Here is a 246787-nt window from a genome sequence, read left to right on the forward strand (position 1 = left end):
ATAATTTAAAAAACAATTTTATTTAATGTTTTTTTGTAATCTACATTCTAATTATAGATAAAGATGTCGTGAACCAAAACACGATGAAATTTAAATTACTGGAACACCAATGGAAAAAATATATGAATACAGTATATTACAATATGTACAGAATATATTAGATTTTAAATTATTTTTTGTTATTTATAAAAAAAGTATATATAATTATCTATATATATAAAATCGAAAGGTCACTCACTCATCACGGAATCTCAGAAACTACATGTGCTAGGAATCTGAAATTTTGCATAGGAGTTATTTATAGCACGTAGGTGCTCGCTAAGATGGGAATTTGCAATATTCGACTTCTAAGGGGTTGTTTTTGGAATTGAAAGTTTGTATGAAACTTCGTTAATACAAATGCTAGGAGTCTCAAATTTTGCATGGACGTCACTTATAGGACGTAGGTACTCATGGAGACAGAAATTAATAATAACGTAGTTCACGCAGGCGAAGCCGCGGGCGGGCCGCTAGTTAGTATATATAATTATTAGTATATACATTTAGGTGAAACGATTAAAAACTGCCTCCCGCATATAGCAGGGTAGACAGAGGGAACCAAGTGTTAAGACACTCCGTTTCCCATTAAACGCCGAATTTTTCGAGGCTATGTATGGGTGTGTTGATTGGCGGAACTGAACGAGCGAAGAAAAAAAAATATATATTTTTAGCAACGATTTCTTTCTTCTTCTTCTTTACATTTTTCAGCTTCACGCTGTATATCGCTTATAGCAAAGTGCAGAGGCAGAGGGAACCTGGGAACCTAAGGTTAAAACACTTTCTAGTGACGGTTTTTTTTAATGAAAATGTTATAAAAATAAAATAAAAATTATACTTAATAGGATGTTTATTTCAATTTCAAGGTAATTATATAAAACAATTACATATAGTACATACCTATGGTATTAATCACTGAAGTATATTAAACTTTTTCCCAGCTATATTATATAAATACAATATTTACATTAACATCTTTTAAATGTCTGTCTGTCTATAGTCTACCCATATAGGCTAATCAATTGTACTAATCTATATTAAAAATTAATAAATACACAAAACTAAAAATGCGTAACTACCCTTAAAATAGGAACCAAAAATATCGCTTACTTCGAACTCTAAATAAATTAATATTATTTAACTTATAATAATAATTATTATTTTATAATATAAATTTCTCTTCTGTACAATATTCACATAGATACAATCACTTCGCATGTATAATGCTTTTTTATGCTGGAATATATTACCTAAGTTAGTAGACTACTAAAAATTATATATTTTAAATTAAAATTGAATTGTATTAAGCAAAGTTACAAAGCAGAAAAGCAATTTTTTTGAGTAAAATAACAAAAATGAAATACGACTTGTAAATTGCAAATGACAACATTACTTATGGTGAATAAATTTCTTTTTACACGTTTCTTATTATTACAGAATAAAAAAACACTTATTAAAAACACTGGCTTTACGGCCATATAACGTCTTTGCGTTTTAAATCACTCAGTCCACTTAAAAGCCCGACGAGCCGCATCAGTCGTGGTAGTCTCGCGGCTCCGGCTTCAGCTACCAGACCAGCCCCTCAGGGTGTAGAGGAGGCGGGGCGTCCCCGAAGGTGAACTCAGGGGACGAAGGCCGGGGGAGCACCAGGTGGTCTGGTGGCGGGAACTGCTCGGGGAACTCCCCGCCCTGCAGCGTCTCCATACCGCCTGCGAAACGACCTGCTCCCGTTAGACGATTGGCACATTATGTGAAGCGACTTATTTCAAAATTGTATTTTATTCGATTTAATATTATTACTCATTAAAAGTTTGATATAGTATTCCTTTATTTAGAAAAATTTTTTTTATTATGTCTAATACTGAGGCTTGCTAATGTACCTAACATTTATAGTTATCTATCTATCTATTAAATGTATTTTCTGACATAATCCCTACAATATAAAAAAAGTACTAAAATCGAATTATTTTACTAAAAACAATTGATCTTATTACAAGAGTGAACTCTACTAACCTGGCTGATTAAATGGCATCGCAGGTGGCGGATGGAAGAACGGCGCGTCATGGTGGAACGGCGGGCCATAGCCAAATTCGAACTTGCCATCGGCTGTCGCGAAGTAAGGGAACCCCGGCGGCCCCTCTTCTAGACCTCCAGGTGAAAGATTCATGGGGAAGCCCCGCATTTTGCGAGAGGACCCGAAGAAGGGGCCTCGCCCCATTGAAGTCAGCTGCTTTAGACGACGCTCTTTAGATCTTTTGTTTTGAAACCACACCTGCGAAAAGAAAATAATTGTTAGTTCAAATTCGTTATTTTCCGTTACATTATTCCGTGAAAGTTTATTATTCGTATTATTCCTATAATTTTTCTTGAGGCATTGCATAAATATAAAATATTTCATTTCCTCGAGTGAGAATCGAACCTGCAACCTGTCGTGCTTACAATCACACGTTTGTGCTTCTGCTCCACGACTTGGCACAAAGTTCTATAAAAGTCATAAATAATTTTGCATATTTAAAGAAAAATTATAAAAACTTAATTTAAGAATTAAGCTACGTTCAGATAAATATCGTACGTTTCTATTGAACCCACCGTAATTCCTAAAATTGATTTAAGATAAAAAAAAAACAAGGAAATTATAAGTAACATGAAAAAAAATAGCTTAAGGTTATATGAAGGTTTTTAGCCGTTTTAGGTTTAAATTCTAGGCAATAAATGCGATTTCTAGTGCTAATAATTCCAACTATATATATTTCAATGTTATTTGATATAATGTCAGCTACACACGCGAGCCGTGGACATATTTTAGTTCATGCTAGATAGGTCTTAATTTACGACCGTGTACCAACTAATTTATAGAAATATGAAAGAAACATATTAATACGAATATACATATATTATTTAGTCTTTATTTATAAAGAAATTATAATATTTTTGCTATTAATTGTAATTATAAATAAATATACATAACTTATGTCACATATGAGATGTGAACTGTGTTTTAATAAATTTAAATTCGTTAAGTTTAATTGCAATTAAGTTCATAATTACCTAATAAGTGATTAAAAATAAAGTGCTTACCATATTTAAAATGGTAGTAAAAATATTTTTTTTTATTGTTTTTTTAAATTCCATTGAAATATAACTTTATAACGTGTTGCAGCAATGTTAAAGCAACAGGTTGTAGCGATTTGTACGCTCTGGTAACAAAGCTAAGAGCGAGCTCAAGTTCCACTTCTCAACAAACAAAGCCTCAAGAATTGGAAGAAGAGTAGGAAGAAGTGAATGGGTGCGGAATATCTCACCACTAGGTTCCCACCTTCCCTCTGCCTACCGTTCTATTTCAAAACAAAATTAATATAGATACCTCTATCTACAAACACCTAAAACAAAACAGTATAACAAAACGCTAGTATCGTATCCAGACGGTCATTCAGAAGTCATGGTGTGTTGCTCGCGCCGTCGCGAAACTAATCTATAAAGCTGCACCTCACGTGCACACCCGCCATTACATTTGACACGGCCACCAATGACACGGCCACCAATGACACAGTTAAAAATATCCCGACAATGGCATTGGTATTGTTTCTAGTGTGATTTAGATTGACATGTTTTATATTGAAATTTAATTTGAGGCTTGAGGCAGTGGTAAACGCGGCGGTTGTAAGTTCGATTTGTTGTTGGGGCAATGAATTGTTATTTATTATGTTTTTATTTAAACTAAGGAAGGGACAAATCGGTGAAAAGTGGGGAACGTGGTTTATTACAGCCTACAGAATTCGGCGGAAAATAGGGAACGGAGTGTTCTAACACTGGGTTAATTCTATCTACCCTGCTATTTGTGTAGTTTCACGTTTTTTATGTAAGTACTTATTTAATCCAGGTAAGAATTCAATAAAATGTTTTTCAAAAGCAATAACATCGAAGACTATTGTTTTTAAATTATAACGAATTCTAGTGTAAAAAAAAGTCCAAGGACTCCGGAGCATCCTCATTTCATTTCTCATTTAATCAACAACCATTAAATAGTGTGAAATAATAGACTGAATTCTAAGATAAATAGATTATTTCACACAAGTTAAAATACAATTTGTTTTTCTGTTACTTACCAGGTAGGTATGATAAATGTAATTGCTTACAAAAAAATACCTTACCTTACCATACAACTTTTGTTTTTTTTTTAGTATAAGGTAAGTAAAAGGTAAAGAATTTTTTTATAATACCAAAAAAACATAGTATATCTTAGAAAATTAACAAATTATAAAACCTATCTAAGTATCTATATATATAAAATCGAAAGGTCACTCACTCATCACGAAATCTCAGAAACTACATGTGCTAGGAATCTCAAATTTTGCATAGGACTTACTTATAGGACGTAGGTGCTCGCTAAGACGGGAATTTGCAATATTCGACTTCTAAGGGGTTGTTTTTGGGGTCGAAAGTTTGTATGAAACTTCGTTACTACAAATGCTAGGAGTCTCAAATTTTGCATAGACGTCACTAGGACGTAGTCATGGAGACAGAAATTAATAATAACATAGTTCACGCGGGTGTAACCGCGAGCGGACCGCTAGTATCACATATAAACCTAGCAGTAGAAATAATTTAAATAAGTACAACTTTAAAAACTCTCTTAGATCTATAAAAATACAATACTTAACCTATTTTAATATTTCGAAAATCATTCGATCTCAGGTCAAGGTATAGTTGTAACAAAAAATTAAATAGGAAACAAAGCACCATTGAGGCCCGCTGAGCGTTTGAACGCACCGCCTGCGCCTACGCACGCATTGCAGAACATTCACTATATATTAGACACTTAACCTATATTACTCTGAATATTTATTAAATTAATTAATATTTTACAATTTTTTTCAGCTCACATAGCAGAGTAGGCAGAGGGAACCTGGGAACCTAATATTAAGACGCACTATTTCTCGTTTTCTGCTGAATTCTAGAGTCACAGTGAGTTGAGTTGCGGAGTTCAATGATTTTGATTCGTTAGAAAGCTCTCCAGAGCGGAGAAATGAGAATATTAAATTATTTCATTACCTTCATTGGGAGTCGAACCTTCAACCTGTCGCGACAACGAACTTATTAATTATAATTTAAACGATAAAAACGAGAGAAGAAGAAGAAGAGTAAAAGCTAATGAATATAATATAATGTATTCTCAATTTCATGATTATAATGCGTTATGAAAGTAAACTAATTTTATTATGTACCTAGATATAAAATAATAATTTAATTTAATTTTATATAGCTATTATAGTTTTAATATATTTAGTTTAATATGTAAAGGTATTACCTTTAGGTTTAAAGCTATAAACCTGCACAATTTCTTGCATAAACTTAATTTTATTAACAGCTACTGTTTACGGTTTGTTCATGATTTACTGCTTATGGCGGCCACGACCGGAGCCTGTTACTACCTGGGTACTAGCTATAGGTAGCTACTAGAGGTATACTTATATTTTCCTAAAAATATTACTTCCTCATAATATAAGATTAAGTTAAGTACTTTAAAAAAAACAGCTTCACTCTGTATCCCGCACACAGCAGGTTAGGCAGAGAGAACCTAGTGCTAAGATACTCCATTTCCCCACGTTCTGCCGAATTCTGGAGACATTGCCTATTCAGTGACAGAACTTACTCACACCCTTATGACGGCTTACTATTTACTTTGGAAATAGTGCATTTGATTGAAATTATAATGTTAAATTAAAACGAAATCATTTTATGACGCCTTCGTAGTGTAAAATAATTAAATTTTCTCGTTCATTCGGTCAATATAACACTGACAGACAGACAGACAGTAGGCGAAAAACACATTAGAATTAGATACCGGCCATGGGCATACATTTTATAGGCTTAAATAAATTTTTATTGCATTATTTATTGCGTGCGCTCTAGCTTTACCATTTAATTTTATTGGTAAATGCAAAACTATAACATATTACGAAACGGTAGCCTTCACAAACATTTTCTATATACAACTCTTATCTATATATATCTATAATTATAATAAAACGGATCGGTGTCTGTACATGTAAGGAAAAAACCCAAAACAATGACTTTTCATATTTTTGTGCGTTGGTTCACGTTAATCTCAGAAACCACTAAACCAATTTAAATGCTGTTTCCACTATTGGATTTTAGCAAGCTTTTTTTAACATTTAGTGTTTGTTTGATTTCAATCGGTTCTCAAATAAAAAAGTTATGTTAATATAAAGCGATAATGTTGAGAAATTAAATAATTGTGTCGTACAAGCGGGCGAAGCCACATAGCAGCCGCTAGTCTATTCTATAATTATAGTCACCTCAAAATCGGCAGGTTCCGTTACGTTCAATTCGAACTTATTACTATAATTACTTAATCGTCGTTTGTGAGCAACAAGAGCATGTAAACAGTAAATTGTGGGCGATTATGTTTTTTTTTTAAATAATACTTTTATAGGCTTCAATCCGGTGTATTTATGTTAAGCGAATTATGTTTTCTAAGGTGTAATTATTTTATCGAATTTTGGAATATTGAACTATGAAAAAAACACATTTTTTAGAGTATTTTTTTTTTCATTGTTTAAATTTTAATATTTGTCTCGAACGTTGACAGTAATTTAGAATATTAAATACGTAAGTATATATAAGCCTTAATAATAATTTTAGATATATAAGATATTATGAGATTAAATATTAAAAAAGATTCTTATTGTATAAACATTATCAATTATTACTAATATCTCTAAGTTATTAAAGAGCGTCTCAGATTAAATACACCGTATAGAAAACAAAAACAGAAGCTTTATAGAACAATATTCTATATTTGATAAATATAAAGTTACAAGGTTTATAGACATTGCACCGGTCTCAGGGTGACGATGCCTCAAAGCCGTCCCGGAGTCCTGCGCCGCGGGGCGCCGCCTGAACAAGCCGCGTGGTGTTAAACACCATATTTCATAAGCACACCGCTGTGAGGGACCCATTCCCTTACTACAACGCCAACGCCTCGAATGGAACGAAACAAATCTACTATTAAATTGAAAAAAAATCAACTTCACGCTGTATCCCGCACACAGCAGCGGGAAGTTAGTGTTAAGACACTCCGTTCCCCACTTGTCACCGAATTCCCCCAACCTTCCTTTTTGCCTCGACACCAGAGCAGAAATGGAAATATAAACTACTATAAAACAATTTTCAAATTAGTGTTAAATAGAAAAAAAATGCTAATATCCATGTTCTGTGAGATAATTCGCTATAAAATAGACTAGTACTGGTAATATAGGACTTTTATACGCACTCTTATATTATAATTACAGATATTAATAAAATTAGTACTCGATAAAAACGTGAGCAATTTTACGACGTTCCAGCCCTCATTACATACCAGATTTTACGCGGTTCAGATATATTTTGTTTAAGAAAATATTTAGTTTGTAATACGACTGTATATGGGACAGGTTGTGGTTTCGATTCCTATTAGGGGAAATCAAATATTTAATATTTTTATTTCTTCGCTCTGTTCACGAGGGAAAACGCGATGTTGAGATTCACAATTAAACACGCGATGCCGCCAGAATTCAACGGAAAATTGGCAACGGAAGTGTCTCAATAAAAACAGAGAGCCTTAACACTACGTTCCTAGCTTCCCTCTACTCTAACCAGTGTAACATACAGTGTAAGCTTAAAAAAATACTGTGAACAATCGATAATGGCGGTTGGTTGGATATAAAGAGATGATTAATAAGATATCGACGCGAACATTGTTCTCCTTGCCCCCAATATAAATAACAGAGGGTCTACCTACCTGGGCACCCCCCAGAGCTAATGAGTCGACATTACCAGTAAATTACAAACTTATCCCTATAAAAAGTAACATTGGCGTATTTTGCTGAATTTTATGTTTCATATATTAATGCGATTTTTAAATCAGTCCTAGCTTGAAACAGCTTCACGCTGTATCCCGCATTAGCAGGATAGGCAGAGGGAATTTAGTGTTAATACACTTTCCGGAACTCTCCGCTGAATTTCCGTAGCATTACATTTCCGTAGCCGTATTGATTAAAGATATTTCAATCCCGGAGCGGGAATCGAACCTACCTTCAAGTTTACAGCCACGCGATCTAACTTAATATCCACTATATACAAATTAAGTACTTCTAGTTCACATTGCCCTGCATCTGTCACCAAAACCTATACAATCTAAGTTAAGCTGGTTCCCAACGTGTAATCTGGAGTGAGGTGACTGAGGTGAGCTAGTAATTTGGACTTAAGAGTTAAGAGCTCGGCGGGGGTCGGCACCCCTACTGTGTTCTACACAATATCTAACGTAACTGCTATAGTTTAGTTTATTATAATACTTGTATCGAACAGTTGTTGGGTTCGTACGTTTTGTTTTCATTTCTCTATATAAAAATACTATACAGCATATGGTAGTTAGCAAATTTGTGGAAGAAGAAGTGGAACCCACAGATGGGTAAAAATGTTTAGTTTGTATGTAAGTTGTAGACGATATATAAAAGCTTTCTTGAGTGAATTCTATGTATGTGAACTTCTTTCTCTCTTTTTAGGAACGCAAAGGAATTTTGATATTTTTTTTGTGACACTAAAATCCGTTACTTTGACTTTCCGCTGATTTAGTATTTATTTTAGGTAATTGAATGTGTAAACTTTATTTTTTTTATTATTTTTTTTCAGCTTCACGCTACATCCTGCATGAAGTAGGATAGACAGAGGGAGCGTAGTGTTGAGACATTCCACTCCCCATTTACCGATTTCTTTTTTCAATACAAAAAATAGAGGAAAAATAACAGACTTCTATCATTCAAACTCCCTCTGAGGGATAAACAAATAATATTTCAAAAATAGCTCCAATCAACCAAAATAATTATAAACAAAAACATAACTAACAGCCAGAAATAGGAAATATTAATAAAAAAAGGAGAAAACGAAGAAAGATGGCTTTGCTGAAGAGCGACCACACCGCACGCGCTACATGCACCATCTACAGTCAATTGGCGAAGCAAACAATAAAACTAAATTACCGTTTCTTAATCCGTACTTTTTGATGGATGTTCCTTCTAAATGAATATGAGATGAGTACTGACTGGGGACTGATGAGAGTAGTGACTTATTCAAATGCTATAACTGAAGGGTTTATGGGAAAGTTTAGAGAAAAAATATAAAGGGTCCAAAAAAAAAAAACGAAAAATAAACTTCTATAAAATATAATTTTCTATATTAACTTTTCATTATTTCCTCGATCTGTTTGGACAATTGTAATGTTGAATGCTACTTGATTTCAAATTTTTCTCAGAATTTAAAAGAATGTTATACAAGCCTAGAGTCCTTTCTCTAAAATATTTTATGCAAGCGAAGCATCGAGGAGTTTTAGGAGAGGTCAGCGACATTCTAAATAGAGTGAGAGGACATGAAAAAACAATAAGATTTATGAATAAAAACCTGAATCACCTAAAAATCATGAGAATCCTCCGAAGAATATGAAAAGATTGATGACAGTAAACGAGGTGAAAGAGGTACAGATGCAGAGACCGTTATGCACTTACAGTTTGGTTCTCTCTGACTTCTCCTCTAGAGACACAGCGTGAACCTTAGTAAGTAAAGTATTTACATATAATCAACACAAAAATTAGAAGCACGTGCTCAATTAGTCCTACGACAACCAATTCTAACGTTAACCAATTTCAATGGTGTTAAATGGAAAAAAAAACACTTAAAACATTTTTCACGGTCAATAAAAGCGCAAAATCTTTTTCCTATTTTTATTATTTTCAAATCGTGATCGAGATCTTTAAATATTTTACGACGAACGGACGGACAGTTGGAAATTTAAATGGCATAACTAATAAATTAGAGGCAATACCGATTCGATATTTATAACTACATTATCCTATTATACTATGGACTACGCGGTTAATTTACGAGTCATGCATGTATATGGAATTTGGGAGGTTAAAGGAATATATGAAACACCTGTATTACATTTTTTTATGGAAAGGACTAGGCAAATGAAGCGTACAGGTCACCTGATGGTAAACGCGACGTTTGTGGGTTCAATCCCCACTCGGGGGAATCAATTATTATTTGTTAATATTATAAAAAAATATATTAAAACAGTGACAGTGGTACCCTGCTATTTGCTATATGGCAAACTGAAAAATAATAGCTTTAAAATTCCAAAAAAATCTTCATTTTGGAAAAAAAATAACAAACTAATTTTCAAAACTCATATAAAAATCCATCTAATCCAATCCATACATGTAATATGTCATAATTAAAAAGAAGTTAAAAACCCTGAAACGCTCCCCGCTTAATCTACCGTACGAAGTAGGAACACGTTGACTGTCTTTCGGTTAATTAGCTGGTGCGTTATTCTCGTCCGCGGTCCGCTTTCTATTAAAGCTGTTACTTTCTTTATAATTTGTGCTATTTGTTTAACTGAGATCGTATTTATTTATATAAACATACCTTTGGAGGGATTGGGGAGTGTTTTTAAACTAGGTTCCCTCTGTCTACCCAGCTATATGAAGGTTAAAGCGTGAAGCTGTTTTTGTTTGATAATAATTTTTAATAAAAAAAAACTTCAACCGACTTCAAATGGTAAACTACGAAAATGCGATTTCCTTATGAATGGCACTGGACCAATTAAATTAAAATGGGACCACACGGGAAGCACCAGCTTTCAAATAAAAAACAATCATTAAAATTGGTCCACCTAGTCGAAAGTTCTGAGGCAACAAGCATAAAAAAATATAAACGAATTGAGAATCTCCTACGTGAAAGATACTAAAATAAAATGTTTAATTTTGCCTAAAGTAGATAGATTAGTTCAGTTTTTTCCTTTTTTTGTTTACATATTTTTTAAAATTATTTTAAGCTATTTAGATTTAAAAGAAAACCAACAAAATAATTAATTTACGAAAGCATAATATTTATATAATATACCTATTTAAAAAAAAAACACAATTTTTCACACATTTCAATACACAAGCACATTTAACCTATATTGTAGGTTAATAAGAATGTGTTTTAAACTTCCACAAACCAATCTATTGTGGTAATTCGACCAATAGCGAAACAGTATTTGAAAATGGAATTGTTATCACGGGTGCCCTGATAACGGAATTTCAATATGGCGGCCTTTATCTGGACCCAATTGAGCGTAGCGTCTATATAAGAGTACTTTTCCGATAAGATAACACGAATATTAAACTTACATTGTATAACAAAACACATGAAATAGATTTAAAGTCAATTTAAATGTACAATACTGTTTTAAATAAGTTTTTTTTTATGGCTTCTGTGTAAATGGGTTAAATATATATTTTTTCAATTTCATGCTGTATTCAGCATGTAGCAGGATTAGATTAGGTTAGTGTTAAGATACTCCACTCTCCATTTTCCTCAGAACTCTGGAGGCATTGCGTGTTGAGTGGAGGAACTTGATCCCACGCTATTCCTCGACACCAGAGCGGAAGAAAGCCAGAAAATATTAAATATATCACATTCTCGTGTGGAAATCGGACTCGCAGCAACAAAAATAATTTAAAAACAACAAAATTCTACATTGACGAAACCAATGAAATCTTGGCAGATTTACCTTTTTTCACTTCTTGCCCAACTTAACAAAAGATGATAAAACATTTGCGAAACGAACGCAAATTGCGTTTAATATGGGTAAAAACGTAAAAACAAAGGTAAAAACCTAAAAGTAGGAAGCTTTGCAGACGTCATCACGCGGACGACAATGGATCGATGAAGCGTGGAGCTCAGCGTCTAATTGTAGTGATGGATGGCGACGGTAATTTACCTATTTAAATCTGTATTTAATCGTAATTAAATATAGATTTACTAAAAGTTATTATTATTTATTAAAACTATAATTATTATTTATTAATGCTTCTAATACTAAAAGAATATATTGGTATATGAATTCAATAATTAATTATTGAATTAATTGTTTTTTTTTTTTAATTTATGTATGTACCACTCAACGGAAAATACAGATAATGTATAGTGATAGAATAATGTTTAGAAACTTGTAAATGCGAGAAGACTAACTAAAAGAAAGATTAATAAAAAAAAAATAAAGATTTTACTACAAATGTACTATATAATACGTACATACATAAAATTAGACGATGACATGATTATCACATTATCTGGTATTCTGTTGCCAAATACATTAAGCCTTAAAACAAAATCATTTGTTAACGTATCTTTGCCAGTTTTCATCTTAATAGCGAAAATATCACAAAAAATTAAAAAAAATGTATTATAAACTATAACTAAATATAAAAATATTATAAATATATAAATAATATAAAAATCAACAATACTTTCCAATAATAAACTAAAAAGAGAACTCAAAAACCACGTTTCAAAAGTATAAATCAATACACTATTTAGTGGTGTTACAAAAAAAAAACCACAGAAATCAATCATCGACAATAAAACGCTCGGTTGACATCGATATCGTCACGTCACTAGCGGCGTGAAGCGTGACAGTTACGTGCCCATCTCTGCGAAACGCCAAAAACTTGAAATCGGTCAACGAACCTCAATAATTTTTTTTACAGAAATATTAACACGATGAACAAATATTTTTTTCGCAAGACTATAACTAAATTAAAATACTTATATTCATATTAGGCTAACGGGTGACAGGTGGTGGGTTCGATTCCCTTTTTAGGAAATGAAATATTTAATATTTTCATGTCCTCGCTGTGCACGGCGTTTAGTTCCGCCACTTACGAAAATTATGAACGGAATATCTTAACACTACGTTCTGTGCTTGCAGTGAGTAGAATACAGTGCGAAGCCAAAAAAGAAATTAATATTAATAAAAAAATTAATAAAAAATGTACCTATACGTCTAAGGAAGTAATAACTAAATAAAATATCGATAATATAAATGTAATCGTAACAGTTTTTAATTAGGTCATTCGTTGTTTAACATAAAAGAAACAAATACAATGGCGTAATAAAAAATGCTGTATTTTTAATGTTACAATACATATATATAAATAACACTTTTAAGGTAATATTCAAAAATTAAAGTCGTTCTAAGTAATATGCATCGATTTTAAGTACACATACTTAAAAACTCGCTTAGGTATCGACTTAAAAATTAATAATATTTTCTTATAATAGATAATTAACAATATCTTATTATTATATTATAGGGTACTATATAAATAAGATTATAATTAATAGATATCTTAGTAGGTTCTGTACGTCTGTTTGTAAATGTAGAAATGTGTGAAGATTGAAGAAAAATTATATATATATATGTATATCCAAAACAAAATTGTTTGAATAAATTACTACCTTTTCTAAGTTCTATGTAATAAATCACTGTCTTCTGTGGTTACATACTAACGCGCTCCTGCGTCACATTTTAATATATGCCACTATCATTAATACACTATCACATATAAGAATATTTATAAGTTTTTAATGATGAGAATTATCAAGCGAGTGTGATATCATTATTTGAATCATTTAATTAAATATAACAACAGATTATATGTTTTTTTCGGCATTGTAGGCAGAGGGAGTCTAATCCGCTCCCCACTTTCTGCCGAATTCCGTAAGCATTGCGTGTTGAGTGGCGGAACTTAACGCTGCGAAATTAGAACTTTAATAAATAATAATTCATTTCCTCGAATGGGGATCGAACCAACAAATGTCGTACTACAGTCATACCCTTGTGCCCATATGCATGTATAAATATAAAAAAATACATATTTTAATTGTACTACTGGAACTTATCTTAAGAACAGCTCTTACTTTCACTTCAAGATAAATAATAAAAGGAAAATATCTATCTATCTATCTATTATATCTAAAGTTCGAAACAACTCGAAACGAACGATAAATTTATAATTAAACATCAGAAACATTTGAACATAAAGGAATCAACCTGACTGATGGAGCGCCTAGGGCGTTTGAACGTTAGAGCCCTACGCAATATTAATGTTGCACATTCGCACCCACGGCAATAAAATAAATGATGTCATTTTTTGTCCGCGGGGGAACCTTTTGTCCCCCGGCCGCGTCGGCACATCACTAGCGTTGGACCAGAACCTTGGAGCCACGGGACGTCTCTAGACAATGGATTTTAGGCGCCGCACCACAGTTTTTCTTTTCGCAAACGAATATTCTATGTATGACACAGCTTTTTATCATAATTAATAATTTATTGGTTTCGTCAAGCGTGTTTGTACCGCACCTGCGCAGGCGCAAGGTGCTTCTCGTCTTGTACGCGATACATCATACAGTTTTGTTATTTCAAGCAAAACCGTGTAGCTATATGTAAATGTTTGACACATAAATTTATACCTTTAACGGAGAAATGTCATATTTTTTAATGTCTATTTCAAAGATTTTCTTTTCTCTATTTAAATATCAAAAGGTAATAAATGACAAGTGATTAAGACGATCTTGTTTACGTTTTTAAGACATTCCGCTTCCCGCTTTACGCCGAATTCTGGTAGCATTGCGTGGCGGAACTGAACGCCGCACTTTGCCTCGACACCCAAGCAAAAAAAAAAATTAAATATTAATATCTCCATTGAAAATAGAACCCACAACCTGTCACGTTTACAGACATAAGCTTACACCACTGGGCCACAACTGGCCTCGAAAGACAAGAAATTAAATTGAATTATCACTATAATAAACTACTATAAAATAATTGATTTTCATAAACTTTATGCGTCATAGGCCCGTAACGTCAAGTACTCGTATTTGCAAACGCCCGCCACATACAAACATACATCCCCCATTTTTACGAGAGACGCGTCTGACACGGTGTAAAACACCTATTTTATTTCCATTTCTCGCATATTCCACGTTGTTTTAATAATAGCTATTAACATAACAAATTTATTGAGATAACATCGACATTTTTAGAAGTGTGGGTTCGAATCCAGCGGGGATTTGTTAAAATCGACGGCGATAATCGTTATCGAAAACATTCCACGTACGATGACATCGACATCGGCGCCGATCGCGCTTTGATAAAAAACCATTTCATATTTTTCATATTATTATAACAACATACTTTTTAATATTTTTCGTTTTTACAAACATAAAATAAAATAATTTTTATCTTTATGATGTATTTTATGTTTTATGGAAAAGAATGGAGAGTTTGGGAATGTCTCTCCGAAGCTATATTGTTTTTGGTATCTGTGTTAACGTTGTGGAGTTTATTTTTACAATGAAAGCCTTATCTAAAGATCAGGTGATAATGGAACAGGTTAATTGGCGCAACCCACTTGTTTTACAATAAAAATAATGCATTATATTAAATTAAAAGGAGGGCAGTATGGCGCAGTGGTACAAGTGTGTGACTTTAAAGGCAACTGTTTGTGGGTTCGATTCCTACTCCATGAAATATTTATTTTACTTTATGGTATATTTTCATTTCTTCGTTCTGGTGTTCGAGGAATACGACGGAAAATAGGGAACAGAGTGTCTCAACACTAGGTTCCCTCTGCCTACACTGATATATGCGGGATACAGCGTTTCCTTAACGTTAAATCTAAGAATCCGTACATCCCGATATTATAACATTCGTCAACAACAAATAAACAACAATAGAGTAAGAAATGGAATAATTCTGAAGCAAAAAAACATATTATAAAGGAAGGTTTCGTATTAAGAGATGGAACAAACTGTCGTAAACGCTCACGAGGTCCGCGGTGGCCGTAAAGCCTTGCCTCGTAACTCGTGAAAGTTATAGTATTTAGGGCAGTTCAAAGCCGCCGACGAGATATTAAAAGAAGAGATATGGCCGTGCGACTCGTACTCATTCAACTCGACCAGACCAGACCAGATCCCGACTTCCATAGATTGGACCCTGATTGACCAGTTGCTAAACTTTTATTTAAGCGGTTTTTTTTTTAAGCGGTGCGGCGTTTCTCGTTTCTCTTACGAAATGTACATCGTTAGATTAGAATATACGAGTGAGTGCAATAAACAAATTAGTTTGTAAAAAATATTTATTGGTTAGTGATGTAACACTCGTCCGTTACTTTTCTATACCAAATTTTATGTTACACTTATTGCGTGATTAAATCAATAAGTCATTAAATTATGATCAGAAGCTAGAGTCGCGCGAGGTCGTGGGTTCAATTCCCACTAGAGTAGATAAATATTTAATATTTTCATTTCTTCGCTCTGGTGTCAAGGCAAAAATGAATTCCGTCACTCAACACACACTGCCTCCCGAGCTCCAAAGGTAGAGCGGAGTGTCTTAACACTAGGTTCCCTCTACATTCCCTGCTACATTCGAGATATAGCGCGAAGCTAAAAAAATAACCATAATTACTCATTATAAGTATCTTTGAACATTAACATATTTTTTTTTGCTATCAACTAACCCGTTAGCTTCCATAACCACGAACCGAACTGACCACAGCCAACGAATAATGGACAAGTAGGTACCTGCCTATATTAAGCTTACCTAGAACCTAGTGTTAAGACACTCCGTTCTCCACTTTCCACCGAATTCTAGAGGCATTGCGTGTTATGTGACGGAAGAAATGGAAATATAAACTTAATTAAATATTTTATTTCCTCGAGTGAGAATCGAACCCACAACCAGTCGCGTTTACAGTTACATTTATAGACCTTGCCAGTAGAGCACTGGCTATGGCAGTAACATAATAATAATGAAGCTTCGGTCTCCCAAGTTTTTATCTTACCGCTATCAATCAACTCCGACACTGGCTTCCGGGGGGAACTTTCACCTATAATGTTCAGGATACTGGCTTCTCTATGTTAGGATCAAGTTTTGAAATGTAAAACAAAAGATATTTAGTCCTGGCGGCCCGCCCGCGGCTTCGCCTGCATAAACTACGTTGTTATTAATTTCTGTCTCCATGAGTACCTACGTCCTATAAGTGAAGTCCATGCAAAATTTGAGACTCCTAGCATTTGTAGTAACGAAGTTTCATACAAACTTTCAACCCCAAAAACAACCCCTTAGAAGTCGAATATTGCAAAATTCTCGGTGCTCTTAGCGAGCACCTACGTCCTATAAATAACTCCTATGCAAAATTTGAGATTCCTAGCACTTGTAGTTTCTGAGATTTCTTTCGATTTTATATATATAGATAACGCTTTATAAAATAAAAACTGCCTTACTAATGTCGGTTGTAATGGATTCGAATCTTATTCGGGGTGTATTTGTATTAATAACACAGGTATTTTTACAAGCTTGCTTTTTATTCCGTCATTTGACATAGATGTGGAAAATAAAGAGACTTGACGCGTCAATACCCATCATGAAAGAATCTGGTTAATTCATTATTATGTTTTTCTTGTAGTATATTATATATGTTTTAAGGGTTCCGTACATCTTCGTATTTCGTATATACATATTTCAACACTATAAAGGGAATCAAAATTATTAGAAACTAGCATCTAAAGGTAGTATTCGTTTAGGGGAAAACCTGAAAACTATAGGTACATTTGTGTTGTTTAAATCCTTAAAATTAAAAGGGGGGGCAAAATTTGTACGTAACCCTCGATGGACGAGCTCGACTCGCGCATGTCCGAATTCTTGTAGTTTAAAAATTTCTTAATGTTTTTAAATAACTTTGCCATCTAGTGATTCAACCAACGTGTTTAATTGGCGGCGTTTTAATTGTAAGTTTTTTTTTTTTATTTCTAATTAATATAAAAGTGCGTGTTATAAATGACACGTAATTATATATAATTCTAACTTTTCAACGCAAGTACGGAATTGTTTAGCGACTAATTATTAATGATTAATTAATGATGATTAATGATAGTGGTTTAATTTAATAAGTCGTGAAGAATGGGCACAAGTGTGTGACTGTGAACGCGATGGGTTGTGGGTTCGATTTCCATTCGAGGAAATGAAATATTTAATATTTTCATTTCTTCGCTCTGGTGTCGAGGTGAAGTGCGGCGTTAAGTTCCGCCACTCAACACGCAATGCCTTTTTTTTTTTACAATTTAAACGTTATTTAAGTTATCTATGCTTATTTATATTGCATAGATCTTCCTTTTGGATTTTTTTCCCTTATAAAACGCAAACTGAAAAGTAATTTATCTATTTAAAGCTATTCTATTACATAGTTAAGTGAAACTTTGACACAATATGTCACAACTGAGAAATATCATTAAATTGTCATCGAGGGAATCTTCAAGAGACAAATGACACGTCGGCGTTCTACGTCGTTCACAGTAAGTTAAGTATAAAGATAGCAGTTATATATTGTTTTTATAAATTTATTATCTAGTACATTTTTAATAACCATATTTTTTGTTAATTATTATAAATATATATAAATGAGATAAGATTTAAGAATTATTATTTATTAATATTTTCATTCCTTCGTTCGCACCAAGGCAAAAGCCTGTTAAAAGTTTTGCCACTCAAACGCAATGCCTCTAGAATCCAGCAGAAAGTGGGGAACGAGGTGTTTTAACACTAGGCTCCCTCTGCCTACCCTGCTGTGTGCGGGATAATGCGTGAAGGTGATATATGTGCTATACGCTGCATTTATGGGTCACATATATTTTGTTAGTTTACGACAACTTTAATGAGGATTCTCATTTTTAAGTATGTCACTAGAATACATTTTTATTACATCTATATACACATGTTTCTTGAAAAATCAAAACAGGAAAATATCTTTATGAAATAATCATTACGTTCACCTTTATTCGAAACAAAAATAATATTATAGTAATAAAAAATAATTAGCTTCATACAGTCATCGACAGTCCTGGCCCGATGCTAACTACATGACATGTCAAAATAAAATATGAGCCAATAAGGGTGCTCCGTACGACGACAGGGCCGTCACGCTGGAGTTACGATATATGAACTTATTAAAATATATATCTTTTTTTTTCTCGTTTCGCGCTCGGGTGACATCGGTTTAAGGTGACGTGACGTTCTCGTGTTTATTTTGTTGGAATTCCTTTGACTTACGTCCGTTCATATGAAAAGTAGACAATATTAAACAAAAATAAATCTATGGTAGGTATATTAAATAAATAGAATATAATTATTAAAAGTAGAAAAGGCAGTTTTCCCTAATTTATTATTTATCTATTAGGCGATATATTGCCTTAATAACATTTATTTTTACCTTCTTATTATTTTTTTATATATTAAACGAAAAACTTATATGAAACATACCAAAAACAAAATCAATACAATTATCTACTATCACTCAAAAACCATAAATGAGAAATTGAAAATAATAACAGATAAATAATAAATCAACGATTTAAATACAAATTTCCATATGTACGCAACATCAAAGCAGCCGGCGAAGTCGGTATCTTCAACCGTTCACACGAACCGGTGTTAACTAGTTAAATCCGATATATCCATACAAAAAGGCCATACAGTACAGTTAAACCACATGTGGCGTGTGCATTGGACACGCGCGATCTGGCGGGACTTGACGGATGGCGGCAAAAAATGTTGTTGATGAAACCACTTAACATGCCCGACATTGTTGAACTAATATTTGTACAACACTTGTATTTATTTATATATAAATATTTATCCTTTCCATTCGTAAGTATTAGACGAGTCTATTATCTATTTTCGTAGCTTAGTAGTAGTTTAAGTCGTAGTTTTAGCCTTTTATATTTAGGTTTTCGGGCCTTTCCAATTTTATGGTGATGATTTATCGTAGAAAAGAAACCTAACGGGAAATACGAATACAAGGAACTTATCGTTAAGTTTTCTATAGGTAATTGGCCAGTGCCAAAACGCAATTGGAAGTGGTTATATTTAAAGAAATACAAACATAATTCCTACTTATATAAAAATATAGAAATCTCAATTTCTATCCATTTTTTCTTTAAATATTTCATTATTGTCTATTATACTTAAATTAAAACAAAAAAATAACAATTATAATTTCTCCATTATATCCAAATGGTTAGGTACATAAATTTAAAAAAGAACAATGATTTAGACATCGGTCTTTACCAATTTAAAAAAAATCTAGATTCCGTAATCAAAAAAATATATTTGTAACTACCTACTATTATAAAACATCTTCCAAACAACAGCGGGCCAGATGCAATGAGTTTACAAACATTTCGCGGAGGCCGTAAAACGTAAAACGTTTTTACGTTTTTACGTTTTTCTATCGGAAATCGACAAAAACTGAGACAAAGAGGAAGGGCAACAAAAACCGTGACCGAAACGGTCGATCTTAACATCTGTTACTATGGCGTAGAGAATCGTAGGATTCATGTGTTAGATTACAATTTCAGTTAACTAATCACTGTGCTAAAATTAGAAAAAAAACTTAACGGGATTAACGTTTCAAGCGAGAAATATTCCTTTTTTTTCCAGCTTCACCCTGTATCCCGTACATCAGCAGGATAGGCAAAAGAACATAGTGAAAAGACACTTCATTCCCCACTTTCTGATGAATTCTGGAGCCATTGCGTGATGAGAATTACGAGATTTCGAAACTCAACGCCGCGTTTTACTTTCGCTCTAATGAAAAAAATGAAACGCGAAGAAATGAAAATATTATTAAATATTCAATATATACCAGGACTGGCCTGAATTATATTGTACTTTCCACAGATAAAAAATGTTTACACATTCAATTTAATATGAAAAATGACACTGACAGTTAATCATACAGGAAAAAAAATCTATTCTTAAAAAATAAACAAATTCAAAATAGGAATTTGTTATGCCACACTCGATATAGTCTGTAATTAGGTTATTTGTCACGTCAGCGCTGGCGTTCCTGAACGGATGAGCGCGCGATATTCAATTTGCGAACGATTTCAGGCGCCGCCATGATGGAATGGCCGCCATTTGTAACGGTTACCGGTTACCGGTGAAATGTTTCGAGTGATGAATAGATACTTGAATTAAATCGATTTTTAATAGAAAATTCGATTTAATATTGATTAATAAGATCTTTAAGGTCGTCGTGGTATAGGAACACAAAGGTAATGCGACGGTTGTGGGTTTCTTCTCCACTTGGGGGAATGAATTATTATTTATTAATATTTTCATTTGTTAGCTCTGACACCAAGGTAAAAGCCCCACGTTCAATTTCAACACTGCTACGAAAAAACACGGAGTGTCTTAACACTAGGATCCTTCTGCTCTAGATATCCTGATATTTGTAAGATACAGCGTGAAGCTGATAAAATATCTTTAATAAGATGTGATCTATGTATAGATATACCTATCTTTTACCGAAGCAATATGAAACAAGACAAAATGCTTTATAGTACCAGTAATTAATATAATGTAATATCTATCGTGATACTAAATATCTAAGTCGACTAAGTACCTACAAAGTTAAACACTTGAACTTTCTACCGATAACTTAGCTCTTGTTACCCAAGTTTGTCAAGGTTGCTTAAAATAGCACTAAGTTAGTGATCTAAGTACAAATTGAGAAACTTTATCGAGACTCCAACAATTCATTATTATTGCATTGTCATCGATGATATTCTTACTTTATCCTTATTTACAAAATACTTTCAAGTATTTCTTAAGATATTTAAAAATATATTTTTTAACTAACAAAACTTTTCTTTTATACTATAAGCGGCCCGCCCGCGGCTTCGCCTGCGTGAACTACGTTATTATTAATTTCTATCTCCATGAGTACTTACGTCCTATAAGTGACGTCCATTCAAAATTTGAGACTAGCATTTGTAGTAACGAAGTTTCATACAAACTTTCAACCCCAAAAACAACCCCATAGAAGTCGAATATTGCAAATTCTCGTCTTAGCGAGCACCTACGTCCTATAAGTAACTCCTATGCAAAATTTCAGATTCCTAGCACATGTAGTTACTGAGATTTGGTGACGAGTGAGTGACCTTTCGATTTTATATATATAGATTACAATGTAACGTCAGAACAAAAGGAATAATGGTAAGTCCTACAAAATTGTTCATTCATTTTGTCTATAGGATCTGTCGAGTGTCTTATCTTAGTAATTCTAAACTACTATCAATTAATTAAATAGTTGATAGCAAATATTTTTAAGTTTAATTTTAAACCCATTTTAGACTATTTAAAATCCTTATTAACCAATCCTTTCTATTTTTAACAACTATACAAAAAAAGATAAGATTCCACTTACTTGAATAACTCTCATAGGCAGCCCTGTCTCTTTCGCCAACTGCTCCCGTATATGCCTCGTTGGCTTAGGTGTTTGTGAGAACGCCGATTTTAGTATTTCTAATTGTTTGGCCTTTATCGTTGTTCTTGGACCTCTTCGTTTTGAACCTCCGTTGCCGTCATCAGGTGATTTGTTTTCCGCTTGTGAATCTCTTGTCTCCGGATCCCCATCCAAGGAACCCTGGCCGGGGAAAAGAAAAAACTGAGTCCGACTATGTGGCCTAGGTTCATGCATGTGATTTGAGATGGCCATGTACATAGATTATAAAAGAATTTTGTGTAATATTTCAATTTTAAAACGACCTTTATAATTATCTATCTTTTCCACGTCTATTACTCAAGAAATGCTCAAAATCTAAAGTAATGTCAAGATTTCTAGATTCTTTCTAGATTATTCTTTCTAGATTAAACTTAAACTTAATTTTAACATATTCTTAAAAACAAACACTTATTAAGGGACATATCTTACAAGATATATTATCTATTTTCTGTATTAAAATACGAAGAAATAAATTTATAATTTTGATTCTTTAAATCTTTTATAAAGATATCTTGTGGGTGGATGGGTATACATCAGTAATACCAACCTGGTCTTCCGAATCTTCATGGGGTTTCGTATCCCCATTGTGTGACAGTTCTGAGTGTAACGCCGGGTGCGGCGCGTGCGCTGGACTGCTAGAGTTGTTGGCCGCTCTCGATTCGTCCTCCTCTTCTTCGTCCGTCCCAGAACCTAGTAGGGAATCCGCTGTTAAAACAAAGATATAATTATAATTTCAATATATTCTTCATATTACTTATAGGTATTGTATAGGTATGTGTGACTGTAAACGTGACAGGTTGAGGGTTCGATTCCCACTCAAATGAATTTGATATGTCCATTTTCTTGGCTCTACGTTGAGGAAATGAAATGAAGAATTCGGCGGAAAATGGAGAACAGAGTATCGTAACACTAGGTTCCCTCTGCCTACCCTATTTTTACAATACAGCGTTATGCTTCTTTTAAAAACATAAAGTTAGTAATTTTGATATTTTTTTATATATTTTTTATTTTAGTTCTACTGCTTATTGTTTCACCGTAGCACAGAAAAAAAAAGCAATTTACGTATCGATATGTAAATTTAAGTATACTTTCTTTGAGAAAATTGCATATAATTTCAATTTCCTGCTTGTTAGCGTATCCAATTTTAAGATTTGCATACAATATCTAGCAATAACTGGGGCTTGCCCTATACGACCTAAAATTGACTTATCAAAAAGCAATCGCGCTACCCTCCTACGTTTAACTGAATAAAAATGTAATTTCGGGACTCCCCCGCCGGGAGAATTAGCCGCAAAAACAATTACTTATAAAAGAAATTGACCAAAATAGTAGGTTATATAAAAATAAATAATAATAATAGAAAAGCTGTTTTTTGTTATAAATAATAAATATTTCTGTTTGTTTATTACAATATTTATTGCCGTAGATTGTCTTAGATTATTGATAGAAATTATAGCTGCCTGAAGCTGATATCCAGAGGAAACAATAATTAAGTAGTATAATATAAATACTTACAGATATTTAATTTCCATAAGCATTTTAAGAAATATGTAAGAGACTACTCTTTACATTGCAATCTAACGTTGCTTTTTACTATATTTTTTTCAGCTCAACACTGTATCCTGCATATAGCTAGATAGGCAGAGGGAATCCAGTGTTAGGACACTCCGTTCTCCACTTTCAGCGAATTTTTAAGGCATTGCCTGTTCAGTGGCGCGACACAACGCCTTATCAGAGCGAAGAAATGAAAATATTAATAAATAATAATTCATCTCCCCCGAATGTGAATCGAACCTACAACCTATCACGTTACAGTCACACACTTGCACTCCTACGCCACGACTAGCCTCTATCTATACTTATACTATTACTATATTACTATTTACTATTTACTATTACTATCTATACTAATATAATAAAGCGGAAGAGTTTGTTTGTTTGTTTGTTTGTTTGAACGCTAAGATCTCTGAATCTACTGGTCCGATTTACTATGTTTTTGTTTTGTATGAAAGCTGTATTCTTCAGAAGTGCTATAGGCTATATAATATTACATTACACATATATACTAATAAATTAAAATACTTTCTAATTTGACATGCAATTTATTCTGCCATGTTAATAACAACCGTCGTTGCTAAGCAACGGTTTGCAAAGTTTCTTTGTTGTTTTAAGAAAACGTCACCCAAAATGAACTTATATTTTGATATTCATCCTTATAAAAATAAATATATTATATAATATTTAATTAATATTTTTATAGTTCAAGCAGGCGTAGCCGCGTCCGGGTCCACTAGTTATTAATAATAATTCATTTCAAAAATAACTCGGTGCAACGCTGTCAGAAACAACTGACAGCCACCAATCGATTTTCGCTCGCGGCTATATAAATATAAATATAATAGACTCGTAGCTAAACATCTGTTGTGAGACAACTCTATTGCGGTTTATATAGCTTCATGAATAAGATATATGGAAGCCGTCGTGGAGTAGGGGCATAAGGGTGATACGACGATTGTAGATTCGATTCCTACTCTAAAAAAGAATGATTATTTCTTAATATTTTCATTTCTTCTAGAAAAAATTGGCGGATAGTGGGAAACAGAGTGTCTTAACACTAAGTTGTCTCTGCCTTCTTACCATTCACATATTTCTTAGTGAGCAAAGAAAGAATAAAGGAAGATAATGACGCTACCTTTTTATTTAACTGCAAGAAATGTTATAAGCACCCTTGAACTTCCTTCAGGAAATAGTAGAGAAAAATAGGTTTGAGTATATTGTTCACTAAAATAAGACGGTGTCGAATTCAAATCTCTCTTAGATAGAATTGTGTGTGTATCGATACATATAGGTACCTATACGAAATCATAAGCGGTAGAGCGGAGAGAATTATCACTATACCTTCTTTATTTATTATATTTAAGCATACAAAATATCAAAGCTATAATATAAGATCTAAACAAAGAATTTTCTTCTCGTTTCTTTAAGTCCACAGACAATTAAAAGTTTGGCACCTAAGCTAGGCTAGGCTATTGAACTAGACTATACAGCCAGTGCTTTTTATTTTGGCCCAATACATCAGTACCTAGATCTAGATCTATTATATCCATAAATTTTTACATCTCAAATATCTTTACTAAGTTTCAGTAATAATATAGCTATAGCCATATTTGCTATAAAATTTTGGTCTAGACACTAGTATAGATCTAGTCTAGATTTTACTATAGATATATAGAACAACTAAATACGAAGCAAAATATATACCTTCAGAATATAGGTATGCCCTCAAAATATATACCCTAAAAATATATGCCCTCAAAATATATGCCCTCAATGAGTTGCGGCTTATAAAACTTGACTTCTATTAATCTTATAACCGTTTCCGGATCTGACTGGCCCCTTCTTCTAATAGTGCAAATCATTATTCTGGCTTGTATTGAGGTCAGTCGTGGTACTGGGGCACAAAGTGTTACTGTAAACTCGACTGGTTGGGGGTTCGATCCCCATACGAGAAGATTGTCGTATGGGCATATTGATATTGATAATGATTGTCCCCATTCGCTCTCGCGTCGGGGCAAAGCGCGGCGTTGAGTTACGCCACTTAATAGTGCCTCCAGCATCAAATGAGGACCGAGTGTCTTAAAACTAACTTCCCTCTGCCTCCACTGATATTTTCGGGATAGGTACCTAAAGCGTGAAGTCGATTTTCTTTTTAAATGAAGGAATGTGGAAAACGAAAGGAAAATACTTATTATGACTAACGGTGTGTGTTTAAGCATATTAATATTAAATGATCAAAAATATATACTGTAATTGTAGTATGTAATTTATTTATTTTTTCATTTCTTCATTTAATTAAATATTAACATATGTTTAACACACCGTAAGAGAATCTTCAATTCGATTTTCATTTAAAAAATCTCAATTTTTATAATTATCTATGGAAGTATAGCAAACAAAAATAGTTAAAACTTTCTTTCACACTAATAATCACCGTGTGAAGGTACACCCAATTGTTTCAAGACCAGATCGCACTCATTCCGTTCAAACACTTAAAAGTAAAACGTCCGGAGAGAGGCGGCACTCTCACCCCTAGAACAAACACTCTACCCACTGTAGAGCTTGTAACAACTTGAAGTTGAAGTGTTTACTTTGAAATTATATCGATGAAACTAGTCTTTGGAGTTTGATTGTTTTATTTATGTTGGGTACTTTTTATGGTGGTCTCGTGGAAAATAAGAGTAGCTTAAATAAATTATATTTTCCAAGTAGTTTTTTTCTTGTTTAGGAATGGACGGAGGACGTTAGGGAATGGGAACCTAATAACATTAAGGTTCTCATACCTTTAGCTAAGCCTATTTTGTAATTTCATTTTTTTATATACATATATGTAGTTTAGTTAAATATTAGGTATATAAGAATGTAGTTCTAAACAGGATCTTTCCACTACCATGGACCTTTGTTTAATGATATCTAATGTTTAATATTTTCGCTATTTAATAAACTTTTTTTTTAGCAGCGTAGGCAGAGGGGGGTAATGTTGAGACACTCCGCTTTCCATTTTCCGCTGAATTCTGAAGGCATTGCGTATTTAGCGTTTTGCCTCGACACCAGAACGAAGAAATTAATATATTAAATATTGAAGATAACTAAGCCTTATGCATCTACTTAAAAATTTAATAACTGTGAATTCTTCTTTAAAATAAGATAAATTGGTATTCAAAAATTTGAATTTTCCAATACCAATTTTCCTGCAAACGTAAAATAGATGCGCCCCGGCCGAAATCAATTTTAAGTCTCCCCAAATAAACGACTCCTTTTGTCCCGCTCCTCCCCTCTAATCGAATTTTAGCGGTGAAACTGCTTTTTATTGTCGCTAAATTTGAATGATCGTGTTTCCCTTTGATATTTTAAATAGTTTTGTGGCTTCTTCAATTTGGAATTAGAATAAATTGTTAAAAGGGCCACGTCAGGTGTGACAACTAGTTTTAGTATAGTTTATTATAGCATCTATTTAACACGATTATAGATATGTTTAGTATAAGATTTAATTCTTTCTTTCCTAAGTGAGGAATAAAACTTTGAAAATGTCACAAAAAAATAGACTTTTTTTATTTTATATCTATTATGATTAATAGATATCATCACGTTTTAGTTTTTTAATCGTGTTTTACAATTAAGTATATTAAAAACCGCCGGAAGTAACTACGTATGTGATGTATTAAAATTACTAACTTTTTACTAAAATTTGTATACTTAATAGATAAATTCGTCCATTTTTATGCATAAAAAATTGATATGCATATTGTTCTAGATATTATTCCACAAACCCACTTTTATTATAAATATAACATGGCATAAACATATCTACCAAGATAATCAACAATTAGTAACTATTAACAATTCAATCAAGGAGGCCCACGAATAATTATTAATAATTATTTCCCAAAAAAAAAAAATTACATCTGCTATCCAGACATCTTTAACAACCTATTAGTGGAGTGAAAGCTATAAAAATCACAGATTATTTCCTATTACAGGTAAATTAAAGTATATTATGGTGTGTTTATGGTGCCGACCACCATCTTAAATGTAAAATAAGAAAAGATAAAGATCTAAGAACATAAAAGATATGGGAATTCTTTGTGGGGCCGGTAGCCGCGTATGCTTATGTAAGGCCGTATACAATACGGGGCACGCACACAAGCGTAACGCGGCACACATGAAAGGGCGTTATACGCAAACGTGGAACGCCGGCCCGTGATTGGTGGGCGCGTTGGCGACGGCCACGCCCACTTTTATCGACGTTGCGCCGGGAACGTGCGTGCGAAACATCCGTATATGTAAAATAGCTATAGGTTGGGCTGAGTGTAGGTTTGAAATGTCATTTCCATTGGGCACCCCCCCCGTCTGCGTTCGGGAAATGGGCACGGATTTTTCAAAGGTTCCCTTCCCCTATTGTACGGTGTGAGATTGAAATTTTGCGATATTCTCAAATTACTTCACATTTTGTGTTTGTTGTAGCAAATATTGCAAATGAAAATAATTCATAATCTATATATATAAAATCGAAAGGTCACTCACTCATCACGAAATCTCAGAAACTATATGTGCTAGAAATCTCAAATTTTGCATAGGAGTTACTTATAGGACGTAGGTGCTCGCTAAGACGGGAATTTGCAATATTCGACTTCTAAGGGGTTGTTTTTGGGGTCGAAAGTTTGTATGAAACTTCGTTACTACAAATGCTAGGAGTCTCAAATTTTGCATAGACGTCACTAAGACGTAGTCATGGAGACAGAAATTAATAATAACATAGTTCAGGCGGGTGTAACCGCGAGCGGACTGCTAGTAATTTATATAACTCTTATAATAATAAATACATAGATATCTATAACCTCAGAGCAACACAGACTCCTAGCTTGATGACATTTGGATAAAGCCAAAAGAGGGTCGGGGGTCAAAAGAAATTGGTGGTTACTTCCCGCTATAAAGGTAGTCGTGAGCGTGACTTCCCCAGGTAGCCATGGGAGGGTAAGAATACAATTAAACAGCTTATGGTAGCATGAGTTGAGTTTTTACCCACTTTTGATTCGCGGCGCCTCGCCGGCGGACGTAGGTTCGATGACTAATGAATTTTCGTCTGCCTATATATTTTTTACTGTTATCGAGCTTCGTTACTAAGTTATACAATGCCGGTATTAGGTATTTCTTATAAGGAAAGTATGCAATTGTGTTTTTATGTGTTTTTTATATATATAATTTATTGGAAGATTGGGCTTTAAATATATTGTAATATATATTTTTTGTTATATATTGTAGAGAGAACCTGTCGGGAACCTAATGTAGCACGAAGTCCTACTTAAAATAAATAATGAAACAAAAGTTTTGGTTAAATAATTGAAAATGCTAAGTTTCTTTATATTTTTTCAGTTATTATAAATAACATTGATTGATTTATTTCTACTTCTAAGCAATAATAAAATAGCCTAAGACGTGAAAGTAAAGAAATATCGAAATCATATGTAAGTTATATTATAAGAAATCGTTAGAAACGTACACTTTTAATCCTATCCTTTCACATATACCTATTACAAAACTTAAAAAAGAAATTACAATCATTAATTCCAATTAGAAAATGAATTTAAACGATCACACATAAAGGAATTCAACTAAAAATTATGAACACACACACAAATAGCCTCGTTAACAATATTCAATAACTCTAACAAGATAAATAACCAGAGGTCAACCGGTGGAACCTTTCTATCATAAAGTTCCCTAATTCCAGCAATAATAAACAAAGAAAACCCATAAATAACGGTAAGAGATATTCTAAAAAGTAATATGTCAGCGTCCCACCGCCATTAGGAACGCCATGTTTAATCTAACACAATGCGGTGCGCAAGCGCAGCCGGGCAGCAGTTAGATAAATTAGTGTGCTATCCATCAGATAGCTGTGAAAAATTGTAGGTGAATTATTATTTTTTTTTATTTTTATATGGCTAAAACGAATTGTACGACGTAACTACGATCCGTATGCCTAAAATATAAATATTTGTTTATTTTTTACATTAGGTACCTAACGCCTATGCTTTACGCTATATCTTTTTTTTATGGAAAAAGGACAAGGCAAACGAGCGTTCGGGTCACCTGATGATGATCACCGTCGCCCACGAGCAGCACCACAGGTGCGTTGCCGGCCTTTGAGGTGGAGATAGACGCGCTTTTTGTAACCATATCGTATATCGTATAGGTATATATCCCACCCATAGCAGAGTAGGCTGAGGGAACCTAATGTTAAGTTAAGTTAAGTCCATATTTGCAGACGAATTCTGAATGCAGTTGCAGTTGAGTAGAGAAATTCAACGCCGCTCTTTTCTTCAGCACCAGGGCAAAGAAATAAAATTATAAACTATTTAATTTGCTCGAGTGAGAATCGAACCTACTAGGCTTGTACTATTAGTAGGTGACAATTGAAAACAATCGTAATAGTGTTATTACGTGCTTGCTATAATGATGATAGGAGAGGTCAAGTAGGGAACGAGCATTTATTCATACTTTTAAATTATCTCCATTACTAAGAAGTTGCTGCAATCAAATAAACATTTGTCGACAAAAACACCACTGTTGTTTCTTCTAATGTAATTTTTTTAATGAGTACTCAAAGAATTAATGTAAATAAGTACAGCTTCACGCTGTATCCCGCACGCAGCAGGGTAGCCAGAAGGAACCTAGTGTTACGACACTCCGTTCCCCACTTTCTGCCGAATTCTGGAGGCATTGCGTGTGGAATGGCGGAACAGATAGTATATTTGGAACATCTAATTTTCTCCTCTATTTTCTGTTATTATAGTATGGTCAAGAAGCATAGTAAGTAAATCGAGAAATTAAAAATATTTTAAATAGTATTTATTCCTCTAAAGGAAACTTGGAGGCACAGCTATCGTTTAATATATGGCGTCAATATATACTAATACGTTTTTATTTTCTTACTTTTCAGAACATATTAATGAAATTAATACATTTTGAATACCTATGAAAGTATTTATAAATATATTAAAAAAATAACAAAATGGGTTTAGCCTTTAAAGAAAACTAGGTACCTATTTTCCATTTATATAGGTAACATTCTTAATGACCTGGCAAGAAGTAATTTCAGCTAAGTATCCATTACCAGGGCCTGTCAGTCATCCATCATGCTGGTGACTCTTACGCTTCGTTCTATTAGAAACTAGTCAATGTGGGTTTACTCTGAACGCAGGAGTTTGATAAATGATTCTACTAAATAGTTCAAGTGAGTGGCATATGGATATACTCGTAGGCTTCGAAATGGTGGGTTTATATTAACGAATTTACAGGTATAGGTTTGCTATGTTATAACGATTTTATTTGACTTGTGTCAAAGATGAAGATATAGAGAGAAAAAAGAAAGATAAAAAGAACACGAAATAAGCAAAAATAGGAAATGAACAATATATAAAATCTTGCTAACATTAAAATAAATTAGCAACTTTGCGGACGCTGTTCTACCTTTAAGCATAAAAGGCTGAACTGTTTTAAATGTAACTATACACTACAATATACACAATACTACACTACAATAACACTACACTACAATATATACAATAACAAAATGAAAAGAAAGATATATAAAGATTTTGTGTAATTTGGGTATAATAAGACAATACTGTCAAGCGGGCGAAGCCGCAATTAGACCGCTAGTATATTATAGCAAAATAAAATATACCATAAGAGAAATAGAAATAGGTATCAGCTATACTCGTATATAAGAAACAAACAAAACAGAAATACAAGTAAGTATACAATACACTGCGGTAACTCCGTGACCGCACTTCGTGACCCGACGAGATTGCTTGCGTGTGCAGTGGCTTTATTTGTTCTATCTTCATACTATATCTCAGCTTCCATAAATGTAAATATATTATGTTTTTGCAAATATATGTATATATATATGTAGGCACAAAGAATTTAATGTCAATACTCTTTGTTCTCTGTTTTATGTTTGAATTAGAGATATTGGGTGTACCGGAACTAAGCAATGCAGTTTGAATATAAATCTATCTATCACTAATAATATTTTTAGATTAATCGTTTTGGGTTAAATCAAAAATATATGAAAAAAATTACAATAATTAAACAATTTTTGTTTATCTTGTATGGAAATCCTAACAATAGATATTCCATGGTGCATCAATTCTAGTGTCTCTCAAGGCTCTGTTTTGTCACCTACACTATTTCTAGTTCATATCAATGACATGTTGGTTGAGAACTCTATTTATTCCTATGAAGATAATAGTACTGTTGATTCCGTTTACCAGGTTAATGCTCAGCTCTTCCGTGCTAAGCTGAAGGAGTTGAAACATGTCGCTGTAAGCATATCTCGTATAGGTTTCGATTCTCAATACCTCACAAACTTAATGTATCGAAAACAGAAGTATGTGCATTTTCTGCAGAAAAAAAATTTTTCACCCCGATTCTCCATCAAGATCTCTTCTAACTCCATCCGACAAAATATATTCCTTTTATATAAAACACAATTCTCCCACATATGGAACACTGCTCTCACTTTTGGGCTGGAAAGTGTTCAAAACGTCGGGTTTCCAAAAAGATTACTTAGGTTAAAGACTTCCATTTAAAAAACAAAGATCTTATTCTTGGGTCTGGTCAAATTCTATAAATTTCAAAAGGTTTGAAAATGAAAAATAATATAAAAAATGTATAACATATATATTTTAACACATCTTATAAATTTACGCATCTCCGTGACCGATCGTCGTGACCCGGCGGACGCGCGGAGTGCACCGGGGTTATTTATTCTGTTTAAACTTATGATAGCAGAAGTTTATAGATACCTAATGAGAGCTGGCTCTTATAATGCTTCGTTTATTTTATATATATAGCTATTTTTAGTATATGAAATGTAAAAATATTAACTATAATAATACAATAAGAAACTATAAGAATTGAGTGTCTTAACACTAGGTTCCCTCTGCCTACCCTGCTGTGTGCGGGATACAGCGTGAAGCTGATTTAATTATTTTTTTAATTTAATAATACAATTATTGGAGGATGTACATATACAGGTCTAAATCTATATTTTTTTTAAGACTAAGATTTTAATATTGAAACAAAACAAAAGAAAATAATGACATCATTATTATCTCACATACAAATAGCTATTTCGCAGAAAACTCTTTAACACTACATAGTTACACAATCAATAATTACGGATATTATTAAGAAATATTGTAGATGAATGCAAAAAATTCAAATGAACGTAATCGCAAAATAAATAAAAGCAGTGTAAAACAAGTTGTCACATAATGACATGGTTGACGCTAATGACGAAGTGGCCATACGAAATCGTACAATGAGATGAGGCGAGACGACGCGCGCAGGCGCACGCGGCGTGCCAAATCGACAATGTACGGTAGGCCACAGGTGCGGGTTCGCTTCTTTTATTTTCAACTGAGGCTACGTTATGGTATGTGATATTACAGATTGCTTAAATGCAAAAAATATATATATTGTATCCATGTTATGTTTGATGGGGTTGACGACGACCTTGTGGAAGTTTTCAAATTTGTTGAAGTTTTCAAATTTCTGCAAATTTCTTAGCTCTGGCATCAAGGCGTTGAGTTACGCCACAGATAACGCAATGCCTCCTAAAATTAGGTGGAAAGTGGAGGATGGGGCACTAGGTTTCCTCTGCCCAGCTATTTGTGGTATATTTGTGTGAAGCTAATATGAAAAAACGATTGTAATCTTCATTATACCAAAATTTTTATTTCACATAAGTAATATTCAGATTTAAACCAATCTTCACCGATCTAAACTAGTTGTAATTATTGAGTCCATATAAAGCTGGCGTAGGTAGCGTAGCCCCATAATAATTAATGTTCTATGTGATTTTACCGACACAAGCCATTATATATTAAATCAAGTAGCTCCACGCACAGTAGAAAGTTATAATACAAAGTTTGAATGCAATATAATTAAAAGGGCCGAGCCAAACACGATCAATCTCTCACTCCATCTCCCCACTTAAACTCAAAATAATAGATGGCCAGCTCTAATGTCACTTTTTTCTCCGTCCCGGCGTACGGAGTACAAGACGGAATTGACAGGTCATCAGCGACGGCGCAGGCGCACGGTGACGGTGCTTTTTCTTTCACCAGCCTTCCTCGCAATCCAAGCTACCATCTAATAGAGAACGCAAGCAATTATATGCCTTATTCAGTAGCTGTGAAAGCCATAAATTGTACACAATGGACACGCGTTTAAGTCTTTTGTGTGCGGTTCTTTTTTCCAAGATTATCTTCGGCGGCCGAGGCGTGAAGGCCGAGTGCCACACAACATGGCGTCGACAGGTTTCTTCCCGCTTTTTTTATCTCTTTGTTTCTCCATTATTGTCTATGGATGTTTCCCGCCGTTCGATTTTTGAATAAGTTTTCTTTTTTTTTTCGCATTATTAATATTGGAGCTGTGTTTTAGTTTTATTTCTATAACATACAGGCTGAAAGGCTTCGTTGTGGGAACCAGTGATAAAGTGTTTTAGTATCGGTTCATTTGCGTTCTCGGAAAGTTTTAATAAATTTGAACTCATCAAAAAATGTTTGAGAATTCGCGGTCGCTAGCCGAGACCGAAATGTAATTCGCAGAAAATTATGATTTAGGGGTCATAAAAATTTCGAAAACAATAGAGCGTAGGAGGTCCGAATCGGTAGCCGCTTAGAATTTTCACAGGGTTTTAAAATACATCGAAATAAACAAGAGGTAGGATATCACTATCGTAGTACCTTTATCGAAGGCTTATACAAGTATGTTTTATTTTCAGGTCATTGACTCTTTCTCTTTCTCCGTTCTGCATGGTAATGTGATTTTTAACAACAGGAGTTCCCCACGAGCTTGCTAACCACTAAATACCTCAAATTCAAGAAGTAAATCTGTTACTAAACTATGCAAAACTCACGCTTCATAGTTAAAGTTTAACCCAACGTTCTAAGATTTAAGTTTGACATTTAATCTTGTTTACATTTATGACATAAGATCTTTACGTTCCTGGAAACCCAATTAACTTTTAACAATTAGTTAAGGGAATTTCGATTTTAAACACAACAAATAGGGTATAAATTTGTATGTTAATAAGTGAGGAAACATAATGAAATGAGGCGTAGCGGGTTCGATTTCCGATTCAGACAATTAAAGTGTTGAGGTTATGGCACGGTCGGCTTGGTAGCATATGTTTTGTATGAATGGGCCATTTTGAGTGAACAAGCGATGAATTGAGTGTAGGATGTCCAATTTTATTTGTGTTGATGAGTTGTATTCTGAGAATGTTTTGGTTATTCAGGACAAGGGTCAATGTCTTGGGAAAAAATCTAAATTATATCCATTTAATCGTATTTTTTTTTAATTAACATAGATTCCCTTGAAATTCAAGGACAAGTAAATAACTTAATTTAACTTCATGCTTTATCCCTAGCGGGGTAGTCAGAAGGAAAGCGCCAAACCCTACGGTCTAAATTAACATAGAGTCTTTTGAAATTAAAGGACAAGTATATAAAAGATTAAAAAAACAACGTTACGCATTCTCAAGTTGGTGCTTTTAGCAGCGTTAACAGAGGAAACTTAGTGTTAGGATACTCCGTTCCCTACTTTCCTCCGAATTTTAGAGATATTCTGAACAGGCAATTCTAGAATAATTCTAGAGTTTATTTCTCCGAGTCGAATCCATAGCCATCGTGTTTACAGTGAAATGCTATGCCACTGTGCCTAAAGAGTCTCTTGTAAAAACAATGTCGACTTTATTAAATAACTTTACTATATAAATTATATTTTAAAACTCTATCATTGATATAAAATTTCTACCTCAAAAACTTTTCTAGCAAAGCCTTAACTATCTCTCATTAGTAAACACACAGAATTGTACTATTAGATGCTATACAATAATAATGGATGTCGGTCCTATAAATTACCATTGTCACTAGTTTATGGGGTCTTATGGGGCCCTAATTAAAGCGGGTCCACTTAAATTGGAAACATCTCTACACGCTATGAATATTTTTAAAGTGAGAGTTTAAGATTTGTTTGAATCTATAAGTTAGGTACTCTATTCATTTTTATGTTCATCTTTAGTTATTTTCTGAAAAAAAAAATGTAAATTTTTAGTTAGTTAGCGTAGAAACCTAAAAATTGTTATTTTTAAAGAAATATTAATACTACTATACTTTTAAAGACCTAAATTAATTGTCAATTCTACCTACTACTTGCCCAACGTCACGTCAGCTACAAATTAACAAACGTTACACAATATTACTTCAAATTCAAAACGAATCCAAGGCCGATTATTTGAAATATAATAAAGAGATTTCGACATTAAATATTTATTAAAAATTGACTTTTTGACATGAATTTCACAAAAATAATAGGATATGGCTATAGGCTTGCACTCGTATGGTTCACTTTTATATGAACAGATGAACAGAAACAACAAATACTGGGCAAACGTCAATTTCACGCCATTTACCCGAGCACAATACTGATGCAAAAGAAACAAAATAATTCGAACGAAATTATTGGGATCGTGGTTTCAACGCGAGATTTCCAATGTGAATTTGAAGAAACGAATTCCTCGAAAATAAATCTTGGTACCCACTATATTATAGTACTTATAAATATCTAGTCCTGGAATGAGAGCCAGGTGGGCAGAAGAAGTAGCGATGCCGGAATTTAGCTGGACACAGATAAATATAGAGAATAGTGGTATTTCTTGGGGGAGGCTTTTACCCGAATGGGGTCCATAGAATTAATAAACAATTTAAAATAACTAGTAATCTAAATTAAAATTTTATACGAATATTTTTAATAATAAAAAATATTATTAGATATCTACAAATACCTATACCATTCTAAAAAACACGGCGCCAAAATATGATAAGGCGATATAATAACAACCAAAGTTTTTGCTATCAGTCCCACAACAGCAATCAGGTACAGCCGACCCCACACTTTGATAACTAATAATTAGTAATAAGTCCCAAATACTCGAAGCGACCAAATTACGCTAAACGCCGGAATTTAACCCTCGAAACGTCGCTGACAATTACTGTTAATAAATAATAATTTCAATAATAAGCGTATACAAAAACTGGGGACGACCAGCTCTAAAAGACCTCGGCATTCGCTTTGACTCCTGGTGAAGCTGTTCTTTGATATAAAATACGGAGGTTCAGATATATTGGCTTTGTTCTTCAAGACCCGTAATAGTGCGGCAACAATCGCGCAGCACTAGCGATTATATCGATTATTGTCGATAACTTGTATCGACACCGGTTATTTGGTTAGTCCGTCGATTATCGATAATTTGCCTTCGGGGTACGCTTCTGACGCTGTAAATCGTTGACCGATTAGTTTTTATACTGTTTCAATTGTGGATCGACCATCTGACTCTACAATATACGGTTCCGCTAAACGCTATAAATATAGGTGATTTTTTTTAACTTAATACAGGTGCATAATAATAGGGATTCTATTATGGACATCAGATAATCAGTTTCACGCTGCTTCCCGCACAAAGCAGGGTAAGCAGAAGGAACCTAGTGTTAAGAGGTTCCACTCCTCATTTTCCGCCGAATTCTGGAGGCGTTCAATCACGGAACGGACGCCAGAGCGGAGAAATGAAAATTTTAATTCAAATTAATTTTCCAATGCCTTGAGTGAGGATCAAACCCACTACCACTACGCCTCTGCGCCACGACTGGCCTGACTGGCCTCTATTATGAACATTATATTATATACAGAATAGTTTTAGCCAGGTTGGTACCTACCATTCTAGATGAAACATACAAAACCGAACAAAATACCGTTAAAGAACATCACCACACATGTTTTACTGCCTATAATTCTATTCCACGAGTCCGTATAAAATAGAAACTCGGGACTCGCGGGCTTTCAAAAACGTTGCATTAAAACATCATAAAATTCAAACATAAACGTTTACTGCGGCCATTTTACGAGCACGCTACCTATCGATCGTTTTAACGATAAATAAAAATTAATAGCGGACAGGTCTGTACGGAATCGCAGTGGCCGTGCTCGCAGAGAGTACCTACACTTGCCAAATTGTCGAAAATATTTTTGTATGAAACGTGGTGGCTGTTTTTTTTAGAGTAACAATTATAATAGTCCATTCTTGGCGTAAGGACACAATACTCTAGATTCCTCGAGGAAATAAAATATTTAATATTTCCATTTTCTTCGCTCTGGTATCGAGAACACTAGGTAGGAGGTATGAGTTCCACCACTCATCACGCAATACCGCCATAATTCGACGGTAAATGTGGACAGTCTTGTCAGTAGATTCCATTTGCCTACCCTGTTGTGCGGGATACTGCGTGATGCTAAAAAAAATCTGTACAAATTCGAGTAAAAAAAAAAAACTTCTAATGAACATATTTCGTTTCCTAAAACATGCAAAATAATTGTGATGGCCTCTGTCCTTAACAGAGTGTAACGTAACAAATTCTAAATTACTTGCACAAAGACGAGTATTAATATCGAGATTTAAAACGGGGCCGGTGCCATGTTATTAACTCGATCAGTCCGTCGGATGCAGAACCCCCAACCTCCAACCCCCACCCTCCCCCTCCCCTACTAAGGGGAGGGACGAAATAGGATTCTATCGGTCTCTTCCATTCCACGCCGTTCGTACTCGACGTGACTTCACATAGCTATAGCAGTCCTGGACCACTTCAATCTTATCACAAACAGCCAAGGTTCACTTTGGTTCCCAATCTTTGCGGTTCAATGGTTTTGTTTACGTCGACGTAATTTCGTGTTTTATATTTTTTTCATCCAGTTGACATTCGTGTTGGACGAAGTTCGTGAATACTTTTACTGAAATAGATTTCGGGCAGTGAGGTATTTGATAGATGTTTTGCTATGAAAAATATTCGAATTTATCACTAAATATATATGAATTTTTATAGTGAATTATCACTACATTACAATTTAAGCAGAATTTCTATAATAACATGATTCTACTGGTACTGGTACACCCTACTATTTATAGGGAACACCCCATCTCAGCGATGTGCGATAAGGCTTATCAATCAAACACACGCGCGGGGTGAATTGTAAGAAGAATTTATTATTGAACTTAAGAGAAATATGAGTCATATATAAAACCTTCTTTATTAAGAAAGAATTTTATTCCAAAAAAACGCTAATCAAGAATAATTTCAACAGGTTTTATATTAAAACTTAACTACAGCGTTGATGGAGATTGATTTAACACTACCATAAAACTATATTGTAACACCTACTTTGCATTTTAAATTTATACATAAAAAAAACACTATTTTTTTTTTACTTTATGCTGTGAAGAAATCATGATCATCATATTATATGATCCATGCCGTAACCTATTCTTTTGAGGGTAGGCTGAGCAAATATCTGCAGTCCACGCTCCGGGGTGTTTGTGTTGCAACCGATATGGGGACGTGTGTTTTTGTTTGGCTTTCGCTTTGGCGCGTTCGCCTCATACAACTAACCTGTAATTTGGTCCAAATGAACTAGAAAATATATACGAAATATTATACCTATCTATATAAAAACTATTTTTTCCAAATATAATGTTATAAGGATTTAGTCATAAAAATTGAAAATTAAATTAAAATTAATATGAAAACACAGAGATTTCCAAGCAGAATGAACAACTAACGACTGAATAGCACTAGTTTTGCAACTGACAACATCTTGCAATTTATAAAGTTCTCGGCGCGAGCGCACTTCATCTACGGTTGCATCTTGCGTAATAATCGTGACAGCATCTCAAGCATGCACATCGAAAGGAGACACTTCATCCTTATAGCCATTCAACTTAAGTGGAATTATATTTTGAAATTTAAAATTATTAAATATTTTAACTTATTAACCGCTAAAAAATACAATAAAACCCTAAATAAGTTATCTACAATCTATGTAACACTATATCTACCTGGTGCCTGTTTAAAATCTATAAGACCTATACTGAAAGGTAAATAGGGTTGAAATATTGTCTGTATTGTAAATACAGACTTAACGGTACTTAGAAACCATATTAAAATACGTTGAAAGCGTAATACTAATTTATTCGTATTAATTTTATATTCTGTGCGAGAATATATTTTATCTACTGTATACAATTTTAATCTAGTCAAACAAAGTCTTAAAGATTTAAAATAAACTACAGAACTACACATATCAATAACCACGTAAGCCGCTTATCCTTCGGGTGGAGGCTTATCCACGGTTTAGTTCAGCCAGTGGAAGCGATTCCTTATTTGATATATATTATCTGTATCAGCTCACTGCACTAAGGGAGAGATGTTATCTGTGCTTCCCTTGTTTCATACTTTTGACATGTACTTGTATAATGGAATTTCTAAAAAGTTTTTGTTTGTGCTATATATTATATTTATTTATCACAATACCTGATATTATAGTATAAAATTAGATAAAACGATTTTTTTTTAAATAATCATGGCTGCAGAAGTCATTTCTATATGTTCTGTACTAAAACGTTATTTTTTTAACATTTCTTTTTCATTAAACAACCGTACGCTGTTTGTTCATCCGTATTATTCCAACAGCAATATCTAAACACAATTACCCTCCGCAAACAGACGACGCCGGGGGCTAGCACATGTTATGTGTGTAGGTAAACAGTTGCGAGAGATGCTTTTACTTTTCGTGAATTATTATTGAATTGAATTTATAATATTTCAATTGACGTAATCACGATATTTTCAGCATTATTCTCAATGTTCATACAATATTATTAATAAATTATACACTTTATTAATATTATTTGATTTAGTCTTAAATTCGTCACTATTTATAATCTTATAACAATTCTTATCACTTCACCCTCCGTCTTCCAGTAGTGTAATTCCGTGGAGAATACAAAACCAAAAGGCGTTCCAAATTCAAACTATATTTCTAAAAGTAAAAAGAATCAGTCAGAAGTGGCCAGTTATATGTATATTAAAAGCATCCAATATGTAATATGTCATATTTGCGGTTTTTTATATTATACTAGCGGCCCGCTCGCGGCTTCACCCGCGTGAACTATGTTATTATTAATTTCTGTCTTCATGACTACGTCCTAGTGACGCCTATGCAAAATTTGAGACCTAGCATTTGTAGTAACGAAGTTTCATACAAACTTTCGACCCCAAAAACAACCCCTTAGAAGTCGAATATTGAAAATTCCCGTCTTAGCAAGCACCTACATCCTATAAATAACTCCTATGCAAAATTTGAGATTCCTAGCACATGTAGTTTCTGAGATTTCGTGATGAGTGAGTGACCTTTCGATTTTATATATATAAGATAGGTATATTAATAATCGATAACAATAATATGTATATTGTGTTAACTTGTAGTATTAATTACTTAGTTTTATTTTGCATACAAAATTATTTATCTTTAATCATTTAATGAATAGTTAAACTTATTGTTTTAGTAATGTTTAAAGATGACAGTAGTGCAAACAGAATATATTAAGGGGGTAAAATATATCTACATATTAATTCATTTCCTTAAAATCAGCTATAACGAACTACCAATATATAAATGCACAACATTTAATTCGTACTGACTTAATTATAAGTTTCATATTTTAACAACCCCTTCAACCCCATCAGACCTTTTTCAAACTCCCTAACACGTTTCTATCAAGATCAACCCTCAATCAAAATATTTGTACAACCACTAGCTATCTATTTAAAATTTCATCTAACAATTCTCGCGTTATATCTACAATCGTCATTTTTTCATGGCACATCAAGGTGTCGAGGTTGCCGTCGACAAAGCGGTAAATAAAAAAAATAAAAAAGATGTCCATGGCACTACCGCATGGAGACTGGAGACGTAGCTAATGTGTAATGCGGTTGAGTTTTTGTCCAAGTCCAAGAGTCGATCTTTTTGTTTCTTTTTTCTTTTCATCCAGATTCGGTTACGGTTGGTATTGATCGAAAAATCCGATTTCGAAATGGGTGCTCCGAAACTTTTATTGTTTGTAATAAAAAAACGCATTTTGAACTGAGAATGCAATTCTCACATGTCACGTTCAGAAATGGAAGGGGACGCGGTCGTGTTTTAGAAAAGTAATTATTCGACATCGATTGGAGCCAAGTTGAGGTGAGGACAATATAAAAGCTAATTTATTTTTTTCCTCAAACCACAATGCTCGCTGTTGCAAACGTGATACCATGTGTCCATGTTTTGATTGGAATTACGTAAATAAAACTCAACTTGGCCGCGTACAAGTAATTTCAAAGCAATTGCTCTATTGTACATATATTTTATTTTATTTAATATGGCAACACTCTATATCTATTATATATTTGGTTATGAAGGTCATTTTCCCTTCTAATATTTTTTCCCTAATAATATACTTATAGCGTCAATTACATGATCATTTAGACTCATTTAAAACTTTAAGCTCATCGAGTCATTTACATAATTTTATGAGCCGTATCGGTTGCTACGAATTTTCGTTAATTACATAAGTTATTTTTACGGCGTTCATAAAAATTTAGGTGTTAAAAATTTTAATTGTCATGTCGCAATAATATCTTTATTGTTTAAATAAATATACTTATTTAGAGATCGTTATGGCACAAGGGTGTGACTGTAACGCGATGGTTCTGGTTTCGATACCCACTCTAGAGAATGAATTATTATTTCTTAATATTTTCACTTTTTCGCTCTGGCAACAAGGCAAAAGCCCTGCGCTGAGTTCGGCTGAAAGTGGGAACTGGAGTGTCTTAACACTCTCTAGCCCGCCAATTCCCTACGCGTAACATGTTATATGCGGGATACAGCGTGAAGCTGATATATTTATTTATTATTTTTAATCTACTTACAGTGTGTTGGAGCTTTTCCGGCTAAATAATCTTCTTTACATATGAATTTGTTGTCATCTAGCACGTACAACTCTTCTCCTGTAGATAGTTGTTTTCTACACACGAGGCAGGTGAAGCAGTTCAAGTGGAACACTTTCTCTCTCGCTTTTCGAACCAGGTCCGAAGGAGAGATGCCATGTCCACAGCCACTGCATTTCGTTCCGTAACGCCTGTGGACAAGTATTTCAAGAACAAATTAGAAGCTATTCAATTATACAATAACTAAAATAAATCAATTGAAAGATGAATTAGCTACAGGCGGTTGTTTTTTTAAAATAGCGGGATTTGAACCTGCACCTCTTTGAAATTGTCCAATATTTTAATATTAATTCCGGTATGTTCAATTTTAACACTTTAGCAAAGAAAGATAAAAAGTAATAAAGTCTAACCAACATACGAAAACACCTATACATAAGTATAAAAATGTATTAATTTAATTTACAAAAAAAAAAATAACCTCAAAGATATTTAAAAACAATTTATTGGCATTAACCTTCTCAAGATAATCTAGTAACCCAAATACCACGTTTTTCTAATGTTTCTTATAATAATTAGTTATTGTTTTAATTCCATAATCAAGCTTATTAACATAGCGTCGCGTGCTTCAAACAATTGAAGCTCGACATCATCATGTGGATGACCAGAGATTTCTTAAGAGACTATTTTTGCAAAAAAATAAAAAGAAAAAAGAAATTAAATTTTAAGATTTTTTAACTCCAAGCTGTATCCCGCATATGGAAGAAGGAACCTTGAAATCCGTTTCCCAGTTTTCGCGGAATTCATGAGATACAAAAAAAAAAACAAAAATATTAAATATTAAATTTCCGCGAGTGAGAATCGAACCCAAACCTTGTGCTCCTCCACCACGCCTGGCCTCATATGTACGAGTATAATCTGTGATTTCTTAAGAAACTAACCTTCACAAAATTGTACCAGCAATAAAAAACTTAACTTTGCCAAATATTCTGTCAAACATTAATAAATTATAAGTCATAAAAATAGTTTAGGAGCTACTCGCGAAGACGAGATACTGACAGGCCAGCTATTAATAAACGTTATAAACGTACCAGTGTGTATTGGCATTCGTTGAGTTTTGAAAGATTATTGCAATATGCAAATGATTTGGATGATTTATTGATTGATCCACCTATAATCGGAAGCAATACTGACGTCCGTGTAACTGTAAACGCAACAGTTTGTGGGTTCGATTCCCACTCAAATAGATTAAATTACATCAGCTTCACGCTGTATTCTGCACATAGCAGGATAGGCAGAGGGAATCTAGTGTTAAGACACTCCGTTCCTCACTTTCCGCCGTTTTCTCGAGGCGCCAGAGCAAATATTTAATCTCCTCGAGTGGAGATCGAACCCAAAACCAGTCGGTTTTACAATTTGTGAAATTAAATAATAAATATTTTTGTTTTTTTGCCTTGGTGTCGAGGCAAAGCGCGAGAGTTCCGCTACTCAACACGCAGTGCCTCCAAAATTCGGTGGAAAGTGGGAAGCGGAGTGCCCTAACTACCCTCGATCTGCTTACCCTGCAACATACGGACTACAGCGAGAAACTGAAGAGAAAAGGACACTGTCATCGTACGCTTGTGGATCTCAGGAGTTTATTTAATTTTTGTATATACCTAACATCTAAAATCTTGCCATTAACATACTAAATTATCTTATTAATTATAAGAAAAAATTAGAAATCTCTATATATAAAAGAATATGAAATATCATTTAACCTCTTAACTGAGAACGATGACAAGTTTGAATAACATGTAAACATTATGTATGCGCATTATTTAAAGATTTGCATTCGATTTACTTAATAATATGTTACGAATGTTGGAGTAAAAAAGTAATAATAAATTTAATACTTATTTAAATTTAAGATATATATATATCTAATATATATTTAGAGCTAGTCTATGTTTAGTGCTAGCAACTGCAAATACAATGGTAACGGGTTCAATCCCCACTCTAGCTAAGGAATGAATTATTTTTATTGCTCCCCTCTGATATACAACCTGCACAAAATGCAGGGTTATATTGTCTCAAGGTCTTATGGAAAATGGAGAACGGAGTGTCTTAACACTATGTTTATTTTTCTCCTACTCTACCTCGTACGGAATATAGTATGAGACTATTTAGAACAACTAGTTTATCGTTTTGTATTGACAACTGTCATTTATTTTAAGACGAATTATATTCAAATCGTGATTCATTTGAAACACGCAAGCTGAGAACATTGGATTTGAACTTGTACCACATTTTTATATGGCAAACTAAACAATAATATCATAATATAATAATTATTTAATTAATATATATAAATATTTGATTATTTTTTCTTTTATCCAACCCTTTACAGATTTTCCAGCGGGAGGCACCTTTTATCACATATTCCTCGTACCATATAAATATCAAAAATATTATTTGTTATAAGTAATTCCAGCACTAGTTATACTATTTTATCAAAACAATTCTTTAGCGGCAGTGTCTTTTATACTTTTATTATCGCATTGATTGATTACCAACGCTATTTACATAAACGATGGAAGGCCGTATGAATAAAACATTGTATTGACGGACTCGGCGTTCAGCCATTTTAATTTGAATATTGCCGCTAATTTTAATGCTTAGAAAATAATATAGATTTAAATAATGGTGAAAATTATAACGTTAAAATTATAACATTTGAGGTTAGGTTGCCCTAAAAAAAATGGGACCAATACTGACGATTTGTGTTCCGGCGGAAATGACGTCACTTAAACAAAGGAAGTGGGAAATGTCACCGAATAAACTCATAATATATATGGTGATGTCACTCAAATTAACCTATATTTTTTCAGGTTAGGTTTTTTACGTTACATTTTTATGTTTAAAAAACAATAAGTAAATAAAAAATTAAAGCATTAGGTATGGCATATCATAAATGAAAACATAATTTGGCCATCATGGCCCTGCGCCATAAAGGTGTGACTGTATCGCGATGGTTGCAGATTCGATCCCCATTCAGGGAAATTAAATATTATTTATTAATGTATAAGAAAAATAACGATCCTCATTTACTCGAAGCGTCATTTTTCTTAAATTTGAATATGTCGTGTTCTCAATGTCTGCAATGTCAGTTGTAATGTAAAATATTAAATTGATATAAAATTATAATTAAACTAACAAATCACCTGGAGTAAAAGCTTTTAATGTTGTTTTCTGTTTTTATTGCAGAAACCCAACTTGAGTTTTTATTTCAAGAGTGAAATAATTAACATTATTATTTTTTCGCCCTGGCAACAAGACATAAGTCCGGCTTTGGGGAAAGGAATGTCTTACTAGGTACTAGGTTCCCTATAAAAATTTTAAAAAATACCACAATAAATTCTGGAATTTTCATACAAAAAATAATGTATGAATGACTAATGTAAACTTCTTTATAAATTATAGACAATGAAATTAAGGCATTACAGAACGGAAGCGGTGAGTGAACCTCTTTCCGCTGACCTGCGACCAAAATTGTTTTTTTTTTTCCTTTTTTGGTGTCATATAATTTAATAGTAGATCCTAATGTCACTTTTTAGTAAAATATAAAGATTATGGTTAATAATGATTATTAGTTATCTGTAGTTAGAACATAAAAATGGAGCTTTATTAAAAAACAAACAACTTGAAAAACAACTGTTGCGATCACATTGTTTTTGTTAATATCAAACAAAGTTATAATAGCTTTTATGATATTATTGCTTTTTTTTTGCTTCACGCTGTTTCACGCAGATAGCAGATAGGCAGAGGGAAACTAAAGTTAAGATATTCCGTTCCTCACTTTTCCAATTCTGAAAATACCTATTGCGTGTTGAGTGGCGGAACTAAACGCCGCGCTCTGTCTCAGCCTACCAAATCGAGAAAATAAAAATACTAAATTTTCATTTTGTCGAATGGGAAGTGAACCCACAACCCACAATCTATAGAAATTAATAGTTATATAGTTTAGCAAACTATTGATAGATGAAAAATAAGTATATTTGTATTAAGCTAAATAATGAAATTATTCTATATATTTCTTTAATAATAAATTGATTGTGTGCGTAAGTTAAGTTCATGCCTATTTTATATGCACACGCGGTCCTAACCTTTTGTATTATGATTTTTCTAATGAATTTACAACGCTAGTGTCGGAACTCTCTGGATAGTTTTTGTTGTTTATTTTCATTGTATTCTATTTTAGGCCATGATGAGATAATACAATACAAAAAAAAACAAAAAAATATGCTCAAATGTATAGCCCTCCTACTATTTTCCTATTTAGTAGATATAGTATATACATGCTTACCTACATGTATCAAGTTTATGAAATACTTGCCTAAGAATAAAATTATACTATTAAAATCTTTTCTTTCATAGTAAACTTATATAATTGAGTTAAATTTCCTCGTAGCACAGGAGCACAAGCGTGTAGACTGGCAAGGCAGATTGTGGGTTCGATTCCCACTCAAGGAATGAATTCCGTCACTAAGCACGCAATACTGTCAGAATACTGTCTCAACATTAGGTTCCCAGGTTCCCTTTGCCTTCTACCCTGCTATTTACGGGATGCTAAAAAAGCGTGAGGCTAAAAAGAAAAATCTACTTATAGATAGATAGATAAGCAACCTCACTATTAAGAATATATTTTTAATCTATTACAAAATCTATGGTTTGTAAGTTTGCAAGTGCACTTTTTTATAATGTGAGAACAAATATAACATAAACGGTACACCATTTATCACGAACATGCGATTCACTTCGCGCAACAGATAATAAATGGCTTACTTCCTTTTAAAAAATCATCAATTAACCTTCTTTTTTATTTGAATTAATTTCTAGAAAATAAACTTAACTCTGAATCTAAGTAAAGTTTTTGAAAAACTTTTTGAATTATTTTATTTTGTTTTTTAAATCTATTTTTTGTTTAAGTTTAATAATAAGCGTCCTCGGTAAGGTAAATAGTAATTTAAGGATTTTTTTAAAAGTTTTGCACTACACTAATATCAACAATTATTGAAATACACATTTATTATTATCATTTATTTAATATTACATTGTAAATAAAAAAAATATCACTGATATAAGTACCTACAGTATTAAAAAAATATTGACAATAAAAATACTATATTCATTGAATATTTATTATTATACATTTTTATTATGCGTTAATTTAGTGTTTAATGCCATATGTAAGTAATTTCAGTAGTAAGTAAGGCTTAGTTGTCACATATTTTGATGTAAATTTGCAAATACCTACATATAAAAAAAATCAGTTTAGACTTAAATTTTTTCCAAACATCCAACTGATGACTAAAGCAAAAGAGGTGGCTCTTTTGCTTTAGTCAATCAGTATATTAGCGGCTTGTGCTATTAATATAGGATTTAATTTTTTAAAAAAAGTTTGAGGACAACAGATAAAATATATAAATATAAAAAAAAACAAACATTTCCGTTTTAATTCAACCAAAACTTACCTAAAGAAATCGTTTCTACAGAACAATTTGTTATCTCTAGAATAGCACTTATCAGCCAGAGGCGCGCGGCAGTCGGCACAGCGCACGCACGCCGCGTGCCACGCCCGCTCCAGCACGTGCAGCAGGAATTTGTCCAGGATGGGCTTCTCGCAGCCGGCGCAGGCCATGGCGCCGCCTGCTTCGCCACGTCCTGTGGGCAACGGAGGTTATATTAGTTTAAGGTTATACTTGAGGCCAGTCCTGGCGCAGGGGCACAAACACAAAGGGACCCACACGAGGAAATGGCTCTCTTCTTGGCTCTGGTGTCGACGCAAAGCGTGGAAATGAGTTCCACCACTTAACATACAATGCCTCCAGAATTCGACAGAAATCGAGGAACGGATTGCCTAACTAGTAATACTAGCGACGTAACCGCGGCTTCGTCCGCTTAAACTTATTATTATATATACCTATAGCCTTTGTACTTATATTGTAATCTGATTTATATATATTTTTTTGTATTTTAAGTTTCATCTAAATCCGTCAACTAGTTTCTAGTCATAAACTTTCACATTTATAATATTAATAAGATATAGACAGGATATATGTATTTAAAAACGAGTAACTAAGATTTGTTTTTATTTTATTACCTTTTATTAACTTTATTGTGTGCATAATTTAATAAGTAACAAAGGAGTAAGTCACCTTCCACGAATAGTCAACTTAGCACAGAATGGACTTAAAATTGGTGAAATAGTTAAAATAGAGACAAAATATCATAATCTATTATATCACTTAAGTACTGCCATCAGTTTGTGTAATTTATTATTTTATATTTACCTTATATCATTTAAACAATGATTCAATAGTTATCTACTACCTATTTACTTAGGATGTAAATTAAAAAATAAAATATCATTTAACAAAATTACTCTATATTATCCATCATTGGAAAAAGTAAAATATAATGACAATAAATGATAATAAAATTCTGTGTATAATTTACAATAATAAAAGAGAGAACCAAGTGTCAAGACACTCAGTTCTCTTTTTCCAGCCGGAATTAAAGACAATTCTTGTCGGTGCGCCGCCATATTTATGAACCTAGTATAGAATTTATGTATACATACTATATCAGTAATTTCTTTATAGATTTTCATTGGCATTTATAATTTAAGAAACTCAAATTATAAATCTCCCTTCAACAAATATACCTACCTACCTACTACCTAAATGTAAAATTTCGCAATTTAAAAACTACCTATAAAAGTGTAGTAGGTAGGTAGTTTACATACGAGTATATACTTCCCTTTATCGCAAATCGGTAGCACAGAGCACTACACTGCCTTGCACTATAATAGGATTTTGTTTTACGATCGATAAAGCTTAGTTGAATAAAGTTTTATTAGCATACGTTATTACCACGTACATGGCCGTTCGATTTTGTAAATCGTGTAGGCACCTAACCTAACATTATATATATCGAGCTAATATTTGTTTTGCGTGAAGCTGTCACGCGCTATCCCGCTTATAGCGGGTTGGCAGAGATCCGTTAAGACCGTTTCCTACTTTCCGCCGGATTCGTTAGGGTTTTGCGTGTTGCATTGTTGCCAGAGCGAAAAAATGAAAATACTAGTAAATAATCATTAATGAACCGACTGGGTATTGAAACCACGACCGTCGTGTTTATAGTTACATGCTTGTGCCACTGAACTAAGACGGCCTCAATTATATGTGTATGTGGCCTAATATATTTTTAATATGGTTTTAAATTTTATTTACGCAATAATAATTTTTATTCATTTTTAAATAAGATATATACTTAGTACTATTTATATTGACAAGATTTTTACTTTTTTCGTTTACTATGTAAATATAAAACACATAGTATTATTAAATATTATTATTCTACTTAAAATGACTATTTTTCTTAAATCATGAATAATTATTAATAAGACAAACAAGATATATAGTTCACTTAATATATTAAGTATTATATGAAATGTATAAATTATTCCAGTTAAAATATAACTTTAATGTTCCATAAAAATATTTATGATGAAATGTTTATGATAGGACAAAGACAAAAAGAGGAACTCTTCCTCTTTTTGTCCAATTGTTTTAATATTTTAAAAATTCTAACCAAAATCCAAAGTTAAGTAATGCATACCGTATTTTGAAATAGTTAATAATTTAATATAATATTTTGTTTTTTTTTTTAATGAATTTGTTATAGGACTAATAACAGCATAGTATGGAGTTGTCTAATTGTAGAGCATTAAGGTATATAATACTTTAATAATTAATCTATAATTAATTATATATCTGTACGGATAAATTTTCTCTAGGGCTTAAATTAGTGACTATTATTTTTTTTTCAATTTTGACTTGCATAGATGCAGTAATTTTTGAGTATAAACAAAAATGCTTTTTCCCTTTCTATAAAATTTAAAATAATGTACAACATAGAAAACAACACCCGTAAGTAAAACTGCTAAAAAAAGCTCATTGGACTAAATAGAAAATGCAACTTAAAACACTAATAATTTTATATTTTTTACACGAAATGATAAACATAAAAAATGTTTTAAAAAACCCGGCTTGACAAACGAATCTATAATACCTTTAATATTTTATATGCATTTATTTTCTTTTTTTAGTTCTACTGTATTTTTCCCAATTTCCCGTAAAACATCCCGTACGATTAAAAACTTATTGCTTTAGTCATTTAATAATTAAAATAAATAGTTTAATTACATAAAATACTTACAATAATATTTTTATTAAAATAAAAAATAAACTAAAAATAGGTCTCAATTCTCAATTCAAATTTCTGGCGTCATTTCTTTTGAGTTCAAAAAGTTGACATTTATTAGTAAAATTTATGAAGGTCGTTTTATATTCCATATTCAAATCGAAATTTCCAATTGGTCGCGCGTCATTTCAGGCACGTTCAGAAATCTGCACGAGTTCTTTTTTTGTTCGATACTAAAAACTGTACAATACTTTTTTAATAATTATTTTTGTCTACTTCATATATATTGTACCAAAATATTATCTAAAAAATTGTAAATATGCACAAAATCACCTATATTAAACACACTTTACAGATTAAATAAAATAAATTATTTTCAAGATGTTCTACAAGAAAAAAAGGCAAATACCACACACCTCATATAAACAGCGTGAAGTGAATACATTATGAGTGCATGTGGAAATAAGTGTTTGTCTTCCAATTACGGAAAAACCGCTAAACCAATTTGCAAAGGATCCGGGCTCACTAATAAGCATGATAGTACTCATTACTTAACCACAACAGGTGTTTACTAACATTGTATAACATAATATCTAAATAGATATGCTTAAAATATTTTTTATTAACTTTTTAACAAAAAATAAGCGATAAATCATCTCTATTCTTTGGCAACTAAGTGTTAAAACACTCCGTTGCCTACTTTCTGCAGAATTCTGGATTTAACAGTCACACTTTGTGCCTCTACACATGTTTTATTTAAATAATTACTAAAATTAATAAATTTATCTACATTTCTCTATTTAATGTTATTACGGTACACATACTTAAGCATACAAAGAAAATTATTTAATCCAAGATATTATTTTCTATCAGTTTCTTTCTATTTTAAAGTGTTAAACCATTGTATCTACAAAAAACCCACCATTTTTTCCCAAAACCTAATCCCTGCCATCTTAATTCCGCTCACTTAACATAAACTGTTAAAAAATCAAACTAAATCGTTGAAACAGTGTCCGTTCCATTTTTGAAATTCTTGTAAATGATACAAAGATGTTTAAAATAACGGCTTTGCATCTTTAAGTGATACTTTAGGAGTCGAGTAAAATGACTAAAACCAAAAGCCGATTACGTGGAGTCAGTGTTTTAATCCATAAAATCATTGTTTTTTTTTATTTGGTCAGTGCTAGAAATATTTTAAGTGTGCCAAAGATTTTGCAAGTATTTAACTAAAAAACTAAGTTGTAGAACTTTTTTGTAATTACAATTTGTCTCTAGTTGTAACTAACAAAAATAACTAAATAATTTTCGACATCTACAATATGTTATTACTGATTATTTTACATTTAGAATTTTGTCACTTGCACTTACTTTATTCTAATTTCTCTTAAAAAATATATGCTGATGAAATAACTATTATATATAAAACTATGTTCCTTATATTACAACATGACACACCTATAGCCTGTTATAATATTTTTGTGCATCTATTAAGAATTAGAATCCTAAATAAATTAAATTATATAGCTAAGTCTATTGCAATTTTTTACAATAATAAAAATATCGGTACAGCTTTCAAATTACTTCTTTGCAATAAAAAAATATACACAAATTTGTAATTTACTGTGACATTTAATATTGAAGTGATATTGTATCTGTGGCACAAGAGATAAAAAAAATACAGTTAATCTGTTTCATTATTTGTAATTACTTCTATAATCTGTATTAAAGCTTATTTCATTGTTTCAGTTTTCAGTATAAATAATATGTTAATCTTGCTAGGTATGTTGTAATTATACAATTTATATTTAATTTAGATAGTATTAGCTTATAATTATTATCTACCATATATATTTTTTTGATATTCTTAAAACTATGATAATGATTTGTTTATAGAAAAAAATGCAGTTATATATTTGAATTACTTATTTACTAAACTTTTAGAAACTATAGTTAATATTGTATTAGCTTATACTATATATGTATACCTAGTGAATATTCAGATTTTAGAATATTTATATTTGACATCGAGCTTTTACCGTTTTCTCTTGTATGTGTTGCGAATTTCACATGAATACTAGCGCCGTCAACATAGGCCTAAAATATCTAACTTTACTCGTGTAATGCAAAACAATTTGCATAAATTAATTTCAAATATATATATTAAAATTTATTTTTGTTGTGTTAAGAAATATTAATAGTTAGATTACCTTATATTTTATAAATAGGTAGGTCAATTAATAGTTGTAGTTTAAAATAAATATTTAGACGTGTTATACGTTTGTATGTCTTAGTGTTTCTATTATGACTATATGTAGAGCATATAATATATATAAACGAATGACTTTTTAAAACTTTTAAGACATTTCTAATTTTAATTGTAGTATTTTTGTTTATATTAATCATGCGTACACTTATATAAACAAAAAATAAATAATAAACAGGAAAATAAATGTAGAGAAAAAAAAACAAAACAACCTCCATACGTTGGCATTGCTGCACACAAAGTTCAATTTTTCAAACACAAAAAATTCAATTTTTCAAATCACGAGACACTGACTTTTACCAATGTGGTGCTGGTGGAAGGGGGCATGTGCCCCCCGTCCTGCGGCAAGGAATCCCGCCACTTCGACACCCTGACACGACACTGCACAGACACAACCCGACACGGGGACAACCGACACGCGCGACAGCTAGACGCGTACTGATCGCTCTACCATCGCTCGCCTACCGCTTTTTCACCACAAAACTCTATAGACAAAGATAGAATAAACACACTATACATGTGTGCGAAAGAGATAGCGACAGTAGCGGTTGGTGGGCGTGGTCACGGCAACCAGCCAGTAGGACCACGGGGTGGCGCCAACGCTTTTGGACGTTTTTTCCGTGCGTGTTGTTTGGTTGTGTTTAGTTCTGTGGGACACGTGCGTCGGTAAATTTAAATTGGCTGTATAGTAGCTGTGTAATTATAGACTGGATTTTTGGGTTCCCATTTCACTCTAGGTTCCCTTCTTTTATGGTGTTTTGACGGCGTATGGGGCGTTAGACGTGCGACCGCCTTCTGAGATATGTTTGGTCTTTTTTTTATTTTTGTAGAGTTTCGGTTGAGTGTTTGTTACATGAGTGGGTTGCCCGTTTTGAAATATGTTTTCAGGTTCTTTAGGTTTTTATAGTTTTATATCTTTATTTTCTATGTGTGTAATTTATTTTATAATATTGTAATGCGTATTTAATATTTAAAAATTATTGTCGACATAACTATGTTTTTTTTAGCTTGACACTATGTCCCGCATTTGGCAGGGTAGGAAGAGGGGAGACACTCCGCTCTCATTGAGATACTTCCATTCCCCACTTTCCGCCGAATCCTGGAAGCATTTCGTTTTGAGTGGCGGAACTCTACGTGACGCTTTTCTCTCGTTACCAGAGCAGAGGAAACGAAAATATTTCTACTTATACCTATCTGTTGACTACTTAAAATCCGTTATTTTTAGAGAAAATTGAATAAAGATGTACATATATGTAGGTAGGTACCTAAGTATCAATAGTTTCACTTATTATTTTTCAATCTTCTTTATATAAGTATATTGTATTGTATTGTATATACAAGAATTAAATTATTATTTTCAATACAGTTTTTGCTTAACTATGTGCATATTAATATGATTTTGAAGTTGATTATTTTTTTTAATGACTTACATCTAATGCTAAAATTATCTTAAATTTATATATAAGTAGTATAGAGTTTTCTAAAATTATTAAAGCATGTACGTACAAAAACGTACCTACTATTTTCTTATACAATTTTATACGATGCTCAATGAGACAGTATCTTAAAACTATCTCGAATGCGGATTCAATCCCCAAATGCGGAAATTATTATATATATATCTACCTATAAATTATTAACCATTTCTCCGCTTTGGTACGATAAAACAAGGTGTTGAGTTCCATTACTCCACACAGTATGCCTTGAATTCGGCGGAAAATGGGTAACGGAGTGTCCTAAAACTAAGTTCCCTCCGCATACCCTACTATATGCGGGGTAACTACAGCGTAACAGCAACCCAGTAGGACAGTGTCTGACTATAAGCGTGATGGTTGTGTGATGATAATTATCATATATTTTTTATTAAAGATACCTATAACCATTCCCTCTTTTCTGATCTTCAGCACTAAAGAGGTAATGTCTCGAATTCTGGCAGAAACAGGGTCATCCAAAATCGATTTAAGAATATGTAGAGTCGATATGTAAAGTTTAGTTTTGTAATTTTTGTTAGTTGTTTAATTATATTGTTCGTATTAGAACTAATATTGTAATGCCTTATAATACTTACTAATAGGTAAATGCACATAACTGAAAAAAAAACAGTTTTGCCTCGGCACTAAAGCGAAGAAATAAAAATATTGATAAATAATAATTCATTATCCCGAATGAGAGTGGAAATCGAACCCACAATCGTCGCGTTACAGGCACACCTTTGTGCCTCAGGCTCCACAACGGCGTCTTGATAATATTAAATATTTAATTTTCTCGAATGGGAATTGAACCTATAATCTGTCGCGTTTACACGCCCATGCGCTACGATTGGCGCCCTAAAAGGAGAAAAAGATTTTTTTTTCTTTTAAACATCATAACATAAAGCTTTCCAAATAAAATAGCACATTAATTTTTTTTTTCTTTAATCAAGTTCATTAAGTTCATACGAGGTTGTCGTGGCGCAGGGCACCAAGGCAAAAGACCGGCAAAAGTTCCGCCACTCAATACACAATGCCTCGAAAAATTTGGCGGAAAGTGGTGAACGGAGTGTTCTAACACTAGATTCCCTCTACTTACCCTGCTGTGTGCGGGATACAGCGTGAAGCTGATTTATTTGATTTTTATTTTATTTCTTCCCTCTCTCTACTTCTGCGCGTCAGACAAAGCGCAGTTACACCAGTTAAGTTCCACCACTCAATACGTAATGCTTTCAGAAGTTGGCAGAAAATGAGGAACGAAACATCTTAATACTAGGTTCCTGGTTTCCCTCGGTTTACTAGGTACATAAACATGTGTAGGCACAAAAGAGATCTCTAAGAGAAACCTTTGTATGTGAGAAATGTTAAGTTAATTGAAGCGACTATTATGCTAATAACAGTAAACCTACAAACACATAGGTATATTTAAATATATAATAATTATAATTTGCTAATTCTATACTGTTTTGCGAATTGTCAATCAGTATAGAATTAGGAAGGGAGTGCCGTAAAACCGCAGCCTGACTTGTGAATTATTTTTCATAGGAACAGGTGTGGAGTGTAGAGAATTCAAGGCATCTTAGATGGACAGAATAGTGGCCTATCACTTAACATTTCCAAGTGGCAATTAAAAACACTCTCCAAAATAAGAAGCAGAGGTAATGTTAAAATGTAAAAAATATTTTTGAGAATAAGCAGATTGCGGTGCAGGCGAATAAGTAACTAATGCAACTAACGACGGGAATCGGACTCAAATACACATATTTAGAAATCAGTCAAGTTAGTCAGGTCTTCTTTTAGCATATGAATAGCAAATATCAGCGTAATCTATAATAGCAGAAGAACCTGCAGATGGAAATTATGTAACGAACATGGGCAACAGATTTAGCTTAGGTTCTAGATTAGATTTTAATTATTCAGTATTCAATGGAAAATGGACAATGGAGTATCTTAACACTAGCTTCTCTCTGCTTACCCTGCTGTGCGGGATACAGCGTGACAGTAATAAACTAGATTTTAAACATTGAAAATTGAAAACAAAATTATTAAATAAATTATTAATTTATTTTATTTTTAAGCTCCACGATATCCCGCTTGTTATAGTAAAACATAATGATTCCGCACACTTGTGTAATTGAAGAAAGCTTAATAAGAAAGAGACTTAAAAAAATAATTATAAAACCTGTACTAAAATCACCGAATGACGCAGATTTCATAAAAAATTATAATTTACACAACCATTACAATCAAAAGAGCTTTATAAATTTTTTGGAAAAATCATATATGTATTTTGGTACAAAAAAATGTTTTGCAACTTGTTTTGTAGGTTGTACCGCATATTATCTAGTCATTATTAATATTTAATAGATGGCGCTTTAATCTTTGAGTAAATTGATAAAGTACCTCAAACCTACGATTGAGATGACGATGGCGCCATCTTTTGAGTGTTTGATAGTAATACTATCACTAACACTCTCGGCCGTATTCTTTTAAATTCGGTCAATAGGTGGCGCTACTATCTATATTATGTATAAGAATATTTCTGAACAATGGAAGTTAGTGTTTCAAATTCTTGCTAGATGTCTCTATAATAAAATGATGTTAAAAATCGAGAATTGTATGTATAAATAATAATAATTGTTTTCAATTCATAAAATGAAGTTATCATGTAAAATTATAGTCCGTAAACCGACTTTTACCGAAAACATATAAATTAATTAAGGCTAAATAGAAATCATTATTAAAAAATATAGTTTAATATTACTTTTACAGAAGAAACCAATTTATGTAATTATTTTAAACGTTTTTCTTAAGTTTAATAATTGAATTCATAACGAAGTATATAAATTTAAGAAAACGTGAGATATATAATAAAGTAAACAAACAACATACCATTCCATATAAAATAATTTTATTACACTTTAATAGTTTTTAAATTTACATTTAATCTGTGCATCTCTATCTATTTCAGAATAAATTCTGTAATCTGTATTCTACCCGAAGGTTCGTAGCTTCAATAGGTGGTTTAATTAACGATAAGGCCGCCTGTTGTATTGTAAATATAATATTATAAGTAATAAAAAGCATTTCACTTTACTTATTCTTACATTACTTACATTCCTATAGGAACTCACATTTATTTTGCTAAGTACTGGTGCAAAAAACAACAAACATTTATGCAGAATATAAATCAAAAAACTCTGGTACACACACTTCTGGATTTTTTATTATAAAATAAATAGTATTAGAATTTTATAAATATGGAGTTGGTCAGAATTTATACTTCAAAATTTGAAAATTTCAATTCACTGTTGTTTTACAGACAAAATATAAAAATTGTAAATTGTTTATTTATGCACTGTATACTAATATTATTATTATTATTTAATAATAATATTATTTATTATTTAATATTAATATTAATATTTAATAATATATAATATTTTGCTAAACAAAAATTTATATAACCTGTCAAGATAATATAAGAATAATTCAATACTATGAAAAGAAAAAAAACACTTTTTTGACTTACTCTGTTATTTTTAATTCAATTTTCTATTTAAATATTTCAGCCTTACAACTAATATCGCCTTAAATAATTAAATCTTAAAGAATATATATGTAATTCATCACAAAAATATATATTTTTCTTATATCACTCATAGTAAAGCGCAATAATATTTAAAGACACATTACATTATTATTAACTTAAATAAAGGTCTAAAAAACCTGTGCTAAATAATAATACTGACAAGTTACTTTAAAAACTTCAGTTCTGTCGTCATTGCTTATAAAGATCCTAGTTTAACAGATAGAAATATATATTCCTTGGATATAATATTACTACAAATGTCAAATTCATAACAATATTGTAAAAAATGTCAGAGTTTATACAGGGTGGAATTGTACGAAATACAGGTATGGATAAAAATCGTGAAATGTAAAAAAAATCCTACGTCCAAACCGTTGAGGTACCTTGATTATTTTTTTTAATTCTGGGTTTGAAATATTTTACCCTATATGCAGTTTCAGTAAAAGAAGCGCTGCCTCTTCCATCCTGTATAGTAAAATATTTATCAGTGTCCATTCAATACATTTTTTTGTTATTCTCGTTGTTTTAGCTTCAAGCTGTATCCTGCTCGTAGCAAGGTAGGCAGAGAAAGCCTTGTGTTAAGACACTCATCCACTTTCAGCAGAATTCTAGCAGCATTGTGTGTCGAGTGAGGGAATTCAACTACGCAGGTAGTTGAATTCCCTCACTTGTGTAGTTACCGGAGTGAAGAAATAAAAATATTAAATATTGATTTTCCTTGAGTGGGTATTGAACCCACAACCTGTCATTGGTTTAGTTTTTACTTTATTAGTTTCTATTAAATAAGTTGATGATGTGTCAAGTTGATAGGTTAAAATAATAATAAAGTTCGTGTGAACTTTGTCAAATTAAGCAATAACTGACCAGACCAGACCTTTTACGCCCAAGCCTGTGTATTCCCTTCTCTTTGTGCTTTAGCTATCTCAGAGCGCAACAGTCGTTCGTGTATTGCTGCTTCTCGCATTTCCGCTTCACGGTTTGATAATTCTTCTATCTGCTCCTTTTGTATACGAAGTCCGTTAAGTTGACTTTGTAATGCTGTTATTGTTGAATATTGGGAATTCTTTAGCTGCAATTAGAAAGTTATTGACGAATTTGATTCTCTACTCTTTGTTTTTTCATGTGATATAAAATGTCAATATCATGTAATATAAAAAGCGATAGTAGTTAAAGAAAAGAAGGTGGAAAGAGGTAACTTAGTGTTAATACACTCTGTTATCAAATTTTCTCTTACTATTCAAAACATTGCGAGTTAAATGGTGAAACTTTATTTACCATAGTGGAAACATAAATATAACCATACCCTCGAGTGGGACTCGAACCTACAACCATCGCATTTCCAGTCTACATAATAAACTCTGTATCAGTACACTACAATGAATAAAGAAAGTACGTCATTTACACATACTTGAGTTTCCCTCTCTTTAACTTGCACTTCCTGATGGAAGCTGTCCATTTGTTCAAGAATTTTCTCTCGTTCTAGAACATTTTCTTTCTGCAAACGAATATTCGCTTCGATCTTCTCTTCTATCTGTTTCTTAAGAGTTACTATGACTTCCTTCATGAGATTACTTCGTGCTTCACGTTCTTTTGCCCAGAGCTGCAGGAAATAATATTTAAATTAAGTAAAATGGATCAACTTAAAAAATATATATATATATATATAACGTGTGTATGTCTATATCCAAATTGCTGGTGAGACTGACTCTTTATCAAAAGAACTTGGCGTAAACAAAGAATTTTTGAGTTTAGTAGAGAAATTTAGAAAAATCAGCTTCACTCTGTATCCCTCACAACAGGGTAGGCAGAGGGAACTTAGAGTTAAGACACTCCGTTCCCCACTTGCCGCCAAAGGAGTAAGTTTAAATTATTATTACAATATGGCTGCCTGCATCATTGTACTATGAGATGAGAATTTGAGCGGCCATCAATGCACAGCAACTAGCGTCTAACCGTATACGCAAGGGTTGTGGGTTTTGTATCCACTCAAGAGAATGATTTTATCGCTTAATCATGGACGTAGGATGGGGGGGAAAGCCGGGTGGACCATGCCCACCTATAATAGTCTGGAGTCCACCACACAAATTTTAATTGTTTAAAAAACAACATTTACACGAATATATTTGTTTAAAGTTAAAGTACAGATACCGCCAAAAAATTCTGTAGAATCGCTAATGCGCCATGTCTTGAAAATAAAGAGAAAAGTGAGATACTTTCATTGCTATTTATGGCAAAAAAATCACAATAATCATAAGTCTAAATAATTTTAGAATTACCTTATCCTGCTTTTCGTATATCTGTCTCGCTTCCCCATCGTACATAGCTTCGATGTTCTTCTGTCTCTGTCGCTCTCTATCTCTGTTCTCCTCTAATTCTTGCAAGGCAGCGTCTAATACACGCTTGTAATTTGCGCATTTATCGCGATTAGCTTCGTAATCCTGTAAATATTTTAAAAATTACAATATTACGTAGAGGCGTGACTCGATAGCGTCGTTGTATAACTGTTACGGCAGGTGCTGGGTTCGATTCCCACTCGAAAAAATCTAGAAGGAAAGACAGAGAAAGGTTTCCTTTGCCTACCCTGCTATATGCGGGATACAGCGTAAAACTAAAAAAAAAAAAATTATAGTGACACAATATAAAAAACATCGTACCGTTAAGGCACTATGCCTTATTTTCTCCAGTATTTTAAGCTCTAAATCAATTTCACTAAGAACTGAAATAACTTTTCTTTTCAACTTATACTTATGTAACCCCATGTTTATCATATGATCGTCTCGGTTCGCTACAAGCTTTGCATGTTCTCTTTCTCTTTCGCACGTTAGGAATTGTAACTCTTCTAATATCATTCTTTCTCTTTCTTCGAGCTTACGTAATTTCTTTACGACCATCTCTTTCTCACTTAATTCGGCTATTTGTCCTTCCAAACTGTTTCTAAGTTCCTGAAAATAAAATTGTTTATTTAAAATTGTGAAAATAAAATTGTTATTAAAAATTTATGTTTATATAATAAAGCAATTTTGTTATAAATATTGAGTTTTTAAAATTCTATTCATATACGGTATTAAAAAACCAATACCTTCATCTGAAGTTCTTTTTCTTTCAACCGCTCTTCCTCTATCTGTATCTGGCGGCGCAGCGCCTCGTCCCTTTGCTCTAAAACTTTACGAGTTTTCTCTTCGTCTTTCTTCTTCTGCATCTCTTTCTCTACTATTTGTTCCATCCTTTAGAATGAAACATGTTGAAATCCAAAATATATTTAGCACAGTACGATCGATAGGTCGTGACTACCCAGAACCCAGCTGAAGTTAAGATAAGATAGATCAAGTCTAACCTATCTGACTAATATTGTAGTCGACTCAACCAATTCAAAACAAAAATCAAATTACAACTACAAAAATATCACGAAAACAACGATAAGAGCAACATAAGACAGGGGCATTATAACACAGTCTGAGGGGCATTTAATTTACCAAAGAAAACTTTAAAAAACCTACTAAGAAATAATATTTTTTAAGAATAGAAATAAATTGTGGGAGCATTGCGTGTCGAGTGGTGGAACTCACCGCGGTTGTTTGTCTTGATAACAGAGTGAAGAGATGAAAATATTAAATAATGGACTCCTTCGAGTGCCAATTGAACCCACATTCTGTCGCGTTTACAGTCACCCACTTGTCACCATGCGTCACAACTGGCCTCCAACGATGGAGAGAGTATCTAAATATTATTTAACATTATTGTTAAGAGTTCACAAAATTTTCAATTTCATTAAATATATAGCAAAAAAAAAAAAAAAAACAATCACCAAGCAGATTTTAATTTCCCGTTGGCTATATAAGAGCTAGCGGCTCTTAACTCCGGTTGTCTCAATCTCCACGCATGGTGTAACTTCAACTCTGCCTCCTGTTTGCGAAGTTGTTCCTCTTTCTCCATTATACCTTGATTGATCTCTTGTAGAGTTGAAGTAGGTACTTTATTGAGATATGATCTAAAATAATTGCTTTTAATAAGTCTAACTTATTTATTTATATCTGGTTTTATTAAGTCTATAAGTTGAATATTTGTATATTTTGAGAAAAAAATATTGTGTATAGTTTAATGGGTTGTTGGAAATTTTGAAAATATTATTTAATGTGGTAGATGGTACTGCAGTTGACGTGTTCTGTAATAGACCAACTAAACAATAAGATATCATGTTTTAGTATTCCGACAAGACAATGTCTGTGGAGTGTGCTTGAAGCATTTTACATTAGCAATAGAAAATCGTACAAATATCCCTGTGTCAAAGCTCACAAAATACAAAATTGTAACAATAAGCATAGATAGATAGATAAAATTCTTTATTGCATACATAATTTATAAATGAAAAAGTACAAACAAAAAAGAGGAACTACACTATAAATATAACTAGGCAATTTAGATATCGCTTGATAAGGATGTATAAAATAATTGGTTAGAGCTCTTGGGTAATTTTCAAAGAGTGTGTTAGTTTTGCTATAGTCCAATATTCATGTTTCCAAATATTTCTTGTTACTTGTGCATGTAAAACATGGAAAACAATTTAAAATTGTGTAGTCACTTAAAAAAAAAGAATCAACATTATAATTTTATACTTTAATAAATAAACAAATATTTAACAAAACATTATAGTTTAGATATAATTTTATCTAAATCCATGCATCTAATAATTTACAGCATCACTACTTTTTACTTTAATTTTACATAAAATATACCATCTATATTTAAATATAAATAAAGTATATAATATATATAATAATAAATAATAAAGGTATAAAATAAAGGCAATTACAACTAAATAAGAATAATTTAATGTTATAATTTAAATAATTTATTGTGATACCCATTTTTATAGAACTTTGGTTGTGAGGCTAATGCTTTTATTTCTTCTTGGTATTGCATGTTCTCTTGAAATAACATTAGCTCTAGTTTCCTTCGCCTCTCCTCTAACTGACTGCAATATAATTTAAATTTAAAAATTAATATACCAAATAAATTTATGTTATTTAATATACCAAAATCCAGTAATGTATATCTGAACAAAATATACATATAAAATTAAGTAATTTTTTTAAATAAAATCTAATATATACTGCAAACTTACGCTGTTCTAATTTTTTTTACACTAAGCAATTCAGCTTCTTTGTTGGCTTTTTCATAATATCCTTCAGTTGTCCACTGTTCATGATGCCTTGATTTATTAGTGTTTAGTTCAAAATAATTTGCCACCTTTTTAAGTTCTTCGGCCTTGCGTAACTCATTATCCCTCTTTTGGGCAGCCAGTGCTTGTAATTGCCATTGTGGTTTTAGACGAGACATTCTGCAAAATAAAATGTTGAATAATGAAAAAAGCTCTCTTTAAGTTAGTAAGTTTCTAATGTTTTAAGTTGATAAGTACAAATATTTCTAAACAAAAAAAGGAAGAAGTTATATTTTAGTCTCCATAAGCTTCATTAAACATAAAGAGTATTATTTGGAAAAGTTCCAATATTAATTAATCACATATTATTTAAAATTACCTGTTGATTTTGTAGTCTCTCCTGCAGATCAGTAAATAAACACGAGTTAAGGTACTTATATTAAAATGTACAAAAAAGCTTTAACATTAAAACGAGTCACAACTTACTAAAAACCTGCTTAAAATGTGACTAATATTGTGAGATCGATAACTAACCTCGGTTGACTGCACACAGTAAGGTCTCTTCCAATTCTGGAGTTACTTCCTATAACAACGAGATTGCATGATTTTCACTCGTATGTTTGCGTGCATGCGTGGGCTACGACACTGAATTGGACGTGAGGTCAGCCAATTAAAAGAATTACAAAATTACTTCCTTAGAAATTGTACACAATTATAGCTCGCTATCACGGACTTGTTGAACAATTTAAAACAGAAAAACGTTATCTTTATCTATGATTGGATAAAAATAAAACATCAAAACATTAGAAACGTCAGATACTGTGACATTTGTCTAGTAGGTAAATTTATGGTGTTCCGTTTTGAAATTTATTTCGTTTAAATTAAAGATTAAATAGTAATGTTTTTAAAACATGCTTATTTTAAACTTGCCTTGCTCTATATTTCTTTTATGTAGATCCTTAGAATCGTTTGTTAGCTTTGTTTGATTGTATTACTTATTTATATTTTTTTATAAATTTTAAGATTTAACTAATACCGTTACTACAATTACAAATTTTTACAGCAGCAATTTAAATAAAGAATAAAGTATGAAAATCTCTAGATCTGTCTACTTCTGTTTTAGGGTATTTCTTAAGTTCTGTCTACGTTACTAAATTATGAAGACATAAAACAATGCGTGTGGGTTAAAATAGCCAGTTCTATTTTTACTATAAGATGTAGTGCATGCCCATAGCTTACAACTTCAAAGTGACCTCTAATGATCTAAGCCATTTCTTATACCTTGTTGTTTAAGATGACGACTTGACCATTTCTATACGAATAATAACAAAAATTTGTAAGAAACTTGTAGATATTGTTGGAGCGCCTACAAATAAAATGGAGCAATATTATATAATAACGTAATTACTAGCGATGGATAAATAAATCAGGTGTATTACAGACAGTATTTTTTTTAGAACAGTATTTAACTGTGTTAAAAAAAATACTTCTTATCTTATTTGAAGGATGTTATACCACTCGAAATAATTATTGGATGTAAAAGAATTATCAATTCTTTAATGGTAACGTTTCTAACTATTAGCGATAATATATCTTACTCGTACATATGTGCATAATTATAATCGTTAAACGAAAAATAAAGAATCTCATAATTGTAATACAATATTCTCTTGGCCATTACGAAAAAAATAAAGTGTGGCGTCGAGTTGCGCCACTCAACATGCAATGTCTCCAGAATTCAGCAGAAAGTAAAGTAAAATAAAGATTTCTAACACTAGGTTCCCTCTGCCTACCCTGCTATGTGCGGGATGCAGCGTGAAGCTACAAAAAAAATCATAGCAAACATCCATAGCAAAATAAACTTTTACAAACCGTATGTTGAAATATATTCTAAGCACTAAAGTACGCAATTTACTTTACATAATTCGTATTTTATCTTAAACAGCTTAAAATTCCTAATAAAATTTCTATCCAGCCTTTATCAGAATTCAATAAATTCTTACATACAGTAATTGTATTTGCATTTTATTCTATTAAAGTGGTCGTTCAAAACTAGATACTCTCATTACTTCTCATAGCAGCAAATGCAAGCATACGCTATATTCTTAATATATTACTATTAGATTTTTTGTATGAAATGTATAAAGAAGAGCAATGGCTCAGTTGATAGAATGGAATCTAACAAAAAACTAAGAAACAGTATGTCTAGACTTAATTTATAAGAGGCAATGGTTGGAATGAAACATTTCTAGCCTTTGAAGAAGCAATTTAATCTTTTTATATATCTTTAAAAGAATATATTGTACCTACATACTTTTAAGATGTCTACAATCAATAGGCGAAATATAGTACTAATAATATTGCATTATTTTTTACAAAGGCGGGTTTGTACAACTTTGGATAGGGCTCCAAAAGCTCTTGTTTTCATTGAGTCCAAGCTTGCGGCCTTCAAGGTGATAGCGGGTCACATTCCGACGTGATGAGAGGGAGAATGATATCTTCTATTTCGCTCCCACTACAATGGCAGTAATTCATGTGTTGCCATAGTAAAGAAGTTTTCTGAAAATGTTTTATTTCTTTTCAATTTTGTTTAGACATTTTTAGTTACTTACAATTTCATTTGAATGTTAATATATTAATGTAAAACATATATTAATATTGTTATAAATAGTGTTTTTTACTTACCGATATAATTATATAAATACAATTATATTAATTATATTTTGCCCATTTTGTAAGCTTTTACTCTACTCTATATTATTGATATTTACTTGTTTTTAAATATTTTTGCTTGGGTATGGTATTACGTATATATTTATTAGTTTTTTACAATCTATGAATCAATACTTGCATATTAATTTTGTAATGAAATTTGTTTACTAAACCGCGTTTAGCAAGAAATGAATTTAGTTTAACTTTATTTTTAACTTGTACATGGCAGCACTTCGGACCGGCAGTCAGTCGTGCGGTGGCTGCGCGTGCGCGTGATGACATGCCTAACAGTGTATTCTAAATTCTAACCATACTTGAATATTCTTAATAAATACAGTTATTTATCGTGAAATATAATATTATTAAAGAGTTAGTGTTCTTATTTGGGTTTCCTACAATAAAAGTGTTGTCTCTTAATTATCTTATGTGTGTCTATGTAAAGTGGCTATGAAAGGTATTTTTTGTATATCTGTCCGAGTGTAACAACCGTGTTCGAAACCAAGAAATGGGTTTATAATTGGCTCAAATCAAAGGCCGGAATGGTAAGATATATTATTTTAAATTATAGTACGTATGTTTTAATTAAAGTAGATATATATACAATAATATTTTACTGTAAATACAAATGAAGTTAAATACGTATAATGCATCTTTATTTCAATTCAGTAAATGAAACTTGATTTTTTTTATATTATTGTATATATGCGGTTTTCCTTGTATATAAGCGTATTCCTAAAGATAAAGCTAGTACTGATAGAAAGTTATTTATTATATTATAAATAACTTAACATGAACTATTACATGTAATCTATTATTAAAATATGAAAGGAATGATCTATAGTTTTTAAGCAAGACTGTATTCGAGTTGCTCACGCACACAAGCGCAAATGTAATATGTAGCTACACAGAGTAAAAGACTTCAACGCGCTCGTACTCGCCGCTATGTATGTGAATATTGATAATTATGTAATTAAATTTTATTACACTTGTTTTATTCCTTTTATATACTCTGACTTCATTTCAATACTGTTTTCATGATTGTTGATTAAGTTTTCAAAGAAATTTCACTTATAAATTTTTCTATTAATTAATATGGTTGCAGAAATTTCCAATAATATTAGTTTTTTTTTAAAAGCAGTATGTATTTATAAAAGTAAATATTTAACAGATCTAAAATTAATTATTTTTTCATATCTATTGATTCATTCTTTCGGTGGCAATCATATACAGTAATGTGATCTGAGAACCATGAAAATTGCAATCGTAGATTGCAATATATGTAGATTTTTGTTAAAGGAATATAATATAATAATTTAAATATCTGTATATTTATAAAAAAAAAACTTATATCAAGAATTACCACCACTAATTTGTCGAAATATCGTTTTTTTTGGAAGTGGAGAAATAAGGTCGATTAAAAGTGTAAAAGTGTAGACGTTATTTTTTTACAACATAGGTGTTACATATTATACAAATATTTACTATTATATTTTTTAATTTATATTAAAAATACAGATACAGAGATCAATCAAAGATTTCTCTATATATCAATAACAAGAATAAAATTTAATGAAACAACTATGAATCAGACCGGTTTATACAGTATGTACGGAAATGTAAAGTTATATTTTAATTCTTTTAATTTGAACCGCTGTACACATTTCAATTCTCAATGAACATGTCTGAGTAGTTTTCTCAGAAGTTCCAACGGAGTCTCCTGTAATTTGTGCTTCGAAATCCGTAATCACACGTTCTTGTTTTATGACGCTAATTGCTCGCGTCGCTCGTATTTGAACTTGTTTCCAGCTTAGTAGAATGTTGTAGAAATATATAGATAATTATTTAAAAAAATATATTATATAACCAAATAAGAATAAAAATGTACAATTGTAACAGGTTAAAGCGTATGTGAACTAATTTATAATATAAGGTACAAGAGACTCAATCGCGGCTTCGGTAGCTTAAACTTATTAAGTAATGTAATATTTAATAACTTATTTTATATTGTAACCAAAGAGTAATATAGATTTTTAAAAATATTTTTTTAATAAAAAGTATCCTAGTACCTCTAAGAATATGTGCACAATGTTTAATCACAATCCATTGGGTAGTTTTGTCGTAAAAGCGCAGCAAACTAAACTTATATTTATATTAATATTATGTTTATTTATTGTACCAAAGAAAACCAGATGTTTTGTTTAAAAATATTTGCTATAGTTTCTTAGCATGTATTACAAAGTGGACTAATAAATAGGCATATATTTGTGCGATCAAAATTGAAAAATATAAAATTTTAATTTTCCGATGATTGTTAAGATCTTCTTTGTATTTTATATTAGAAATTCGGAGAGATAGGTAACTATATAAAATACTAATGCATTTATCAAAATTGTCATTATTACATTCAACTGTATATATATAATAATTATTAAACATTGTTAAACTAAAATTTACTATTTACAATATTTTATATGGGTATATATTTTAAATATTTTAATTGTAAACTAAGTATCAAGGGCTAACATTTATTAAATAAGAACAGGTAGCAATAGCAATTTGTTTACGCTTTAATTCAACGTCATCGTAGCGTTTGCCCTCCAGCCATTTTGAGTCTTCGTGTATTGTGAACAGTTAAACGCATGTAATCCCATTTTACGCACTCTTATAAATAAAAATAAACATTAGTATAGCTTTTTCAGTTAATATTATAGTATTTTATATCTATATCTATACTTATAATAAAATTGTAAGAGGGTCGGTGTTTGTATTTGAAAGATATTTAAAAAAAAATGTTATTGGGAACCTTTATTAACCTAATAGAACCCAAAACAATAATTTTTATTTTTTTTGTCTGTTTGTCTGTGCGTTTATTATCGCTTATCTCAGAATCGACTAAACCGATTTAGATGCGGTTTCCACTATTGGATTCTGGCAAGCTTCCTAAAACATATAGAGTATATTTTATTACAATCGGTTCATAAATAAAAAAGTTATGTCAATTTAAAGTATTTAATTCGACAAATTCGCTAATTGCCGTAATAGTTATTTTATACAACTGTTTTACTGAATTGACTGAATGTTTAGCTGAGCGGACGTAGCCCCAAGGGCCCACTAGTATTAAATATATTTTAAAAATATATATTCCATACATATTATATTATTTTTCCAGTAAAGAATGTGCTTTAAACATATAAGTAGTAAGTTAGTTGGCTGAGGCTATACGTGCGACTGTAAGCACAACAGGTTGTAGGTTTGATTCTCATTCGAATAAATAAAATATTTAATATTTTCCCTCTCGTCTTAGTGGGAACGGAATATCTTATCACTTCATCCCTAGGTTCCCTCTGCCTACCCAGCTATATACGGGAGTTTTCCTTATAGCTTTTGTGACAAGTATTACAAACTTTATACTTTTAATCTTTGAATGGGAATAATTTAATAATAAAAAACAATCAAATCTCCTCAAAATCGTACACGGGATATAAAAATCATAACCATTGAAAAGTAATTCTATTAGCAAGTAATAAAACGCCAGATAAATATAGTTTAGCATTGAAATTAACATATATGTAATGACCAGACGTCTAATTGGTTATATTTGCATACTTACCCATATCTGGGCTACCTTCGAAACTTACATATATACATTATTCATAATATTCTTACGATCAAAATATAATAAATTTATTATTTTTTTTTAGATACACCCTCTATCACGCATATAACTGGATAGGCAGAAGGGACTTAGTGTTATGCCACTTCGTTCCCCACTTTCCGTTAAATTGTCGAGGTACTATCCGCTTTGCCTTAATACCAGAGCAAAGAAGTGAAAATATTAATTAAGTAGCATAACACAACGCCGGACTTTGCCCCATTACCAGAGCGAAGAAATGAAAACATTAAATATTTCATTTCCTCGAGCGGTAATCGAACCCACAACCTGTGATGCTTACAGTCGTACGCTTGTGCTCCTGCGGCACACCTCTAGTTAATAATCCATACCTATATTATAAATTCGAAAGTAATTCTGTCTGTCTGTCTGTCTGTCTTTTACGCAATCAGGGCCAAACCGCTAATTTAATTGTGATAAAATACTCATATAGAGATACTTGACGGTCTCGGGATGAACATAGGATACTTTTTTTTCTCATATTTGCAATATTTTCGATATATAACAATATATTAAAATACTTATTAATTTGACATGCAATTTCTTCTGCCATGTTACTTAATAACAACCGTCGCTATGCGACCGTTGCTAAGCAACGATTTGCTAAATTTATTGTTAGAAAACGTCACCCAAAATGAGCTTGCTTAACGCATCTCTCTATTGAAAACTGGAAATAATTTCATAAATATATTTAATAAATATTCGTATAGTTCAAGCGGGCGAAGCCGCGTTCGGGTCCACTGGTATTAATATAATTTAGAATTCATACGAACAGCCCGAAGCCACACCAGTAGCCAGCAGGTGGCAGTTCAAATGCTGACCGCGTCGCCGTCATTACTCGCACGAGAATCTCAATCACGATTAATTCGTACTTAAGGCTATTGTGTGCTTCGTAGTATTTGGAAGTCCAATTTTGTAGTAGTTTTTGGTGAAATTTTTGGAAATTGCTTTAGCTTCTGTTATAGTTTATTTATAGTATATATTTATAGTTTTGTATTAGATATTAGAATTATTATTAATATAAATCAATATTAACATATTATATTGAATGTAAACGCATGAAAACTCTTAATGGTAAGATACTCCGTCTCCGTTTTTGACTTACCCATGTTTTGAGACATTAGAATAAAGACATTAACATATTAAACAACCACACTCTACCCTTACGCGCCCCTGTGCTAGAGCTCACGTCTAGTCTCTATTATTGCTTATTAGTTTATTAAATAATTATTGGCTTTAAATAATAATTATTTTAAATATTTTTCAAAAACAAGTCATTAATCGAGTAAAATTAAATTTTAAAAAGATCGACAAAGAAGGTTATTATTCGCGTGATTGATTAAAGTAAAATTACAATACATATTTATTACTATATATTACAAAACCCATATATGAAAAAAAAATGTTAAAAGTGAACGAGCGTGCATGACTCATGCAAGTTAGTAGGTTCAAATTCGTTTATGATTAATGTTTGAAAAATTTCTTTGTTTGTTTAAAAAATAAAAATTACGCGAAATTACTAAAATAGAGAAAAGTAGAGTCTAAGTAAGCTATGTTTTTACAAGAATATTTAATTTTAAATAATATTTATTTATGTGAAGATAAATAAACGTACTAAGTTATGTCAAAAGTTAACCACAAACTTATTGTTAATATTGCAAGTTTGTAAATATTTCAAATAATCAATAAAATATTACTGGGAGTGGGTTTTACTCTGAAACTTGCACATTAACTTTAGAATACTTGCGAAATACTCAAAAGACACTTTTGTAATAGTAATGTCTTTTAAACTACAAGTTAACTCAAGCACTTTAACGTTTTAAGTATTTGGTTTATGTCATTTTTTATAGTTGTAAAAATTGTAGTCAAGAAATATTTTCATTTGACATTGTCACTATAGTACAGTAATAAAATATGAAAATAGTTTGTACTAATATAAGATTTGTTGTCATAAATATACACATGAAGCTATATTTAAATTGATAGCTTATAAAAAAAACCTCAAGTTCTCCAACAGAAGTACTAAAAAAAAATCTTCTTCACGCTGTATCCCGCACACAGTAGGGTAGGCAATCTGAGACACTTCGTTCCCCTTTTTCGGCTAAACTCTAGAGACATTGCATGTTGAGTGGTGGGATCGCGCTTAACCTCGACTCCAAGGCGAAAAAATAAAAAAAAATATAAATTTAATTAAATATTTCATTTCCTCGACTGGGGATAGAACCCACATACATTCCCGTTTATAGGCACACCCTCATAGAAATATTATATTTAAATAAAAAATGTATTATATTAATTTCTGCAAAGATCTAATAAAACCTTACTAAAAATATATATGAAACAGCATACCTTTCGTATTTCATTTTGTGGTTAACCCATTTCAGGTTATACCAAACGAAATTTCCGCGTACAACGAAGTTCCAAAGATATACTCGTAATATTGTATAAACATTGCATAACATAAAATATTGGCCAATGGTATGTAAAATCTCAGATTAGCAAATGCTTAAGAATTGGCATCAACTAAAATTCAACATTAAATATTTTAATATAAGGGTAGACAGAGGGAACCTAGTGTTAAAACACTCAGTTCCTTACTTCCCGCTGAATTTTCGAGGTAATGCATGTTAAATGGTGAACTCTACGTAACTCTTTGCCTATGTTACTAGAGCGAAGATACGAAAATATTAATAAATATTTAATTTCCCCGAGTGGGATTCGAACCCATAATCGTCGCGCTTACGGCCACTGTGCCAGGACTTTTCGAGTCTTTGTGTTATTTTAACTTACTTGTAATATATCAACTAAATTTCAAAGATATTTGCTAAAGCCATTGTTGTATGTTTTAACAATTAATAAATTTGAAAATGACATGTTTTACAGTTGAATGTCCATTACAAATATTTTTTCATATTTATTACTTAAGTAAATTATATATTTATTGATACGAGTATCAACAATTTTCATAAAAATCAGAAAAAAACATTAGATTTTTAGTTTCTGTACCTAAATTTTATATATAAATGAGTTAATGCCATTTCTACAGCACCAGTCTGAGTGTGAAACAGAGATAAATGTAATCGAGTTCCCCGCGAAGAACCGTTCGAGTCAGGTGGGAATGATTTACGCAGAGATTCGGCTCTCTCATATTGAATGGTAATAATATTTCCTCTCTTAGTCCTAATGGTTAGGTTCCCTTGGTTCCTCGCAAGGGAAGTATTTGAGCTGAATTACCTCCAATATAGCGAAATTTTGGGAGATAAAGAATTGAAGTCGTTTTTTTTTTAAATATTTAATATTTTCATTTCTTCGCTCTGGTGTCGAATGCAATGCCTCCACAATTGGGGGAAAAATGGGGAACAGAGTGTTTTAACACTAAGTTGTGTGCGGGATATAGCGTGAAGCTAATTTTTTTTAACTATATGTTTCTGTATATAAATATAGAAACTTTACATTTACACAATATTATATGAAATATTATTTCTGAAATGGAGATAAATGCAATCGGGCAAAGGCTCAGCAGTCTGAGAGAGGTGGAAATGATTTATGCGAAGATTCGCCCCTCTCATATTGAATGGAAATAATGTTTTCGTCTCGAAATTTTATTTATGTTTCTGTTCATTTTACCCTTTGTGTGAACCGACCGTATATTTCAGGATTCTTTATTTTGACTACATTGTTACTTGCACTGGAGACAATCTAAATATCTGGACTGGAGAAATATCTAAATTTTTAAATATGTTTTTCTTATTTTCAATTTGAACCCATTTATTTGTTTTTAGAATGGTCTAGGCCAACCTTGAAAATTGTAAAAAGATATAACGTTATTAATAACACACACAGCGATCTATTGTTATTATAATATACTCTAATTTCTAATGAACGTAGAGTTACGTCAATATGAGTGATATATACATACATACTATATATAATAGATTAAGAAAATCCTAATTTTACAATTTTTTTTGAAACAAGACAAAAACCTACAAAAAGCTCTGGAAATTCTTTCAGGTTACCACCTTAACCTAACTAGAATATAATTTACGATTCAAAACACAAAATTTTTAAATCTGCAATAGCATTAAAGTACTTATTTAAAAAAAATATATATATCAGCTTAGCATACAGCAGGATAGGCAAAGGAAACCTAGTGTTAATACACTCCGTACCTCACTTACTGCCGAATTCTGGAGGCAATGCATATACTGCAAGTACCTACTTATTCCTGTTCTAATAATTGAAATATGATGTTATTATTCTACATAACAATAATAATTTAAAAACAAAATAATATAAAAACATTTGAATATAAATTATCACTGGCCTGAAGTAGTTTATCAAAGCTATCATCCTATAAGTAAATGCTTAAGCTCAGGAGGACCAGACCTCATGAATCCTACTTGGATTCTGGAGCTGACGACAATAAACGCTGGAAATAAATTTAAATCACATGTTATGACCAGACTCCTTGTTGCTACAATTTATTAACACTCCGGACGTACGTACAAACATTTTTGTATATATATATATTTTATTTATTAGTATTTAGTGTTTTGTATGGCGTCTGCAGGATACGGTACCAGATTAACTTGATTTTTATTTAAATGAGTGCTTTTTAATGCTGCATTTAAAGTTATTAATTAAAGTGAAACAAAAACGTTTTTATATTTTAAATTGTGAGAAAATTTAAGGTTTTATTGACACTAGTCGTGGTGCAGAGGCACAAGGTGTGACTGGTTGAAGGTTCAATTTCTGCTCGAGAAAATGCAATAATTAATATTTTCGTTTTTTCACTCTGGAGTGTTTTAAGGTTCCCTCTTAGGTTCCCTCTGCGTTTTCTAATAAAAATTATAAATTTTACATTTTAACCACGGCCATTTTCTCTATCCATTTAAATAAATAGCAAAATAAATCCCTAACTAGGTGAAAAGCCACCGGGCTATCTCTGTGAATCCCATTGTCTAGAAAATAAGCTACGTATGTTTAATACCGAGCAATTGTATATATATAATAATCACAGTATATGTACCTTATTCTTATATGAAACTTCAGTTGGGAAATCGTCAAATCATTGAAGGAAAAGCGATGTTTTTATAACATTATTATTATTATTTATTTAATATTTATATTTCCATTTCTTCGCTCTGGTTAGCCTCGACGGCTAAGGGCGGGGTCAATTCCGCCTCAACAAGCAATGCCTCCAGAATTCGGCGGAACGTGGGGAACAGAATGTCTTAACAGTAGGTTCTCTCTGCCTACCCACGCAGCATGTACGGGATAAAATTCATAGATGAAAATAATCAAAAAAGTTATTATTATTGTTAAAAAGGAATAATTGTCAAATAATAATTGACAAAAAAGTGATATAATTTGTCTTATATTTTCTCAAAATCTATATAGATATACTATTTTGAGGCCAGTCATGGCATACGGGCACGAGTGTGTAACTGTAAACGTTTCTGGTTGTGAGTTCGATTCCCGCTCGAGAAAATTAAATACTTATTTAATATTTTCATTTCTTCGCTTTGATATCTAGGAAGGGAGGTTCCCTCTGCCTACCGTGTTGTGTGCGGGATATACCGTGAAGCTGGAAATTATATATTCTATAGTGAATATCTACAATATAAATAATACAACGATAGTAAGAATCTCAATAAAACTCTGTCTAAATTAAGAAGTAAAATTACATGTATAATATAATAAATTTGAAATAAATAATCGACCTGAACTACTTCCTGACGCTTCTAGCAATATAAAACATTTTTTTTAAACGTCCCATAATTTTAGTATACGATTTCGCTACCGTACTTTTACGGAGATTTCTCATCTAAGTTTGATGACCGCTAGCGGAAGCTGGTTGCCGTCAGATTATAGCCGGCCACAACTAGCAACCTTAGAAAATAGTTCTAGTAACAACACGAAAAACAAATTAATACTTTATCACAACAATTTAAAGTCTATTTTACGGTGGCAGGATTAAAATGCGGCAACTTTTTACGAAATTGCACATTAAAGTCATATTTGATTATTATAATAAATTTAATCTGTTTAAGTAAATAAAACGTTGGGCTTGGATAATGTTTATGGTATAACCAGCCTCCTTTGGAAATTATTCAGTCAATATTTTTTACACCGTTATACTAGGCTATTAGTACTATCTGAAAAATAACTTCTAGAAGATTTTTATGCTTATATTTTCATTATATAATATACAATACTAGTGTTTTATGGCTGTTTAATTTTTTTCGTATTTTGGTGGGTAGTCCACAAATAATAATTTTCACAAACTGAAATGAAATCAATTAAGACGTTTCTAAGATTAATGTGAACAAACGCACAGACAAACAGACAGGAAAATTAATCATTGGTTTTGGTTTTATTAAGTTATTAATGCGACCAATATTTTTTTCTTATAATACCTTATATTTACAAACACCGATCCGTTACGATTTTGTTATAAATATAAATGTAGGCACATTTTTTTAGCTTCACGCTGTACCCCCACATAACAGGATAGGCAGAGAGAACCTGGAGTTAAGACACTCCGTTCCCCATTTTCTGCCAAATTCTGGAGGATTTTCATGTTTTACCTCGACACCAGAGCGAAGAAACTAAAATATTAAATATTTCATTTCCTCGAATGGAAATCGAACTCACAACCTATACACGAATGTGCCCCTACGCTACAATAAGCTTCTATGTAAAGAGATACAAGTCTCGATAATATAGAATGACAAAATCGAACTCTCCAGTGCTTGTAAAAGGTAACTTCAGTACGCCTTTGAATTGTAAAGCGTCTGGTTTTCGCAACTACGCGTGGTTAGATGTACATTTTGATTTTCCCGAACACGCCAGGTCAAACCACTTAATCCAGGTGTGGCTGATCCTCAACCATTGTAGCTTGGAGGTTAATATAATTTAAACCTGTTGAACGTAATTTATAGCTTTAGATTTCATTTATTTGCAATTTATACCTGGTATATCTAAAATTAGTTTTCCATTTCGGAAATCATGGAATTGTAATTTTTGTAAAAACATTATGGCGTAGGGCGTGGGAAAGGTTATGGATTCGATTTCCATTCGAGGATGTACAGTATTTAATATGTTCATTTCTTCTCACTGGTGGTTAATCGCTTCGTTGAATTTCGATACTCCACACGCAATGCTTCCAGAATTCAGTGGAAAGTGAAGAACGAAGTGTCTTAACACTATGGTCTCTGCTAAGCCAAAGGGAAGAGACGCTTAAAAAATATAAAACATTTTTAAAACAATATAAAATACCATAAATATATAAGCTATTTATATTCCTATAGTACTAAGAAAAAGATAATAAACAGTTTTTACAAGTACAACATTTCTTTTGCAGGAACGATGTAGAAGAATGTAGCTCTACAAAATGTCGCAGCGAGATTTCTCGGAGGTATGTTCGCATTATTGTCATAGATCGTAAGTAAATAGCTGTCATTGCATTCCAATATATTACTTCTTTAAATATTTTAATGGGTTTTAGTTTGTTTGTTTGTTAAGTGTAATTTTTTAGTTTAAATTAAGAAACGAAAGAAAATTTTGAATGATTTTCAATTTTTACTGTGCCTAAATGGTATCTTCTTTAAATTAGTTTTAAATTAATACGTCTTGGAAGCCTGACGTTTCGGACATTTTGCAGTAGTCCGTGGTTACACGTGGTGGTAGACTGGGTTTGCATTCGTCTATCAGTTAACATAATTCTTATATCAAACTAACGCCAACGAATTCTTAATTGCCTCGCGTACTACCCTGGATTCTTACAGAATGAGCTGACTGTATCTTGCCCTCTGGTATAGTGGGTTTGAGATTTTAAATTTTTACGAATGAGTCCCAGGTCGTAGAAAATTTCCAACCGTCCTCTCTATTGAAATTAGAATGTTGCGGATTATTCTATCGATACACGAAAATTTAAATGTTTCAAACTTAGTCCATACATTTCCTTAAAAGTAATGCTTTCATGTAAACTCCAAGTTATTTTCTGCCTCAATATACAAAAGTAGGTTCTAAACAGTGTACCTATATAGAAATAAAGCTGGTATATTAGGCTTATACCGACGTCTGGGATTACGACATAACAGACCGACTCAAATGGGATACAGCCAAAGAAAATACCTTTAAAGACACCCGTTAAGGCTCGCTCGGACGAAACTAACAAAGGCCATTGAATTGTTATAATGTAGTTTTACTTTGACAATTAGAAAACTTATGTTATCTATTTAAAGAAACAACAACTTTAGAGCAAATTTTATTAATAATTGCTATTAAAATTATATAATATACTAGCGGTCTGCTGGCGGCTTCGCCCGCTTGTAACCTATAATACTTTTTTATGCTGCATTTGCTAACAGATTGTTTGTACAATTTATACAATTTTCACCAAACAATACAACAGAATATAATAAGAAAAAAGTAAACCTGTTCACTAGTTCCAGAGATATTAGCGTCTAAACAAACAAAATAACCAACAAACTTTTCTGTTTTATTATATTTGTATTGAACCAACTACATTGAAGGGTGTTCATAGCAAAAATCTTTCAAAAGTGTTTTCAAATTCCCGATCACGCCGGGTCAAACCGGACAATAATTTGACAATAATTACAATACAATACAATTTGACAATAATTTGACAATAATTACAATACAATACAATTTGACAATAATTTGACAATAATTTGACAATAATTACAATACAATACAATTTGACAATAATTTTGACAATAATTTTGACAATAATTTTGACAATAATTTTGACAATAATTTTGACAATAATTTTGACAATAATTTTGACAATAATTTATAACAGAAAATGATATTTTTCTTATGAAATTCTTATGCACGTATGTTGCAGTTTATCTAACCTTACTAGGTGAGATCTAATATTTATGTAATATATGCATAAAGGCCTTGCCCACGCCTCGTTTTAATCACATCTTTGGAACCGTCTCAGAATGCAACTTTTAATATATGCCTAAATTGACAATCTAGTCTTTAATGTTCTGAAATTAGAGTTGATTTTAGTTTGTTATGCGATAACAATGACGAAGCAAGTTATATTTAAAGTACTACAAATTCATATTATAATTTCAAATTCAAATGTGGCCAAGGTGCAGATGTGAGGAACGGCGTGGGCGGGGTAACAAATGTTCCCTTTTCCCATTGTAACACGTAATAAAAATTGCTTTACATCACTATTTGTACGTTTATTTATTTATATTTTCGTTGTAATTCTGAGTATTTCATATAACTATAATATATGCTAATACTATAACCAAAGAAAAATGCATTATTTAAATAAACATTTTTAAATTTAATAACAATAAATTTTTAATGTGCGTTTCTACAGAAAAATACTTTATTAGAAAACGTATAAAAATTTTAACGCAGCGGGCTTCGAACCCCCGCCTCTTGGAAAACGTCCAAGATACTAGGTAAGCGTATTCAAATTTTAACGTATATTAAAAACCTTACTATGTAATATGGCTTAGATTCCAAAAGTCGCAGTTTCAAACCCCAATACGTTCAAATTTTTATACGTTTTCTAAAAAAGTATTACAATAAGTTAATAATAACTAATTTATTCTGAGTTAACAATTTTTCTTTTCACAAAATAAACATACCTTAGATAGAAACGGAAATACTTATATTTTTAAAAATATATTATTTTACTTGTAAGCTATTAATATTTTATTAGTGCTATAAAATATTAATATTATGAATGCACTTATAAAAGTAGCTTTGTCATACATAGTTAGCATATTATTATATATTTAGAAAGTCGAAAGCTTGTTCTGCAATCAAAATAAAACAAGCTTAAAAATAATTAGAAGCTAGTCTTTCATATATAAAAGTACTAAAAAATAAAAAAAACTATAGATAATTTAACCATAGACACCAAGAGTTTAACCACAGTTAAAGAACCATAGATTAAAGATATTTATTTTAGTATTTGTACACATATCATTTAATATGATAATATTACACATAAATATAGACGAATAAAACAGTATATACGACGAATTTTGTCGACGAGAATGTCCTTTTTTGAAAGTCGGTTAAAAATACAAATAGAATGCGAATTTTGAATGTATGAACACACGGTTTTTAACATACTAGACGGATTTGAATGAAACTTTTTTTGTTTTTATATTAATTAATAATCATTTTAAAGACACCTGAGGTAGTAAAGCTAAACTGTAAGAAATATTGAAATATTGTCTTGACCAAAGCCTTTCTCCTTGATATGTGACAACTAAAGAATACTAAAGATTGCATGGTCCGGATCGGTCGAAGTCAAAGTTTTAATTTTTAGAGGCTAGTCTAGTTTAGTCAAGCGTGGCTCCCATACGATAAAATGAAATATTTAATATTTTCATTTTCTTCGCTCTGGTACCAGGGCAAAAGTCCGACGTAGAGTTCCAATCATGCAATGCTTCAAAATAGGGAACAAAGTGTCTTATCACTAGTTTCCCTCCGCCTACCCTGCTGTATGCAGGATACAGCGTGAAGCAGATAGTTAAAAAGGCTGAAGATAAGAAATCGATGCAATGTATCTAACAACTTTAATTTTATCTTATTAAAAGTCGTTAATTACGAATTATAATCTGCTTACTCCATATATATACATAATAATTAACGGCAATATCGGTGCTTTTATTATATTTACAATGTAAATGTATCAGGCCCAACATTATATAAAATTGTAAGTTTATTTTACGATTTAACAAGTACTTATAAATAACTCCCGGGCCTCCTATCCACACGCTTTAATGGATATCTGTAGTTTAGTTTCATCATTATCGGGCAAATAACTAATATTAGTTTTTAGCATACATTTTTTTATGGTCAACCTTTAAGTGTTATAGTTATTTTGTTAATAATAAATTTAATTAACTATAAAATAATTAATAAGTGATCAGCTTCACGCTGTTTCCCGCAAACAGGGTAGGAGGAATTAAGTGTTAGTACAGTCCGTTTTTCATTTTCCGCTGAATTCTGGAGATGTGCGTTGATTTGCTGGACTCAACACCGCTCTTTGCCAGAGCGAAGAAATGAAAATATAACTCAAGTGGGGATTGAACCCACCAGCTTTTACTTAAACTACTGGCCTCATTGTGTAGATAATGATAGACATAAGTTTTGTCTGTCCGCTATATAATCACGGAACAAAAGACGACAGCGACTTCCTTTTATAATATTACAAAGAAATTTATAATGTACATATACAATAAATACAAGAAGTTTATAACCCTAGAGAATAGAAATTAGTATGACGGAATTATAATACAAATATTATTTTAATAAGAAATAAAGTTAGAAATATTTATTTTATTTTATATGTCCATTTCTTATAACGACAGTAAAACTAGGCGTTGAGTTCCGCTACTCAACACGGCATGCCTTGAAAAATTCGGAGGAAAACGGGAAACGTAGTGTCTTAACACTAAGTTCCCTGCCTACCCTGCTATGAGCGAGATACAGCGTGAAACAACTATAAAACAAACAGATATTTCATGCTTATTCCATATCTTTTAGAGTTATCTATCTTTTGCATATACCTTAACAAATTAATCGTTTTTACCCTGTAAATTAACGATGGACTATAAAATTTCACCCACGCAGCAATATCGGCACAAACCTATAATGCCCGACAAGCGTAGCAAAATCTCATTTATTGCAGCTTATATACAATGCGGTAAGCGCGAGTCATTTAGTATTTTACAGCTAAATAACTTCAAGGTACATTATTAATATACTATTTTATGGGAGACTGTATGGAATGAGTCGCAGGTTCGAATTCATTTGAATTAAAATGATGAAATTAATTATATTTTATAATTATACATATACATGCAAAGTTATTTTTCGCTTTACGCTGTATTCCGTATGTGGCAGGATTGACAGAGGTAGCCTGGTGATAAGACAATTCCCACCTTCTGCCCGAATGGCGAAAATCAACGCTACGTTTTCCCTTGTCACCAGAGCGAAAAATGAAAATGTTAATAAATTATAACTAATGGCTCTGAGTGAGAATTGAACTTACAACCCTCGCGTTTACAGACATAACCTTGGGCCACTGGGTTACGACGACCTCAGACTAGATCGAGAATATAATATAATCAACTATAGGAATATTCTTCAATTATGCAGATATTTTAAATTAAAATTTAGTTTTATTTTTTAGTGACTCATAAAAAAGTTTTTTTAAATACCTCAGTGACACACACTGCCTACTATTTATGCGGACATGCAGCGGAGACCGAGGTTGTCGTGGCATGTTTAAATATTATTACCTAATTATAATTCAAGCCATATTCTTTAATATAACATTTGCATATAAATATAAGCTATTGTTTATTGTAATCAAAATGTTATTGATCCTGGTCAAGTTAAGAGGCCAGTCGTGGCGTAGGGACACAAGGGCGTGGTAATAAACGCAATGGTTGTGAGTTCGATTCCCACTCGAGGAATTGAAATATTTCATATTTGCCTTTTATCGCTCTGGTGTCAAGGTGGCATGGTATCTAATTCCGTCACTCAACACGTATTGTTTCTAGAATTCGGTGGACTCCCTAGGGGGAACCTAACTACTCTAACTACCCTACTACACGCAGGATACAGCGTGTATGATATAGTTTCATAATAATGTAATAGTTTCATAATAACTTTAGTGTATATAAATTACATATGGTAGGCAGAGGTAACCTGGGAACCTAGTGTTAAGACCCGTGCCCCTATTTCCTACTAAATTTTGGAGATATAGCGTGTTTAGTGCCGGAGTTGAACGCTCTGGTTTGCCTTGACACCAAAGCTAACATATGAAAATATTAATTACTTCAATTCCTCAAGTGGGAATCGAACTCACAACCTATTGCAGTTACGACCTGACCTCTATTTACACATTAAAATCCGTAGATATTCTAAAACAGAAATATTTCCACACTAAATACCCTCAACTACAAACTTTGATAGCCTACCTACAAGAAAAATTTATTTTCCAAACTAACTTAACTATTTTACGCATTGTCGACTAACCGGCCGTTCTCCTATTAGACAGGCGAGTTTAAGTAGCGATTGTTAAACGCTTTACAAAGAGTCGTATTTTAGAGGATGACGAGGTACACTAATAAAAGTTCACAAATATATTTTGTTTATTTTAGCCTATATCTTTGTTATAAGAATAAACTTTTTAAAATATCATTTTTGTACTAAATTTTCAAAAAAATATTATAGATGTTAAAATACAAGCCTAGTGTTAAGACACTCCGCTCTCCACTTTCCACTGAATTATGGAGGCTTTGCGTTTGGGAACTCAATGCCGCGCTTCTTCGATACCAGAACGAGAAAATAAAAATTTTATATATTTAAATTCCTAGGTTAGAAATCCAACCCACAGTTACACCTTTACAGTCGCCCGCTTGGAGCCCTGCTCCGTGACGGCCTTCTCGTACTTTTTATTTATAAATAAATTATTAATAAAATAAAATAAGAAATTGCAATATAATTAAAAGTTGTCCACAATCAACATATTATATCTATCTTCTATATACATAAAATCGAAAGTTCACTCACTCATCACGAAATCTCAGAAACTACTTGTGCTAGGAATCTATTTCTATTTTGCATAGGAGTTACTTATAGGACGTAGGTGCTCGCTAAGATGGGAATTTGCAATATTCGACTTCCAAGGGGTTGTTTTTGGGGTTGAAAGTTTGTATGAAACTTCGTTACTACAAATGCCGGGAGTCTCAAATTTTGCATGGACATCACTTATAGAACGTAGGTACTCATGGAGACAGAAATTAATAATAACGTATTTCACGCAGGCGAAGCCGCGGGCGGGCCGCTAGTACTTATATATTTGTCTTAAATGAGCCGGCAAAACGAACGCCGAAGCCAAAGCAATTCAGATCGGCGGTATTTTAATTACTAACTGTACCTTCGACTTATTACATTACTTCTTTACAATGAATCAATTTTAACTATTGTATTCTTTTATATGCAATACTTTTTAGTTCGACTTTTTCTTTCTTTTAAAAGTAAATTGGTTGTTTTTAATGTGGGTGGTCTGCGTGAATGTTTTATTTAAGGTTTATTTATAAATTGGCGAGGTAAAGGCTACGTTCTCCGCTTTAAGAATATATTCTCCGTATTCGCGGATCATTGCGAATTTCAACGCCACGAATTGTCTTACTGGAGCGGGGAATTAAATTAACCATTAATAATACTCGAATAAAAGTAAAACCTATAAACATATCATTATATTAAATTTCTAATTAAATATGTTAATTTTTTTTAATATTTTCAAAAGATTAATATTTTTAATATAAGTTCAATACTAATACTATAATAACACACATTTAATACTTATAAATAATTATACGATACAAGTACCTTTAAAATTAACTAATTATAGGAACAGAGTACGAAAACATGAGAGGTTTCAAATTAAATAAACAAAATTTTGATGTTTACAGTGGCACTTTAATAACTAATTTCAAATTAAAAATAAACGTAATATATATTTAAATAAAAGAATAAAACCGTAGCAAACATTTTGCATCACACCTCCATAAAAAAATATCTCACAACATTTAGAAAAGAATGGCGTTAAATATCGCTAGAGAGATTATAGCTAGCTGTAAAGCAAGGAAGTAAATCAGCTTCACGCAGTATCCCGCACACCCAAGGCAGTGGCGGAACCCAACGCCGCGCTTTGCCTCGACACCAGAACATAGAAATGAAGATATAAATTGAAATAAGTATTTCAATTTAGAAAATTACCTTCCGTATATATATTTATGGCGTTGAAAATCGCTTACGAGATTGTAGCTAACTGTAAAATGGCTTACGAAGTTAATTATAAGCAATTAGTATTTAGCATAATATATGAGCACATTCCCATGATGTATACGTTCTTGTACTGGACGGACGGAACGAACTACAGTAGGGTTAACAAGTTGTGACCGCCTTAAAATTAGCTGTCGATGGCTGCGTAGATTTGATTTTAGGAGTTTTCTTATAATTATTTTCATCCAGAGAGATGAGAGTCCACTTTACAAAAACTTAGAAAATCTAACTTCAGGTGGGCCACAACTTGTTGACCGTACTGTACATAAGATGTATTTGTAAAATTAGTATGCCTTACCCAAGAGGTAAAGACTGGAAATATATAAAATGGAATTTTATAATTATGCATTTAACTAATTGTCTTATCTTTAAGCAGGTTTTATATTTTAAGGTACAGACTATAAAGTATAAGCTATTATTATCTTTATTGGAATATATATTTCGTAAATAATCTATAAAAATAGCAATTGTATTTGAAAAAAATATATAAATACTAATTTTTTTCACGCTGTATCCTGCTGGGTCACGTCACGTCACGTCTACCTCGACACCGAAATGAAAATATTAAATATTACATTTCTTCGAGTGATAATCGAACCCACTATTACCACAACCCATCGCGTTTTTACACACTTGGGCCCCAGCACCTTGGCATTAAGAATTTTAAAAAGCTATAACGTTAGTTGTATAATGAAGTCATCTTGTTAGATAAAATTCTAATTTAATCTTAAACAGGAAGTCCAACATAGCTTTACGCTTCAGGCGTAAAAACGAAAGTCAAAAACTCATCTCGCTTTTAAATGGTGAGGCATGAGGCACAAGGGCACAAAGGCTTAATGTAAACGCGACCGGTTATGGGTTCGCTCCAACTCGAAGAAATTCAATATTTATTTAAATTTTCGCTTCGCTCTGGTGTGGAGGCGAAGAGCGACGTTAAATTCCATCACTCAGCACGTAATGCCTCCAAAATTTCGACGGAAAGTGGACAGCGGAGTATCTTAACATTAGGTTCCCTCTGCCTATCCTGCTATGTAGCGGGATACAGCGTGAAAATGATTATTTTTTTTGAATATCGAAATCAATTCAGATAAGCTATAAAATTCCTATACGTAGCTTGCGTAACACACAACCAGTATCTGTTAATTTTTAATTAACCTATTCTGATATGATTTTCATTATAATAAATTAATGATAACAGTAAGATAACAAACGGATTAGGAACCTTACAATTTAAATATTTAATTAGTGTTGTAACTGCTAAATCTTATAAAATAGTTTAGAACAGGTGTTAGTTAAATATTTGATAAAATGGTGAACGATTAAATAATTCAAGCAAGATTTTGCTTTTTAAACTTTGATAAAAATCAACTTCACGCTGTATCCCGCACACAGCTAGGTAGGCAGAGAGAATCTAGTGTTAAGACACTCCGTTCCTCACTCTCTGTCAAATTTTGAAGGCATTGCATCTCTCTCGCCTCGACACCAGAGCGAAGAAATGGAAACATACATTTAGATATTTCATTTCGTGTGGGAATCAAACCGTTGCGTTACAGTCACACTCTTGTGCCCCTGGGCCACAACGACCTTGCGCAGAACACTTAAACATTGATTCTACACTTTATTTGTCAATTTATTACATCTAAATCTATTACATTTCATATAGAAGAAATCACGAGGTATAGGCCTCATTTTAATTACTTACGCAATTTCTTATATTCTAGCAGAAAGCGAAGAACAAGGAATATTTAAACACTAGTTTCTCCAAGTCTACTCTGCTATACGCCTGATATAACGTGAATCTGAAAGAAAAAATATAATAAGTTCAAACACCATTTATTTCAGCCATTTAGCTTCATCCTTATTTTGAAATACATCTTAAGTAACAAACGATAATAATAAACGAGCAAAACGAATTACAAAAGTACTGAAGTAATTTCCTTACCTATATATACAAAAAATGTGATTCTCAGTAAATAGTTTTTTGTAACTTTTTCTTATCTAGATAAATTATTATAATATGTAGTTGTGTACAGGAAATAAATACACTAATTTGACCGCAAAAAGCAATTCAAGATTGTAAAAGTGGAAAAAATATTAAAAAATAGTCACAAAAACAGCTTCAACGCTTATACTCGTAGATGTTTGTGGTAAGGAGACTTGGAGCAAAATGGCATTGAATCATTCTTTCCATTCTTTCATTCAATCATTCGATTCCTACAAATTTAATCAAAAATAATAATCTTTGTAAAGGCTCTAAGCGAGGGAACCTAATGTTAAGATACTCAAGCAACAAGGAACTCAATGCCGCGCTTTTTCCTTGGTATCAGAGCGAAGATAAATAAATAATAAACCATTCCCTTCCCCCGAATGGGAATCGAACCCCACAACGAATACGTTATAGTCACACGCTTATGTCGATGCGCAGCGACGACCTCAACAAATAAATAATTCACGTATATGAAGAAAAAAAATCATTTTATATATATTATGTAATTTCTAAATAATATCATATTACAGCTTTATAATTAATAGTCATTGCGATAAATTAAAATATTAAAATGCACCAAATACTAAGAGAAGTATAAGGAAAATCAAAGACATTAAAAACATAATTTAAAGCGTTTCTTAGAATACTAGTTTGATATAGGTATTTAAATTGAACTTACTATAAACCGAACAGAAGACATCGATATTCTAAATTACAAATACATTACAGATAAGCTGTCTGGGTGTGTCATACGAATTCGGAATATTTTTGTATTAAGATATTACAAGCAGACGTTTCTATTTTACTTATATTTATATATATGTGTTATACAATATGATATTAGCAGTATTTCAAACTATTTTCATAAACTTTTATGGCCTTTAATACTAAGGTGTAGCTTCTTATTACCCTCGACCAAAATAATTCATGTTACAGGTAAACGGTTAAAGGTTTTATTTAACGACACGCAATGCCTCCAAAATTCGGCAGAAAGTGGGGAACGGAGTGTTTTCACACTAGGTTCCCTCTGCCTACCCTGAAGCTGGTTTTTTTTATTAATGATTGAACTACAACATGCACTGTGGAACATTTTTCGCCGTTTAAATATTAAAGTAATCTTCTTTAACGTTTAATATGAAACCACAATTTAAGTTGCTATAAATAAAAAAGTCAACAGTCTATGTCCAACAGTGGACAAAAGAAGGCTGTTGATGATGGTGATGATGAAATAAAAAAGTATTTGAACATACTGTCGTTCGTATGAAATAGAAATATTATACGAAAACAACTAATGTACGTTCATTTTAAATGTGTCAAACTAACAATCAATAAATAAATTTTAAAAAAAAACTTACGTATTAACATAATCAAAAATAAATATGCATAATAACGAACCAATAAAATTGATAAGTGTGTGTACTGCTTTTGAATATCACAAATAATATATCTTCATTGTTAGCATAAATTTTATGCGTCCGTCAATCACGCCCGCCCCTTTTGAAAATTAAACGATACAGTGTAAGTTTGGTTATGTAAATATTTCATTTTTAAAATCACCTCACTAGTTATAATTTCAGAATTTATTCAAGGTAGCTTAAAATTAATTCAAAAGCTTCATTTGAATCTTTGACGACGAAATTAACTTACTTGATTCTAATTTAGTCTTTAATAAATAATAAAAATACTACCAATAACATAACCAGAGAGATATTTTTTTATCTCAAAAATAATATGCAATTTATTTATTTAGGTAGTAATCGATACGACGACTTCAATGTATAATTTGCTTGATAATATAAAGATCAGAATAAAATAAGCAATCATTGTAATATGTGAGAATAACTAATAAGAAAAACGTTATACAAACAAAATACCAAACTTTCATAAACGAAGTCTTGGTATAAATATGATGATAATAACCGATACCGATAATAAGTTGTAGCGAATATAATATAACTCTGACCAGTTACAAGATACATGTGGTCCGCCACGCCTACACTGGCTGGTTCGCAAAAGTTTAAAAAATAAAAAATAAAACAACATTTAATCCGCGATAATGTCCGACGTAATAATAGCCTGTATATAATTAAATGCAAGAAACAAATTTCATTCGATTGCAGTAATTAAGTCCAACATAAGTTCCAAAACAACACGATAAAATTACTAAGTTACTATTTTATCTTAGATTTTTGACATGATTTATAGATAATATGTTTTTTAATAGTGTTTACAATAATTTAATTTTAATTAATTTTTCTTAGATTTAATATTTTTAAAGAATTTAGAATTTGACATATTTTTGTTTATCATATTTTTTATCTATAAAACAGATATAAAATAATATAAGTAAGGAATACAGTAGCGTGAGGGCGATACGCCTCTAGGCTATCATTTTGACAGCAAAAAACAACATGGCGGATGATTGCGCGCGAAACCGAACGTCACGAGCGCATTCCACCCAGTGTACGCGTGCCGGAACAAAAACTATGATATAAAAGTAATTTTCTTCAAGTCACAGTGCGTAAGAAGTATGAAGATAGATGTGACAATTTTGAACAAATATCCATATAGGATCTCTTGTGAAATCGTAAACTTCAAGGTACTTAATGTTGTTTAATATTTTTTATTAATCTCTTTCGATCTAAAGTAAGAGAGAAAATTAAGAGTATGTAGCATTAGTTATGTTTTACTTATATATAATTGTAAACCAAAATATTTGTATATGTAGAGTCCCATTTCACTGAAAGAATTTCGCGTTTTTAATTAAAACGTTACAAACCCCACTTTTACACTACATATTATGAAATATAGCAAAGTTGATATAATATTAATTTCAAAACATAATGTAAAATGGATTCACAAATCGATAATTCTCGTGAACGACACTTACCTCGGAGATTAAAATTTACGCACAGGTACAAGAATCTAATGTTTATTGAATTAACTATATGGTAATATAGTGTTACCTAAAGTAGAATACAATGGAGGTTATCGTAAGGTTGGTCTCTCTCGTTATTATTCGCCATTGACTATCCAGTGCATTATTGTGAAATTTCCCTTATATTTCATATGAATGGGTAAATAGAAAAATATATAAAATATATGATAATAGTAGTCCTTGAGGCACGTTGCAGTTTACATCTAGAGTTTAAGGGTTAAAGGGTCACTCACGAAGGTGTAATTGACAAGGAATGTAAGGAATTTACAAAATCGTGAACACCATTTGAGTTAAAGAAATAAAGCAAATGCTACCTTTACATTCACACATTGCCAATTAAAATAACAAATAATAATTAATTCATGAATATTAGTTCTGCCACTCAAAACGCAGTACCTCCAGAATTCGGCGGTAAATGAGAAACGAAGTGTCTTATGTCTTATTTGTCTTCTCGTATACTAGGTACCCTCTGCCTACAAACCGTTAAAACGCGGGGTAGTTAGTGGGGAACAGAGTTACTTAACACTAGGTTCTCTGTGGATATATTCGAGAATAATATAAACAATAAAACAAGCTAAGTAGAAACAGTCCATCATTATCGTATTATATCCCTAACATCCTCTACAAATCGTTTCCACCGTAACATATTGCATGTCGAAGATTCCCATACACCTACGCCTATACAACTTGCCTATTCACTAAACCATCAAAAATTATGGAATTCCACCTTCAATTATTGTGTGATTTGTCTCGGGACGCACGCACGTTAATTGTTTTATACGTGGCCAGGTAAAATCCGTCATTATCTCGGGGCATAATAAGAAAATAGAGGGAAAAAAATAGACAAAGAGTGACCGACGACTCCACTTTTTTTTTTTTTATTTTAAACCCACAGCCATACCTGAGTTCGGTGCCCAAAAGAGGTTTTATATTTCTTTCTGCTTTTTATGATAGGCCTAACCCGTTTCTGTCTTCACGTACTAAAGGGGTGTGCACTTGCAGTGAATGTGAATCTAAAAGAGATTCCTCGAAAAATATGACATAAAATTTATGTTTCGAGTTGAATGCGTTTTACTGTGAATGATAACAAAATGTATGGCTTTACGTGGTGTGCATAATAAATGTAGTAATAGACGATACTATAAATGCTTTAAGAATATATTATTTTTATTTAAATATTTCGTGAGGCCAGTAGTGGCGCATAGACATAAAGTATGACGGTAAACACGACAGATTGTGGGTTCGATTCCCACTCGACGAAATTAAATATTAATTCTTTCACTTCTTCGGTCTGGTGTGTCTGTAATGCCTCCAGAATTCGGCAGAAAATGGAGAATGAATACTAACACTGGGTTACATCTGCCTACCCTGCTGTGTGCGGAATACAGAGAGAAAGAGAGAGAGAGAGAGAAGTCATACACATGTGTTGAAACAAAGCATGCACCAGAACAACAATTATAGATTTAAGATAAACTTCTCCACGCTGACTCCAATTAGCAACAACACACGATATATAGGAATCCAAATTTATTATTTAATAAGCGTTGGGCGGTCTCGTTTCCTTTTCGCAATATAAGGTCGTTTAGTATCGAAATAATTACCCAGTGCCGATCTCGGTGATCGGGCGTCTTTTTAAGCGAAATTTTAATAAAAGTATAAAAGGACGATTACATCGTTCAATTTTCGTGATGGCCGAAACAATCGAACGTCATTACACAGATTTGTTCTGTGTAACGACGGTCGCGAGTTCGATCCCGACTCGGGGGAATGATATATTGTTATTTAATATTTTTATTTCTTCGCTCTGGCACAAAAGTAAAAGCTTGGCGTTCAGTCTGCCAATCAACATGCAATGCCATGAAAAATTCGGTGGGAAGTGGGAAACGGAGTATCCTAACAAGGGTGTTAGACAGGGCTAGACAGGGAACCTGGGAACCTAGGGAGGTTCCCAGGTTCCCTGTCTAGCCTGCTATACGCAAGATAAAGCATGAAGCTGATTTTTTTAAGTAGTGATGAAAGTCTCGGTAATGAACTCCGCGGTTCCTAAAGCATTATTGGCTTACATACAAAATTACAAGGCTATAAATTCATTCGGATATGTACAATCCCATTCGACTTGTAAAGGTGATATATTAATGTTTAAATGACCAGAAGAAATGATAATTCTTAGCAGAACATTGCTTCGAAAAGGTTTATTTTTGATGCCATATTAAAAAAGAATTTATTAATATTTCTTTTATGTTTAGCCTGAAAACAAGTATTATCTTTTTAATGTAATATATTTTTTAAGCTCACATATAGCGGGGTAGACAGAGGGAGCCTAGTGTTAAGATATTTCGTTCCCCAATTTCTTCCGAATTTTCGAGTTGAGTGGCGGATCTCTACGTTGCGATTTGCCATGTTAAAAAATAAAAATATTAATTATTTCATACCCCGAGTGGGAATCGAACCCACAAAAGTCTAGTTTATAGCCATACTCTTATGCCATTGGTCCTCGTTATGTACAATTGTACATACAAATAATTATACACATACTGTAACTAAATATAAGACCGTGTGAACACATATACCTACAATTTTTTGTATCAAAAATATCTATATTCACTCATATTATATACTTAACCTCGCCTCCTGCAGGGGGCGCCCTTACAGTCGTCGACTTCCTCACAGGCAGCCACTTAGTGCTTGCATTTCTTCAGGGACAGAGTACCCTCTTCCCTTCCCAACCGGTGTCGCTGTAAAAGCCAAGCTAACAGCATTAACCTCATGTTCGAAAAAAAAATACGTAACCTTCGGTAGAATTTTTAATCATTCTATTTAAGAATCTCAAAGAACAAATATTATGCAGTTTTTAAAATAAATGCATACTATATAATATCTATCTAAAAGTTAACCTTAAAGCCATTAGATATATGTGAAATATGAAAATATAAACACATTATATATAACAATAAATCTTTTTATTAAAAAAAATATCAATTTAAAGTTAAAAAAACCCGAGAATTAAGTACAAACCTAAGATGCATATAAAATAATTCACTATACATTGCTTACATTCTACGGTCGTTATTTCTTCATAAACGTCAACACAACAATGTATTACGTACAAAGATATAGTTACTTTTAATCAGTTTATAGTAAGAGAATGCGGTCCGTGAGAAAAAAATCCTCTCGCTTCCGATGAGCACAGCTAGATAGCGCAGGTGGTAAACGCCTCACGCCGCGCCCTCGCCTCGTCGCGTTTAGAACAACGTTTTAGGGTTCCGTTGTGGTATATTAAAGTAGTAAGTAAAAAATTACCTTCACGTACTTGTTCTGTAGGCAGAGGGAACCTAGTGTTAAGACACTCCGTTCTCCATTTTCCACCGAATTATGAAGGTATTATGCGTTAAGTGGAAGAATTCAATGCCTCGCTTTGCCTCGACTGGGCCCAACCCAAAAAAAAAGGCTTGAAAGTGAATTTTTGACTGGCCTGGCCTCAGTAGTATTAGTAAGTAGAAGAATTGTTTTAAAAAGAGAAGAAAGAATAAAAGAATTCAAGTTTAATGAAGATATTTGATCACCCTTATGTTTAGCTTTCAACGAACCTGGGAACCTTTTGTTACGTTGAACATTTAATTTTTCCTATTAAGACGGAGAGTCTTCCTCGCTTTCCGCCGAATTGATGTATCTTTACGTCAACGTGAATGGCATAACTCAACCCCGCGCTTTGTCTCGTAACCAGAGCAAGGAAATCATTAAATATCTCATTTTTCGAGTACGAATCGAACCTACAACTATCGCGTGGGTACACTCGCCATGATGGCCTCAGCTTTATATTTAATACTTTTTGGGGTCCATCCATTAAAAGCTTACAATTTTATTCATAAATTGATAATCAATAAAAGTAATATTAGAAAACTATAAAAACAATTTTGTAAGGAGCCCTATGCTCATGCCGTTTGGGCTTAACTGGTTTTTGGGACTTCGGAATTCGGTAGCACGTTGACATTGTGTTTTTATTAGCTTATTACAGACGTCGCGCGCCGTGCAGTCCACGCTTTGTTGTGGACACTCGTCATTTCGTTGCGTTAATATTTATGAGGGTTCCATTTTGTATCCGTCCTTAGAATATGATATATATCTGCTTATCTATCTTTTTTGACGCTTTTTTGAATGGTTTTTTTTTTCAATTTAAATGTGTTGATAGGTTTACATTGTGTGTTGAGTGGCGGAACTTATCGCTGGGCTTGGTGCATAATAGTTCATTCCCTCGAATGGGATCGAACCCACAACCGACGCGTTACAGTCACACCCTTGTTCCCCTGCGCCACGATGGTCTCAAAGAAAACTGATAGAAAATAAAAAAAACGATATATAACTACAAAAACAGCCTATTCTAGAAGGTACTATTATTTTATATATATTAAATCATTGTTTAACCCGTAAATAATGAAATAACGTTACTTCTCTCGTCACTGGTAGTTCCGCAAGAAACTGGCTTAAAACGATAAATCAACGAGGCTATTAAAGTCCGAACCAATTAATGGAGATATATTTATAAAACCCATCGATTTCGACCAGATTAATTTATTAGACGTTTAATATACCGTTTTTAAAATTTCTCTTTCTACCATCTATATTGGCATCATAGCTATTTATTTATTATATTTTTCATCAGCTTCACGCTATATCCCGCATACACCAAGGTAGGCAGAGGGAACGTAATGTTGGGACACTCCGTTCCCCAGCTTTCGGTCAATTTTTCGAGACATTATGTGTTGAGTATGGAAGCTACGAACTAGAGAATATAAATGTGAATACATATTTTATTTCGTCGGGTTAGGGATCGAACCCACGTGCCTCGACTGGCCTCTGAATGTAATAAATAATATAAGAATCCACATTTTCTTTATTTCTACCGTCATTTTAGTTCCATACGTATGTAGATTGTAAGAACCTACATAAACGATAGACGCTACAAACTGAGTAATACAAAAAAAAAAACAATCTCAAGAAAGTTTTAAATTGCCCTGCTACCTGCAATAAAATTTAATCACATACAAAAACACACATCAATTGCTACTTTATTTCTTTGGACTAACGTATAATTTCGGTTGCAGGTTGAGCCGACAGGCTCCGCATCTCTTGGGGCCGCGTCCAGAGCACTATTTGTGGAGAAAGTGAGGGCGTCTAATGCTGCCTGTCAGGCTGGTGACTTCTCTACAGCGGTCGCGTTGTACACAGATGCGTTGACCTTGGATCCGGCTAACCATATATTGTATAGCAATAGGTAAAATTCACTTTCTTTTAGTATTATGATGTTTTAGAAATAAATGTATGTGCTTATTTCCTTACTTTATAATATTAGCTTTTATTTATTTTCATTAATTACATTTAATATATGATAAGATAAATTAGGAATAAAAATAAATATGTACTTAATATTTCTTACTATTATTTCAAATCAGTATTACACTAACAAATGTTATAATTATATAATAATATATACAGTTTCACGTGATATCATGCAAGTAGCGGGGTAGGCACAGGGAACCTAGTGTTAAAACACTTCGCTTCCCCACTTTTCACGTTGAGTGGCGGAATATTCTTTATTTATTATTTTAATTTCTTTGCTCTGGGGGAAGAGCACATATTAAATATAGAATGTTATATATTATTTAGAAAAATACGTAGTTTTATAAAAAAAGCTAAAACCATATCATTCTACAGGTCAGCTGCTAGACTAAAACAAGGCCAGTTCGCAGCTGCTCTACAGGATGCGACGCGAGCCAGGGAACTATGTCCGAACTGGCCTAAAGCTTACTATAGACAAGGTATGAAAAACAATTTGAACTAAAATGTCAGTCCTATTAATATTATAAAAGTTAAAGTTGACGTAAAAACTACTGAACGGATTTAGGTGAAATTTAGACGGGCGAAGCCTTAGCTTACAAACACAATATACTTATAGTTATTAAATATAATATCACGCTGTATCCCGCACGCAGCAGGACAGGCAGAGGCAATCTAGTGTTAAGACACTCCGTTCCCCACTTTCTGCCGAATTCTGGAGGCATTGCGTGTTAAGTGGCAGAACTCAACGGCGCGCTTTTTACCTCGACACCAGAGCGAAGAAATGGAAATATAAATCAAAATAAATATTTCACTTCCTCGAGTGGGGATCGAACCCACAACCGTCGCGTTACAGTCACACCCTTGTGCCGCTCTACTTATAGTTACATTCTGTGTATAAATAAACCATCAAATTATACATCCATTAAATTAATAAATGCTTGTTGAATAAAATTGTGCATTGTTATGCGTGGTTACGTCGCATTGCGTAGATATCGAGATAGCGTGAAAATATAGTACGATCGCATAATGCATATAGCGTGCTAATACTTTCATTCTTTTACGTTTTTTCACGCACTGTCTCGTTTCACTTTTGCAATGTAAATTAACAATTGTAGTCGTTAACTATGCGTGTTTATTTCCTCATTCGTAATATATAATTAAGTAATTGATAATCGTATGTATTTTCATTTAGATTTTTTAAAAATTAATTGATAGAGAAGTAAGTAAAATAAATATGACAAATAATATGAAATATCATTTATTCGTTCATTTAATATTTACAACCACAAAACAGGTCGTCGTACAAGGGCAAAAATGTGTGACAGTAAACAAGTCAGTTGTGAGTTCGATTCTCAATTGGAGGAATGAATTGTTACTTTTAATATTTCCATTTTTTTCGTTAATTTCCGCTACTTAGCACACACATTGCCTTGAAAATTCGGCGACGGAGAGAAAAGCGAGTGTCTTAATTGGTGGAAAAAATAATGTTAAATATTACTATGCGTATATATGTTAAATATTATATGCATACTATTACTATTACAAATATATAACGGAATTTCGAAAAAAAGCAACATAATGTGTTTCGCTTTAAAGTAGAACAGCTCAGACTTTCTGAAGTAATGATCACTTATCAATCTCCCGGCGCGGAGCTCTGTAGGTCGCGTTATGGTTTCATGCGATTGTTACAGCTGATCTATGTCGAAGCAAGCCATTTATTTATTAATTTACATAAAAAAAAAAAACTTCACGCTGTATCCCGCACACGGGGTAGGCAGAGAGAAAATAGTGTTAAGACACTCCTTTCCCCATTTTTCGCCGAATTCTGGAATTGAGTTTCGTGCTTTTGCCCCGATACCAGAGCGAAGAGACGGAAATATAAATTTCAGTAAATATTTCGTTTCCTCGAGTGGGGATTAAACCCACAACCGTCGCGTTACAGTCACACCCTAGTACCCCTGCGCCACGATCTTACATGCACTTATTATAGACTAGTGGGCCCGGACGCGGCTACGCCCGCGAAAATATAAGCCTAAATAATTAAAATAAGTTAAAAAATAATAATAAGTGGAGATTTATTATTAGAAAAAATATCTGAGTAACCGAAATGAACAAACAAAAGAAGTAAAAGTAACTAAAGGAAATTCTTAATATTAGAAAAAGTACCTAAAGTTTGCCGTGCGCGCGTACTAAACATTTTTCTATATTAAATAATTATTAATTTTTGCGAACAATATTAAATAAAATCCCAAATGATTAAAATTACGATATTTTAAGTGTATAACATCGGTATAGATAACCAAACTGAGATAAATTAATTATAAGCAGCAAATAATTACATAAAAATAATAGTAATTCGAAAATATATAAAAATTTACAAAACCATCAAAGTCATCTGCCCGTTCGCGTCGGTCATACTATGCCGCCCGTAGGCTAGGTCATTTGGAATCAGTGACATCTTATTTATTAGAATGTTATACAGTAAACTATAATTTCCATCTAGATGAAATGCTAAAAATGACTATTATATTTATTTTCGTAAGGATGAATATCAAATTATAGAAATCATCTAATTTTTGTCAATGTATACAAATCTATATCGGCGCGCGCCATGTATGCATTAAGCAAACTCACTTTGGGTGACGTTTTCTTAAAACAACAAACTTTGCAAGCCGTTGCTTAGCAACGCGTAGCGACGATTGTTATTAACATGGCGGAATAAATTGCTTGTCAAATTAATTATTTTAATATATTGGTATATATCGAAAATATTACAAATATGAGAAAAAAAAAGTATCCTATGTTCATCCCGGGACCCTCAAGTATCTCTATATGAGTATTTTATCACAATTAAATTAGCGGTTTGGCCCTGATTGCGTAAAAGACAGACAGACAGACAGACAGACAGAGTTACTTTCGAATTTATAATATAGGTATGGATATATATTTTTTACTTATTTTACCTTCACGCTGTATCCCGCACATAGCAATGTAGGCAGAGGGATTTCCATTAAGACACTTCCGTTCCCCATTTTCCGCCGAATTCGGAAGGCATTGCAGCTTTGCATCGTTACTAGAACAGTATTATATTAATATTCGCTATATTAAATTGATAATGAAATTAAATTTATTTTCTTAATATATATTTTTATATTTATCTAAAATCTTAAATATTATTTTAGTTGTTTGTAAAACACCACATATATTTTAATGATAATTTTGCATACACTCTAAAGAACAATATCGTCGTTTGAACATTTTTTACAGTAATTTTATTACCTTTGCATGCTTCTATATCATCAATTGTTAGTATCACATATCTACCATTCATTCACCAACACGATAAAAGAGTATTTGATTCTTTTTCTTTTTTTTTTCATCTAAAATGCCATCATAATTTATTTTATCTTTAGGTGTTGCTCTCCAATGTCTCGGGCGCCATGGGGAAGCGCTGGCGGCGTTCAGCTCGGGCCTGGGGGTGGAGCCATCGTCTCGACAACTCCTGGCTGCGCTCGTGGAGGCCTCCCTGAAGTCCCCATTGCGAACCACCTTGGATCCAACTTTCAGGCAATTGGAAGCTATGAAACTAGATCAATCGCCTTTCGTACTAATATCGGTGAGTAATGTTTTGTAATACAAATAAACTTTACCAATGTTTAAAAAATATCAATACAATATTATATAAAGGCCAGTCGTGGCTTAGTGGCACAAGTGTTGCAGTGCAAGTGTTAAGTTCTGGGTTCGATTTCTGCTCGAGGAAATTAAATATTTGATGTATTAATTTTCTTCGCTCTGAAGTCGAGGCAAAATACGGCGTTGAGTTCCGCCGCTCAACACAAAATACTTACAATTTGGCAGAAACTAGGCATCGGAGTGTCTCAGTAGACTCCAGTAGACTCCCTCTGCCTACCCTGCAACATGCAGGATACACTCTGAAGCCAAAAAAGAATATTATATTCTAAACATACCGTGAGATAGTTATACAGTTATAACATTTTAATACTGAAATAAGCATTCTTCTACATAACGCTATTTTAAACGAGTCTATTATTGCGGAAATTGTTTTCCGTTTGTTCATGTCACTTTGGAATTCACATCCACTGTACTGGTAATGATGTTGGGAAATGCATTAAAATAAAAAAACATCTCTTAACATGTTATAAAATTGTAAGCGTAATAAGTTAGTTCTTATTTATCTGATTGGGTTTGTTTTAATTTTAAAAATGACTTAGATATATGGATGGCTTCAGTTATTTTCCCAATAAAAAAATTAAATGATCTACGTTTTATTTATCTTTTTCGATCCGTAAAAAGTATGAGGACTCGAAGGGCATGTATGAAGAGGTTGATGAGAGTGGACGAGGCGAAAGAGGTATGTAGGGACCGTAGCGTTTAGCGCTCCGTTCTCTCTGTCTAACCCGCTAGGGATAAAGCGTGAAGTTAACTTATATTATTTAATATATTGTATTCTTATACATTACAAAACTAAAAAAAGTAAATTTTCCGTTGCGCTGACTCACGAATAGTATTTCACACACTTACAAATAACGATTTCATTTTTCATTCATCTTCGTCCTATTCATAATTGTAATTGGCTTGCCACAAAATAAGTCAAAGTTTCAACCTTTGTTGATGTTCTTTTTAAATGAGTTGCTTAATAAATTTTAAACGAAGAAGAGAACTTTTTCAAAGCCTTTATAAAGCTGTCATTCATTTTTTATGCTTAATATTTTTCGATTATTCTCATAAAGACGACATTGTTTAAGTAATAATATATTAAATGAATTAATGTTAATCGTCTGTCACGAAGACCGCCTGACTGAAGTCAGTCGTGGTGCAGGGGCACAAATGAGTGACTGTAAAAGCGACAGGTTGTAGGTTCAAATTCCGCTAGAGAAAAAAATATTCTAATTTCTTCGATGTGATGTCGAGGCAAAGCATGGCGTTAAGTTCCTCTATTCAACATACAATTCTTCCAGAATTCGATCGAAAATGGAGAGCGGAGTGTCTCTTAATACTAGGCTCCCTCTCCTTACCCTGTTACATGCGAAATACAGCGTGAAGGCGTCTGTCACGAGTTTTGCACCAATGATAAATTATTTTAACGACACACTAAGTAAGTGGGTCCGTTGGTACATAAAAGTTCGTCAATGAAATAAACATACCTCATGTATTATTTAAATCCACATAAAATGGGTTTTATATATAAAATTGTCATAAAATATATGAGCTATCATATTTCAATATCTCGGGAAGTATTTCAAGAGTTTTAATGTTGATTTGTAAAAAGAAAAAAACTGGGTATATTAAACATGTTTGTCACGGCAATTAAAGAAAAAACATAAAATTTACGACAGTACTAAATTGTTTAGAAAGGTTGCTTTCCTGATGTCAGCGAGATCCAGATAAAATAAATTAATAATTAAATAACTTGGAAAAACTTGGAATTTTAACATTTAAATCGGAAATTCCTTAACGACTGTTGATTTGGACAATATTCCACAGAAGTCACAACATTATTATAATAAAAATCGTGAATTTCAAAAAATTCCCAATTACATTGCAGAAACACCGCTAAATTGGATGATCAAACGAGAGTGATAAAAATATACAAGAATAGTTTGAATCCTTTTAAGAATTTCAATAAAATTTGTGCATCGCCATTACTTTCACTCAAGCACCGCCTGGTAATTGAGAGTGTATTTTCAAAAGGAAAAACAATCGAACTTTTTATTAGTAAAATTATTACTTACTAAACAGATAAAATTTGTACCTTGAAAATTTTAACGAAGAAAATCCTTCAGAATTAGGGAAATATTTCCAACGAGCTTGATTTATTTTCATTATAAAAATCTCGATGTAGTTTTTTTTTCTTTTCTTTATAAAGCCGGCTGTAAAAGCCAGAGCCAGAGATTATAAAAGTAAATTGCTCAAACTGTATTACTTTGTTGTCAAGGTAAATATATCGTAAATACGATGAACCATTTTGTGGCCATTAAAAAGTTTTTTATATGCTTAAAACATAAACGTCTTAAAGCGATTCTATACATTAAATGTTTGACATTCTCGAAGATGTCATTGACATCTTAAATATGAGGAAAAGAATAACATACGTTACCTTGCTTTTAAACTACTGATCTCCTAGAACCAGTGGCGAGCTAAGGCTAAAACGGGCTAAAACGGGACCTAGGCAACATTATAATTCCGGGCCCTTATGTCATGACACATACTTTACGTTTGGTACTTCGGTTTTAAATGTATATAATATAGTATGTTCTATTTCATTATAGGAATCTATGAAAAAAGGAAAAAATAATATATATTTACGTTACAAAATAAAAAAATAAAAATTAAATAAAAAAAAAATTCCGCCCATACCTAGAACAAGTGAAAACAATGAAAAATTTAACTATTTTTATAAATATTTGTACAAAAATGATAACCTCTGCTTATTAAGTAATTAATTTGTTGTTTTCCTAATAAAGAAAATCAATTTTATATCTTGATTTAGTACAAGTACGTCATACAAGTAGCAAGAGACATGCTGATCTGCATTATCAATAGCTTCTCGATGCGAAATTCATTCAAAACAAACCAACAGAAATACCATCATTATTTTCTTCAAAATGGTGCGTAAGTATGGAGCCCAGTGGTACTCGTACAAAGCAATGCGACCCGTGAGACCGCTGTCGAACTGTCGAATTTAAGTTTATTTAAAGCATATTTAAACTGTCACCGGCCTGTACAAACATCTGATACTTGGACTCAAATAATGCCGACCATTAAAGGTAGTCCCGGAAATAAATATATGGATGGACGATATGTTTTTTCAGCTTCACGCTGTATTCCGCAGGTACGAGTGTTAAGACACTCCGCTCCCCACTTTCAATAAAACTTAACACTAGACTCCCCCTACTGAAGCTGAAAAAAAAAACATATAAAGAAACAAAAAGAAAAACAAATTCAGTTCGATATAAAGGAAGCCTTTGAGAATTTAGCATCGCGCGCACCATTTGCATACATTCCACCGGCTGTCTGACATCTTGCAGTTTTTCGGAACATTTAACGGTCGAACAATGGGGGCTGAGTGATCAAAGCACCATAAATACGCGACCCCCGATGAATACACATTTACATACAATCTGGACGACAGTTGATAGGCAGGGATTTGAATAGTGAAACCCTTTTGCCGAACGGAAATAACATTAAAATAATATTTATTTTATATATATGCTTTGTATTATTGCATATTTCACATCGCTTCGCTCATTTAAAGTTATTTTTATGTCGTAGCCAAAGGATAATATTTAAAAAAAGATAAAAATATATATCCATGTCTTTTCTAATACCTTTAAGAATATGTGCAAAAAATTTCATAATAATTAGTTGAGCAGTTTTGGCGTGAAAGCGTAACATTCACATTTATAATATTAGTATGACGTACGTCTATTGTAGGTAGTTTTTTACATAATATTTTGATTGGCCCAAAGCGTCGCCAAAAGTAATTACTTCCTCGATGGTTAAGTTTATATTTTTTCTTATTACAGGTATTTTTATTATGTCGGCATTAGATGGCAAATTATTAAGGTAGACGGTTATTATGGCGATTGTATACAGGTATTTGTATTTTGGCAGACCTTTGTCATTGATCCGCCTTTTTTTGTCCTCGTCTGTCTTTTGCCGATAAAGTTTTTACTGGTCTATAAGGATATACCTACATTATTATATTGTTTTTATCAGCTGTATCCCGCACAAAGTAGGGTACTAAGGGAACTTAGGAACCTAGTGTTAAGATATTCCACACTCATTAAGACATTTCCGTAATCCGTTCTTCACTTTCCTCTGAATACTGGAGACATTGCATATTGAGTCGCGGAATTTAACTCTGCGCTTTGCCTCGTTACTTTAGTGGAAAAATTATTATATTATATATAAAATATTTTACTGATATCTATAAACGTTAATAATAGTAACTGTAGAAGCCTTATTAAAGACAATTTTATAGGAATTTTATATAGTTATAAGATATTAAATATCATTCATAAAATAAAGCGTCGTGGGTGTTCCCCTAAGCATTTCGCCGATTTGGTTCCATTCTCATATATGATTCGGCATACGGTAGCAAACGGATGAGGTGGATGGGTTTTTAAAAATTCGTATCGCTTTTTGTTATGTATGGATGATGATACTTGAATTTGTATTTCTGTGTATTAGCCCGTTATTATAAAACGTTTATTATCAAAGTAATATGTATTTCGACATCAAAGAAAACCCGACGATTTTATGTACGGATATTAGTGTTATACGACAAACATGTTATGCACTTTGTTTTTAATGGTTTATAAATTATGTGCAGATAGGGCATGGGCTGGTTGGAGCTACGTGGTCATTGTTTTTTTTCATCTGTACGTTGTATCCCGCAGACAGCTCGATAGACAGAGGAAGCCTAGTGTTCACTAGACATAGACTTAGACACTCCGCTTCCCACTATCCGCCGAATTCTGGAGCTATTGCGTGTTAGGTGGACTCTTGACTTGACTTAACATTAGAGCGAAGAAGTGAAAATATTAAATATTTTATTTTCTCGAATGGGAATCGAACCTGTAGCGTTTTTAATCACACGTTGGTGCCCATGCCCCACGACTGGTTATCACTGGTCGTTATGATGGTTGTTATAAATGAGGAGCTACCTTAAAAAATATTGGTAATTTAATTTAGCTTTATCGTCTTGAGACATAGAAATAAAATGCCCGGCAAATGTGATGACATTAATAAGAAAAGATGACTTTAATTAAAATGCTACCAATAAAAGCAGTTTTAAAGAACTCCTGACATTATTCTTAAATAAAATCAAAATATTCTTAATTCAATTAGGCACAAGCACTTTTGAATCGTCAAGTTACATAGAAATGTGCAGTTCTGCTGAAAGGAACCGGCAAGAAGCCTGAAGAAGAAGACCAGTTCCTCTTTTCAACATTTTTATTAAATATTAATTATTATATAGATTTATTTATTTTCTATTTCAAGAGTATTATAATATAAATTATTTATCTTTTGTCAGGTTGTCGGACAAGAGCTGTTAGCGGCGGGACAGTATCAAGCGGCGGTCACAGTCTTAGAAGCTGCATTGAGAATTGGATCTTGCTCCTTGAAATTAAGGTACGTTTTTCTAAAATTAATCTATCAAATAATATGGTTATAGTAATATGATATTTTAAATGCTTTATTTGTGCTATTTTATTCAAACCACTAAAACGCATTACGTTTTTGTACCAAATTCCAGTCCTCTAACAAGAGGTAACACAAATATTTGATTACGATGCTCAAAAAAAAGTAGTTGAGGCTTGTCGATAGGTTATGGGTTCAATTCCCACTCGAGGATTTTTTTTAATATTTTCATTTCTTCGCTGTTGTCGAGGCAAAGCACGGCGTTGATATCCACTCAACGTACAGTGTCACAGGTAAATCACGACTGTAATTAAAAGTCTTGTACAACTGTTCCCACCTAAATCCTCATTATCCTTATTACGTTTTAAATGATACAATCGACAACGCGAATAAAAGTTGCTATTTAAAAGCGTTCGGCAATCTGGTTTTAGTTGTTTTTTTTTTTCTCACTTTACTGCCCATGATTTATATTTTCGCCTCGTGAGATATCCCATTTCAGATTAATCTCTTAGCAACGATTACACCTTTAACACCACTCAAACTCTTGAAGCAAGAAGACAAATTGCCCTTCGAGAAATCTTCGCGTTCATTAATGTTATAGTATTATTTTTAACCGACTTTAGGTTTATAGGTGTTGTGTATTTCTTTGAGTTGGTTGTAAAAAATATTTGTAATATATTTTTATAAATAACTATAATAAATAATACTATTACATTGAGATTAGTACTGAAGCAAGGGCGCATGCGTAACACTAAAAACGCGACAGGCTGTGTATTCTATTCCTATTGGAGAAAATTAAATATGGAATATTTAAATTTATTCGCTCTGGTAACGTGTTAAACGCGGCGTTGGGTTCCGCCACTCAATACGCAATGCCTCCAGAATTGGCAAAAAGTGAGGCATCCCGCATAGCAGGGTAGGCAGAATGTGTATTCTTGAAGCATTGTGTAACTCCAGAGCGGAGAAATGATAATATTAAATATTACATTTCCTAGAGTGGGAATCGAACCCACGCCCTGCTGTGCTTACAGTCACTTTGTGCCTGCGCCACGACTGGCCTCAAGTAAAATAATGTAGCGTTTATTTCGAAAAAAAAATTGTCTGTTAATCATGGGCCATGGTATACTTGACAGTGGCGTAATTTATGTGTTTAAGGACGGTATCTTCTTTGGCGGAATTTCGACGTTTTGATTTATTTCGCCGACAAGTAAAGCTGTATAATGTTCTCAAAAGTAAAAAGTCAGTCTTAATAGGATCGTTTATTTGTTTATTGTTTTAGTAACTGGAAAAAAAATACTGCAAGAAATATTGCAACCGACCATCTAGGAAAGTCAAAATTAAATTAATAATAATCAGCTTCACGCTGTATCCTGCACACAAGGGGACATTCCAGTCGTGGCGTACATAGTGTTAAGACACTCCGTTCCCCACTTTCTCCGAATTCTGGAGGTTGAATGGTGAAACTCAACTCCGAGTGTTGCCTCGACACCAAAGCGAAGAAATGGAATATATGACTTTAAATAAATAGTTTGTGCATACACACTTTGTGCTTACTTTTGTAATAGTAAAACTGTAATTTATTAAAAAAAACGAATGTCCTCCAGATATGGAAGGATTGTTTAAAAATATTTAATATACATTAACCATTTACGGTGAAACTTATAAGACTACCAGCGACATAATCAAGCCTGGCGTCGAAACCCACACTTCGATCTTATCTCATTGATGGATCGCATCAGAATCGATACGGCATTCAATGTAGGTGCGAGTTAACTGGATAAATAGGGACATTTATTTTTCGATTTTCATCGATATTTCAGATAATTGTTGAATGATGATAGACAAAGGGTATTTAATGTGACAGGTTCATCCGTATCGGTGGAAAGACGAAGTAAGAAATATTTATTGAGGGCTCCTGAAACATTACTTACCTACCTATACTGTATAATAATATATAAAGTAGTTTATTGTTTCTATATTTGAAGTATTTTTTGTATGAGCACATCAGGGTAGGCTTAGGGAACCAAGTGCTTAACTACTCCATCTCCCATTTTCCGTTTGTTTCTAGAGACATTAAGTGTTAAGTGTCGGGACTGAACGTCACGCTTTACCTCGACACCGGAACGAAGAAATACAAATATTAAATATTTAATTTTCTCAAGTGGGAATCAAACCCACAACCAGTCGCGTATACAGTCACACCTGGCCACGACGACTGAATTCAATATATTTTAATACGTCTGCATTGAAATAATCTTTTGTATCATAATAATTTATATTACTTTATTATATTTAAATTGTACCTTTTATCTCGTTATCTAAACAATAAAAACATCCTTTTAACCCTCATACTATCAATCTTGTGGAGAGGTGTCAAAAGATGTCAAATTACAACGTCAAGTCATTCATTAACTGAAATATATTAAATAGTTGTATAAGAATAAAATTTAAAGGTAATTAAGTATAGGTTAAGTATAAGTTAAGGTAGGACGATAAAAATGGTAATTAAGTATAAATATATCGAAAGGCTTTATCGCGCCACTTTTCTTAAGATGTCCTGTTGATAACTTTAAATTTTGCTAATAAAAACATTTTATATAGATATGAATACTTATTCTAAGTTATTTATATATTTCACTAGCGGCCCGCTCGCGGTTACACCCGCGTGAACTATGTTATTATTAATTTCTGTCTCCATGACTACGTCCTAGTGACGTCTATCAAAATTTGAGACTCCTAGCATTTGTAGTAACGAAGTTTCATACAAACTTTCGACCCCAAAAATATAGATATAGATAAATATATGATTTAACAAAAATAATCAGCTTCATGCTGCATTCCGCATATAGCAGAGGAACTCCAGTGTTAAGACACTCCGTTCCCCATTTTCCATTGATTTCTGCTGAAGACATATTATTTCCTCGAGTGGGAATCGAAACGACAACCAGTTGCGATTGACCTCTTCATTTCTAATGAACATATAAGCATAATGAGATATTGCAATTTCGGCATACAAAACTTTAATATAATTTTGATTTCCCCATATAAAGCATATACTTATATACAAAGATTAATATTATTTGCATTCACCTGCCCATATCGTAAATCTTACTTCATTTCTTCCAAGTAACTGTCAGTGGGCATACAAATTCCATTAATCTACCCGGGGCTAGTATCATTAACCATCAATTCCGGGAGTTGGTTTAATAGTAAGACCACAGCTACGACAAACACGATTAGTACTTGTCAAATAAGCTTTAATAAAAGCTATAATATAAGCTCTTCACACGTATGTACTTACGTCGATTTATGTTTCTGGTAGGCTATTGTTTGCTTATATTTAAATATTATTCTACTGTTGTATTTGTGATTTCCACTCGAGAATTATTTTCATTTCTTCATTTGGTAGCAAAACGTAACACACTCAACACGAAATCTCGTAAAGATTATACGGAAAATGGGAAACATATTATTTCAACACCAGGTGACCAACTGACTACCCGATATGCGATGTAGTGACGACGTAAAATAAAAAATTATATTTTCTATCTATCTCTATTTTTCTCTTATGGTATATAGCAGAGTAGGCGAAGTAATTTAGTGTTAAGACACTCCTTTCCAATTTACTTTTAATCTATATTGTCGTCTTATTGTTATCTCATTTAAAAATTGTACCTTAAGTAAATATACAATTCTGATTACACAACTTCATTATAAATCTATATTTATGTAAAAATGTAACGTCGTGTCGCGAATATTATACTTTATAATAAGTATTTACTGCGAATTGATAACTAATTTAATATGAATACATAATTACTTCGCGATTACAGTGCTTTGCGAAGGTATTCAGTTTTCGTTTTTACATATAAATCGAGGGTCCCTAGGTAGAGTATGGAAAGTGAAAATTTACATTTTCTTAACTTGCTGTTTTGAGGCCGTCATGGCGCAGCGGCACAAGTGTGTGACTGTAACGCTACGATTGTGAGTTCGGTCCTCACTCGAGAAAGTGAAATAGTTATTTACGTTTATATTTCCATTTCTTCGCTCTGGTATCGAGGCAAATCCAGATCCAGAAGTCGGCAAAAGTGGGGAACGGAGTGTCCTAAGACTAGGTTCCCTCTGCCTTCCCTATTGTGTGCGGGATACAGCGTGAAGTGGATTTTTGAACTACTAACAAGAGTAATTTTCTATTCATTTAAAAAAACACATAAATAACTGAGATAATATAGTAAGTAGTTCGATAAAAACGTAGAAATTTTTCACTTTCGGTAATTTACCTACGGATTATTAAATTATTGACGACGTTTGTTCAACTTAATTGGTAGACTGTAATTTACATATATAAAGTGTCGATTAATATTAAATTTTCTCTTGTATGTAATAGAGTCGTTGGCTGCAGTAATTATATGTATATACGTAGAATGAACATACTTCATTACTTATACAGTTACTTTGTAACAAATTACTTGTACCTATCTGAATATAATCAATTACTTGTAATGTTATGTAACATGCGAAAAGTTTCAATCACTGATATTATTTAAAAAAATAAAGTATACAGAGGAAACGTAGAGTTAAGGCACTCCGTTCCCCACTTTCCGCTGAATTCTAGAGGCATTGGATGTTAAATGGCGGAATGCCTAGTATCACAGCGTTGAAAATAATGAATTTATTAATTATAATTTAAAAAAAAATATTCTTAATATTCCATATATATATAATAGCATAACTTTATGAATAGGGGCTCAGTGTTCAGCGCGTTATCGTCAGCTCACTGGGCGCTCAGTCAGCTCGACGCGGCCATCAACTATATGCAACAGGACCTGGCCGTTGCCAAGTCGCTCGGTGACACGGCGGGGGAGTGCAGGGCTCACGGGAACCTGGGCGCCGCGTACTTCAGCCAGGGCAGCTACAAGGACGCTCTGACCGCTCATAGATATCAGTTAGTGTTGGCTATGAAATGTAAGGTATGTCGTTTTTTTTACTAATATGGAAATAATATCTTTATATGGTTATTGTATTGATAATTTAAACAAGAAAAATCTATTTCAAATAGTAATTAAATTTAGTTGTCCATTCGTCGCGCACATATTTAATTCAAATTTGAGGTATATGCGATTTTCTTATGATGACATTATTAGAATTAGACCAAATTAAAATCTTAAATAAACTTTCAAATAACCATCAAAATCGGTTCCCCTATCCGAAAACCCTGCAGTAACAAACATAAAAAAAACAGTTTCACAAACCTTTCACAGAAGTCGGTTAAAAAGGAAAAACTCTATAAACGTTATATATCTTTGTAATATATTAAAGTAATTATATACAAATTGTATAGGTCCAGTATAATCTAGTCTATAATAGCGATTTGCCTTAACATAATGTACGTATATAATGGAAATATTTAAGTTGGCAGACCAATGCATCTTGATTCGTATCAAATATGCAGGTGTTTTTCAATCCAAGGCCAAGCTATTCAATTCAAATTTAGATAGTCGTTCTCTTGAATGGCCAGAGACCAGACCCACCGTCAGCTTAGACTTTAACGTGAATCGTTTTTTGGACAGACTCTTTGGTGTTTGAATCTAAGATATTTTTCCTATTTTAAATTATAGGTTAAGTAAGCACTGTCCATTTAATACTTACGTAAAAAAATACTTTTTTAGCGTAACGCTAAGGGAACCTAATGTTAAAAACCCAGATTGCACCCCCAACCTGCCGTTTACCTCCTTTATCTCACGATATTGTGTATTTATTACGTATTCTTATATTTCGAAAAACACAAAATAACACCCATGTCTAATTCACTTAGTCGCTAATATATAAGAATTTTTATTGTGTGATTTAGTCAAAGGTCTTTGAATAGCACAAACGAGTGTGAATTAGTAGCGCCTATTTAAACATAAAAGATTGTATTGCAATATACATTTGTGTATAAATCATTGATTTAGTTCCACAGAAAATTGATAATATAGGATCAAATAATAAAAACGCCAGTTGTTGTGGATTCGATTCCCACTCGAAAAAATTAAATATTTAATATTATAATAATACTCAATACTAAAGGCTTCAATTAAAGTACTCTATTTCATAAAAGTTATAGCTTTCGTCTAAATTACATTATTTGTTAACGACGACGTTAATGATGATGATCCGACGTGTTTAAATTGTATTTATAGCAGTAATACAAATAATATCACAACAAACAGTTAAAAAAAAATCAGCTTCACGCTGTATCCCGCACATAGCGGGGTAGGCAGAAGGAACCTAGTGTCAAGACACTCCGTTCCCCACTGACTGCCGAATTTTGGAGTTTAAAAGAAGATTCAAAAACTTAATTTTAATATTAAGTCTGTTAAATACAGAGTAAAGAAATACTCAATTTGTAAATATTTCACGCGGCTTCGCCCGCTTATGCTATTTATTATATTCGGCAAATTACACAAAATGTTTGCATACTAAAAATATAGCTTATATGCTAATCTGATAAATCAACTGTATTACTGTAAAATTTCATCTAAATCCATTTAGCAGTTATTGCATGAAAGTGAAACAAACATTCTTCCTCACAAATTCACATTTATATATATAAAATCGAAAGGTCACTCACTCATCACGAAATCTCAGAAACTACATGTGCAAGGAATCTGAAATTTTGCATAGGAGTTACTTATAGGACGTATGTGCTCGCTATGACGGGAATTTGCAATATTCGACTTCTAAGGGGTTGTTTTTGGGGTTGAAAGATTGTATGAAACTTCATTACTACAAATGCTAGGAGTCTCAAATTTGCGTGGACGTCACTTATTGGACGTAGGTACTCATGGAGACATATCATGGAGACAGAAATTAATAATAACGTAGTTCACGCAGGCGGGCGCGCCGCTAGTTTATAATATAAGCAGGATGTGCAATTTTCTTATATTTATTTATTTTTTTAAAACGTTCTACAGGATATTGAATTATAATAACACGATTTCAATTTCTATTTGAATAGGAATTAAATATAAATATTGTATTATTAAGATGCATAAAGTGGGCAGTAAAGCGATCCATAACATTACTTTTCTTACGATCGACGTAACAAGTGTTTTAACGTCTATGCCACTTGATGTTGTTATAAGCTAAAGTAAACATATTTATATTGCTTACTTACAGGAGGTAGAGTCCATTGTATTGTATTGCGAATTTTACAATAACATAATGTAAATATATAATTTTAAAATATTATAGGATGTTATGAGGCAGCCGTGGCCTGGGGGCATATGTGTGTGACTGTAACGCGACGGTTGTGAGTTCGATCCCCACTCGAAGGATAGAAATTGTCGCTCAGGTACCAAGATAAAAGCTTGGTACGTTTCAAATTCATATAAATAATTTAAATAAATAAATAAATAAAATTTATTAAGACGAAAGATAGAAGTAGCACAAAAACAATGAGAACGTTGACAAAGAACAACGACTACGTTAATAATTTCAAAAGAACAGATGAATATCAACGCCCACGTAGTTTAAGTGCAGATCGTTTACAGCTTTACTTTACATACATACAGCAGGGTAGGCAAAAGGAACCTAGTGTTAAGACACTCCGTACCCCACTTTCATTTCATTTCCTCATTTTTTGGTGTTGAGTGGCATAAATTAAATGGAAGCGTCAACACCGGGGTTTTACCAAGCCAACAGATATTTAAATATTAAAAGCAGTGACAGAAATAAATACAACAAAATTGAAAGTAATTAAAATATAATAGCAGTAGAAACATACAATTAATTTAATTAGAAAAACGTATTCTTATAAAAAATAAAAAAATTAAGTGGAAGATGCTAAATATTAAACAAACCTACATTTACCCACAAATTCTGATGCTGAAGTCACAAGCTCATGATTACTTTAAGTATCTCCACGAATTCCATATTTCAATACTGCATATTTAGTATTTACGTGGAATCCGCACAGCCGCCCGTGACCCCGAACGTGGTTATTCTTTATTAAGTTTACATAATTACAAACTGTGGTTTCTTTTGTAAGGACTTGAAGCAATTTCACAGAAATTCTTATTACATTTGTATGAAAAAGATAAAACATAATAAGCTGACAATAAAACAAGTCGATAATATTTTTCCTCTTCATAATAAATAATTGGAGAGCAGTCGTGGTGCAGGCACAAGTGTGTGACTCAACGCGACTGGTTGTCGGTTCGATTACCACTCTAGGGAATGAATTATTATTTAAAATATTTTTTAGCTCTGGCACCAAGAGAAAAATCCGTTGAATTCCGTTAGTCAACACGCAATGCCTCGGAAAATTTGGTGGAAAGTGGGGGACGGAGTGTCCCTCTGCCTACCTGCTTTATGCAGGATACATCGTGTAGCTGGTAAAAAAATAATTTTTAAAGACCATTGTAAAATTAGTATGGGTTATATTGCGGAATTTAGTACTCGTATTTAATCTTGATTCGAGTCAAGAAATGGACAGTAAAAGTAATTGACTTTACAATTAGCGATAAAATACGATTAAAAATACCTTCATAGAATATTACTCTTGAAATAAAACCGGTCGGGACCATAAAGCTGAGTGTATTCTCACTGATATTAAATTTACTTAAAGACATAAATTGCTTAAAATTTTGCAAATAAGCTGTAGGTATGTCACGTTTTTTATATTATAAAATATTAATTCATTCTATGACGTCATTGATAAATTACAGATTAAAAATTAAATAAAAAGCTTCCTGAAATTAAGTACAAAAAACCGGTTAAGTGCGAGTCGGACTCACCCACCGAGGCGTCTGTACCAATTGTAGGTCAACGAGAAGTACATGTTATAATTACAGAAGTCGGTTAAAAATTTATATAAGTTTTGCGGGCATATTATGGACTTATTTTGTATGATATGAATTACAAAAATAAGTTTGTAATGATTTTTTTCCAAATTTCATAGCTATAGGTCCTCGGGAAGTACCCAGTAGGTTTTATTTACGCTTTACGCATATTATGTAAGCTTGATTTTTTTGTGCTTCAAAGACCCCATATATCTGAATATTTGATATTAATTTCAGCTTAGTACCTCCACGCGATCTTGAGATCTTAACGGACGGACAAAGGGACGACAAAGTTATCCTACAAAGTTTTCTTTTTATATATGGACTCTAAAAATTATAATTATATTATTAAGAAATTCAATATTTATGCATATTTTAATTTGACATTTAGTCATTTAGTTCAATGTCTGTGACAGTGAATGCACTCTACGTAATTTGTACAAATTATTATTTGAAATTATTTTTACTATACTATATAAATTGAATGAGGATACAAAAAATATTTCACACATAATAATAATAATCATTAAAGTACGTACCCGAAGGTTCCCGGAATTCTGTAATAGAAACTTCAATTATACAAAGTAAGTTTTTTATCACACGCAAATTATGTTAAAACCTTTTTGCTAGGTAATTTACATATTCCAATTCGTGTAGCTTTATAAAAATTAATGTGGCCGATAGAGCATTTTTGTTTCAATAAAATTATTAAAATTATATAAATGTTAGTTAGTTGGTCAAAAATCTATTATTAAAATATATGATTTTTAATTATCATATACTGTATGCTGCATGGAGCAGGGTAGGCAAAGGGAACCTGGGAACCGTTCTTCATTTAGATACTTCCATTCCCTATATTCCGCCTAATTATTGAAGCATTGCGTGTTGAGTGGCGGAATTCATAACCACGCTTTGTCTCGCTACAAGAGCTAGAGATGCAAATATGAAATATTTAATTTCTCCAAACAGGAATCGAATCTACAATCGTCTCAAGTATGATAACACAAATTACAATTCAAAATTTTATTTACCTCTTATACTAATAATTCACTGTTTATAAAAAAACAATATTTAAAAGTAAAATAACTTTCTCTCAACATGTAAAATCGTTCTAAGAGCCAACGAACCAACATTTCATATTTGCTTTCTTAAAACCAATGACATTGGCAAACTCCACTGAAAATGATTATATCTAAACTGGGCACTATTTATCTATGTTATACGAAGGTCCAATACACAACCAAGCCAATATTTGACGTCCAATACTATATATACTAGTACGAACGAGTTGTGGCCGCAAATAGTAAAATCTTATTGGCCGCTTTGAAACGCCGGCGGACAATAATTTTAATTTGCAGTAACATTGCACTCTACTCTTTACTGGAGAGTTCACTGCAATGACTGTTATGGAGCCCTATACCTTTTTATATGGGCTTGCCTACATAAGAATTAACGTTTTATACAGGCACTCGATACAAGGATGCTAAATGAAAAAGCTTAGCGTGCGCCGCCTTAGACTGGTAATACCGGATTCGTATCTATCCCAGTGATAAGCCTGTCCAAAGAAATTACACACGAACTGACAACTTCACAATATATATATATATAAATATTTGGTATATTTAAATGTTAATATACTTACTCTACTGTAAAAGATAGGTTGTGGATTCGATGCCCGCTCGAAGAAATTGAATATTTAATATTTTTATGTCTTTCGCTCTGGTGTCGAGGAAAAGCGCGGCGTTGATTACCATTCATTACAATGCCAGAATTCAGCGGAAAGTGGGGAGCGGAGTGTCTTAACACTAGACTTCCTTTTCCTGCTATATGCGAGATACAGCGTGAAATTGAAACAAGACACTAAGTGCTATTTATAGAAATACCAAGATCGAAAACTGTAAATAGATACTTGTAGCTCGTAGTTTAAAAAGAACCAGAAACAATGCAACCAACATCCACATATGGAACAATCTGGAAAACAAATAGTCGTAAAAGTATTTATTTTATATGTTCCACGCCAATGGCCGTCGACAAAAACCTGGTGTTAACTTTAAATAACCGCGAAATTATAGCAAAAGTGGGAAGTTAATATACAGACCAGTTCAAGCATATTATTAGCGTTCAAACAGTATAACGAAACTTATTGAAAGATTTAAGAGGATTTTGATATATTTATAATAAATGTCGATAACTATCACTATATAATACCGGCATTCAATCTAGTGTTAAGATACTCTGTGTTCCCCACTTCATTGACGGAACTCAACGGTGCGCTTTGCCTCGACACTAAATAATAATTTAAATTATTAGTTTCATTTCCTCGAGTGGGAATTGAACCCATAACCAGTCGCGTTTACACTCACACTTTGTGCCTGCGCCACGACTGCCTTCAATATAATATATACCGTAATAAAAATATAATATATATTTTATTGTGAAATTTAAGACTAACATTTTCCCATGGAATGCATTGTTACAACTGGACCAAATTAAAAAAAATGGGACCACACGGGAAACACCAGTTTTCAAATAAAAAAAGAAACATCAAAATCGACTCAGTCGAAAGTTCTGAGGTAACAAACAAAAAAAAATACAATCGAATTAATAACCTGCTCCTTTCACAAAAATGGGTTAAAAAGATATGTAAACTTTGATCTGAATATACTTTTATTAAATTAGTGAATCAATTTTACATTTTTAAATATAAATTATTATAAAAAAAATACATTTAAAAATATAAAAAAAACACTCTTCCGAGGGCGGGACAAGGGTCCAAACCATTGGTGGCTAGGATAAAACTAAAAAAGTAAACTAAACTAAACTAAACTTTGATTATTATTAGAAACAAAATAGAATTGAATTTGATATACGAATCATTGAAAATATCTACACTCTATTAGGATTATACAGTACCAGTATGCAATACCTTAATATATTACAAGTATTTATAAAGACCTATTAAATATCACTTTCTTAGCTATCACGAACCCTAGCGAGCTCAACCGCGAATAATTTGACAGTAACATGTGAGGCCAGGCGGACGGGCTTCATTAACAAATGCCTAGAATAACCCGACTAGGCTGAAAGCAGGTGCTGTCTTTGAATCCCGTCAGAGATTAGAGGGATTTAATCTGAAGGGATTATATAATGCGTGCGTTTACACGCTGGCGTTAATTTGTGCGGTTAGTTCAGAGATGGCGGGATTGTGGTCTTGATATCATGGTAATCTGTCGACTTTTTTGATCTTGTTGGTTTGTTACTTTTCTTTTTATTTCACGCTGTATCCTGCATATAGCGGGGTAGGTTCTGTGGAAGACTTAAGTCAGGACACAGGTTCAACACGTGTAGTTTACTTATTATAATTATTAAATGGATTTAGTTATCAAGTAAAAGTTTTTTTAGATAATATCTGTTTATTTCTCAGTATAAATAATTTCGTGAAATATTTCACATACCAATTATACTATTTATTTGAAATAAATATTTTACCGTTAACTTCAAATGTAAACAACATTGAAAGTTAAAGGAGGTCAAAATCATAATTCTTAAGTGTTAGACGAATTTAGCAGCTATAAATAACGAACGTACACGCTATTAGTGTACTAGGAATCCTGTGACCATAAATGAATATTCATTTATATCTGTCCACGTGAAAGAAACCAGTTAGAAATAAAAATCATATTAGTGTAAGTAATACTAAAAGTTATTTTTTTTTTAATCAACTATACTTATTAAAAAATCGTAATACTGTTTCTCTGTGCATTTATTAAATTTAATTTCAATTTTCATTATTGTATTTTGGCAAGCTTCCCTTAACATTTAGTGAATGTTTTATTTAAATCGCTTAATAAACAAAAAATTAATACCATTTTAATGAATTCCACCAAATTGCTATAAATAACTGTTTTATTAAATTGGCTGAAACTTTACATTTCAATAGAGGTACAGAATATAAATATTGTATTTTAGATTAAAGTAATGTAGATTAGTAAATTAATATTTATATAACTCAAGCGGGCGAAGCCGTGAGCGGGTCCTTTATTTTAATTAAAGCAATTAATAAAATAAACTTACGAATATGTACTTAAAATACCTTACAAATAGCGTACATAATATGTACTATGTAGTATTCATAAGCTATTGTAACATAATTTTATAGAATTTAAAACAGATCTGAGTTCTCAGCGAGTAGTATACATTCCAGTAGAACGGGATTGATAACTTTACAAATAAACGAATATGCGGGAATTCAAGTAGCCAGCCTTATGTATGGCCGAAGTGATACCGCAATGTCTACAAATAATGCCAAGGGAATAATGGAGACAAAAGGAAGTATAATAATGCTTGATAAATCCACAACTCATTCCAGTGTTGTTACAAAAGCTCTCCGATGCAAGTATAGCGAACAATCGAATGAATCAGTTGATTCTGATTCACTCTGTATCCCGCACACAGCTACTCTCAAGTAAGGCAGAGAGAAACTAGTGATAAGACACTCCGTTCACCATTTCCGCCGAGTTTTGGCATTCTGTATAATGCCTCGACACTAGAGTTCAACTTCCCCGAATGGGGATCGAACCCACAACCAGTCGCGTTAACAGTCCATCACTAGTGCCGCTGCGCCACGAGTGGTCTCAACCACATAAAAGGTCCACGGAATGCTGTGATCTGACAGACAGACATTCGAGAGCACCACGACCCGACTCTATTATAGTTAAAATACATTCAAAGAGATCGAGTCAATATGTAAATCTCTGCGTTATCGTCTCATGTTGCACATACTTAATTAGCTAGATTGTTGCAAGGGCACAGCTCGGTAGGGCCGGAGTGGTCTTTAGATATCGATATCGATATTATCGAATTAAATCCATCGGTAATTAAGCGTCTTTTCGAAATAATTAAACAGATATTTGAGTGTGTTATCTTTAAAAAACAAGTAGCTTGTGTAAAGTGATATACCTAATTTTATTTTATTTTTATTATCTTCGTATTTTTGTGGCATAAAAAAACGTCTGTGGATGAGTCAACTTGTTCTCCATTTTTTCCAATTTAAAATATTTTGTAATAATACTTAAGTTTATATGTTAAAAATTTGGGAACCTCTACTTTACAAATGTAAATGTACCTACAGGTCTAATTTTAAAAACGCAAATTAATACTATCTACGATGTCTTCATTTTGTTAAATAATATGTTTATTTATAACAAAAATCGAAAAATTTGGCGGAAAGTGGGGAACAGAGTGTCTAAACACTCTTTACCTCGCTGTATGCGGGATACAGCATGAAACTGATAAATAAATAAAAATAAAAACCTATTACAAAATAAGCATACGTATAAAAAAAATTGTTAACAGTTAACAACTGTCTTATTTTTCTACTTCCCTTCCCATCACTATCTCATTTGGTCGAAACAAAGCCCCTATTGGCGGTCTGTCGTCGAATGTTCTTTCTTTCTTTCTTTTGTTTTGTCTTTTATTTCCTCGTTCAAAAGGATGCGATGCATTCTAATCATCTTTTATTTGTTTTTGTTTTTTCATTTAGAATATAAAGTCACTTTCGAAACAACATTAACTATATAACTCAGATATTTTAATAAGGTCCCCAGATAGCTGTATAATGTTTAACATCAAGACACTTTTCTATAACCAGTAATAATAAATTATTTCACATAAACACATAGTTCTATAGGGCCGATAATGACAAAATTGTTGTCCCTACAGGATACTCAAGCCGCAGCCGCCGCCCTAACCTCTCTAGGGCACGTCTATACTGCTATAGGTGATTACCCTAACGCGCTGGCCAGCCACAAGCAATGCGTGCAACTTGTCAAGCAAATGGGAGATCGGTTGCAAGAAGCGAGAGAGATAGGGAACGTTGGAGCTGTATATCTGGCTATGGGGGAGTTTGATTCTGCTGTGGACTGCCACACTCAGCACCTCAGGCTGGCTAGACGACTTGGTGATCAGGTACCGTTATATATAATAAGATATTATGTTAATAGTTTTTTCGAGGTCAGACGTGGTTCAAGGCAAATGTTTGTAAATACGACAGGTAGTGGGTTCGGTTCCTACTCGAGATAATGAAATATTTAATGTTTTCAATTACCCGCTATGGTATAGAGACAATATGCAATGCCTCCAGAATTAGGTTGAATGATGGGAGCCCACTTTTACGTCGAGACCACTATTATAAGATTGGAAATAAATATAGCTTTACTATAAAGTTTTGACATCTCATTTGCTTTTTTCTCTAATACGATTAACGCTTTTTGCAGGTGGAAGAGGCAAGAGCATATTCTAACCTCGGTTCGTCCTATCACTACAGACGAAATTTCCCACAAGCTATAACTTATCATGAAAATGTATTAAGAATAGCTCAAAACTTAGGCGATAGAGCGATCGAAGCTAGAGCGCATGCAGGCTTAGGACATGCTGCGAGGTAAGTAAAAATTATAATATATTTTATATACATATTAAGTTACAATAATTTATAATTATAATAGAATTTTGTAAGAATATTTTTTTAATGGCATTTAATGATGCCCGAAAAGAACGAAAAACAATGTTTTTTTTTAATTTTTATCTGTTTGCCTGTGCGTTTGTTCACGCTATTCTGAGAAGCGGTTCAAACGATTTAATTGTAGTTTCACTATTGTTTGTTGGTAAGCTCCCCTTAACACTTGTCACTTGTTATATTTCAAACTATTTTTAAACAAAAAAGTTACATCATTTTAAAGAATGGTGTTCGGCAAAAATTTCTATAAATAACTGATTTGTTGAATTGGTTGAAAATTTACTTTTCAATATAGATATAGATATTGTTTTTAATATGATATTATTATTAGAAACCAAAAGTAATTTAGATTAATAAATTAATATTTATGTCGTGCAAGCGGATAAAGACACAAGAGGACAGCTAGTATGAAATAAATATATATGTATTATATATTATAGTAGTATTTTAAGAATATATTATTATGAACCATTCCTAATATACCATACATATTAGATATCCACATTTATAAAATATTTTTGTTATAAAGATGCGCGGGGGACTACGCTCAAGCAAAGAAGTGGCATGAGAGGCAGCTAGACGTTGCATTAGCGGCTAGAGATAAGGTTTGTAATTTGTATTATATTCAAATTACACTTCTTTCAAGAACAAGGGAATAAACGTCGCAGGTTGTGGATTCGATTCTCACTCGAGGAAATGGAATATTTAATATTTTCATTTCTTCACTCTGATGTAGAGTTGAATGCCACCAATCAACACAAAATGTCTTCAGAATTTGGCAGAAAGTGGGGACCGGAGAGTCTTAGCATTAGGGTCCCTCTGCCCTCCCTGCTACATGCAGGATACAGCGCGAAATTAAAAAATAATTAACATATTAATTGCAAATTCATATTTAGTATAAAATTAAGTTTTATTTCCTATCTTTTATAACATTATCAGAATTGAAACATACCCTCTTATATGATAATCAAAGGTCGGCGAAGGTCGCGCCTGCTCGAACCTAGGCATCGTGTACCAATTACTGGGGGAACATGACGCTGCGCTGAAACTACATCAGGCACATCTGTCCATCGCGAGGCAACTGCAAGTAAGCTTAAAAATTAGTATATAAGGTTCCTTTTTTTAAGTAAATACTTTATATTTTAATATTTTTAACATTTTTTAAAGTGATATTCCACACTTAAAAAAGAAACGAAAGAACAAAGAAAAATTTATAAAAGTTCCGCTATGTTAAATTTTTTATACGTTTCTAAGAAAAGTAAGGAATTCAAATTTTGCGTTATATCTATGTTGTGATGATAAATTTTGATTCTTTTTATTTAAACGATTACACTAACAAAAACATCGTGTGACTATAAATGCGACGGGTTGTAAGTTCGATTCCCACTCTAGGAAAGGAAATATTTAATATTTTTATTTCTTCATTCTGGTGTCGAGCACGAATATGCAATGCCTCAGAAATCGGTGAAAAGTGGGGATTGGAGTTTCTTAAGACTAGGCTCCCTCGACCTGCCTTGCAACACGCACTAATTTAAAAAAGAAATTACATACTAAATATGGTATATTTTTAGTAAAAACGAACTTATAAACATTATTTGAATTCACAACTCAAGAAACAATACGTTACAGGATAAAGCGGGCATGGGCAGAGCATACGGCAACATAGGTAACGCGTACTCTGCAGCAGGTTTCTATGAACAAGCCATCAAATACCATAAACAAGAGTTAACGATATCCAAAGAAGTCCACGATAGGAGTTCTGAAGCATCAACTCATGGGAACTTGGCAGTGGCGTACCAGGCGCTTGGTGCTCATGATATGGCGTTGTTTCATTATAGAGCACATTTGGGTAAGTTTTTTTATATGAATAATATTTTTGTATGTAATATATACACACTAAGGTCGTCGGTCCACCTGGTTGGAGGGCGGCCTGTGCGGGAATCCACTGGATTCAAAGGGCGCAGGACCGGACGGAGTGGCGAGAATTAGGGGAGGCCTATGTCCAGCAGTGGACGTTAAAAGGCTGATGAATGAATGAATATACACACACTTTAAGTAGGTACACTAGATTATAAAATATATTCTTTCAGTTAAATGATTTGTTTGTTCGCAATGCGAAAGCCTTCTTTTGATCAAAATTTAACTTTTTCTAACAATCTAGATGTTTGACACGAGTGGAATAATACTCTCAATATTAAATTTTGTAATATTATTTTAGAATATTTTGTAATAATAGGAATAAAAATTGTTTTTTATTCCTATTATTTTTTCTTAATCGAACCTATAACTTCCTTGTTAATAATACCACGTTTAGGAGCACCGCGCCATGACTGCCTCATTTCAGGATATTATTAATAAAGACACTGTTATTTAATTCAGGCATAGCCCGCGAACTGAAAGATGCAGCCGGAGAAGCCTGCGCTCTCCTCAACCTTGGCAACTGTCTTTCCTCACGAGGAGAATTCTCTCAAGCCGTGCCTTACTACGAACAACATTTGATGCTATCTCAGGAACTCGGTGACGTCATTGCTGAAGCTAAGGCGTGCCATTTTCTTGGTTATGCTCATTATTGTTTAGGAAATTATAAAGAAGCTGTCAGGTAATATTTACTTTTAATATATTTTTTTATGTTTTGTTAGATTTTAATAGTAAGTCAATCATACTTGTATTATAAATGTGAATGTACGCTTTAACACCAAAACTACTTAACCTATTACCATGATACTCTGTACACAGATCCTTATAGGTATCAAAGAGGACATAGGATATTTAAAAAGCGATAAAAAAACTTGGCTAAAATATAAAAATAAGTTTAAGTGAGCGAAGCCGCGAGCGGATGCCTAGTATAATAAAATACATGTAGTTTAAATTTACAATGTTAAAGGCAATTATATTTTGTTGTTGCCTTTTAAAAATATATCAAACCGAGATTGCTTCTGAGTATCTTATTTTTACCATTTAATTATTCTCAATTTAAATAAGTTTCTCAAATTAAATTGAGATCACGTCCTAAAATTAAAATAAAAGAATAATCATCATTCTAATTTACCAAACCATTGTTTTATTTTTTCAGATATTACGACCAAGATCTTTCCTTAGCAAAGGATTTACAAGACAAAATGAACATGGGTCGAGCATATTGCAACTTAGGTCTTGCACATATGGCGTTAGGCAACCTGGAAACGGCTTTAGAGTGCCAAAAATATTTCCTAGCAATAGCTCATATGACACAACATTTACAAGGAAAATTCAGAGCGTTAGGCAATATAGGTGATGTTCTGATCAAAATGGGGGACGTGGAAGAGGCGGTTAAAATGTTTCAACGGCAGCTCGGTTTTGCAAGACAGGTAAAATATAATTTTTAAATTTCTTTATTATTTTCAGTATATATGATATTTTTTTCTAAATTTTCCATCCTCTCCCTACTGATTAGAAATGAGTCGTAAACGGAAAATTATATCACAAATTTCTTCCTTTCATGGAGACTTCTTTTGAAACACATTTAATGTAATAATAATAATTTGCTGTGTAGAAATTTTTAATCTACAATAAATAAAAATGAATAGAAACTAATGCAATTTAATTAACATCATTAAAGGCACGAGATCGGTCATTAGAGGCAGCAGCTTGTGGTGCTCTGGGACTCGCGAGGAGGCTCCAGAGGAGGTTAGATGCCGCATTGGGACATCATACTCAGGTAGCTATAAAACTATGTAGTGGAAATCTATATTAATAATAATTTATAAAATATAATAAAATAAGTTATTTGATTTTGTTCTTTTATTTTATTTTTTGTAATTTTTTTTATTTATTGTGAATTTTAGGCGAAATTGAAAGATCAAAATAAATTTGGGCTAAGTCACTTTCTATCGCCACATACCATATTTTTTAAGTTTGTCCATTTCTCAGGAACTAACTCTTCGACAAGAAGCCGGTGACGCGGCAGGAGAAGCTCGGGCGCATTCCCACTTGGGCGCCGTCCACATGGCCTTGGGTCATTATTCACATGCTGCTAGATGTTATAGGGTTGGTTTTGTTGATTTTATCTGGGTTATTTTGGTTTTTCCCGACTGCTTGAAGGGTTATTAAATTATTTGTTTAATTAATCTGTATCGTAACTTTAGTTTTATATTTGTTTTAGATTTTTTTTATTGCTTGAAATTGTTAAAGAATGTAATACCTAATATCTCTCTTTTGATTACTTCCATAATGTCTAATAAAATTATTAAATTAAACAAAACATAAATTGACTTAAAACATTTTTATATCTTAGGAACAATTGGAACGAGCTCAAGAGTTACAAGACTGCGCGCTCGAAGCTCAAGCGTATGGTAACTTAGGAATCGCTAAACTCAATATGGGACATTATGAGGATGCTATTGGATATTTAGAACAGGTTAATATTAAATATATTATAAAATAGAAAATAAATAAAACTATTTACATTTCTTTTTCATACTCATACTATACATTCTTTTGTAGTGAATACTTGAGTAGACAGAGAGAACGTGTCTAATGTCAAGACAAACTGTTTTCTGTTTAAACTTAAAACATATTGTGTCAAGTAACGGAACTTAACGCCGCAGTTAATCGTAACACAGCACGAAAATAAAAATAATTCATTCCATCAAGCTGCGGTGCCTGTCTGGCTGTATATATAACAACTTAATAAAAAATATCTACCCAATAATAGTACAAACATTAAACTAAAAATACCTTTTTCTCCAGCAACTAGCAATACTAGAACGTGTAAACACACCGACATGCCAACTAGACAAGGCGAGAGCGCTTGGCTCACTTGGCGACTGTTACGACGCACTTGGCGATCCGGACGAAGCCGCCAAGTATCACGAACAACACTTGGCGGCTGCTCTGAAATTGGACAATGCTAGAGAACAGGAGAGAGCTTATAGAGGACTTGGATTGAGTCATAAGTAAGGATTTTTTTTAAGTTTATATAATTACGAGTACGTGGAGCGACCATTTCTCATTACAAAACATATAATTTCCAGATCGGTAGGCAACCTCCAACAAGCATTAGTCTGCTTGGAGAAGCGTCTCGTGGTGTCGCACGAACTGGGCGTGCCCGAGGCGAAGGCGCAAGCGTACGGAGAGCTGGGCGCGCTGCATATAGCACTCAACAACTTGGAGCAGGCCGTGTCTTGTTTGGAACACCAGAAGACTATTACTAAGTGAGTGTGTCTTTCGGAAAGTGGGGAACGGAGTGTCTTAACACTACGTTCCCTCTGCCTACTCTGCTGTGTGCAGGATACAGCGTAAAGCTTAAAAACTTTTTGAAATATAAAAGACTGAGTGATGATCTTAACGCCGCGCTTACCAGAGCGAACAAATAAAAAAGTTATATATAATACTTTTGTATAAATAAATAGCTTCCCTTACTTCGCTTATTTAATATCACAATCAATCCCCACAAACAGAGAACTAAACAATCAAATAATGGAGTCCGAAGCGTGCCACTCACTCGGCGTCGCGCACCACGCGCTCGGCGACCACGCCGCCGCCGTGCGACACCACCGCGCCGAGCTCGAGCTGGCGCACAGACTGGGGCTTACTCATCTTCAGGTGTGGTATAAGATAGTGGTAGGGTTAAGTGTTATTAGGGATTGAGTTGCAGTTGGTGAGGCTTAAGCTGCGGCTTAATTTTATATACATTCGTTTCTAAGATTTTTAGTTATACCTTTAATTTGAAGAAATTATTTCGTTTTTATCCTGATATACTTGCTCACAATTACCTGTAGGTCGGGTATATAATCTCTACATTTGTAAGCAGGCGCGTGCGTGCGGCGGTCTGGGCGCGGCGCACGCGGCGCTGGGCGCGCATGCGGAGGCTGCGCGCTGGCACGAGTCCCGCCTGCGACACGCCACTGCCTCTGGTATGTATCAGTCGACGGAGTGTTTTACTATTTAATACTTTAAAGACAAAACAACTACACAATAGTTAATATAGATTATTAATATGTCAATAAAATACATTAATTAATTTATTTAGTACCATTCGCAATTTGCCAAAGGACAAAGACTCCCAGACTCTTTCTGTAGAGAGATTCGATTAGACATAATGTCTCGAAATCGAACAGAAAACTAAGAACAGAATGTCTTAAAATATATATATGGCATAAAGCGTGAAGCTAAAAAAATATTTCTACTAGGTGACACACGAGGCCGTGCCAACGCTCTCGCGGACCTCGGGCGGGCGCACCTCGCCATGGGCGCTTGCGGCAGCGCCGTGTCGTACTTGCGACAGGCGCTGGCCGCTACTGAAGGGCTGGCTGATATTGATGAAGAGGTATTTTTTAAAATTAGAAAGCATATTATGATTTTTTTTGTTTGTGTCCATAATTATTTCTTAAATGTAAAGTTAGATAATAACAATATGATACTGAATGCTAATACTGCTTTAAAAAACTATACGCAAGAGAAATAATATAAGTTTGAAGCTTACTTACCTTTTTTTACTTGCTTTAATATTTTTTATCAAAGTTTTAGTACCTGACCCTCATATTTATGTCATCTTAACTTATTTAAATGTAAACGTATTTAAGGCAGTCGTGGCGCACGGACACGATCCCCACTCGAGGAAATATTTTATATTTTTTATTTCTCCGCTTTGGTGTCGAGAGAAAGCGCAGCGTTGAGTCCGCCATTCAACCCGTAATGTCTTTAGAATTTAGCGAAAAGTAGACGACGGAGAATGTGAGTGAAGCTGAAAAAAATCTTAAAAATAATTTTACATAAAACCAATAAATATGTAAAACATCTAATTACGTCTACCTGACCAAAAATGCATTATATATAATAATTATATAATAAATAACAACTTTACAGGCCCGAGTCCGCCACAGGCTTGGTTTCGCACTCTGGGCGTCTGGTGAACTAGAAGAAGCGAGAGAACAGTTGCACGCCGCACTCACTGTGTTAGAGTCGGGTCACGACAAACATAAAGATAGAAAAACATCTGCCCTTTACAAGTCCACTCAACATGCCTTGCAAAGGGTTCTTGTTGGTATGTTTGTTTGTTAAAATACTTTTTAGAAAACATATAAAAATTTTACGGTAGCGGGATTTAAACCCGCGCCTCTTTGTAAACCGTCCGAAGTGGAATAACACTTTAAAAATATAAAAAAATGTTTGTTTCTATATTGATATATAAATTTTTAAAAATTATGGTTATTCTTTTTGGTTAATGTCCCAAAAATGGGAAACAGTGTCTTTACACTAGGTTCCCCCTGCCTACCATAAAGCTAAAAAAATGAATTAGTATATAAAAACATTCGTTCCCAACAGAATTGGGACGTAACCACGAAGCGCTAGTAGTAGCCGAGCGCGCTCGCAGCCGCGCGCTCGACGCCGCACCCGACAAGCCCGCTAGCGCTCTAAACCAAGCTAATTTGGAACTTCATACTGCACAAAGGTATATTTATTCATAAGTATCGTGTTCGAGATCCTAAAGAAAATCTAGAGAAGCGAAATACGTTTAAACTACACTTTAAACTATTAAAACTAATAAAACTTACACTTATTAGAGATATTTTCACAATTCCAACTTCAGATTTTTCACAATAATCGACTTTGTTCTAAAAAATCGTATGTATAAATCAAAAATAATAAATAAAGCTTAAAAATTTATACAAATTCATTTGGATATTTTATTTACACTAATGTTTTGTACATTTTCATCAGAAACATAGTAGAAGACACAGGTAAAGAACGCTCAGACGGATGGAGTCCGTCTACCCTCGACCACGTGCTAGAAGTCGTGAACAAACAGAAGTCGCCAGTACTTTATTATAGTATCGCTGCTGGAAAACTGTATGCTTGGTTATTACAACCCCATAAAGGTTAGTAAGAAAAATCTAAAACTATACATTTATTATTAAAAAATCATAATCTGTCGAACCCTCTTAGATTTTCCAAAGCGCTTATAACCAACTGAGCTATTTCAATTATGTGTGACTTACGGACTGTAGCAGAAGAGAAAAACAATAACAATAAAAGCCTATAATATTTTAATAATTGCTAATTAAAAATCCCCGACACAAAAAACTAAAAAAGGTAAACAAACAACTAGAAAAGAGAGAAAAATATTTAATCTAACCTTTAACAACAATACGTGAGTGGAAGCTATTTATAGAATATGTATTTTTTTCAACAGGCATTCTACGTTTTCACCAGTCGTGCCTCCTGGACCAAGCGGAAGATGGCGATAACAGTCTCCCCGACATTAGTCCAGATGATCTCCAAACAATTACTAGTAAGTAGTAATAGATGTTGCTACTAAATTGTATATTGGAACAGATACAAAAATACTTGGTTCAGGTACCATAACATAGTACATCCTCTAATGTTTGTTAATATTTTTTTTATTGTGGATTCTCCTATTAGTTTTATAAATATTAAAAATAAATTGACTCTAAGTAAGCTAAAGCAGAAAATTTTTTAAAAATACCTGTCAGGACTTTTTCTGTGCCAATTGATTAATTTGTTTGTAATCACAACCTTTTTTAATTGATTTGAAAAAAAAGATTTACGCTTTTTCACACATAGCAGGTAAAGTAGAACGATGCACACTCCGCACCCGCAAATTTTTGAGACATTAGTGGGAATAAGAAAGACTTAACCCACTATCATAGTATTGTCAAACGTTGCCCTACTGCACCTCAAAAACAATTTTTATTATAATTATTAATATTTTCTAGGTGCAGGTAAATTAGAGCGATGTATCAAAGAATGGTCTGCTTGGCTGAAAACCGCTGAACGAAGAAGTGAAGAAGATCAATGGGATCCTGAAGATCGACCCAGCACTGGACTCGCTAGGATGGTACGAAATATATATTTTTTAATAAAAGGATTCTTATCGTAATTAGATCCGAAGAGGTAGCCGCGACGCAGCAGCAACGTGTCTGTCTGTAGCCGCTGTGATTGTAGCTTCGATTCCTAATCGGTAGAATAAACCATTTCTTTTTCTCGCTTTTGTAACAATACGAAGCACAGCGTTGAGTTCCACCACCCAAGACGCAATAGCCTGAAAAATTATGCGAAAAGTGAGAAACGGAGTGTCATAACACTAGGGTTCCTCTTATTATACCCTGCTGTATGCGGGATAAGCTTGAAACTAAAAAACAATTATCTTATTGTAGGTGACTAGGAACCATCTTTTGAACTCATCGAACTACTCCTTAAGTTCGTTATTCAGTGTGGGCTCAGTAGGAGGATCAGTCGCTGGTTCTGTTGCCAGCTTGCAAGGTTCTACTAGGTAAGAAGTATATATAACTGTGATCCATAAATCATAAAAATGTTTTAATATACTAGATACATATGTCGGAAATAAAAAGGCGTAATAGATATTAAAAATAAACGAGTAGAACCTCCGACCATGTCCTGGCCTTTGGTTTTACTCGAAATACTTAATTAAACAAATAAGTAAATCTAAAACAAATAAATGAACCAAATAATAACTGGAAACATAGTAAATTACAAGGAAAATAATAACAACCTTATCTTACTCTTTAAATGATGGCTTGGAGCAGTGCCTGGGACTTGTGACCCCAGGAGTAGGCTTAAGGGATCCCTTTCCGATATATCAACACTCGCCTTTCACTGCTCCAGTCCAGTATAATTACGAATAGGTCTTAACAACATTCATAATTAAAATAGTCGAGGTTAACCAGCGGTGGAGCACGAGTAGTGCTCCGAGCCGTGGCAGAGCCTCGACTGGGCGTACAACACCCGCACGGCCTTTTATAAATCAACAATGACATTGACAACGGTGACGCGCCCAAAGTGGCGCCACCGGAAGCTGACAAATACAGAACCATCAATTCAATAATTACAGCATTTTATTAACTCTTAAATGTTAATTCTAATTTTACTCCTTAAAACATCTTTTGTAATTAATTAACTAATTATGAATTTATTCTTAATATTGAAATAAATTATCATCAGCCGACACGGCCATTCTGCAATAAGGTCGCCCCTGACCTTTATCATAATAAATTAATAAATATTGAAAACCTTCAAGTAGCAAGTAAACTTTGGAGGCCCCTGTCCTCTACAAAATTACTACCACTTAAACGCTGTCAACGTTGCAGTTAAAATAAAATATTAAATAAATATAATAAACAAATTTTGGAGGCCCCTGTCCTCAACAAAATTCGTCACAAACACACACAAATTTTGGAGGCCCCTGTCCTCAACAAAATTGTTCACACACACAAATTTTGGAGGCCCCTGTCCTCAACAAAATTGTTCACACACACAAATTTTGGAGGCCCCTGTCCTCAACAAAATTGTTCACACACACAAATTTTGGAGGCCCCTGTCCTCAACAAAATTATTAAAACTCAACCTTTTTTTTTAAATTTATTTTTTATAAAACAAAAATAACAATAATAATGAACATAGTCAAACAACTTTCTTATGAGCAAAAACTTATAAACAAAAAGTCATTTGTATTGATAGAATGATTAACATTTTATGTTGAAGTTTGATAAGTAGGTTCAGGTGGGTCCTTCATCTGTCATCTCTCCCGATGCCGACACGGAATCCTGCACCATCACTCTCTCACCTGGTTTGGGCGCCAATCGCAGTTGTTCATGAGAAACCTCCGTCAGTTCTCCTCCTCCAGACATTTCATATGCATCAGGGCACCTAAGTTCTAATCCAATTTGAGTACTAGGTCCCGCTCTGAACAAAACTATTTCGTCTATTTTGGAATCCTTCCACGTTGGGTTCGACGGAGGAGAAGTATTTTAGAAGTAATTTATTCTCAGCACTTCCAGTACCAATCCTCCTTCCAATACAATCATCCCTGTCTGTCCGACTCAGTGAATCAGCCAGATCCCCTTCAGGACCAACATTTGCAGTTCTATGCCTAGAACAGTCAATTGCCAACGAAAGCGCACCTAATCCCCTTTTCCAAGCCTTATGACATAATTCCGGATAATCGCCAGTCCATTCCTAACCACTGGAATGCTGATGAATGCCATAATTTTTACATAACTTCCCAAGCTCAACTCCATAGGCCGCATCCTGATCACTTATAATTTGTCTTTAGTAACCCAAACGACAAAACCACGTTCTAGCGTACGAAGCATTGCGCTCGCCGTCGCATCAGTTGTCATATGCCAAAGTCATATATTTCGCGTATGCATCGATCAGCATGACCACACATTAATGTTAGACACCTTTCCCTGCGAAACGTCCTGTAGCATCCATGTAAATTGTATCAAATGAAATAGGTTTCCTTGTCGATATTAAATTTTTGAAATTAAATTATTTTAAAAATAAGCACCACCTTCATGTCCCCGAATAAGGACAGCTCCAAGTCCCGTGTTACTTGCATCCGCATGCAGCTCGATCGGCCAATCCTCCCAAAAAACCGCTAGCACTGGTGCCTAAGCTAGGCGCCGCATCACATCAAGTCCAGCACTTCCCACAATCAGGAGTCGATTCAAACCTAGCATTCCTTCCCGGTCAGGCTGTAAAGCAGCATCATACGCTTTAAAAAGGCTTCAAATAAATTAAGCTTCAAATAAATCGTCCAAAACGACCCGCTGGGTTACAGAACCGACGCTACCGCCCGACATTGGCTGGCACAGGCAACCCCTCAAGCGGCTCAACCCCTCTTGAACCCGGGCGTCGGGGGGCCCGGACGCGGCTACGCCCGCGAAAATATAAGTCTAAATAATTAAAATAAGTTAAAAAAATAATAATAAGTGGAGATTTATTATTAGAAAAAAATATCTGAGTAACCGAAATGAACAAACAAAAGAAGTAACTAAAGGAAATTCTTAATATTAGAAAAAGTACCTAAAGTTTGCCGTGCGCGCGTACTAAACATTTTTCTATATTAAATAATTATTAATTTTTGCGAATAATATTAAATAAAATCCCAAATGATTAAAATTACGATATTTTAAGTGTATAACATCGGTATAGATAACCGAACTGAGATAAATTAATTATAAGCAGCAAATAATTACATAAAAAATAGTAATTCGAAAATATATAAAAATTTACAAAATCATCAAAGTCATCTGCCCGTTCGCGTCGATCATACTATACCACTCGTAGGCTAGGTCATTTCGAATCAGTGACATCTCCTTAATTATTTATTAGAATGTTATACAGTAAACTATAATTTCCATCAAGATGAAATGCTAAAAGTGACTATTATATTTATTTTCATAAGGACGAATATCAAATTATAGAAATCATTTAATTTTTGTTAATGTATACAAATCTATATCGGCGCGCGCCATGTACGCGTTAAGCAAACTCACTTTGGGTGACGTTTTCTTAAAACTTTGCAAGCCGTTGCTTAGCAACGCGTAGCGACGATTGTTATTAACATGGCGGAATAAATTGCTTGTCAAATTAATTATTTTAATATATTGGTATATATCGAAAATATTACAAATATGAGAAAAAAAAAAGTATCCTATGTTCATCCCGGGACCCTCAAGTATTGTGTAGAGTTACTTTCGAATTTATAATATAGGTATGGATAAAGCTACCAAAAGCCCGTTCAGAATTTGCAAACCTTCCGAAAAAGCTCCATACTCCATGAAAACGTTTTCCATATAGACGAAAATGTTACCCATAACGGTCGAAGAGCAGTCACAATCACCGCCAAAACTCCGCCGGGGCGTTAGTCAATCCAGAAGACATTCCTGCACATTCAAAGAAATCAGCTGGACCAGTTCTAGGAATGAAAGTCCCACCAATAGGTATTAGACAAAATCCCTGCGCCATATCGAGGCATATAATAAGTATGCGGCGTCTGACAATTCACAGAGCCGATCCGAAACCATAGGTAATGGAAATTTGATAGGAACTGTATTTTTATTAAGCTCGCAGCAATCGGTGCACATTCTATCCTCACCGTTTCCTCTTTCACAAGAATTACCGGGCTCGCGAATCAAGAAGCCACAAGATCACTCTCGGGCCACACCATCGGCCATCAATTCGTAAATTCATTAATTTTCGTTTAGTCGATCAAGTCAGCGTCAATATCCCGAAATGGCTTCTCAAAATTTTTTTACCACAGTGATACCATGCTTGCTAAAAGTACACTCAGCCCTTCTCCCTTAACTATATCCGCACCAATTAAAAACGACACAAGGAGTTTCAATGTCTTCAATAATGCGAAATACTATCTCGACAAACACACTATTACCACACAGTCTCAATTTGTTGAAAAGACAAGACTGAAACGTTCCTGCTACCCATTCCTTTCAGCATCAAAAGAGTTGCCTTGTCCTTTTTCCATAAAAAAAAAATAGTTCATTACTTTCATTCACCAAGTTGACTATGTTAGAATCATCACCAATTCTTTTGAAACACTCAAACTCCACACGCCCAACTTTGCCACAGTAATTGCATTTAGGCCCAGGCTTCTTCTGATCTGTCTGAACTAGCTTCAAAAGCAGAATCTGAATTCAAAAATGGTCCGTGGTCACTCACTTTATTTGTCAGTCTATTACAACTGAATTGAGTTTGTCCAGCCCCTTCATACCCAAAGCAGACTATAGACCCCTGACGATTCATCGCTCATATGGGACGCCAGTGAGGTATGGGCGCTTTACGTGATCCAACTTCTCGAGGCCTAAAAGTAGATGTGACCGGTTAATTCGGGAATAGTTGCACACCCACTAGACGCACACTCACTAGATAAAGGCCAGTTCATTGTTCACACATTCAAACTCTGCCTTGACCGCATCTGTAAATCTCCATTCACTACACATGTTTTGTTTTTTTTTTTACTTGTTCAGCGTGATTACGCCAGTTCCTTAAAAGTACGTCCTCCTCTGGATTGAGTGTAGCGATATAAATATTACTCAATCTTAGTCATAGTATTGTTGTAGTTGAATTTAGTAAATAAACTTACAAGTAACTCATGACTAACTTACATACTAGCCTGATGTTGCTTAGACAGCGTTTCTCATCTCTTCTATTAGCAAGAGTGTCTCCGAATGCCTTGGCACGTTTGTTTGTTGAGAAGATGTGAAAGGATGGACCTGCTGGATCTATCCCGCTTCTGATGTCGGAAATAAAAAGGCGTAATAGATATTAAAAATAAACGAGTAGAACCTCCGACCATGTCCTGGCCTTTGGTTTTACTCGAAATACTTAATTAAACAAATAAGTAAATCTAAAACAAATAAATGAACCAAATAATAACTGGAAACATAGTAAATTACAAGGAAAATAATAACAACATTATCTTACTCTTTAAATGATGGCTTGGAGCAGTGCCTGGGACTTGTGACCCCAGGAGTAGGCTTAAGGGATCCCTTTCCGATATATCAACACTCGCCTTTCACTGCTCCAGTCCAGTATAATTACGAATAGGTCTTAACAACATTCATAATTAAAATAGTCGAGGTTAACCAGCGGTGGAGCACGAGTAGTGCTCCGAGCCGTGGCAGAGCCTCGACTGGGCGTACAACACCCGCACGGCCTTTTATAAATCAACAATGACATTGACAACGGTGACGCGCCCAAAGTGGCGCCACCGGAAGCTGACAAATACAGAACCATCAATTCAATAATTACAGCATTTTATTAACTCTTAAATGTTAATTCTAATTTTACTCCTTAAAACATCTTTTGTAATTAATTAACTAATTATGAATTTATTCTTAATATTGAAATAAATTATCATCAGCCGACACATATATCTCTGTCATTTAATGAAGGTCAAACTTAATTTCTAGTGTTTACATTATACAAGACCTAATGATGGTACCCATCAGAAAAAAGGTGCTATAAGATCAAAAAAAGATTTTTTTTTTATTTATTTAATTTTCGTAAGCTAAATAGTTTAATAATCCCACAGATCAAGTATTCACGGGCCCCGCAAGAAGCAGCCATCCTGGCAAGGCCCGCCCTGTCTCAACACGCTATACCAAATGCTCATCGCACCCTTTGAGGATCTCCTGCCGGCTACTTGTAACAATAATCATGGTTAGTTGGTCATAATTAACAATTGTTTTAGTTATAACATTATTTATTTGTGGAGATATCGAAGTGTATTTCAAAAATCAGCTTCAGTTCAATTTGTCTTCACATGTGATTTTGGCACTTCTAGTAAATCCATGTGACTTTAGTATATCTCGATAATGATAATGCTGTCTACCATAACAATAACCATCGTTTAATTATAATACTACGTTAAATTAAGTTTAACGCTATAGATGTTCACTTGGAAAACTTACGTTTATTTGTAAATGAATTATTAAAAGGGCAATTCTTCAGCTTCTTGTCGGCTTTTCTCAGTAGAACTGCCTTCGTTGCCGACGGTAGCTTCTTGTAGGACCAATACTACTAGCATATTTTTATAACATGACAATAGTTTCAAAATTGCATACTAGCCTAATTGAATAAACAATATTTCTATTTTTAATTCACTATAAAAATGTTCCAGCACCACACGGACGTCGCGGCTGCGGCGGGCGCCGCGAGCTCGCGCTCGTAGTAGAGGGAGCGCTGTACGCGTGTCCGTGGGGTGCTCTGCGAGCCGGTGCTGATGAACCACTCTGCGAGAGGTATGCTCTCCTGGTGGCGCCAACGCTGAGGCCGCTAAAACGACATGCTAGGAAACATCATGAGCATGGTATGTATGGAAATCGTACTTTACATAGAGATCATAGTAGGGTAATAGAGTGTTGATGTCTCAAATATATAGAAAATGGAAAACGCATGATAATGCGTTTTCCATTTTATACCACTTTCAAAAAAACATTGCAGATTTAGTGACGGAGTCAACTGTTTGTTTTACTATAAGCTATAGTGAATATGAAACAGAATAAAAATAAGCATAATCATTTCCTCGAGATGAAGTTGAATCTATAACTGTCTTGTACTATAGCGCCAATATTTTCTCATAGATTTTTTTTTCTTCCGAACTGTAAGCTTTGTTATTAATGCATATTCGACCAATTAGAATCTTTTTTTACTTTGTTTTCTTTTTAACTCACCTTTAGTAGTTTATGTTCTCCCTAATTAGCATATGTTCGTTAGATAATTGAAATTCTATATACTTTATATTTTTGCGTATGTACTGATCAAACAAACTTTTGTGGATCAATAAATAAATAAGTAATACACTTATTTTCCAAAACAGGTGCAAACCCTAATGCAGGTGCAAGCTCAGGTACAGGCGCAAGTGCAGCGGAGGGCATGCGGTGCCTGGTCGCGGGGGTGCGGTGGGGCTCAGCACATGCTCTGCTGAAGGAGGCCGAGCTTGTGGCTGACATGCTGAGGGTGACGCCGCTTATTGATTACCAGGTAATATATGTTTTTTTACCTAACGAGGTGGTTGTTGCAATATGTTGAACGTTATGAAGCTATTGATTACCAAGTTGCTGATATTATGTTTTGATTATCCGGTATTTCATGGAATATCCTGTTTTTTTAAAATGTATATGTAGGTTTTATGATGTTAACCTTTAAACCTCTTAGAACTGAATTATGGTATACTCGCATTACGAATGCTATGTTATTTACTTATTTTATATAAAAACGTTTAGTATTTATTGTAATTGTATAAATTTTATGTTAAAAGATCATAATTGCAATTAGGTAAATATTATGTTTATGTATTTATATTTTTGTTATTTACATTTGTGTTTCATATAGTAAGGCATATAAATGTTATGAATTAAAAACAATACTCATTGAATGAATTGTAAAATAACAATTGTTTATTTATTTATCATCAGGCATCTAAAGAAGCGGTATTAGCGCAGTTACCACAAGCGGAGTGCGTCCACTTCGCCACACATATTTGTTGGAAAACTCCTGGAATAGTACTCAGCCCTGGAGAAGTAGTGAGTTGACAAACTTGACTTTTGCTTCATATTTATATAGATTTTTTTATTTAAAATATACTAATATGTAATATTTATAGTAAAAGCAAATACAAATATTATTTGTGTATTAAAAATAAACTTTAATAATTACTCTTCAGAATATTGATAATGATCATTTAAAGAACTGTCTTAGGTTTTGTAAATTCTTAAATTACACCATTAATCCTCTCATGCAAACATTTTTACAATAATTATACAATGGTAGCTGTAGCTCCTTTGGTGTTGCACGGGGTCGTGGTTGGCGGTGATCACTTACCATCAGGTTACCCGAACTCTCGTTTGCCTTATCCTTTTCCATAAAAAAAACATACATACATAGCTTCACGCTTTATCCCTTGCGGGGTAGTTCGAAAAAAACAATACAAATATATTTTTCGTATTTACATTTTGACATACAAAATATTTTTCTATTTACTACAATTTTCTATATTCTATAATAAAAGTAATTTAACAATTAATCTTTCTCTTTTAGGTGGACTCCCAAGCCAAGCGATTGCTTAATACAAGCGTGGGCAGCGGAACTGCGGACACGTCCACTGAAAATGAAGAAGATCGTAAGTGTAGTACCGTGTACGAGCCGTGGCCGCCCTGAAGTTAGCTGTAGATGGCTGCGCACAGTTTAGGATTGTTTTTACTTTTAGTCATTTTCTTCCTGAGTGAATAAGCGCAAACAGTTCAGAAAACTTCATGGAGGTCACAACTCATCGACCGTTTTGTAATATAATAATTGTTAGAATGGCTTATTTCTTTGTTACTTCAAATATACACCTATTATTTATTTACGTTACCAAAAAAATATATATTGACATAGCATTAAATTATGCGTATATTTAAAAATTTTCAATTTACAATATAGATGCAGAACTACCTCCCAGTAACGAGGAGTTGCCGCCGGCGTCTGAATTTATGCTGACAGCATCCGAGATTATGAACCTGAAGATAACCGCTAGATTGGTATACTTACTTACATTAATTCTTACTATATTGTACTATACTTGTATAAGTACCTACATAAAACTTAATAAAATTATTAAAATTTCGAACTTTGTTTTCCATACAACGTGACATTGGCGAAATGAATCGTGCTCAACTGGCACGCTCGAAACGCCATATATCAAGAATTCAATTCAATTCAAAATGTCGAACTTTCCTTAAACTACCTCCAGCAAAGTGTACAACAAAAAAATACAATTATTACAATACTACTATTACAACACTAACTATCATCTAGGTGGTGCTTTCGTGCGCGCCATCAAGCGCAGCCCTACAAAGTGGGGAGGAGGGCGCCGTGACAGCGGCGGGAGACGGCGTGTCACGCCTATGCCGCGCTTTCCTCACCGCCGGCGCGCACGCCGTTCTCGTCACGCTGTGGCCCGCACCGCAGGACACTGCCACCAAGATACTGTACAGGGCGCTGTACTCCGCGCTGCTGCAGGGCAGCAGGGTTGCTAAGTACGTATGATATGAGTGTGATTTTTATTTATTATTAGACTTACAATATGTGTTTTTATTGAAGAGTAAAAATGTGAATATATTGAATTTAAGGCAGTTAGTCAAAACTTCCAGACTGATATGGTTAAATTAAATCTTTCTTATCTTAAATAGTAATTTTCTATAGTTTAATTTAGCTACATTAACATAGATTTTTTTTAAATTAACCCTTTGTAAGCACTCTATGCACTTGTGTGAGATCTACAACGCTCACATAGACAGAGTTTATGTAAATATTGGAAATTAATATAAATAATATAATAAAGCGGGATAAAGTGTGACGCTAAAAAAATATTATTAAATATTTATATTCATTACAGGGCTTTAGGTGATGCGATGCAAACAGTGCGTCACACTAAGCACTTCGCGCACCCCGCGCACTGGGCCGGGCTCGCGCTGCTCGGCGCCAACGTGCGCCTCAGCAACAAGGTGGCGCTGCTGGGGCAAGCGCTCTGCGACCTGCTCGCCGCGCCTGACACCTGCAGGTAGTATTAGTAGTGTTTAGTAGGCGGCTGAATTATAAATTCTCTCCTTATTTAATTTTAACCAGGTTATCTGTGTTATATCATCAGCTAACCGATCAATAAGATGTAACACTATAAAAATTTTCCAATTTGAAGGAGTAGTCCTTGATATTAGCGCGTTTATTCAAAGAAACTCTTCTAGTTCACAATTTAAGTATAGATATAAAAAAATAAAAAAGTTATTTTTCTGTTACAGAAACACACACACATTTAAAATCTACGAATATCGTGTGTACAAATAAGCTTAGACAAAATTTTTAAATTAAATACTGGAATCGTATAAAATCTTTGTATTCATCAATATAATTTAGTTACACCGTTATATTACTGTAAACTATACTAGCATAAACATTTGTTTTCTATTATAATTTATTAAGTCAACATACAATTTAACAGAGACGCCTTAAGAGTGTGCCTACACTTAGTGGAGAAGTCCCTACAACGTATAGTGAGGGGACAGAAGAACGCTATGTACACGACGCAGAAGAGCATCGAGAACAAGGCGGGCGCGGCCGCTGGCTGGCGAGAATTACTTATGAGTGTTGGATTCAGGTAAATTATACCCCAGTTCGCTCGACGAAGCAAGTCGAGATTTGAGTCTCGCAGGGGGTGCCCTTACCATCGTCGACTTCCTCAGCAGCCACATAGTGCTTGCATTTCTTTAGGGACAGAGTACCCTCTTCCCTACCCAACCGGTGTCGCTGTAAAAGCCAATAGGGCTAACGGCATTAACCTCATGGTCGAATAAAAATAGGTATTGATACAGTGTGGGTTCAAATCCTATATGGTTACAAACTATAAAAGTTTAAGACGAAAGTGTATTATGTACAAAAAAACGTTTTAAGTTTCATACTTTTTTTTGTATTTGATTTAGAAATGAATTTAAATATAATAATATTATATTTTAATCATTCGTATAGCTTTAATTAAGATTGTTTAAAAAAAAAATTATCAGGTTTGAGCCAGCCGCAAACGGTATACCGTCAAGTGTTTTCTTCCCACAAAGTGATCCTGAGGAAAGATTGACACAATGCTCCGCCAGTCTGCAAGCCTTGTTGGGTAAGATATCAACGCTATTTTACTAATCATTTTAAAACCAAAAGTAATTATGTGGACTTTGCCTACATATACTGTAAACAACATTGTGATAGGCACCTAAGTGAAGACACTTTCTCATTAAGATACTTCTGTTTACACTTTCCGTCAAATTCTTCAGTGCTTAGTGTTTCTCTTCAGTGTTTAGTGGGGATTCTCAACACTGCGCCATGCCTCGTTACAAGAGCGAGGTAAATTTAAATATCAAATATTTTATTCTCAGTGTCGTACAGTCGTCGCACGCTTCAAACTTTTAAATAATATTTCTATAACAATTACAACAGGACTAAGCCCAACAACGCTACTGGCGCTATCCAAGCTCATTTCTAACGGCGGCGACGTCGCGGACGACATCATTGGAGTCATCCGCGCAGTTATATCACAGTTCTCTATTAAAAACTCAGAGGGTGACACCATTGAAGTTGCTGTTAATGTCAGGTAATACATTTTTACCTTATACTACCGACCCAAATAAGGCTTAAACCTATTATTATATTGTACCCAAATTATATACAATCTTTATTATATTAGCAGCATTAGGACTAGTCAAAGATGTCCATCACCTTAAAAATCAGATATCTAAAAAATTTTCTTAACACATTACCTTAATATTTTTTTTTTATCTATTTCAATACAGATTATGGCGAGTAAACGGCTGCCATGAGCTATTAGCCTCATTAGGCTTCGACTTAGCGGAAGTGGGACAGGACGAAGTGACTCTCCGCACAGGAAAAGCTGCCAACCGACGCCACATACAGTTCGTGTTGCAAGCTCTACTTGCTTTGTTTGGTGAGATACTTTGGGAATTCCTAGTAATTTTGTTAGTGATTGTGCTTTTTCCTATGATTTACTTTATTCTTGTTGTAAAAGGTAGCGAGCATTTTAATGAAAAGTTTGTATTATCTATATATTGGTATTTAAATCACGTTAAATTTATTTTTAAGTAAACTCGAAGTCTTTAAATGAAATATTGTTAATTTTCTTAAAATAAATAGTAATAGTAATAATATTGATAAAATATTTCATATTACAGATACACAAGAAGCCCCTCGGAGCCTTAGCTTAGAGTCGAGCTCCAGTGTAGAGTCGCTGGCGTCCATCGACGACGGAGACTTGGAACCGCATTCCGATGGCGAACCACCGCCGAGACAACATCGACGTTAGTTTTAACTATATTATACATTTACTTTACATGTTTACTTAAGCATATTTTAAGAAAAACAAATTTATAAGTACAAATTTAGCATTGATGATTATGGTTGTTGTTCCTCTCCTTTTTAATATAACAAAAACTTTATCACTAATAAATAATTCTAGAGTAACCTTAAGCATTTCTATCTACAGAAGAAGCAGTATCGACAGTACCCCCCCTACCACTAGGCTCTCACGGTGGCGCCTTCACCATGTACGTTCGTGAAGCGGGGCGAGGGGAGCCGGACGGCCGCACCGCGCCCGCACCCCCTCCCCCGCGTTACAGGGGTGAGAGCGATGCCGCCTTCACACCCTCCCCGCCCGCCGCGCCCCCTGCTGCCGCCCACACCACCCCCGCCCCCGCCGCGCCTGCACCCCCGCGCGATGTATCGCTCGCGCTCGCGCACCAGACCAAGATACGCACGCTGTACACGCGCCGCCCGCCCTCCACTGACGACGAGGACTGGGAGAGCTCGGGTCACGATACTGTGTTGCGAAGACGTCCAGAACACCCGCACCAGAGGTACCTCGACGCCTTCTACGATCTGGCCTCGTCGTCTTCGAGGCGAGATGATGATACTACTGATCAGGTCAACCAACCTTCTACATCTAAGAGGGCTCCGCGACCCAAAATGGGAACTAACACTCGGGATTCTATGGCTCAGGTTAGGCATATGAGCGGTGAACTAACACCCACTATATCTGAGGTTTACCACGAAAGAAATATAGGTTTGGGCCTCGCTCCACCTCTAGCAGAGCTATTGCTAGCTGAGGACTCCAAGACTGAAATGCGAGCGGCGAGCTCTAGCGAGAATTTGCTACTGCAAAATTTGGAAAAGTTAGGCCTTTTAGGTGACACCAGTGAAAGTGATGAGCGTTGGTGCAACAAAAACAGGCCGTGGCTGACCACTGCGCCATTAGAAACTGATATACAAAACTCGGATCTGACGACCGCTGAAATTATCGAACGAAAGAACAAATTCAAAAAAGACGAACCTAAGAGGAAAGAAGAAAACGTATACGAGTTGAAGCCCAAAGAAGAAACACCAGGTCCAAGTGGTATTGAGAAGCGATCAGTATCGCCTTTCTCGGAACTTTCTAGAAGAGACGAAGGTGATGGAAGGAGTATTGCAGACTCTCACTCATCGTATAAAGCATTAGTTTTGAACCCTCGTGCGCCATTTTTGCCTGAGGAGGGAGAAGGAGTGAGTGCTGAAGGAGGTAAAACACACCCTAGAGTGCGAAGACCTCCCATACCAAGATCGAGACCGACGTATACAACATTGGATTTTCCACCGAATAAATTATAATATAATCAAAAATATAGGAAATACATCGAACATATCGTAGTGATTAAGAATTTGAAGCGATGACTGATTTGAATAATATATTATGTATTAAAATTTAAATTGACTACATTAAATTAAAACTTTCATATTTAGTAATCTATTTTTATTAAATGTAAAATAATAATTTTAGTTGGCTATGATAATAAAATGTAAATTTATGTAAAAAAATTAGCGTAAAATTAAGATATATAAGTATAACTGTAATTTTAGTATTATTTTTTATAATATTTTTTTAATGAAATATTACTTTATAGGTAACTTATTTTATTATTTACAATTCTCGTACCTTTATTTAACTGATAGTATTTTTTAAATCTTGCCATGTAACAATTTATTGTAAAAATATATTTAAATACAAATAAAATACTCGCACAATCAAGTTTTGTTTCATTCGAGTTTCACTCGCGAGAGTGTGTATTACGCAATAATATTCCTGAAGACCTTGAACGTGTCAATACGACAGCATTCATAAATATTATTTCCTTTGAGTACACAATTTATTTATTGCACCTAATATGAAATTGCTACAAAAAATACTATTTTTTGGTAGATATTTTTAAACTCTGAAATTTGATATGTATTTGATATATAAATTATTTTTTAACAAAAAGAAAAACCGACTACTACAACGAACTAAAAAGTAAATAATAATTTTACAAAGATTTTATAATTTTGAAGTCGGTGTCAAACTAATGCTGACACCTTACTACTATATTTAATTACTAAGTCTGTTTGTTTTACTATCAAAACACCGTGGTGGTGGTAGTCTTCAGTTCGTGACATTGTAGGTTAAAATCACCTTTTCTTTTATTAAAATTCATATATATAGAGAGAGAGAGGGTCAAAAATTAAAATAAATCAAGTTCATGTTGTATCCCGCGCATAGGAGGATAGGCAGAGGAAACTTAATGATATGCCACTCCGTTACCCATTTTCGACCGAATTCAAAATACATTGTGTGCTAAGTGCCACGCTTCACCTCGACTCCAGAGGCTAGAAATGAAAATATAAATTTAAATAAATATGCGTATTGCGTTTGATATCTGCTTTTCATACTTATTTTTTTACTACTAAATATTTTCATAACATAAACTTACTACTTTCATAATGTAAGTACCAATAAGGAAATTACAAACTCAGTACAAGCGGATCACGTCGGCACCATTTCTAAATAATAACACAGTTACAAAGCTTTCGCGTGTCAAGGTTACGTTATACAAAGAAATATTTTCGCTATCGTTAGAATTAATCCTTATGTAAACAAAAATTGGCCTTTGAACTGCGAATTTCTTTTAAAATTTTTTTTGCAGATTTGAATTTAAAATTTTTATTTTAATTTATAATATAAATTTGAAAAGTGTTGCCACACGTCCCGATTTCCACGTTGGGGAACGTTCCAGTTTTTAGCCTAATGATTAAATGTCTCCAGCGTCGATCGGTCGTGCTTTTCGTTTTTATACACGCACTTTGAAAATTATTTTTTAATTATTTTATTTTCTTAATAAGTTCCTAATGATTCCAGATATAAACTCTGAAGACTTAACTGCCTTAGAATACAGAGTAAAGGAAACAGATATAGTTTTAAGTGAAGTGTTATTTTTTGTAAAAAAATCGAGAAAATTATAATTTATAGACTTTTCTTTAAAAAAATGGTCATAAGGCTTTCATTTTTACCTTTTAAGGTACGGACCCTAAAAATACTGGCCACCTGAGAATGACATTGTTGTGTGATAAAACTTATTGTTTAAATAGAGCTTTACAGATATTAAAATTAAATCAGCTTCACGCTGTATCCCGCATACAGCAGGATAGGCATAGAGAACCTGGTGTTATGACCCCTATCCCCACTTTCCGCCGAATTCTGGATACATTGCCTGTTCTGAGGCGAAACTTAACGCCGCTACTAAATACATAAAAAAATCTTATTTCATTAATTAAAACGGCAATTGCCAAAGTTATAATTATTGTATTGATGCAACAGAATATGCAAATAGTAAAATTAACGTTTGTATGACGTTAATATTGACGGGCTGAACTATTTTATGAAATTCTGATGTTAGGCAATACCGGTAATGAGCGGAACGGCAAATAAAATCGAATATTTTATAATTGTAGTTAACCTCGAACAATTATGGGTTATAAATATTTTAAATTCGTGACTTAAATTCAATGTAGGAGCAAGCAGTGGTATTCAAAGTTCAAAAAGACTTCAAGACAGATTTTTGTCAGCTTCACGCTGTATCCCGCATGTAGCAGGGTAGGCAGAGGCTGCGGTAGTGTTAAGACACTCCGCTTTTCACTTGTTGCCGAATTGTGGAGGTATTACGTGTTGAGTTGACAACACGTAATGCAGAACGGAGAAATTAATTATGAAAATATTAAATATATAATTTCCTCAAAGACATATGACACATGATATAACAATAACTATGTACAAAGTTAATTTGTTAAACCCTAATTATATCTACGTACGGTTAAGAGACAAATTCCAAGGAATTAAATGTTAATCCTTGTAAAGTTCCTCGTGCCATGTTAATAAGTTAATAACATACATAATTCTAATATATAATAGTGCTTATTAAATAAACGGAAGTCAAATTGCGAACATAACTAATGGTAATATTCAAATTCCTTTCGAAATTTTATATATGTGCAACAAAGGAGTTTTTTTTTAGATTTGTCTATATGACATAATATATGTGTATGATTTTTTTATATATTTTATTTTAATTAATATAATATTTAAGTGAATTGTCCAACAATTAAAAGAAAATTCAAAATGCACACTATATAAGTAATATTTCATTCGTTTTTCATACTTATGAAAATCTATAGGTACAATAAAAAAAAGTTAAAAATACTTTATTTTTTATATGAATATAAACATAAATTATTATACAAATAATACAGCAATAGGAAAACTAGACAAAACACTACTCTTTCATATTTCATTCATCAATTAAATGACATTACAATGAGGTCACTCGCGGCGCTGGGGGCACAAGCGTGTGACTGTCAAAACGACAGGTTGTAGGTTCGATTCCAAATCGAAGAAATAAAATATTTGACTAATTTCCTTTCCTTTTCGCGGCGTACAGTTGCACCACTCAACATGCAATGCCTCCAGAATTCAGCTTAAAATGGGGAACGGAATGTCTTTCCCTGAGTTCTCTTTTCTCTCTGCTATGTGCGGGATACGCGTGATAAAACAACAACGTCATTATCTACTTATTTATACTCAAAATCTCTTCTATTGATTCGCAATATGACATGACATTATCGTAAATCGACATTTCTTCGAACTATTGTTCTGAATTTTAACAAGAGACTATTTGATTAATGTTCTAGGCATAGATATATTTGTCAATTGTTTTCTTTGTACCGACAGATTTAGTTTGTTTAGTGCTATAAATATGATATGATATGATGATATGATTTATCAAATTTAGAATAATTTATATATAATTATTTATTTATTTTTTTACGTTTTTAATATTTTGACCAGTAATTCAACCATTTTTTGGGTATATAAACTTTAAAAAATATTGCCACTTAAATAAATAATTACTAATTAATAATTTCTTTTCCTCGCTTTAGTAACAAGGCGAAAATCACAGCGTTCAGCTCCGCCACTCAGCACTCAATGCCTTTAAAATCAGCGGAAAGTGTGTTAACACTAGGTTCCCGCCTACCCTGCTATAATGCGGGATAAAGCGCGAAGCTAAAAAAACGTAAATATATATTTACGAAATAACAGCATTCTAATCACATTTATATTCATTCAAATTTATTAATTAAATAATTATTATTGCATGCAATTTCATTTCTTTTATGAATCAACGTGAAATATTTGTACATAATATATGTATGTAGAAACAAAGTAACTTGTAATTACTTAACAAGGTTACTCTATTTCTTATACTTAACTAACGCTACTGAATTAGATGAGTAAGTCATTTTATTTGTGTTGTTCATATTTTATTAACCGACTTCTGAAAAAGGAAGTTTTTAATTGAACTGTGTTTTTATGCTTGTTATCTCTGTTGACTGGGTGGACCGATTTTGATAATGCTTCCTGTATGTTTCCATTTCAATTTCTTCCAGATCTAACTATAAGAAATCTATGAGAAATCAGTTTACTGTTTGAAGTTGTTTCTTTTTGTTAAAATTTATTTTGCTTGCAACAACACGTATAACAATAAATAAGAGATCGGAGAAATCGGCGAAATGTGGAGAACGGGGGTGTCTTATTGAGAACTAAGTGTTTTAACACTATGTTCCCAGATTCCTTCTGCATACCCTGCTACATAATTTACCAAAAGTTATCGACGTAAGGGAAGAGTATTAGTTTCCTAAAAGGAAATATATAAATAATATTTTTGTAATAGGATTTTAGTCGTGTGTACTAATTCTACATTAACGCTCTACCAAGTATTACGGTTACTAAAGTGGGTCACGATCAATTAAATGCAATGAATATTACAGCGTTTTAATTATTATATTCTATATATCTTACATCCATTATTTAAAATAAATTCTTAATAAATTATTTATTATTTGTATTTATTGAATGCTAAAAGAACAATCGCACTATAAACGCAACGGTTGTGGATTCAATTCCCACTCGACTATATAAAGTATTTAATATTCTTATTTCAGGTGGACCGACGACCTTACAAAGACAGCGGGAATCCGCTGGATTCAAAGGGCGCAGGACCGGACGGAGTGGCGAGAATTAGGGGAGGCCTATGTCCAGCAGTGGACGTTAAAAGGCTGATGGATGGATGGATTCTTATTTCTTCGATCTGGTAACAAGTTACTCAACACTTAACAGTAGGTTCCCTCTGCCTACCCCTCTATATTAAGATAACAAAAATACTTTGTCTATTATATAAGCGGAATTATTTTTATATTATTACGAAATATGCATTTGCATGTACAGGCGAACTCAAAACATAGGTCATTTGACAGTATATCACGGCGGTTAATATTTCTACATTGTGTAAACATGTCTACATTCCACCTCGAATGTACTTAATGTATAAAATATAAAATATATTAGAGACCATCATGGCGCAGCGGCACAGGGTGTGACTGTAACGCGTCGGTTGTGGGTTCGATCCCCACTCGAGGAAGAGAAATATTTATTTACGTTTATATATCTATTTCTTCGCTCTGGTGATGAGAGCAAATGCGGCGTTTAGTTCTGCCACTCAACACACAATGCACCCGGCTGTGTGCGAGATACATCGTGAAGCTGATTTGTAGAAAATATATGTATGGGAAAGCCAGACTTACAAATCAATATTTAACTTGAAGCCAGTCCTCCAGAACACCTCCAAAATTTAGCGGAAATGCTGAGTTTTTAAATCCTTCTAAGGCTCTCTCTACCTACCCTACTACTTGCGAGATATATTGCTATGCTAAAAAAACTATTTAAGATTTTTCTCGTATAATAACCGACTTTTTAATAGATAAAACGCATATTTCAAAGTAATTAGTTTAATTAAATACCTGACGACTTAACAAGACCTTACATTACAAGAAAAACATTCTTATTACTAGAAAATTTATTATCTAATTTTTATGTTTATTTGAATTCTTTAAATAAGACACGTATTTAATTATCGTGTGTGGTCGTTCTAACAAATTCAACTCAGCAGAAAACGCAGAGAACACCTAGTGTTAATACACTCGATTCCCCATTTTCAGCCTAATTCTCTAGGCATTATGTATTGAGTGGTGGAGCTCAACGCCGTGATTTGCCTCGACACTAGAGCAAAGAAATGAAAGTATAAATTTAAATAAATATTTCTATTTCCTCGAATAGGGTTCGAACCCATAACCAGTTGCTTTTACATCCACACACTAGTGCCCCTGCGCCAAGACTGGCCACGTTAATTGTTTAATATCGTAAAATAATGATTACAGGAATGCAATAAAAAGATAAAAGATATTGTTTTTATCTTTTTTACATTTCGAGCTCAACTGAGGCGCCTAGAATGCAGTGCGTTCATTAATTTAGATACGAAAAGCTTTTTTTACTTGACATTCAGATTCCTTCAAATGTCTTTAAACTTGATACGTTCTCACTTCCTCAATACAAAATGGCGCTTGTGTTTTATTTGTATAAACTTTTAAAATGCCTTTTAAAAGTACATACGAGAGTAACTTAGGAATGCCATGATAAAAAATCTTTTAGTAAACTTTAATTTATATATAAAAAAATCAGTAAAAAAGCTTTTTTCTTTACTAAGTAAATATATATATGGCTTTACGGTAAATACTATTAAATATTACTTTAAGTAATTTAGAAATAATATAACAAGATATTTTTCGTCGAAACGGAAATTTTAATTATTTTTTCTATCTAATATAATAAAAGATATATATTATTCATATATAGATACAAAAAGGTGTGCAAATGCCGATCTTTTTAGTCATTGATCAAGAGTTTATAGCCCAAGAAGGCTCCAGACCGACCTCATTTTAGCAAAGCTGAAATTTTGAGGGTTATTAATATGATTTTATTATTAAGATATTCCATCAGCGCGCCCTTGAACGGGGGCCCTTCATCTTAAAGAAGTACAATGTCAACTAGTCCACGCCAACTGAGTGTACTAGTTGCAATTACCAACGGCTGACCGACCACCGCGCTGCCTCTGTTACGCGATATGCGCAGCGAGGCGTGACAATATCAAACTTTACACATAAATATAAATAAATATATTATATTATATTTATTTTATATAAATTTCGATTTTTTGTTGTTTTTCTTTGTTTATGACGAACATGCAAGTTTAGAACTAACCATTTCGTCAATGTCACGTTGATTGGAGAACACGCAGTATGTATGGTAAAATAGAGATAATAGGAGAATGCATGTTAAAAAGAGAAACAGAGTTACAACGAAGTGTTTCTCTCATGATAGCTAACATTTTACAAAATATAAATGGCGAAGTACATGATCAGGAAAGTCTCACACCTTAATAAAAAAAACATTTATTCATATTTCAAAATAATAGCGCTATATATTTAGTAAGTTGTCGGCCTAAATTAAAACTGGTGTTGATACCATAGGGCAAGTATTTAATTCATCCATTACTATTCTTTATATTCGTTTTGTGCAGTTGATCTTCTAAAAGATAAAGATTAATATTATATCTTTAAAATCTATATATGTATTTAGCACCGCTCTTTATAAGGCATCACATGTTGAGTGACGACACTTAACGCCGTGCTTTGTCTTGTTATTTTTTCCCTTTTCCTTTGTTCTTTTTTGTAATTTCCTTGCTTTGGTGCAAGGAAATGAAAATTATTCATTCCATCGAGTGGAAATCAAATCCACAACCGTTACGTTTAGAGTAAGACACCTGCTGCGCCGTGACAACCTCTCAATAATATACTAATTAATATGACCTTAATTTTTTTATGACAACACATTTGAATTATTTCTTATTTTAAACACCTACATACCTATATAAAATAAGAAATAATTTTAAAAAAAATATTGAAAAATTATTATTAGTGTTTCTATCTATTTAAAATAAATTTAATTACGATGATGATAACACAAAGGATTGAAATTCTCTAAAATTGATGAAAACTAGACTATTATCAAATTTTCTCTGAAACTACAAAGAAAGTAAAAATAATAAATGAATAGGCCAAGTAAATACTTCTATAGATGAGCAAGACTTAAAAAAATAGTTTAATCAAAGTATTTCTTTACATTTACACATACAACTCGTATAGCAGACTGGTCAAGACTCGTGTCACCGCTCTCCACCCAATTTTGAGATACGGCGTGATGATTTCTGCAATCCTTCAACAAGCAAAATCTAAATATTATTTATTGTACTAAGCTATTTTATATTGTATACAAGCACTTTTAAATCAAACAAACTTACATAAACATGTCAGTAGTGTCAGTTCCGCTACACTTTACTTACTCACAGCTATAGGCCATAAAGGAATTAAGCCATTACAGCCTTGCCTAACGGCTATAACGTTTATTATAATCATAAAAGCTTCTTGAGAAAGATATACTTAGTCGTGAACGATAAGATAAGATACGAGCGAGATGCATATGTTACCGGTAATATGTATAACTTCGGTATTTTATATAATATCTTAGCAATGTGTGAAATAAAATAGTCCAATAAATTTGTAGGGATTGTAAAATAAATATACCTTTTTCCATATTTCGATATTCGAGGTAAAGATTAAGCGGTTTTTAAATGCAAATTAGGTTAGGTTAAACACTTTTAAATTTATAAATAACTAAGCTAACTTGTACCTAAAATCTGCTAAATCTATAACTGCAGTGGCGTTAGTACGGATGTATGTAAGTACCAACCAATAGAAATCTACATGAAATGCAAGTAAATAACTATCCCAATCCCCCTACTTCGATGAGACTTCCCCCTACTTCCTACTAGACAAGAGCTCGTCTTATACAAGCATTAATGTCTTAATGTGCGCAGCGCATTCGGTATTTTATAGAATACCTAGGCAAAGTATAAAATAAATAATATTTCATATATTAATATACCTAAACGTTTTTGGTATTCTATACATTACCGAGGTATTCTATAGAATACCGAATAATACAAATTGCCGGTAACACATACATATATTGAATGAAAAAGCAATTTATGCTTTCATACAACCTTGGCCTAAAGGGTATATGACTTTCAAGATCAATTACCACATTATGCCAGTATAACTCCTTATATCCATTACCTTTGCTAAGAAATCTTAATATAATATAATACATTACACCTCCCGTCTCTCATCAGAGATTGTTAAGACCTTAAAAGCAGTACACGTAAACAATGGTATTAAGGCCGTTTCAACTAATATTTACGATCAATTTACAATAAATTATTTTAAAATACAAGATTTTAATACTAAATAACAACAGCATTATGTTTGTATGTAATTGGAAAATGTCTGGCTTAAAGCAAACTTGTGGGGTCGTTTGTTGCTTGTAGAAATATCATATATTTAAATGAACAAATAATAGTTTAAGAAAGTAAAAAACATGATTAAATTAGGCAAAGAGTTTAAAATTTATTAATTAAGTAGGCAAAGAGGCTAAAGTAGGCTAATCAAATTCCCTCGAATAGTAATCGAATCCACAATCATCGCGTTGCAGTCACACCATTGTGCCCTTGCCCCATGATAGCCTCAAAACTTAAAGTAATCTTTTCGCTTTACTGTTTCATGCCACGAAAATATTATACGAGTATTGTCACCAGATCCGGACGTCCGGTTAAGCGAGAGGACCACCACAAATGGCTTAAAACAAGACTATCCTACTTTTATAGATATATAGATAGATAGATAAATTCACGTCAAACTAACAAAATGTTATTGAAAATTGAATACAATAAAAAATATGACTTTTAATTCTTCCACAAATTATTCTCATCAACATTGCATGTACATGTATAGAAAATGTATGGAAATATACGAAAAAATATACAAAACTCCTTCCTTTCTCCACTCTATTAGAAATATTAATTTTGAGACCAATTTTTGACTAAATAAACTTAAGTCAAGAGTTTTCGAAGAAATATTTCAATGCAGTTATTTTTGCAGACATGTATCGTAAGCAATAAAGCGATTCCATATTTTCTTTTGAGCTACGGAACCCTAGAAATAATACTAAAATAATTTTACATTCAAAAATAAATATTGTGTAACGTAATTTTGATATTAATCATACTACAGAAGGTACAATTTTTTTAATAGCTTAATTATATATCATTTTTAAGTCAAATTCTATTTAAAGTGGGTCACATGTAACATGTGCGTATAAAAGAAACTTGCATTGCCTCCAGCTATGAGAACAATCGTTCAACTAAATATAACATGATTCAATTAATCTTTGATTATATTCAATAACGTCATGGTGTTTGTTTAATTTGTTATTTATTATTCCAAGACAATTTATGTGCATATAAAACAGTAAAATAATTAATTGATATTTTATTATTTCATATTTATTATAGTTAAGATGCGTGTCGGACGGAAGATTTTATTGGGAACCTTAACACTAGGTTCCCTGGTAACCTCTGCCTACTTTGCTACGTGCGAAATTCAGCGTATATAATATACATAGTTATTTTTGAGTATATGATTTGAATTTCAACTCGATATCTCCAAGCATTCCTGAGATAAAGGCTCTTGACAGACAGACAGACGGACAGCAAAGTGATCTTATGTGGGTTCCTTTTTTCCTTAAAAGGTATGGAAGCCTAACAAAACGACATTAATAATTGTATGAAAAAGCAGACATCGTATCACGCTCCTTCTCCAGTTGCGAAACATTTATCAAACCATTACTATATGAGGCCAAAAGCCCTCACCTGCACCAGCTGAAACTGGAGAAGTTTTGATGTTTAAAAAAGGGTCCCGCTTTGAACGAAAGATTATTATTATTATTATTTATTATTTGGATCTTATATCTAAAATTTATTTTTATTTAAAAAAACTCACTATATTTCCAGATACTAAATTCTTTATAATTAAATATAAGTATAACTATGACAACACCTCATATTATACACTACATGAAAAAGGCAGACTTCATAATATAGTTTATATGTATTATATATATACTTAAGGACACCCGGAGTCGCGCTAAGCTGGAACGTTCATCGCGATGATATTTATAAAACTGTTATTTATTTATTTATTTTATTTTATTTCAATACTTTATTACGCCACAATTGATATTAATTAAAACAAGATAAAAAAAATAATAAGTTGAGATTTATCATTAGAAAAAATATCTGTGTAATTGAAATAAACAAAAAAAAATAAAAAAATTATAAAAAAAAAATCTTTATATTTTATGACAATTTAATTAGCGGTTTGGCCCTGATTGCGTAAAAGACAGACAGACAGAGTTACTTTTGAATTTATTGATCTCAAAATAAAATGTAGTTTTTGGAAATTTAAATACATTTATTAGTACAATTTTTTTTTCTAATAAATTAAAAAAATAATATATCCAAATTAATTATTAATTGACTATTATAGTTTCCGGCTCCAACCAAACGTACTTCCACATTCTTGTAATACTTACAAACAGTTATTTAATAAAAACGTGAACTGTAATATTAGATATCTACATATATATACTGTATTATATTTATAACTATATATAAGCACTATACGAGCAAGTATTTACATTTAATCAAATTTGACCTTTGGTTCAATTATTTAAGTTGTAAGAATTTGATCTATTTCATAGTATCGTATATTTATAAACCAATGCCATAGATTGTCCAAATACGTAATTTAATATAACAGTACATTAGTTTTTTATAAAATCGAGAATTCGCAAAAAAAAATGTGATAACGTGAATTAATCTAAATAACGTACTTATTTTATTATAGAATTTCATAGTCATTTAAATGTGTAAGCTCGACTGGTTGTGGGTTCGATCCCCACTCGAGGAAATGAAAAAAATATTAGATTTATATTTCCATTTCTTCGCTGTGGTATCGAGGGAAAGCGCGGCGTTGAGTTCCGCCACTCCACACGCTATGCCTCCAGTAATTTGCGAAAAATGGAGAAAGCAGTGTCATAAGACTAGGTTCCTTCTGCCTATCCTACTGCTTTCACGCAATACAGTACAGCGTGAGGCTGATAATTATTTTATTTAAATAAGAAAAAACATTTAAAATTTATTTTAAAAAACAGACAAAACAATTTAATTATGAATTCTTTGCTTCTCACTACGTAACAACAAGAATGTCCTAATAAATATACATTTATACAAAGAAATTTACCACGCACTGCGACACCCAGTAATGAAATAAAAAGCGGTAACCTCAAACAAAGATAATGAGCATAACATAATCTAATTCAACACATTCCACCACGCGCCATATATATAATTTCTATGGAAACCTCTAGAGGAAGTAGTTTTTATTAAATATATAAAATATTTACCTCGTAGACCGCCTGGCTAACCTTAAAACCAAAGCAATCGACATAGAAAAATAGAAGAAAACTTGTACAACAAAATAGGTATGTAAGTATGCAGTTTATCGATCGATTCAAAGCATTTATAATTTCCAATTATTCCTTACAGCATTCTTTTAGACAAGTACATACGACTAAGAAATATAGACTATATTATAATATTTGACATTGCTCGCCAAATTTAAATTAGATTAAAATTATCTAATTTTATATTTGATTTATGATGTGTTTAGTATTAAGTCAAAATTACATATTAAAAAAATTCTTAACACTATAACATATAAAATGTTTTCTGTACTGGCAACAATAATTTAAGAAACTTTTAAAAAAAGAATAAATTAAATATACAGATAAAATTCAAAAAGTTATCATATCCAATACATTGGGCTTATTAGGTTCTAAATTCAAACAATGAATATGACATTTTAAATATGGAAAAAAATCTATTTAAGCTTTCATTTATATTAAATGTAACATACTTATACATATATTCATAGCTAAATTAAATAATTTTACGAACAAACGGCCAGTTTTAGGAAAAACTGATATCAATCTATATATATATCATTTTCTAGAGCTATATGTAAATTTTACTTGTTTACAAATAAAAAAAAACCCCCATTTCAACTACAAATTGTCGATATGATAAGAACGCAATGGCAAACTACATTTGTTGGTTCCGACACAGTCATTAATTTCACATACATAAACAGACACGAACATAAAAATTATTGACAGACTCGTGCTCACAGCTGTAAATGTGTTCGTAGTAATTGACACTTTTGATCTATTTATTGCCGTCATAAATACTAAATAACCAAATATATTAATGTTATTATATTATAGAGAATTTTTTTTTTAGGTTCACGCTGTATCCCGCACACAGCAGGGTATGCAGTGAAGCTAGTGATAAGACACTCCGTTTCCCTTTTTTTCATCAAATTCTGGAGGCATTCCGTGTTCAGTGGCTAACCTAAGCTAAGAAATAGAAGAAAAAATCTTAATTTCCTCAAGTGAGTACCGAACCCATAGCCTGTCGTGTTTACAGTTACACCCTTATATTACAGCCAGCCAGCCAACTGACCTGTTATAAGCCGTTAAAAGCTTCAAAATGTCGTTAACAATAAATGTCACTTTTTGGAAAGTAAAGAAAAAATATAATAAAAGTATTATTTATAAAAAAAAAATAACGTAATTTTATTATTAGATACCGCCTGCGTCGTGCCTAGCGACACGCGCCTTTCACACTTGACTCTTTTAGAAGGCAATTGACATTCCAGTTCTTTGCAAACAATCAAGTTCAAGTTTTAATAAGTTGATTTAAAGCTATAATCAATTTTAAAGCGACATTTACTTTAAAAAATATTAAATATATTTATTTATTGGACAACAAGTGAACCTGAAACTTTCTGTTTCTAATTAAATAAGTGAAAATAACAACTAGCATTATTTATAGCGTGTGTTTTTTTATATGGAAATTAAATGTACAAGCATGGACATAACAAAGAAAGCTCTTAAAGTTTATTATAAAAAACATCCATTTAAATTTAATATATAATTTTATAATAAGTGTAATTTTAACAAAATCCTATTATATTTTCTTAATATTAGAAATAGTTGTTATCTACTATTATGTAAAAGATAATTCTGGCCTCAGGTGTCTGTCTTAGAACAGTCCACCATATTTTTTTCAGATTGAAATAGTAATTCCTGTGTTTGGGTAGACCAAATTAATTCTTTGGCTGTATTATTTCGATTAAAATAATATATTTATAATTTTAAAAACTCTTATCCTCTTTAACAAAGAAATCCCATTAAAGTACACGTTTCTATTTGGGAAGTAAAACATATTCTAATTAGCATGTCTCTTTAAAAAAAATGTTCTGTAAAAGGTGCAACAAACGACATGTCGCCCTTGCGACCGGTCACGTAATGCAATCATTGTAAACTTTAATATTGTAAATTATTATATTCTAAATTATATTATTCGGTCATTATTAACTTAGTATACTTATTACTATTTGTAATTTTACTAAACATAAGTCATCTAGATTTTGCAATAACCGTCATTGACTTCAATCCCACATATTCCAGTTACTCTATATTTGTTGCCTTAATAACTCTGAAATAAACACAAAAATATTTAATATTTGTATATATGTACACAACTTTATGTATTTATTAAAAAATCAGGTTCACGCTGTATCCCATATACAGCGGAATAGGCAGAGGGAATCTAGTGTTCAAGCACTCCGTTCCCTACTTTCCGCTGAATTTTTCGAAGCATTTCGTGTTGAGTAGGGGAACTCAACGCTGGTTTCTTTAACCTTGGTGCCAGAGCGAAGAAATGAAAATATTAAGAAAGGATAAGTCATTCCCCTGAATCGGGATTGAACCCACAACCGTAGCACAGTCACACCCTTGTGCCGCTGTGCCACGACTGCCTCAACACGTATTTTTTTTTATATTTATTATATATTTTTTTTATCTATAACGAGATCGGTTTACATTATTTACATACAAGGGCCTTAACTTGGTCACCATATGTCCTTTAATAAATCAATTTCCCACGTAAAAAAGGTATAATTGTAATAAATGGATCGAGCCAAAACCGTCTGTCTGTACGCGGCCTTAGCCGGGCAGAGGCAGCCTTCTTTTTGCTTCGCTCGTGAGGTATGCTTCCCGTACGCTGTGACCTGCCAACCTTGGAGACTGGAGACATACGAGTGTTTGCGAAGTTTTCTGATGTAATATTGTGACTTACGGTGATAAAGTGCTTCATTTAGTCCAAATTATATTTCATTACTTATGCTTTTCATATTTAAATTTCATTTTAATGTAGAGTTTATGTTTTTTAACGATATTAACGAAAATATTTATTATTACAATAAAATGCAGTCATATCGTAGCGACACTAGGTGTGGTTAAACGCGACTGGTTGTGGGTTCGATATCCACTTAAAGAAAGAAAATGGAAAACAGAGCAAAGAAAATGGAAATATTATATTCTTCGCTCTGGTGTGAATACCCAATGCCTTCAGAATTGGGAACATAGAATAAACTAGGTTCCCTCTGTCTACCCTGCTGTGTGCCATAAACAGCGCAATGCTTAAAAAAAAAAATATGCCGCTATAGTGCCGGTGACTGTGCTAACGAAAAAGCAATATGAATTTAGCTACCGACACTTATGTAAAAAGAGCGAAAGGGGAAGAACATCGAAGAATCTTATTATTATTATTTTTTACTGCCTATGACCGTAGTATAGGTATATTGCCATTGTATATGGCAGATCCCAAAAATTTTGCTTCATTACTAAGGAGATTGTAATAAAAACAATTTCAACGTAAGAATATTAAAATAAGCAAAATAAAGAAAATAATCCAATCTGATGATTTTGCTCTTTTTAATTGAGACAATTATAAGATCATTTCTTTTACGTTTAGAAAAAAAAGAAATTAAAACAATGCAACTTTCTACTCAATTTTTAAATATAGAAAGTGGGTGTTTAAAAATTAAATAAAATATAGTAACTTTAAAAACGATTATAAATTGCTCTTTATCGTTTAAAAGCAGAGGTTACTGATTTTTTACAGCTTCACGCTGTTTCCCGCACATAGCAGTATAGGCAGTAGGAACCTGGGAGCCCAGGGTTAAGACGTTCCCATTAACATACTTTCGTTCCCCATTTTCCTCTAAATTCTGAAGGCGTTGCGTACGGAATTGAACGGAGCAATTCCTTAAGCAATTTTCTGCTTGTGCGAAATACACGAAGTATTTTGGCGTAGCACTATAAATTTTCCAATATAATATATATTTAATATTGTATAGTACGTAGTAGATTTTTTTATAAAACATAGTCATAAATATAGTATAAAAGTATATAGAACTAATATCTAGAACAAGTTTTCTGTAAAGCTGACAGCAGGGTACAATTACCATTATAAAATGGCTTGCACAGCCACTTGGAAGTAAACACTATCTATTTTGTTATAAAATCACTAATATTTTAAACTTAAAACGATTTCTTATCATTGTTTAAAATAAATTTCGTATTAATTAAGAAATATTGAATGAAAAATGTGTATGTGTAAATATTTAATTTTCAAGAAATTCATTACGTTAATTCATTAAAGTATGATGTAATTATACTAATTTATTGCGTAAAGCCATTAAAAATACATAGATTAAATAAAATTTAAATAAGACTCAATTATACAACACCTTAAATCTAATTATTTAGTCCACAGATAATAATAGGTCGATAGAAGATAGACAATCAACGTTTCAAATCACGTTAATTAATATACATTTAATTTGTTTTTGTTTTAAAAACTATTTTCAAGTCTTTTTTCGACATAGCCCTGAGAAGAAACTCCGTTCTCCATTTTCCATCAAATTTTCAAATATTACTTGTTGACTGGCAGAATTCTTCGTCTACAATAGCGGGGAAACGGAAATAAACTACACGGATCTCTTCGTAATTAAGCCATAATATGGCTAATATATTATATTCATCAAAGGCTGTTACGAAATATTACTTTACACCTAATGATAAGACACTTCGTCCCCATTTGCCGCCGAAAATTTGCCGAATATTCATTGCGTTTTAAATGGTGGAACTTAACGCCGCGCTTCGCCTTGATAATATCAGGACGCAGAAATAAATATTCATTCCCCCGAGTGGAAATCGAACCCACAATCGTCATGTTACATTCACACGCTGGTGCCACTTAGCTACGGTGAATTTAATCACTATTTTAAATATAAATATAGTAACTGCAACACATATATCAAAAGCCATAAAAATGCCTTCACACGCTCCATACAGCTCGGCGCTCGTACCAACCAAGTAACAATTCACATTAAGATATTATCGGCGTTATAATATCCACTCGCCTCTAATGTCATGTAAAAGTTTTAATTGGACTTGAAATTAATTATATATATAAAATATTTTTTTCTAAATATCCATACCTATATTATATATTCGAAAGTAAGTCTGTCTGTCTGTCTGTCTTTTACGCAATCAGGGCCAAACCGCTAATTTAATTGCGATAAAATACTCTTACATAGAGATACTTGAGGGTCTCGGGATGAACATAGGATACTTTTTTTCTCATATTTGTAATATTTTCGATATATACCCAATATATTAAAATACTTATTAATTTCACATGCAATTTATTCCGCCATGTTAATAGCAACCGTTGCTATGCGACCGTTGCTAAGCAACTATTTGCAAAGTTCGTTGTTAGAAAACGTCATCCAAAATGATCTTGCTTAACGCATCCCTCTATTGAAAACTGAAAATAATTTCATACATATATTTAATAAATATTCGTATAGTTCAAGCGGGCGTAGCCGCGTTCGGGTCCACTAGTATCTAAATGTATTTTATATATCCGTTGGAAATATAATTTTCATGGTTAATTGCTTATTTTATTATATTTCTTAGATATTCTTTCTCCTTCAATGTTAAATTTAATTTATTCGCATACCTGCATCGTGCATGTCATGTTTTTATGTGACGATTATTTTGTCCGTGACATTTAGAAAAAAATACATATAGTTAGGCATTCTTAGTAAGGGAACCTTTTGTAGTTACTTCCGTGTTCCTTCCTGCCTTATCAGTTTTATATACATTTTCAGAATATTGGACAATTTTATCTTGAAATAATATAAATTAACTTATAATATGAGATTTACGTAAGAACGGCACGTTACGCCTTCTGCCTATATACAATAAAACAATTTTTGAGTCTTTTAGGCCTCAAACATAAGTTATAAGTAAAAAAAATTGGAAGCTTACTACGTTTTTCTTATTGTTTACATACTAACAAAAAGAAGGTATTTATTAATGTAAACGCTGTCGTTTCTCAATTTCAATGTATTAAGAAGAATAATATACTTTCATAAATATAATTGCTTATAGTTATAAAAATTATGCATGTAAGAAATTAATGTTGCATTTTATTCAAATTATTATTATTCTATCACATACATTATAAATTTAGATTTAAAACTAAGCAATGGTTTGTTGGCATAAATTTTAAAATTTCATTTACTTTTTAAAGAAATCTAGAGCAAAATTAAATTTTAGTAAAAAACACAACAGGGTAGGCAAAGCGAGCCTAGTGTAAAGACACTCCGTTAATCATTTTCCGCCGAATTCCAGAGGCATGATGTGGTTGTGTGGCGGAACTCAACGCCGCGTTTTGCCTCGCAAAGAAATGAAAAATAATAATAATAATAATTTCCTTAAGTGGAGAACAAACCCAATACTAGTCGCGTTTACTGTCACACTCTCGTACCTCTACGCCACAAGTAGCTTCATAAATGAATAAACTTAAATAAATAAATATTTTCAAAAATCGGGTCTTCTACATCGTGATAAATAATATAAAATTTAATATTTAAAAGCACCTAACTATGCAAAACAAGACCAGCAAATGGTCAAAAGCGAAAAAATTAAATTTATATTATATTGGATGACCTTGTCGTACATTTTTCACATAGCTCAAGCTTCCGTTGGCGACTTTCATAACAACGCTTATTTGGTAGGCACCCTTGTTAAAACTAATTTATTTTTAACTTTAAGAACCAATTAATATAATAATGTTAATTAAATGGTGGATTTATTATGCTTATTGCATTTTAAAGAAAGTCATTAATAATCATTAGTTAATTACAAATATATGATTAGCAACAATTACAAAAATAAAATGTCATATTAAAGATATATTGCAAAAAAAAGCAATCGTGGATTCGGATAGGCAGGCAGGAAAGGCAGTCGGATTGTGTCCGATTCTGGTGAGTTCAATATTAACCTGAGCCCTTTCGGTATAAATTTAGATAAGATAAGATAAGATAAGATAAAAAGTCTTTATTGCACATTTACAAGGATTACAACGATTTTTTTAGGACATAAAATGCACAAAGGCAGCCTTATCACTGAAAGTGATCTCTTCCAGGCAAATTTATATGAATCTTCTCTATTTTCTGTACTTCTGAATAATTACTCTCTTCTTTACTTACAATGATATTCTTCTTTACTTACCAATAATTTCTTTATTGTATTTACTTATAGTTGCAACGTAACACAAAAACATCGTCACAGCATAATTATTAAAAGTCCGATTTTCTAGATGAGGTTCTGTTAAAAAAAACTGTCCTAAACCCTAAGGATTACAAATATTTAACACATTAAAATCATTGATATCACAGAAAACTATAAATTAATGACGAAAAAAAAACATTTTTACAATCATGGCCGTCGAAGACCATAATAAAAAATAATGAATTTCCTCATATAGTAAATGGAGACTTTTAGTAATATGCTCGACACAATAACAATATATTGTGTTAATATGTAAATAAATTGCCACTAGTAATTGAAATGTGATTAATTCACTGTTTTTTTTTTGTAAATATAATAACTTAGGCTTTTAAGTGTGAAGTTCAGTACAAGCTTTGATTGTTAACTTAATGTTTTTATTGATAATATGTACATATGAGGGTCATAATCAGAAAAGTGGACATTTTCGAATTCGTAACGTAACTGATAAGTAACAACACTGATAATGTTTGTTACGAAACTGATGATATAAGGCATTATACACAACAAAGTAAGGATATTATACGAATAAAACTACTGTTGTTTTTATTTAATGAGACACAAATTAAAATTTTAAAGATTCAATCGTTGAATTAACAGATTATAAATGTAAGAAAACATAACAAAGTGACAATATTAACAATATAATAATGCTAGTTCGTAACGTAATAAACTTCTATTTCTAGTTAGAGATCACAAAGTTAATGATAAAATTAAATCCACTTTAAAATATATCAAAATTTGAGTCGTTATCACGGGAATTAAGTTTAATTCTTTGTAAGTGTTTATTCCGCATATCTTCATATTTAATAGGATTGGTCTTTTTAAGACGTTCTCTATATCTTTTATGTGTTTCAGCATTTGACATAGGAGCCATGACGCTTACTGAAAATAAAAAAATATTTATCAATAGATATTTAATAATATTTTATGTTTATTGTTTAGATCTTTAACAACGCTAGTACAGAACGTATTTGTTTTTAAATAAAAGCTTCACCCACTTGAACTACATATTTATTAATTCACTATCTCCAGAGAAAAAAATAGTAATTACAAAATCACAACTAATTTCAGGAAGAATAAAAAAATGTTTTTAACTAAATCGGTTAAGCCGTTTCTGAGATAAGCGTGCACAAACACATTAGACAAACAAGCAAACAGGCAAAAAACTTAAAAATCTTAAGTTACTTTACGTTATCAAAAGTCACCAATTATTTTTTTCATATGCCAGCAATTTTTTTTTATATACATATCTTCCGATGGTAACGTAATTATGAACTAGGCTTCATATTTTCTCAGTTTCGTTACGTAACGAAATATAACGCAATTGAGAATAAAGTCTGAGAAATTCTAACCTTTTTAAATATTTGCTCTTAAGCCACGTGTTGCATGTGTAAGCACTGAAGTTCTTTTTTGAGATTTTGTAAAAAGAAGCAAATAACATAAACAAGAAAACGAAATTATAGAATACTTAACAAAATAAAAGCCGTTTATAACCCTGAGATGTAATTTTACATATTCCCTCTAAAACATTTGAACCCCTCTACTGCTGCGAGAACACTACTTGTTGTAGCTACGACAGCATTGACTTTTAGAATTATGGTGCCACAATAAAAACTAATATTAAACACCATCCAAAATATTTGCATTCATAATTTAATTGTACGTTACTAGCCCTGAGTAACAAAAAAGACAATATTTTGGGACAAATTTACTTAATTCATATATATTATTTATTAAATAATATATCAATAAAAGTACTTTTGTTTAATATTTTGCATAAAGTAAAGTAATATAAACATATCTGAAATCAAATAAAACCATAAACATTCGTAACAAATCAATTTTTAAAAAGTAAAGTGGTGAATGGGACACGAAAAATTGTATGGAAGCATTTTGAAAAGTTTTTTGCAACTAACAAAAAATACTATTAATAGCCATAATACATTTAAAATATTACAAAAATCTTTAAGTTAATAAGTAAATTTATCGTAAATGGCAAAATATTTAAATTATCTTTAAAATTGTATTTTTAAAACGCATTCAAAGTAGCGGGACAAGAAAAGACACAAAATGTACACTTTTTCTGATTATGACCCATGAATAAAATATTTGTCTATATTTATGCACCGAAAGGGCTATTTGTCCAGCAATTATATTAATAAGTTCGATTTTTACAGAGTTTTTTGTGTTTATTAACTCCCATAGTGTCACTGAAAACGCGACGGTTGTGGGTTCGATTCCTACTTCGAGAGGAATTTTTATTAATATTTTAATATTATTTTCATTTCTCTGCTCTTTTAATAAGACAAACAGATAATGTGTCGAAAATTGGATGGAAGTAAATAATTGATTGTCTTAACACTCAGTTCCCTCTGCCTATTCTGCTATAGATAGCAGAATCTATACAGAACGAAGCTCCAAAAATATATAATAAAATAAAATAAAAATCTGACTAATGAAAAGGTTTTTATTTCTAACATTTTAACAGAAACAAAATAGTTTTACCTTTATTAGTACGCAGTTTATGTTTATATTTAAAGATTTATACTTAAAATTATATAAATACTTAAAAATTATATACATGTTTGCTTCTAGTTCTTAACAATTTAAAAGTTCTAACTGTTTACGACATACACCTGTAGTACCCAAATGTGTTGTTACGAAAAAAAAATTATTATTTTAATCTGTTTAGTTGTTATTTCAAAATGTAATTAGTGCCATGATATCTCAGATTTGCATACCTCGAATAATAGATGTAATAACGTGTTACAAAAATGTTAATTAAATATCATAGAGAAAGTGGGAAGTAACGAAATTTACAAGTGATAAGACGTATATGTAACGAGACACACGAGAGGTCCACACGCGAACCTCAACTTCTAATAAAATCTTTGTACAAAGACGTACATAAAATAATTGCTTCACGCTGTATCCCGCGTAGGGCAGGCAGAGGGAACCTAAGGCACTCCGTTCTCCATTTTCCACTGACCTGTTCAAGGCATTGCGTGTAGAGTGGCGGCACTTAACGCCGCGCTTTGCCTCGGCACCAAAGCGATGAAAATGTTTAAATATTTAATTTAATTAATTGGGGATCGAACCCACAACCAGTGGTACAGTCACACACTTGTGCCCATTATATGAAAAAAAATATAATATTTTTATTATTTTAAAGATATGAAAAAATAAAGAGATACAATAAAAGTCGTAAATATTTTATAAAATATACGCCTTCATATTCTCACTTACCGTTTCCTTATAAAGACTTCAACGATATCGCAGCACGAAAAGCTTAACGATGTACAATGTACTATACGAGTATAACATTGTTTTATAAAAATTTTAAATACCAATCGTATGAACTGCCATAGCAACTCATATATGTAATTGGCCGTTTGGACCAAACTAGTGTAATTTACACTCAATGTAGAGGTATATTACGATACAGTAGAGCTACAAAGAGGACTAAGTAAGTTTCTTATCGTCACCAATTTTCTGCATATACAAGATGGAGAGAAGCCAGCACATCACACGTTTAACTCAGATAAATGGAAATATTATATTTAAACGTGTTCATGCTGAATTTAAATAAAATCCTATCGCTTTGCGGTACTTTTTTTTTTCATCTTCACGCTGAATCCCGCATGTAGGCAGAGGAGACCTAGTGTTAAGAAACACCATTCCCGCTTTTCACCGAATTCTGGAGGTATTGCGTGTTAATTGGCAACAACTAGCGCCGCACTTTGCCTCGACACTAGGACGAAGAACCTTTAAGAAGAAAAATTAAATATTTCATTTCCTCGAGTGGGAATTGAACCCACAAACTGTTGCATTTACAGCCACACGCTTGTGCCTCTGCACCACTGCTGGCCCCAACTCTTATGCTTGCGTACTCTTATATAAGTAGATACATTACAAAATTGCATACAAATAAGTATTTTAAATTAACAATAAATTGACCATATTACTTAATGTATAACTTAAATTACTTGACTAAAATACCTCTAGCAAACGTAATTTTAAGCGAATGCAGCAAATTCGTCATACTTATGTCACCTGACTTTTTCTGCAATTAATAAAGCACTAGCGTTGGTGAAATTACATATAATGCAATAAATAATTAAGTAACTGAAAACAGGTTCCAAAACTTGTTGTGTGTGCGACCCTAACTCTATTTACCAAAAATAAACGATTACTTTTAATATTTTAATATAAAATTATGTACATTTCATTTATTATTCTTTAAAAATTAAAAAAAAGAGAAATTTTACTGCTACATTTTTTATGGAGATAATTGAAATAATAAATTAAATTATCTTAGCTCCACGATGTATCCCACACATAGCAGGGTAGGTAGAGGGAACTTAGTGTTGAGACACTCTGTTTTCCGTTTTTCCGCTGTATTCTGGAGGCATTGCGGGTTGAGTGACGCAAAGCTGCGTTTTACATCGATACCAGAAAAGTGAAGTGAAGAAATCAAAATATAAATATACATTTCTTTTCCTCGTATGTGGATCGAACCTACAACCAGTAGCGTTTATAATCACACACTTGTACCTTGTGCAAGACAAAAAAAAACAGTAAACATTATTTCATATCGATACATAAACTGAAAAAGAAATATATTTTGTAGAGTAACTTTCTACAATCACTTCTGCCGGTGTATAATGAAAGTAATGTCCATTATAATATTTAAAAATATTGTAAAATTTCTCTGTTTTAAACAATAATAATCAAATCAGCTTCACGCTGTATCCCGCACACAGTAGGGTAGGCAGAGGGAACCTTGTGTTAAGACACTCCGTTCCCCACTTACCGCCGAATACTGGAGACATTGTGTGTTGAGTTGAGGAACTCAACACCAGAACGAAGAAATGAAAATATAAATTTAAATAAATATTTTCTTTTCTCGAGTTGGGTTCGAACCCGCAACCAGATATTTTGCAGCACACTTTGTCCCCCTGCGTCCTACTTAAATAATAATAATGTTATATTAACAGCTTAATTCAAACCCGAAATGCGGTTTTAATTTATTTATTAATATCTAATAAGCTAATATGATAATAACGAAGTTCAACCACTAACACCACAAAGGTTTTATGTCAATGAAATATTACGATCAATGACGATGAGTGCTAGCGAAGCGTAAAATTTTGTAGAATATGTTGTTAAAACTAACACCTGAATAATTTAATATTCACAATGTATTGAAAAAATAAAAATTTTGGAGTTTTAATAGTTTTTTCGACTAATTTTATAATATTCGCCTGCGTGAACTACGTTATTATTAATTTCTGTCTCCATGAGTACCTACGTCCTATAAGTGACGTCCATGCAAAATTTGAGACTCCTAGCATTTGTAGTAACGAAGTTTCATACAAACTTTCAACCCCAGTAACAACCCCTTAGAAGTCGAATATTGCAAATTCCCATCTTAGCGAGCACCTACATCCTATAAATAACTCCTATGCAAAATTTGAGATTCCTAGCACATGTAGTTTCTGAGATTTCGTGACGAGTGAGTGACCTTTCGATTTTATTTATATAGATAGATAATCACGAAATTAGGTAGAAGTAATGAAGCAAAATGAAATTAGAGCAACCGCCACGTTATTTTTTAAAATATAAAACAATTTAAACATAAGTAAACTTAACAAATAGATAAATACACATAATATACTTATAAACGATGTTTACTTTCCACGATTCAAGCCAAGTTCATTATAAATGCGACTGCACTGGTCTTCCGAATGCCTCACGATTTTATGTCCATAATCTAAGTATATTGCTATTTGTCATAGATATATAAGTCACACATAAAAAAAATCAGCTTCACGCTGTATTCTGCACACAGCAGGGTAGGCAGAGGGAACCTAGTGTTAACCTAGTGGCAACCTCCGTTGCCCACTTTCTGCTGAATTCTGGGGGTATTGCGTGTTGAGTGGTAGAACTCAACGCCGCGCTTTGCCTCGTCACCAGAGCGAAGAAATGGAAATATAAACGTAAATAAATATTTAACTTCCTCGAGTGGGGATCGAACCCACAACCATCGCGTTTCAGTCACACCGGCCTCATATATCTTATACATACTTGAAATAATTCTTATAAGACCTAAACTACCTGAAATACAGCTGTCATACGTTTCAAAAATAATCTTATTATACTCTAATAAGAAAAAACTGTCAAAACTAAACATATATGTTATAATTTTTCATAATTTCATCAAAATAACACACGAATTTACCTCCAAAAGCGTTGCCATTGAATTTAGTATCTACGATATTCGCCTATTATCAATGGCATGGCATGTCCCAATACTTTCACGCGCGGAACAGCTACCACCCCCTCTGCGCACACGCTGAAGTATATAAGCACGCTCCCGCCCTCATTACAATCAGACGCAAGTTGCACTTCAACATAGCGATTCCTGGAAGACACTAGTCTTTCAGCAGCGCTATCATAAACAAAACTCCATTTATATATAACCTTTTTCTCTCTTTCACTTCTGTGCTTTACTTCTTATTTCAAAATGAAATCCATGGTGAGTACTATTTTCTACACTTTCTTCTTTCATATATATGATGAGTATTTCTTTATTACATTTATTATTTTAATATGTATATATCATTATTTGTTGATGATTAATAGCCAAATAATGATATAGATAGATCGTTTATGCTAATACTTGTTCATATCAAATGATATACATCGTTCGGTGTTAGTTTTAGTGTAATAACTCTATTTATTGATTTATATTTCGAACTAGTTGTAGTACTTGTTTGATAAAGTTGCAGGATATCCACCAGTTTGTTAATTTGTGCCTAGCCCACTTTTATTTTAAACAAACTGGCTATTTCTTTCACAACAAAGGAAAATTGTATAATAGTTTTCAGTTCAAATTACAAATTTATAAGTTAATTCCTATTGTTTTTATAATAATAATAATCTTGAAATTATAATTTAAAAAATTGTTTTATAGAGCGAAAATATTAAAATTAATATTTATCGTAGTACGAATTATTTTTGAAATGCCTTAATGACGAAACACTTGCGTCATGCACTGCACTATAAACAAATTGTAAAATGTAAATTTATTCACTAAGTACCAATATAAGTTAGTTGCTTAATGGTATTCGTATATTTATTTTTTATGATATTTAACAAAAAATAAAAGATATATATGTGATTTAATTAAATTGAGGTCACATCAAAGCGCGGTGTTAAGTACCGCCACTTAACATGGAATGACTCCAGAATTCGGCAGAAAGTTTAGTGTCTTAACAGTAGGCTTCCTGTACCTTACCTGCTATTTGCGGGATACAGCGTGAAGCGTGATAAAATGTATAGAGGCGGAACGGGTATGTTGAAAAGAAAAAAAAATATTAAGACTGTGCCCGCGTGGCCGCGCACGCGACTAGCGGGTCATTGTCACAACGATTTTTACTTCGCGCTCCACTTGTTACGTTTCCTCATACGCATATAACACGCTCAGATTAGTTAAACTTTCTCAACTAAAACTTAGTTTATTGTTTTTATATAGTTCTTAGCTAAAAAAATTATAATTTTTAAAGTTAAAAAAGTTAAAGTTTCAAAACAAAAATTTTATTATATTATTTATTTTTATTAGCTTTATCATATTATTCAAGCACTTTATTCCGATACACGCTTTAAGTGCAAAAGCTCTACGAAATCAATGTTTCTCGCTTATGCAATTCACGAATAAATAAGTACTTTAAACTGGGCGGTATGACTGGTAATATTTCGTCCAAGGTTCACGGTATGACGAATAAGAGCAAAAATGAAGACGTAGTTTAAAGATATGGAATATTCTTATAAATTTTGTAATCTTTGATTGCTATAAAATAATCAAAAAATTCTTACTGCAAATTCGTTACTAACAGTTGGCTTCTTACTTAAAAATCGTAATTGCATTTACCTAAATCAAAACGAAAGAAAAATAATGAAAAATCTTATTTACATTATTGTATAGATAAAAAAAGACATAGTATTAAATCTGCGTAAAATAGCTTCAATACAATCATTTGGTAAACTCGTGTCGGGTGTTCGTGCTCTATTTATGCGTGTAGTGTCATTGCTACGCCTGCAGGCTCTATTTTAATATCAGATAATTTTCAAGAAAATCTATCTACCCTAATAATACCATGAAAAATTAGAGACATTATATGTATTACCTTTGTTTATTAAACTTGTAATTTCAATAAAACATTAATATTCTTATAGGATTTTCTAAAAATAGATAACTAAGTTCTACATAAATCTCGTAACCAACAAGTAACGCGCTTTCATTCAAATCATCGAACAGGTTCCCTATGTCTTTGTAATTTCTTTTACTGAACGGAACCCTGTAACGTCGCAGGCGCACCCACCGGATGGCGTCCACGCTTGTCGCTCGCCTCGCCACTCGCCAGCTTTTTGTTTGCATTCCATCACACGCTAATTTAGAAGGGCATGCCTACGCGCACCTCGATATCAATATTACAATTATTATTAAATTATGAACGCCCGCTGCCATTAGTAAACCTACATTCTATAGAAAACTATTATTTACGAGTACATAATATGGAAGATAGCATTTTTGATTTAAATAGTCTAAAAACTATACGCATCTTATAATATGGCATTGTAAGCGGAACCTCATTATTTACTTCCCTTGGAACTACTCAAAATATCAAAAAAGCCACAAATGGAATGCACAAAGGAGAACAAGAAATAATTTTAAATTGAACTACGTGTAAGACAAATGTCATGTTGATATGCGAGAACCCGTCACCGTGTATCGGTGGGCAGGTCCGGAAGGCTGGCTTCCTGCTCCGTGGCCTTCGAGCAGCCTTCAGACCTTGGCGCCGTTCACTTACTGCTTTACTTTTATTTGTTATAAATTATTTATTACCTACGAAAGCCTATTGCTTTGTTTTTATTACGCGCAATTGGTTTTTTTCAATTAGTCTTATTGTAAATCGATTTTTGTGCGGACTAAAGTTAAATGAACATTTATAAAAGTATATATTACATGAGACCACAAGGGTGTGACTGTAACGCGGTGGTTGTGGATTCGATTCCCACTCGAAAGATTATATTATTCTTTAGTAATATTTTTATTTCTTCGCTCTAGCTGAGAGCTCACATAGGTCAGCTCTTCCACTCAACGAATAATGCCTCAAAAATTCGGCGGAAAGTGAGGAACGGAGTGTCTTAACACTAGCCTACCCTGCTGTATAAGAGACACAGCATGAAGCTGACTTAAAAGTATATAATACAGCAATTTCTCTGGCACAAAAAGCTAAATAAATGCTCAAATAAAGCAACAATCCATTATGCACGTTGCATTTCATCGCACGACTTAAGGTCCAAGGTTGCAAAATATATGATTTCATCTCAAATTTCGTAATTCTCTCCATTTATATTTTCCCTTGTTATATGTGAAGCAGTATAAATATACGACTCTATGTTTTTGTTTCCTATTCACGTTTATAGATGATTAATCTCTAAATGATGTCAAAATGTCAGTCATTTGACTGACATTTTGACATGTCACGGTGACATGATTATCTCGTCCGTCCGCGTGAACAGTTGACATGACCACAAGCCCTGACATCATTACGTGATTCTGAACTTAGGTTTCCCGCAAATTCCACTAATATAGACATTATATTAAGTCTTCATATAAATTTGTTTTGAAAGAAACATCAAATTCATAATTAAATATTTTTGGCACATATTCTAAGAGATTTTAGAATCTTTTATAAAAACTATATTCAAAATTATATATTTTTCTTTGGCTATAATATAATATAAAAATATTTTTAAGCGAGCGAAGCCGCGTTTGAGTCTTGTAAATAATATATATCAACAAGTCTCCATGCCCTTATAAAGAAGGCTTTCCTTGACAATCGCTTGTCTGTCACCACATACATACTTCCAAGCCTACTCGTTTACATTGGTATTGTTTCTCATAATACAAGGGCTTTCATTTAATATTCAATGAAAAAAAAACTTCGTAAATACCGGTATGCAGTAAGTACCGGTAAGCACTTAAGTTATGCTGTCGAGTTGTAAATATAACAATTTATAATTAAGCACAATTAGCTTACGATCGTTATAAATTCTATAATAACCTTTTTACACAATAACTGACACTGTCACAGCGTACCAACTCGAACATTATATAATGATATCTAATTGCAGTATATTTATATATATTTAAATGTCTAGAAATGTATAATTTTTCATCATTTGCTAATTGTAATTCTCCTTTATCTCTTTGTTATAGATCGTTGTAGCTTGCTTGGCGCTGGCGTGTGGAGCCCATGCCTCTGGATGGGTCGGTCCCCCAGCCAACATTGCCCTGTCTCAAGATGGTCGCAACATCTTAGACACACCCGAAGTAGCACAAGCTCGCGCTGCTCACCTCTCCGCCCTCCAACAAGCCTCACAAAACAACCCCAACCCTCAAGATGATGGCTCCTACGACCCCCGTTGGGACAACGAAGAGTACTGGCAAGGCGCTCAACAGAAATGGAACGGTGCCCCCGCTCAACAATGGAACGCCGCCCCCGCCCAACAGTGGAGCGACAACTCCGGCAAGTGGAACGGTGACAACGGACAATGGAACGGTGACAACGGTCAGTGGAACGGTGACAACGGTCAATGGAACGCTGCCCCCGCTGCACCTGCATGGAACGCCGGACCCGCCCCTGTCGCCGAGACCCCCGAAGTAGCCCAGGCCCGCGCCGCTCACCTCGCCGCCCTCAACGCCGCCCCCGCTCACAACCAGTGGAACGCTCCCGCTCACAACCAGTGGAACGCCCCCGCCCAGAACCAATGGAACGGTGCCCCCTCATGGCAAGGTCCCCCTGCTCAGATCAGATTAGCCCACAACGGCGCTGGTATCTTGGAGACCCCTGAAGTCGCCGCCGCGCGCGCTGCCCACTTAGCCGCCCACGCACAAGTAGGACACAATGCCCCAGCTCACCCCCAACAACGTTGGTGAATACCTCCCTCTTCTATTTCTAGGTAGGTTAGATTCCTCTTGCGTGTCATTCGCTTTCTCAAAGAGCGCTTGCAAATGACATCCTGGAGGTGAACTAAGATGCCCTCTTCCTTTCGATCTCCTCTTCCTTTAGTAATATGTTAAAAGTGCTAGTGCGTCAGACTCTTCCTTTCTTTAGCTTTTGTTACTATTCTCTATAAAATTCCTACTATACTTTTTGTACATAATAAATAATAATTATATGTATGCGTAAACGAATTATATAAAACGAAAACAAAATGACTGCAGTTTTATTTACCAACAAAACTAATATTGAAAGTGAAACAGTAAACGAATTAGAGTATATATAAAGACTATTGTGAGTCTAAATTATTGCAGACATGAAAGTTTCCAGTAACATAGATAATAAAGCCATTTCATAGATAAGAGCATGTCCAATAATTTAAAAAACATTTATTAAAACTCACATTAGGTCACATTGCGTGATACTTAGTTCGCTGTATAACGTGCTATTAACGGTAGCTAATGCAGTGGATGACAGTGCATAGAAAATAACTTTAAATTTATAGACCAACTCCATAGCCAACAAACTATTTTATATTGTACTAGCGGACGCGCGCAGCTTCGCCTACTTATTTGCACCCTTAGGAGTGAATTCTAATAAACCATGAAACACGTGTCCAATGAAATATTTTTAACAGTCTAAGTTTCAATTTTTATAAAAATCGGTGCCGATTTAAAAAAAATTCTATACAAACTTTCAACCCCCATTTCACCCCTTTAGGGTTAAAATTTTTCAAAATCCCTTCTTAGTGGATGTCCAGATTACAAATGTAAATATCTGTCCAAATTTCACATTTCTACCATCAACGGTTACGGTTGTGCGTGCGTCTTACCTCAGTCAGTGAGGACAAGTCCTTTTATATATATAGATAATAGATTAGACTAGCTAATAATTTATATTCTAAAGCTCCATTTGCGTGTCAAATTAGGTATTATAATTAAAGCAGTGTTATTATACGGTCTCGGCGACCAGCAATTACACGGATGAGGTCAGGACGACGAATAACTTTAAAATGTGTAATTTTGCCATCGAAAGTAAATTGAGGTGGGACAAGGTCGATTTGTCATGTTGGCTATCAACCGATTGAAGCACAAACATTGACAATGTGAAATTAGGTTAGATTATGGGAATTTGTATTATATTCGTTGTTTTTACGATCGTTACAACCGATATACTCGTATATAGATCGAAACTGGCAATACGTACACGCAGGCACGTCGACTATAATAGGACTTCAATAACAATGGTGACAAAGTATAAAAGCAAAATTAAAAATACATTAGCGGATAAAATTAAAAAGGTAAAATATTATTATTACAAGTATTTGCAAATGTTACCTTAAACCTTTAAATGTCATATAAATCATAAATCAGCTTCACGCTGTATCCCGCACAAAGCGGGGTAGGCAGAGGGAACCTAGATTTAAGACATGTTCCCCAATTGGCCTTGCGTGTTGAGTGGCAGAACTCAACGAAGAAATAGAAATATAAACGTCAATAAATATTTCACTTCCTCGAGTGGGGATCGAACCCACAACCTAAATTACTGATTATTTAAATATTGTATTATTCTTAAGCAACATTACTGGGCTACTGAATCAGCCTCTACGCCATGGTATGACTGGAACACAAACAGACCGACAAGCCGCAATAAGACCGAGGTCAGTCAGTTATTAATAAAATGCTTTTAAAATTTTATCGATTATTATAAATAAAACAAAATTGCACTGTTTCAATATAAAAGATAAGGATAAAAGATAATTATATAGATTTTTGGGTCTTTTTAATATTGGAGCCGTAAAAAAAATAATTCATATAAATAAAGAATCAAATTAATTATTAGCTTATCGTCCAAAAAGATATATTAATGTAATATTATATATATATTTAATTAGGACAACCAATCGCGGAACGTAAACTTTTACCAGTCAGTGAGACATGACCTAAGAGAATACTTGTTAACCTCCACCTTGCACGGTCTACGGTATATAGGAGAGAAAAAATTGACGTGGTTCGAAAGGTAAGCTGGGAATATAATAATAATTAATAATATATATATTTAATAATAAGTGTGTAAACGCGACAGATTATGGGTTCGATTCCCACTCAAGGAAATTAAATATTTTAATGCTTTGATAACGACCCAACGTTGGAACGGAGTTCCTGGTTACAGTACCACTATGGTCCCAGGTTCCCTCTGCCAACCAGTGTAGTAATCTACTAAAAACATAATAAAAAGACAGTTTTGTCATACTTTATTAATAAATATGTGATTTTGTAGATCTTTCTGGTTAGTAGCGTTTGGCTGCTCGTTGGTCTGTGCAGGATTTTTCATCCTAAACGTGTACGCGAAGTGGCGTATGACTCCTATGATAGTGAGCATCAACCCGGAGAACATGCCGCTGGACCAGCTACCTTTTCCCGCAATAACTATCTGCAATGTTAACCAAGCGAAGAAGTCTGTAGCTGAAAGATATAAAAAATACGGGTATAGTTACTTCCACATAATTGATGCATAGCTACACAAATTGACAAACCTTAGCCTTGGAAGATATATATGAGTATAAACATACATATATCTATTTTCTCAGTAATGAAATGAATGCTGAAAAACCATATCATGCAATTTCCAATATTTTTTTTATAGTTCAAGTTCAGCTTCACGCTGTATCCCGCACGCAGCAGGGTAGGCAGAGGGAACCTAGTGTTAAGACCGTCCGTTCCCCACTTTGCGAGAGTGAAGAAAAGGAAATATAAACGTAAATAAATATTTCACTTCCTCTAGTGGGGATCGAACCTACAACTGTCGCGTTACAGTCACACCCTTGTGCCTCTGCGCCACTACGGCCTCTCATTTTCTATTTATAAAGAACAGAAAAATAAGAAATAAGAATAGAAATCAATCCCACATAGCCCATCGTCCACATTTAAATTTTTAAAAGAATATCTGAAATAATTGAACTTACAATTACAGCGCGTAGTTTTCTAACGATTCTCTAAGATACTGCCCAAAGTTCACCAATAGAAAAAAAACATGTAATATTTAATACGGATATGAAATTTTCAACAGAAGCTCAATAGATAAGAAAATATTACAAAGCCTATGCTCCACTCTGACGGATGCTGACATTTTTGAAGATGAAATGGCTGAAGCAGCAGATTGGGATCACATACGTTCCTTCCTGATTAATGTAAATACTAACATTCAACTACCTAACATACCTAAGATTTTTTTCAGCTTCACTCTGTCTCCTGCATGCAGCAGGGTAGGCAGAGGGAGCCTAGTGTTAAGATACTCCACTCCCCACTTTCCACCGAAATATATAAGGCATTGCGTGTTGAATGGCGGAACTCAACGCCGTATTTTGTTTTGGTTCAACTCAATTTCCTTGAATGGGAATCGAACCCACAACCAAACGCGTTTACGGTCACACGCTTGTGCCACTGCGCCAGCACTGCCGTCAACTCTCTACGATTATTTTTTATAAGACACTTTTCGACTAAAATAATTCATTTTATTAATGTCATACAATAAATACATACGTACTTCAAAATTTGTTTTTGATGTCAGCTGGGAATGTTGGAATTCTTTGTGCTGTGCCAGATTAAAATATTTTAATAGAAAATATTATTAAATTATCTACCTATATTAAATACTGGATTAGTACCAAAAATTATCACCAATATTATTTCAGATTTTTTTATTTTCTTGAGTATTTAACACAAATTATTTCTGTAATTTTAAATATTTAGGTAACCCAGCCATGTATTGAAATGTTAGCTTTATGTATTTGGAATTCGGCGAGTATGAGCTGTCAGGATTTATTCAATGCTCAACTCACTGACGAGGGTCTCTGCTGCACTTTCAACGTCGTACATCGAGAAAAGATGTTCAGAAATCCGTATGTTTTCATTTTCAATGAATTTATTAAATCATGAAGAATCCTTTTAATATTATATATATTAAAGTTTGGAAACACGCAAAAACTACTAAAAGGATTTAGACTAAACTTAAACTTAAATTATCAGAGTAACAAAGGCAACTTTGTGTAAAGATTTTGTATAACTAAATATATGAATATATTTTATGGAATAAAAAAAGCTAGAAAGTTTTCAATTGAATTTATAATAGAAGAAACTAAAGTTTAATTCTACAAGAAATTAAATTTAAATATATATCATCACGTTAGACTAACTTAACACTTGCTCTGGATGTCTCAGATTATATTAAATATATTTTAGGAAAGAACTGAATGATATGAACTTTACGTTTCCATTGCCATCGGTCGACTGGACGCCTGAAAGTGGGTACCCTGAAGATGCCCCTCCCGATGGATTCCCATGGAGGGCTCAAGTTAAGTATTGGGTACTAAATACTCGTTAGTTAAAATACATCTATTATGTTTTACATAATACAAGGGATGATGTTGTAAAAGACGTGAAAGTACAAGAGAATTTTTCTTTTAAAATTTAATTATTTTACAATGTAATTTATATTTGGTAAATATATTTTTATAACTTACTACATTTTATGTTTCAAATATTTTATTGCGGCCGTCGACGGCGGCGGGGCGTCGGCGGCGGGATCGGTTCGATCCCCACTCGAGGAAGTGAAAGAATGATTAAAGTTTATATTTCCAATTCTTCGCTCTGGTGTCGAGGCAAAGCGCGGCGTTGAGTTCTGCCACTCAACACGCAATGCCTCCAGAATTCGGCAGAAAGTGGGGAACGGAGTATCTTAACACTAGGTTCCCTCTGCCTACCCTGCTGTGTGCGGGATACAGCGTGAAGCTGATTTTCATTTGATATATATTATTTTGCACAGGAATTGGAACTGATCACGGATTAACACTAATTTTAGATGCGAATCTTGCTGAATACTATTGTGCTTCCACTAAAAGTACTGGATTTAAGGTTTGTTAAGACAAATCATATTATTACGTTACTATCTTACTATATTATCTACTTATATCTCTCAACACTATTTATTATATAACTATTTAGCATACATACACACTGAAATCAACATTTCTTTGACATACAAATTCGTCCATTTTCAATTTTTCTAGATTCTTCTACACAATCCCGTAGAAAAACCAAATATAGCTAAGCTCGGAGAAGTATACGGAACTGGTATAGAAGCTCGTGTGGCGATCCAGCCGAGGATCTTGGACGCTCAGCCCTCCTTAAAATATATAGATGTCAACAAGCGACTCTGTTTCTTCTCGAGTGAACAAAACTTAGTATTTTTCAAGTACGAGAGCTTTCGATTTCTTTTAATAAGTAATTTAATAGACATACTCATTAATAGTAATTTAGTATTACATACATTGTTAAGTTTCCCAAACTGCTGTTTAGGTATTGGTAGAGCCTTTAAAAGGCATATTTTTATTCAAATTATTAATTTATTTAAAAGAAAAATATTTACATTTTAGAACATACACGCTGAGGAACTGTGAAATGGAATGTGAAGCTCGTATCTTGCTCGATATATGTAAATGTGTGCTCTATTTTATGCCAAGTAAGTTATTACAATACCATAACCCATACTTTTACTATAGACGAGAACTGATTTACACTTTGAAATATAATTTAAAAAAAAAATTAAAAAATATAAAGAAATTGCTTTAAATAGTATGATTGTATTTTATTACATAAACGTAAAGTAAATAGTCTAAATTGTTTTCTTACACCTACTTACATACATAGGAAAAATACAAAAAAAATACATAAAAATACATTTGTGCAATGTGCGATTTTTATTAACATTTTCCTTCTAGAAAATAAAACAACACGAGTGTGTGGGAAAGCGGACGCCAAATGTTACAGCAATATAAACAAATACATACCAAATGGTCAGTCAGTATGTTTTTATACTCGTAACGTGAAAAAAATAGTTTTTAGCTAAAATTTAAAATTGGCAAACATACACTTTCATACAAAGTAATTACAATATTTTTTTTTTATTTTCCTTCGTAGGTAACACGAAGTTATACCTTTTCAGCCCAACCCTCAAATGTATTATAAAAATAGAAAATAATAAAATCTATTTAATTATATTGTAGTTTTCTGTATAATAAAATATCTATTTGTTTACTTTATAATAGGCATGGACAAGAGATGTGAGGAATGTTTGCCTGCGTGCACTGAAATTTCTTACTTTGAACGTCCAAGTGCGGCTCCCTTGAACAAAGCGTTAGTTGAAAATTACATACAAAATATTAACCTTGTTCAAAACAAATCACCAGAATACTTCACGTAAATATATATTTATTTTACTTGTATTATAAATAAATACATAATGCACTTAGTATTCCACTACGTATTTAATTCTTTGCAATGGTAGTGGGTTTATTGTCTACATAAAAAAAACAAAATGTCTACATGATTTTTAAATTTATTTATATTTTTTTATTTTAAACTATAGACGCAAAAAAATATATGTACCTATATTTTTTTTATTCACGTTTTATCCCGCTTTGCCTTGTTACCAAAGCGAGAGAATGAAAATGATATTTTTTAGAAAACGTATAAAAAAATTATGTAGCGTAATTTGAACCCGACGCCTCTTAGAAACCGTCCAAGTTTAAAATTTTTCAGCTCTAGAAATGACAAAATCAAATCAGCTTCACGCTATATCCCGCACACAGCAGGGTAGACAGAGGGAACCTAGTGTTAAGACACTCCGTTGCCCATTTTCTGCCGAATTCTAGACAAAAATATCAAATAAATAAGATTCCCTGTTGCAAATAATAATTCTAAGAAATTATCTTTCTGTAGTTGAAATTTTCTTTGGGTAGCAGGTTTAGTATAGTAACTGAATAATTTTTATTATTGCAGTGAAAATATGCTCGTCATACATTTTTATTTTGAAGATAACACGTTTATGAGATTCACTAAGGGAGAAATTTTTGGTCTAACTGAATTTTTATGTAAGTTTTATTCATATTTCTTACATATTATCTTTTTTATTGTCATATTTTATATTAATAGACTAGCTAAATTGTAAGAAATTGGAAAATAAACTATTGTGAAATTTTATTTCCAGGATATCTACCAGGCCAGTTGGTATAATTAGTAAATGCTTTTCTTTTGTTTACAGCAAATACAGGTGGACTTCTTGGTCTGTGCATGGGGTTTAGTGTGATGAGCGCAGTTGAATTAGTTTACTACGTAACTCTGCGCGCGTTATGTGTCGCTCGACAAAGAAAAACTTTGCATCCATTTATTAAATAAAAGAAGTCAAATATTTATTGTTTTATTGCATAGAATATCGATATCTTCCTATCAGAGGTGCATCCGTGTTAAACAATCATAAAGTCCCCGCTCATAAGGTAAACTGCGTATTGAAGAAGGAAACAACACTTAATTTGTTCTCTCATACCTGCTTTCAATCGCAAAAAGTACTAAAATGATGTATGCAAATCGACTTATCAACCTCTTCAGGCCTGGTACACAGTTTTTGTTAATAAAACCTCCACAATAAACCACATATTGTCTCTATAATATTAAGTTCACATTAACTTTAGCTACGACTGTTGTCTTGCGGGACCCTGAGGTGGTGCCGGCGGGGCCGGCGGCGCTGGCGCATCGGGAGGTTGTAACGTCCGAGTCCTCCGTCGCGTATAGTGTTGCCATAGGAGAATCGCTTGATCATCCATAAATTTGCATACCTGGAATGATAATTATATTTGTTTTGGCTTTGCCTTCATAGAAAAACATAAATAACTAAGAGCTGTACTTGACACATTCTGTATGCTTCAGGATTGGACCATAAGTATTTAAGGTTTCATTGATTTATTGATGATACATGATTTTTTTCAATTCAAACCTGTTTAACGTAAAGCAGTTCCTGAGACTAGTATGTTCAAACAAACATATTTTTCAACATTTTAATATTAGTGTAGATAATTGTTGAAATACTAATAAAAGTCATGATGGTCTAATTGACTATATTATTAGACTGTTATTTAATCTTTATTAAACAAAATTAAGAGGATTTAAGTTTATTTTAATTTTAAAGAGTTAAGGTTCATATCTGTTACTAAGAACTGTGTACAAAAAAATCCGACAAGCGTTCATGTACTTACATGAACGCTTGTCGGATTTTTTTGTACTTACCCAGGCACAGTACATTTAACCAGTAAACAGATTTCCTTAGAATAAAAAAAAATTAAAATAATCTTTCAAACACTTATTATCTTTTTGTATGTCTCCTTTTGGCAGAAAGTAGTATTTCTAGCTTTCTGCCAAATTTTAACTGCTAGGTTCCCTATGGTATTATTATGTATATACTGTAAACTGTTTTATTTTAGTTGACTTACCTGTGCTGAAACACACTCCCTTCTAAAAGCCTCATGTTGTAGCAGTTCTAAGAAATGTAAGCACATAGGATATTTTAGGTAACGGGCATATTCTGGCTCTCTCCAATACTGCAAGTATTTTATATAATTAATAAAAGGCTGTTCCTTCAAATAACCACGCTGAGCCAGAACTGAAACATAAGAATTTAAAATTATTAAAATATTTAAACATACACAATCTTTATCTTATTTTTTTAAACTTCATGTATAAACCAAGGATACCTAGGAAGGTTCCTAGGTTTGAAGGGAACAGTGTCTTAACAGTTTGAAGGGAACAATGTCTTAACAGTAGCATTGCATTGCAAGCACAGACTATAATATAGTTAAAGCCCATTGAATTCAGCCACTACGAGTGTCTTGACACTTGTGACTCTCTTGCTACCCTGCTTTATGCAGGATACAATTCACGCAAAAAAATATGAAAGTATGAGGTGTGTAATTTTAATGTTATTATATGCAATCCTATATTACAAAAATACAACTTACAATGTATGTAATTTGGATTAGCTAAACACTGAACAAATTCAAGTTCCACCTGGAATCTTATTCTATTCTGCTCCTCAGTTTCCATAACTGAAATATATAGTTAGAATACAATATCTATATTAACTCAGTAAGGTAAGTACTTAAACTTCAATAAACTATACCAAATTACCTTTGCCGGCCATCATTTTGAAAGACAATATGTAAAAAAACCTGACTCTCAAACGACACTAAAACTTATGCTAGTTGTTAATAACATATAATGCATAAAAAACTATTTTCAATTTAATTTACAACATTTGTCCATAAAGAATGCAAATCAGATATTGCTTATATATAGAAACTGACATTCAAATTCATATCAAGAACCATTAAAAACTAGAACAATATTTTCAATCCATCAGTAAAAACTACCTACAATTTTATAGTAAGGAATACGGAATATATTATAGTACAAGTACGATTCCAAGCAATTGTAAATTTAAGTAAATTTTGACACTGTCAAATAATAAAATTAGTGACAGATCACTATAAGTACAGACCGGTTGACGAGTTGTGGCCGCCCTAAACTTTTGCATTGTTCACTCTTGAAGAAAAATAATTAAAACCGTTTCGATTTATTACATTATTTTATATTTTTTTATGTAATCACTTGTAAGTGATTTAACTGCCCATATCTGGCACTAGAAATATTACTAGACTATTAATTGAATATATTATTGTGACACAGTCGCTACGTTAACGTAATTGCTGAACATCGTGTGTAATTATGTATACTCTTACAATATTATAAATATTAGATTATGTTATTCAACTACCAACAAACTAAATCTGTTCAGCCATCACAGTTATTTTAAAGCCACGACTCGTCAACCGTACTGTATGTACAGTTACATTATCTTCAAATACAGATAAATAATTCCCTTGTCTATGACTAAATTACACACTTGCCAGTGTATAATTATACTAGTTTTATTGTCATTACTCTGTGTTCATACATATATAGATTATACAATATAAAATTCTTCAAGTTCATAATTTTATTCCTAGTTCATTGTTCATTAGCTATAGCCTCCCCCTCTCCCTCTTACTCTTATATTATTTGTTCTGTAGTGTGGACTGTGGTTGTTATTTCATTTTCATTGTTAATAAAAGTTTCTACGTAAAAATTCCAAGTTCTGATTTTTCTTTATAATATATTCTTTGTTGTGTCTTAGTTATTGTAATTTGTGGTTTGTTAGTGACATTGGTACAATTTTTGAAATTAATAGGCGTAATCCTCTTTAACAATGTCGGGTCATAGATACTTTCAGGAAGGCAAAGACTTGTTTGATGACGAAGTGGATGATGATACTTTCGTTAACAGTTATAGATCAAGGATCCCGCCACCACAACCAAAACCATCACCCTACATTGCTGATTTGGAGAGGCAAAAACAAACAATGTTACAAAAACAAAAAGAAATTGAGCAACGTACTGTGGAATCCTCGATACGAAGTATAGGTTTATTAAGAGATTCAGAACAAATTGGCATTGCAACTGCTGAAGAACTTACCCGTCAACGTGAACAGTTACAAAGCACTAGTAGGCGACTAGATGAAATAAATACTAACCTCAATTACAGTCAAAAACATCTAAATGGTATAAAGTCAGTATTTTATGGTTTCAAAAATTACTTATCAGGAAAATCAGATCAAACCCCACCAAAAAGTCAAGCTTCTCCAAGTTCTGGTAGTTCCAAAGCTGGTTCTAGTAGTAGATTAGATGATACTGTAAATACAATGAATTCATCTGGAGCAGATCACTTCTCCAGTCATCCAACAACACGATTAAGAGGTCTAGACCAACAACTTACTACTGAACCTATATCAGATACCCAGCGGATAAATAAAATGCTAGATGCTAATTTAGATGAAATGGTCACACATATTTCAAGACTTAAAGGACTCGGGGTAGCACTTGGTGAAGAAATTGAACAACAGAACCAACTCATTGATGATATTCATGATAAAGTTGATGTTGCAGATATAAAAATTGGCCAGCAAAACAAACAAATGAATAAGCTTTTGGGAAAGTAATATTATATAATGTATATGACCTTATTTTCACAAAAGTTGTAATGTGTATATTTAATATATTTTTATTTTATTTACCACAATCATAATAAGTTTAATCAGATTTAATAAGGAAGTATAGTAGAACTGTAGCCAATTATTTTTTAAAAATCTTATCAATTAATTAATTGAACATGCTTATCAAATTATTGTAAAATATAATTTGTAAAATTATTTTAAGTTATTAAATGATTACAAATGCACTTTCTACTTATTTCTATACTTTTCGTTATTAGTTATTTAATGTGTATATATATTGAATTAATGGTACATTCCAATCAAGTAGTTATTAGATTGGAATGTTGTTTATAATTACATATACATAGATATCTTATAATAAATATTTTCCATGTTGTAAATTATTGTTATTCATTCTAATAATCCTAAGTCACTACACATTTCTTTAACTCTTTGCAAATTCATTATTATTAGGAATTTAAATAAAAAAATATTAATAACAAATTATAGACATATTAGACATGTATTTTAGTTGTAAAAATATATTTTATAATATTCTTCGACTAAACTATGCTAAACTCAAAAAGTGTAAATAAAAAAATTATACTGTGGTTTCCTCTTAAATCCACAACAATATTCTACAAATGTTATCATTATATAACTGAGGAGCTTAATGTGCTACTGAAGTTAATAATCTTTTTTAAAATACTTATTTAAATTTTCTCGATTTTCGAAGTTTATTCTCCAACAAAAGAATGTATTATGACAGTAAGGAAAACAAAGAATTATAGTAAATTTTCTATAAATGATAATATGTAGGGGTTAATGCAAAAGTTGAGACAAAAGCGTTATCTTTTTATTTAGTAAATTAAGAAGTGTAATTGGACCAGACAGCTTACAATTTCGCATAATAATAGAAGATAAACAAAAATAAAATTTAACAGATATTTGAAAAACTACAATGTAATAGTTTGGAAATCCTTTTTTAATACAAATATCCATACCAATGTTTCTCTCTTTCCTTACAACTTACCCAATGTCTCAAAAATTGGTTGTAAAGACAAAACAAATTATCTTAACACTATATTCCCTTTACATACCCTGCTATATGTAATATAGTGGATACATGGAAAATTAAAAAAAACTTTTGTTTAAAATGATATATGATACATAATTTTCTTCTATGATTAGAACCAATTGCAAATAGAATATATCCATTAACAGTCAACTATTGTTACATTATCCATATTTTTTTGTAAGTTATGACTTTTCATATGTTTAAGTAACACCCTTCTGTTAGCAAGTTTCTTATTACAAATTTGACAAAAAACCTCTTTATTCATGTGTGATTCCATATGAACCTTTAAGCCAGAAGAAGTAGCAAATCCCTTAAGGCAGACATCACATTTGTGAGGCCTCTCTACTGTATGTGAATGAGCAATGTGCACTACTAAGGAATGTTTAGTGGCAAAACTTCTATCGCAATCTTTATAGACACAATTAAATGGCCTTGGTTTTTCTTGACCTAAATGAAGTAGCTTATGAGCCCTCAAATAGGTGGCCCTTGTGAATGTCTTAGGACATTCTGAACAAGCAAATTCTTTTAAGCCATTATGACTCTTTATATGCATCATCAAGGTAGATTTCGCAGTAAACCTTTTACCGCATGTTATGCAAACAAATAGTTTGCTATTACTTGAGTGTGCTACACGAAAATGTTCCTTTAATGATTGTCTAGATTTATATGTTTTATGACAAAATCCACATTTAAATGGATTTACTTCAATATGAGACAGCAAATGTTGTCTCAAGCCACTGGCTGTGTGAAAACTTTTCCCACATTTAGGACACAGAAATCGGCGAAATTCGGCATGTTTAGCCATATGGTACCTTAAATTATATATTCTAGTGAAAGATTTGGAGCAAATGTTACAAGAATATTTTTTGTCTCCTTCCTTTCGATGCAGTCTTTCTGTAGAGGTAATTTCTGTAACAGGTGGTAAAGGTGTAATTTCTTTATTTTCATGTACATCAGGTCGAAAATCCATAGCTGTATGATTGAACAGAGGAACATCATATTCATGGTCTTGATATACAACATTAATATCAATGGGATCTACATCAGATCTTTGGGTATTACTAGAAGTTGATTGAACTGTAAATATCTGTGATAGAGTTACATTAGCTTTTAGACAACTAAGCTTAAAATTATACGCAAGTAAAGCTGTAGAGACACATGATGCACACATTCCTTGTGGCCAGTTGTCCTCGTCATTATTCTGAAATGATAAAAAAGTGTGAATTCTAAAATTATAAGAAAAAACAACACACTAAACATAGTATTAAACATACCTCCAAACAATTCAGAAAAACTAATATATCAATAAGTTTAATTTTGTTCATTTCATGTTCAATTAAATCTTGGATATTCATGAACATAGTAGGATCTCTTGAGTCAAATTCTCCTAAGCAAGTTCGGCATAAGTTCTTCGTTAAAGGTACAATTAAACTAGTATATTCCATTTTAAAAATCCTTTGTATTCTTCATTGTAATATAATATCCACCAGCATAAAATGTCTTAATCAAGGAAATATAAGACTACTCTTTAATCTTGGGAATATAACCATTTTTCACCAACAGGCGACAACCAAGTCAAGTTATATCTCTATGTTTCACCAATTTTATGAAAATTTTAGTATTATCGTTCAAAGCTTAATAATTTTACGTTGTCCCTACTAATAATTAGCCTTTAATTTAATACAAGTACTTTAATTTAATGTAAGTAGTAAGTACGCATTTCAAGATGTAATTGTATTGTATAGAAATATATAGAATCATCCTAATCCTAAACGCAGAACCACAGAAACAGAATTGAGAATAATGAGAATAGATAAGCACCACCCAAAGTAGAAACATAGATTCACAGAACACATAGATACCTAAAGGGATACACACTTACACAGGCCCAGATAATGTGTAAATGTGATAATGAGTGAATGTGTCTGTGCACAGGATATTTAAATGATATCTAAATATTGATAAAATATTTTATAAATAAATAAATATAACTTAAATATTGCGAATATTTATAAGTTGCGGTAAGGTACCGTATCTTATAAATATTGTCTATTATCAAATAATATCTGAGATAGTGTATTAGTCATTTATATTTTATTTACTATAGTATGGTATGGTTCTTTAATTATGGCATCCGAGCGTCCCAGTTGAGTACATATCACTTCGCCAATGTCACGTTGTAAACTTACCTATTATAAATTACTAACTTACAGGTCGGCACGCCAAAATAAAAAGAACAGAACAGAACTTAAAGGCAGTGCAGTGGTAGTGTAATAGGACTTCAGTAATATTGTTCGATATTTAATCTGTATACCGAGCCAACAGATAACTTAAAATTGTAGTCTGTGGTAACTGGTAAAAGGATTAGAAATTCTTCCTAGTTCCTTCCCTTTTTGACGTGTAAATTGCATAGCATTGCGTCGTGGTACGCTTTAATTATTTAATATTGCAATTTAATTTAGTGTTTCTGAACAAATAACTGGGTATGTTATAAATATGTAAAAAAATATTTGTCCTTAATAAAATTAGCAAATGTTAAAGTTATTAGTTAACGAAATGATAACACTCTAACCTTAAAATTAATGTTTTTTGGTTGAAAAATTTATTTCAGATAATTAACATATATAACTATGAGTCGGTTTTTTGCAACTGGTACGGACTCTGAATCCGAAAGTTCATCTGAAGAGGAGCAAGTAGTACGGGCACCAGCGCCTGTCTATACAGTATGTTCATAATGTGTAAAATTAAAATTTTAAAAGAATTATACAAATACATAATAAGTTACCTTTTGAAAAAAATAATCCGTTTATACTTAGTTCTAATATCACTATTAGTTGTTAACACACTTAAAAAAATCGGTGCTCTCATTAACAAAGTCTATCTAAAACAATATGAAGAAACTTGATGCAATATTCATTGTTATCATTGCAATATTTCTTTTTATGTGCTTATAATTAAATAATGTCATGGCTTTGTTTTTTCACTATACTAAAAATGATCTTTATAATCATCAATCATATTAATATTATTATTTAATGCTTATAAGATATGTTGTTTTGTCTATTCTTTATTGCTTAAAATAATTTATACTTATTTTAGTCTATAGTTATTACCATCTGGTCTTATGCAATGCATACATATTTTAAAAAAAATTCTACTAAAATCTCATGAATTCATAAAAATCTCATAAATGCATCTTCTATGCCTTTTTATGACTAGAATTTGTACTGACAGATTAATGGAAAGTGGCTGAGATTGTCTTTATTCTGAAAGCTGCCAGCTTTTCAGCCATTTTGTTGGTTGAAAAATCATTATCTTACCATTGTATGAACTAACTCTTTACCTACTCCTGCAGCATCTAATATCCTGGAAATTTTAATATTAAAATCACATCCATCTCATCCCATCAGTTTGGCTTTCGTGAAGCTCACGGAACTGTTGAACAAATCCACCGCATAGTTGATAAGATATACAATGCATAAAAACAGAAAATATTGTTCTGCAGCATTTCTAGATCTATTGCAGTTTCATTTTTATTTTTAATTCTATTTACAGTTTAGTGATGATGAAGAAGAAACTAAACGTGTTGTGCGTTCTATGAAAGAGAAGCGATATGAAGAGTTAGAAGCAATAATACATTCTCTTCGTAACCACCGTAAGATCAAAGATTTCTCATCAGCATTGGCTTCGTTTGAAGAACTCCAGCGAGCGTATACTAGAGCCGCTCCTGTTGTTCAGAAGGAGGAAAATGGAATTGCCCCAAGGTTCTTTATCAGAGCCTTAACTGAATTAGATGATTGGGTATCTGGTGCTTGGAATGATCGTGATAGTCGGAAAGCTCTGTCAAAGGGTAATAGTAAAGCACTAACATCTTTAAGGCAAAAATTAAGGAAATATACAAAAGATTTTGATGCTGAAGTTTCCAAATTTCGAGAAAATCCTGATTTGCCTGATGAAGATGATGAACGCAAGGGTAAGGATGCTATTCAAATAAAATTTAACAAAGTAATTTAAGAATCATTGATTTAGATTGACCCATCTATAAAATTATTTCACAAGACAAATGAATAAAATTCATATTCATTTTGACTAGCATATTCTTAGTTTTCCATTTACACTAAATAAACAAACTAAACTAAACATATTGTTTTATATTAACATATAATATAAGCATAGTTTTATCGTAGATACCTCGTCCTCCGACGAATCTGACGACGAGGATAAAGTGAAGGAGAAACCTAGAATCGCTCATTCACCTGAACCGCCACGCAGGCCCATACAGCAAGATGACGAATCATCAGATTCTATGGATTGGGGCTCTAGTTCTTCGGACTCAAGTTCCAGCTCCGATGACGAAAACCGTGGTGCTGCAACACTAAGGGAGAAGTTCTTAAAACGTACCACTGAAAGAGATGAAGAAGAAGAAAGAGACAGACGTCGTGTTAGGCGCGATAGACGCGAACGAGGCGGCAAAATTAGTAAGAAAGATCAAGCGGACGATGGTGGCGAATGGGAAACAGTACGTAAAGGAGCTGCCACGTCGGATAAACCTAAGATGTTTGCTAAGGTATTGTTTCTTTTTATTTTCATAGTATTCATGAGGGGTGGTCCTTAAATTATGTTTCACGTTAAAGGGAGTGCTGGGAATCGAAAAAAAGTGGCAAACTAAATTTCGTAAGGTCATGTTTTAAAAATATAATAGAAGTATAAAAACAGTTTTGGAACTGCTATTTCTTCAATTTAATAGATTGAAGGTGTAAAATTGTCACCAACCGTCTGTGACGGCGGAGGGGTCAAAAATTTATGTAATATGTACAATTTAATTTTGTTAATCTCAACTCATTTATCCAAAAGAAAACTATTTTATATGATTGAGTACACAAAAGTATTTGTGGAGTTCTGGTGAATTACTACTAATATATATATAAAACATTTCTCATGTTATTTTTAGGATAGTGACATTGATGCAGCGTCAGTTGTTAAAAAACTGGGTGAGATAAGTGCTGCGCGTGGCCGCAAGAGAACTGACCGCCGCGCTCAGCTAGAACTGCTTCATGAACTGCGAACTGTCGCCCAGCAACATAATCTGGGGGATGCCTTACAGTTAAAGCTTCGAGCTGCTACCGTCGCTGCCCTCTTCGATTACAACCCCAAGGTGTCTGATGCAATGAAACCAGAATACTGGTCGAGACTCGTAGAGAATGTGGACCATATGGTGACATTGCTGCTTGCCCACGAAGACATGCTTCTTAGCGAAACTTTTACTGAAGAGCATGAGGAACTCGTAACTGCGCCGTTTAAGGTTCGAGGTTGTCTGCTCACCGCTCTTGAACGCTTGGACGATGAGTTCACTAAACTACTGAAGGAATGCGATCCACATTCCAATGAGTATGTAGAGAGGCTGAAGGATGAAGTACGCGTGTCGGCTTTGATCGACCGTGTGTGCCTGGTTGTTGAACGGGACGGGTCACCCCAGGAAATTTGTCGCGCTTACCTCCGCAAAATTGATCATCTTTACTATAAATTTGACCCGCGCGCAGTCAAGAAAGACCTTCCTGCAGGTGAAGACACAACTATTAAGAAAATGGAGCGTCTCTGCAAATATATTTACGCTAATGACGACAGTGATCGTCTGAGAACACGCGCCATACTGTCTCATATATATCACCACGCCTTACATGACAATTGGTTCCAAGCCAGAGATCTGTTGCTGATGTCTCACTTGCAAGAAAACGTTCAGCATTCGGATCCCAGTACTCAGATTCTGTACAACCGTACAATGGCAAATTTGGGACTGTGTGCGTTCCGCCGAGGCAATGTGAAGGAAGCCCACGGATGCTTGGCTGAGCTGATGATGACGGGTAAGCCCAAGGAGCTGCTCGCCCAAGGTCTTCTACCGCAACGGCAACACGAAAGGTCTAAAGAGCAAGAAAAGATTGAAAAGCAACGTCAAATGCCATTCCATATGCATATAAACTTGGAGTTATTGGAGTGTGTCTACTTGGTTTCCGCAATGTTGATTGAGATCCCATATATGGCCGCCCACGAGTTCGACGCCCGTCGTCGTATGATCAGTAAGACGTTTTACCAGAACTTGCGCGCGAGTGAGAGGCAGGCGCTGGTGGGCCCCCCGGAGTCCATGCGGGAGCACGCAGTGGCCGCCGCGAGGGCCATGCGGCGCGGGGACTGGCGTGCATGCCTCAATTTTATTGTGAATGAAAAAATGAATGCCAAGGTAAATAAGAGTAACTGTAATATTATTATCATTATGACATATGTTTGATATAACATAACCATTTTACGCGACTGTTGGCACAAAGGAGAGTGGCATTGTAGAGACTAAAACAGATTGACCGATTTCCACAATTATTACGTCCTTCAATCAGTTTTAACCTAGCTAGTGTCACATATGATAATAATTTTCCTTTTACAGGTTTGGGACCTAATGGTTGGTGCTGATAATGTGCGCGCAATGCTGGGACGTCTTATCAGAGAGGAGTCTCTCCGCACATATCTCTTTACTTACGCCCACGTATACGCGTCTCTCTCACTTCGTTCTTTGGCGGACATGTTTGAAATGCCACGACAACGTGTACATTCCCTCGTGTCTAAGATGATTATAAATGAAGAACTTTTGGCTTCTTTGGACGATCCGAGCGAGTGCGCCATCTTACACCGCTCTGAACCTACAAGGATGCAAGCGCTGGCGCTGCAACTTGCAGATAAGGTAAAGTCTTGCAACAATTTTTTGAGGCCCTAAATTCCCAAAACCCTAAAGTCCCAAAATATGCACATTTTTCTGAACCTGATGACACTATAATATTTTAATAGCATGAATTTGGATATCATGAACCAGGATAATGCTGTAATAAATTTTCGATTATATAATAAATTTTCATCCGTAGGTGGGTAATTTAGTGGATTCGAACGAGCGTATATTCGAGAAGCAAGGCTCGTTCTTCCAGCGGGGCGGAGCGCCGCGGGGGGAAGGGCGGCAGCGCGGCGACCGACCGCGCGAGGGCTGGGGCCGTCGCCAGCGCAACCGGCGCCGCGACGACGAGAGGCACGAGGACTAAGAGGACTGAAGCACCCCACGCCTTGCATCACCAACGGCCAATGGACTGTACGTGGGAAAACTCAAATTCAGCCAATTTATCCAAAATCAAGAAAACGATACTTGAGTGAAACATGTTGCTGTAATATAGAAAAGAAGAAGAAAATTCAACACACATCTGAAGGTTTTTGTAATGAAACAAATAACAATAACATCTTTATGAACGCATCAACAGATAATAAGACGAATTTTTTTCCTATTACATTATATACAGTTGTTACTGACAATTTATATGAGAATTCAATATACAACTTATTTATATTATATGTAAAACAACTGTCGGCCGTATATGATTGTAAGGGTGCTCTTTCTCTTACTAATAAATACTTTTACACTGCTTAGAAGCGCTCTTCCGATCTATAGGTAAAAATGGCGCTGTTAACATTTTTCGTAAATTATTTCCGATGAAATAACATCTGAGACCCATTTGTAATAAGGAAATATGAGAAATGTTTCTCTGCGTTTGATTATTTGTAGAGCGGAAGAGCGCTTACAATAAATTTTTTCACACAACTTTTTGTCAAATATTATACATTGGTGTAATCAAAAGTACATTGCGAATTTTGTTTTATTTTTTGATCTATTCCTAAGGTTGATTGCCTAATAGCCCAAGATCCTAGAGCCGCCAGACCTTAATCATTTTAGCAAAGTTAAACTTTTTTGATATTTAATTTTTATGATAAGACAACGTGGCATTGAGATTTGAGCTTCACCACTAAAGCTAGAGTGGATAACGTAAACATCAATACAAATCTGTAATTATTTAACAACATTTGATAAAGATAAAATATTCCCTTTTTTATATAATTTATACAATGCTAAAATTAATTTCATTAAAATATAGGTATATATCTAATATCTGCTGTAGGGTTAGTACCTAATTATTATTAAATAAAAATATTCCATTTTTATTATAAATAAAAAAAATGTAATTGTCGAAACAAAATGTTTTTACAATAATTTAATATTATGATATAAATCTGCGTTTATCGGAACGGTAGAAGATGGCGCCTATCAAATTTGCGGCGGGGACAGAGGTGAACATATCTCTGACATTTTACTGAGTCATATTTTTGGTATTTCGAATTATGTTATTTGTGTGGATATCTATTTAAAATTGTGAATACATAAGATTTTAATAAATCTATAACAAAAACCTTGCATTTTTTTTATTAAATACATAATGGCGGCGACACGAAGACTTCAAAAGGTATGGTGATGAAATGTTCTTAAATAAGTATATCAATACGATTGCTTTAGTAGAAGATAATTAAATTATACAAAAAACAGGTCATAAGACAATTTTTTTATTACTTTACCGTTTACTATTTTACTGTAACATCAGTATTTCAGAATACTAGATATAGATAATGGCATGATACGTTTTATTTGCAGGAACTAAACGATATAAGACAATCTGGTCTAAAGTCTTTTAGAGACATCCAAGTTGACGAGTCCAATATCTTGACCTGGCAAGGCTTAATCGTCCCGGTTAGTATGAAAATTGATTACTCTTATTGTGAATTTATGTATTATATTGCAAGTTTATAGAGCTCATATTCACTTATTATTTTAGGACAATCCTCCATACAATAAAGGTGCTTTCCGCATTGAGATTAACTTTCCTGCAGAGTACCCATTTAAACCTCCAAAAATAAGTTTCAAAACAAAAATTTACCATCCAAATATTGATGAGAAGGGACAAGTTTGCCTTCCTATTATTAGTGCTGAGAATTGGAAGCCTGCTACAAAGACTGATCAAGGTATGCATAATATTCCATTACAATTTAGAAATAGTGCAAGGATTTTTTTTCATTTCCTGCTGTATCCACATATAGTTGATAAGGTAGAGGAAACCTGGTATTAAGACACTCTGTTTACCATGCATGCATGTCCAGGCATTCCATGTTGAATGGCAGGAGTTAGCACCATGCTGTATCAAAGAAGCAAAAATTATTTATCGCACTGAGTAAGAATTAAACCTACAACCATGACATTTACAGTCAGATGCTGGTCTCATTGTATAAATTCATTATGTAAATATTTTTTTAATTGCAGTGATACAAGCTCTAGTTGCTCTTGTAAATGATCCTGAACCAGAACATCCGTTGAGGGCTGAACTTGCCGAAGAATTTTTGAAAGATAGGAAAAAGTTTACTAAAAATGCAGAAGATTTTACTAAAAAGTATAGTGAAAAACGGCCTACAGATTAATACATTAGAATTAACAGCAACTTTCAATGACTAACTCATTAGTATTACTGCTGTATTTGAAGCTATTAAACACGAATTAACTTAATTTAAACATAATTTGTCAGAAATGACATGATGTGCTGTATAAACATTTCATTGTTTTGCATTTATTATAGCCCCATACTTTTCGCTGCAACATACAGCATGTAATACAAGTAAAAAATTTGTTATGTCAATATTGCTGTCGATTCTAAGAATGCTATGGAATATGGATAAATTGTTCTTATAAAAAATCCACAAGCTTGCAAAATTAAAGCACCAATACTGTGAACAAAGGGTTTTAGTTTAAATAAATTATCTAATGATAAGTTTAATAGATTTATTAAGCTGTTCTACTTTTCTTTCATACTGTCCAGAGAGTATTAGGTTCTTATTTTTTTTACTTAATTATATTTATTGATTACATGTATGTATAATGAATAAATAATATTATTTCTAACTACATCTATGTTTATAAGAACAAATTAATGATTTTAAGTGTGACACCTACCTACCCGCTTACATTATTATTTTTTAATCAGTGTCTAAATATATTTAATGTGTAATGCAATTACAATAATCATTTGCCTAACATATAAAATAAAAAGATGCAATATCAATTCATTTTATTATGAAATATTTTTGAATTTATGTTTATAAAGTTTTAATATATTTTTTCAATTATTTAAATTGTTTCAACAAAAACAGTTTCAAAGATCAGTTTTTACAAGAGTAGGTACATGTCAAGAATTTGTGACATGTGAAAATGAATTATCTAAACATTTTTCAAGCTGCTGTTATTTATTGAAGTATTGTTAAAGGTAGGTATAATTCCCATAGATTTATGTATTTTTTTTCCTGCAAACAACTTAAATTTATGATAATTTGCTATGTTCTATAAGAAAATGTGACATACATGTTATATATTTTATCATTTTATAATCGGTTTTAGATTACAAACAATTTTTGTGAACATAAAAACATAAGATAAATGAAACATAAAATGTTTAATCAATAAATTCATAAGGATCCTTGAAATTGCTATTTTGTTCAACATTCAAACATAATTTATTTTTTATCAATGAATGAATTTTTGTATCATCAATTTCTATTCTTCGTTTTTTGCTAGATGGTCCTGCATGTTCTTCTATTTCGGTTGGTGCTAAAAATTTCCTTAAGTTACCTGAAATATGTTTATTAACATCACATTTAAATTATTATTATTGTAGAGGCCACTGTGGCGCAGTGCCACAATTGGCTGTTAAAGCGATGATTGTTGGTTCTATTCCCACTCCGGGAAATGTTATCAAATTCAAAATTCATTCAACGAGCGGCGTTAAGTACTGTTATTCAATACGAAAGTACTATACAGAGTATTTTAACACTAAATGCCTTCCTTGTTATCTGTGGAATACAGTGTGAAGCTAAAAAAAATATACATTTACCTCTCACTATATTTAAGCAGTTCTCTATATATTGCCTACTATTCAAGTCTTTAGCTAATAAAGGATGCACCATTAAAGTATAATCTGGTCCATATTTAGGCCAAGCATTGTGCTCAGGAATATTATTATCTAATTCAATACCAACAGCTAAAGCTGTGAGTGATGTCCAAAGCTTAGCTGTGTTTGGATAATTGTATCCTCCTAAAATGTTATTTTAAAGTTAATGATAATTAAAAGGACAGTCATGGCGCAGGGGCTCAAGTGTTATGACTGTAAACTCACCTAATTGTGGGTTTGATTTCCACTTATGGAAATGACATATTTATTTACATTTTTATTTTAATTTCCTCACTCTCTTGTCGAGACAAAGCGTGGCGTTGAGTCAACTCAACACGCAATGCCTTCAGAATAAGAGTGGGGAAAAAGTGACTTAACACTAGGTTCCCTCTGCCTATCCTGCTGCGTGTGGGATACAAAGTGAAGCATTCCCCTAAGTGGGAATCGAACTCATAAGCGTCCTGTTTATAATCTCATGCTTGTGCCCCTGCGCCTCAGTCTGAAGAAAAAAATTGTATATTTTTACATATATGTAATTTTACTACAATCCTAAATTGATTTTGGGTTAAATTATAAATGATTCATCTTAAATATTACCTCCGCCTAAAAGTAGAGTAGGCTTTATTTTATTTAGTATACTGATAATACAAGCCCTATATCCATCTATTGTTAAACCACCACCACCGTGTGGGTCTCTTGCTAGTGCATCTGCTCCACACTGCACAACTATAGCATCAGGCATGAAGTAGGAATAAACCATTGTGAAAACACTAAAAAAAAATATTTAAAGAAAGTTTATTTTTAATTAATAAAAATAACTTTTAAGTTTAAGAGGTCATCTGCCGCTATGGCACAGTGTGTTCAGCTCTGGTTTGAATGGGTTATTTAATATTTTTATTTCCTCGCTCTATAAGAGAATGCAGCGTTAAATTATTTCACTATCAAACACCACATAATGCATATAGTAGACAGAGGGAACCTGGTGTTAAGACAATCTGTTCCCTACTTTCTGCTGAATTTTTAATACATTATATATTGAGTGGCACAACTAATCCCATGATTTATCTTCTTACCAAAGTAATAAAATAAATATATATTATTTTGTGAGTAGAAATCGAACCTGATACTATCGCGCTTACATTCCGTCGAACGCTGTGCCGCGCGACGACGGCCTCAAATAAACTTTTTAAACTAATACTAAAACTCACTTTTCGAAGGTATATTTGTAAGTCTTATCAGAGTAACTGGCATGTAGTGGTATGTTGCAAGCAAAGCCTCTTCCGTTTAATGTACCTATATCTTCTAAACTTCCAGTGCCAGGATAAAAACCTGACTCAAACTTATGGAATGAAAGGGTAAAAACTGATTTGCTCAAGTTGTACGCATCTTGGACTCCATTACCTAAGTTTTTATGTAATTATGAAAAACAAACGAAAAATAAAAAAAATATTAAGCAGTCAATTGTGTAATAAAAGTGAATAATATTTACCGTGATGTACATCCAAATCTATATAAAGTACTTTTGGGAATTTTAATCTCAATTTTTCTATTGCAATAACAATATCATTTACATAACAAAATCCTTCTGCTCCAAATCTAAAATATGTATAAAAATTGTGACCTAATCAAGAATTAAAAATGGAAGAAACTTGGTTAACAAAGCTAAAGCCTGGTTTCCACAGCAAGCAGAGCAAGCCCTTTAAGGGTTATGTTGAACTCACAAAAGTAATATGCATACTTGTATTTCCATCAAAAATAGAGTCAGCAAAAATGAAATGTACTTGCTCAGCTCAAGGGACCAGAGCAAAGTAACAAAATACACTTTATTGGTGGATATGTAACTTATTTTATATTAAACCTCTTTTTGGTTGAAACAGGGCTTGATAAGTGTTGTTCTTAAGTATTGGAATAAAGAAATGTCAAGACAATTAGAATGTATGAAGAAAAAGGTTACAACATGAACCAGTCCTTATATTAGTATTGATTTAGAGGGTATTGTGGTGCAGGACACTGATTGTAAGCGTAATGGTTGTATGGCCAGTCTTTACTCAGTGGAAATGACTCTATTTAAATTATTTTTCTATTGATATTCTGGAGAGACACAGACTTGCAACATTTCACATTCAGTAGGTAATTGAAAAATGAAGTGTCTTGTCAAGTGGCATAACTCAATACCTTGCTTCATCTTAATAGCAGAGTAATGAAATTAAAATATTTAATTTCCCAGATGAGAATCAAACCCCCAACTTATTGCATTATCAGTCTTATGCCCCTGCGCCATGACTGGCTTATTATTAAATCAGCTTCACCAAAATCTCGCACATAGCACTGGAGACAGAGAGAACCTAGTGTTAAGATACTCCATTCCCCGCACAGATTATTCTGACTGAATTTATTAGCAGAAAATATAAACAAAAGATTGCATCAATATTTTTTTAACCTATTTGCATGATGCCATCCTCCACACCAATTAATAACAACATCAGCAACATCCAACAATATGCTTTTAGCTGCAGTTAAAGAACTACCAGCTACAGATGAAACAACATTGTACAAATCTGATATTGGAGGACAGTCATATCCTAAAAATATAAAAATTATATTATAATATAGTTTATACTTTTAAATTATGATTTATGCAGAATTTACTAACCAATACCATATTCTTCATCTTCAGCATTAGGCATGAAGTCTTCACTTACATGATTAAAAGTTTTAAGGTGATCTAAATAGATATCTGAATGAAATGTTTTTAGATCTGAATATGTGGCTGAGCATGATCGTATCACCTTCATATGATTTAGGAGTCCATATGATGATATCAGTTCATGTACCATTGATGCCTGAAAATAAATACTTAATATACTGCTTACCGGTATAAATTGCGAAGTAATATGAAATCTTATTAAAATAACATAAATAAAATACTGATACGCTTACTCTATCTTTAACAGCTGGTAAACAATCACAATATTCTATTAGATTTTGCTCCCATATATACGCTACTCTTCTTTTATTCATTGTTTATCTGCTTCAATAACAATTTTTTCATTTATAAAGAACATTATAAATAATGACTATTATTGTTGTAATATTAATAGAACTTTTAAGTTTGACATCGCTGGCGGGAAACTATACATTCTATAACATAAACAACATATATTCTATAGAGTCATAAATATCTCTGTGATACTAAATTTGATTTACAAGATACTAGTAAACTAGGGTGAATAGAAACCGGAGGTTGAATAGAAACTAAACCAGGCAAGTTTTTTATACTATTATATCCATTGATATTAATGAATAAATCATTTTTTTACTCCTTTTTATTTTAAAAATAATATTGAAGCCAGCCGTGGCGCAAGGGCACTGGTTATGGGTTCGATCCCCATTCGAGGAATTGAATTGAAGGTCCCCACTTTCAAGTTAGAGTATGCATATAGTCTTAATTATATATTAGACTATTAATCTTCAAAATTTCAGCTTAGCTGAAATGACGTAGGGCTGGAGGCCCTGGGATCTCGGTCTATATGGTTGATGATAGTTCATTCCATGCATTATCCGGGCTCACAGATTAATTTTTTTGTTTCTGATAAGCCAATCAGCCGGAATCGTGGAGGAAGTGCGAGCCCACGTTTAAGTTGGTCGCATTGATAAAATGTAACTTAAAACTAATAATGTTACAAAATTGTACCAATTTTAATATTGATTTTTGAATACTTCAAATATTATATTTCATATTTATTATTCTTCTGGCACGCTCGGAACGCCATAATAAAAGAACCTGTAGGTTAGGTTCTTTTCATTATTCTTCATGCTTAGTATTTTTTAAAAGCTTGTTTATTGAAATAATCTTAACGTAACCGTACTACGATATGATATTATCATTATATTATATTATCTTTATTAACCATAGAGAAAATTCTATACCAAAAATATCCAAGCGTCCATTTTCTTAATAGAAGTATCAATTTTGACATTTTAGAAAGCAATGTTAAACCGATTTTTACTGAATTTAATGTGTGAATAATTTATAAATGATGCCTAAAAGGGCTTAAATAGTTAAAAATTGGTTTATTTGCAAAGCTTTTTCCTGTTTTGCAAAATAAGTTACAACTAATTTTGTGCTCATCTACTATGACAAGGTCTATTACAAAACATTTGTAATTCAAATCTATAAGGTCTATCAAATTTTGTTACCATAATAATAAGTAAAGGATAATCTTCGATGGTGGTCTTAGGTGTTATTTCGGCGATTACAAAGTTCAACTGGAAATGGTTCGAGGTTAGTGTAATTTATTTACATAAATAAACATTGCATACTGCCGTGATTTGTAAAAAAAATATTTCTTTGTTCACTACTTATTTATATTCAATTATATTTAATATGAAATGAACTTTAAAATATGTCTTTAGATGTGAATAAATTTTCCATTTACCGACAAACAATAAAAAAAAACGACGAAATTGTTGTCAATTATTACTAAGCCAAAATCATATTGCATTTTTTTTAATAATATAATAATAATTTTAATTCTAAAATATTCTTTTTTAATTTTTTTTAATAAATTATTCATTTAAAGTGAGAATGTGCTTTTTGTTTAACAGAAAGCATTCTTATGAAGAGCCTTAAATTTAAAGTTATTTCAATTTAAAATATTGTTTTATTTCCAGTAAATAATTTAATTTCCACCCAAGAGGGTGTAAAAACACCTCACCGCATTGAACTGTGTGAAGAGGAATTGGTCAAACCTACACGCAATTATAGGAAACGCAGGTAAGTTAGCATATTATACATAGCCACTTAGTATTTTGTCATATTTTATTATCTTGTCTTTTTATGTCATAACTGAAAAAAAAAGTAAATTACATCAGTTTGGCACTCATAGAACTTTGTATAATATGTTTCTTTATAATTAATAGCTGATATCCTATTACATCTCTAAGATAAGAAAAATAAAATAATACCAATACTAATTATCTAATAATATTAATAAGAATATGAAAGAGAAATGAGAAGATGAAAGAATATGAAATTTCTTAAATAATTTGTTTTATAGTAAATATATCTTTTACATTACACAGAATCATTGCATCTGCTGCTATAAAGACTGAAAATGAGGAACTCAATTCAGAACCACCAATTAAGAAATCAGAATTAAAATCGAAACCGCTCAAGGCCTCAAATGGTTTTACAAACATGACAAATGGAAATATGACAAAATCAAGGGCCGCTCGTGCAGCAGCCCGTGCAGACAGTCATAGCCATAAAATTACTGAATATTTCAAGGAAGAATTGAAAAGTCCCAAATCTGAATCACAACCTATTGCACAAATAGAAAAAAGTGTAAAAGTTGAAACTAAATCGAATGGTACCAATCAAAAGTTGACTGAGCATTTCCCCGTAAGGAAAAGTGTGAGGAAGACTTCCAAGTGTGTTATGGCTGAGAAGATGAGGGACTTGGAAAGGGCTATAAGAGAACAAAAGGAAGATGGTCTTCAGGTATTTACTTCTTATTTATTTTTGCTAAAAGAGTATTTTCACATAAAGAAACAGCTTTTCCCACATAGGATTAGTCAGTGGGAACCAAGTGTGCCAAACCTAATTCCTGCCTAATATTAAAGACATGACAAATTTTTGTGCCATTTTTATTAAAGTCACATGCTGTCCTGCTATGCCAAGGGGGTCTACAAATATACAGTAATTACAGGTAATTTGTTACTATAAAAGTATGAACAGCAAAATTTTTACATTAAATTAGGTCTTAAATATTTTCTGCATGAACAGTTTTTAAAGGTTACATTTATATTGAAAATTTAATTTTTAATTATTTATCTGGTCTTTAAATGTGTATCAAATTATATTAATATATTTAAAAAATTGATGGCCAAAAAAAATTAAATTTATTTTTATATGCACCATGATTTTTACTGGAATGACTTATTTGAGAAAATAATAAGATAACATTATGTAATACTGTAAGATAACTTCCTTTTTATTTATAATAATTTGTCAAGTGCAACTATTTAGATTCACAACAAGGTATCAATGTAGCCATGTTCGTAGGTTGGTATGTCCCACGCAAGCAAACACGTTTTAGCTATTGTTATATAATTAACACGGAATATTATAATAATATGTAAATTAATTAGAGATTACATTGTTGAGGCCAGTAAGTTGTGGTGCAGAGGCAAGACAAGCGTGTGACTGTAAACGCGACAGGTTGATTCCCACTCGACAAAAAAGAAAAACATTTCTTGACGCACACCGCGGCGTTGAGTTCTGCCACGCAACATGCAATGTCTCCAGAATTCTCCCTCTACCTGCTACATGCGGGATACAGCGTGAAGCTGAAAAAAAATATAATATTTTTAAAACCTTCAATTAACTGCGTTTTATACAGTAGATAACATGTGATTGTGGTCTATCGAATTATATTTAAATGTACGTAAACAATAATTTTAATTGCGTTCAACATATTTCTAACTCACAATTTTATGTGGAAAATTTGAATACAATAGCATAGTAACAATTTTTATGATAATTACGTTAATATAAGTGTTGTATTGTTTACATTACGGACAATAATGTTCTCTTAGTATATTTGTTTTGTTGTTTTTTTTTTCTTATTTTGATCCTTTCCTTCTTCCCTTTTACTTCTTCTAATTCTGTTCGTTTTCTTCATTATTTTACGCCTTCTTATATTTTGAAATATATTCGTTATAAGCACGAACACAACATCTTACAAATATTTTATATTTTCGACTTTAATGTAATATACATGCAATTAACATAACAAATTAATAACATGCAAATTTTATGTGCTTATAAATCCGCTTGAATCACTCTCTATTGGAGAATAAATCGGAAGCAACTTTGTTGTATACTTATGTTATAAGCTTCAGGCTGTGTCCCGCATACACATAGCAGAATAAACAGAGAGAATGTAGTGTTAAGACACTCCGTCCCACTTTCTGCCGAATGCTAGAGCCATTGCGTGTAGAACTAAACGCCGCGCTTTGCCTCGATAACAGAGTGAAGAAATGATATTATAAATTTAAATAAATATTTCATTTAATATTATCATATTATAAACTTGTGGATCAAACCCACAACCAGTCTCGTTTAAAGCTAGTTCCGACTCTCAACAAGCAATGCCTCCAAAGTGTCTTAACACTTGGTTAACCCTGCCTACCCTGCTGTGTGCGGGATACAGTGTGAAGCTAATAAAATAAAAAAATATATATTTCTGGAAATCCGAAATATATACCACTAACAGAAAAATGAAAATGAACTAATCTATAATTTCGATGATATCCAACAGGTGGCATACTTCGACGGCAAGGGTCGCGGTGTGATAGCGACCCGAGCGTTCGGCCGCGGCCAGTACGTGGTGGAGTACACGGGCGAGCTGGTCGGCGTCGCGGAGGCGAGGGAGCGCGAGCACAAGTACGCGCAGGACCCCAACGCTGGGTGTTATATGTATTACTTTAGACTTCAGGATCAACAGTATTGGTGAGTGGATAATTTCACAGTGTTACAATATAAGTAGGGAAGCATAGTTATTACAATTTTTCATCTTGGCTTGGATTTCTATTACAAGTGATAAATTCTTCAATTTTATTTATTTATTTTTAAAGAGACACGAACTGTTCAATGAGTTATTAAATTTTAAAACAGAAATAAAGTCATTCAAAAACCACTCATCTAAACATAAATTTATATCGATATTATGTTTATTTTTCACTTTATTAACTTTATGTATGAATATTTATAATAATATTGTTTTTAGTTTCCCGGATCTTTAATATAAAGTGCGTTATTGGATTCCTCTTAAAGTTTTTTGGAAATTTGACAGAAAGAAGAGATCTTTCTCTTCTGATAGGTTATCTCTGTTTACTAAGTTAAGGTACTAACGGTTATTCTATTTGTGTTAGTATCGACGCCACAGCAGAGTCCGGTCGCCTGGGCCGCCTGGTGAACCACTCGCGGAACGGCAACCTGGTGACGAAGGCGCTGTGGGTTGACGGGCCGCGCCTCGTGCTGCTCGCGGCGCACGACATTTCGCCCGGCACTGAGCTCACCTACGACTACGGGGACCGCTCCAAGGAGAGTCTGCGGCACCACCCCTGGCTCGCGCTATGACCTGGGTGCGTATACTATATATAGCTATAGCTTATTCGAGTCTGAAGTTGAATGGCCTTAACTATTTACTCCTAGAAATAAACCTAAAATAAACGGAGTAAAAGGGTCGAGATATTTAAGTAAATAAAAATGACAGCTTTTGTATTACAACAAATTTTTTGTAAATTAATGTATATTTTGTTAGAAATCGGAAGTGGTCAAAGTTTTTTAAATTAAAATAAAAACACACAGTGTTTACATGTTTTGTAAATTATTCTGAAAGAGATACCACGTAATTGCAATTAGGAATATATACATATCTTCACCCATCACCCAATAATAATATTTCATACAAGTTTCTCTTAATTCGTATGAAAACCACATTTTCCGTAGGCGTAGGTTGAATCATTATTAATTACTAACATTGCTATTTATATATAAGTAATGACATTTCAACGCGAACCGCTCTCATGAATACAAATAACAAAGATGCCTAAAAAATATGTTAATTCCTCCATTCCTTTCCCCATTTCCCGCCCAATTATTACAGACACTCAACAACATGTTGTCTTTTATTTTTACAAGAACGAGGATATGACAATGAATTCCCGAATCACCCATAACCGCTGCCAAACGCTGCGCTGCCTCTAAATAATAAATATATTTTTATTTACAGATCTGTATCCAGAAATCTCAGTTGGACTAAATAATGTTATTTATTAATTTATAATATAATATAAATAATTTGTCGTCAGTTTTGTTTGAGAACACCATATGTCGTTAGTGACACAAGCGGCCTAACACTAGTTTTGATGCCGACTTGGAATGCCTTACGCCGCCGAGTATTCAGCCCTCAACAGAAAAACACATTTGAAAAGCCTTAGTTATTCTAAACTAAATAATAGTTTATAATTTAAATAAGTTTCGAAATACATTTAATATATAATGAATTGTATTAATCGATCGTAAGTTTGTTTAATGTTACATTGTACTACGAGGGATTTATAATGTTGGTTTTTTCTGCTGTGGGCATAATTTCACCAGTAAATTACGCAGTCGGTATTGTAATGACATTTTTTTATTTAGGAATTGCCAAAAAATGTGAAGAATCGAATGACTACTTGACGTTGGTGAGAAAAGGCATCAGTATTTCCTATATTAACTACTTACTCACATATTTGTATCGATATATCTAAAAAAACTATTATATTCTCGAATTGGCGGCTACTCAGAAATTACGTCACACGTTAAAAATGATCCTATTTATTGTTATATTACATTTCAAAATGGGATGTATAATTATAAAAATATGGAATTTGGGCTATTTTAATTAAAAAATTTTAAGTAGAGACATCACAAGAATTTCTTACAATTTACAAAATTGTATAGCCCCTTAAGTTAGAAAATAATTATCGATAAATTAAGCAATTACTTCCTTACATTTACTGTAATATGCTCACCATACATACAGTTCCTCATAGTAAACTTGCATATTTAGATCAAAATGGTCGCAAAAAGACAGCGAGAAAGATTAGAAAGGTACAAATACATTCAAATCAACGTTTAATATATATATAATATGTAGATGACGAAATAAGATTTTGATACAAATTTTTTGAGATTCTCATTTAAGTGTTATTTTTGTGAATTGAACTATATTTTCAATAACCCGATATATTTTTATAGCATATATATTATAGGAGCGAATGTAAGAAGACGAAAAAGATGAGTATTTGGATTCTGTATAGGCTCGATTTAAAATAAATGCAAATGATCAATATTGTAATTGTATTATTTTTATTAGCGTTATGAATTTGATTATGTAACAATCATGGACGTATGTAGAAATAATTTCTGGGCATGGGCCTGGACTTTAGCTTTGACGAGATATATGTATTGAGATATTTGTGTAAATAATATTTCTTAAATTTTTCGGGGCGATTTTTTTGTTATTAAAATTTCTGGGGTGCGCATGTCACACCCAGCCCTTCTATTGTACCTACGCCCATGGTAACAATATCGAATCAAGAAACGGATAAAACACAAACTCGAATAGTTATATTTGTATTTATAAATAATTTAAAACTAAGTAATTTAATTTTGTGAACACGTCTTTATAGATGTTGCTCACTGTAAGGAACATTTACAGAGTTTATTGTAATACATGTTTGCAATTTACGATATACTAATTTTGTGTCATAGTAAAGAAAATTATAAGAATTTTGATTGAACAAACCCACCGAATGGGAACGGAGGCGACAACGCGAATGTGGTTTGTTAAAGCAAATTATTAATTAAATCAATGTCATTAATTATTTATTACTTTTGTCCGATATCATCCTAGTTAATCAAAATTAATATAAATTAGAAATAATATATATATATATATATATATATTTAGGGAAGTATCATGTACATACGTCCTAATTACAAAGCTTTGACGAAAAAACGCTGACTAAGTTTTGCAGGATCTCCTTGCATTTCCCCTACGACTGTATTGCATACGAATCCATTGATGAAATAATTATTACCCGACTACGGAAAGGAGGGTAATATATATTTTCTTTTAAAAAAGCGTATGTGATAGAGGCTGCAACTCTTATGTGTCGTTAAGAATTGTGCGTTTCCGACATATTTTGTATAAGTGTTTTAAATTATATATTTCTTTTTTTATATATATTATTGAAATTTATTATTATTTTAATTATTACATATTATAGAAATATGAATTTAAGTTTTTATTTATATATATATATACTGTCAACTGTTACTTACTACTTATTGTATACTAAGATTACTATAATTATTGTATATTTTGTTTTATCAATTTTGTGTGAGATTAGCGATTTTTCATAGGTTATATAAAAAACATGGGTTATCTTTTTTTTCTTATTAATCGTGAAAAAAAGCCAGTAAAATGTTATAAATAGAATGGATGGTATAGTGAGAAAGAAATTTCAGTTAAAAGTCAGAAACGCATAATATTTTTCATAGTATAATTTTGAATTGTAATCATGTTTTAACTTTAGCGTACGAGTACGACGTACGAACGCAGCCGGTGTGAGCGTGCACCAAATTATAATTAATTTTAATTATTAAGTGTTGATATATACGAGATGTTGTGGTTTGCCAGTCGTTAAAATCTATCGCTGCTTGTGAACGCCAAAAACAAATAATTTAAATATTTGTTAAAGGCCGAACTACTATTATAATAGTATTAATAGTATCTCCCACACTTTCGTATGAAGAATATAAAGCCAAAAAACTTAACGACTGATAGACCTTAAATGATTAGGATTTTAACCGAATGTGCACTTTGGAGATGTATCTTTAAAAATAATGATGCTGGATTCTAAATCTGAGATGCGATGCAGCTTCTTTGTTTTTAATTCGTATGGAAAACTAAATTATTGAATTGTGTTTAGTAGTAGGTAGTTGTAATAGTCGATAGTCTCTCCAAAATTAGATATTTTAAGACTGAAATTCAAGCATTTAATCAGCACAGCCAAGACTCACTGTTTAAATTAATTTCAATTGACACTTTCTTCATTCTAAAATTCTTTTCTCTCTTGTTTTAATACAATCCAGCAGCATTATAGCTATGTGTAGTATTGCTTTTTGTAGTTCTTATACCCAATCTAACGCCTTGTGTGAGCGCCTAACCTTAATATTTACTGCCCACTTAAGGCTAATTTAGACTAATTTGGAAAAATTGTAAACATTTAATATATAATTCCCTTTGTAAAACTATCGTGTATTGACATTTAAGTTAATAATGTTAGTGTAATCATAGATTAATATATTTTGAAAATCGTTGGTTGCATTTTTTTAAAATAAATTTTAGTGGTGTATTAAATATAACTAAACATAGTTTCTGTTGAGTATTACTCGATACAATGTTAAATATATCATATAAATTCACAGAAATAATGACTTTGACCTATTTGTTAAAGGCGCTATCACTCGATCCAAAATAAATTTTTTTTTTTACTAACAGGGTGACCAAAGCTTTAGGTGACGAAATTTTTAAATATGATTAATTAAAGTTGAGATGTTTTAAGATTAAAATAACATTATTGGTATTTAGTACCCACAATATTCACATCAATTAAGTTCTAATAAAATAAACTAAGGTTTTAATAGTTATAATTAAACTATGCTGTAATGTTAGATCAATTTAATTCTCAAATATTAATTTAATTGAATTTGTACAATTATTTGTTAAAAAAATAAAATAAAAATATGATTAAGCTACAGGTTTCTTCTGATTACTTTGTTATGAATGTGCTATACGACGCACTGCCCTTACAATATACATTAGTGAATAAAGAATTTTAAATGTCTTTAAACATTGTTTGATTTTCCTTTTTTTTGAGAAGTAATTAAATAAAAGATACATTTTTGCAAGCTATTTTATTTATTAAGTTGAATATTACACTATAAAGTTTTTACAATGGAAAATATTATTTTCCAGAAAAATTACATGTATTTCATGTCTTTCAGTATATTAACATCAGTCTAACGACAAACAAACGCAACACTTGAGATTATGTTTTTGTTTCATTTAAAAAAGGGAATTTTGCCTTTTGAAATATTTATTACACACTCGTAACAAGATTTTAAATTATTATTATTTAATTTATTATTATTGTATGTTCAAGCGACAGCGATGTTGTGGTGCGCTTTCAAGTAGTACATTTGTGCTTGGGATTCTAATTCTTGAAGTGAGCGAACGACTGGAGCCATCTGACTGACGTGATCCTGTAGAAAAAAATATAGTAACAAAGTGTCAGAACGTAAATATGTTTATATTTTCGGAAATTTACAAAAAAACAATTATTAGTGAGGCCAGTCGTCGCGCAGGTGCATAACTGTTAACGCGACTGGTTATGAATTCGATGCCCACTCGAAGAAATTACATATTTAAGATTTTCATTTCCTCACCCTGGTAACGAGGCAGTTGAGTTCCACCACGGAACACGAAAGGCTTCCAGAATGCAGCGCAAATTGGGTAGCCAATTGGGGAGGGTTCTACCTCTGCCTATCCTGCGTGCGGAATACAGAGTAAAAAAAATGACACACCTGGTATCCCGATCCTACTTGTTTCCTCTTCTGTCCGTACACCACTTTGCCGTCAAACTCGTTGCTCGGCACTTTCATGTCGTTCTCTACTTGCTGTATAGTTATATTGAGGTGATCTTCGATGTCCGCGAGGTACTGCAAATATAATATAATATAATGTTAGAAAACGGAAGCGGTTAGCGTTTTTAAAATAAACACGATAAAAACACATACCGTCTATATGTTTTTAACGTTCTCGGATAGAGGTTCCACGTAATTACAATCGGTGACATGTATCACTCAATAACAACACTACACACTAGAAACATACCAATCAGGGCTTCCGCCTACAAGCAACTGTGTCCGTTTGTCCGGATATTAAGTGGTTAATATATAAATCTGATATTACTCGTGTTTTATATCATAAGAGTAGGAACAGTTATTTTCAAGATATTAACAAATCACAATTAAGATTTTTACAAAATTATACTAATTAATACAACACCATATAGTGAACATATAGGACACAAAGGCTTAAAATTAATAAATAAATATTTCACCTGCGGCTCATTGTACCACATACAGCAGCCCTTCGGCCTGGCGTCGATTAGGCTCGTGTTCCAACAGTTGCGGCCCCTCGACGAACACCACTCACCGTGATACCAAACCTATATCGATATAAATAGATTTTTTTTACTGATAATTCTACAAACATTTTGAACCATTGACCCCTTTTCCATGTTATTATTATTAAATCCTAGTCTAAATGATGCTTGTAAATAATAATGATGAATTTTGGCACAATCTTTAACTTTTTTTTAATTTTCATCAACTTCATCAAAAGCGTAAAAGCACACTAGCTAATTCAAGAATATGTTCTTATCGGACGTCGATATTATCCAAATTTTTATATGCTTGTCACAACTTTATTGTTGTTAGCAATTCTGTAGGGAGATTTCTTTTTGCAAACTGTTACTTAAGCATTAACCAAGGAATTCTTAGAATTATTATTTGTTAATAGAGAATAGTTTTATAAAAACTTCCCACAATAATTTTGGCATAGATATAAAAAGATCTATGGCTTATTTCTCTAGAGCGCTCGTGTATTCAAATGCCACTACCTCATCTTTTTTTATTTCTCTATATATGTTCCTTTTCTTATTTATCTACAATCCATACAAAACAATGTAAATATTGAATACCTTCTCAGGAACAGTAGAAACCAGGCTGATAGCCAGCCCCATGCGCTCAGCGCGGCCGACGCGACCGATGCGGTGCACGTAGTTGGACTTTTCATCAGGAAGCGTCACGTTAATCACTAAATATATATATTTTTTATTAGTTCAACTATATTTATATTGTTTTTTTTTAGTTTTTACTAGTAGATAATATTATTATAGAATTGTAATGATATGAAAAAAGAAAAAGCTAATTATTTGTAATTTTAGAACTAAAGTTAATGGCGTAAATTCCATATTAAATACATCTCGTTTATATCAAATATATTTCATATGTATTATGTAAAAGCTAAAATGATTAACATATGAATATAAGAAATTAATAATAATTTGCAAAAGTAATAAATGATAATACATTAACAATTTCCAATTTTAGAAATATATACTTAGGTAATTAAATAATTCCATGCCCAATGTTATTCATAGTTAGATCTCAACCCCCACCCCCCGTTTTTTCTTGAGATTTATTCAAATATTCATCCTAATTATATCACATGTTATTGTGGATCCATGTAATTCTTTTTTTACATTTATTTATTTTTATATATATGAGTACAAATTACAAAAATATTAACACTTACTAAAAGGCAATCCCGATATATCTATTCCCCTGGCTGCAACATCGGTACAAATGAGAAATTTAACTTGGCTTTGTTTAAATTTCTCTAGATTGGCCTTCCTCTCCGCCGGTTTCCGGTCGCCGTGAAGGCACACACATGAGAACTCATTGCCAAAGGACTTCAAATAACGCTCCATATTGTCACAATCGAGCTTGGTACGGCAGAAGATTATTGCTCTGTAATTTATTTATTATATTAGCTTTCTTATATATCTCGAATAGTGACGGCACGGGAACCTAGTGTTAAATAACTCCGTTAACTCCGTTCTATTCATTACGCACCAGGAACTCAACAAAACGCTATATCTTGGTAATACAGTGTGAAATGAAAACAGTTCATTTTTAGTAGGTAAGTGGTAATCGAATCCATATCCGTGGAATTTTATTATGTTATTTTATCTTTCTATGCTGCTTTTCGCTGCTGCTTTCGTTGTTTTTTGTCAGTCACTCAGTGACTATATTATATAGTTGTCATAAAAAAAAATATTTATTTTAATTTAGTGCAGTCACTACAGACAGATAGGTTTTTATCAATTTTTATTTTGTTATATTAATTTGATATATGGGCTTGCTACTTAAACAAAGGTTTTAAATAAGAATTTTAATTCTTTCAATTCAATCAAGTTTTTATTCAAATTTTCAACTAACTTGCTTGGATCATGTACCTGCTATTTAAATATGTAACTTATAACTTTTTTTAATAAAGCTTACAAAAAAAGCGAACCTATCCATTTTGTGTTCTCGTATGGCTCTCACACAATATTCCCCTTTGAGTATTTTTGCAGCTTCAGATAATGTCTCCGGAGTTGTGTTGCCGCTGCGAATATTATCTTTTGAATGGACTCCATCTGTAGTTATTTGTCTGTAAGTGAATATTTAAGCACTAATTTATATTTATAGTAAGAGACCTAATCTTTAAGACTATTTAAAATTCATAGTATTTTAGACAGTAAGTAAAAGGTTTCTTTTTTCTACTGCAGGCTGCGTACAGAAGAGCATGGTAGACAGAACTTAGATAGAACTTGTTAACATACTCCGCTCGCTAACCAATGTGCTTATAGTGAGATGCTATTCCAAGGGGCCACAACAGCCTCAAAGTGTAAGTAATTATAGTAAATAATTACAATTTTATATTTATTTATTTTTCATTTTATATTTATTTTTTTATTTTCCTATGTATTAATAAATAATAAATTATAAATCTGATTTTAATATGGAATATGTAGTTTGTATATAAAAAACAAAAGAACCACGTACTTGCGTAAAGTTTCCCAAGTGCGGTCCCTTTGTGGGTCCACATTTACTACAACATGGTGGACGGTTTCTGGCACTGCATCTTCTCCTTTGAGATCCACCCATGTTGGGAAATGCATCAACTTTTCCTAGTTAGTAAAATCAGCTATGTTCTATCATTTTATAATATATAATGTATTACAGTATTTCTACGTTTAAAATCCACGTTAAATAAATCTACGTTTATTAATATACTACATACTTGTTTACGTAAAAAAATTAAATATGTGAAAATAGCTTCATCTCCCCCATCCCTACTTTTACAAATATATAGTTTTTTTTCAGCTTCTCGCTCTATCTCGCATGTAGTAGGGCAGGTAGAAGGAAACCGACTTCTATATAGATCCGAGATATGTACATATTATTGAAACCTGTCGCGTTTACAGTCACACGCGTGTGAACCTACGCCACGACTGGCCTCATTTCTTTATTTTTTATATAATAATATAAAAAATACACGAATAATATTATCTATTATAAATATATATTTAACTACATCACACTTACTGCCATTTTCTTGACTTCGAAAGCATGTAAAGTCGCAGAACAAACAACCATCTGAAGTCGTCGGCCATCGGAAGTTATCTTTGGTATTTGTCTATGTAACCTCTCAATTAACTCTCCGCATCCCGCTTTTAGGAGACCGTCAGCTTCGTCGAGGACGAAGAAACGACAGTGAGTCAAGGCTAAGTAACCTGCAAAGGAATTGGCTCTTTAAATATTCTAAGCTAGTAACCCAATTTAGAGAGCCTTTTATAGCCAAATTTTACGCAATTCGGATACACAATCAGACGCGACGGTTGTGGGTTGGATCCCACACGAGGCAATGATTTATTTCATTTCCCTGGTACGGAAACCAGACTTCACTCTCGTTTTCTTGTTATTATACATTGTCTCTTTATTATCTTCGGCTCCTTCTACATAATAGATAGATCATAATGGTCTCTAATTTTCATTAATTTTAATCAACTGCACGGTTTATCTTAGCAAATTAAAGTATACACAACAATTAAGTTTACAGTCAGACATAGACAAATTGCACCACTATGACTCTAAATAAATTTAGAAATTATTGATTGAAAAATAATTAAATTTGAACTGCAACCACTACTTAATTTTTTTAGTTTATTTTACTTCTCACTGTTTGCCGCATAAAGCATAGGAGGTAGCCATAAGGAGCCTAGAGAAAAGACACTCTGTTACACACTTTCTACATAACTTCCTTACAAAACTACTAATATTTCTTACCTCCTTGAATAAGATCCTCAAGTCGACCTGGAGTACCAACTACAATATCTACACCAGAGTTAAGCTGATTGATCTGATCCTTAACATTAATGCCTCCCACCACTAATAATTCACTTACTTTTGGATTGTTTAAATGTTTTTTGAACAAAGTAATTTGAGCACATGTTTGTTCAGCTAGCTCTCTTGAAGGCTGAAATGAAATAGAAGATAGAATTTGTATATTATTTTAGCTTTACCCTGTATCCCGGTATATAATAGTGCAGCCAAAAGTAAACCCAGTTAAGAAACTCAGTTTCCCACTTTCCAAACAATTTTCAGGACAATGTGAGTTGAGTGGTGGAACCCAACACCATGCTTTGTCTTATTACTAGAGAATTGAAAGTAATAAATTCCCCAAGTGACAATTAAACCCACAACATTCACAATTATAGGCAGACACTGTACCACTGAGGTCCACCACCTGATGCAACACCTCAAAAAATTTGCAAAAAAATGGGGAATGGAATGTCTAGCACAGAATGTCATAATAGCACTAGGCTACCTCTGCCTATGCTGGAAAAGAAACCTACCTCAATAATTATGGCCTGTGGCGCATTGTTGACCACTTTGAGGGCCCCTGTTGCAGCAGCTGTTGATACTACATTTTGCTTGACAAGCTCTTTTGGGGCCTGGCAAAGTGGTACATAGGGGGCTTGTGGTGGATACTAAAAATGTTATAATATATCATTTTAATAGTTACACTAACATTGCACAAGAAATCTAAGTTAATATTATAAAGTGATATAGAATTTGAAGATATAACTACAGAGATTGAAAAATTTTTATTATACCTTAAGTGGTGTAGCCCCAAAATTAAAGCTCATTTCTGCATTTTTTAACACTACAGCAGGAAAATAGCAATCTGCTCGACGGGATTGGTCTAACTTAAAAGCTACACCTAAGTCTTCACCATTTTTTGAATAACGAATTTCACCACTGTTTAAATTTAACATACATCCTGAAATGAAATATAAAAATAACATGTGTTTTTATAAAAAATAATAATAAGGTTGTCATAGTGCAGCAGCACAAAGTCTGTCTGCAAGTGTAGCATTTGTAACTTCATTTCCACACTGGGGAATAAATTATTGTTTTTTTCATGTGATAAGAAGACAAAGCATAAATGTATTAAGTTTTGAAAATTGGGCCAAAATTGAGGAAGAAGTTGTGTTGACCAACTAACTAAAACTTAAACTTAAAACCAAAATAAACTGAATTAATAAATCATATGCTATAATAGACTTTAAATTGTAATTATTAAATAAATTCTGTAGAAAGCTTACCAATGACATCATTTCTACCAAAAGCGCCACCATAGTCATCAAATTGTTTTGAATTTGACTTTTTACCAGTACCTCCAAATCCATAGCCTAGTCTGTCTGTTCCCAAATCCAATCTCGCCTGTAACATAAAATAATGTTAACATGATATTTTAAGAATCATAATGTTACAATTAGATATCTTTTACTTACACAAAACTATCTTTACAGTGGGTATTAGAATGAAAGAAAGTATAGAAGAGAAGTATAATTATTACTTAACAATCATCCACTTCTTGAAGTTTTTATTCTGATAAACTATCAGATAAAGTAAATTGTAAAAGCACATATTCAGATTTGATTTATGATACTTAGATTTAGACTATTTATATAAAAATATATCCATTAATATTAATTTTATTAATGGATGGATATGGTCAAAAACTAAAGTTATCACCCAAAAGAAGAATTATATAATTCCCACATGAAAAGAATACTTACAGCTTGTGTAGACCAGCCAACACGACATAATCCTTCATCAGTCACAGTAGTTTCAAAATAATAAGCACCTTTAGTGTGAACTCCTTTAGTTGCCCTGCAACCATGCCAACCATTCTGATCTCTAGATTGACATCGTAAGCCATCTGGAGTAACAGCTAAAGCATCTGTTCGATCGAAAAATGACATTGTCCATTCTGTTGAGATTTGTTGAACCACTTTTGTTGCTTTTCCCTCTTGAATATCTTTTAAAGTTTCCCACACTATCTGCAATATAGGCAAACAAAAAGCGCCGGTTTTACCACTGCCGGTCTCAGCTGCCATAAGCACATCGCCACCACCTAAAATAAGTGGAATGGCTTCTGCTTGTACATCTGTTGGAAGGGTCCAATCCATTTCATCTATTGCCTTCCCTAATTCAGGGAGGACACCAAATTCCTCAAATGCTGTCATTTTTCTAAATTAAACTCAATTACACTAAAAGATTTATGAATTAACGTAAGCCGCTAATTCTGCCGTATGTTGACAGAAAAATAATTGACATTTGACAAACTATTCAGTATTCATATAAGTAAAACTTGTCAAATGTCTAAGTCAAAGTTGAACTATACATTCGGACACTGAAAAGTAAAACATTTACCCAAGAAAATGAATTCGGATACAGTAAAATTAATAATACAAATGGTATAGGTTGTATTTTAACAATACTTCAATATAGATTATTTTATTTTTAAAACTAATTTAGGTAAATTTTCAGAATTAAAAAAAAACCTATTATAACACGAGCAGACGCTTGTTTTAGCTGATTAACCATCAGCTAAAACAAGCGTCTGCTGCAAGGCCTGTTAAACGTCTGCACGGTCTATTACTTCTAGCCTCCATACTCAAACACCGTGCTTAGATACTTATGAGGGTTTCCCAAGTTCTACAATCAAAGTGTCTGTACAGGGTATATTGTATGGACTAGGCCTTATCCATTATCATTATCAATATTTTCTCTAGTAAAGTTGTCACTTGTCAATGCCATTCAAAGTTTCAGTCGATTAATTAAAGGTAACTTGTAGTTATATAAAATGAGTTTTGATACTCTTCTAACTTCCGAAAATAAAACTGTAAATAAGAAATCATCACTTGGAAAAGTTTTAATATATACAACCGGTGGTCTGGCTCTCGGCGTAAGCATTGTATGTATTCCGTTCGTATCTCCTGGATTTCGAAAAATTTGTTTACCGTATGTACCAGCAACCTCAGATCAACTGTTGGGAGTAAGATCAGCGTTAAGAGGTCGCAGAGGACATTTACTGGACGTAGGTTCTGGAGATGGCAGAATAGTATTCACAGCAGCTACGCTAGGTTTTACTGCACATGGAGTAGAATTAAATCCTGTACTGGTTTATTATTCAAGAGTAAAGGCCTTTTTGAACCAGCAACATCGTGAAACTAAATTCTATAGGAAAAATTTATGGACATTTAATTTAGTGCCTTATAATAACATAGTAATATTTGGAGTAGAACAAATGATGACAGACTTTGAGAATAAATTACTAAAAGAAGTTAATGATGGTACAGTTGTAGTAGCATGTAGATTTCCTTTACCAAATATGATACCAGTAGAAACTATAGGACATGGTGTTGACAGAGTGTGGAAGTACATAGTAAAGCGATAAAAAATTATAATACATATTTTTATTTTATATATGTAACTTAAAACAATTTCTATATACAATATAATAGACTGAGTAATATAAAAATCAAAATCGACCACTTCTTTTTCTGCCTGTGTACTTAGTGTCTGGCTTTGTTTCTTTACCCTGTTTTCTTCTTCTTTCTTTCTTTTCAAGTAGCCAAGCTCTTGTATTCTTTAAAGGTTTGCCTCTTGCTGCTTTTGAGGCCTCCCGTCTTGCATATTTTACTTGTAATGAATTTTCACTATCATCAGTTCCTGTGTAAATATGTGAAATAAATGATTAGCTAAATAATTATTTTAAGTCTTTATGTTTTATAATAGATGGAAATATTTAAATACCTAGTGCTTGTGGCAAAGGCGCAGCACCTCCAGTCATGAGAACGAGAAAAAATTTCTTAGCTTTTGCAGAATTGGGGAAATCAATTACAACACCTCCATAAAAACCAGCTTTCATTGCTTGTGTTGTTACCAGATTTAATTGATTCTCACTTTCTGGATAGAATTGAAATACTGCTCTTGCTGATCTCGACTTCAAAAAAATAATTAAATTAGGGTATGCATTTATGTAAGTTGAATATAGTTTTGTGATAATATTCATTTATGAACTGATTTGATTGGTACTAACTAAAATTTGCAATAGTCCTTAAAATAATAATATTTTTATAAAACAAAATAAAACTTATAATTCTTCTGACTTCATTGAAAATTTAATTTATAATATAAAACTATAATGAAATAAAATATATTTGCTTGTAGCCACCATCAAACTTACCAATGAAGCATATAAAGAACTGAAAAATGTATATAATCTCTTGACTGGTTGATGTGACTTTTTATCAGCATTAAATAGCCATTGTAGAGCTGATACAGAAACAGCTCCATCAAAACAACCTGCTCTAAAAGGTATTCCTTCACCCATATCTGCAAGGATCAAGTCACCTTCGGTTTCTCTTTCTAAAGCAACATCTGAAATTAAACATTTAAGCTATATCACTGTAATTCAAATCTTGTACTTTTACTTTTTATATTACTTTACTACTAGTATTTAAATTTTACCTAACATAGAAGGTGAAATATCTAAGCCTATCCACATGTGTCCATATTCTTCAAGTACTGAACCAGAAAGTCCTGAGCCACAACCAATATCAAGGAGCAAACATGGTGTATCTTCAGGTAACAGCAGTAACTCCATACACCTCTCTGTCATTTGAGCTTGTATATCAATTATTCTTGAACTGAAACGAAAGTGTTGATAATTTTTATTTTAAAGTAATTTATGCTAACATGTAAAGACAGAGATTACTCACTTTTGCGTATATTTTCTGGCTTCATCATCATTGTAAAACTGAAAAATAATCAATTTTATATTATTTGGATACGATTAGAATGTTCTTTAATAATAATGCAAAGTATATATTGTTTAAATTGTATAACTTACTAGTTCAGGTGGGGCTTGATGTTCTGGTCTTTTAGACATTTTTTAGTTCAGTGACAAGTGTTGTATTGTTTTATTTAATTGTGTTGAATTTTACATAACCTCGTATAATAAACAAACTTAACTCACATTTTCTTTGAGTTTGACAGATTCTTTCAAAACTAAAATTGACATAAGCACAGATTATTTACAGTAAAAACCAGCGGCATTGTACGGTACTTTTGTTCACTCCTGTGAACTGGTCTCTTACTGTTAAGTACCGTACGGTATAATATATAATTTATTTTATTATCTATGCGATACTATATAACTTTTGGTATTTTTTATTTTTTCTGTTAATTTGTGACTACAGTACAGAGTATAAATAATCATACAGTTACAGTGTTCTATGTTGTCACTGTCATCTTGTCTGCTGTCTTGTTGAAGTTTTTAACGCGGGAAATGTTATAAATAGTAAATATTATTTTACGCTATTTCAATTTCATTTATTATTTATTTTTTAGTTTTGACTCGTAGTTGTCGCGTGCTTAAAGAAAAAAATATTCTGACGTATACACATTTCTCTTTTAAATAAGAGTTTTTAATTTGCTTGCCTTTCGAATTGTTTGTAGGCATATTTAATATCGATTCCAATAAGATAGAAAAGTGAAAGATACAATTATAACAATTTGTGTAATATATTATAATGTGATTAGTAAATATCATTCTTGAAAACCTGAAACCAACTCAATCAAAATGCCGAAACAATTAAGTCTTAAAAAGGTAATATGTATGTTAAATAATAATATGTATGCTTAATAATTTTTATAATTAGAATAATTTTCCACATAATTATTATTGCTATAATTTTGTATATCTTATTTTTCTTTAAAGTTCTTTCTGTTTTATAGACTCAGAATGCTGAAATTAGAAGCCAAAAATCTATCACACAATTTTTTAAAACAGCTAACAAGGATCATTGTAATGGAAATGTAAAATATCAAAAATCAGATGAGCCTGATTTAAAATATGTGAAAAGAAAAGCATCGTCTCCTGATAACTCACAACAACACACAAACAATCCTACTAAAAAATGTAAAACAAATAATATAATAACTGATGGTAATTTTTTTTTATTCTTTTATGTTTCACCATAAATATTGTTAGCCATCCCTGATTTTTTAGTAAATGTTTTAATTCCAAATTGATGTTAAAATTCTAAATAGTGTCCTTTTACTGAAAATGATTACCTCACAATCATTTAAAAAAAGAAATTAGTTTCTTGACACTGGCTCTCTTTGTCTACCAACTTTCTGTGGAAAATAAGTGAGAAGCGAAGATAAAGTAGAACTCTTATTGTTTAGATTTTAATTGAGATTATCACGAAATTATCTACAAATTAGAAATAGTAATAATAATATTTTCAACAACTCATGATGATTTTTTAGTAAACAGTTTAGATATTAAAATAGAATCAATTCCAAAATTAAATGAGAATGGCAGCCAAATACTTATACAAGAAAAAGAGAATGAAGGATCTGATAATAATGATTGTAAAACAACTCCTAAACAAATTAAATCACCTATGAGAAGTCCAAAAGGTATTTTTTTTTTATTATTAATAAAATAATGAGTACAGTTCTAATGTTTGTGTTATAAATTTATTTAATCGCTTTGTTCTGTTCTTTAGATAAATTATCTCCACTTAAATTAAGAAATGAAAATTTAAGTCCATGTGAACTTATGCCTATTGGAAAAGAGGTACAAAGTTTGAAAAATGAAAATTTGTTTACAATGTTTGAGGATGATGAATGGGACCTTAAAGATATAGAGGTACAGTTAAAACTTATTGCTAAATATGTCAATGGCTTGTGCTGTGTTAACTATTACAAAGAGACCTTTTTGCTGTTAATTCTGTTATTTGCTTATCTTATGTAAGTCCATTGTGAAATCAGAATTTTTTAAAATAAATAAATATTTATTTAGATTATAATTCATCATTAAGACAAGTTGTAGTCAGAGACAAGTACACACTTGCCTCTGTACTACTGTAAAAGCTACAGTTTGTGGATTAAATTTTTGACACATGATACCTCCAGAATTCGGCGGAAAGTGGGCAACAGAAGTATCTTAATGGGAATGGAGTGTCTTAACACCAGGTGTGGGTTATAATGTGAAACACATAAATGTCAAATCACATGTGTGGATGTTCCCATTAAGACACCCCTTTCCACATTTTCCCCTGAATTCTGGAGACAATGTGTGTTGAGTTGCGGAAATTAAAGCTGCACTTTTGCCTCATTACAAGAGCGAAAAGATGAAAATATGAAATATTTAATTTCCTGTGGGAATTGAATTCACAACCTGCCGCATTACAGTCTCATACTTGTGGCCCACATGACAAGCTTTTACTGTATGGCTTTTTTTTGTAATCTTTCTCTGTTCAGAGGGACTCAAAATTTCACAGTAAAGATACATATATATGATATGCAACATGTAAAGGAGTAGGATGACTATATTTAAATATTTTATTCTACTTATGATAAAAACTATTGATAAATTTTCTTTTTACTCATTAAATCATGGAAATGAGTCTTTAGAGCAAACTTATTTGAAAATTTTACAGATAAAATAGTAAAATTAAAAACTATTTATTGCTATAACTATGTTTTTTAAACTATAGATAGCTGATCCCTTGGATTTGAGTGTAATGCAAAGGTGTGAAATCACCTCCATTGAACAACATCCTAACAAAATAGAATTAAAACTTAAAAATGATGCTGACCACAGAGGGTCATGTTTCGTGGATGGCATATGGTAAATATTACAAGGCTAACTTAACTTTTTAGGCCTTTTTCGGCTTAACGCTTTATCCCGCATATATCAGGGTAGGCCGGAACAATCTTGAGTTGCAATAAGTTTAAACTTTATGCCTGAACACAAGACATTGTTAGCACCTCCTAATATATTAGGAAAATGTTAATAAATATGCGATTACACTATCTAGTAGGGTTTGTTTTATATTTTTACCTTATAACTAATATGTGATATATTTATTTATTAATAGACGCCAGTTTTTGAGCAGGGGCAGAAAGTGTGACTGTAAAACCGACTGACTGGTTGTGGGTTCGATCCCCACTCAACCAGATGAAATATGGTGTCGAGGCAAAAGCGCGGCGTTGAGTTCTGCTTGTGTGTAATACAAAAATTATACAACTACAAAAAAAACGAATGCACTACATTTTAAGATACCACATTGTGGATATTGGTAGCACATTGACTTTTTAATGCTTATTAAACTTTATAAATTTAAACATGTATTTGACAAGGATAAAGCAAAATGTTCTATTACTACATTTACACTATTAAAATATATAGAATGTGCGTCATATTTTTTCCAGGTTGGACACACATCTACAAACAGGAGAGATAGTGAGTATAATAGCATCCCGGGATGCCTCAGGTCACTTTATTATAAATAATACATCAGGCCTATTAGTACTAAGACCTGACCACCTGATCTCTACAACGAGTGTTGTTGCTGGTGTATTTTGTAAGAGGAAAGCTGTGCTGCAAGAGCGTTGGCGAGGGATTGATTCGGCTAATAAGGCGGTAAGTTCCCAAAACCCCACTAATATTAGTGCTTGTGCCTGCATGTGTACAATCGTATGACTGTAAATGCGACGATTGTGGGTTCGATATCCACTTGATTGTTATTTATTAACATTTTTATTTCATTAATTATTATTTATTAATAATTTCGTTTCTTCGCACTGGTACCAAGTCAAAGTGCGGGGTTGAGCTCCGCCACCCAACACGCAAAGGCTCGAAAATTCGGCGCAAAGTGGAGAATGGAGTTTCTCAACACTAAGTTTCCTGTGCCTACGTAAAGCTAAAATAAGGTCTCATACCTAAAATTTTATTAAATATTATCTTTAATTACAGATGACTATAGGCATACTTGTGCATGAATTAGTACAGAAAGCTTTAACATCTAATATATCAACTAGGTCAAATTTAAACTCGGAAGTTGACAAAATATTAAAAGAATCAATTCAGATGTTATATGACGCGGGTATGACCGAGGAGGAAGCGAGAGCCGATATGTCAAAGTATATAGGATCTTTGGAAGAATTTATGCTGACATATGTAACTACAAAATCAAAGGGTGCAGTGAGTATTTTAAACAAATATAATATCTTATGGTTAAATAAAAATGCATAAAAATATAATTTACTATCATCAAAAATAGTCATACACTTTCTGTGTAACCCTTATAGTACTTTTAACGATAAGATATATGATAGAAGATTATACAATTAAATTATGTAGATTAACACGAAACACCATTTCACCTTAATCTACTTAACACCTTTTACAGAATGAAAATCTTTGTTACACAGTAAGCTAAAATACGATTTTTTATATCTATAAATTAATGTACAATTTTTTGCAGAATAATACAAATGTTAAATGGAATGGCTTCATTGACAAAGTTTTAGATATAGAAGAAAATGTTTGCTGTCCAAAATTGGGATTGAAAGGAAAGATCGATGCAACATTACAAGTTACTATTCATGAGAAAGGAAGTAAGAATTCATTTTAAGTATATCCTTGCAGTAAAAAAAAGAAGATATTAAAATATCGATACTGAATGCATCAACAGTTTATATTAAGAGGAATTTAGCTATAATAAATAATGTTGACATCATCATACAGCAGGGTGTATAAAAAAAATGCTTGAGTACTTTTTTAAAATAATTATATTATATAAATGATGACAGTTATTTTTGTTTATCTTATAAATTCTAATTAGATATCAAAAGAATAGATTTTCTTGTACACTGGGCTCTATCACTAGTAGCCTAATCACTAGGCTCTATCACTAGTAGCCTAATCACTAGGCTCTATCACTAGTAGCCTAAATGCGGGATAAAAGCAATAAAAAAAAACAAATGTTTCCAGAAAATCACACATCAGAAATACCACTAGAATTAAAGAGTGGTCGCGCCACCGTATCAGCGGAACACCGCGGGCAGCTCGTGCTGTACGGCATGATGCTGAGTGTGCAGAAGCTAAAGGACCCAACTAATGCTATACAGAAGGGATTGCTGCTTTATTTGAAGTTTGTTTAGTTTATTTCTTTTTTTATATTTTGAGATTTCTGTTTTTACTAGTTTCTATTGGTTTTTCAAAAACTGATAACTAAATAATATACAGCAAGATAAGCAGAGGGAACTTTTGTTCTCCACTTTCCGCGTTTTTAAGACACTGCGTGTTGAGTGGCAGAAAAAAATTCCCCAAGTGGGAACAGAATATATAACCTCTATAACCTCTCAATTGTGCTCCACAAATGCCTGACCATTTTTATATATTTGTTTTTTTTTATCGCGTTGTATCCCACACAGAAGAGAAGGCAGAGGGAACGTAGTATTAAGACACTCCCGTCCCCGTTAATATTCATCTATTACTCAAAATACATATTACGTACGTACAGAGAACGCGTGGAGCTCCACGAAGTGGGCTGCGGGTACTTCGAGCGCCTCGGTCTAGTGACCTTGCGCAATGACTTAGCGCTACACCTGGCGCCGCCGCCGAAGTCACAACAGCCTAAGCGTGGTACATATTTTGTTTATTTTCACGCTTTATCCTGCACTACTTTGGTCCTACAGTCAAATGGAAATAATTAAGAGTTGTGTACGGCATATGGCAAATTCGCGTGCCCGTAAGTATCTTATTCGTTCCTCCTCGTAAGAGTCTCCTCGACTTAGGACAGAAAATATTTACACAGTAATACAGTAATTTGATTAATAGCAATTACATTGCTATTAATCTAACATCGTTCTTTAGCTTCATGATAATAGTATAAATTAAAGTACACATACAGGGTAGGTAGAGAACCTAGTGTTAGATTCGAGGGCGGAACTCAACCCCGCGTCTCAACTTCGTCTCTTATATACACAAGGACATATATACACAAGCACACACATACATATCCATACATTATCTTTTATTAATCCTATTATACTGTCGAAATATATATTTTAAATCAATTAAGCTTACATTATAATTTCAATTCACATTCCACATATACATTAGCCTAGCTAGGGTAATCGAAAAATACTAAGCTTGTGTATTTTAAAAGATGTAACTGATTGAAGCATGTTTTTCTTTGTATTTAATAATTTCTTTTTTTTTAATTAGTGTTAGCTTTCCTTATAAATAATAATATTTAATGTTATAATTAATTTTATTTAAAATTAACTTCTAAGTATTTTTAGCACTACATAAATATTATAGTCTGGCAAATATGTTATTGATAATGGGAAGCACGCGCGGTAAATTGCGCAGTATACGTATGCGCAGAGAACGTTCGATCAGTGTTACCCTGTTATGTTGTTTTACTTCACGCTTAGCAAATTACATTTACCTATACGATAATTAAAATATCTGATCATGTTTATGTTGTAGTAAATTATACAAAACGAAAATTTTATGAGGATATCTAAATATCGCAAAATAATCAGCTGTTCCATACATTGTTGTCGAGAATAAAATCAAGACTAGCCCGAAAAGTATAATAACATTTTTGAGTCCATAAATAATTAATCAATTCTAAGCTTCTGCTTATATAACTAATGGCACATGATATTTACGTATATGTGTATATACTATATACACACTTATGTTCAACATAAACATTCAGTGTGCATAATACAAGCTTATAAACTATGCAATATGAATAAAGAAATATCTGGCAATATTTAAACTTCTTAAAGATTATATAAAAGAAAATAATATTGGGTAAATTATTTCAATAAATTTTGAGGTACAAAAAATGAGAGTGCGGTATCCCTTTGCCATAGTTTGCCATTTGCGTCAGTGTGAGCGCTACGTCCTTACAGGAAATTCGCACCCACACATCTTTAAAGGTACAATCGAGCTCACACTATATTGTTCAAACAAGAATATAATTAATTGTAATTATTGCTTTGATTATTTGCTTTAATATTTATCAATATTTATTTTTTACTTTCTTGCATGCATTAATTAACGTTTTAAATAAAACGGTAATAAAATTTTGATTTAATTTGGAGATATAATTTATTAACATAATTTATTTGTTAAGACCTCTATTTCCATTATTTAAAAAATTTTTTACTTACCCATAAGTTGATTTTGCTTGTTACCTAACGCCAAAATCTTGTATTTGTTTACATGTTTTATATATTAAATTTTACTTTTTTTATTGAATTTGGATTGAGAAGATTTCTATGTGGCCTCATTATAATAATTTAATTCAGTTTTTTATTTAATTTTTATTTTTTTATTCAATTTACCATATCTTCATTTTGTTTTTTACTAATTTTTATAATATTACTAGATAAATATGCTCTACTACGCCATTCCGTATATATGATGCTATCATATTTCATAGTAATGAACTGATAGCGTTATATTATATTCATATTTCATAGTAATGAACTGATAGCGTTGCACTCGACTGTACCGTAGCCCGGTCACACCCCGCAACGATTCCCCGCGAGCCCTTACGGGGAATCGGTCCGGCGTGAGCGGGTGTCTATGTGCAGACATCAAAATACGCTTTCTGCGCAATTTGCCGCGCGTGCTTCCCATTATCAATAACATATTTGCCAGACTATACAATAATATATTTCATTTTCTAACAGATGAATTAGTGGACATAGAAGACACAGGCCAGTTCCAACAAAGTCTGCCGGAGCCGATCAATCATCATAACGCTTGTTCAAATTGTGCTTACTTAACAATTTGTTCTTTATACTTGTGGTAATTTTATTTCATTAATATAATGGAATTTGTTAAATCTTATAAGAATTTAGCTTCGACCAGAATATCATGTTATAGGCACGTATTGTATTAAACTCTGTATACCTATAAAACCTGTATATCATATTTATATTTTGCAGGCATACAAAAGGCCCGGAAGTAACAGACGGGCACCCTCTATCGAAACTTCGAGAAAAATCACTCGGTCACCTCTCTTTAAAACATATCGAATATTTTTTACATTGGACTAGTCTATTAAAACTAGAAGAAAAGGCTCAAATGACAAGTTCTCCATTGCATGCTCTATGGACCGAAAGTGAAGAAAAACGGTATATAATGTTTCATATTTTTTTTCTTTATACTTTTTGTTCAGTTTTACGCTGTATCCCGCATGTAGCAGTGAGAACGTAAAAGTTTTGTTAGTTCAGTTGTTTTAATTTCAGATCAAAACGTGGAAGCTGTGCAGCAAATCTAAAATTAAGAAATGTAACTACATCAGGGGATAGATTTTTGCACATATTTTCAAGAGATTTAACCAATTTGGGTAATAAATATGTTATTTATATTTTTAAGTAGAAATGTTTTTCTATCTAGCTTCATGCAAGCAGGGTAGTCAGAGAGAACCTAGTTTAAGTCACTCTGGGACCACTACTTTGCGCCTAAATTTCGTGTTGAGTATCCATCACTCAACTCTACTCAGAGGAAATGAAAATAACTTTTTCCAATCGAACTTACAATCGTCGTGCTTACAGTCAGATGCTGTTCCGTTTGGCCACGACGGCCTCAACTATAACTATAACTATAATTTTAATTTTATTTTAATATGTGCTTAATTATATTTCCTTATCTTTTTTATTTACAGAAAAATTAAATAACGGTACTAAAACCGCAAGTGGACCTCAAGAAGGAGAATTTTCTATTGTAAGCATCGAAAATAGACCATGGATTGCTGCTGGAGTAGTAACAGTAGCAAATAGTGTGGAGTTACAGATACTATTGGAAAGGTACATTTTTTAACTCCTGATTACAATTTTAGTATTATAAGTGTGACATATCTCTTTATGTGTCAATTGGATGCACCAATTTTGGTTTTTTGTTTGAAAATTTGTAGTTTGTGTTTAAGTTATTCTTGATAGCAAATTGTAACGAGCATATACGTATTTCGACGTAGCCCGATGAGAATGTATGGCTTAGTTGGTCAGAGTTATTTTTTTATTGTTGTCTTATTTTTTTTCAGGGACTTAAGTCGGCGACTAACCAAGGATACTTTGTTTCACATAGATACTTACGAGTCATATGCATCTACAGTACAGAATCTTACCAACTTGGGTGTGCTTATGGAAGATAGCGAACGTGCCACAAAACTTAGAAAGTAAGTAAATATATAATTATTTTTTATAGTATAAAAATGCTCCTACATGTAAAATACTTTTGTCCCCTACTGTCCGTCCAATCTGGAGGCATTGTGTGTTGAGTGGGTGAACTCAAAGCCGCGTTATGTCTTATCTCCAGACCATGAAAATGGGAGGCGATAGCGTGAACTAACCGCTAACACAGCGTGTGACTGTAAACGTGACAAGTTGTGGATTCGATCTCCACTCGAGGAAATTAAATAACTTTCGTTAATATTTTAATTTCTTCGTTCTGTTGTCGAGGCAAAGTGCTTCGTTGAGTTCAGACACTCAATATGTTATGCCTTCAGAATTCGGCGGGAAGTCTTAACACTAGGCTTCTACTGACCACCCTGCTGTGGGGGATACAGCGTGCAGCTAAAAAAATCAATTTTCCAGGTTAATAATAGACAAAGAAGACGGCCACTTCGCGCCCCGCTTGCCGCGTGAAGTGGGGCGCCTCGGCACGCGCCTCATGCGCGCGCTCAACGTCGAGCAGCAGCGCGCCGTGTTGCGCGTGCTGGCCGCGGACACGCACGCCCTGTTGAGGGGACTACCTGGGACTGGTAAAAGAATAACATTTTTTTAAATATATTTTATTCCACGTAGCAAGGCCTAGTGTCAAGACTCTTCGCTCTCCGCTTTTTTTCGGATTCGAGACATTGCGTTTTAGTGTTGGTCCAAGTTGAGATCGCACCCATGTGTGTCGCACCCAACATGTCTTTGTTTTATATGTTGTTGATAGATAGTAAAGGTGGTGTAAATTGCGTCTTGACTGCCGCGTGAAGTAGGTCTCGCACTCATTTTGTAGATGCAACAACAACAACGTCCCATACTACGTGTTTTTGTTTTAAATTTCAAGCTTTATTTCGCAAAATAAATTAGGTAATTGTTGAATATAAGGATTAGGACAAGGTAAACAACGTGTAGCTCGATACATACACATTTATAGTAATGGGCGTAGTTTCGATCCACTAAATTTTAGCTTGTATACACACACGGCTCAAAAAATGGCAAGAGAATTATGTATGGTGGCAACTTATGGTTATGGTTCATTAAATCATTCTTTTCTGGTTATTGCAGGTAAAACACAGACAATCAGCGTACTCATACAAATGCTAGTAGCTCTGAAACAGCGCGTGCTGGTCACAGCCCATACGCACTCCGCCGTTGATACTGTGTTGAGCAGGTATATAATATATATTTTTTTATTATAACGTCAACATAACAGTTTGAAATTCTTAAAAAAATGTGTGATCGGTCCTTATCACTTTTGAAAAAAGACAAAGAATAGCGTTAAGTTCAATCAACTGGCAATGTCTTCAAAATTAGGCGGAAAGTAGGGAATGCTTTATGCGAGATACATACAAGCTTAAAAATATATATATTTTATTAAGGTTACCCAAGTCTTTGCAAGTGCTGAGGCTCGGCTCAAGCAGTCGCGTGTCCCCCGAAGTGGCTTCACGCTGTGAACACAATCTTATTAAATCCTGTCATACTACGGATCAACTATCAGAATTTTATGCCTCTATGGTATGTATTTATATTTTAGTTAGATTTGTATGTGTTTTTAACTTTTTGTAAGATATTATGTTAAAAAGAAAGAAAATAAAAGACGTATAGCTTGATGCTTGAGAACGTATGTCTCAGTGGTCAGAGCGCTTGGAGGGGGTTCAAATCACGCGTAAAGTCGTCCAAGTTTTCTCATCAAGAGAAAGAGTCAAGGATGTTTTTTAAAAAAATCTTTTACTAGTTTTTATTTAATTTAAAATGTAAAATATTTACAGGAAGTAGTTGGGGTAACATGCCTTGGTGCTACACACCCCATGTTGTCCAGAACTATGTTTGATGTGTGCATAGTTGATGAGGCTACTCAAGTAAGTATTTATTATTTTTTTCTGGTATTTTCAGTAGCAATTTCAACTTTAATGTCGTTTTAGTTTTACCTGTATCATCCGTAAAAAAAATATCTTAGCTTTGCACCGTCGATTGTCGAAGTTGTCGTTTGTGGGGTCAAATCTACTATCATAATGTACAATCAGATACTGATACAATTTCGATATACAATTCAACTCAATATATGACTGTATATACTGAAGAATATGTTTGGTTGAACACCTTAATCTCAGGAACTAAACTTTCGTGGAACTGAAATTAAAAAATATCATAAGTTAGATGGGCGAAGCCACAAGTAAAAGCTAGTATTTTCTATTGTTTTAGGTATTACAATGCACGGTTTTGAGGCCTCTATTTGCTGCGAATAGATTTGTTCTTGTTGGAGACCCAGAACAATTACCACCAGTTGTGAGAAGTAAATCCGCTAGGTAACAAATCTACTATACTTTTAATAACTCATAAATTTGTAGAAAAACATATACATATTCCATACTTATGTTTAAACTCTCAAAAGTAACAAATATGCTTAGACATTTTATACAATCTATCATTCATTACTTTATTTAACAATTTACGCCAACATAATATTAATATACAGACAAAAGAAAAGGCAACAATTTAAGAACAATCCCTTCATGACAGCACACAGCCTATACTCCGCAACGTAGAACGCTGAAATTAGGCTTGAAGGCTTAGGGTTCCTCGGGAAATTTACCCTAGACCACTAAGAGAAGGTTTTTCGAAATTCCTACGGGAAAGGAAAAAGGGATAAAATCGATTTTTGTTCTATTTGTAGTCTACGCAATAAATTATTATTACATTTAGCATATATATTTAATATTTTTACATAATATTTTTACATAATATTTTTACGCAATCAGACGTTTAGGAATGGAGGAAAGCTTGTTTCACCGACTAATGAAGGATGAAGCGACGTCAACACTACGATTACAATACCGTATGAACCAGGCGCTAGTGGACATTGCTAATAAAGTTGCATATAATGATACTTTAAAATGTGCTAACCAAAAAGTTGCAGAGGCTCGATTAAATATAAATTTAGAGGTAAATTTTACTGTTAAATTCTTTTTATTAATCAATATTAATATTAAGTAATTTAAAAAGCCTCTATACCAAGAGCAAAAAGTCACAGAGTTTTACCCATTAAAGTTATTTTTGACTGAGTAATTTAGACAAATTAGAGCTTATTGCCTGTTGTTAAGATTATCTTATGACACCCTGAAATCGAAGAATTTAAAAAAAAACGAGAGTAATTTTAGGATATTCCGTACCCCGGATTATCTTAACACTAGGTTCCTTTTACCTACCTTGATATATAGGAAAAGTAAAAAGATGCTGTCATTAAAGTTAGAAAAAATAACATTTATCCAGTTTTACTGAGCTACTTCAGTATTATTCATAAAAGGGTTATCCATAAAATTATTTGAAATTTGTTTTCTAATGTATATGATAGTGCACTGCCATATGCAGTATATGCACATAAATTCTAATTTACCTGTATTTTTAGAAAATATGTACAAAATACGTGGAAATACCATGGCTATTAACTACATGTAGCCCGGAATTAGAGCATGCTGCTATATTTCTTAATATGAATGCTGAAAAAACATTAGAGAGTGGTAAATCATTAACAAACATTCAAGAAGCGTGTGTGGCCATGGCTTTGGTTGAAGCTTTAACTGAGGTAAGCGATTTTGTATCTTCCCTGTATATGTATTTTTTAGGATTCATTTTGTTTTAATTCTATTTTAAAAATAATTTAAACACATTATATTTGGTGATAATCAGGTGAAAAAATAAATGAACTATTTATTATTTACATTTTCCTTGTTCTGGTAACGAGGCTAGGCGCAACGTTGACTTTTGCCACTCAACACCCAATCTGAAATGCCTCTAGAATTCGGCGGAAAGTGGGGGACGGAAGTGCCTTAATGGAAACGGAATGTCTTATCACCAGGTTCCCATATTCTCTCTGCCGTACGATACAGCGTGAAGCTAAATATATTTTTAATTACAATACTAATTAAATACTAATTAAAAATTGGTTTCTATCAACTAGGGTGGAATACTTCCTAGTGATATAGGTGTAATAGCCCCCTATCGAGAACAAGTGTCCCTATTACGACGCGTTTTTTCTACTAAAGGCGTGGAAGTGAGCACAGTGGACCAGTTCCAAGGGCGAGACAAAAGTGTAATTTTATACTCGTGTACCAGACGCAATGATGACGGACGGACTGTTAAGGTATTATAAGACATTTTTTTAAATTGAAACTAAGAATTAAATAATATTTTTAGAAAATTTTAAATGTGGCGTTGGTCGTTCGGAAACTGTTTAACGTTTTTTAATTTCGAATTTTACAATTTCTTGATGATGTGTTTTACGTGTTTTGAAACAGTAAATTAAGAACGTATTGAAGTATATCATAAACATTTCAATTATAAGTAAACAAGATATAGTCATATTGTTTTATAACCTTTAGTTCCATTTTAAAATCTTAATAAATTTTTACCCGACATTACTATCATGTTTACACAATGTAAATAATCAATACATAGAAAATAATATTATTTTATTTCACAGGAAACCGAACTCCTGAATGACCAAAGACGTCTAGCAGTTAGTGTGACTAGAGCGAAGCACAAACTTATCATCGTGGGTGACCTACGCGCGTTACAAAAATACACGCCACTTTTAAGATTGATTGAAGCATGCAAAACTGTTGATATTGACAACAATGTTATAGCACAATTAAGCATCAAATATAAAACCTTTATCAACTAATAATATTTAGAAATAAACCGTACAAATAATTTAAAGGTTTAATAGATATAGATAATTTTACAAAAATAAGTAAGCAGGTTCTTACTTGGTTTAATTAAGACTGAAATTCGCCAAACCGGCTCCCCTTCTTACTAAACATTTTATAAAACCGAAGACGTATTTTTTATTAAGTAACAATCTTATAAATTTTTTGTCTTTTTATTTGGAAAAACTACTGAAAGTGGTCGAAGGATTTCTTGTAAGATTGAACATTTTTGTTTTAATTATGTGAGATTTTTGTTGTATTTGGTTATTTTTTAATATTTATCTACCTCAATTGTGCATTTAATGGGTATTGTATTACTGTTATATTTATTCTAAAATTTTTAAGTTGTCATCAAAAGTAATTCATAAACTTAACAATCCATAATATCTCGATCATGTTTTCATTTTCACTAAAGGTGCCTTGTTTTTTCAAGTGTCAATTAAGGTTTTAACTATTTTGTATTGCAAGAAGTAAATATAATTTTTAATATTTTTATAAGGTTTTTGTTTCATTTTTTTAATAATTGTTACTACTCAATCTGCCTACCCGCTGTGTGTGAGATACACCTGAAGCTTTTGTTAATAATTGGCAAAAAAATTACCAAAACCTTTTTAAAAATAAACTTTGTAAAGAAATAATTTAGCCGGGCTGAAATAGATCAGCTACCATGATGTCATATTATTTGATACATAGAAGTTAGAACCCACTATCATTACATAATAAGAATTTCAATATTCTTAAATAGAGTTAGATTAACTTGTTAAATATAGTATCTGTGCTGAAACAATGTTAAGAGAAACATAATAAAAGTATAAAATTATTAATAAGTACGACTTGAAACGGCTTCCATAATTTTTTTACTGATATCTGTATTTGTTATGTATATTTTATTCTGTGGTTAACTCGCAAACAGCTGATTTATGCATATTTTTAACCGGCAAATTGTATGTTTGAAGTAATGTCAAATTAGAAATGTCATAATAATTGGCTCCGAGCTCAAGGCTATATTTTGCCGTACATTTGTATTGCAACTTTATTTTTACATCGCTCTTTGATACGGTTGAGTTAATAGATATGCACTATTCTTGAATAAGACTCGTTTACTGACAGTCAGTGCCAAATAATTTGATGATTTTTACTTCTATTAATAAATCATGTATATAATAATATATATATAATAGCGAAGTTATATCACGCTTTTGAATTAGTTTTTATTTATATTTACGGAACATTGGCATTGAGGTTACTGATAACAATTTACTAACATATTCATGTAACGGATAATTAACTATTTGGTTTTTTTTATCATTTTATATTTCAAGTATTTAATATAATCGTTGTAGTTGTTTTATGTAATCGGGGCTTGACTAGAAATTAAAATAAAAGGCAAGTATTAATTAATTAACTTAATTTATATTTAAAATAAATAAAAAATATATATTTTTTTACATTACTTAATTTTTTTTAGATGGTGAAAGCAGTTGCAGTTATCACAGTTAGCGACAGTTGTTTTAAAGATAATTCCAAAGACACGTCAGGCCCTGCCATATTTAATTTCATACAAAATAAATTTCCAGAAGCCAATGTACATACAATTATAGTGCCCGATGAAAAAGAAATTATTGAGAGAGAACTAAAATATTTCTGTGATTCTAATGTTGACCTAATTTTAACTACTGGAGGTACTGGTTTAAGCCCTCGAGATGTGACTCCAGAAGCGACAAAATCAGTAATTCAAAGGGAAATTCCAGCAATTACTATAGCAATGACTATTGAAAGCCTAAAAAAGACTCCGATGGCTATGTTGTCAAGAGCTGTTGCTGGAATAAGAGACAGATCACTTATTATAAACTTTCCAGGCAGTCAAAAAGCTGTAACTGAATGTATGGAAGTTGTTAAATCAGTTTTGTCCCATGCTATATCCTTAATTAATAATGAGTTGGGTGAAGTTAGAACTGTCCATGATAAAATGCAATCCACCTCAGAACATGTCTGTCCACACAAAGTGTATAGTAAAGTTGATATATCTAAAGTTGCTTTAAGGCCACGTGAATCTCCTTTCCCTATGTTAGAAATGTCAGAAGCATTTAATATAATTGATGCTGTTATGTTAAAATGGAATGAGCAGACAGAAATAATTCCTATAGAAGATACTGTAGGCCGTGTAGTGGCACAAGATATTATTGCTAAAGAGCCGATGCCTCCATTTCCTGCATCTGTTAAAGATGGTAAGTTTTAATCGTTTTTGTTTAGTTAATAAGAGATTTCTGAGGTTTTATATAGGTAGGAAATATTTGAGCGTCATGCTGTATCCTGCATATATGTAGCAGAGAGAACCTACTGTGAGAAATTCCATTCCCTACTTTCTGCCTATGTCTTGAGACAATCTATTGTTAAGTACTAGTACTCAATGCTAGGCTTGGTGTTACCATAAAGAGATACTGAAAATAATTCATTACTCAAGTAGGAATCGAACCCACAATCATATGGGATGCCACTTAAGGCATCACTGCACCCTTTTTATACATGCTACATTTTATTTCCAATATTAAAAGTGCAGGATTTAGATAACTTGAAGTTATCTGAAATGTAATGTGCCTATTAGAAACATTTCAATGCTTTATCATTGTTATCTCACACCACAATTAAGCCACAGTTGGCATAATGTAAACATAACTGAACAAATACTACTGTTATTATATGTTTTCAAGGTTGTTTATAAGTGAGGTTCAAATGTTACTTTAAAAGGAGTGATAGAAATGGAAACAAAACAAAAAATATGCATATTTAACTAATGTCTTTTATAAGATTTATAGTAAATATTTAAAAAATATAGTTTCAATACAAATGTAATTAATATTAATTATATGAATCAGTTAATAAGCCTGTCGTGATAGTGTCAGATTAGTATTGCAAGATCTATACCTGTCAGATAATTGCAGATTTTGTTTTAATCATATAAATAATATATAAATATAATTAATCATATACATAATACAACTTAAAATAGAACTATTTAATTCAGAAATTAATTAAAATATAGATTTAAGTGTAAATATAATTTTACAGTATCTTTTATATGATATAAATAAATACATATTAAAAAAAAATTAAGATATTGCCACACAGCACGGAATCGTAAATACGATGCTTGTGAGTTCAATCCTCCCACGTGAGGAAATAAGTTACTTTTTTTCTTACTATGGTAAGAAAATCTCAGACTCTAGCGGAAAATAGAGAACGGAGTGTCTTGACACTTGGTTATTTTTTCATACATTTGTAAAATATAAAAAAAATACAAATTATAAACTATTTTCTTCGCCAGGCTATGCATGCGTCAGTTTAGACGGCGCTGGTATACGTAAAGTCCGTTCCGTGGTGACGGCTGGAGATACTCCGTTTATGCCTCTTGCACCTGGCGAGTGTGCTAGAGTTAATACAGGAGCCCCACTGCCTCTAGGAGCTGATTGTGTTGTACAAGTAAATATATATTATCTGCTATATAAGCCAATTCAAATCAATTTAAGTCGTATTCATCAAATAAATATGCAGTACACAAAGACGATAGGTATATGTTCAAAACTAAATTTTACATATAAGTTACGTGTAAGTATATGTTGATAATAAAAAAAATACTTGAAATTTTGAGCAATTAAGTATATAAATTTGGTCGTTTCCGAGGTTTACACAGACGTTCCTACCTACTTATTATTTATTATTATCAAATTTACTCAGTTGTTGAGTTTCGTTACCAAAGAAATATACAAAAAAAAAACAACATGTGATATCTTAACTTGCGAAACATGTATAAGTATATGTAAAATTGTTGCATAACAATTGTTTATAATTATTTTATACAGGGACTTTTTTTGTTTAGCTTCACGTTGTACCTATCCCCCTATATAGCAGGGTAGGTAGAGAGAACATGGTGTTAAGACACTCCGTTCCCATTAAGACACTGCCGTCCCCACTTTCCGCCGAATGCTGCATGCATGTGGCGTTGCAAACGCCGTGCTTTGCTTCGTTACCAAAGCGAGAAAATGAGCGCCACGATTGGTTTTTATTAAATATAATATCTTAATCTAGTTTACAGTGTACAAATGTATAATTTTATCTTATTCCTGTAGGTAGAAGATACAAAATTAATAAAAGCCTCCTCGGATAACGAGACTGAGTTAGAAATAGAAGTGATGGTCGCACCGCAAGCGCACCAGGACGTGCGCGCAATAGGCTCCGATATACCTGTAGGGTCTTTATTGGTTGAAAAAGGTTAGTTGGTTTTGCTGGGACTAAGTTAGTTTTTACAGTTTTATATTTTTTTCATATTGTTTGATAGATATTTGTACATAGAGGGTGATAATGTGTGACGGAGAGATAGAGTCTTACCCATTCTCCATTTTTTTGCCTAAATTCGAGTAATTTCGTGAAGAGTGAACTCATCCCTCTGTTTTGATGGAGACCAACAACGTTTTAGAAATTCTTCTTTATATCTACACGTATTTTTTAATAATTTAAATGAGCCTCTTAGGAGGCTCGGAGGAAGTGGAGACCGAACCATGGTTGTACCATTACTTGTAAGACGGTCTCTAAGCAAAATCCTGATGGGTTTTCCAGTAGGAATTTAAATATCTAAATATGAATAAATTTATTACGTATCTAATATAAATAAAGTTAGTTAAGAAGCATTATACCTATGATTTATATTATAATTTTAGGTGACGTTATTGATGCAGCACTGGTTGGGGTGTTGGCTGGGGCTGGTTTTCAGAAAATCCCCGTCGTTTCATATCCTAAAGTATGTACCATATCCAAAAAATGGGTTAATTATTGATTTATATATCAATTTAAAATTAATAATTTTAATTAATAATATATATTTTTTATAGGTTGCCATCATGTCAACTGGTAACGAATTGCAAGAGCGTTCTGAAGAAACATTGCGGCCTTCTCACATTAGAGATTCGAATCGGATTATGTTAAAATTATTGCTCAAGTAAGTAAAATTACTAAGTTAACCCATAAACAAGACAAATTCAATAAAAAAAATTATGCAATATAAATTATAATGTAGCTTAATATACGGACCTGTACCATTTTTTATTATTGTTATTTGTATATATTTTTAGCTACACACTTTTCGTTTATAGATAAAAGGGCAAGGGGAACTTGGTGTTAAGATATTTCGCTTTTTATGCAATTATGGGGAAAACGCAACATCGCACATCGACTTAAATAAAAAAGCTTAAATAAAAAGAAACAACCACGTTTACCGTAACTCGCTATCACATTGGGTTGAGATCGTTTGAAATAATATTTTGATCAAAAAAATATTTAGCAGTACGTAGTGTAGTGAGGCCGACGTGGCGCAAACATTTAATATTTTCATTTCCTAGCTCTAGTAGCTCTATTAAAGCACATCATTGAGTTCCACTTTAACACGCAATGAGCTAGGTTCCTACGTTCCCTCTGCCTACTCAACTACGTGTGGAATATAACGTGAAGCAAAAAAATACTTCCCCTTCCAACCTTTCAGGGAACACGGCTACGCCAGTACAGACTGCGGCATAGCCCGCGATTCGCCCGCAGCCCTAGCCGCAGGATTGTCACGCACGCTGCGGGCCGCCGACCTGCTTGTGTGTACCGGCGGCGTGTCCATGGGCGAACGGGACCTGCTCAAGCCCGTGCTACTCCACGTATGTGAGCCACTGCAGGATAAACGACGAGCTGTGGTCGCTTTAAGTTAGTTGTGGGTGGTGGAGCTGGTTTCGTTTTAGGATTTTTCTTTTTATGTAAACAATTAAAAGGCTAACTTTAGAGTGGACATAACTCGTCGATCGTACTGTATGTTATTTATACAAGAATTGAATTGATGATAGTTCTAGACAGGCCAAGATTTTTTAATAAACTATAGAGAGGATTTCGCTGTGATACCTTATCCTTTTATTTCTACCGCGCAGAAATGAACTATAAATCAATCCCATTCCGAATAGAGAAAAAAAAACAAGAAAGAAAACTGAAAAAATAAATATTTGATTACTAAAAGTAACACAATGATATTATAAAATAATAATATTGTGTAATAGTAAAAAAAACTATTTTTTTGAATTTGCACAGGATTTCGGTGCCACAATACATTTCGGACGCGTTCGCATGAAGCCCGGGAAACCGTGTACGTTTGCTACATGCGAGTTTGAAGGAAGGACTAAGTTCATATTCGCTTTACCTGGTAAGAAGATTAAGCAAAATTATTAAAAATGTCACAAGTTCAAATTATTATAAAATAATAAAACATATTATGAAATAATACATTTTTCAATACATATTATAGGATAACTGTATCTATAATTTATGGATCACATTATAATTATATTGGATTTGAACAGGCAACCCGGTATCAGCATACGTATGCTGCCTACTACTCGTCATACGCGCACTAAGACAGAGCACGCGTTACTCGAGTGAGTTCGCGCGCATGGGCGTGCGGCTCGCACACGACGTGGTGCTGGACCCGCGCCCGGAGTACGCGCGCGCTGTGTTGAGGTTCCCTGCTTTGGATAAGTTGCCTGTTGCCACGCTTCTTGGAAATCAGGTACAGTTACTTTTTAGGTACAGTTACTTTTTAAGCTTTATGCTTTATCCTGTATGTATAAGTAGAGGGAACATTGTGTTAAGACACTCCGTTCCTCATTTTCCGCCGAATTCTGAAAGCATTGCATACTAAGTGGTGAAACTCAACGCCGTACTTTGCCTCAGCACCATAGCGAAGAAAATATGATATATTTTACTTGAATGGGAATCGAACCCACAGCCTATTTCGCACAACCACACTTCGTGTCCCCACGCCATGAATAACATATAATTTAAATTATAAACATATCCTATCCTTTCTCCAACTACAGTGCAGCAGTCGTCTCCTCAGCGCGTGCGGTGCGAGCGTCCTCCTGGAGCTGCCGCCTCGCACTGACGCCCTGCCGCGTCTTCAGGCCGGAGCCGTGGTGCCCGCACTACTTACCGGCAGGATAGACTTGGCTAGACTTTGAAATTATTTGACATCTCAAACACTTTTGAAATAATAGTTTATTACGGAGTGTTTTAACACTAGGTAACCTATCCTGTCTGCCTACCCTGGTGCGTGCGGGATAGGGTGTGAAGCTGATTTTATTTATGTTTATGTATTGTGTATATTTCATGTTATAAACTGAAATCTCAATAGCACAATATATACGGATGTTTCCTATTGAACTTTTTTGTGTTAATTAGGGCATAAATTTATTTGTTTCATACATTCCCTTTATGACGATATTTAATATTTTAGAATCTCTTGCCCAACTATTCGTTAATTGCCCCCTAAATTAAAAAAAAAACTGAAAATAACTTAATAATTATTTTCAGCAAATATGAACTAAAAATGCTTGCCTTGAATTTCATTACGATTAGTTATAGAATTGTTGTACTTATGTCTTCCTTTTAGATTATAATATATTAAAAAAGATCTAGAAGCAAATAGTGCTTATTAATAATAATTAAGTATATGCAGCTAAACTAATATTATATCATACATGTACTTTTAATGTCAAACATTGTATTTTCTTCTAGAGTTCTTATTAGTTTACCCATCATAAAAGTTTAGGGTTAATTTTTTATCATATAGGTTTTATTGTATAAGAAAAAATATATTTCTACATTATGTTATATAAATAAAAAGAAAAATTACAAATCGACTTTTATTAAACACTCAAAAACTTCTATTTTTATGTATTCAATTACATTGCACATTTTTTAAACGGTTTATCTGATTTTATTTGAACATAATGAAATTTTATGATTAATTATAATGTAATTACAAAAATATATCCAATTTACTATTGAAGATTAAAATGTTATAACACAATTCTGCAATGTCCAAAAACATGTAAATATAATAAATAATATTCTTTATTCACAAATCATATTGACACTTCACACTAAAATGATTTCATACTTCAGTCATTAGTATAAGAAAATATTAAATATTATTAACTTCCTAAATAATAGTAACAGGTTAGACAACACGTTGCACTTCAAAGAATCTCTTTAAGTAGTAAACTTGACCCATGGTCATTACAAGTAAGACTGAGGCCTCGAAGACTGACCACAAAACTACGCGTGAGTTAGTACTGTCGTTGATAGCACGGTGAATGCGGTCACGAACCTGTAATATATAGAAATAATATATGAATTTTTCAACAAAGAAATTTTATTGTTAACTAAATATTATTAATACTTAACAAAACATTATATTCACATAGTCAGTTCTAAAGATAACCAATCGTCTTAAAAGAGTTAAAGAATGTAGAGCATATTTTACATCCTACTGTAGTGTAGAAATTGTGAAAATATACAAAAATATTTACAATAAACTATATGCTATTAAGCATCTTTACATTTCTATTAAGCATCTCATGCAATAAACTTTATGCCATAAAGTCATCTGAGAGCAAATAGAATCGATTTATCTTTACCAATATATAATAACAAAATATTAAGAAATTTAGTAGCCCCATAGTCTACTAAAATGATATACAGCTGTTCTGTAGGGTAAATAAAAGTAGAACTGTTGATGGGAACAGAGTTATAAGTGCTATGTCTATGGAGATGGTGATAAACCATTTTTTTTCCCTTTTTTCCTAAATGACCTTTTCTAAAAAAGGAAACTCATGTTAACTCATGTTGACTCCACTCTATACTTTCTTGACTCAACACAATAGCAAAGAAATGAAGATAACATTTAGATTAATATTAATTTATAATTTAAATATTTCATTTCATCAAGTGGAGATCAAACCCACAACCTATCACATTTACAAACACACAGTTGTGCCCATGCGCAACAACTAGCCTCTAAAATTTTACTTCACTTTGTTAATTTCCAGTAAAACATGACAAAAATCGGAGTAATGGCTTAAATAGGGTTTTCCAATGATTGTTTTCTTGCGGCTTCCAAGATCCATTACTTTATCAATACATACTAAAAATGCACAAAATTTTTATTAGGTTCTATCTTATTTATAATACATAAATATGCTTAAAACTAAGTCAATAATTTTTTTGAATAATATTATTACAACCTTTCATTTCTAATATGCAAATACTCTGCAAATCTGCTAAGGTGGGTGTACTAGGGGGCTAGTATAAAACATTCTGTGTGAAAAATATACCTGCATATATTCTTGTTCATTTTTGACAGTTTTTAGAGTTGTACCAAGTTCTTTAATCATGTCTTCTAACTTATTATGGTTAACCTCATCTTCTTTCTCACCAGTCTTTTTGTGTGGTGCCTCTCCTACTTCCAAATTGAACATTACCACCTAAAATTAAATAGTCATATAAAAATAAAATATTATATTATATTTGTGATGTTAAATATTATTTCCATTTATACATAATGTACTCTATGGGTAGTATAAATTTTTATATAGATTTTGTTCATAAGGACCAAAAATTGAAAATTTTTTTATAAAATATTTCATGTGGTTAAAATATTATAATATAGAGTAGAGAAAAAAATATTTATAAAACAATACCTTAGGGGTCATAGTTGACATTTGGTTGCTGAAGCAATATGTGTATCGACCAGATGTTGGTGCGGAAAATGTGTACATTCCAGATGATTCTCGCTCTCCTTTATATATAACAGCACCATCTGGGCCAGTTATTTTAACATCTATATCTAAGAATCCACCTTCTGCTATTTCAAATGTTAAACCTGAAAAAATAAGAATATGACTACATTGAAATTTATTTTGCTATAATAATTTTTGTTAGTAACGTATTTACAACCAATAAGTTTATTTTTAACTATCTTTATCTACTTAAGCTTTTATGACTATAATCACAATAACATACTGTCAGTGTTACTAAAGTTACAATATTCTTTAAAGTCATGGTTTGTTTCGGGATTGTGAAACAAATAACTTATGTGTTTTTCGTAAAGTATCATATTTTAAGTACCCATTTTCGTTTCGGCTTCGACATTCTCAAAGAAACACTCTTCGGCGTGCGCGTCTACTGTTATAGTGTAGCCTTTTGTAATTGTTATTAAAGAAGCTAAAATAACTGAAAGAACCCATAACGTGTTATATGAGGTATACATTTTGCAAATATGTATGCAGTAATTTTTACTTAATTAAACAAATAGCATATAAATTTCTAATACAGCCTGGTATTCTTTTAAAAAGATTCTTTGGATAAGGCCACGTAACGACAAATGTCTGACAGTGACAACTCCAAGTGTCATGACATTTTCATGTTGTCAACATTCAATTATTAGAGCGCGATCAAATTAAGTTTTGTATATCACAGATCTATAAAAAATCTTAATAAGATTTTTATCTTCTTCAAAAGTATCATTGAATTAAAATATTTAATTAAATCTAAATAATTTTAAAAAGTAATATCGAAAGAAGTTTTTATTGTAATATATAATTATCCAGATGTAAACCTATTGTAGACCTATTGAACACTAAAACATTCTGCACTTTCTTCTCTATGTATATTATAACTGTGCCAAATTTCGTACTTCTCAGTTCACACAATTTCCGTAAAAAGGGGCACACTCTGTTTGCGACACTTATTAATATATCTATATTAAAGTTAAAAGATAAGTATATTAGTCGCCACTCAGAAAATTGAATGAAATGCAGGGCAGCAACTTCTTGACCGTAGTTCATTGCCTAGTACGATTCTACATTGTTATTTATTTTAACTAGACACTTAAGTAAATAAAAATGTAGCTCTAGTCTTCGCAGGCTGGAGGCCGTCGTGATCCAGGGCCATAAGGGTGTGACTGTAACGTGAAGGTTTTGGGTTCGATCCTTACTCGAGGGAATGAATTATTATTTATAAATATTTTCATTTCTTCGCTTTGTGGCACCAAGGCAAAAGCCCGGCGTTGAGTTCACGCAATGGCTCGAAAAACTCGGTGGAAAGTTGGGAACGAAGTGTTTTATCACTTCTCTCTGCCTGCGCTGCTGTGTGCGGGATATAATAGCGTGAAGCTGATAAAATATTTCTTATATAAATGAAATTAATCTCATAATAAGAATATAAAAAGAATATAACCAGGATATTTTGAGAACGTGGATAATTATGTAACTCATATACTTACTATCAATTTACTTTGTATAGAAGATTGTGTATTTAATATTTATTATAAATAACGAAGTGACATTTTATTAAATTTATAAATCAATCTTGCAAAGGTCATTTTGGTGGACATTTTGTTATTTTATAATAATTATTATGACGCAGTTTGTAAAAATTACATCTACGTATAACAAGTCACCTTAATTAAATAGCACCGAGTTTTCTAGAACTCAACAAAGTAGATACAAACCCGTGGAAATATTTAATATATCTAGTTTATACATATACTAAAATATTACTGGTTAATATTTTCAAATCAGGTTCACTTCGAAACTTACAGTAATGACGACAAGTTAACGATATTTTTTGTTTTTTAAAGCGATTTACTTACTTTGACATTTGCAGTAAATTAAACCACAGTCTTTGAACCGTAGTAGCATTAAATAGTTGTTTTTATCGTATATTTGTTTATTTATACGAATGTATATTCGTGTTATGGATATTTACTGTTTTAGCTTTTGGACTCAAACATATACTTAGGTTGTAAAATTTCTTGTTTTTTTTCTCATATGTATAGCTAAGTATAGCAGAGTTTGTAGAGTGAGCTTACTGTTAAAGTTTAAAGTTTAACATACTCTCCGAAAAGTCACTTTCCAAAAAAATATCAAGACATTTTGTGTTGTTTATATACCAAAGCGGGCAACTGAATATAATCAGTTAGTCATTTAAAAATAATATGAGACTAGTGAAGCTTTAGGTCTGACTTAAATCCTTAGTTAAATCCAAAACAAATGACACTTATCGTCCTTTGACCAAAGAATTTTCGCCAAACCTAGGAATTCTCAATTTATTCCGGCAAATTCTCCACTTTCCGCCTATAGGATGTTTAACGTTGAATATGATAAAAATAATAAAAACTTATGTGCCGCTATATTTTATTTCTCTTTGTGATTAAAACTCGATATCCATTTGTCTTCTGGCGAATAAACTAGTTTGGCGAGAATTTTATTTTTTCTACTTATCTAAACGTATCGTAAACGATCATGCTGCTTGTTCGAACTGGATATTTTATTTATAGAATAGGCCAGTCGTTACGCAAGAGCACAACCCACAGGTTGTGGGTTCGATTCCCACTCGAGGAAATGAAATATTAAATATTTTCGCTCTGATATCGGGCATATCTCGGCGTTGAGTTCTGCCACTCAACACGTATCTAAAGCCTGCAAATTCGGCGTAAAGTGCGCAACGGTGTCTTAGCCCTACCCTGCTACATGCGTATAAAGCGTGAAGCTGAAAAAATAAAGAATAGCTAAAATTTGTAAGCTCATTAAAATTATAATTAATTATATAACACGTAATTAATTATAATTTATATATCGTCATTTTTCTTTACAAAAAACCATTAGTCATTTATTTTAATTTACCCCATTCTATGATCAGTAGCTGTTTGTTGTCTTAAAACTGAGAAAAAAGATTGTCGATACAGGTACGTTACCATCTTAATCTTTATCTTTAATCCTTCTTTTTCTAGTCGTGATAATAGAATTACTACGTTTTTAGTAGCTTTCCTAGATGCTCTTATTCGTTATTGCAATAAAAAAAGTTTCTGTAATTCAGAAGATATAGGTGAGACAAACCCATAATATTAACCCATTATACAAGATACACATATAAAAATTTAAAAATCATAATTTCAAGTTCTATTATCATTTTATTGGAATTTTTAGTAAAAATATTGAACGTGCAAACATATTTTTTTGTTTTATTATAAGATAGATTAACCCAAGTAATAACTTTACCGTAAATAGATATTCGAAACATTTTATACAATAAAACTCAATTCGAAAACTTTAGAGGCCACCAAAATAATAGACATCCTTAAAGAATTTTAGACGAATTAGAAATATTTTTAAAAACGTGTATTTCTAGTGACGTAATAGCGACCCACCCACTTCATTTTTTAATTAGCATACTTAACTTAGAGTCGTCTCCAAAAATCCTGATACCTATATATGGCATTCGATTTGTTTTTAAATAAATAAAATAGCCATAAATGGTAGCTATTTAATTTATTTGCAAAAAATATGCAAAAGACATAGTTTGTTAGTTTAATTCTTTTGTTATGGTGAGGTTCAAATCCTTAATGCCATATTGTACCTAGTTTGGAATTTCTTTTTAAGGTCCATGTAACGGAACTTTGCACTTTGTTCTAAATAACAAAGGGAAAATTTAGCCTCATATACTAAGCTTAATATGCCTGGTGGATTCCAAACTATATTTATTTCATTAATAGGTATCTAATGCCGTCGTGGAGCAGCGGCACAGGGGTGTGACTGTAACGCGACGGTTGTGGGTTCCCATTCGAGGATGTGAAATATTTATTTACGTTTATATTTCCATTACTTTGCTCTGGTGTCGAGGCAAAGCGCGGCGTTGAGTTCTGCCACTCAACACGCAATGCTTTCAGAATTCAGGAACGAAGACGGAACGGGAAGAGGAACGGGAACGAAGTGTCTTAACACTAGGTTCCCTCTGTCTGCCTGATGTGTGCGGGATACAGCGTGAAACTGATTTAATTTTTTAAATTTAATTTACTGCTCCACTTTTACAAGAGGAACTAACAACGATTTTTATTTCCATTTATTTTTAACCATTTATCGTTTATATATATATATATATATATATATATATATATATATATATACTAGTGGGCCCGGACGCGGCTACGCCCGCGAAAATATAAGCCTAAATAATTAAAATAAGTTAATAAATAATAATAAGTGGAGATTTATTATTAGAAAAAATATCTGAGTAACCGAAATGAACAAACAAAAGAAGTAAAAGTAATTAAAGGAAATTCTTAATATTACAAAAAGTACCTAAAGTTTGCTGTGCGCGCGTACTAAACATTTTTCTATATTAAATAATTATTAATTTTTGCGAACAACATTAAATAAAATCCGAAATGATTAAAATTACAATATTTTAAGTGTATAACATCGGTATAGATAACCGAACTGAGATAAATTAAATATAAGCAGCAAATAATTACATCAAAAATAATAGTAATTCGAAAATATATAAAAATTTACAAAATCATCAAAATCATCTCCCCGTTCGCGTCGGTCATACAATACCACTCGTAGGCTAGGTCATTTGGAATCAGTGACATCTTATTTATTAGAATGTTATACAATAAACTATAATTTCCATCTATATGAAATGCTAAAAGTGACTATTATATTTGTTTTCATAAGGATGAATATCAAATTATAGAAATCATCTAATTTTTGTTAATATATACAAATCTATATCGGCGCGCGCCATTTATGCATTAAGTAAACTCACTTTGGGTGACGTTTTCTTAAAACAACAAACTTTGCAAGCCGTTGCTTAGCAACGCGTAGCGACGATTGTTATTAACATGGCGGAATAAATTCTTTGTCAAATTAATTATTTTAGTATATTGATATATATCGAAAATATTACAAATATGAGAAAAAAAAAGTATCCTATGTTCATCCCGGGACCCTCAAGTATTTCTATATGAGTATTTTATTACAATTAAATTAGCGGTTTGGCCCTGATTGCGTAAAGGACAGACAGACAGACAGAGTTACTTTCGAATTTATAATATAGGTATGGATATATAGACCATAATGTCAACAATCAGCTTTGTCCTTTTACTAGCTGTCTATTTAAATTTTCAACCACGTTCTATACAAGATAGGAAGTCTAAGAATAATCGTGTTTAGATGTAAATAAACCTATTTAGAAGAGCGTGCATTATTAAAATACCAATACATTATAAATGTTGGAATATATTGCCAACTTTATATTTAAATAATTATATTATTTACATAATGTTTGCTATAAAAATATCTTCCTACGTAGGTAGTACGCATTAGCGTATGCGTATATAGGCTGTACTTTAGCTTTGAAACGGCAGATTCATGCCACTGAACGGGCCCATGTTTATATACGAGTATGTATGAAATAATTTACATATAAATATAGACTCATTTCTTCAGTTACCTATAATATACAGGTGTCCCAGGAGTCAACGATAAAACGAAACCAGGTGATAGACCAAGTCGTGATAGTTATGAGAAAAATATAAAAAAATCTTTGTCATGTATTTTCCATATTATATTGATTTTAAAAAATATCGGAAAAACCGACATACCGAAATACCGAAGATACC

At 32.7% G+C, this 246787-nt stretch overlaps 18 protein-coding genes across 26 annotated transcripts; 10 read left to right on the plus strand and 8 right to left on the minus strand.

Moving 5' to 3' along the window:
- Positions 1-868: 868 nt before the first annotated feature.
- Lim1 (LIM homeobox 1) lies at positions 869-53682 on the minus strand. Of its 4 annotated transcripts, none has more exons than XM_085199205.1 (7): positions 53526-53682; positions 48235-48424; positions 42707-42915; positions 22819-22976; positions 22194-22433; positions 2050-2308; positions 869-1757 (listed from the first exon to the last, which is right to left on the minus strand). In XM_085199205.1, exons 2-7 carry the CDS (start codon positions 48399-48401, stop codon positions 1603-1605), a joined length of 1188 nt encoding a protein of 395 aa, XP_085055331.1. In that variant the 5' UTR covers positions 48402-48424; positions 53526-53682; the 3' UTR covers positions 869-1602. The 4 variants fall into 4 exon arrangements, with proteins under 4 accessions (XP_085055331.1, XP_085055314.1, XP_085055305.1 ...); XM_085199188.1 differs by having other exon boundaries at positions 869-1745; positions 53444-53680; XM_085199179.1 differs by having other exon boundaries at positions 53444-53679.
- A 3909-nt stretch (positions 53683-57591) lies between these two features.
- LOC146540448 (uncharacterized) lies at positions 57592-64260 on the minus strand. Of its 3 annotated transcripts, XM_085201528.1 has the most exons (10): positions 63985-64122; positions 63830-63850; positions 63415-63630; positions 63154-63264; positions 62098-62280; positions 61372-61516; positions 60947-61234; positions 60569-60730; positions 59701-59892; positions 57906-59361 (listed from the first exon to the last, which is right to left on the minus strand). In XM_085201528.1, the coding sequence occupies exons 3-10, from the start codon at positions 63627-63629 to the stop codon at positions 59170-59172; spliced, it is 1488 nt and encodes a 495-aa protein (XP_085057654.1). In that variant the 5' UTR covers position 63630; positions 63830-63850; positions 63985-64122; the 3' UTR covers positions 57906-59169. The 3 variants fall into 3 exon arrangements, with proteins under 3 accessions (XP_085057636.1, XP_085057654.1, XP_085057644.1); XM_085201510.1 differs by lacking the exon at positions 63830-63850 and having other exon boundaries at positions 57592-59361; positions 63985-64260; XM_085201518.1 differs by lacking the exon at positions 63985-64122 and having other exon boundaries at positions 63830-63971.
- A 2138-nt stretch (positions 64261-66398) lies between these two features.
- Positions 66399-142399, plus strand: LOC146540449 (uncharacterized). 2 transcript variants are annotated; one of them, XM_085199226.1, is made up of 42 exons: positions 66399-66704; positions 77199-77252; positions 94734-94903; positions 95344-95447; positions 98382-98584; positions 104030-104127; positions 108881-109106; positions 118683-118928; positions 119237-119400; positions 120005-120080; positions 120449-120562; positions 121105-121324; positions 121855-122074; positions 122549-122822; positions 123074-123172; positions 123385-123501; positions 123749-123871; positions 124204-124409; positions 124488-124667; positions 124914-125058; positions 125267-125369; positions 125646-125782; positions 126322-126499; positions 126781-126907; positions 127177-127334; positions 127649-127747; positions 128193-128314; positions 128634-128749; positions 134336-134463; positions 134924-135112; positions 135623-135786; positions 136221-136328; positions 136843-136924; positions 137227-137324; positions 137602-137822; positions 138182-138346; positions 138782-138937; positions 139341-139444; positions 139765-139918; positions 140118-140269; positions 140514-140639; positions 140825-142399. In XM_085199226.1, the coding sequence occupies exons 2-42, from the start codon at positions 77229-77231 to the stop codon at positions 141979-141981; spliced, it is 7053 nt and encodes a 2350-aa protein (XP_085055352.1). In that variant the 5' UTR covers positions 66399-66704; positions 77199-77228; the 3' UTR covers positions 141982-142399. The 2 variants fall into 2 exon arrangements, with proteins under 2 accessions (XP_085055352.1, XP_085055344.1); XM_085199218.1 differs by lacking the exons at positions 66399-66704; positions 77199-77252 and adding an exon at positions 89150-89292.
- A 25139-nt stretch (positions 142400-167538) lies between these two features.
- On the plus strand, positions 167539-172427 carry LOC146540450 (pupal cuticle protein-like). Its single transcript, XM_085201318.1, has 2 exons — positions 167539-167678; positions 171429-172427. Exons 1-2 carry the CDS (start codon positions 167667-167669, stop codon positions 172146-172148), a joined length of 732 nt encoding a protein of 243 aa, XP_085057444.1. The 5' UTR covers positions 167539-167666; the 3' UTR covers positions 172149-172427.
- A 2101-nt stretch (positions 172428-174528) lies between these two features.
- On the plus strand, positions 174529-179460 carry LOC146540451 (pickpocket protein 28-like). Its single transcript, XM_085206908.1, has 11 exons — positions 174529-174699; positions 175282-175402; positions 175965-176113; positions 176454-176564; positions 177035-177125; positions 177281-177465; positions 177647-177732; positions 177992-178066; positions 178319-178469; positions 179052-179143; positions 179314-179460. The coding sequence occupies exons 1-11, from the start codon at positions 174572-174574 to the stop codon at positions 179445-179447; spliced, it is 1323 nt and encodes a 440-aa protein (XP_085063034.1). The 5' UTR covers positions 174529-174571; the 3' UTR covers positions 179448-179460.
- MED31 (mediator complex subunit 31) lies at positions 179457-181590 on the minus strand. The gene is made up of 4 exons (XM_085206902.1): positions 181230-181590; positions 181061-181147; positions 180536-180705; positions 179457-179884 (listed from the first exon to the last, which is right to left on the minus strand). The coding sequence occupies exons 1-4, from the start codon at positions 181243-181245 to the stop codon at positions 179741-179743; spliced, it is 417 nt and encodes a 138-aa protein (XP_085063028.1). The 5' UTR covers positions 181246-181590; the 3' UTR covers positions 179457-179740.
- Positions 181591-182158: 568 nt separating this feature from the next.
- LOC146540453 (uncharacterized) lies at positions 182159-186115 on the minus strand. The gene is made up of 2 exons (XM_085206876.1): positions 185482-186115; positions 182159-185408 (listed from the first exon to the last, which is right to left on the minus strand). The coding sequence occupies exons 1-2, from the start codon at positions 185650-185652 to the stop codon at positions 184347-184349; spliced, it is 1233 nt and encodes a 410-aa protein (XP_085063002.1). The 5' UTR covers positions 185653-186115; the 3' UTR covers positions 182159-184346.
- Positions 182347-183374, plus strand: Snap29 (Synaptosomal-associated protein 29kDa). Its single transcript, XM_085206884.1, has one exon. It carries the CDS (start codon positions 182347-182349, stop codon positions 183133-183135), a length of 789 nt encoding a protein of 262 aa, XP_085063010.1. The 3' UTR covers positions 183136-183374.
- Positions 186116-186532: 417 nt separating the features above from the next.
- On the plus strand, positions 186533-191873 carry eIF3c (eukaryotic translation initiation factor 3 subunit c). The gene is made up of 7 exons (XM_085206848.1): positions 186533-186690; positions 186819-186930; positions 187763-188180; positions 188395-188774; positions 189159-190442; positions 190641-190934; positions 191113-191873. Exons 2-7 carry the CDS (start codon positions 186838-186840, stop codon positions 191281-191283), a joined length of 2640 nt encoding a protein of 879 aa, XP_085062974.1. The 5' UTR covers positions 186533-186690; positions 186819-186837; the 3' UTR covers positions 191284-191873.
- Positions 191874-192390: 517 nt separating this feature from the next.
- Positions 192391-194590, plus strand: Ubc10 (ubiquitin conjugating enzyme 10). Its single transcript, XM_085206894.1, has 4 exons — positions 192391-192531; positions 192717-192812; positions 192898-193084; positions 193380-194590. The coding sequence occupies exons 1-4, from the start codon at positions 192505-192507 to the stop codon at positions 193532-193534; spliced, it is 465 nt and encodes a 154-aa protein (XP_085063020.1). The 5' UTR covers positions 192391-192504; the 3' UTR covers positions 193535-194590.
- Positions 192615-198210, minus strand: LOC146540457 (histone deacetylase 8-like). 2 transcript variants are annotated; one of them, XM_085206858.1, is made up of 8 exons: positions 197995-198210; positions 197708-197897; positions 197495-197636; positions 196544-196650; positions 196263-196455; positions 195652-195824; positions 194998-195198; positions 192615-194735 (listed from the first exon to the last, which is right to left on the minus strand). In XM_085206858.1, exons 1-8 carry the CDS (start codon positions 198073-198075, stop codon positions 194560-194562), a joined length of 1263 nt encoding a protein of 420 aa, XP_085062984.1. In that variant the 5' UTR covers positions 198076-198210; the 3' UTR covers positions 192615-194559. The 2 variants fall into 2 exon arrangements, with proteins under 2 accessions (XP_085062984.1, XP_085062991.1); XM_085206865.1 differs by having other exon boundaries at positions 197708-197919; positions 197995-198194.
- Positions 198211-198994: 784 nt separating this feature from the next.
- Set8 (SET domain containing 8) lies at positions 198995-207528 on the plus strand. The gene is made up of 6 exons (XM_085206930.1): positions 198995-199339; positions 199729-199831; positions 200140-200557; positions 202380-202570; positions 202993-203205; positions 203856-207528. Exons 1-5 carry the CDS (start codon positions 199330-199332, stop codon positions 203198-203200), a joined length of 930 nt encoding a protein of 309 aa, XP_085063056.1. The 5' UTR covers positions 198995-199329; the 3' UTR covers positions 203201-203205; positions 203856-207528.
- A 49-nt stretch (positions 207529-207577) lies between these two features.
- On the minus strand, positions 207578-214993 carry Ddx1 (ATP-dependent RNA helicase Ddx1). The gene is made up of 13 exons (XM_085206923.1): positions 214438-214993; positions 213961-214078; positions 213469-213635; positions 213208-213342; positions 212639-212828; positions 211898-212085; positions 211355-211479; positions 210822-210959; positions 210060-210274; positions 209443-209558; positions 208801-208908; positions 208262-208396; positions 207578-207940 (listed from the first exon to the last, which is right to left on the minus strand). The coding sequence occupies exons 1-13, from the start codon at positions 214885-214887 to the stop codon at positions 207836-207838; spliced, it is 2190 nt and encodes a 729-aa protein (XP_085063049.1). The 5' UTR covers positions 214888-214993; the 3' UTR covers positions 207578-207835.
- Positions 214994-215426: 433 nt separating this feature from the next.
- LOC146540460 (ATP synthase subunit C lysine N-methyltransferase) lies at positions 215427-216111 on the plus strand. The gene has a single exon (XM_085206938.1). It carries the CDS (start codon positions 215508-215510, stop codon positions 216099-216101), a length of 594 nt encoding a protein of 197 aa, XP_085063064.1. The 5' UTR covers positions 215427-215507; the 3' UTR covers positions 216102-216111.
- Positions 216104-217697, minus strand: LOC146540461 (18S rRNA (guanine-N(7))-methyltransferase). The gene is made up of 6 exons (XM_085206933.1): positions 217560-217697; positions 217429-217466; positions 217178-217356; positions 216894-217087; positions 216461-216650; positions 216104-216376 (listed from the first exon to the last, which is right to left on the minus strand). Exons 1-6 carry the CDS (start codon positions 217596-217598, stop codon positions 216186-216188), a joined length of 831 nt encoding a protein of 276 aa, XP_085063059.1. The 5' UTR covers positions 217599-217697; the 3' UTR covers positions 216104-216185.
- Positions 217698-217855: 158 nt separating this feature from the next.
- On the plus strand, positions 217856-231935 carry Dna2 (DNA replication helicase/nuclease 2). 2 transcript variants are annotated; one of them, XM_085206910.1, is made up of 25 exons: positions 217856-218009; positions 218168-218318; positions 218447-218657; positions 218984-219136; positions 219226-219368; positions 220219-220352; positions 220937-221147; positions 221481-221708; positions 221992-222124; positions 222501-222660; positions 223033-223154; positions 225227-225344; positions 225485-225673; positions 225788-225888; positions 226207-226348; positions 226582-226716; positions 227135-227301; positions 227819-227924; positions 228133-228268; positions 228523-228612; positions 228956-229059; positions 229513-229696; positions 230160-230336; positions 230712-230894; positions 231234-231935. In XM_085206910.1, the coding sequence occupies exons 2-25, from the start codon at positions 218292-218294 to the stop codon at positions 231432-231434; spliced, it is 3555 nt and encodes a 1184-aa protein (XP_085063036.1). In that variant the 5' UTR covers positions 217856-218009; positions 218168-218291; the 3' UTR covers positions 231435-231935. The 2 variants fall into 2 exon arrangements, with proteins under 2 accessions (XP_085063036.1, XP_085063041.1); XM_085206915.1 differs by having other exon boundaries at positions 219008-219136.
- A 531-nt stretch (positions 231936-232466) lies between these two features.
- Positions 232467-239176, plus strand: cin (Molybdenum cofactor synthesis protein cinnamon). Its single transcript, XM_085199577.1, has 10 exons — positions 232467-232845; positions 232928-233687; positions 234785-234939; positions 235587-235728; positions 236175-236254; positions 236346-236452; positions 236993-237152; positions 237574-237685; positions 237843-238048; positions 238359-239176. The coding sequence occupies exons 2-10, from the start codon at positions 232928-232930 to the stop codon at positions 238497-238499; spliced, it is 1863 nt and encodes a 620-aa protein (XP_085055703.1). The 5' UTR covers positions 232467-232845; the 3' UTR covers positions 238500-239176.
- Positions 239170-241723, minus strand: CHOp24 (transmembrane p24 trafficking protein CHOp24). Its single transcript, XM_085199588.1, has 4 exons — positions 241450-241723; positions 241023-241204; positions 240657-240806; positions 239170-239650 (listed from the first exon to the last, which is right to left on the minus strand). Exons 1-4 carry the CDS (start codon positions 241589-241591, stop codon positions 239501-239503), a joined length of 624 nt encoding a protein of 207 aa, XP_085055714.1. The 5' UTR covers positions 241592-241723; the 3' UTR covers positions 239170-239500.
- Between the last annotated feature and the right edge of the window lie 5064 nt (positions 241724-246787).

The sequence above is a fragment of the Heliconius melpomene genome, chromosome 2 (genome assembly GCF_056956725.1).
Source record: "Heliconius melpomene rosina isolate 202511_hmr_F chromosome 2, ASM5695672v1, whole genome shotgun sequence".
In the NCBI taxonomy this organism is placed as follows: Eukaryota; Metazoa; Arthropoda; class Insecta; order Lepidoptera; family Nymphalidae; genus Heliconius; species Heliconius melpomene.

Bases quoted from the DNA above. Each gene is read 5' to 3' on its own strand.
- Lim1 (XM_085199179.1), bottom strand. The intron at 42,916-48,234 runs GTAAGTTTTGGT...ACTTGTCCACAG, and splicing joins TGTAGAAACGATTTCTTTAG to GCGTTACGGAACGAAATGCA. The intron at 22,434-22,818 runs GTTGGTATTACT...AGTCGGACTCAG, and splicing joins ATGAAGATTCGGAAGACCAG to TTTTTTCTTTTCCCCGGCCA.
- LOC146540448 (XM_085201510.1), bottom strand. From the start codon at position 63,629: ATGTCTCGTCTAAAACCACAATGGCAATTACAAGCACTGGCTGCCCAA. The intron at 63,265-63,414 runs GTAAGTTTGCAG...ATTATATTGCAG, and splicing joins GTAAAAAAAATTAGAACAGC to TCAGTTAGAGGAGAGGCGAA. The intron at 62,281-63,153 runs GTATCACAATAA...CAATTATTTTAG, and splicing joins CCAAAGTTCTATAAAAATGG to ATCATATCTCAATAAAGTAC.
- LOC146540449 (XM_085199218.1), top strand. From the start codon at position 89,224: ATGAAGATAGATGTGACAATTTTGAACAAATATCCATATAGGATCTCT. The intron at 134,464-134,923 runs GTTAGTTGGTCA...AAAATGTTCCAG, and splicing joins TACTTGTAACAATAATCATG to CACCACACGGACGTCGCGGC. The intron at 139,445-139,764 runs GTAAGATATCAA...CAATTACAACAG, and splicing joins CAGTCTGCAAGCCTTGTTGG to GACTAAGCCCAACAACGCTA.
- LOC146540451 (XM_085206908.1), top strand. From the start codon at position 174,572: ATGACTCCTATGATAGTGAGCATCAACCCGGAGAACATGCCGCTGGAC. The intron at 177,466-177,646 runs GTACGAGAGCTT...TTTACATTTTAG, and splicing joins CAAAACTTAGTATTTTTCAA to AACATACACGCTGAGGAACT. The intron at 177,733-177,991 runs GTAAGTTATTAC...TTTTCCTTCTAG, and splicing joins TGTGCTCTATTTTATGCCAA to AAAATAAAACAACACGAGTG.
- MED31 (XM_085206902.1), bottom strand. The intron at 180,706-181,060 runs GTAAGTTGTATT...CTTATGTTTCAG, and splicing joins TAATCCAAATTACATACATT to TTCTGGCTCAGCGTGGTTAT. The intron at 179,885-180,535 runs GTAAGTCAACTA...TTATCATTCCAG, and splicing joins GGGAGTGTGTTTCAGCACAG to GTATGCAAATTTATGGATGA.
- Snap29 (XM_085206884.1), top strand. From the start codon at position 182,347: ATGTCGGGTCATAGATACTTTCAGGAAGGCAAAGACTTGTTTGATGAC.
- LOC146540453 (XM_085206876.1), bottom strand. From the start codon at position 185,652: ATGGAATATACTAGTTTAATTGTACCTTTAACGAAGAACTTATGCCGA. The intron at 185,409-185,481 runs GTATGTTTAATA...TTATCATTTCAG, and splicing joins TTTTTCTGAATTGTTTGGAG to AATAATGACGAGGACAACTG.
- eIF3c (XM_085206848.1), top strand. From the start codon at position 186,838: ATGAGTCGGTTTTTTGCAACTGGTACGGACTCTGAATCCGAAAGTTCA. The intron at 186,931-187,762 runs GTATGTTCATAA...TTCTATTTACAG, and splicing joins CACCAGCGCCTGTCTATACA to TTTAGTGATGATGAAGAAGA. The intron at 190,935-191,112 runs GTAAAGTCTTGC...TTTCATCCGTAG, and splicing joins CGCTGCAACTTGCAGATAAG to GTGGGTAATTTAGTGGATTC.
- Ubc10 (XM_085206894.1), top strand. From the start codon at position 192,505: ATGGCGGCGACACGAAGACTTCAAAAG. The intron at 192,532-192,716 runs GTATGGTGATGA...TTTTATTTGCAG, and splicing joins CGACACGAAGACTTCAAAAG to GAACTAAACGATATAAGACA. The intron at 192,813-192,897 runs GTTAGTATGAAA...TTATTATTTTAG, and splicing joins GGCAAGGCTTAATCGTCCCG to GACAATCCTCCATACAATAA.
- LOC146540457 (XM_085206858.1), bottom strand. From the start codon at position 198,075: ATGAATAAAAGAAGAGTAGCGTATATATGGGAGCAAAATCTAATAGAA. The intron at 197,898-197,994 runs GTAAGCGTATCA...ATTTATTTTCAG, and splicing joins TACCAGCTGTTAAAGATAGA to GCATCAATGGTACATGAACT. The intron at 195,199-195,651 runs GTAATATTTAAG...ATAACATTTTAG, and splicing joins TACTCTACTTTTAGGCGGAG to GAGGATACAATTATCCAAAC.
- Set8 (XM_085206930.1), top strand. The intron at 199,832-200,139 runs GTAAGTTAGCAT...TACATTACACAG, and splicing joins CGCAATTATAGGAAACGCAG to AATCATTGCATCTGCTGCTA. The intron at 202,571-202,992 runs GTGAGTGGATAA...TATTTGTGTTAG, and splicing joins CTTCAGGATCAACAGTATTG to TATCGACGCCACAGCAGAGT.
- Ddx1 (XM_085206923.1), bottom strand. From the start codon at position 214,887: ATGACAGCATTTGAGGAATTTGGTGTCCTCCCTGAATTAGGGAAGGCA. The intron at 213,636-213,960 runs GTAAGCTTTCTA...ATTTCATTTCAG, and splicing joins TGGTAGAAATGATGTCATTG to GATGTATGTTAAATTTAAAC. The intron at 213,343-213,468 runs GTATAATAAAAA...TAACATTTTTAG, and splicing joins TTGGGGCTACACCACTTAAG to TATCCACCACAAGCCCCCTA.
- LOC146540460 (XM_085206938.1), top strand. From the start codon at position 215,508: ATGAGTTTTGATACTCTTCTAACTTCCGAAAATAAAACTGTAAATAAG.
- LOC146540461 (XM_085206933.1), bottom strand. From the start codon at position 217,598: ATGTCTAAAAGACCAGAACATCAAGCCCCACCTGAACTA. The intron at 217,467-217,559 runs GTAAGTTATACA...ATTATTTTTCAG, and splicing joins ATCAAGCCCCACCTGAACTA to TTTTACAATGATGATGAAGC. The intron at 216,651-216,893 runs GTAAGTTTGATG...ATTTTTTTGAAG, and splicing joins GTTCTTTATATGCTTCATTG to TCGAGATCAGCAAGAGCAGT.
- Dna2 (XM_085206910.1), top strand. From the start codon at position 218,292: ATGCCGAAACAATTAAGTCTTAAAAAG. The intron at 227,302-227,818 runs GTAAAAGAATAA...TGGTTATTGCAG, and splicing joins GAGGGGACTACCTGGGACTG to GTAAAACACAGACAATCAGC. The intron at 230,895-231,233 runs GTATTATAAGAC...TTTATTTCACAG, and splicing joins ATGACGGACGGACTGTTAAG to GAAACCGAACTCCTGAATGA.
- cin (XM_085199577.1), top strand. From the start codon at position 232,928: ATGGTGAAAGCAGTTGCAGTTATCACAGTTAGCGACAGTTGTTTTAAA. The intron at 235,729-236,174 runs GTTAGTTGGTTT...TTATAATTTTAG, and splicing joins GTCTTTATTGGTTGAAAAAG to GTGACGTTATTGATGCAGCA. The intron at 238,049-238,358 runs GTACAGTTACTT...CTCCAACTACAG, and splicing joins CCACGCTTCTTGGAAATCAG to TGCAGCAGTCGTCTCCTCAG.
- CHOp24 (XM_085199588.1), bottom strand. From the start codon at position 241,591: ATGTATACCTCATATAACACGTTATGGGTTCTTTCAGTTATTTTAGCT. The intron at 241,205-241,449 runs GTACTTAAAATA...TTATTTTTTCAG, and splicing joins CGAAGCCGAAACGAAAATGG to GTTTAACATTTGAAATAGCA. The intron at 240,807-241,022 runs GTATTGTTTTAT...ATTTAATTTTAG, and splicing joins TGTCAACTATGACCCCTAAG to GTGGTAATGTTCAATTTGGA.